This window comes from Rhinichthys klamathensis, unplaced genomic scaffold (assembly GCF_029890125.1).
Source record: "Rhinichthys klamathensis goyatoka isolate OS25496 unplaced genomic scaffold, OSU_Roscu_1.1 h1tg000407l_1, whole genome shotgun sequence".
Classification (NCBI taxonomy): domain Eukaryota; kingdom Metazoa; phylum Chordata; class Actinopteri; order Cypriniformes; family Leuciscidae; genus Rhinichthys; species Rhinichthys klamathensis.
The window spans coordinates 1,213,269-1,478,212 of NW_026606908.1; the positions used below are offsets into that span (position 1 = coordinate 1,213,269).

The 264,944-nt window shown below is 39.5% G+C and overlaps 4 protein-coding genes and 1 long non-coding RNA gene across 5 annotated transcripts; 3 read left to right on the forward strand and 2 right to left on the reverse strand.

Moving 5' to 3' along the window:
• Positions 1–76,528: 76,528 nt before the first annotated feature.
• On the reverse strand, positions 76,529–85,472 carry LOC130070506 (GTPase IMAP family member 8). The gene is made up of 6 exons (XM_056234922.1): positions 84,859–85,472; positions 84,006–84,701; positions 82,777–82,894; positions 81,343–81,935; positions 78,741–79,478; positions 76,529–78,099 (listed from the first exon to the last, which is right to left on the reverse strand). The coding sequence occupies exons 1-5, from the start codon at positions 84,884–84,886 to the stop codon at positions 78,742–78,744; spliced, it is 2,172 nt and encodes a 723-aa protein (XP_056090897.1). The 5' UTR covers positions 84,887–85,472; the 3' UTR covers positions 76,529–78,099; position 78,741.
• A 10,625-nt stretch (positions 85,473–96,097) lies between these two features.
• Positions 96,098–187,941, reverse strand: si:dkey-12j5.1 (uncharacterized). Its single transcript, XM_056234862.1, has 11 exons — positions 187,783–187,941; positions 187,300–187,400; positions 187,067–187,213; positions 186,738–186,887; positions 183,794–183,900; positions 176,556–176,679; positions 174,075–174,191; positions 172,600–172,668; positions 114,619–114,672; positions 112,625–112,738; positions 96,098–96,372 (listed from the first exon to the last, which is right to left on the reverse strand). The coding sequence occupies exons 1-11, from the start codon at positions 187,847–187,849 to the stop codon at positions 96,190–96,192; spliced, it is 1,233 nt and encodes a 410-aa protein (XP_056090837.1). The 5' UTR covers positions 187,850–187,941; the 3' UTR covers positions 96,098–96,189.
• Positions 179,355–180,716, forward strand: LOC130070461 (uncharacterized). The gene is made up of 3 exons (XR_008803885.1): positions 179,355–179,437; positions 179,964–180,065; positions 180,574–180,716. It is a non-coding gene; the product is annotated as an uncharacterized LOC130070461 (long non-coding RNA).
• Positions 187,942–189,055: 1,114 nt separating the features above from the next.
• On the forward strand, positions 189,056–241,433 carry mindy3 (MINDY lysine 48 deubiquitinase 3). The gene is made up of 15 exons (XM_056234837.1): positions 189,056–189,582; positions 190,023–190,102; positions 191,494–191,554; positions 195,045–195,203; positions 195,439–195,490; positions 195,728–195,842; positions 197,872–197,945; positions 198,199–198,278; positions 198,564–198,634; positions 202,272–202,352; positions 222,297–222,369; positions 225,445–225,517; positions 227,092–227,179; positions 230,834–230,905; positions 240,905–241,433. The coding sequence occupies exons 1-15, from the start codon at positions 189,489–189,491 to the stop codon at positions 241,052–241,054; spliced, it is 1,323 nt and encodes a 440-aa protein (XP_056090812.1). The 5' UTR covers positions 189,056–189,488; the 3' UTR covers positions 241,055–241,433.
• A 5,992-nt stretch (positions 241,434–247,425) lies between these two features.
• LOC130070507 (integrin alpha-8-like) lies at positions 247,426–264,020 on the forward strand (the record flags this gene model as incomplete). The annotated part of the gene is made up of 6 exons (XM_056234923.1): positions 247,426–247,965; positions 248,324–248,457; positions 260,040–260,140; positions 260,710–260,833; positions 263,572–263,633; positions 263,974–264,020. Coding segments are annotated over exons 1-6 (644 nt in total), but the record flags the coding sequence as incomplete, so codon positions are not given.
• Positions 264,021–264,944: the final 924 nt, after the last annotated feature.

Genomic DNA, 264,944 nt, shown 5'->3' on the forward strand with positions numbered 1-264,944 from the left:
AGACTTGATCCACGACAGTTTTTTTTTTTTTGAAGAAGAAGAAGAAACACTACTGCGATTAAAAAAAAAAAGATTCTTGTCATCAGAGAGTTTTCTATTCGGTCAAATAAATAGTCACAATTGCAACGTGAAATCCAAATACGTAACTACGTCATTTACGCACGTCTGCGACAGTGGATGTATTTTCCCGGGAAATGCAGACACGTGACAATGGGACGCGAAACAGTCAGACGACAGCCCTCCACCCTCCACCACGCAGGAAAGGTGAGATGAAGTCTTGTCCTGAAAATGCATGATAACTAAATACATTGTGAAATATGAAAGTTAGTAAGATGTATGTTTATTTTAGTGGTTTAATTATTTTTTGCTTAGGGTTTTATTTACTTCTCGATTGTATTTTATTTGTTTCTCATTTGATAATTTGTTGCAATAAGGAAAAAAGTATATTGCCTACTTGTAGGCATTGACCAGTAAATATAATTTTGTTATTTCTTATATAATAGTACTTTAGATTCTACAAATTAAAAAAAAAACGAGTCAGTGATAGCCTACTATATCATTGTTTTTCTCAAGTGTTGTCAAATTGCAACTGTGATTTAAAATATTAATTATATATTTTTATATCATTATTATTTGATATATTTTTAATTTTATGTAATACAATATTTGCCCAAAAATCTTTTTTTCAGTGGAATGTTTTTTTCTAGATTTATTATTTATCTTTTTTATCTTTTTTTGCCCAATGATGGTACATAGACACTTTATAGTATTTTTATTGTGTGTTTCAATGTCCAAAGCAGACAAAAAGCACATTAGAAATAGTCCATATAAATCTAGCTGGTTATTGACTGAAAATATCCTGTATGCTGTAGCTAATCAATATAGTAGATTCATGTCAATTGTGGTCACAAGACACACAAGAACCAATGTTTTTTGGCATCATTGACATTGCCTTTTTTTAATCTAAATTCCTGTTGTAGACTGGTCACACGTGCTGTCATTGAATAGAGCTCTGTGATATAATATAAATATATACTTAAGTGTTGAACAGAAAAAACACACGTGTTTGGAACAACATGAGGTTCAATTGGAACACTTAACATAATTGTATGTTAATTACGTATGTTTTTGGGTGAACAATTCCAGTAAGATCAACAAGATTTTTTAAATATGCTTGTTTATTTCATTCACATTATATATATATATTATATATATATATATTTTTTTTTTTCCCAGTCATTTCAAGAAAGTAAGTCGCCATGCTGGGAAATAAAAGACGTAAGAAACCTCTGCAGGACGCTGAGCATCACATTACCTGTGAAACCGACAAGCCTGAGCTTCAAGAGCAGTTCATCAGCAAATATAAAGGCAAGTATTTATGAATAAGCAGTAATAACGTTACTCTACAAAACTGATAATTTAATATATAATTTATTTTTATTGTGCAGTCAAGATTTCTGAATAGAGTTCTGCAGGCATTAGCCCGAAAACAAAAACAGTTGCATTTTTGCATTTCTGGTTCCATCAACCCAAAGTCAGTGTTTATTTGCGCATTCTTAGCCCAATTATGCACAATAAGCCCATAGTGCGTGTGGTCATGTAAACGCAGACTAAGGTCATCATAAACGGCATAAGCATAAACCAATCGACACCGCTAGATTTTTGCCCCTTATTCCAGATTTGCCCAGCATGTAAACACATTAACCTGCGTTCTGTGGCTTATTGAAGTGAGCATGTGTGACTGGAAAGTGTCCTTATTGTGGATTTAAGCACATCCAGACAGAGCGAGCGTTTTCTTGACCCAAGAACATCTTAAAAAGTGTTCTCAAAAAGTGTTCTCATCTCATGCAGAAGTGGTACAGTCAAAATCCTACTAAAACTTCTTTGTCATTGTGGAGAGTGCAGTGCATGGTTGCATAGCAACAACAGACGCCACGGGAAAATCAGACTGTTATTTTACTATTAATAATAAAATATAAGCTAATATGCATTAACACTAGGACTCCCAGAATTCTATAACTACTATAATGGCCATAGCAGTCATTCTGACTGCTCATACATTATTTGCATATCATTTCAAAAAGCTATATCAAATCTAAGAATAAATGGATCTGTTATGTTAGGATAGGTAATAATAAACATCAGAACACTACATTTTAATTATGATGTATGTAAAATTGTATTAGTTAACCAACAACCACTCAGCCTCATCAAGGCTCTGAAGCATGGCTAAAGCCTCTGTGGCAGTCATTCTTCTTGCTGACATTGTTCTGATATTCTCTTTTCAATATTTCAATTTGGTTTTAGCTCGAAGCTAAAGCTAGATTTCAGCTTTGCAATAGACTAAACAAACAACAAGAGAAATTGTTGCTAGTCAACGGTGATGCATCTTCAAGAGCAGGAAAAAGGAGCAACCGACACACGGTCTGTAATGCATACGGTCAGTATGACTGTTATGACCATTCAAGGTAGAAATACTCAAAACTCAGTCTTTTGTGTCTTGTAATTTTAATAAAATAACAATGATAGAATAAAATATAGACACATTTAGGAAAAGTCAGGGTCCTATAGTTACATGGGTTTTATTTCAACAAAGTTATTACATTGCAAAATTTTAAAACAGTCAAAATGACTGCCTTGGGAGTTCTAGTGTTAATGTACATGTCAAGTAATTTGTCTTTTTTTACTCGTATATTTCAGCCTTTAAATCATTTTTATAAAAAGAATGAGGTTTATCTTTTTATAAAACCTTTTTTGTCAACTTTATTCGAATTTAATTTTACTATATGTGCCTATAGGGGTGGGCCGGGGATGGCAGGGGTTGGTGGCAATGTAAGTTTCTGGATATTTTCTATAAGAAAATTTGCGGGGCGAGGGCTTCGATTACCTCTCTCTTTTTGGACCATACATGTGTTTGCATCCCTGCATATGCGCGAGGGAGGGAGAGAGAGAGCAAGACAGTTTGAAGGCGCGCGCGCGGCCGGGGCTCTGCTCGTTCTTTCAGTAACATGCGCCCTGTCACACTCATCTACATCACTCACCGATCAAATAAGGCTTTGGCGGCAGGGGCGTGTCTAGAAGGGGGGCACGGGGTGGCACTGGCCCCCCTGGAATATGATTGACCCCCCCCTGGTGCCCCCCCAACATCATTGGGCTAGATTTACTGTCAACCTGACAATGCCCAACGCCATTGGATCAGAGCGCTGTCAATCACTGCTTGATTTGCGATTCGCAAAGCGAAATCACAGGTCCGCGTTTTTAAAACAGTAGGAGAGAGAGAGAGAGATACCTCGACACGTCATTGTAAATATTGCACCGTATGTTAGTCTGATTACTTTCATGTGTGACTGATCAAGCCAGTACCGTTAGATCAGCTAACGTAATTTCGGCAGACTGAATAGAGATTCCGTGGCAGCGCACGACCACATAAATATAAAATAGATAATTTTTATAGATTTTTAATAGATTACTCTATCTGTTGTTTTAAATACTAAAGGCACAATAATCTTTTTCCAAAAAAGTCGTGCCGTGGTGAACATTAAAATGTGAGAATGTTAACTAACACCATAGCTACATGCAACTGTGTAATTTAGATACTTAATGGGTTTTTGTTTATTTATACACCGCAACAGGACATCCAAGATTTCTTTAAGAAATCATTTTAGAGACCGATTTCATGCAGAGAACGTTCACCGACACTCACACACACATTCAATGTTTGTGTTGAGAATAATGCATGTTAGATGACTAATTAATGCCTAGGTGATGTTTTTTTTATTTATAAGAACAAAACTGTGTGGTCCAATCCATGTTAAATACAAAATGATTTTCAGGCTCTTGTTCAGTGCCACATTTAATACCATCTATATTAGGGCACTGGGCATTGCAAAGATTTTTTAATTCGTGTTTAATATTTTCTAAACAAGTATTTATTTCTAGTTGAATTTTCTAGCTGATTTCCCATGGGCCCCCCTGACTGGTCCTTGGTCCACCCTGTGGCCCCCCCATTTATAAAATCCTAGAATCACCCCTGTTTGGCGGGGCAAATAAACTGCATCCAACTGCTTTCCCTGACGCCTGGATCGTTCGGTGGCGTATTCAAACATGTTGTTTGTCCGCAGCCAGGAACAGCACGTCTGCGTGGCATCGCAATCTTCTTGTAAACAGACCCACTCGCTGCATGACAACGCATGCGATGATGCGAAATGAGGCATAGTTGTCTTGTGCTGGAGGCGGTCATATGCAAACGACTGGTACGTCACTTCGTACCGTGACGTCACCTCGTACCATGGATCCACAACGAGCTGTATTTAGAGCTTGATTAAATAAATGCTTCGTTTATAATGGGGGGGGGGGGGGCATCTTAAGCTATTAAACTTGCAGGAAGTTTTAATAATACATAGATCTCTTATATACCAAAAGATCAAGGCAAATTTGGTCTCATGTCATGACCCCTTTAAAAGTATAATGTAAAGTATAAAAAGCAAAGCATACTTTGAGATTAGCCTGGCTATTGACTATTTTCCTACAGTAATTTCCCTTTTACATCATATAATGTACATCATATGGTTAAGAACTTTTAGTAATAATCAAAATAATAGTTGACATTAAAGAAACTGCTGCTAATGAATTTCTCCTCTTCAGGGCGTGGAGTTTTCACCACTGGAGCTTTCTTCAGAGGGGATTTTGTTCTTGAATACAGAGGTGAACTTCTGAGTTCAGAGGAGAGTCTTGCTCGAACTGAACACTACACTGAAGCTGAGAACACGTTCCTGTTTGATTTTCAGTGGCATGGCAGAAATTGGTGGTGAGTAAAGAACTGTTGGATTGATGTAGTAGTGATGATAAAATATCTGGAACTGTAAAATACTCAGGGTGTGTTCATGCCTGTAGTTCTGTTCGCTTGGTTCGTTTGGTCCGGGTCTGCTTAGTGTTCAGATTGGCATTTCTATCGTCAAACCTGTTATGCTTGACCAGTTTGTCCTTTTTAGGGTCACATCTTCCTGTTTTTGGTTCGTTTATATGTCTCTGGTCCATGTTATGCTCATATTTCATTCAAACCGCACCAGAGTTTTTCTCTGTATTCCCTAAAGAGAACAAAATGGTTAAAGGGATAGTTCAGGATTTAGCATTAAGCTTTGTATTAGTAGAAAACCTGTAGTATTTTCGAATTACCATGCTTTCCACCCTCATATCCCCCTGAGACGAGAGATTTATGTATTTTTTGTCTGGAAAAAATCCTCCGATGAAGCAAAATTCGTCATTTTGCGTCATCGGAGGATTTTTTGGCCAGAGGCTAAAGACTACAGCCAGTAGTAGGGGCTGTCCCGCATGTTCTCAACCCGCCCATAGAGGGTGGGATCTCACTCACACAATGTACACATAGTGTCAGACATCTTTTTCTGGAAGCTAAGCTAGCAGGTTCTTGTTCTGTGGCGAAAGCTGAGTAGTAGGGGTTACCATCCTCTTTTTCCCGGACATGTCCGGCCGTCGATGTCCGGGATTCAGCTTTTGCTTTCTGCAGTCGCCATTCATTGTTTACATGCACACCTTTTGTTTCAATCTAACTGAATTCATTCCGATTGGTGAATCTGAATGTAGTGTTTACATGAAAGCTAAACAAGTGATCGGTTGATGTGCATTTTAACATTGCTAAGAAAATTTCGTCTCACAGGTGTCGCTCATCAGTAATCACGCCACCGGCCTCGCGCCGTTCTCCCGCGGCCCTCACTCGTCCTGCTCGCCACAGTAAACATGACTCGTGTCGTTCTCCCGCGGCCCTCACTCGTCCTGCTCGCCACAGTAAACATGACTCGTGTCGTTCTCCCGCGGCCCTCACTCGTCCTGCTCGCCACAGTAAACATGACTCGTGTCGTTCTCCCGCGGCCCTCACTCGTCCTGCTCGCCACAGTAAACATGACTCGTGTCGTTCTCCCGCGGCCCTCACTCGTCCTGCTCGCCACAGTAAACATGACTCGTGTCGTTCTCCCGCGGCCCTCACTCGTCCTGCTCGCCACAGTAAACATGACTCACACCGTTCTCCCGCTGCCCTCACTCGTCCTGCTCGCCACAGTAAACATGACTCGTGTCGTTCTCCCGCGGCCCTCACTCGTCCTGCTCGCCACAGTAAACATGACTCGTGTCGTTCTCCCGCGGCCCTCACTCGTCCTGCTCGCCACAGTAAACATGACTCGAGCCGTTCTCCCTCTGCCCTCACTCGTCCTGCTCGCCACAGTAAACATGACTCGTGCCGTTCTCCCGCGGCCCTCACTTGTCCTGCTCGCCACAGTAAACATGACTCGCGCCGTTCTCCCGCGGCCCTCACTCGTCCTGCTCGCCACATTAAACATGACTCGCGTCGTTCTCCCGCGGCCCTCACTCGTCCTGCTCGCCACAGTAAACATGACTCGCGCCGTTCTCCCGCGGCCCTCACTCGTCCTGATCGCCACAGTAAACATGACTCGTGCCGTTCTCCCGCGGCCCTCACTCGTCCTGCTCGCCACAGTAAACATGACTCGCGCGTTCTCCCGCGGCCCTCACTCGTCCTGCTCGCCACAGTAAACATGACTCGTGCCGTTCTCCCGCGGCCCTCACTCGTCCTGATCGCCACAGTAAACATGACTCGTGCCGTTCTCCCGCGGCCCTCACTCGTCCTGCTCGCCACAGTAAACATGACTCGTGCCGTTCTCCCGCGGCCCTCACTCGTCCTGCTCGCCACAGTAAACATGACTCGCGCCGTTCTCCCGCGGCCCTCACTCGTCCTGCTCGCCACAGTAAACATGACTCGTGCCGTTCTCCCGCGGCCCTCACTCGTCCTGCTCGCCACAGTAAACATGACTCGTGCCGTTCCCGCGGCCCTCACTCGTCCTGCTCGCCACAGTAAACATGACTCGTGCGTTCTCCCGCGGCCCTCACTCGTCCTGCTCGCCACAGTAAACATGACTCGTGCCGTTCTCCCGCGGCCCTCACTCGTCCTGCTCGCCACAGTAAACATGACTCGCGCGTTCTCCCGCGGCCCTCACTCGTCCTGCTCGCCACAGTAAACATGACTCGTGCTCGTTCTCCCGCGGCCCTCACTCGTCCTGCTCGCCACAGTAAACATGACTCGCGTCGTTCTCCCGCGGCCCTCACTCGTCCTGCTCGCCACAGTAAACATGACTCGTGCCGTTCTCCCGCGGCCCTCACTCGTCCTGCTCGCCACAGTAAACATGACTCGCGCGTTCTCCCGCGGCCCTCACTCGTCCTGCTCGCCACAGTAAACATGACTCGTGTCGTTCTCCCGCGGCCCTCACTCGTCCTGCTCGCCACAGTAAACATGACTCGCGTCGTTCTCCCGCGGCCCTCACTCGTCCTGCTCGCCACAGTAAACATGACTCGCGCCGTTCTCCCGCGGCCCTCACTCGTCCTGCTCGCCACAGTAAACATGACTCGCGTCGTTCTCCCGCGGCTCTCACTCGTCCTGCTCGCCACAGTAAACATGACTCGCGCCGTTCTCCCGCGGCCCTCACTCGTCCTGCTTGCCACAGTAAACATGACTCGCGCCGTTCTCCCGCGGCCCTCACTCGTCCTGATCGCCACAGTAAACATGACTCGTGCCGTTCTCCCGCGGCCCTCACTCGTCCTGCTCGCCACAGTAAACATGACTCGTGCCGTTCTCCCGCGGCCCTCACTCGTCCTGATCGCCACAGTAAACATGACTCGTGCCGTTCTCCCGCGGCCCTCACTCGTCCTGCTCGCCACAGTAAACATGACTCGTGCCGTTCTCCCGCGGCCCTCACTCGTCCTGCTCGCCACAGTAAACATGACTCGTGCCGTTCTCCCGCGGCCCTCACTCGTCCTGCTCGCCACAGTAAACATGACTCGCGCGTTCTCCCGCGGCCCTCACTCGTCCTGCTCGCCACAGTAAACATGACTCGTGTCGTTCTCCCGCGGCCCTCACTCGTCCTGCTCGCCACAGTAAACATGACTCGCGTCGTTCTCCCGCGGCTCTCACTCGTCCTGCTCGCCACAGTAAACATAATGAATGGTGACTGTAGAACGCAAAAGCCGAATCCCGAACATTTTGGGCGATCTCAAAACACATTTTCGAACTCACTAGTAGCCTATACTTGTTGTTTAACTACTGCGCTCTGTTACCGGTAGGCGTGGCCTCCTAGGGCAGCGAAGCAAGTGCATTCTGGGAGTTGTTGTCTTTCATCCACATAAGCCAAAAATACATTTTCTGGCTTTTCTCAGTCTACAGTAGAAAGCTCCAAATTCAAAAATAATTTCACATTTCTTCTACATAAATGACCCATTTTAAATACATATTCATCTTCGCAGAGGTGAAGTATCCCTTTAATTTGAGATGGCTTTATCTGAGAGCTGAGAGGATGTTGCAGTACACTATCATATATATCAGTGGTTTTCAGACCCTCTCTGCAGATTCTGTATGTCTCCTTCACCAGACACACTCAGTTGAGTTCATAGAGCCGTGTTCTGATGATAAACTCCTCATCTGAATCAGCTGGATTAAAACACGAGACATACAGCATATGCAGAGCGGTGGGTTCCCAGGACTGGGGTTCAGAACCACTTATAGAAAATAACTGTACATTTCTATCATGTATACTAAGATTACAAGTATTGAGTGATAATTGGATGTCTTTATAGCATGGATGCATCTAAAGAAGACGGGTTGTCCTTGGGAAGACTTGTAAACGATCAGACCAGAAATCCTACTTGCAAAATGAGAACCGTTGAAGTGAGCAGAAAACCTCACCTGTGTCTCTTTGCTGTACGAGACATTCTACCAGGAGAAGAAATCACTTACAATTATGGAGACTCAGATTGGCCATGGCGAGTCAAGGTACTATCAAGAAAATGCTAAAGAGATTGATCAGTAATTCATGATAATCTTTTACTGTCATTCTGATTAGTTACCATGTGATTGTGGTCTCATATTTCTGAAGCCTTTAAATCAAGCATCAGCAGAATCCACTGATAAAAAGCCAGCCAGCAGTTTGGGCCCGCAGAAATCGGTAGGTCCACTTTAAAACATCTGTATCATTATATTATTGACTATTTCAGCTTAGAGATGTGTGTGAAAGAAATGATAGTTAAAGTGTAGGACAGCTAGAGAAATGAACATAAACAAGTTTTTCTGTCCTTCACAAATATTTCCTGCTTTCTTAGCCCCATTGTGCAGCTTCTCTTCCCTTTCCTGAATTGGACAAGGTGAACAGCAAGGGTCCACATAAGCTGTCAGGCAAAGCAAGAACATCAAGGAATAAAACGGTAACCATCTCATACATGCAGCAGCGATCTACTGATGTTTACTGCCAGCTAGTTAAAAGTGCAGTCAGTGATTTCTGATAAACACTGTTGATATTTAAAATCGACAGCCAAACAAACACACACCTCCCTTCATTGCTCCGCCCCCAAAATAATGAACAACACAGGCAACCAGTTGACTACAGGTGCATATCCACTTCATCCAGCACACGTGTGTAATAGTTGTGGCACGTTCGGATCATTTTACTGACTTGGATCTTTGAATCTCGTTCATCAAAATTAACAAATCTTTTTTCGAAAACCTTTTGTTCATTTCAGTAGAATGTATTTAAAATGGTAGCCAAATTCCCCAAACACATCAAATGTTGATCGCATTTAGAATAAGAAAAAAAGTGCGATGCAAGGAAAAGGCCAAATTATGAGAGACGGAAATGATTCATTAATTTATTTGGGTCTTCAGGCTATGCAGTCTGTTAGTTACCTCACCTCCCGATCTAAGCCGTTCGTTCATCCTGTGACATCCTCATAAACTTAACTTTGCAGTCTGTAGTACCGGATACGTACACGTTTCGAGTCTATCGACTTCGGGTTCAAGTCATTCGTTCATCACGTGGCAGCCCCATTGAGCTATGCAGTCTGTAGTACCGGATACGTACACGTTTCGAGTCTATCGACTTCGGGTTCAAGTCATTCGTTCATCACGTGGCAGCCCCATTGAGCTATGCAGTCAATACTGGATGCAGAATTGATTAGTTCATATTTTGAGTCTTCGAGGACTTGAGAGGTGAACTAATCATTTATCTTTCCAGTACTGACAGCATAGCCTCAATGGGACTGATGGGAAGAACGAAGGACCCAAAGACTCGAGTGATTTAACTAATCATTTCTGTTTCCAGTACAGAACCTATAGGATGTTGTGTGTGCGCAGTCAACACAAAATTAAAGAATCACTCTCTGAGACAACTCAGTAGTCACGAGTCATTAAAGATTGTTCAAAATGTCTATCACACAAACAAGCCCCCCCGTTGGACCCCATTGAAGTCACTATATGGAGAAACACCTGGAGTGTGTTCCTCAAAAACCTTCATTTCTTTTACACTGAAGAAAGAAAGACATGAACATCTTAGATGGTGTGATGATGGCGAGTAAATTATCAGGAAATTTTAATTCTGAAGTGAACTAATCATTTAAGTAGTTATTGGTTCAGAGTTTTAATGTCTGAACCAGTGTAACTATTAATTTGACTATTGTCACAATTTTGTTGTTTTTTATTTTATTAATGATCTTTGCTTTGAAGTGTGCAAAACACGTTTCTTTATTTTTTGTTTACCCCTACAGTGTGTTTGTTTTGTTTTATATGGGTGCCACAGTTTTCAATATTTTTAATGTCATTTTATTCTTGTTTAAGCTAAATATCTCTTTATATATCTGCAGAAGCGGTTTCAATCAAGACTGTTACAGTCATCCTCAGTCGCATCCATATCTGGTGCACCCTCTTCATCAGCACCCTGTGCTGTGTCCACCTCTATAATGGCCTCATCAACCTCATGCCCTCCTGCCCTGTCCTCATCAACATCAACACCTCCCACGTCACCTTCATCATCCTCGCCTGTGCAGCCTTCATCATCCTCGCCTGTGCAGCCTTCATCATCCTCGCCTGTGCAGCCTTCATCATCCTCGCCTGTGCAGCCTTCATCATCCTCGCCTGTGCAGCCTTCATCATCCTCGCCTGGGCAGCCTTCATCAGCCTCGCCTGGGCAGCCTTCATCATCCTCGCCTGTGCAGCCTTCATCAGCCTCGCCTGGGCAGCCTTCATCAGCCTTGCCTGGGCAGCCTTCATCATCCTCGCCTGGGCAGCCTTCATCAGCCTCGCCTGGGCAGCCTTCATCAGCCTCGCCTGGGCAGCCTTCATCATCCTCGCCTGGGCAGCCTTCATCAGCCTCGCCTGGGCAGCCTTCATCAGCCTCGCCTGGGCAGCCTTCATCAGCCTCGCCTGGGCAGCCTTCATCATCCTCGCCTGTGCAGCCTTCATCAGCCTCGCCTGGGCAGCCTTCATCAGCCTGGCCTGGGCAGCCTTCATCATCCTCGCCTGGGCAGCCTTCATCAGCCTCGCCTGTGCAGCCTTCATCATCCTCGCCTGTGCAGCCTTCATCAGCCTCGCCTGGGCAGCCTTCATCATCCTCGCCTGTGAAGCCTTCATCAGCCTCGTCTGTGCAGCCTTCATCAGCCTCGCCTGGGCAGCCTTCATCATCCTCGCCTAGGCAGCCTTCATCAGCCTCGCCTGTGCAGCCTTCATCAGCCTCACCTGGGCAGCCTTCATCAGCCTCGCCTGGGCAGCCTTCATCAGCCTCGCCTGGGCAGCCTTCATCAGCCTCGCCTGGGCAGCCTTCATCATCCTCGCCTGTGCAGCCTTCATCAGCCTCGCCTGGGCAGCCTTCATCAGCCTCGCCTGGGCAGCCTTCATCAGCCTCGCCTGGGCAGCCTTCATCATCCTCGCCTGTGCAGCCTTCATCAGCCTCGCCTGGGCAGCCTTCATCATCCTCGCCTGGGCAGCCTTCATCAGCCTCGTCTGTGCAGCCTTCATCAGCCTCGCCTGGGCAGCCTTCATCAGCCTCGCCTGTGCAGCCTTCATCAGCCTCGCCTGTGCAGCCTTCATCAGCCTCGCCTGGGCAGCCTTCATCATCCTCGCCTGTGCAGCCTTCATCAGCCTCGTCTGTGCAGCCTTCATCAGCCTCGCCTGGGCAGCCTTCATCAGCCTCGCCTGGGCAGCCTTCATCAGCCTCGCCTGGGCAGCCTTCATCAGCCTCGCCTGGGCAGCCTTCATCAGCCTGGCCTGGGCAGCCTTCATCAGCCTCGCCTGTGCAGCCTTCATCAGCCTCGCCTGTGCAGCCTTCATCAGCCTCGCCTGGGCAGCCTTCATCATCCTCGCCTGGGCAGCCTTCATCAGCCTCGCCTGGGCAGCCTTCATCAGCCTCGTCTGTGCAGCCTTCATCATCCTCGCCTGGGCAGCCTTCATCATCCTCGCCTGGGCAGCCTTCATCATCCTCGCCTGGGCAGCCTTCATCATCCTCGCCTGGGCAGCCTTCATCATCCTCGCCTGTGCAGCCTTCATCAGCCTCGCCTGGGCAGCCTTCATCATCCTCGCCTGGGCAGCCTTCATCAGCCTGGCCTGGGCAGCCTTCATCAGCCTGGCCTGGGCAGCCTTCATCATCCTCGCCTGTGCAGCCTTCATCATCCTCACCTGGGCAGCCTTCATCAGCCTCGCCTGGGCAGCCTTCATCAGCCTCGCCTGGGCAGCCTTCATCAGCCTGGCCTGTGCAGCCTTCATCAGCCTCGCCTGTGCAGCCTTCATCAGCCTCGCCTGTGCAGCCTTCATCAGCCTCGCCTGTGCAGCCTTCATCATCCTCGCCTGTGAAGCCCTCATCGCCTTATGCGCAGCATTCATCATCCTCATCCTCGCCTGCTCCACCCTTATCTTCACCTTGTGCTGTGTCAACACCAGTGGTTCACTCATCACAGGTGTCTGAGACACTCTCATGGGAGGTGGGTAGATTCATTTGCTGAATTATTGGGATGGTCGGGGTGTATTGCACTGGTAGAACTAACAATAGATTATATGAAATTATATATCATTTATATTGGTTTGTATTCATCCTCTTCCAGATATCCTCTTTAAGGCCATCAAGAAAAAGACAGGTATGTGACTTGCCATGTGATACTTTATATGCAATTTTTTTTTGCATAATTATGAATTGGCTTGCATAATAGTATCCGCAATATGATGAAACGTAATGTTACAGCAACCACTGCCTTGAGTAAGTGTTAAATTCTCTCATTCAGTATTCCGGAAGTTCCGTCTGTGACACAGACTACAGCGATGTCACAGACTACAGCGATGTTGACTACATACCAAAAATCAGCTCCGATGAATCGGATGGTAGTTCTTCTGGACATGACATGGTCAAAAGTGCTTTGATACATCCAACATCTCCCAACGAGGCAGGTAGTTCATCTGATCAATTTATGACCGCACCATCACCAAAAAAGATGAAATGCCAATCTAAAGAGACAAACACTTTGTCTGGTGAAAAGACTTTTATTCAGTCAATGCCATCACCAAAGCAGGAACGCAAGGCGTACAACAAGAAGCAGTATTGCCTTTATTGCTCTAAGCCATATTCAAAAATGGCAAGACACCTTGAATTTGTCCATCGCAACGAAGTGGGGGTTGTAAAGGCAATAGCATTTCCAAAACATTCCAAAGAAAGACAAGTCCAGTTAAACCTCCTTAGAAAAAGGGGCAACTTTGCCCACAACACAGATGTGGTGAGACAAGGACATGGGGAGATGATTGCCTGCTACCGTCCAAAAAATAGACAAAGAGCCAAAGAATTTATTCACTGCATTTACTGCCAAGGGCTTTACAACAAGCATAGCCTTTGGAAGCATATCAAAAACTGTCCCCTTAAACCTAAAGAGGATGATGCCCAGGGCAGGAAAAGAGTTCGATCTCTGTGTGCTTTAAACACACCAGTTGGCTTAGAAGTGAGCAAAGGTTTCAAGAAAATACTGTCCTTTATGAACTATGATGAAGTTTCGCGTGTAGTTCATACTGACAGATGCATCATGCAGCTGGGGGAGCACATGTTCAACAGGATGGGGTCTGATGTGACCAAACATGACTACATCAGACAGAAGATGAGAGAAGTAGGCAGACTTCTTCTTGAAGCAAGGAAGATTACCCCACTGAGAACAATGGTAGACTTCTTCATACCAGCAAACTTCAAACATGTCATAGCAGCTGTTAAAGTTTTATGTGGCTACAATGAAGAGAAAAACTCCTACCGCATTCCTTCTTTAGCTCTCAAACTTGGGCATTCTTTAAACAAGGTCTGTAGCATTGTTGAGAGCAATGCCATGATGTATGGAGATCATGATCGTGCTGAATGCGCCCGAGACTTCAGGAAAATACACCAGGCAAGGTGGAATGAGTACATTTCTGCTGGTGCTATAACTACATTGAAAGAAGCCAAGTGGAACACACCACAGATCATTCCTTTCACTCAGGATGTCAAAGTCCTGCACACACATCTTGAAAAGAAACACGATGGGCTCCTAAGTAAGCTCAGAACTTGCCCTTCTGCTGACAGCTACTCTGCTCTAGCCAAGGTCACACTGTCCCAGGTCATCCTGTTCAACCGAAGGAGAGAAGGTGAGGTATCCCGGATGCTTTTGTCAGCTTTTAAAAGTAGGGATTCTTCTGAGCTACACAAAGACATTGCCATCTGTCTGTCTGAGTTTGAGAGGAAGCTGTGTCTGCACTTCACAAGAGTTGAGATCCGGGGTAAACGAGGCAGAAAGGTTCCTGTGCTCCTCAAGCCTTCCATGGTTTCTGCCATGGAGCTGCTCGTTGAAACGCGGGAGCTTTGTGGTGTTCCAGCAGAGAATCCCTTTATGTTTGCCAGATGTGGAGCAATGTCAGCCTACAGAGGTGGAGAGTGCATCAACAAAGCTGCTTGCGAATGTGGCATAAAGAACCCTGAAGCACTGTCATCAACTAGGCTCAGGAAACACATAGCAACCATGTCTAAAATTCTTAACCTTGATGAGAATGAAGCAGACCAACTGGCTGATTTCCTTGGTCACGATATCAGAATCCACAGACAGTATTACCGGTTACCAGAGGGAACACTGCAGCTGGCAAAAATGAGTAAAGTCCTAATGGCCATGGAGAAAGGAACACTGTCTGACTACAAAGGAAAGAAACTTGATGACATTGAAATTGACCCAAATGGTATGAGTATATTTAGTCTGTGTGTATCTGTGCTGTACTTATTTGCAAAACACATCATGTCACAGATACTAAGTATAAGCAATATAGTGTTAATTTTATTGTCATTTAATTATTTAGAGCAACTTGAGGCCCAAGGTGATTCCATGTCAAGTGATGAGGAGGACTACAGTGACCTATCTCAGACAACAGCACCAGCAGAGACTGATCGACCTGTTCAACCTGTTCAATCTGATCAACCTGTTCAACCTGTTCAATCTGATCAATCTGTTTCACAGGTGGATCAATGTAAGAAAAATCTCTAAACTGCACAAACAACAATAATCAAATAAACATGAATTAGCTCCAAGCAGCAATATCCAGCCAAATTCAAATAATCAACACATGAGGACACAATCTTGATTTGGTCTTTACTCACCGATTTAGTTGTAATGAGAATTTACTTTTTAACTATTTCATAGGTTCTTCACACGCTCCAAAAAAGAAATGGGAGGACAGTGAGGTAAAAGCAGTAGAGAGACACATGATGAAGTTCATCAAGACATGCAAAGTTCCTGGTAAGCAAGACTGTGAAAGATGCATTCACGCAGAGCCAGAAGCTTTGAAGCAGCGAACATGGACTGGTGTGAAAAATTATGTGCGGAACAGGATCACGACTCTTAAAAGAAAGGGTGGTTTGTAGGGAGCCATCAACACTTCAACACTTTGCATATTATGCTCTTTTTGTAAGAAATTGAGCTTAATTAAAAGAAATGAGGATAAAGGTGTAGAAATATTCTGAGGATGGAATGAAACAGAATATAAAGTGAAAAGTTAGAGTATAAGAAAGCTAATGAAGAAGTAGAGGATAGTAATATAGTCTAATTTCATTTATTCAGTTTTCTTTGTTCAGTTGCAATGAAGTTGGATGGAATGTCATGTTAAACTTTTTGATATTTCTGTTATAGAGGGAGGAGAGAATGTAAAGATGATAAAGTGAAGAGTGATTAGCTGTGTTGGACATGGGCTGTGGCTGGATGTAACCGATCGGTGAGAGTTGCCGTGTGGAGGCGGGAGGAGCTGAAAACTGAGACGTGAGTTTGACACTTTCTGCTTCCCGTAGTGACGCTTGCGCTGTGTTTGCATACTTTACCACAGCTGAAGTGGAATAAATGCATTATTTGCCAAATACACCGATATTTCAGAGACATTTTGATTCAATACATGTACTGCTTAATACAGCGTCTGTTTGTACAAGAATATAGTTCAACATAAGCCTAAATCCCAATGAAGTGGGGTCTACATTGTATCAGTTTTATTTTGATAACCATGACAATATAACATCGCGACTACATGAAAAGAGCTTTCACTGTTATAAAAAACAGATTTGTGCGGTGGATTCGGCAAATCGTGGATCAGTTGTGTCGTCATCAGAGCTCGTGAGTCGCTCTGGAGAAAGTGCTCTGGCTGAGTCCTGCTCTCGAATCGCTCTCGCCGTACTCTGAGACCATACGTCACAGTCACGGGGCGTCGCTGTCTGAAGCCGTACACAAGCTCTAACCGTCATGCACTGCTCAAGTCAGCCGTCTGTGCAGCGCTGTCCAACAAGTTCAACAAGCATAAAGCTCTCCTCCCTCTTTACATCATCTTTATATTCTCCTCCCTCTTTACATCCCCTTTACATTCTCCTCCCTCTTTACATCTGTAAAGTAAAGGGGATGTAAAGAGAAGGAGTGAATGTAAAGAGGAGAGAATGTAAAGAGGATGTAAAGAGGGAGGAGAGAATGTAAAGAGGATGTAAAGAGGGAGGAGAGAATGTAAAGAGGATGTAAAGAGGGAGGAGAGAATGTAAAGGGGATGTAAAGAGGGAGGAGAGAATGTAAAGGGGGTGTAAAGAGGGAGGAGAGAATGTAAAGAGGAGAGAATGTAAAGAGGATGTAAAGAGGGAGGAGAGAATGTAAAGAGGGAGGAGAGAATGTAAAGGGGATGTAAAGAGGAGGAGTGAATGTAAAGAGAGAATGTAAAGAGGATGTAAAGAGGGAGGAGAGAATGTAAAGAGGATGTAAAGAGGGAGGAGAGAATGTAAAGAGGATGTAAAGAGGGAGGAGAGAATGTAAAGGGGGTGTAAAGAGGAGGAGTGAATGTAAAGAGGAGAGAATGTAAAGAGGATGTAAAGAGGGAGGAGAGAATGTAAAGAGGATGTAAAGAGGGAGGAGAGAATGTAAAGAGGATGTAAAGAGGGAGGAGAGAATGTAAAGGGGATGTAAAGAGGGAGGAGAGAATGTAAAGGGGGTGTAAAGAGGGAGGAGAGAATGTAAAGAGGGAGGAGAGAATGTAAAGGGAATGTAAAGAGGGAGGAGATAATGTAAAGGATGTAAAGAGGGAGGAGAGAATGTAAAGGGAATGTAAAGAGGGAGGAGATAATGTAAAGGATGTAAAGAGGGAGGAGAGAATGTAAAGGGAATGTAAAGAGGGAGGAGATAATGTAAAGGATGTAAAGAGGGAGGAGAGAATGTAAAGGGAATGTAAAGAGGGAGGAGAGAATGTAATGGATGTAAAGAGGGAGGAGAGAATGTAAAGAGGAAGGAGAGAATGTAAAGAGGGAGGAGATAATGTAAAGGATGTAAAGAGGGAGGAGAGAATGTAAAGAGGGAGGAGAGAATGTAAAGAGGGAGGAGATAATGTAAAGGATGTAAAGAGGGAGGAGAGACTGTAAAGAGGGAGGAGAGAATGTAAAGAGCATGTAAAGAGGGAGGAGAGAATGTAAAGGGGATGTAAAGAGGGAGGAGAGAATGTAAAGAGGGAGGAGAGAAGAGAATGTAAAGAGGGAGGAGAGAATGTAAAGGGGATGTAAAGAGGGAGGAGAGAATGTAAAGAGGGAGGAGAGAATGTAAAGGGGATGTAAAGAGGGAGGAGAGAATGTAAAGAGGGAGGAGAGAATGTAAAGGATGTAAAGAGGGAGGAGAGAATGTAAAGGATGTAAAGAGGGAGGAGAGAATGTAAAGGATGTAAAGAGGGAGGAGAGAATGTAAAGGGGATGTAAAGAGGGAGGAGAGAATGTAAAGAGGGAGAAGAGAATGTAAAGAGGGAGGAGAGAATGTAAAGAGGGAGGAGATAATGTAAAGGGGATGTAAAGAGGGAGGAGAGAATGTAAAGGGGATGTAAAGAGGGAGGAGAGAATGTAAAGAGGGAGGAGAGATTGTAAAGAGGGAGGAGAGAATGTAAAGGATGTAAAGAGGGAGGAGAGAATGTAAAGAGGGAGGAGAGAATGTAAAGAGGATGTAAAGAGGGAGGAGAGAATGTAAAGAGGATGTAAAGAGGGAGGAGAGGATGTGAAGAGGGAGGAGAGAATGTAAAGAGGGAGAAGAGAATGTAAAGAGGGAGGAGAGAATGTAAAGGGGATGTAAAGAGGGAGGAGAGAATGTAAAGAGGGAGAAGAGGATGTAAAGAGGGATGAGAATGTAAAGGGGATGTAAAGAGGGAGGAGAGAATGTAAAGAGGGAGGAGAGAATGTAAAGAGGGAGGAGAGAATGTAAAGAGGGAGAAGAGAATGTAAAGCGGGAGGAGAGAATGTAAAGAGGGAGGAGATAATATAAAGAGGATGTAAAGAGGGAGGAGAGAATGTAAAGAGGGAGGAGGGAACGTAAAGAGGGAGGAGAGAATGTAAAGAGGATGTAAAGAGGGAGGAGAGAATGTAAAGAGGATGTAAAGAGGGAGGAGAGAATGTAAAGAGGGAGGAGAGAATGTAAAGAGGGAGAAGAGAATGTAAAGAGGGAGGAGAGAATGTAAAGGGGATGTAAAGAGGGAGGAGAGAATGTAAAGAGGGAGGAGAGAATGTAAAGAGGGAGGAGAGAATGTAAAGGGGATGTAAAGAGGGAGGAGAGAATGTAAAGAGGGAGGAGAGAATGTAAAGAGGGAGAAGAGAATGTAAAGAGGGAGGAGAGAATGTAAAGGGGATGTAAAGAGGGAGGAGAGAATGTAAAGAGGGAGGAGAGAATGTAAAGAGGGAGGAGAGAATGTAAAGAGGGAGGAGAGAATGTAAAGAGGGGGGAGAGAATGTAAAGAGGGAGAAGAGAATGTAAAGAGGGAGGAGAGAATGTAAAGAGGGAGGAGATAATGTAAAGAGGATGTAAAGAGGGAGGAGAGAATGAATGTAAAGAGGGAGGAGAGAATGTAAAGAGGGAGGAGAGAATGTAAAGGGGGATGAGAATGTAAAGGGGATGTAAAGAGGGAGGAGAGAATGTAAAGAGGGAGGAGAGAATGTAAAGAGGGAGGAGAGAATGTAAAGAGGGAGGAGAGAATGTAAAGAGGGAGGAGAGAATGTAAAGAGGGAGAAGAGAATGTAAAGAGGGAGGAGAGAATGTAAAGAGGGAGGAGATAATATAAAGAGAATGTAAAGAGGGAGGAGAGAATGTAAAGAGGGAGGAGAGAATATAAAGAGAATGTAAAGAGGGAGGAGAGGATGTAAAGAGGGAGGAGAGAATGTAAAGGGGATGTAAAGAGGGAGGAGAGAATGTAAAGAGGGAGAAGAGGATGTAAAGAGGGATGAGAATGTAAAGGGGATGTAAAGAGGGAGGAGAGAATGTAAAGAGGGAGGAGAGAATGTAAAGAGGGAGGAGAGAATGTAAAGAGGGAGGAGAGAATGTAAAGAGGGAGAAGAGAATGTAAAGAGGGAGGAGAGAATATAAAGAGGATGTAAAGAGGGAGGAGAGAATGTAAAGAGGGAGGAGAGAATGTAAAGAGGATGTAAAGAGGGAGGAGAGAATGAATGTAAAGAGGGAGGAGAGAATGTAAAGAGGGAGGAGAGAATGTAAAGAGGGAGGAGAGAATGTAAAGAGGGAGGAGAGAATGTAAAGAGGGAGGAGAGAATGTAAAGAGGGAGAAGAGAATGTAAAGAGGGAGGAGAGAATGTAAAGAGGGAGGAGATAATATAAAGAGGATGTAAAGAGGGAGGAGAGAATTTAAAGAGGGAGGAGAGAATGTAAAGAGGATGTAAAGAGGGAGGAGAGAATGTAAAGAGGGGGGAAAGAATGTAAAGAGGGAGGAGAGAATGTAAAGGGGATGTGAAGAGGGAGGAGAGAATGTAAAGGGGATGTAAAGAGGGAGGAGAGAATGTAAAGGGGATGTGAAGAGGGAGGAGAGAATGTAAAGGGGATGTAAAGAGGGAGGAGAGAATGTAAAAGATGTAAAGAGGGAGGAGAATGTAAAGGGGATGTAAAGAGGGAGGAGAATATAAAGATGATGTAAAGAGGGAGGAGAGCTTTATGCTTGTTGAACTTGTTGGACAGCGCTGCACAGACGGCTGACTTGAGCAGTGCATGACGGTTAGAGCTTGTGTACGGCTTCAGACAGCGACGCCCCGTGACTGTGACGTATGGTCTCAGAGTACGGCGAGAGCGATTCGAGAGCAGGACTCAGCCAGAGCAGTTTCTCCAGAGCGACTCACGAGCTCTGATGACGACACAACTGATCCACGATTTGCCGAATCCACCGCACAAATCTGTTTTTTATAACAGTGAAAGCTCTTTTCATGTAGTCGCGATGTTATATTGTCATGGTTATCAAAATAAAACTGATACAATGTAGACCCCACTTCATTGGGATTTAGGCTTATGTTGAACTATATTCTTGTACAAACAGACGCTGTATTAAGCAGTACATGTATTGAATCAAAATGTCTCTGAAATATCGGTGTATTTGGCAAATAATGCATTTATTCCACTTCAGCTGTGGTAAAGTATGCAAACACAGCGCAAGCGTCACTACGGGAAGCAGAAAGAGTCAAACTCACGTCTCAGTTTTCAGCTCCTCCCGCCTCCACACGGCAACTCTCACCGATCGGTTACATCCAGCCACAGCCCATGTCCAACACAGCTAATGTAAAGGATGAAAGAGGGAGGAGTGAAGGTAAAGAGGGAGAAAATGGGGAGGAGTGAAGGTAAAGAGGATGGAAAAGAGGGAGGAGTGAAGGTAAACAGGTTGAAAAGAGGGAGGAGTGAAGGTAAACAGGTTGAAAAGAGGGAGGAGTAAAGGTAAAGAGGATGGAAAAGAGGGAGGATTGAAGGTAAAGAGGGAGAAAATGGGGGAGGAGTGAAGGTAAAGAGGATGGAAAAGAGGGAGGAGTGAAGGTAAAGAGGGAGAAAAGAGGGAGGAGTGAAGGTAAAGAGGATGGAAAAGAGGGAGGAGTGAAGGTAAAGAGGGAGAAAATGGGGGAGGAGTGAAGGTAAAGAGGATGGAAAAGAGGGAGGAGTGAAGGTAAAGAGGGAGAAAAGAGGGAGGAGTGAAGGTAAAGAGGATGGAAAAGAGGGAGGAGTGAAGGTAAAGAGGGAGAAAATGGGGGAGGAGTGAAGGTAAAGAGGATGGAAAAGAGGGAGGAGTGAAGGTAAAGAGGGAGAAAATGGGGAGGAGTGAAGGTAAAGAGGATGGAAAAGAGGGAGGAGTGAAGGTAAAGAGGTTGAAAAGAGGGAGGAGTGAAGGTAAAGAGGGAGGAGTGAAGGTAAAGGAGGAGGTAGAGATTTTGATGGGTGGATGGAGGAAATATCGAGGATGGTTGTGCACTGAGAATCATTCCCACCTCCAAGTTAATTGATTTTTCATTGTTCTTTTTTTTTTTTTTTATGTTTTTGAATTTCTGTCATTAACTGCAATGTGTACTTTCAACACAATGTGTTCAAGACTGTTAATATTAAAGAGTCATTTAATTGGAGTGTGTGTCACTCGAGTCCCCAAAGAGTCATTTAATCGGAGTGTGTGTGTCTCTCAAGTCCCCAAAGAGTCATTTACTTGGAGTGTGTGTCTCTCAAGTCCCGAAAGAGTCATTTAATCGGAGTGTGTGTGTCTCTCAAGTCCCCAAAGAGTCATTTAATCGGAGTGTGTGTGTCTCTCAAGTCCCCAAAGAGTCATTTAATCGGAGTGTGTGTGTGTGTGTGTGTGTCTCTCAAGTCCCCAAAGAGTCATTTAATCGGAGTGTGTGTGTCTCTCAAGTCCCCAAAGAATCATTTAATCAGAGTGTGTGTGTGTGTCTCTCAAGTCCCCAAAGAGTCATTTAATCGGAGTGTGTGTGTGTGTCTCTCAAGTCCCCAAAGAGTCATTTAATCGGAGTGTGTGTGTCTCTCAAGTCCCCAAAGAGTCATTTAATCGGAGTGTGTGTGTGTCTCTCAAGTCCCCAAAGAGTCATTTAATCGGAGTGTGTGTGTCTCTCAAGTCCCCAAAGAGTCATTTAATCGGAGTGTGTGTGTGTCTCTCAAGTCCCCAAAGAATCATTTAATCGGAGTGTGTGTGTCTCTCAAGTCCCCAAAGAGTCATTTAATCGGAGTGTGTGTGTCTCTCAAGTCCCCAAAGAGTCATTTAATCGGAGTGTGTGTGTCTCTCAAGTCCCCAAAGAGTCATTTAATCGGAGTGTGTGTGTGTCTATCAAGTCCCCAAAGAGTCATTTAATTGAAGTGTGTGTTTTTTTTGTTTGTTTTTTGGACAATTACTACACTTTACAGAAGAACATGACTAATGTGTTAAAGCCCCAGTGAGTTAGCCTGGCTCCGCCCTCCTACGCACTTCCGCTCAATTTTATTTTCCTTCAGTACTACGTCTGGGATTGTGCTGTAGACTTTGGTTTCCAGAAATAATTTTTTTACCGGTCCAATCAGCGAACAGAGGGAGTGGCTGAGAACGATGACGTTGATGTAGCGCGTCAGTTTGAGTTGGAGTTCAGTAATGGCAGCGGAGAAAGACGTGAGAAAATCTATTCGGTCCGTTGTTGCAAAACTGCCGAATATCCAGAAGTTAAAGCCGGAGCAAGATCAATGTTTGCTAAGTGTTGTTGGTGGCCATGATGTTGTGGCCCTCCTCCCCAAGGGGTTCGGGAAAAGTTTAATTTTCCAGCTCACTCCGCTAGTGGTGAATGAGTTAGCTAAGGCGAACGATAGGATGCAAAGCCGATAGTTGTTGTCGTCTCCTCTTGTTGCACTAATGGAGGACCAAGTGAGGGAGGCAGAAAGGTTAGGAGTTGGTGCTGGGCAGCTCGGCGTGCACGATGATCACTGTACAGCATTTGCGGCAGATCCGAAACGACCGCAGCGGCGTATTGTTAATGATTACACCCAGCTTCGACAGTTGACTGAATACATCACTGTCCTTAGTGTCAAATAAACATTTAGAATTTAGAATTGTTCCTTGAACTCTTAAATTCGATGAACAAAACATGCAGCTCTCGTTGACAGACATCTTATTCTAAACATAATCCTCTGATCATTCGGACTTGTTTTTTTATTGCTTAAAACAATACACAAGTAATAACAGAAAACATAATACAAAAACAAACAAAAAATAATAATAAAAACAAAACAAAAATAAAACAGTAGGAGGATAATATAAAATAAACATGAACAAGTTAAGAGAATTACATGACACTGAAAAAGGAAAATAATTACAAACAGTTAATGTTTTTAAGGCTTTTTTTGTTCTCAGACAACTTAATTGAAAAGAGGTATTTTTAAAATTCTTTCACAAATATAAGAAAGAGAGGTTTAGCATTTAGATATTTAGATTTATGAATATGGAATTCGGACTTGTTGTTTCCAGCCGGTTACGGCGCATGACATACGTCACGACCACACGTTAGCGATTGGCTATGGCAGATCCTGAGTGACGCTGGGCAGATCCAATAGTTTTGAACTTTAACAGAGAACCCGCCTACAAGGAAGTAAACGTTTCTCAATGGAGCGAGGCCAGACTCTCTGTACAAATGAAATGTACGAGAGTCTGGTAGAACCAGGCTACCAGTGAGTAGCCAAAGACTCAAGATGTTTTTGTGATAATGATTATTTTGCAGTCGATGCTAAATTAACTAGAGGGATGCAGGCCGTGGTCTTAGAAAAACTATTTAGGCTATATATATATATATTAGTTTGCGTGCCGTGTGCTCGGCTGCTTGCTGTGTTGTGATCGTAATTATACGATCACGCGAGAGAGAAAGTAGATGTGTGCAGTTTCAGCCGTCCTCCTCTGATTGTGATGTGATCGAAATAACAAACAAAACAATTTTGTAAAATGATATATGAATCATTTTTATTTTATCATATATCATTTTACAAAACTTTTTTGTGCATGTGCTCCCGCACACACAATTTCAGTCACAACACGCAGTCAGAGGATGCGCTGAAACATCAGCTCGCGATGCTGTTCCCTTCATTCATAACTCGGACTGAGAAGGATAGGCTATATTTGTGTAAATAGTTGTGCAACTGCGCAAACTTTATGAAGTTTAATGTTTGGGTTCCAGGGGAATTTATGACTGTTTCACCTTTTCAACCTCATCAAAGTTTCGTAATTAGTAAGTTCTGTGCTTTTTCTCTTTTTTTTCTTGTGTGCTGACTGATGAGGGGCCGATGTGCCTTGGTGAAACGGTGTTTGTACATGTAGCTTATTTTTTTAATTATCGTGGCAAGCAATCATAAAATACAGCATATTGCACAAAAAAAAAGCAATTTACTGAGAAACGGACCTCGGGTTTGGGTCGGGCTCAGGCTTAAAATATAACCGTAATGTTCGGGTCAGGTTAAATGATTTCGGGTACGGGCCGGGTTTGGGCTTAAGTTTAAAGCCTGTGCTGACCTCTACTTCAGGCACATAACTTGTAAAATTTCAGCAATTATTAAATGACTTCTGTAGAGCTGTTTTACAGTTGAAATAGAATTGAGCTGAATAATGACACTATTGTCTTCAGTTCCATCTTTGGTTCTCTCTGATAGTCAATCAATCAAATACAGTCAAATGAATAATATTTCTGAATGTTAATTGTCATTCCCCAACTGAGCAGTGAAGGACACTTCATCTCAAGCTACAAATCAGACAAAAATGTTGGCTACCCATTTTCTGTGATCTTGACGAAATAAAAATAAAAATAAAAAACTGTTTACTCACTAAATATATACCATCTCAACAAAGTCCTGATATTATACCTTTACCAGAATCTGTGTATCACCATGGTCCTCAAAGTATGACTTAACCAGAGTCTGTGTATCACCATGGTCCTCAAAGTATGACTTGATCAGAGTTTGTGTTTAATGTCCCCAAAATGGACATAAAAAATACTGTCCCTAAAGTGAAGGCAAAATGTCAGGTCTTTAAGGAAGACTTTTATTAATAAAATCAAGTGATAAGTGTGATGACAGCTTCTCCAGAAGTGCAGTCATGTCTTTCTTTTGTCTCTAGACCCTTCAGAAAGGGGTGTCCCTAAAGGTAGGGTTCCCAGTCATACGTCCTCACATTGTGGTTAAGTAGGTATGTGTGTGTGTGTGTGTGTGTGTGTGTGTGTGTGTGTGTGTGTGTGTGTGTGTGTGCATGCATCCGCCTCTGATTAGAGTCTGATGGAGACCCCGGGGAGCTAATCAAAATGAAAGAGAAACTGAATGAGGGAGTGTGTGTGAGAGAGAGAATGTTGTAATCAGAGTTTTTATTTGGGTTGATGGTGTGTGTAAATCATGCCCTGGCCTGGCTCTCGGAGCATCAGTGAAGTCCTGGTGATCAGAGCTGTGAATGAATGCCTTAAGTGGGTATTTTTGCTGAGGGGAGTGTGTGTGTGGGGGGTGTCCTGCTTCGTGGTTATGGAACATTAGGCACAGCGCCTGAACAAACAACGCCCGTGGTCTGCTGAGGTTTGTGTTCTCCTGCTTTCATGGACACCTGCTTCAGAACAAACACAGCCCAAAGTCCTGGCTCTTAAAGACTCACACACAACAAAACAAAAGGCTTGCTTTCTACTTTTCTGGTAATTCAACTGTGTATTTTTTAAAACCCTTTTATTCATTTAGTAGCATTTTGCATAAATAGGAAGAATGTTTTTTCTGTACTTCAGACATCAACAACCCTCAAATCAGGTGGTTCAAGGCAAGCATAATTTGTTGGTGTATACCTTAAAAAAAAAGTTCATTCAGATGAATATAATCGAAGGGTCAATTTATGTTATGTCCTTCAATGTACACATATTTTCCCCACTAAAAGCTTATATTTTTTCCCATAAGAGCCTGCAGGTAGATCAGTGGGTAAAACTCTGTAATGCTTTGCAAATCTACATTTCCACTGACAAATGAAAACAGGGAATCAATTCTGAGAATAACATGTTTGACAGTATTTAGTTAAAAGCGAAAGAAAAGTGATCAAAGTTTTCCACCTCAAGCGTTTTTGAGAAATGAAAGCCTAATCAATATCCATAACGCTCTGATGTGTGTCGACGGCTAGTGCTGGCTTTGTACCTCTAAGACCTGCAGGACTGCGTTTGTGAGGTCCTTTGTGTGCTGCTGTTGCAAAGGTAATTGCTTAGCTTTACGTTATTACTTGACAGGAATGTGCTGCTGTATCCACAGAATTCAATTAGGAAGCCAGAGCAATTCCACAATCACTATATTGGCCTTTTCACCCCTTCTCTCCCTCTCATTAGTTCCCATGCATGTTTCAGGTTGGTTCTGTTGCTCTCATTCGCTTCTTAATTTAATTCGCTAACACACACACACACACACTAATGTTGAGGCAGGTTACGCAGCCGTCCCCCTGCTGATCCCTCCCATGTCAAATTAGCTCCTTTTGTTTATGTGTCATTTCCCCTGTAATGTCGTTGGGTTCAGATCCATTTGTGGCATCACGAATTGTTTTCTTAATGCAATTTTGATCTGACAAACAAAATCATGCAAATTTTACAATTTTTCAGAGCGAGCGAGAGCGATAAAAAAAACAGGCAAAGGGAAAAAGAGAGGAATGCCTTCAGTCTAAAGCTTTCCTCCATTTTCAGCTCTTTCTGACAAAGTGCCACGTACCCAACTTTCAGTTCTGCATCATTAAACCTCAGAACCAATTTACTGCTGAAAGTGCCTAATCACAAGGATAGGCCTTTCACTGCTACATAAATCACATGTCAGGAGGTGCTTTTCATTTTTCATCAGTCCTACTTTCTTTTTCTCCTTCATTCAAACCCTCCCTCAACATTCCTGCCCTTGTGCTTTTCCTCTCCACACTGAAAATATAGTGTGTTGTTATTTTTTTTACTTCAATCAATTCAATTACACAGACTGAAATGAGAAAAACACAACCGCATTTAATCATGTTCGGCCATTTTTTCACATTTACCACAACAAAATGGTTACATGAATATTGTATATTTATATATATATATATATATACATTTCATGTACAATGGTTTTTCCGAGATAGACGCGTTCCTGGGTCAACATACACTGAACAAAATTATAAACGCAACACTTTTGTTTTTGCCCCCATTTTTCATGAGCTGACCGCCATGAGCTGAGGTTTAAAATGAGCTGAGTTCGGCCGCCGGCAGGAAACATGGCGGTTATGGATCCATCAGAGATCACTTATTGTGCATCTGTTTTACAAAATGTGCCTTGTCTTAATTTAATTCATGAACATATCCTACATAAACTTGTAATGTAATGCATTTATGTGTTTGTTAGTCTGCAGTCGAAAGATTATTAGAGATTATTATAAATATAATATATCATGTTATATAATTCATTTTCAATCTGTACAAAACCACTTTAATGTTTGTGTTGGCTGTTTTAAGACAGTTGTGATTGTGATTATTTTGTATTCATTGTCACCAAAATGGGGCCCCTCAAAGCCTTTATAAAGTCCATCTTCCTCTGGAAATGGTCTCCTAATGGCTGACATACACAACTCATGCAGGTAAGGGTCTAAATACTAGCATTGCTATTGCCTGATACATGAAAATAATCTGTACAATATTGTGATCTGAGCATAGTGTTATACATATGCTATCATCGGCATATGTGGATATATCTATAAGCTAACACTGGTCTCTCACCAAGACACCTGCCCTGTTCTCCTCACACCACAACTCAATGTGTCCTCTGACCGTTGTTTTGTCTAATCCTGGCCAGTCCCTGCTCTCTTGGCCGCTTAGCAGGCTCATAATTATATGGCTGAGGTCTGTCATACGAGTAAACATTTAGGCTACAATTTCCTCAGCGTCCGAACTGTCATTGTGATCCATTGCTTTCCTATTGTTTACTTTGACCGCACTCCCTCCCGTTACGTAACTTCCGGTTTGGCGGTTTTTCTAGTAAAATTCGAAGTGAAATTTTCTCACAAAAACGACTCCAGAAGCCTAAATAGCGTTTTTTTAAGTATATGTTTATATTTAAATCTAGTTCCTACATTATTTTTCTATACATTGGCTCACTGGGTACTCTAACCTGCAAAATGCCCTTTAATCCTAACCATCCCTACCCCTAAACCTAAGTTATCCCTAATATCAGAGGGAAATGATAAGCGAATAACACTGATGTAGAAGTACCTAACCCTGATTTTAAGCCTAATCTTGACATACTTGTCCCTCAAATCTGATTGGTTGATTGGAATGTTGTTTCAGTATCAACAAAGATGCTGGTGAAATCAGGTTCTGCGTACAATATACTTGCATATTACACTTTTATTATACAATGTGAGCTGATAATGTTGCTTTTATATCACACATGCAGAGTACAAGGAAAAAACAATGTGCACTGTAAAGTTAACTTGTTTCATTTAAGGAAACGGATTGCCTTAAAACAAATAAGCAACATTTAACAACCTAACTGAATTAAGTAAAAACAATAAAATAATAACTACATTAGCTCAGCTTTTTTTGCAGTAAGCAAATAGCTAGCTAGCAAATACATACACAGTATAGCTCTACTCTTCAGCACAATGGTATCCCTCAAATCTCCAACATAACAGAAACTCCATTTAAATCTAAAAATAATCTAATATTAAACATTAACAGATATATTATAATGCTTAATTCCAACATTTTGTTCTCCTTAAACAGGCTAAGCAAGTTGGAAACGTGCTGTTACTCTTTCAGTTGTGTTTTTCATCAAGGTTTGAAAGTGAGATGGAACACTATTCACAGTGATGGTGACTCTACATAAAACATTACAATTCAAGACTAAACATAGGTAACACTAACCAGAACGTTTGACACAACTATAAACCCTATTACTGTAACTAATCCTAACAGTTAAGCTTTCATATAATGCCAAGATACAGTAATATTCAAGTGCATGAGCCGTTGGCCACTCCCCAAACAAACAGTGTGAACAAAGGCACAGACAGACAGAACAAAAATATGTATTTAAAATATTAATCCACAATGTGTATAAAGAACGTTTATTATAAATTAAATTAAACATATTTATGAAAATATATATTAAAAATGAGTTATAACTAACCTCAAATTTACTTTTCTTTTCTAAGTATCTTTCTCCTGTCTTCTTTTTCCACACTTGTCTCTTTCACCCACGTGTTGTCTGCCTAATATTCTTCATCCTCTCTTCTCCTGCCTTCTTTCTTCTTTTTAGTGTCTTTCTTCATGCATTCTCTCTGCTTTGCTTCACATCTATCTGTATCCTCTCATTACAAGGAATTTGTCCCTAAACCCTAAGTCGGCAGAGATTTTGTTTGTGGAAGATATATTAAGTGTTCTCATCTGCAACTCTCAAACAGTTTATGCTTTTTATGGAATGGAAGCAAGTTTGTTACACAACAATGACACACATGATCTACTTGACTGTGACTGTGGCTAAATGAAACGAAACACTTTTAAGCAGATTTTATCTCGAAAAACATCTCAACATAATTGTCCTTCCTGTTTGAGGGTAAACAAAGAGAGAGATGTCTCCATCCATTTTCATGCTGTTTTTCCATCTTTCACTCCAGTGCACATTTTTATCATCAGCATTATTAATATAACTATTATTATTTTAAACCTTTATTTCCCCCAAGTTAATTCCTTTAAAATAATTTTTAATTAATATCTTATGTTGTTGACATCAAAGGTTTTACATCCAATCAAACCAATCAATAATATTTGGGTGCAAATTCAACTGTCACCTAGTAGAAACTAGGCAGATGTCAATAGGTTGCATGACATGCCCTTATCCTCAACCAAACTATAAAAATAAATAAAAGAAAAATGTAACAAGAAAAATACTTCCCTATATATTACTACATAAAACAAAAGTGAAATTGCTAATTAAAGCAATCAATAAGTCACTCAATAATCACTCACTGATATCTGGAATTTTTCAGAATTCTAACTGTTTTAGTAGAAGATTACTTATCATGAAACATTTTTAAATGATTATTTTAGCTTCCTCTAGATGAAAGAAATTTTAAATGAGTTAATTTTGTATTAAAAAAGCTATTAGTTCTTTTCTAAGGCAATTTTCAGTTTTCTCTATGCTCATTTGCTCTTGTTATCTTCTCACATCTCCTTCTCTTCATTCTCTCTTGTGCTTTTATTCCCACTAAAGAAATGAGCTGATAGGTAGAGGTGAGGAGAGGAGACGCAGAACAAGGGGTGTGCAATTGAGGGAGAGAGGGGGCAAAGTGATGGAGGAGAAAGGGGGACAGGCGAAGGAGTGAAGAAAGAAAGGAAGGAGATATAAATCACATTGTCACAGAGTTTCCTGCTGTCTGCAGATGACTGATTAAGTCATTCTCAGAACCACAGCATTGGGGCCCTCAGCATGAGCACCATCTTTCCCCTGCATTCTTATTATCCTCTCCATAATTTACTGCTTATTCGCGCTCGTGTGTGTGTGTGTGTGTGTGTGTGTGTGTGTGTGTGTGTGTGTGTGTGTGTGTGTGTGTGTGTGTGTGTGTGTGTGTGTGTGTGTGTGTGTGTGTGTGTGTGTGTGTGTGTGTGTGTGTGTGTGTGTGTGTTTGTTTTCTGTTTTCTGTGCCACACCAATTGATTGCTTCGCCCCTTGCCTAGCAGAGGGAAATAAAAGATTATTTCTGAAATCATATTTGCACAGTTTACCTGGTTGCTGACGCTGATCAGCTTCCACGCTGGAGGAGACTTTTGAAGCCTGTAGTCCAGGTTTCAAAACCTAAAAAAAATCATTTTCACAAGCAAAGGTGAAGCTTTGAGGTTGAGCCTTGGCATATTGCCCTTTCTGCTCTGGCCTGGTTTTAAACTGAATTGGCAATATAATTCAAACAGCACTAAAAGCTCTACTCTCCTTAACACCTTTCAATGGAGTCGTTGGTCATCATCTGAGCTTCACTGGAGAGCAGACAACATTGGTCCTGTGGTCAGCGAAGACATGTCTATAATAGCCTGTCTGGACTGGATGCATCATCACAAAGAGACAAAGCATTTCCGAGTGAGAGATGATGCTTCAAATGCAACGATGGAGAATTAGATTACTGAGGCATCAATGTAAATTCAAACTTTCAATTTAATACATTTACTCAAGAGATTTAAGTTGGTTATGTCAGTTAGACATTTACAGTCTTTAACAAGTTTGTTTGCCCATAAAATCTTTAAGATATTAAGTTAAACTTATTTGGCTTCCTGTCCACTGGAGAGGGGCTCGATGAAGCAGCTTCAACTCAAGCTCTGATATACCACCAAGTCAAATTAAACGCAGCATAAAAGCAAATAAACGAACCACGTCAAATTGACTTAAATTTAAATTAAATTCTTTTCTTTTTTTTTGTATAGCAGTTTTCACATTGAAAATCATTCCAAAGCAACTTTAAAAACAATAGTGCATTAATCCCCAGTAGCAGGCCAGAGGCGACAGTGGGGGAAGACTCCTTAAGATGGTTATAGGCAGGATGAGGAAGAAATCTTGAAGGATCCAAAACTCAACTGGGACTTTTAAACTACTCATTCTGACACTTTTAAACAAATGTAGATACATATACAGCAGGTCATAGAAAACATGTAGGGGCTGTAATAAACCCTTGTATGTTGCAAAAGAATACAATGTCCAGTCTTGAATATGTTCTTTGAACTTTTACTCAGACTATTAGTGAACTCCTTTACAACTATTCGGCAGCCATGCTATACACACACTTACTCCCCTTTTTCCGCCTTCCTCATATGTCATCAGTCACTTCACACACTCAGACATAACTAATCATTCTATTACATCTCCCCCTTTCAATCTGTTGTTTGCCTTATAACAAAACAAATGCTTCATTGTTACTTCAAGCATACATGTAACATTTAGGCAAAACATTTCCTTCCATATGTAGAACATACAGTCTCAAATGAACCCGTATTAACTTGGGTTTACTGTAAACTTTTTCCTCTTAACATTTCTCAAAGTACCTATATGCTATGTGTTTCTGTCTCTTATCTTTCTTTCCTCATCTATAGGTCCAGGACTTGTGGTGGTCTGCTAATCCTGCCAGACCTGGTTCTTATCAGTCCATCAGGAGATGGATTTGTTCCATATTGTTCTGGAACATTTGGTGTTTTGACAGCACTCAGTGATGTTTGTAGTGCGGTCTCATGCTGTGGGCTATTTACAGATGTTGTTATTGGTGCTTTCCCCACTGGCACTTCCTGTAGGTGGCGTCTGTTTCGGCGCAACATACCCCCTTGCTCTGTCTCCAACAGATAAGATCGTGGTGTGACACTCCCCTTCATCACAGTTGCCTTTGTCAGCCAGGATTTTTGAGTGTCCACTTTGGTGAGGATCTGATTCCCTGGATATAGGAGAGGTAGGGTTTTCACACCGTGACGCTGGTTGTAGTAGTACGCTTGTTCCTTTTTCTTAGCTGCATCATTTCTCTCGATGACTTTTGTGTTTGGCCATTTAGGTAACAGATTACTGTCAAGGGTGGGTAAGGTCGTCCGAATTTTCCGACCCATCAACAGTTCTGCTGGACTGGCACCTGTACTACTGCATGGAGTGGATCTGTAACACATAAGCGCCAGAAGGGGGTCTTTTTGCTTTAGAATTCTTTTGGCTATTTGTACGGCTCTTTCAGCATGCCCATTTCCTTGTGGGTGATGTGGGCTGGAGGTTATGTGTTTGAAATCTAGCTCACAAGCCAGTTCTCTGAACTCCGCACTGGTGAATTGTGGCCCATTGTCACTGACCACCTCTTCAGCTATACCATAGCGGGCAAAAGGTGGCTTTCAGTTTTCTCACTACCTGTGTACTGGTAGTTGTTGTCATGTGTAGTACCTCTAGAAAACGTGAGTAGTAATCTGAAATGACAAGGTAGCTCTGTTTGTTGTGTTCACACAGATCAATTCCGATCCTCTTCCATGGTCTTTCGGGAAGTGCCGTGGAAATTAGTGGTTCTCTGGGCTGAGCTCTTCTCATTTCTTGGCAGGACTGGCACGACGAGACTTTAAGCTTAATTTGGGACGATATACCGGGCCACCACACTGATGTGTTTGCTCTTTCACGGCATTTGCTCAGACCCTGGTGCCCATCGTGTATGAGATCTATGATCTCTGCCCTCAGTTTTCCAGGTATGATCATTCTGTTGCCCTGGTGACGATTCCCTCTAGAGTTGAAAGTTCATTTCTCACAGGGAAAAAGTCCCTGGCCATTGGATGCACCCTGGCTATGTGTTCAGGCCAACCTGACCGAATATATGCGATTACCTTTTGCCGGCTTTCATCTTCGGCAGTGCTAGACCTGATGATGTCCATCTTTTGCTTTGAAGTTGGCATGCTGTCAATAATGGACGCCACATAGCACTCCACATCTGAGTGGGTGTCACTACAGTCCTGCAAATCATCTGAGGGGCTCCTGGACAGAGCATCGGCCACTATGAGAGTTTTCCCGGGTGCATATTCTGCAGTAGGGTTGAATCTCATCAATCGCATCAGCAGCCTCTGGCAACGAAGTGGAACCACGTCCAGGTCTTTGGCATTTATTAGTGGCACCAATGGCTTGTGGTCACTGATCAGCTTGAACTCATTTAGACCATATAAGTATTTTTCAAATCTTTCGCACGACCAGACAGCTGCCAGACACTCTTTTTCTATTTGAGCGTATCTGGTTTCAGCCTCGCTCAGTCGTCTGGAGCAATAAGCCACTGGTTTCCAGTCCTTGTCATGTTGCTGCATCAGTACACCACCGATTCCATAGCTTCTTGCATCTGCTGACACCTTGGTTGGTTTTCTCGCATCATAAAATGCTAAGGTAGGTGAGGACATGAGGAGTCCTTTAATCTCCTGCAAAGCTGCTTGTTGGGCTGGACCCCATGTCCATGTTGATTTGACTTTCAGCAAATCGTAGAGCGGCCGTCCCACATCTGCTAGGTTGGGGATGTACTTTCCCAGGTAATTGATCATCCCGAGAACTCTTTTTAACCCCTGGGCGTTATCAGGTGGAGGCAGTTTGTTAATAGCCGATACCTTGGCAGGGTCCGGCCGTACCCCGTCCGCACTGATTTCATGGCCCAGGAAGTGTAGCTTCTCTTGCCTCATCCTACATTTCCCCGTGTTTAACCTCAGGCCAGCTGATTGTAGTCGTTCCATCACCGACTGTAGTCGTTGGTCATGCTCCGCCACGTCCCTTCCGTGGATGATAATGTCATCCATGTAAACGTCCACTCCCTCCAGGCCTTCTAGAGTTTCCATCATTTTCCTTTGTAAAATTTCAGGAGCGCTGGAAATTTCAAAGGGAAGACGTTTGAAACAGTACCTGGCGAATGGAGTTATGAAGGTTGTCAGTCTCTGACTATCTGTATCCAGTGGTATTTGCCAGAACCCTGCAGCTGCATCCAGTGTGGAGAACACCCTTGCGCCATTCAGTTTAGCCGTGATCTCCTCTGCTGTAGGTAAAACAAACCTTTCCCTTTTGACAGCTTTATTTAGCTTCCTGAGGTCGACACATATACGCACCTGTCCAGACTTTTTAGGACCTGGCACTATCGGTGCACACCACTCTGTGGGCTCCGTTACTTTCTCTATGATGCCCTCGGCTTCCATCCTGTTCAGTTCCTCCTGCACAGGTGTCATGAGGGGGATTGGGATCCTGCGCGCAGCATATACTGCATAAGGCTGTGCATTTTCTTGTAACGCAATCTTCACTGGCTGTGTTTTAGTAAGCCAACCTCCATTACAGCACTGTGCACCTCCAGGATTCTCTTCACCAGCCCCATCTGCTCAGCTACTGTTCGACTAAGTAGGTTGCTAGGGGTCTCTCCTCTGATAACATACACTTTGAATGAGTACTGGTTATTTTTTTACTCTGTATGTGCAGTAAACTGACCGATACAGTCTAGACGGCCACCTGGGCTATTCATTACAGTCTTAGCAGTGAGCAGTGTTTTCTCAGGCTTGAGCATTCTAAATGCTTTTTCAGTCATAATGCACACATCAGCACCGGTATCTATTTTAAAGCTAACCAGTGTACTGCCAATCTCTAATTGTACAGTCCATTCATTGCATGAAGTTGTGCTATTAACTGAACCCAGAAAGTGGTAATTATACTCTTCACAGTCTCTTACTTCACTCACCACTTTGCTCTTACACATCTTTTCCCAGTGTCCCATTTTCCTGCATCTGTTGCATGAGGATTTCAACGCTGGACAGTCAGATTTTTTGTGCATTCCTTTTCCACATCTGCCGCATATTTTCTCTCTTCCATTTTCTCTGGCATGTTGTTTAAACTTTGGCCCTGGAGCGTGTTGCTTCCAATGTGTGTATCGTGTATGTGCTACCTCTTGAACAGCGCACGCAGCAGCTTCTCCTTGCGCGCTAACTTGTGCTTTCACCTCCTCCGATTGGCGGGTTTCTTGCACCGTCATCTCTAGTGTGAATCAAACTTGCCGAGCACTAGTTCGTAATCCTCGTCATCTCCCTCCTCTTCGAAGGTGAATGAGCTGAAAATATTCTCTGCTTCGCCTCCCAGGGCATAGATAAGGGTGCTTACTTGTACACTGCCGTCCTCTTTATCCAGTTTCGTCGCCGTTCTGTAACGCGTAAACCGCTTTTTCCAGTCAGTCCATTCCGCTGGTCTCTCGAAGCAAAAGCTTTCAGGTGGGTTAAACTTCGCCATTCCGACGATCGGCACTCTGACACCATGTAATAAACCCTTGTATGTTGCAAAAGAATACAATGTCCAGTCTTGAATATGTTCTTTGAACTTTTACTCAGACTATTAGTGAACTCCTTTACAACTATTCGGCAGCCATGCTATGCACACACTTACTCCCCTTTTTCCGCCTTCCTCATACGTCATCAGTCACATCACACACTCAGACATACAGTGCCTTGCGAAACTATTCGGCCCCCTTGAACTTTTCGACCTTTTGCCACATTTCAGGCTTCAAACATAAATATATAAAACTGTAATTTTTTGTGAAGACTCAACAACAGGTGGGACACAATCATGAAGTGGAAAGAAATTTATTGGATATTTCAAACTTTTTTAACAAATAAAAAACTGAAAAATTGGGCGAGCAAAATTATTCAGCCCCTTTACTATCAGTGCAGCAAACTCTCTCCAGAAGTTCAGTGAGGATCTCTGAATGATCCAATGTTGACCTTAATGACTAATGATGATAAATAGAATCCACCTGTGTGTAATCAAGTCTCCGTATAAATGCACCTGCTCTGTGATAGTCTCAGAGGTCCGTTTAAAGCACAGAGAGCATCATGAAGAACAAGGAACACACCAGGCAGGTCCGAGATACTGTTGTGGAGAAGTTTAAAGCCGGATTTGGATACAGAAAAATTTCCCAAGCTATAAACATCCCAAGGAGCACTGTGCAAGCGATAATATTGAAATGGAAGGAGTATCAGACCACTGCAAATCTACCAAGACCCGGCCGTCCCTCTAAACTTTCAGCTCATACAAGGAGAAGACTGATCAGAGATGCAGCCAAGAGGCCCATGATCACTCTGGATGAACTGCAGAGATCTACAGCTGAGGTGGGAGACTCTGTCCATAGGACAACAATCAGTCGTATACTGCACAAATCTGGCCTTTATGGAAGAGTGGCAAGAAGAAAGCCATTTCTTAAAGATATCCATAAAAAGTGTTGTTTAAAGTTTGCCACAAGCCACCTGGGAGACACACCAAACATGTGGAAGAAGGTGCTCTGGTCAGATGAAACCAAAATCGAACTTTTTGGCAACAATGCAAAACGTTATGTTTGGCGTAAAAGCAACACAGCTCATCACCCTGAACACACCATCCCCACTGTCAAACATGGTGGTGGCAGCATCATGGTTTGGGCCTGCTTTTCTTCAGCAGGGACAGGGAAGATGGTTAAAATTGATGGGAAGATGGATGGAGCCAAATACAGGACCATTCTGGAAGAAAACCTGATGGAGTCTGCAAAAGACCTGAGACTGGGACGGAGATTTGTCTTCCAACAAGACAATGATCCAAAACATAAAGCAAAATCTACAATGGAATGGTTCACAAATAAACATATCCAGGTGTTAGAATGGCCAAGTCAAAGTCCAGACCTGAATCCAATCGAGAATCTGTGGAAAGAACTGAAAACTGCTGTTCACAAACGCTCGCCATCCAACTTCACTGAGCTCGAACTGTTTTGCAAGGAGGAATGGGCAAAAATTTCAGTCTCTCGATGTGCAAAACTGATAGAGACATACCCCAAGCGACTTACAGCTGTAATCGCAGCAAAAGGTGGCGCTACAAAGTATTAACTTAAGTGGGCTGAATAATTTTGCACGCCCAATTTTTCAGTTTTTTATTTGTTAAAAAAGTTTGAAATATCCAATAAATTTCGTTCCACTTCATGATTATGTCCCACTTGTTGGTGATTCTTCACAAAAAAATTACAGTTTTATATCTTTATGTTTGAAGCCTGAAATGTGGCAAACGGTCGAAAAGTTCAAGGGGGCCGAATACTTTCGCAAGGCACTGTAACTAATCATTCTATTACAGGGGCTAGTTCTCACTCCAGTGCATATTTCTCAGTGTAAAAAAGAACATTCCTACTGTTGCCAGGGAAAAATTGAATGAAGCTGTCACAGTTTATTACTGGCATTAAACATTACTTTGTCACTGGCATTAAACTTCATATTATACATAGGCTATTTAATGGATTTTAAGCGTAATTTAAACAGTAATCATTTTAGTAATCATTTTAATAATTGTGATTTTAGTTTGGAGGATAGCATTTATATAAATTTAGACAGTTTTGAACTTGATGTTTAAAATACAAAGTTCTGTTATGAAACTCTAGATGGAGGCTAATAGCTCCATAAGTCAACCTGCTTGCAATCACATCATTCCCAATAGGGCACAGCTGATCGGTTCCTGCTGTATCAGTAGCCAATGAGCTCACTGCTCAACCTTCAAATACTTGGTTAGCATTTAACAGTGCAGCATGCTTTCAGAAACCCTCCACCTTCCCCAGCTCCACCTCTATTCTGTAGATCTGCTACGGGTAATTCATGTACACTATATTGTATGGAGCAGCATGTCTCACTTGCTCACAGTAGCGTGTCATGTATGTATTGCCAGTAGCAAGTCCTGTACTTGCTCTGCAGCAGCAATAACCAACAGCAGCAGCATATAGCAGATCTATTCCACCAAGACAAATTGTCATACCCATTACCATGTCAAACACTCAAAGAGTTTCCATGACAGAAATTAATATACCAATTTTTAAGTACAAAAGCTGTCACTAGGGTGGTACCTTTAAAAAAGCTACACCTTTGTACCTAAAGAGTGGATATTAGTACTTCAAAGGATCATATCGGGACAAAATTTATTAGTACCTAATCAGTACATATTAGAACCTTTTTAAAGGGGACAGCTTTTGTACCATTTTTTATGAGGGTGAATGAACAAGAAATTTGGTGATGGACAATGTATCTGTCATCAGGGTATTGACACACACACACACACACACACATAGACAGACACAGACACCTTTGAAACTTCAGTTGCTGTGTGTGGCCTGATTGTCTGCCATTTGACACACTATATGCTGCTTTTCAGTGCCAAAACCTTTTCATCTCTTCCATTCACTCATTCTTCATCTCTCTCTTTCATTCTGCATTTCTTTTTCCTTATATTCAAAAGACTAAAAAATGTTATAATTTCACAGAGATTTGGCTGACACTGTCAGCCTTTAGGGAGGCAAGAGCCAATGTTCTATGGCGGATATTGAATTTAGACATGTGGAGCTCCACAGACTGTGAGGGGGGAAATAGCTCCCTACATCTCATTAGGCACCGCGATCCGGATCCAAACACTGAGCAGATAGAGCCAGTGAACGCATCAGCACCCTATCACCATGCAACAAAGGGTTTCCTTGATGCCACCGTTTTTTTCACTAAGGTATCAGGATCATCTCACGGCAAAATTTGAGGGCACAAAAAACGGTACCATTTATAAAAAATACCAGAAGCAAATTACATTCTTCTTCATACTGAAATACTCTGACAGAATGTACTCTACGAACGGTTGCTTCTGCATCTATACTCGGTGACCACCGAAACTTCTAATGTAGTGTAGTGCATGAAATTTTATTTAAATTTAAGAGAATTAAAACTTGATGAATTTTCACACAACATGGAAAAAGCAATATTGATGCAATCCACCTAAAATACCAGTTTCATGTCTATTCTTGTATTGTTCAACTGGTCGAGGTTGATATGGGATTTAAAACGTAATTAGTAATGCAATACTTTTTAGAGAGAGTAATTAGTACAGTAATCTAATTACACTGTTGAAGATGTAATTAAAGTGAATAATGAATGACTTTTTTAGAGTAACTTACCCAACACTGCTCACAGCCTTGTTTTCCGCTACCTTGACTATTAAAATGTAAAACAATTTAATGTTTTTTTTATTGTTTATTTATTTGAAAATATATTTTTACAGTGTATGAAAGGAGAACTCCGGCGCAAAATGAACCTTTGGTTTAATAAAACATTGGTACCTAGTCAACCGTTCTCTGAGATTTGTTTTCATGATAATCGAATGTAAAGAGTTTTATCTCTAAAAAGTGTTTAGCGTATAACGCTAGTAATGGGGGCATTTAATAAGTAAAAAGAAATCGCTAGTTAATACCACTAACAAGGCTAAAAATAGCCCCAGACTAATACAGTAACATAATGAGGGTCCCTACATGCAAAACGAAGCATTGAGAACTTTGTAAGTGTACAGACCGTTTAATAAGAAGATATTTTATAAAGACAGTCCACTTCGTGTATACAGACAGGAGCCATCTTTGGAAAACAGTCTCAACTAGTCAAACCAATGTACCAATGTTTTATTAAACCAAAGGTTCATTTTGCGCCGGAGTTCTCCTTTAATGAATTAAATATTATTTTAAGTTTGCTTAGTATTGAAGAATTGGTTTAAATTTATTTATTATAGAAATTAGCACATCATTTGGCAACGGAATTGCACTTTGCTCTTTTTGCCTATTTATTCATTAAAAGCCCAAATATGTTAATGGAACTGAAATTAAAATTTAATTCTTTACAATTTCCATCCAAAGTTATGACATCCTCTCTTTATCCTCACAAGACTAAGACACTGCATGCACAGTTAGATGTATTAAACTTGTTCTGAAATCTAATTTACATGTAGAGGGGGGTGAACCCCAAAAAACAAGTGTAGCTTTAAATCTTTTTAATCATTTTGATTCAGTTGGACTTACTAAGAGTGCTTGTGCAGATTGAACTTGCATCAAGTTAGACATCTGTTTTCAAACAATACGCATTTCACTCTATTATGGCACTTCATAAGTGCCTATATTGCAAAATATTGTGTCAATAAATAGGTTTATTGTCCATTTTCAACATGTTTGCTGCTAAGTTTACAGTAGTGTGCTATATATCCATGGTAGAAATAGGCTTAGGCGGACAGTATGAATATTGTAACCTGTAATATGAATTGCCTTTGAGTGCGATGTGAAACAGTGTAGGACAGTTCAGTTCACTTACACACACAGCTGTGACTTCAAATGACATGGTTTATTACATTAGCCTCTTTGAAGCTGCTAATGTGTCATTTTGACTTGATAATAGCTGGCAGATATGACATTGCTTGAGCAGCTATTAGTTTCATTGTGCCGCAGGTATTTGTGTCTAATAACTGTAGTTTATTTGTGGTACACTGTCTGAATGTATTTTTTTGTCCTAACTTATCCATGCAATCATCTCCCTGTCAGCCATTTCTATGCGCACTTGTGATTTAAATACCATTTCGCTGCAAGTTGAATTGAATTGAACGGAAAATCACATTAAGCTTGGTGTCTAGCTTCACACATAAACACGCTTTTGAATGTCAGTTTCTTTTCTGGTCAATACTTACTCTGCCACCATCACATCTCACTTACTCCATACTACAATACATCATGGCAGTTGTCAGGTTAAAAAAAATACTTCTCTTTTTCCACTCTGCTACCCAGCGACATTTGCAAAGACCAGGCCGAATGGCCCGTTCAATAGCGTTATTTATTGAGATCAATCAAGTTCATTTAAGCTTCACTCAGAGCCACAAAACTCATTTAACTTTCCATTGGTTCTCTGAATGTCAGAGTGAACAACAACCATGCCCCTCTCTCTGCTGCTTTGCTCATGGTCTAAAAGACTTCGAAAGCGTTTAAGGCATTAGACGTCGGCATTCAGACAGTGCATGCTGATGAAGAACTTCAAACACGCTTTGAAAAGTATAAATATGATCTGTGATTTTTTTCAATCTCCTGATGAAACCCTCATAAATGTCCATTGACAGACCCATATTTGTTTTCACTGGTGATTCATTTTGTCTATAATTTATGAGACAGAGGAATCGTAAATTTTTGTTTATTGTTCTAATTAAGTAATGATTCAGGCTTTTTTTTATCCATTTGATTTTTCTGTCATGACTATCCAGCAAACTTTTTTTGTATTTTCTTTCAAAGTAACAGTGCGCTAAAGTGTTCTCTTCCAAGACTGCAAAACATAGGCAGCTGAAATATTCCACTTCATCATTTTAGTCTGGCAGAATTAATTAATTTGCAAATGTATTTTCCTCTAATTAAATGCTTTATCTCCTCTTTCTGCCCCTGACACACATGATATTTCCTTCTTCCAAGATTCAGATGCAGAAAGGCAAGATGTTGACAGCCTTGAGGAGGCAATAGCATTCATTTTTTAAGGACACACGCTCAGATCACTCTGTTATTTTGAACATAAAGCAGTTACGAAGAGATACAAAAACGCCCATGACAGCTTAGTAACCATGAACTCAAAATGGGCCATTCTTTTTTTTAAAATGGAATATTGCAGTGTTTATTATAAAAGACTTTTCCATGCACATCATTATTATTATTTTTAATTCATGTGCCTTTATAATATTTAATCAAGCACATGTTTGCAGGCGTGAGGGCAGGACAACATGTCACTGACATGAAATCACAGCAATAGCAAACCACAAACATCCAATCAATTTGTGATGTTTGTGAATTTATTTCACTCGAATACAACTGTAATCAAAATTATTCAACCACCATTGCAAATCAGGTTTATTGGCAAAATGTACAGACTTTCAGCTGTTTGCAATGAACAAATCAAACAAAAGTAATTGAAATAGCTCAACAAAATGCCTCGGTTACGACTGTAACCTCGGTTCCCTGAAGAGGGAACGAGACGCTGCGTCGATTGACGCTGAGGGAACGCTTTGCGTGATGATATCTTGAAGCACATGTAAAATCAGTCCAATGGTGTGACGGAACGTCAGAGGCGGGTGACGTCATGAACCAGGAAACTATAAAAAGCCTGCCCAAACAAAGCAGCATTAGCTTCGTAAGGTCTGAACAAGTCGCTTACAGGCACGTAGGAGATATGGCAGGTGACGCAGTGTCTCGTTCCCTCTTCAGGGAACCAAGGTTACAGTCGTAACTTAGGCGTTCCCTTTCAAGTGAACTCGCGCTGCGTCGATTGACGCTAAGGGAACGTCTATACCAACGCCACCATAGCGAGAAGTGTCTGTCCAGTGTGAAATCAAGCGAGCAGCACTAGGACGAGCACCCGGGACCCTGGTGTAGAGTCCAAGTCCAGAGAATAAAACCTGATGAACATGTGCGGTGAGGACCACCCTTCCGCATCACAGACGTCCTGTAGAGGAACTCCTGACAATAAGGCCTTAGAGGCCGCCATACTCCTAGTTGAGTGGGAACGAACAGCCATAGGAGAAGGCTGTCCGGTCGACTTATAAGCAGCCTCGACCACCCACTTGCTCATTCTTTGCTTAGACGCTGGGGACCCTTTGTTGGGGGTCCAAAACAGATAAACAGCTGTTCGGTTTTACGCCACAGGGCAGCTCTGTGGACGTAAGCATCCAGTGCCCTAACTCGCCATAGCAAATTGTTGTTCTCCTGATCCGAATCCTCAAAAGGGGGAGGACAGAAGGCCTGCTGCACAATAGATCGGGCCACATTAGTGGGGACCTTGGGAACATAACCTGGGGTCTCATTTATAAAACTGTGCGTAGAATCCTTACTAAAAGTGTACGTGCGTCCGAAAGCCAAAAATGGCGTACGCAAACAAATATTCTGACTTATAAAACCGTGCGTACGCCAGAACCTGCGCAGAATTCACTTTATAAATCCCAGTCAGCGGAAGATTGTGCGCACATGCGTCTCCTGCCCGAAATAACCATATATGGAGCTTATAACACCTAGTTTTACTATGCATATCCTCATCTGCATATCATTTGCATATGATTATTCATCCACGTGATAACATGTTTAACGGTACAAGACATTTGGAAAATATGAAATACGTATGTGCCGTCACATTAGTTACATTAATAAAAAATAATTTAGTAGCCTATATCCTTGCCTTGTTTTTGAATAAATAAATTAAATAGTGTAAAATACACTTCAGAGAAAGTTTCTCAATCTCACTGGCCAAATAGTATTTTTAATTTATTATATTTCTAATGGAAACAGATAGATCTTGTGCATTATTTGCACGAAACTATTTTCTCAGACAATCTGCTATTATCATGAAGCAATTATGTATGTAAAACATTAAAACACAGAATGCCAGAGGAAAAGTGTTCAAAAGCATTGCATCCACAACAAATATTTATATTTATTGAATATAAAAAATGTTGTAACTTCTCAGTAATGATTTCATGTAGTGTAAGTGTTTAAATCCATTAATGGGAATGGCATTTTTAATCTAAATGTTTATATCAAAAGTAAAACATAGTTTAAATCATTATTTTATTTATTTAAAGTGTCATCGTGAACATGCACTCTATTTATGATTATGACTCATAATAAAGATTTACGGTTTTACTTCATCTGCCGTTAGATAGGCTACATGCGTCAGTTTCACTAAACGGCCAAATTCGCTCGCTGGCGCGGACATTTAAGAAGGGATGGATATTTGCTTCAAGTGATAGGCTTGGTGAGTGGAATTATATTTGTATTATCTTTCTGTATATGTATCATTTTCTTTAGATTTTCTGTCTAAAAGTGACCAAAAAGACATTTAACTCCAACTCACCATCTGTGTCGCCAATTCCCTTTGTCTCCAGAATGTGCGTACGCACGGCTCAAAGTTTGCTTAAAGGTGCGCACATTCTCCCGTCAAGTTTGTTTTTTATAGATCACAACCTTTGCGTGGAAACTGGCGTACGTACGTTTTCAGCCCCGTTTTGTGCGTACGCATGCTTTATAAATGAGACCCCTGGTCTAGGATGAAGGAACGCTTTAACCATGACAGGTGCAAATTCCAAGCACGAGGGTGCAACCGACAAAGCCTGAATACCTTCTATTCTTTTTAGAGAAGAAATAGCGAGGACGAACAGATTTTTCAAAGTGAGAAACCTAGCTGGTACCTCCTCCAAAGGCTCAAAGGGAGCCTGGGAAAGGCCTTGGAGGACAATTGCCAGGTCCCAAGTCGGAACCCTCATGCGCGCAGCAGGCCTCAGCCTCAAAGTACCACGGAGGAAACGAGACACCAAGGGGTCTTTACCCAAAGACATTCCACCCAAAGGAATGTGGTAAGCACCTAAGGCCGCCACATAAACCTTTAAAGTGGACGGGGATAGACCTGCAGTGAACCGATCCTGCAGAAACTCCAGCACTGTACCAACCGGGCAGTTAACTGGGTCCAGCTGACGGTCACTACACCATGAAGTGAAAACCTTCCACTTCAGGGCATAAAATTTCCTTGTGGAGGGAGCTCTGGATTGTAGAATGGTCTCCACAACCTCGGTTGAGAGACCTGACCCTATGAGCTGGGCCCCCTCAGAGGCCAAGCCCACAGGTTCCACAGTTCGGGACGAGGGTGAAATATAGAGCCCTCTGCTTGGGACAGAAGGTCCCTCATGACGGGGAGCTCCATAGGAGGCCCGTTGAGGAGAGACACTAGATCTGAGAACCATACTCTGCCCGGCCACCGCGGGGCTATAAGAAGTAGGCGCAGATGGTCCCTGCGAACTCTTTCCAAAACTCCTGGGAGCAGAGCGATCGGGGGAAAAGCATACAAACGTAGCCTCGGCCACGTCTGTACCTTTGCATCCAGTCTGAGAGGAGCTGGATGCGTGAGGGAGAACCAGAGTGGACAGTGAGACGTCTCTCGAGATGCAAACAGATCCACTTGAGCCTGGCCAAACTCCCTCCATATCTGCTCCACCACCTCGGGGTAAAGCCTCCATTCCCCGGGCCTCGGCCCCTGCCTCGACAAGATGTCTGCTCCTATGTTCTGGGCCCCAGGGATGTAAGCTGCTCTGAGCGAGAGCAACTTCCTCTGAGACCACAGTAGGATTTGGTGTGCCAGCTTGCATAGCAGGCGCGACCGCAAACCCCCCTGATGATTTATATAAGCGACCACCGACTTATTGTCCGTGTGGACCAACACATGGTGGCCCCTGAGGTCTGGGATGAAATTCGTGAGAGCAAGAAATACAGCCAACATCTCTAGGTGATTGATATGCCAGGAAAGATGATGGTCCCCCCATAGACCCTGAGCCGAGCGTCCTTCCAGGATCGCTCCCCAGCCCGTGAGGGAAGCATCTGTAGTTTGCATTCTGCGACGACAAGAATCTCCCAACACGGGGCCCTGGGACAGGAACCAAGGTTTCTTCCACATAACCAGGGCACGAAGGCATCGCCGCGTAACCCTGATCATGCGAAAGGGGTTGCCCCTCGGGGAAAATCCTTTGGTCCTGAGCCACCACTGCAAGGGTCTCATGTACAGCAGGCCAAAAGGTATCACGTTGGACGCTGCTGCCATCAAACCCAACAGTCTCTGAAACTGTTTGACAGTGAGTGACTGGCCTAGCTTTATTATTTTCACAGCTGACAGGATGGACTCTATGCGTGCCAGTGAAAGGCATGCCCGCATCAACATAGAATCCCAAACCAAGGATCCACTTGGAATCCCAAACCAGGGATCCGCCAGAGCTGCATCTACGCATTTTGTGAACTACGCAAGTGCGGGGTGATAGTGCTAGGCCGAACGGAAGAACTCGATATTGGTATGCTCTGCCCCCGAAAGCAAACCTCAGGAACTTCCTGTGATATGGAAGGATGAAAATGTGGAAGTATGTGTCCTTGAGATCTATCGTGACAAACCCGTCCTCGGATCTGATCTGTGGAACGATTTGTCTCAAGGTTAACATTTTGAATTTTAGTTGCATGACTGACTCGTTCAGAACTCTTAAATCCAAAATGGGACGCAACCCCCCATCCTTCTTTGGAACGATGAAATGGCCTGCACATGCGGGTGAACCCTCAATGGCCTGCACCCTCAATGGCCTGCACCCTCGGGTGTCAGGACCTTTCCTTCGCAGCCTTCTTGGAGATAATGATGGTCCTCAGATCCGTCTTACCCCTTGAAGGCTGCGATTGACCGTGTCCCCAGTCTTTTTGTGGGGGAGCACGGGAAGCCACGCTCACTTTCTGTGTGGCACGGTGTGAGGAGCTGGCTTTAGGTGTTTGGGGCTGCTCCCGCTCAGCAGCCCCGGAGACATGAGTTCAGCGGGGGAGGAGTTTTTGGAAGACAGCCGCTTGTTTGGCTGACTCCTGGAACCTCTCGATGACCGAATTTACTGCGTCGCCGAAGAGGCCCGTGGAAGAGACCGGTGCATCCATGAAAAACTTCTTCTCTTTCTCCTTTATGTTGCTTAGATTAAGCCAGAGATGTCTCTCAGTGGCCACCAGGGCTGCCATAGAACGGCCGGAGAGACAAATCTGTGGCCCAGCGCAGTTCGCAAACAGCGTTCGCGGCAAACACCAAAGCTGATGTTGTTCTAACTGGCTTGGTGGGTAATGCCGGGGCCTTAAGGGAAGATGCAGACTCAGGGGAGAGATAGCTTGCAAGCGCCTCTTCCACCTTTGGCATCTCCCCATAACCGTGCTCTTTATACTGTGAGATGTAGTGTAGTGTGATGTGTTTGCACTGTAAACTCTATAAAACACAGGTTTCTCCCACGATCTCGACACCTCGGTGTGGAAGACCCCGGCATTGAGGCTGTGAACAAGAGGGCAGGAAGCGTTCGTCGAGCTTGCTTTTTGAGCGAACGTCCTGCTTATCTACCGGCCAATCGATGTTTAATCTCTCGACCGCTCTCGTCACAACCTCAACGAGCCCCTCAAACGCATGAGACTGAGGTGGCGAATCCTCAGTATCACTCTCATCAACACTAACAACATCTAGTTCCTCGGAACTAGATAGCTGTAGTGTTGGTGCCTCGATCAGGGCGGAAGAAACCGCAGCTCGTGCTTCCAAACCCTGATGCAAGGCACTAGATCTGTCAGGTGAGGGCAGAGATAAGGCAGAGCCCGTCTCTAACCCCGCTGACAGATCCATTTGCGAACCCCAAGTCTGAAGCCTTCGCTGTGCCTCAGCAGCGGGACGTGAGCCTTGGGCAACGCGAGCCGCGTCCTCGCTAAAGAACACCAGGCGGGATCAGAGTGTCCGCAAGGGAAGCACTTCACAGTGCTCACAGCCAGCGCCCTCGAGCGCTGACCGTGCATGCTCCTCTTCCAAAGAAACAACACAGAAAGCGTGTGTGTCCCCACCCGTTAAATAACGTGGGCAGGGGTGCACACACACTCTAAACTGCTGCTTGCTCGCCATAGCTGAATATATATATATATATATATATATATATATATATATATATATATATATTAGTGCTGTCAAACGATTAAAATATTTAATCGCGATTAATAGCATTAATGTCATAGTTAACTCGCAATTAATCGCACATTTTTATCTATTCTAAATGTCTCTTGATTTCTTTTTGTCGGAATATTTTTTCTAATTTTAATGCTCTTATCAACATAAAAAAGTGGATCGGCTTACTTTGTGCAAATGTTTTTTATTGAAAACAACATTGACAATACTGTGTTCAATTTCACACAAAAACATTCTCACTTGGAGCAAATAATCTCTCACACAATGTAACAGGTCAATTTTTTCATCAATAAAAGGGTGAAAGAAATACTGATGAGGTCCTGATATTGACGAGGGGGCGGAGAATTCGCATCAGCCGTGTGTGTGCTTGGCCATCAATGATAGCTCAGTTCACAATGACAAAAAAAATCATTTGGCAACTTTTTAAAAGTAAACTTTCGCATAAGTACATACATAGTGCATGACATAGTGCATAAGTACTGTATAAGTTTCGGCGTCTCGCGCTCGTCATCCACTCAAAACGTAATGTTAAATTATGTTTTATTAAGGTTCGGGAGGAGGAGGTGCAGATAATTAACCCATTAACCCAACAATTCACTATTGTTTTTTCTGATTCAGAACGAACAAATCTGCAGGGAATGTGTGACCAATAGCCATAGAAATAATTAAAATAAACCGTCATGTTGAGGGTTCCTACACAACTTAGAAATTAAATTACATTTTTTTTAATTACTTAACGACTAAATGAATATGCGTGTGCCACTAAAACCAGCAACGGATTGAACAAACAATCTAATTCAGACTGTACTTTGCTGTTTGATGATCATCCAACATCAAACAATGATTACTGAATCAAACCGATGTGTCAGAGGTGAATATACGCAGGTTCTAAAACGTCTTCTCATGTAAGCGCATGTTATCACTTTGAGAAACCAATGAAAAAAAAAAATTTAACAACTTTTTCAAACGTTTAATAATCGATAGGATATTTCTGATCTCATCCACCTTCCCAGACAGTCTAAACTGTTCTAAACGCGAATTGCTATCTTTGCTCGGCCACTTTAAAGTGTTTATGTCAGGTTAATTTTTTTTTTAGATATATTAAATAAGGTTTAGATGTCTGAGTGAAAATGTAATTATCATTAAAATTATTACTGTAATTGCCCTACACAGTAAGCTTTATAGCCATTTCTGTCAAGATCATATTTTTTAAATACAGCTGAGCTGTGACGTCAGAAGAGGGAGATGTGCCAAAAAAGTTAAATTCAAGTATGGAGAGTTCGTCCTGGGAACTCCAACGTGTCGTCGGGGAGTTCCCTGACGAATTGGGATCACGCTAGGGAGACCAATTGCCTTCGAGTGAATTAAAACGAGCCAATGAAAATTGGCATGCAAGATTTGCATTCCGCGACCCGCCTACAAACGTGGGTATAAAAGGCGGAAGTAAACATTGCGCAATGCTTTTAGCTTCGGAGCAGTCCGATTGTGTCCTCTCTGAGTGAGTGAGCTTTAAGATTGTATTTTTCTTACGACTACGAGTCTGCTGTTTCGGGAGGGGATCTATCTGTGTTGGTGAGATGGCGTTTCAGCGACCGCGCGGTTTCCTGTCTGCCGGCTGCGTCTATATGCTGTTAATTCAAAAGCTGTTTTCACAGCTGGTAAACGGTTGAGTGCGCACAGCGGGCTTGCAGTTTCCCCGCTGTGTTGCCGCGTTGGGTCCCTATGTGCTTCAGCACGATAGAGAGAGTACTTTCTTTCTGAAAGAGCAACACGAGTGAAGATCGCGTCCTTTTCAGGATGACGTTTCACTTGTGTGTTTCTGGATGCGATCGTTTCCTGTCCTTATTTGACGGCCACGTTCATAGTTTCACATGCCTAATCAGTGTGTGAGACTACGTTCGTGGGTGGTTCATGTTCTCTCAGGAGTGCATGACCACATCGGCACGTTGTTCGTCTCCCCTTTCTCGTAAAGGCTTGAGCCGCTCAGCGTGCCGTGTGCCGTCGAGCGCCGGCTGACAGCGCGGGTTTTCACGGCAACCCAGCGCGCGTCATTCGGCGCTCAAGATGCGCGGTCAAGATCAAGACTCGTGTGAGGTGAGTCCCTTTGCTTATTTCCCGATCTAGTTTCTCTTCTGGTGCACCAGAAGAGGGCTGCATTGGCGAATAACATTGGTGATCTGAGGGTTTCAGTGAGCACGAACCACTCGCGCATCGCAAACATGCTGAGATTGTGTTCGTGGGTGGTTTATGCTTTCTTATGAGAGCATGACCACGTCGGCACGTTGTTCGCCTGCCTGAAGGCTTTAGCGTCCAGTGTGCCGTGTGTCATCGAAGCGATGGCCACGTTCACTATCTTGCATGCCTGGTTGACGGCCACGATCACGGTTTCACATGCCTAATCAGTGTGTTGAGACTGCGTTCGTGGGTGGTTCATGTTCTCTCAGGAGTGCATGACCACGTCGGCACGTTGTTCGTCTCCCCTTTCTCGTAAAGGCTGGAGCCGCTCAGCGTGCCGTGTGCCGTCGAGGCTTTCGGATGGGTTTCTGGTCCAGGCATTTTATTCGGGGATGTCGATCGCTACATCGGAGAGAGGGCGGTTATACTCTGAAAATGATGCTGAGTTCCTACTATAATGGTGTGTTCTCATGCCTTAAGATTCAGACTTAACAGCCACACTTTCCTGGGCTGTTCTAAAGTGCCTGGATGTGTGTGAAGAATTTTGGCAGTATGGAAGCATTTTGGTGCCAATATGACAAGCCGAACATGCCTAAATCTGCAGAAGTTTTTCCTCTCTCACTACCACTGCACGTCCGTAGTTCTAACTCGGGGTTGAGCTGTGCTTAGTGACTGACCGTGATTAGTCACAGCGCTGGCCCTCGGTTAGACGATGTCCACACTGGTGGTCCAGAAGCACCTCAAAACCAGCCCGCTCGGAGTTTGTTTTCCCCCAGCAGAGGGAAGGGAAACAACCCTGAGAGGAGCGACCCAGAGTATGTGACGATCTGCTCTTTAGGAGTGCGTGTCATCACCACTCCTTCCCCCGGGGGAGGGCCGGGTGGAGAATTTCGTTTCTGTTCCGCCGCTGGTTATCCTGTAATCAGCGGTACCCATGAGCAGTCCACTTCCTCTGAGTCGTTCACGGGCCCCAGCGCTCAGATGGCAGTGAGGGCTGCGGCCTTGTCACTCTCTTCTCTCGCTGGGTGAGGGGAAACCAGGGCTCGATGCCCCCGGGCCTCGTTCCTCGTTTCCCCTCACGGTCGAGACTGGCAGTATAATAAGACCAGTTTCCTCCGTCCGAGAGGGTCAGAATGGCAGTGCGTGCCGCCCCCGAGCTGCACCACTCCCGTTCCCCTCTCCCCAGCTTGCAGATAGCAGTGACGCAGCCTTGGCTGCGTCGCTCCGGTCTGCAGCTGGGCCCGGAGGTGCAGAGACCAGGACACGAGGAGTCAGGGCCTCGTTCTTCGTCTCTCCCCCTCCCTTCGCCACCGGGTAGCCCGCAGCAGAAAGCCTACGAGCTCTCTCTGCCGTCCAGACCCCGCTTCCAGTGGCTACATTGCCACTGGAGCCGGGTCCCGGCCTTCCACCTCGCTGCCCCTCCGCGGGTACGCCGGTGGTTCGGGTGGGCTTATTGGGTCGGTACCTGGAAGCCTGGCTAGCGCTTCCGGGTCCGTCCCGATGGCTCATCCGCACCATTCGGCTCGGCTATGCAATTCAGTTTGCACGCCGGCCTCCCAGGTTCAGAGGCGTCCACTTCACCCGTGTGCGGTCAGTGGACGCTCCTCTCTTGTGGAGAGAGATCGATGTCCTGCTGGCGAAGGACGCGATCGAGCCGGTCCCTCCTGCCGAGATGAGGTCCGGGTTTTACAGCCCCTACTTCATTGTACCCAAGAAAGGTTACGACCAATCCTGGACCTGCAAGTTTTGAATCGGGCCCTGCACAAACTCCCGTTCAAAATGCTCACGCAGAAGCGCATTTTCGAATGCATCCGTCCCCAGGATTGGTTTGCAGCGATCGACCTGAAGGACGCGTACTTTCACGTCTCGATTCTTCCTCGACACAGACCATTTCTACGGTTTGCTTTCGAGGGTCGAGCGTATCAGTACAAAGTCCTACCCTTCGGGCTGGCCCTGTCGCCCCGCGTCTTCACGAAAGTCGCGGAGGCAGCCATTGTTCCCATGAGAGAACAAGGCGTTCGCCTTCTCAACTATCTCGACGACTGGCTCGTTCTGGCTCACTCGCGAGATGTGTTGTGCGATCACAGGGACATGGTGCTTCGGCACCTCAGCCGGTTGGGGCTTCAGGTCAACTGGGACAAGAGCAAACTCTGCCCCGTGCAGAGGATCTCTTATCTCGGTATGGAGTTGGACTCGGTCGCCCAGACCGCGCGCCTCATGGAGGAGCGCGTCCAGTCAGTGCTCACCTGCCTCAGGTCTTTTCGAGGCAGGACAGCGCTCGGCCTGTTACATATGAGACCGCTCCAGCACTGGCTTCACGGTCGAGTCCCGAGGTGGGCGTGGCAGAGCGGCACGTTCCGGGTCAAAGTAACCCCGCACTTTCGCCAAACCTTCTCCCCGTGGTCGGATCCTGCGTTTCTACGGGCCGGAGTGCCCCTAGTCCAGGTTTCCAGGCGTGCTGTGGTTTTCACAGATGCCTCTGCCATGGGGTGGGGGGCCACGTACAAAGGGCATGCAGTCTCGAGTCTGTGGACGGGGCCCCAGCTGCATTGGCATATCAACTGCCTAGAGTTGCAAGCAGTACGCTTGGCTTTGTGCCGCCTCAAGGGGCTTCTCAAAGACAAGCACGTACTGGTCCGTACGGACAGCACTGCGACCGTTCCGTACATCAACCGACAAGGTGGTCTACGCTCCCGCCGCATGTCGCAACTAGCCTCCCACCTCCTCCTATGGAGTCAGAAGCATCTGAGGTCGCTTCGCGCCACTCATGTTCCAGGGGAGCTCAACCGTGTGGCAGACGAGCTTTCACGGTTGCCTCCCCTGCCAGGAGAATGGCGACTCCATCCCCAGGCGGTTCAGCTGATCTGGAGTGTTTTCGGAGTCGCACAGGTAGACCTGTTTGCCTCTCCGGACACGACCCATTGCCAGTGGTTTTACTCCCTGTCCGAGGGGACCCTTGGCACGGACGCCCTGGCTCACAGCTGGCCCTGGGGCCTGCGCAAGTATGCGTTTCCCCCAGTGAGCCTTCTTGCACAGACACTGTGCAAGGTCAGGGAGGACGAGGAGCAGGTCCTGTTAGTGGCGCCGTATTGGCCCACCAGGACTTGGTTAACGGAACTCATGCTCCTCACGACAGCCCCTCCTTGGCCGATTCCTCTGAGGAAGGACCTCCTTTCTCAGAGATGGGGCACTCTATGGCACCCGCGTCCAGACCTCTGGAAACTCCATGTCTGGTCTCTGGACGGGACGCGGAGGTTCTAGGTGATCTACCACAGGCAGTGGTAAACACCATCACTTCTGCTAGAGCCCCCTCTACGAGGCGCCTCTATGCGTTGAAGTGGAACCTATTCGTCGAGTGGTGTTCCTCCCACCAGAAGGACCCCCGAACTTGCCCGATCAGAGTCGTGCTTTCCTTCCTACAAGATGGGTTGGAGCGAAGGCTGTCTCCCTCCACCCTCAAAGTGTATGTTGCCGCAATAGCCGCACATCACAATGTAGTAGAAGGTAAGTCCGTAGGTAAGCACGACCTGATCATCAGATTCCTCAAGAGTTCTAGGAGGTTAAATCCACCTCGTGTTTTGCACTCTGTACCCTCTTGGGACCTAGCTCTGATACTGAGAGCTCTTCAAAGTCCTCCCTTTGAGCCCTTGCTGACAGTGGAGCTGAATATCCTGTCCATTAAGACAGCGCTCCTGTTGGCATTGGCCTCTTTTAAGAGGGTCGGGGATCTGCAGGCTTTTTCGGTCGACGAATCGTGCCTAGAGTTCGGGCCAGGCCTTTCTCGCGTGATATTGAGACCCCGGCCCGGATATGTGCCCAAGGTTCCTACCACTCCCTTCGTGGATCAGGTAGTGAACCTGCAAGCGCTGCCCCAGGAGGAGGCAGACCCAGCCCTAGCTTTTCTCTGTCCAGTCCGCGCCCTGCGGGTTTACACTGACAGAACGCAAAGCTTCAGGACCTCAGATCAGCTCTTTGTCTGTTACGGAGGCCAGCTGAAGGGGAAGGCCGTCTCCAAGCAGAGGTTAGCTCACTGGTTAGTGGATGCTATCACCCAAGCTTATGAAGCTATGGGTGAGCCTTGTCCTCCCAGGTTGCGTGCTCACTCTACGAGAGGTGTTGCCGCCTCCTGGGCGTTGGCCCAAGGCGCCTCGCTGACAGACATTTGTAGAGCTGCGGGCTGGGCGACACCGAACACGTTCGCTAGATTCTATAGCCTACGTGTGGAACCTGTTTCCTCCCGAGTACTCGCTACGGCCAGTGGTGCGAGGGAATAGGTTGTGTCGGCTTGCTACGCCACTCCGTGCCTCAGCCGGATACGTGCGTCTTTCACTCCGTTGGCGCCCTACGTTGGTTAGCCTCGTGAGTTCCTCCATCACCCCTTCGGTGCCAGGCGTGGCGGACCGCCGGCGCCAGGTCTACTACCTCTAAGGGAGTTGTTGTGTAGACTGGGTTTTATGTCCAGTGGTCTCTGCGGTGACCCATTATGCCACGTGCAGTCCAGCCGTGTCTTCCCCTTGACAGATTCGTTCTGTCGTCCCTGTTGAGTATGCTCCCACTCCCCTTGGATGGGACTACCTCAGGGACTGGCATATGTTTCACTATCCCCCTGGGCTAGTACATATGTGTATTCCAGGCCTTCTTCAGGCATCTGGCTTCCGCAGCGTTCCCTTCCCCTTTTTAACGGGTTGGGCACGCTTTCCCAGTGTTATCCAATCCACTGTATGGGTCTTGCGGAACAGCAGTGTGACTCCCTTGCTAGCTCCCGTAATTTGTGAAACTGCTTAGGGTAGCTTAGCTGGGCACTGGAAGGGGCCAGCACCATGGCGTTTTTTAGGGATCCCAATTCGTCAGGGAACTCCCCGACGACATGTTGGAGTTCCCAGGACGAAAGGGAACGTCTCGGTTACATATGTAACCCTCGTTCCCTGAGTACAGGGAACGGAGACGCGTCGTCCCTTCGCCATGCTGCTGTACCTTCGCGAAGGACTGGACACCGTTCAGCTCCTCAGCGAAAAGCATTGCGCAATGTTTACTTCCGCCTTTTATACCCGCGTTGGTAGGCGGGTCGCGGAATGCAAATCTTGCATGCCAATTTTCATTGGCTCGTTTTAATTCACTCGAAGGCAATTGGTCTCCCTAGCGTGGTCCCAATTCGTCAGGGAACTCCCCGACGACATGTCTCCGTTCCCTGTACTCAGGGAACGAGGGTTACATACGTAACCGAGACGTTCCCTTTCGTCCTGGGAACTCCAAAGTGTCGTCGGGGAGTTCCCTGACGAATTGGGATCCCTAACAAAACGCCATGGTGCTGGCCCCTTCCAGCGCCCAGCTAAGCTACCCTAAGCAGTTTCACAAATTACGGGAGCTAGCAAGGGAGTCACACTGCTGTTCCGCAAGACCCATGCAGTGGATTGGTTACATACGTAACCGAGACGTTTTGAGTCTAAGGAGATCCAAAATCCCCTCAAACCTACGATGGCCCACAGCCATACAATTTTGAGCATTCCCAGGCGTGAGACAGATGAGGAGCCAAATAGAAATTTAAATAATTCCTATCGAAGAAACATAAATATCTGGTGTGAAGAGAACAAGTGGAGAGTTGGTGTCTCAAGTCAGGTGTCTTGGTAAGTAGGCTATAGGCATAACTTAGAGGTGGAACGGTACATGTATTCGTATTGAACCGAAACGGTACGGGCATCACAGTTCGGTGCATGAATATACACGGAGAATACACGGTATAAAAATAAATAAAACTCGCGTGCAAATTAATTAATGCGGAACTACTGTTAGAGCCGCGGGTTATTTAGGGACACCTAACCTGTAGCTCCGCCTTAGCTCTGAAGCTCTGTGGCTAAAAACAGGCTGCGATGTCAAGATTGCAATGCTGGAATATGTTGGTGTGTGTGTGTGAGAGAGAGAGAGAGAGAGAGAGAGAGAGAGAGAGAGAGAGAGAGAGAGAGAGAGAGAGAGAGGCGCGGGCGCGATCGAACAGTGGAAACATAAAAACTGGAAGGAATGGGTTCTGCAAATGACCGAAGTCTTGGATACCAAAGCAGCACTGAAGTTAGCGCGTTTGGTCCGAACAAAGTTGACCCAGGCACGGAACACAGACCTGCTTTTTGGGAAAAAGTGGACTCTGTGACCGGTTTTAACGGTGTTTTTGCACCCAGCACAAACGCAGTAAATGATGTTTTATTAACAAAGTTCGGGAGGAGCACGTTCAGTTAATTAACACGAGTGGAGTGCTCTCAGCAATCAATGATAAGAGCTGTATATATAGATTCAGCAATCTCACCTCACTCCATTGATAGTTTAGCAGCATCCCTCCACCGCCCCTTCTCCACACTTCCAGTCCTAAACACTTACATAGGGGGGAGTACTCAGGGTTCGGGCCAAACTCCGAGCTCGGAGCCCTCCCCCCCGGACAGCACGCCAAATACGCATTAAATCTTATCCACTCTAATTATATGTAAGTGTGAACTCGTGAATTCACCATCGTGAAAATACACCTGCGTATACCTAACTAACTACCAAACTTAAATAACTAAATAAATGTCCTAATCACTAATTCTCTCGCTCTATCACTCGTACAGTTATCAACACAGCTCACAAACACACTTTCTCAGCGACCTGGGGAGACGTCTCCCTCTTATGACGTCAAGCGATTCGTTTGGGGGGAGGAGCAGTTTTAAGTGAGTACTGAAAATAACTTTTTAATCTTATATTCTGCCTTTAGGTATCAAAAAACATACAAAACAATACATCAACTTCTCAAACGTGTATTTCCCCTAACTATTTTGTGTTAATCATAATTACAAATTTAACCTGACATACACACTTTAAACTTCAGATGCGCATAATCCTGCAAGGATTTTATCTCTCACCTCCTCTTCCTCGCGTCTTTGATTAACGTGCAAGAAGACGAGCATCGGTCTGCCAGGCCCCAATCTCCTCCTCCCTTCGCTCAGCCTCACACCACAGGAGCTCAATTTCTCCAGGTAAGTTATGTTGCATGCATCTATGTTTCTTCTTTCTCTGTCCAGCGGGCATTGGCCTCCCAGCGGACGTTGCATGCATCTATGTCTACTCTTTTCCATCCAGCGAGCATTTGTGTCCCAGTGGATGTACTATGTACTTATGCTGCGTTCTATTATTTATGCGTGTCGGAGTTCCGACCAGGAAGACAGACGTTGCCTAGCAACATGCCCCCTTTCCTTGGATTTCCCAGCTCGGAAGTCAGACAACCGCGAGGACACCGAGCAAGAATTCCGATACGGAATCCAAGATGGCTGCACCCTGTGTGACTTGTATGAATTGTTTTCATTGTTTTTATCATTTTTGGACCGCTTTGGTTGTTTAAATGACGATTTTAATCACTTGTTTTACTACAATACCTTACTGCTTCTGTATCACTGTCTGTGGGTATGGGAATCGGCCTTGTTCTGAGTGCAATATTGAATGAAGCCTTGTTTCAAACGGGTGTTACTAACGTGGCTAGCGTTGCTAACAGAAGATAACTAAAACATGAAATAAAGTGACAATTTTAGAAGTTCAAATGGCTGCGTTTTGATAAGCGCCTGGTACTCGGCCAGTGCTACCATAACAACAGCTTTCTGGGTGACGTCCATGTTTTTTCTCCGACTCGGACGCGCAAAACATACCAGAATGCTTGAAGTGTAGAAGTGACGTCATATACAAGGGCCGAATCGGTTCGTTGACAATAATCGGTTTGTTGACATAATAGAACACAGTGTTATCTCTACTCTCTCCCGTCCAGCGAGCATGGGTCTCCCAGCGGACGTACTATGTTCTTATCTCTACTCTCTCCTGTCCAGCGAGCATTGGTTTCTCAGTGGACTCGACACGTATCTATCTTTCTTGCCAAGCCAGCATTTTCAAATTCATTCCACCTCACAGGCGGCCGGTAGAGCCCAATATCCTGACGCCATTGAGCCACTCACGTCAGAAGCTACATGGGACCTCCCGGTCAGCCGTTTTTTCGATTCCCGCTTAACTCACCCGTTAACGCCATGGAGATATACTTGATCAAGCGATCAAGCTTATTGAAAAGCCACCCCGCCAAATTCGCTGCGTCTTAGGGGGGTCTATAGTCTGGCGGCTGTCCTTTTGCTCTTTTGCTTTTTGGGGGGAGTACTCTGGGTTCGGGCAGAAATTCTGAGCTCGGGGGCCCTCCACCCGGACAGCACGCCAAGTACGCATAACCTTTACCATAATAATTATATGTAGATGTGAACTCGTGAAATGATGTTTTATTAACAAGGTTCGGGAGGAGCAGGTGCAGATAATTAAACCCAATCAGCACAAGTGGAGATCAATCAGTAATCAACTCAGGACAAGATAAATAACAGCAGCACCCACTTTTGTTCCTTGACAATTTATCAGCATCCCACCTCATCTCCTCACTTTTAGTTCCATCTCTAGTACCATCTACTCTTACCAACGGGGGGAGTACTCTGGGTTCGGGCAGAAATTCCGAGCTCGGAGCCCTCCACTCGGACAGCACGCCAAGTATGCATAACCTTTACCATAATAATTATATGTAGATGTGAACTCGTGAACCTACTATTTGGCCGGCTCGCAACAAATGTGTTTCCGGTCTAGCTAGATCCGGTGCTTTCAGACAGGACGCGGAATGCGCGGCGCTACGCCAGTTTTCAAAACTTTTTGGATGCCAAAAAGTTTCAATTGGCCGCGCTGGTAATCGTCACAGCGGCAAAAGTTTAACTATTTTGAATTTTGACGGTGTGCACGCCGCTGCGCTTGCGCTTTGGTTGATGAAGCAACAAAACATCCTACATGCCGCATCATGTTGCAAAAGCATGTGAAAAAAACTACAAAGTTTGCTAGGCCAAAAAGACCGTTAATCTCGCGATAAAAAAATTAATCGCGTTAAAATGGGTTTGCGTTAACGCCGTTAATAACGCGTTTAACTGGCAGCCCTATATATATATATATATATATATATATATATATATATATATATATATATAGAACAGACAACACTAAATAAACAGGGACAATTTCACATAGAGCGCTTGTGAAGACACAGAAGCTAACGCTGCTTTGTTTGGCCAGGCTTTTTATAGTTTCCTGGTTCATGACGTCACCCGCCTCTGACGTTCCGTCACACCATTGGACTGATTTTACATGTGCTTCAAGATATCATCACGCAAAGCGTTCCCTTAGCGTCAATCGACGCAGAGCGAGTTCCCTTGAAAGGAAACAAATGTTTCAAGTGGTTTCCCCAAATTCAACTGAAAACTTTTAATGACTTCTGCTCATGATAATGACAACATGACAGATGTAGCATATGTCCAGATGACATTCATACTACACTCATTCAAACTACTGTACATAGAATGTACTTTTTTTAATGGCGTCAAGTACTTATTCAAAATGCAAGTCTTATTCAGAGAGAACGTGAGAGTATGCAGCCTAAGATTCTGACCAAGTGTCGAGGTGTCCATGGGCAAGACACCTAACCCCAACTGCTTGCTGACACCGCCGTCGGTGTATGAATGAGTGAGTGAATGAGTGAATGGGTGAATGTGAGGCAAAATGTAAAGCACTTTGGTGGCCATTGGTCTGTGAAAGCGCTATATAAATGCAGTCCATTTACCATTTGATCAAGCTGTATGGAAGTCAATTTACACATCAGTGATAAGGGCTTCCATAAGCTGATGTTCACCAGCAACACAATCCTTTGCTGGATACGCTAGCTAAGATGCCTGGTGGGGACACCAAGCACACCAGCATCCAAAACACAACATATGCTTGCAGCTTGTGTCCAGCAGGCTTTTTTTCACCAGTTAATGTACATCATTTTGTACGGGGCGGCAGTGGCTCAGTGGTTCATGTAGGTTGTCTACAAACTGGAAGGTTGGTGGTTCAATCCCCGGTTAATTTACACTCATTTTGCACATTTTTCAGTTCAAAATACCTCTGAGGCCCCTCTTTATAGAACAAATTCAACTGCAATCTTTGTGACAGCAATCCTTTCAGCAACAAAGATGAGAAACACAGCCCCTGAACATTGCTGCACACAGGTGCAAAAGAAAATGACAAATATGTCCTTGTTCATGCCCTTGTAGAGTCCAGAATGCCAAATCCCCACACTAATTACGTGTCAAACTATAAGACTGACAACTCTATTAGCCTGTTTTTGTATAGCCAGAGAGTGTATGGAGTTGTCTTGTACAGATGAATGGGCTGATTATAAATGCTTGTCACATATATATGCATGATTCAAGCCTTATGCTTTCTTTGAAATTTCTTAGGAGCCACATATAGTAAAAATATGCTTATTAAAAAAGCACCTGTCAATGTGTTTTCACAGTGACCATTCTTTATAACCTACTCAAAGCATGTTTGGGTTTAATGTTCTTATGGTCACTTTTTGTGGTGTATTGGGATGAATAATTTTCAGGGTGTAGTAAGTATCGCATTACTGTATGTAACGTTTTACTTTTTATGTTTTTAGAGGCATTGCCAATACCTTAGAGCAAAGAACCAGACGGTTACTGCAGAGAGCTACACAAACACCAATTTAAACAGGGTTTTAATTAGGCTTCTCTTTATTCAACCTCTTCATTCCAATAATAGTCCTTGAGGGATACCATTAAATTGACTTTTAATGTGTGTGTTTAAAAGAGCAAAGCTAAGTAAATCTTTTATGAACAGCACTGCACTGGAGAAGGAGATAGTGACAGATATTGAGTAAAACGGATATTTTAAAAGTTCAACTGTGAAACAGATTCATTACCCTATCCCATATTATAATCACAGTTATTAGTATTACTTAGAGGCTTTTATAACTACTAATTTCATCTGATGTGTAAAAATAATGGCAAACTGAAATAAAAACGAATCCTAAGAGCTTTCATTTGGCCTGAGGACACTGAGGACATTGAAATCTATCAACCCTCAAGAAACCAATCAGCGTCCATGAAGACAGTTCAAACAATGGCGATAACCAAGAACATTAAAATATTAACACAATAATTGAAAGAGGAAAAGCAACAACACGACCGTAGAATCTGATGTTTGATGCTACACTACAATATAATAGCCAGACTCAAAGGCACTGACATAAAAACAAGAACATACAAGAACATTCCCCCCGTTTGTTATGGAAAAATTCACCATAAAATGACAATGGAAAAATATTTTCCAAACTCCCACTGGCAATGATAAGAAGCAAATCGTCTCGGTTACGTATGTGACCCTCGTTCCCTGAGACGTGTCGTCCGGGAGTTCCCTGACGAATTGGGATCACGCTAGGGAGACCAATTGCCTTCGAGTGAATTAAAACGAGCCAATGAAAATTGGCATGCAAGATTTGCATTCCGCGACCCGCCTACCAACGCGGGTATAAAAGGCGGAAGTAAACATTGCGCAATGCTTTTCGCTGAGGAGCCGAACGGTGTCCAGTCCTCCGCGAAGGTACAGCAACATGGCGAAGGGACGACACGTCTCCGTTCCCTGTACTCAGGGAACGAGGGTTACATACGTAACCGAGACGTTCCCTTTCGTCCTGGGAACTCCAACGTGTCGTCGGGAGTTCCCTGACGAATTGGGATCCCTAACAAAACGCCATGGTGCTGGCCCCTTCCAGCGCCCAGCTAAGCTACCCTAAGCAGTTTCACAAATTACAGGAGCTAGCAAGGGAGTCACACTGCTGTTCCGCAAGACCCACACAGTGGATTGGATAACACTGGGAAAGCGTGCCCAACCCGTAAAAGGGGGTAGGGAACGCTGCGGAAGCCAGATGCCTAAAGAAGGCCTGGAATACACGTATGTACTAGCCCAGGGGGATAGTGAAACATATGGCAGTCCCTGAGGTAGTCCCATCCAAGGGTAGTGGGAGCGTACTCAACAGGGACGACAGAACGAGTCTGTCAAGGGGAAGACACGGCTGGACTGCACGTGGCATAATGGGTCACCGAAGAGACCACTGGACATAACAGCCAGTCTACACAACAACTCCCTTAGAGGTAGTAGACCTGGCGCCGGCGGTCCGCCACGCCCGGCACCGAAGGGGTGATGGAGGAACTCACGAGGCAAACCAACGTAGGGCGCCAACGGAGCGAAAGACGCACGTAGCCGGCTGAGGCACGGAGTGGCGTAGCAAGCCGACACAACCTATTCCCTCGCACCACTGGCCGTAGCGAGTGCTCGGGAGGAAATAGGTTCCACACGTAGGCTATAGAATCTAGCGAACGTGTTCGGTGTCGCCCACTAACCAGTGAGCTAACCTCTGCTTGGAGACGGCCTTCCCCTTCTGCTGGCCTCCGTAACAGACAAAGAGCTGATCTGAGGTCCTGAAGCTTTGCGTTCTGTCAGTGTAAACCCGCAGGGCGCGGACTGGACAGAGAAAAGCTAGGGCTGGGTCTGCCTCCTCCTGGGGCAGCGCTTGCAGGTTCACTACCTGATCCACGAAGGGAGTGGTAGGAACCTTGTGCACATATCCGAACTCTAGGCACGATTCGTCGACCGAAAAAGCCTGCAGATCCCCGACCCTCTTAAAAGAGGCCAATGCCAACAGGAGCGCTGTCTTAATGGACAGGATATTCAGCTCCACTGTCAGCAAAGGCTCAAAGGGAGGACTTTGAAGAGCTCTCAGTACCAGAGCTAGGTCCCAAGAGGGTACAGAGTGCAAAACACGAGGTGGATTTAACCTCCTAGCACCCTTGAGGAATCTGATGATCAGGTTGTGCTTCCCCACGGACTTACCTTCTACTACATCGTGATGTGCGGCTATTGCGGCAACATACACTTTGAGGGTGGAGGGAGACAGCCTTCGCTCCAACCCATCTTGTAGGAAAGAAAGCACGACTCTGATCGGGCAAGTTCGGGGGTCCTCCTGGTGGGAGGAACACCACTCGACGAATAGGTTCCACTTCAACGCATAGAGGCGCCTCGTAGAGGGGGCTCTAGCAGAAGTGATGGTGTTTACCACTGCCTGTGGTAGATCACCTAGAACCTCCGCGTCCCGTCCAGGGACCAGACATGGAGTTTCCAGAGGTCTGGACGCGGGTGCCATAGAGTGCTCCGTCTCTGAAAAAGGAGGTCCTTCCTCAGAGGAATCGGCCAAGGAGGGGCTGTCATGAGGAGCATGAGTTCCGTGAACCAAGTCCTGGTGGGCCAATACGGCGCCACTAACAGGACCTGCTCCTCGTCCTCCCTGACCTTGCACAGTGTCTGTGCAAGAAGGCTCACTGGGGGAAACGCATACTTGCGCAGGCCCCGGGGCCAGCTGTGAGTCAGGGCGTCCGTGCCGAGGGTCCCCTCGGACAGGGAGTAAAACCACTGGCAATGGGTCGTGTCCGGAGAGGCAAACAGGTCTACCTGTGCGACTCCGAAAACACTCCAGATCAGCTGAACCGCCTGGGGATGGAGTCGCCATTCTCCTGGCAGGGGAGGCAACCGTGAAAGCTCGTCTGCCACACGGTTGAGCTCCCCTGGAACCTGAGAGGCGCGAAGCGACCTCAGATGCTTCTGACTCCATAGGAGGAGGTGGGAGGCGAGTCGCGACATGCGGCGGGAGCGTAGACCACCTTGTCGGTTGATGTACGCAACTGTCGCAGTGCTGTCCGTACGGACCAGTACGTGCTTGTCTTTGAGAAGCCCCTTGAGGCGGCACAAAGCCAAGCGTACTGCTTGCAACTCTAGACAGTTGATATGCCAATGCAGCTGGGGCCCCGTCCACAGACCCCAGACTGCATGCCCTTTGTACGTGGCCCCCCACCCCATGGCAGAGGCATCTGTGAAAACCACAACATGCCTGGAAACCTGGAATAGGGGCACTCCGGCCCGTAGAAACGCAGGATCCGACCACGGGGAGAAGGTTTGGCGACAGTGCGGTGTTACTTTGACCCGGAACGTGCCGCTCTGCCACGCCCACCTCGGAACTCGATCGTGAAGCCAGTGCTGGAGCGGTCTCATATGTAACAGGCCGAGCGGCGTTACTGCGGCTGCAGCTGCCATATGCCCCAGGAGCCTCTGAAATTGTTTCAGTGGAACCGCTGTCCTGCCTCGAAAAGACCTGAGGCAGGTGAGTACTGACTGGACGCGCTCCTCCGTGAGGCGCGCAGTCTGGGCGACCGAGTCCAACTCCATACCGAGATAAGAGATCCTCTGCACGGGGCAGAGTTTGCTCTTGTCCCAGTTGACCTGAAGCCCCAACCGGCTGAGGTGCTGAAGCACCATGTCCCTGTGATCGCACAACACATCTCGCGAGTGAGCCAGAATGAGCCAGTCGTCGAGATAGTTGAGAATCCGAACACCTTGTTCTCTCATGGGAACAATGGCTGCCTCCGCGACTTTCGTGAAGACGCGGGGCGACAGGGCCAGCCCGAAGGGTAGGACTTTGTACTGATACGCTCGACCCTCGAAAGCAAACCGTAGAAATGGTCTGTGTCGAGGAAGAATCGAGACGTGAAAGTACACGTCCTTCAGGTCAATCGCTGCAAACCAATCCTGGGGACGGATGCATTCAAAAATGCGCTTCTGCGTGAGCATTTTGAACGGGAGTTTGTGCAGGGCCAGGATTGGTCGTAACCCACCGCCTTTCTTGGGTACAATGAAGTAGGGGCTGTAAAACCCGGACCTCATCTCGGCAGGAGGGACCGGCTCGATCGCCAGCAGGACATCGATCTCTTTCCGCAGGACAGGGGCATCCACTGACCGCACACGGGTGAAGTGGATGCCCCTGAACCTGGGAGGCCGGCGTGCAAACTGAATTGCATAGCCGAACCGAATGGTGCGGACGAGCCATCGAGACGGACCCGGAAGCGCTAGCCAGGCTTCCAGGTACCGAGCCAATAAGCCCACCCGAACCACCGGCGTACCCGCGGAGGGGCAGCGAGGTGGAACGCCGGGACCCGGCTCCAGTGGCAATGTAGCCACTGGAAGCGGGGTCTTGGCGGTCCACCGTGGGGCAGACGGCAGAGAGAGCTCGTAGGCTTTCTGCTGCGGGCTGCCCGGTGGCGAAGGGAGGGGGAGAGACGAAGAACGAGGCCCTGACTCCTCGTGTCCTGGCCTCTGCGCCTCCGGGCCCAGCTGCAGACCGGAGCGACGCAGCCGAAGCTGGGGAGAGGGGAACGGGAGTGGTGCAGCTCGGGGGCGGCACGCACTGCCATTCTGACCCTCTCGGACGGAGGAATCTGGTCTTATTATACTGCCAGTCTCGACCGTGAGGGGAAACGAGGAACGAGGCCCGGGGGCATCGAGTCCTGGTTTCCCCTCACCCAGCGAGAGACGAGAGTGACAAGGCCGCAGCCCTCACTGCCATCTGAGCGCTGGGGCCCGTGAACGACTCAGAGGAAGTGGACTGCTCAAACTTTGGGTACCGCTGATTACAGGATAACCAGCGGCGGAACAGAAACAAAATTCTCCACCCGGCCCTCCCCCGGGGGAAGGAGTGGTAATGACACGCACTCCCAAAGAGCAGAACGTCACATACTCTGGGTCGCTCCTCTCAGGGTTGTTTCCCTTCCCTTTGCTGGGGGAAAACAAACTCCGAGCGGGCTGGTTTTGAGGTGCTTCTGGACCACCAGTGTGGACATCGTCTAACCGAGGGCCAGCGCTGTGACTAATCACGGTCAGTCACTAAGCACAGCTCAACCCCGAGTTAGAACTACGCACGTGCGATGGTAGTGAGAGAGGAAAAACTTCTGCAGATTTAGGCATGTTTGGCTTGCCATATTGGCACCAAAATGCTTCCATACTGCCAAAATTCTTCACACACATCCAGGCACTTTAGAACAGCCCGGGAAAGTGTGGCCGTTAAGTCTGAATCTTCAGCATGAGAACACACCATTATAGTAGGAACTCAGCATCATTTTCAGAGTATAACCGCCCTCTCTCCGATGTAGCGATCGACATCTGTCCTCCCTGGGGCCCCGAATGAAATGCCTGGTCCTTCATGAGAAGGACCAGAAACCCATTCGAAAGCCTCAACGGCACACGGCACGCTGAGCGGCTCCAGCCTTTACGAAAAAAGGGGAGACGAACAACGTGCCGACGTGGTCATGCACTCCTGAGAGAACATGAACCACCCACGAACGCAGTCTCAACACACTGATTAGGCATGTGAAACCGTGATCGTGGCCGTCAACCAGGCATGCAAGATAGTGAACGTGGCCATCGCTTCGATGACACACGGCACGCTGGACGCTCAAGCCTTCAGGCAGGCGAATAACGTGCCGATGTGGTCATGCTCTCATAAGAAAGCATAAACCACCCACGAACACAGTCTCAGCATGTTTGCGATGCGCTAGAGGAGTGAGTGGTTCGTGCTCACTGAAACCCTCAGATCACCAATGTTATTCGCCAAAGCAGCCCTCCTCTGGTGCACCAGAAGAGAAACTGGATCGGGAAATAAGCAAAGGGACTCACCTCATAGAGGCACGCGAGTCTTGATCTTGACCACGCATCTTGAGCGCCAAATGACGCGCGCTGGGTTGCCGTGACAACCCGCGCTGTCAGCCGGCGCTCGACGGCACACGGCACGCTGAGCGGCTCAAGCCTTTACGAGAAAGAGGAGACTGACAACGTGCCGACGTGGTCATGCACTCCTGAGAGAACATGAACCACCCACGAACGTAGTCTCACACACTGATTAGGCATGTGAAACAATGAACGTGGCCGTCAAATAAGGACAGGAAACGATCGCATCCAGAAACACACAAGTGAAACGTCATCCTGAAAAGGACGCGATCTTTACTCGTGTTGCTCTTTCAGGAAGAAAGTACTCTCTCTATTGTGCTGAAGCACACAGGGACCCAACGCGGCAACACAGCGGGGAAACTGCAAGCCCGCTGTGCGCACTCAACCGTTTACCAGGTGTGAAAACCGCTTTTGAATTAACAGCATATAGACGCAGCCGGCAGACAGGAAACCGCGCGGTCGCTGAAACGCCATCTCACCAACACAGAGAGATCCCCTCCCGAAACAGCAGACTCGTAGTTGCAAGAAAAATACATTTCTTAAAGCTCACTTACTCAGAGAGGACACAATCGGACGGCTCCGAAGCTAAAAGCATTGCGCAATGTTTACTTCCGCCCTTTATACCCGCGTTGGTAGGCGGGTCGCGGAATGCAAATCTTGCATGCCAATTTTCATTGGCTCGTTTTAATTCACTCGAAGGCAATTGGTCTCCCTAGCGTGATCCCAATTCGTCAGGGAACTCCCCGACGACACGTTGGAGTTACCAGGACGAAAGGGGACTGAAATTAAAGGTATGAAGTGAAGGGGGCGGATTCTGGAATCTACTGCTGCTTCAATGTATATCTAATGACTGATTATTGTCAAGGTATCAATCAATATTTTTCCTTCTAAATATCAAACGAGTTGAATGACTTCTCTAAGCTTATGGGATTTGAAGTTACCAGTGTGATTACTGAAATGTTCCTTTCATGTATTCTCTAATGTCTGTATTTAATATCTGAGAGGTGACTGAGGGTCTGGCCCATGCCACGAATGCAGTAATAGTGCTTGCTCATTTAGCCTGGCTTCCAGAGAAGAAATATGGACTCGTTTTGTTTGAGAAAGGTCTTCAGCATGTTTTAAAACATATATCTGTTCTTCTAGCTCACCGTGATGACTATCAATGACAAGGGTCATTGAAATCCATAGTTTAAGTGACCATTTCTTAATTAAACTCTTTACTTTATGTTAGATTAAAGTCAGTCCCTCCAGTTTTTCGCGATTCTGCGATCGCTGAATACAACGCAAAATCAACAAAATGCCGCATTTTTTTGCGATCCTGCATAATTCCTAATTTAACCGCAAAATAATCAAAAAAAAAAAAAAAAAAAAAAGACCTCACAAAACATTAAATTATAATCACCCAATTGAAATATCTCTAGTTAATTAAAGTTTCAATGCATTTTTACGTGGGTACAGATGTTGCGCACGCGTGATGTCTGTGAGTGGTCTGTCAGAAACATGGCGAAAGAAAAAGCGTCTCTCCTGCCCTCTCAGCGCCCAGGTTTTCATTAGGCAGTACGGCAAGCTTATTAACGCGTTTAACATGATTGAATGACATAACAAAAAGTATGATATGCTCGATGGTACTAAAAAGAATTATTAAAAGCGCAGTATACCGTGAAAGAGAACTAATTTCCGCCAGTCGAGTGACAGTCTGTCTCTGACTGCAAGTGTGTGTGTTTGTGTGTGTGTGTGTGTGTGTGTAACTGACTGACTGACTGCGTGTCACCGCCTGTCGGCCTAGTTAGAATATTGAATTCTCTTTATAGCGCTTGAACAAATACACATTGCTACAATTACTTCAAAGTATTCATCTTGGCAAGTATTTACGTAAAACAATCAGTAATAACTGATTGGGACGTTTGTCATTACTGTAGTAGGTCTTAAAGTGACAGTAACCTAATTTACCTGCTGTTGTTAATGTTAATCAAGCAACAACAATAGGCGACAGCACAATTAAAAAAAAAGAATTTGATTAGACCAAATAAACAAGCTTTATGCATTTTGTTTGTGATTTGTGTCATGTATGACTATTGTGCATCTGACATAATACTATTATGGTAAATGTGATGTCCTAATTATAAAATATAAAAATGGCAAATTTTTTCACAAATTTCTGGAAATTACCACCACAAAATCAGTCATTTTGATCGCAAAAATCACATAAAAAAAAACGTGAAATCCTGGAGGGACTGTAAAGCGTCCTCTCATTGAGAGAAAGAATATGTTATCTGCATGTTTTGGGAAGAGTCTCCTGTTTATCGTTAGAGCCCGACCAAATCCAACCTTGAAGAAGCTGTGTGTCTGTGTGTGTTAGTATTCTTGGTTACAGGTTAAGGAACAAGTGGCATTATTGGAGATGGACTGACTTGTTTTCTTCGACATGTTGGCGACTAGAAACGCAGATCTGCGACCTGGAAGGTCACGATGTGCCTAAATCCAGGGTCTGAGTGTCAGCCGCATAATCAATGGAGATATGCTTCAGTCTATCCGTCCATGTGTGGAAAATGTGTGTTTATCTATTTCTTAGCCAATCAGAATCATTCAACCTGAAGCAATGACGTAGCTTAGACCTTGGTGTAGGGTATAATCGCTGTGATCTTTGTAACTGTAAGAGGGGCGGCCTAAGAACCCCGTGTGAGTCTTGAAGACTTCTGCCTGATGAAACTGCAAACTATCTTCAGTAAAACTTTTCTTTTATTTATTATAATTCAGACTCTTGTCTTAAATTGACTGCACTTCTAACTCTTGGTCTTAATTTATCATATCTAGTCCTTGGGTCGTTAACTGTAAATTCTTTATAACTGTAAATTATAAAACATATTTCATTTGTTATTGGAGGACAATTTCGCTTCAGAAAATGGTCATTGAAATACATCAATGACAAATGTAATTTACTGTATATGTCTTTAAAATGTATATATATATATATATATATATATATATATATATATATATATATATATATATATATTTATATTTATTTCATTTTGGATCCTTTCTAAAAAGTGAATAAAAAAAATCCCCCCTCTAGTAACTACCAACCATGTTGCCAACTGAAAACACACTAACAAATTTGTTACTGACTCTCATACAGGGCCAACCAACTAATTTCCTTGTTTCTTCAGCCCTGCTGGCGTTAATAGATATTTACTGTGAGCTGATGAGTGACCAATCAGTGTTTCATCGATTAGAGGTGTAGAGAAGACATGTGAAGATCTGATAATGAGTTTGTTTGAGACAGAATAACACTGGAAATACGTAAGCATTCCGACACACAGTCTATTAGTATACTCCTGTATATTAACATTTCAAGTTATTAAATTAAACAAAAAAAGAAAGAGTTTTCACTCTATTTTTCATTTAGCAGGTATTGGATTTTAATTTTAAGGAAGATTTACGATTAGGGTTTCTAATCCTTTTGGGAGCTGCCATGATTAGCTTGGTAATTAACTCTTTGATGCAGTTTCCGCCTTGAGATAGCACTACTGCCTGCTTAATACACTTTGTCGATTTAGTTATCCGGTTGTTGTGATGACACCCGCGTCGTAATCCTTTAATCCTTAAAATATTCATTCTTCCCCCAGTTCTAATTAAACACTAATATTTGGATTAATTGGAGGTTGTCTGGGTCTCTGCGGAGATAAAAAGAGAGCTGTGTGGGGCCTGAAGCTGAATATGTGCGGTCGCACTATATATTTTATTATATTTCAGCGGCTGCAAAAATTATTCAATTGCGGGTTCTACGGACTGTGGTGTGTTTGCTGGTGACTTTATTCCCATAGGGATTGGTCATCTCATTGTCCTGTAATGCACTTATTGGTTGAATGGTAAAAAACACATTACATAAAGAATATCGAGTTTACTAGAGAAAATTATATTTTAAAGTCTTATTTTCATATTCTGTCTTGGAGAGATACAGACATACAATTTCATGCTGTCACAAAATGTGAAAGGTGAGAGATGTTTATTGTATCTGTCAATTTCAACTTACCATTGAATTCCGATTTCCGTCAAATATGCATTGGCTTGGAATGAGAGCATAAAACAAATATGACACATTCTACATTCATGTGAAGGGCCACTGTCATCAACTGTCAAAAGCAGAATATAAAATTTACTGCAAAAACATCCTTCAGTGCATATTCCTTTATATTTTTATTGAAGCGTGTGTGTGTGTGTGTGTGTGTGTGTGTGTGTGTTTGGACACTTTGTCTAGGCTGAATATTCAGCTCGTTCCTGATGTAATTTAAAGGCTGTTACATCCAAACAAATGGAAAATACATTGAGTATTGTGGTGCATGGCTTTATAAATAGAGAGACAGATGGCTACACCATTCCCTGTCTGTAAAAACAAATCTCCAATAACCAGAAAACATTACAGTTATAACACCGCCACACTGTCTTTGGATTAAAATGGTCTTGGTTGTGTATGTGCCTTTATTTTAAATTGTTTATGGTACATTGCATTGTAATTTGACATCTAACATTTTGCGAGAAATTGGTCCATTTTGCTTGGCTTGTGATGGATGACTGGTTGATAATAATTGGTTTCAAAACTGCACTGACCACACACATGAAAGAATCAGTGGGTTTTTTATTTTTATTTAATTTTTAGGTGTATCTGTGACAGAGATTCTCCAGAGGGCTGGAGTCAAACCAAAGACTTGTCAGTAAAGTTCTCCGAGCATCAGCTCTCCTGCACTCCTCACCTGCTGCTGCTGGTTACTTAGAAGAGCTTTCCTGTGGAGAGGAGAGACGGAGCAAATCCCCATGTCAGAGCTGCGATGTTTGACACAGTTTCATTTCAGAATGCAACACGGAACACAAACAGTCTTACTCATTTACACAGAAATGTTGCTGAAAGCTTTCAAATTTGGCCTCAAACATTTTTACATGTTAGCAGACATTACTCGTGTCAGTTAAATATAGCTTATAATTCAAGTCGGATTCAACTAGAAGTAAGACTGCTGTTACATTTATAATACCTATGCTGTGTTCCATAATTGTAATGTGATAAATAAAACAGGATATGATAAAACTCTAATGTACATATTCTATATATGTACACAAGTCAATTCTCTAGACATGGTAAGATTATGAAGGATGTGCATTATGGAACTATATATGTAAACACACACCAAGCGAAACAAACAAGCTGATTTGGAAAAGTTATTTAAACTTCAAAACACTGATATTTGATTGGTTAGCAGGTGGTGACAAGTCACTGCCCAGATAGCAATAAATATTCAGCCCAAATTTGGCCCATATTTGCATCTTTCTTATGGCCCACATTTGGCCTTGACTGATGGCGTTGACTCAGGGTGAGTGTGGCTGCCTTAACTCAGCCACAAATCCACCTTATATGGGCCACATCTCAAATTCTGTTATGGCCCACATTTGGCCTTGACTTACGGCGTTGACTCAGGGTGAGTGTGGCTGCCTAACCTCAGCCACAGGTTCACCCTGTATGGGCCAGATGTCAGGTGTGATGTGGACCAAATCTGGGCCAAATAAATGTACCATAATGTTCACCTTACATATGGGCCAATGGAATTAATCACTTCACCTTCAATGTGCCAGATGTGTGCCAGATCAGAGCCATACCATCTTCTCACCTATGTTGCCGGCCAGATGCGGGCCAGGTATGGGCCAAAAGACTTAATCACAGCTTCCCCTTAAATGTGCCAGATGTCAGACATATAATGGGCCAGATGTGTGCCAGATCAGAGCCATACCATACTCTCACTTATGTTGCCGGCCAGATGCGGGCCAGGTATGGGCCAAAGGAATTAATCACATTCGGCCCAAGTCTGGCCCACACAACACTTGCCGTAACCTATTTCATGCCCGGCTCATGACATTTTGGCCACATTTGGCTCACACAATATTTGCCGTAACACAAGTTAGGTCCTGCTCATGACATTCGGCCCAAGTCTGGAACACAACACTTGCCGTAACCTATTTCAAGGCTGGCTCATGACATTTGGCCCAAGTCTGGCACACACAACACTTGCCGTAACCTATTTCAAGCCCGGCTCATGACATTTGGCCCAAGTCTGGCCCACACAACACTTGCCGTAACCTATTTCAAGCCCGGCTCATGACATTTGGCCCAAGTCTGGCACACACAACACTTGCCGTAACCTATTTCAAGCCCGGCTCATGACATTTGGCCCAAGTCTGGCACACACAACACTTGCCGTAACCTATTTCAAGCCTGGCTCATGACATTTGGCCCAAGTCTGGCCCACACAACACTTGCCGTAACCTATTTCATGCCCGGCTCATGACATTTGGGACACTTTTGGCCCACACAATATTTGCCATAACACAAGTTAGGTCCGGGTCATGTAATTTGGCCCACATTTGGCCCACACAACACTTGCCAGTCCCGTAACTGAGCCGTAAGTGCCAAAAGTGGCCCAGATTAGGTCCAAATCTGTCTGCTATCTGGGCGTCTGCATATGCATACTTCCCTACTATATAGTGGGCAAAAAACAGGCAAAAAGAAGAAGCAATTTAATACTTCAGGCGAGATTCTGAAGTATAGGCACTTTTGAGGCCGGGGGAGATGATTTGTAAATAGCAGTGAAACAACACAACTGACGCTGGTAGGTCACATGGCAATGACAACATCACGAATGTAGAATGTCTATATTATATTAATACCACACATATTCATACTATATAGAACGCACATTTGAACAGTTTCTTGAACAATTTCACTTCCTGACAGTTCTCTTTGCTATCTAAATAAAGGCACAAAAAAAACATGACGAAAAAAAAGTCATGAAGTAATTATTTATTAAAAAAAAGTTCCTACTTAGTGTACAATTTCGGGTAACACTTTAGAATAATGGTCCGTCATTGATAGGTAACTATGCATGAAATACTGCAGCACAAACGAGTACTAGCCTACTACATTAACACTTTAGCTACTACTAATAAATATGGAAACAAGTGTAACTATTTAGTAAATAATATCAAAGACTGAGATAGTTCCTTGTTAAGTAATCAATTACTGAATGAGATTGGACTCAACTCATAACTAACTATTACAAATTATAAAGCATTACAAATTAATTACTAATCACAACACTCAAATAATTAGTGATGCATTTTATGACTATATTCAGAGTAAAGACGATGATTGATAACGTCGTTAATGTTGTGGTTAATTAAAGCTGCAATATGTCCCCAAATCACTTGCACAGTGTGATATATTTCCCGCAGTTGTGTACTTACAATATCCCAAAAGTTCCCAAAGATTTTTAATTTCAGAGAAATTACAATTTTAAATAATGGCTCGTCCATGTTCACTTGTCGCCTGCCAATGACGTAATATCCGCGTTATCCCTGGTTTCTGCTCGTACTGCCATAGTAACCATGGCGACAGACGTGGACAACTGCTTTACTTCTAGCGGCACGCTCACGCTGTTGTTGTTTCGTTCAAACATTATGGACCATGGCAAGCAGATTTTGAGACAAAGGGAGAAGCAAAATGAGGATCAATATCAGCGGGGCGTTTTCGAGATGCCAAGAGATCCACGTCCATGACAAACTTCGACTTGACAGAGACACCACTCTTGCATGTACTTTATTAGACAGGTGAGCAAATGTACATAAAACTAATCAATGTTAAATAGCTCAACATGATGAAATATTAGAATATGATCAGTGTGTTATTCTAATGTTGATCTAGCTTACTGCTAGTTTCATACACAGACAAACTAACTCATAACTTTCAACACACTCAAATGCAGTTTAGTGTGATAGTGTAGGCCAAGTGAAACAGCGCTGCGTTACCTCACAAGTTTAATTTGTCTAATAAACTGACCTGTGTGAGTAATCCAGCACTTGCGGGTTGTTCGGTAGAATGAAATGTCCTTATTCCTTTATATCCGCGGGACTCGCGTGTGATATCTGTCTCTCATTAGCGATCGCAACCTGCTTCATACCACAGTCATGTTAAAAACATCAATGTATTCACTCATCCATAAACATTATTAGATCCATCAGCATGATATTAAGTTCCATAATTCCGCTTATGCGTCATCAACCTACGCCTTTGTTATTGTAAGAGGTTAGCGACCCCTAGCAGCGAAAAAAATTACATATTGTAGCTTTAATTGTTAATTCTTTATAATTTGTCATAGTTATTTGATAGTTATTAATGAGGCTAATCTCTTTCTGCAATTATTGATTACCTAATAAGGAACTATCTTAGTCCTAATTTTTATATTACTTACTGATTAGTTAAGCTTGTTTCCATATTAGTTAAAAGCTGAAGTGTTAATGTAGTACTACTCCTTTGTACTGCATTACTTCCTGCATAGTTACCAATTATTGATGGACCATTATTCTAAAGCGTTACCCCATTTTTTACGTAGCTACTGTGTTTATGAGTGTCATTGAATAATTCACTCAGCCGATTTATTCTACGAGACACGTGGAGCATTTATTAAATTTAAATTTTGCTTTGATTTTCATTTAGAAATATATTCATTGGCAGATGAAAAATCGAAAAATAAAGTGGCAAAATAGTTTAAAATGTAGGTTGTTTAATATTACCTTCTTGTTTGTTGAACTGTTTTGTTCTATACTATCAAACTCAGCAACACTTAGTGTTGATTGTTATTGAAAATGTCTGAAATTGATAAATGATGAGTTACATTACAATTATCCCTCCCCTTTCTCCTAGTTTCCATGTAGAACAGATGTACATTTATGTACGTCACATTTTTACCCCTTTTATTTCACTAGTTTCTTTTATCTATTCAGCCCTTTGTGCTGCCATTTTTAAGGAGACAAGAAAACTCTTGGTTCAAACCCCACTAAAGTCCTTAATACCAGCGTCACGACTAATGCTAAAAGTCTCTCAGCTCCTCTCTTCCCAATTCCTCCCACCAGGTGCTTCCTTTTAAGAGCAGCTTTGAGAGGAAGTCTTTACAGGATTAGTGTTCTCTGTTCAAACAGCCTGACACTTGCTGAGTAGTTTTCTGAATCTCTGTTTTGAGAATGTTCTAGAAAATTCACAGTGCTGACTACAGGATTACACAGAGACCCGTTCCAGCCAGGAGGAAGCGCACAGGTAAGCCATTCATGAGCACCACTGCACTGACAGTGTAAATGTCACTGGAAAACAGGTGCATTGTTTTTAACAGCATGAATATTTAAAAAAAGGTTTCAAAAGATGTAAAACAAAAGGTTAAAACAAAAGGTTTGTCAAGCACTACAGCATTGCTTTATATCTTTATAAATTATTTAATTCTTAAGCCGTCCCTTCAATGACAATGGCAAACTTGGATCTCTGCAATGACAGTAAAAGTTACATGCCTAATGCACATATTTACTGCAGGGATTACCTTTATGAAGAGATTTAATGCAAATGAAGCTATAGAAAGGGAATGGTACTCGCTCTTCTGAGTGAAATGACCCATATAGCAATTATTTTTATTTTAACTGCAAGGTCAAACCGTTCTGAACATTTAAAACTGTCATTATATAACATAAGTTACATCACTCAGTTCTTCCCTCATTTCTCAGAAACATATGGCTCTTTTTTCAAAAGATGAATGACAGAACAACCTCCTTTTATAATAAAATCGCATGCCTTCTAAAACTGTCATAACATATCCCCCTAACAATCAATCCAATATCTATCCGAAAGGGATGAATACCGTATCTGAGTTTTTAAAAAGAAGGCCACGGCAACTCATTTTAACAGGCCATTAAGAAAGAGGTCATACGAGCAATAAATTAGCCACATTTATAATGCTGACAAGTTTCATTCACACAATTGTGTCTCCAATACAAAGACACCATGTTCTGTAAAAAAAAATATAATGCACATGAGGCCACCCAGACATGTTTTTTCTTTCTGTCGAACACTTTATTTCAGAGAATGATTGCAGATTGTAATTTTTTTTTATTTGAAATAACATTCATGTGGATTTATATATGATTTATGGCATCATTAACTGCTAGAAATATTTAAGTTTCTTTACTGAAGGCAGCAGTCAGAATCCGTTATACTCGTATCTGTCTTGAATTCCATAGCAAATAAAACAGATTTCAACAGATATAGACAAAATGTGTTTCATTCACATTCAGAGCAGATGCCAGATTATTTTAAGCATACATTTTTTTGCAATACACTGACATGAAACAAAGTGAATACTGAGTAAATAAGTTGGCAGAATAATATGCAATTTTATTAAAAGAGAGTACATGAAAGCTGACAATTTTGAAAATGCATAAACAACCACAGAAGTGTGATCTACCAGCCACACATCGATCAAGCAAGGAGCCAAATATTATCAAGTGATGGAAGAACTATACACTAAAGTACTATATGTTTGATTAGAAGAACATCCTTTGACTTAATAATAATTTTAAAAGATACAGGAAGCATTTTCTCCACCTAGGACATTGATTTCATGACCACTTAGTGCCGCCATACATGATTATGGTATTAAACATGCCCTACCCTCTCATGGCTTTCCCATTTTAAACAATCCCTCCTAAATTCCAGTCCCCTGTAAAAGAAGCCTCAATTAATTATACAGTCTTAGTTGGCCTGAGTAAAGATGAAAACATGAATTATTCATGTGTAATTTCTTGAAACACTGTGTGTGAGTGTGAGGGAGAGAATATTTTGAAGGGCCAACTCAGCGTAAGACCAACTCCGTCGTCTATCGAGGCTTCATTCAGTCTCATTCTGTAACCTCGCTTTGTTCCCCTTTCATCTCCATCCTCTTCCTTGACATTTCTCAGCTTTGCCCTTTTCAGTTTCTCCATTTTTCAAATTTTCCTTGTCATCATTTCTGTTACCTCTCTGTTCATCCTTTAGCATGAGACTATCTCTGTAACCAGTCCTTTTGTTTTATTAGATACATTGTGATTAAAAGAAAATTAGGTCATTCCAAGGCCAGTCTGAATACAGTTACAGTACAGAAAATGCTCCAACTTATGGTCTTTGCTGTGATTAATAGAATTGTTTACCTAAATGAAAATTCTGGCATTATTTGTTATATGTCATTTCAAACATCTATGCTGTTATTTTCTCTTTGGAATACAAAAGGTGAAATAAAATAATTTTAAAAAACGCCATAAAATTAGTCCAATTCAATAGCAATACAACAAAACACAAACCTTATTTTAAGGTCCAGAAATACCAATGAAGATGGACTGAGTTGTCCGTGGATGAATAGTCCAGAGAGTTCACAGTCCTTGGGCAAAAAATATACCTTAGAGCGGCAATAGCTACTTCAGGGAGTTTAGATGACAAAAGATGAAAACAACTCACACTGACTGTATCTGTACGGGTGAATATGAGTCAAAAACAAACATCCTTCCAGTGGTGAATGATGAACTGCAGTATCAAAGCCTTTGGCTGTAAGAGGTGTTGTTGTCTAAAATCTGCCTCATCTGATGACATTCACTTCATCTGCAGAAACAAGAGCCTTACAGTGATTAAAGCGTCATTGTTAGAAACAGTAACTTGCATTAGCATTGCTTTCTCTTGCCGGGCTTCCCCTTGGATGTTGTTTGTCATTTATTTATTTTGTTTGTTTGTTTTAAAAAAAAAATGTGTTGAGGCATCTCGTTTGCATATTCCTCCTGAATGTGTGCCACTTTGCTCAAAGCAATGTGTTGTGCAAATGTATCAAATTTTAATATTATTGACACCAAGGGGTCCGTGCATTATGAGAGTAAAGATATGGCAACGGATTTCCTGATGAATACATTTCCACATTTCTACATTTTTTAAAAAACAGAACCTAGTGCCCTCTACATATTTCAGATATATATTGCACGCTTGAAAATTTTAAAATAGAAATGTCACCATATGTTTCATTGTAAAAAGAATATATTGCAAAATATTACTTTTGCACAAGTCTTTGTGAAATATAAATGCAAGAAAACTGAAAATATTAGAAAATTGAAAAAAATCAAGTATACTCTGAAAATAATAACAATAATAATAACTTGTTTTAAGGATGTTTTGATATTTCTACTGAAAAACAAAACCATTGATTATGAAAATGATTTCCACAATTTTGTAACTTTCCCCTCTCAAATTCACACCTCATATTGCTGTTGTCCATCTCCAAGCTGTCGACTCTAAGAAGACTTCATTTTCTTCACTGTCATCAAATTCATCTTCCTCTCCTCGTCCCTGCATCTTCAGTCTGGTGTTTGCTCTGTCTTCCTCCTCCACCTGCACCTGCATGTCCATGTCATCACACCCTCTGTTTGCTGCAATCATCTCCTGTATCTTTTCCAGCAGCTCTCTGACCTGGTGGCTCTCACCCCTGGCCTTATTATTAAAAACATGATACCTGTTTCCACATCTGTCAACAAGCCACTGCAGGGCTGTCCCTTCACATTCAATGTGCTGCTCAATGGCTCTGTCTCCAAGCAGGTCTCCAAAAGTGAACAGAACTATACTGTGATCCCAAAACGTGGAGCCCAAAAGCCTCAAATGGTCCACCATCGCCTTCCGCTCCTGCTCTTTAAATGAACAGTCGACGCGAACGACCAAAATGAAAGCTACCGGACCAGAAGTGGATAGAGATACACTCTGTGAGATTTCATCTTTATTCAGTTCAGGAGTTTGTTCTATGGGCAGATGCTTCCACCAGCCAGGGGTGTCTATGATGTTGACCTGCTGTCCTCCAACCTCTCCATGTCTCTGAACACACCGGGCTGTTCTTCTTGATCCAAACACCTGCTGGCCGAGGATAGAGTTCCCTGTTGAACTCTTCCCAGATTCTCCATAACCCAGAAGCACAAGACACAATTCTGAGAAATTCTTTCCAATATCTAGAAAAAGACATGGAAATCAACTGATTACGAATTGATCTTCAATAAAAGCAATAAAATGGTTGGTTGATGTTTTGATGTTTGACCATTCATGGCTATTGACATTGAGCTGTGGTGCTCATGCGAGTGATATGGGTTTGAACTCGCCCTACAACATTTACCAATCCAATTCCTCCTCTTGTTTCCTTTTAATTTCCTGTCACTTCATGTCTGTCCAATACAAGATTCAAACACAATAAAGTAAAAAATATTCATTCAAGGACTTTTCAGAATTTTGTTTTGATAACAAATATTTCCTTGAGGAATATGATTGTAATGTCAAGTGTTTTGTAAAATGAGTTTTTCCCCAACAAGATTTGGCTTTGTGCTAATATAAACAAAACTATATACATTACTTATAACTTATAACAAAACTATATACAGACTGAACTTTAAAAGCTCTGCAGAATAAATAATGCATCTGGAATGACACAGCGCTTCTATGATGCACACTGAACACCGAGCAGACACGGTGACGCCAAAAACATTCTCATCACAATTAAACATGGTTTTTCAAAGATAAACTGAGACCATAAAAAAGCCACAAAAGAATAAACTCAATTTGCAATTTGAACTCTGTAAACCTCCTCCTCCACCACCACCACAATATGTTATGTACTGAAATACTTTCAACCTGAGTAGCTCTTATCTTCCTCTGAATCCTCCCTTTGTCTTTTTCCTTTTTCAGATGTATTTTGCTGTCAGTTGTGCAGAAAGATTCATGTGCTAGATGTACCTAAAGGTGTGTGTAGAGTTTCGCAAATGCAGTGGAAACATCAACATCAACAATTACTTGTGTTTATGCAATAAAAATGTTTATAGTCGTTTCATTTTTTTCCCTTTCATTTTACTTTTCTCCCTTATCTTTTTTTGTTTGCAGCACTTTAGGTCCATTTCTGTTGCTTTTAAATGTACTGCTCTATGAAGTAAACTTCGACTTACCTTGACTAGAAGCATTCAGTAAAATCAAATGGTCAAAAGTATTCCCTAATCAAAAGTATTCCCTTTATAAAATTTGTTAAGAAGTATGACTGCGAACAAATTCCTGATGCAAGATTTAATTTTTTATTTGTAAACAATCACAATGTAATGATAACTGTAACTGCAATTTTCCCTCGCAAAGACGTTTTGCGTTCCCACCGAAAATAAGTTTTTTTTGCGAGGGAATGCAAAGTTTCTCGGGGGAACGCAAATGATTTAAAAAAAAAATTCTCCCATCCCAAATATTTTCCACCATCACGTCCCTTTAGGGGCTCCGTACATCTGTGCATGTTATTTAAAAAATGTTTTATTTTTTTATTTTATTTTAATAGAAAATATGACTTTTTTTTTCCATTGCAATGACTTAAGGCCCGTTCACACCAAGCACGATAACTATAAAGATAACGATAAAGATATAATTCTAAAAATCGTTCTCCATATTAAAGAATAACAGAGTTCACACCACAACTATAACGATAAAGATATGAGGAACGATATCGTTGGGATCACTTTCAGAACGATTTTTTTCCAGCTGCCGAACGATAAAACACTGACAGCCAATCAGAATCCATTCTAATTTAAAGGTCTACTTTGAAACCGCAGCGCGGGCGCGCGCGTGCTTGGAATAAAAAGACGGTTATCAGTCGTTGGTGTTGACGCATATATAGTTATCTTTATCGTTATCTTTATAGTTATCGTGCTTGGTGTGAACGGGCCTTAAGTCTTCATGCGCTATTTGTTGATGATGTATGAGCTATTTTGTCTCATTGGATATTGTGTTTTACTCTGAACTTCATGTTGACTTTAACAACATGCATTCAAAAGTGCAAAACCAGTATCTTACCTTTCATTGCAGTCTTCATCTTCCTCATCTGTCTTTGTTTCTTTGCTCGTGCTTTTGCTTTCTTTTCAGCTGCTTTCCATTTCTGCTTCACTTCCTTTAGAGTCTTAGGGTCAATTTCATAATAATGGCCCCTATTTTGTGCCACCATCTTTTCTATCTTCTCCAGCAGGTTTGTGACCTGACTGCCGTCATCCCAGTTCTCATTGTTGAGGACATGATATCTGTTTCCACATTTCTCAATTAGCCACTGTAGAGCCTCCCCTTCACTCTCAATGAACTCCTCTACAGTCACGTCCCCCAGACAATCTCCATGGGTGAACAGCACTATGGTATGAGCCCACACTCTCTCTCCAAGAAGCTCCATGTGCTCCGCCACTGATTCCTTCTCTTCTGGTGTGAATGACATGTCTACACGTAGGGTCAGCAGAAGCACGTGTGGTCCTGGTGGACATAGAGACACACTGAATAAAAGTTCCTCTTTATCCAGTTCAGGAGTATCAATCACAGGGAGAGACTTCCACCATCCCGGGGTGTCCACTACAGTCACATTTCTCCCGTTCACATCGCCTTGTCTTCTCACACAAGTGGTGGTTCTCTTAAGCCGCGTTTCCACCGCAATTGCCCGGAACAATTTGTCCCAGGAACTTTTTTCCCAGGAACTTTTTTTGCCCCAGACCGGTAGCTTTCTGCGTTTACATCGCGGTCTAAAGTACCGGGTAAACTGCGCGCGACTGCTCATTGCTTGCTTGTGACGGACAGTAGACTGTAAAAGACAGTAATCAGTTTTGAGCGCCACATTTATAATAAATATGGAAGAGATTCACACTGTGCTGCAGTTGTTTGAGATGTATTGGTTTACTAACCAGGTAATTAACAAAACGGCAGAAAAGAGACGAGCACTGATACTAAAGCGTGTTCAGAAAGCTCGTAATGCTAACGTTAGATCTAAAATTAGACAGCGTATGTTATCAGCTATTGCGGACATTGACCGTGAGAAGGCTGGGACGAACGCGCAGAAAATTTCTCTTCCGCAAATACGCTTAATAAAGCCTGAATCTCGTCGTCGGTCCAGCTGCCTTTTTTATTTTTATTAAATTCCATATTTGCAGACAGACAACTCTTACTGCATGGAACTTCATTACTGCATGAAGCCACGAACTGCAATAGATTCTAAAAATTCCGGTTAAAATAAAATGCTGCGCGGAGTTATCCAATCATAATGCGGCGTGAACACAACCAATCAGCATGTTCAGCGCACAAGCCCCACCCGCGAAAGTTCCTGAACTTTGAAAAAGTACTACCTCGCGAGCAGGGACTTTCGGAGGGGGAAATATCTACCCGGAACTTCATTTAGACCCTGGTTCCTGCGGTGTAAACACACCGAGTACCAGGCCAAAGTTCCTAGTTCCTGGGCAAAGTTCCTGCGGTGGAAACGCGGCTCTAGAGATGAACGATGCCATACTCAAAATGGTGTTTCCAGCTGAACTCTTCCCAGCTCTTCGGAAACCTAACACTATCATCCTCATCTTAGAAATGTGGACGTGCTTGTGACCTGGTTAAAAAGCAAGATCAATTAACCACAAATATCAACATTTTCTGTATAAACTGAGATTAAAGGGATAGTTCACCCAAAAATTACAATTCTGTTATCATTTACTCACCCTCAAGTCATTCCAAACACAAAAGAACGACAAAAGGAGAATTTTACCATTCACTGTAGCTCTCAAATCAAACATGGTGTCATTAGACAAGTTGCGTCAATAGAAGTGAGAACAAAAAGATATTGTTCTTATTTCTTTTTTTGTATCGCATAATATATGCAGAATTTGAAAACTACACACAAAGTTTGAGTACTGTAATTTGATTTATTTGACTTCAGACACAAATCACACTGAACATTTTCAAGATGATGTGTTTTTGTCATTTTTGAGCTTGACAGGCCCAGGTCTCATTCACCCCCCATTAAATGGGGGAAAAACAACCAGGATACTAAGATTTAAGGATTAAGGATTTAAAATTGATCCTTTTGTATTGCATGGTGGGAAAAAAATATCACACAGATTTGGCTCGACATGAGGATGAGTGAATAATGACAGAATTGTAATTTTTGAGAGAATTGTCCCTTTAAAAATGGTTCGGATTCATGAAACATTTTTAAGAATACATTTCTGTTTAACTGCTTATTTTCTAACTTTAAAAAAAAAGAAGTAAAGAATATTTTCTATTGCCAAAAAAAATTCTTAAGAATGTTCTTAAGACAAAGCTTTATGTTCTTAAGAAAATTTTTCAAGAATTGCACCTCTGTCATTTATCCAGAAAAAAATCTGTCATAATTTACTCACAAAAAGTATTCTCGTCACTTCATAACATTACATTTGAACCACTGTAGTCACATGGACTATTTTAACAATGTCTTTACTACCTTTCTGTGCCTTGAAAGTTGCAATGACGTTGCTGTCTATGGAGGGATCAGAAAGCTCTCGGAATTCATAAAAAATATCTCAATTTGTGTTCCGAAGATGAACTTACGGGTCTTACGGGTTTGGATCGACATGAGGGTGAGTAATTAATGACAGAAATTTCATTTTTGGGTGAACTAACCCTGAATGTTAACCTTGAACCCTAAATGTTTTAACTTTGGGAATCTGGCCCCTGGTTCTTACCCTGCCGTACAAGCGGAGTCCCCCATTGTTCTTGTACCATCTTCCTCCTCTGGTTTGCTCTCATGTATCTCTTCGTCATCATTCCTTCTACCTCATGCAACCTGTCCATTTCAAAAAGACAGCTGCCGTTCCCCACGACCATCGCGTCTATTTTCTCCAGAAGCCCTGTAAGCTGCGTGCCAGTAGCTCTCTCAGTGTTAAGAACATGATATCTGTGTCCACATTTCTCCACTAGCCAGAGCAGAAGAGACTCCCCTTCACTTCCAATGTGCTTTCCTAGAACTTGTTCCTGTAGCTGGTCTCTATACGTGAACACAACTATAGTGTGATTCCAGACTCTCTCGCTCAGAAGCTCCAGGTGTTCCTGCGCCGACCTCCTGTGTTTTTCTTTGAATAAAGCGTCGACACGTATGACCAGCAGAATCGCATGGGGCCCAGGAGGACAATGAGCCACGCTAAGCACAATCTCTTGTTTCTGAAATTCAGGGGTTTCTTTTACAAGGTAGTTCTTCCACCAGCCTGGCGTATCAACTACAATGACCTGCCTTCCGGCAAAATCTCCATGCATCTTCACACACTGGGCCGTTCTCCTTAGATGAGGTTCTGCATGACCTGTTATTAGGTTTGCCAAAGAGGTTTTCCCTGCTGCTCTGTTTCCCAATAGCACAATCCTCAAATCAAAGAGAAACTGGACTCCTGCCAATAAGAGACAATACCTTCCTAATATCAAAAACATGATTTCTTGTTCCCTGCTGTCTATGGATAGAGATCGATTGAACTTAGATTTGAATCTTTCTTAAATATGAAATCAGAAAAGCACCAAGAATTTAAATATGTGAATCAGGGAACTTACCAAAGTCACTTGCTTCAGATGTAGCCATTGCTGCACTTTCTTATTCATTACCCTCCCTAAAATATTTAGAAATAATGTCACTTTTGGTTTGAATTAGTTACCGCACCATTTAAATGATACAAGAAGGTTAATAAAATGACTTCTGTCTTCAACTTTGTATTAATGTGTTTTTGTGGCACCAAGATCAAGCTAATGGATTATGCTTTTAAAATGACAAGATTACCACCCCATACATTTACAGCACTTTTCAACAAGCTTTTAGAAGCCATTAGCTATCTGTGAAAAAACGAATAAGTGAGGTGAAAGGAAAAAGGGTTTTACCTTTGTTCTCATCACAGCAGAAGAGCTGACAGTGAAATGAGGAATATTATCCTTGTGTCCACAACAAATATGAACAAAACTGGTTAGTCTGGCTGAACAAGTGACTCAAGACTTTTATAGATTCTTATCAGAAGGGGCTGTCTCCATTACATTGAACAATTTAGGTCTTTCTATTAAAAGCCCATTGTACATATCCATCCTGCCTATTGTACTGCATTTGTGATCATAATGGCCAGAGCATGTATGAGTGAAATATTTGGATTATTTGATTAGTGACAAGGAAATAGAGTAGAATCTTAAATTAATATTATTAATTTCAACGTGTCTTTTTGTTTTACATTTTGAGTCCTAGATTTTCAATTAAATATCTAGTGTTACCACATTGAAAAGCTGGAATTAAAAATGTTTTTTGAAAGGATTTTGAAAATATTTTAAATTATTTTAAAGAAACATTAATACAATGAATATATATTCACATATTTGCACATGTATTATGCTCATTTAGATGGATTCATCTAAGCCTAATTGTTACGTCCTATGTTATTATTTGTTTGGTGTTGTTGTTTGTTTCCTTCTCCTTTTCTTTCTCCTCTTTACTTTCACTCTTAGCAGGACGATGCGGTTACCTGATTGGTCCATCCATCTGCCAGTCATAGAAACGCTCGGTGATGATGCAACGCGGCTCCACCAATGAGGGCGCACTGGGCCTATAAAGAGTGCACCTGTGTGGGAAGCGGGAGATTCCACTTTGATTTGTTTGAGACGCATATTTGCCCTGTACCAATTTAGTGTTTGAGAAATTGTGTTCTTTGAGAACTTAGAAGCCCATTTGGGTCGTCTTTTCTCTTGAGTAGTGTGCCGTTGGTCGGGTTGTGAAACTTGTTATTTAACGGGGCAGAGAAAAGAACAGGTGAGATATCACGTGATATACATATGCTACACTGAGGGATCAATCGTGTATAGAACACTAGTTTAGCGACACGTGCCATCTTTTGTATTTTTCGTTTTGCAGTAAGAGCAGGTTATGTAGATCTCTGACGCTGAAGATCTTTCGTTTTTCTTTGATAAATTTCAATTTAGTTAGATTATAAATTGTTTTGTTTATAATTAGCCAGACGTGGTTTTGGTTTTGTTTCTTTCTTTGATTTGGCACTGTCTAGTTCTTTTCTCTGTACCTCTTTCTTTTGTGAACTTTTGCTTTGTATGATTTGTATCTAAATGGTACACTTATTTAATTAATTATCTAGAGGTATTCTTTACACCTTGCTTCTCATAATAAATCCTCAATATACTTCAATGAGACCGGTTTGTGTGAGATCTTTTTCCAGTACACGTTCAGTATTTTAATGTTGCACGCTTTATTCTCCCTAGACTTAAAAGGGTTTGTAACACTAATGTCATATCCATCCTGGCCATTTTAATGAATTTGTGATGGCCAATACAATATGTACAATGTGTACAGTGTGAACAGTGGGGTGCAAAAGTCTGAGTGAATTATTTTGATTATTTGATAGAGAAAATAGAGTAGAATCTTAAATGTATCTTATTTATTTTCTTAAAAGTATCTTATACAAGTGTCTTTTATTACCACTTTTATTAGGTACACCTTGTTAGTACCAGGTTAGAACCACTTTTGCCTTCAGAACTACCTTAATGCTTCGTGGCAGAGATTTAACAAGGTGCTGGAAACATTCATAATAGATTTTAGTCCAGATTTCAGTTAAATCGCTACTTTTTCAAAAATGAATCGCTACTTTTCGAAAGTAGTGAATCGCTACTTTTTCAAAAATGAATCGCTACTTTTTCAAAAATGAATCGCTACTTTTTCAAAAGTGAATCACTACTTTTTCAAAAATGAATCGCTACTTTTTTAAAAGTGAATCCATACTTTTTCGAAAGTGAATCCATACTTTTTCGAAAAGAATCGATTTTTTTTTCAAAAAAAGAATCGCTACTTTTTCAAAAAAGAATCGCTACTTTTTCAAAAAGAATCGCTACTTTTTCAAAAATGAATCGCTACTTTTTCAAAAATGAATTGATACTTTTTCAAAAATGACACTACTTTTTGAAGTGAATCGCTACTTTTTCAAAAGTGAATCGCTACTTTTCGAAAGTAGTGAATCGCTGCTTTTTCAAAAATGAATCGCTACTTTTTCGAAAAGAATCGATTTTTTTTTCAAAAAAAGAATTGCTACTTTTTCATAAAAGAATAGCTACTTTTTCAAAAAGAATCACTACTTTTTCAAAAATGAATCGCTACTTTTTCAAAAATGAATCGCTACTTTTTCAAAAGTGAATCACTACTTCTTCAAAAATGAATCGATACTTTTTCAAAAATGAATCGCTACTTTTTCAAAAGTAGTGAATCTATACTTTTTCGAAAGTGAATCCATACTTTTTCGAAAAGAATCGATTTTTTTCAAAAAAAAGAATCGCTACTTTTTCAAAAAAGAATCGCTACTTTTTCAAAAAGAATCGCTACTTTTTCAAAAATGAATCTCTACTTTTTCAAAAAGAATCGCTACTTTTTCAAAAATGAATCTCTACTTTTTCAAAAATGAATCGCTACTTTTTCAAAAATGACTCGCTACTTTTTCAAGTGAATCGCTACTTTTTCAAAAGTGAATTGCTACTTTTCGAAAGTAGTGAATCGCTGCTTTTTCAAAAATGAATCGCTACTTTTTCGAAAAGAATCGATTTTTTTTTCAAAAAAAGAATAGCTACTTTTTCAAAAAAGAATAGCTACTTTTTCAAAAAGAATCACTACTTTTTCAAAAAAGAATAGCTACTTTTTCAAAAATGAATCGCTACTTTTTCAAAAGTGAATCACTACTTTTTCAAAAATGAATCGCTACTTTTTCAAAAGTGAATCACTACTTTTTCAAAAATGAATCGCTACTTTTTCAAAAATGAATCGCTACTTTTTCAAAAGTGAATCGCTACTTTTTCAAAAAAGAATCGCTACTTTTTCAAAAGTGAATCGATACTTCAATCGATACATTTATTACAGTGTTATTATACAACAAATGTATAATAACACTGTAATAAATGTATAACTACATTGTAATAAACGTATAATTACATTGTAAGAAACGTCTAATTACATTGTAATAAATGTATAATAACACTGTAATAAATGTATAATTACATTGTAATAAACGTATAATTACATTGTAATAAACAAATAATTACATTATTAAAAAAAAAATTTCAAAAGTGAATTGCTACTTTTTCAAAAAGAATAGCTACTTTTTCAAAAAGAATCACTACTTTTTCAAAAAGAATCGCTACTTTTTTCAAAAAGAAACGCTATTTTTTTAAAGAATCGCTATTTTTTCAAAAAGAATCGCTACTTTTTTTAAAAATGAATCGCTAATTTTTCAAATGTGAATCGCTACTTTTTCAAAAAGAATAGCTACTTTTCCAAAAATGAATCGCTTCAAAAGTGAATCGATTCTTTTTCAAAAAAGAATCGCTACTTTTTTGAAAGTGAATCGATACTTTTTCAAAAAAGAATCGCTATTTCATAAAGAATAGCTACTTTTCAAAAAGAATCGCTACTTTTTAAAAAGAATCGCTATTTTTTTTTAAAAGAATCGCTACTTTTTCAAAAAGAACAATGTAACAAAATAATAATGTAACAAATGTATAATAATAATAATAATGTAACAAATGTATAATAATGTAATAAATGTATAACTACATTGTAATAAATGTATAATTACATTGTAATAAACGTATAATTACATTGTAATAAATGTATAATTACAACCTTGAGATGAATCGCTACATTTCTCGAAAAGAATCGCTACTTTTTTACTTCAGAAGTAAACAGTGTAGCTGACTTAAGGGGGTCGCACACCGGACGAGAAGCGCAGCGCAGCGCCACGCCGCGCCACGTCTAGGACAACTCCAGGTATCGCACACCGGACGCGCACATTCTATTCGAGCGAGCTCAATTTTGAATCAACTCCTGGTAGAAGAGCTGCACGATGTGAGCTTTAACTTGATTTTTTTTTTTTTTTTTTTTAATTGAATAATAGCTGATGTTTGAACGTTAATCAAGTAAAAGTGTCTATCACGTTAAGTCTGTTATTTTGTTGTAACGTTATCCGTTGTCTAGGCAAATATGTCACATGATACAATAGTATTTATTTAGCTAGCGTTTAGCTAACCCGAGTGAAAACAGCACAGGGTGAAGCCATGTACATTACCGACGATTTGAGACAAATAAATGTACATTTACTATAAAACTATGCAAATGGCGCTCTGTGGCGCGGCAGGGTTTTGAACAAGGTCCTGAGCCGTAGCTGGGCGCCGCGGACAGACGCAGAATGGCGCCGCCGGTGTGTGTACACTCATAGAGAATAATGTGTTAGAATTTAAAAGATGTGGCGCTGCGCGACGCGGCGCTGAGCTTCTCGTCCGGTGTGCGACCCCCTTTAATGTTTAGCTGACAGAATGTTTAATTTTAAACCACAACTTCAATGTGCGCTTCTTTTACAGAAATATTTAACGATATCTTTTTCATTTCTAATCCAAACAATGTCAAACTCGGCACTGCACTTACTCATGCCCGTAGCAAGTTTGAAATCCATCGGACTAATGGTTCAAGAGATATTCGATTAACAGACAGACAGACACACAGACAGACGTTCCTGTATAGATTCTCAATTGGTACAAAGGGGCCTTATCAGACCAGGCAATGTTTTTCCAATCTTCTATTGTCCAATTTTGGTGGGCCTGTATGAATAGCCTCAGTCAGCCTCAGGAGTGGCACTGGTGTGTCTTCTGTTGCTGTAGCCCATCTGCTTCAAGGCTCGATGTGTTATGCGTTCAGACTTAGAGATGCTCTTCTGCAGACCTCAGTTGTAATGCGTGGTTATTTGAGTTTATGTTGCCTTTCTATCAGCTCAAACCAGCCTGGCCATTCTCCTCTGACCTCTGGCATCAACAAAGCATTTTTGCCCACAGAACTGCCGCTCACTGGATATTTTTTCTTTTTTGGACCATTCTCTGTAAACCCTAGATATGGTTGTGCGTTAAAATCCCAGTAGATCAGCAGTTTCTGAAATACTCAGGCCAGCCTGTCTGGCACCAATACCATGGCATGTTCAAAGTTACTTGAATCACCTTTCTTCCCCATTCTGATGCTCAGTTTGAACTTCAGCAGATTGTCTTGACCATGTCACATGCCTATATGCATAGAGTTGCTGCCATGTGATTGATTGATTATTAGGTATTTGTGTAAACACTTATGGCAACATGAATGGCAACATATTTAGTGGTCATTTAATGGTCTTAACCATTTTCACGAGTAGTGTCTCCCAGTTTGTTTGAGTTTAATGTGAGACCAAATATTCACTTATAGGGTTCAAATCTGGACTCTGACCAGTGACCAGGCCAAAACATGAGCCTGATGGACTTGTTCTCAAGCCACTTGGTTGTCTTTCCAATTTCCCATATTCTGCCAAAAACTTCATTGTTTTTCTGAGATGACAATGTGCATTTGCTTAAAATTGTGCTAATTTCCTGACCAATAATATGTGGTTAAGACAAAGCCTATAGTGTTTCGCCATTTCGTGTTTGGCGCTTTTTGCCTAGGAGTGTATATGTTAAATAAAATGCTGTTTACACCACGAAACTGTGCAAATAAATGAAATATTGCAAGGAATGTCTGCACACTTACATGTGCCAGTGCTCAAACAAGTGCCTTCAAATGAAAAAGGAGTTTTACACTCTTCCTTGACATAGATCACAAAAGATGAATAGATATGTTAGACAGAAAAGAGAATAGGAGAAATGAGCAGAGGTTGTGCGAGGGATGACTCATGGACAGTGTCAGAGAGTGCTTGTCTTGTTTTGATGTACAATACAGACGCCTGAGATCAGTCAGGGACAGATATGGCCGTATCAGATTTCACAGAACTAGAGGGCCAATGCAGAAATTGCTTATAACCTTGAAAAGACAGACCTTGAGAGAGAGAAAGAGAGAATTATAGTGCAAATAAACCGTATAGTGCATCCTTTGACAGCACTCTGGATAAAAAAGGTTTTAAAATGTCGCAAAAATGAGAAAGCTTCGTGCAGATTCACAACACTATTCTTTTGCAGACTTGGCCCGACAACTTTTTATGTAAATATGAGATTTGCATGAGTTTTATCAAATTTTCCTATCAAATTACAGATGATAAATATGGTCTCAGAGGTCCCCTTCAGTCTATAAATCTAATTAGCACTTCTGCACTCTCAGCCACACAGGACAGACGTTTAGTTTGAAACAGAAGATCTGAGCCTTTGTTTTTCAGTCAGTACAAGCCATTAAAGTTGCATTTAGCTCATACATCATTATCACTGTTATCTGCATCTCTCAGTGGAGGATTACTCCTAGTAAAACATGAAAAGTGAAGGTTAAGAACACAATAACAGAGATTAGAATCGTTCCTTATCTCTGAGGAACTTGCCGGCTTAAACAGAGCTAACCTGCTACTTATATGCCTGTGTATCAGGTAATTGGAAAGTTCTGCTCGGCTGGAACCTGCGCCGCCTCCAGTGATGTTGGTCACACTCTTTCCTCTCTTGTTCTGTAAGGGAATAAAGCCTCTGTGGGTGCGCAGCCTGAGCCCCGATAAGGAGAATGTTAGGAGGGCCAGTGATGGTACTCGGATTATACTTCCACAATCCCTCCATCTAGATTTATCTGAGGACAAACTGCCTAGAAAACTTCTCCAAAGCCATAGCATCTTTTTTGTTCAAGTTCTTAGGATTGGAATATGCCAAAGGCTAATCTGTGCCAGGATCTCTTTGCGGCGAGATTATTTTCCCACACGGATGAATGTGAATTATTCAAAGAGATGAGGCAGATTATTTGGGAGGGAGACTGGTTGACATGCACTTTAAATTCAGCTGTGTGCCGTAAGTTTATTTAAATTCAGTGATTTTGCAGCCACCGTTGCCATCGGCTTGCTGAATTGAACTAAAGAAGAGCTGATCTAAATTTACCATCAACTCCCAGCTAGAAACAAAAGCCCGTTCTCTTGAAAACAAAAGCAGTTTTTTGTAAAATGAAAAACTTGAGGCAATGAATAAGCAACAGCAACATAATCATTTGATTGTGGATACTGAAGAGTGAAAATCTGTTTGCAACAAAACAAAGAATCTCTCTCAACGGTTTTTGCTTAACAAGAGTACCTTCATTAATTCGATTTTTGCTCCCTCCCTTCATCCTCATGCCTTCCAGGAGTAAAGACGAAGCCATTGCTGTCTTTGATAGAGCCCTTCTGTAATTAAAAAATAATGCTTACATCCGCTACTTCAACTTAAAATAGAAGATATCACTGAGAATAAAATATTTAAGGTCCATACAGTAACATCTTATCTACACAGGCCCCATTCCTCTTAGCAAAAACATTAATTACCTATACAGTGTATAATTGAGTTCTATAAAGCGTTATGAAGAACTTTTGCGCTTTAATGCAGTTCTGCTGTTAACAAATGAGCTGCACGTTCATTTAGTTCCAGAAAAAAACTGTAATTAGCATATTAGGCTGTGCAGTCAGTACACCCTATAGTACGCCATAACAGAGTTTCTGACACATACCCAAAAATATCTCCTATTCCAGCTGAGCTCTCATTAGTCACTGGAGTTGTTATTAATGTGCTTCAGCCTTTCTACTCAATCCTCCATATAACCCGCGGCTGTAGAGTGATGGTGACGAGTAACAGGGAAAACTACACATGCACTTTCCATGAATATGATACAAACTAAATAAATAAATTATTTTTCTTAACAAATGGTGCTTAAAGGGATAGTTCACCTAAAAAATCAAACTCTGTCATCATGAAACGAAGCCAGTTGTTCCAAAATTGTATGACTTTCTTCTGTGGAACATGAAAGAAGATATTTTGAGAAATGAAGAGTGTTTTGTCCATGGGCAACAAAATGGTATAGTTAACATATCCTCTTCCTTCCTAAAAGAGGATCCTTTTTATCCTCTTTTAAATTTTATTTCAGATGATCTGTTTTATTTTGTATTCATTTATATTTCAGATTTATAATTCAGATTTTACCAAATTTTTGAACCCAGATTTTTGTGAAAACTATACTAGAATGGGTAACAGCTGCAAATCTAAACTAAACGAAGATGTGATAAATTTCCCATACGATATAATATATATTTCCCTTAAACTGACTTTTCTGTATCAACTAAACTAGCTACTTTTCATGCTAGGTAAAATTTGATGTGAAATAACACATTATCAAACATATCTAACAGGTCAGGTGTTGTGCCTCTACTGCTTTTATAAGTCACCTGAGCTTAGATGAACGATTTTAATAGTAGTCCTGCCATTGACACTTTCACTTTACAGCCCTATTTCATAATGCAATTTAACATGTTCTCAATGTTCTTCCTCACACTGCTCTCCCCGGTGGAAAGCGCTTTCCCATCTTAAGTGCCTTTCCATTATTCTAAAAGCCCAAGTGTAAAATCGACCCGTGGATGAATGAGGGGACGAGTCAACAAAACAAGAGAACTCAGGGAAACATATCACCCATAAGGCATAGCACGCCACTAAAAAACATACAATTGACAGGAAAGCTGCTGCAAAGTGAGAATTAATTTGTTCAGTGATGACAACCGAATGTACAGACATACACGACAGCTGGTTTTGTCTGATTCAAGTGTGCACCACTTTCATTGCACATAGTGTCACGGTCCAAAAGTGATGATTCAAATGGCAATTTAAGCTTTGTATTGCCAAATCCAAAGGGTAAATGGAGCCTTTATAATTGAAATCATGACCAGCACAAGGCTTGATCTTGACCCTCAGGAAGACTCTTCACTCTAAATGTATCATGGAGACTGACCTGAAACTGTAAGTGCAGACACAGTAACTTCAGCTGTGAGTTAGCTCTACTATTCAGGTGACCAATTTATTATCGATCTTTCCATTTAGCTGTTGTTGTCTGGTGAAGCTTCCCATCATGGCCTTCACTGTGTAAGAATAATATAAAAAGGAGGTTTCATCCCTTTTGCAGCCCCCACACAATTATTTGTCTTTCAGGAATTATTAAACATGCCACTGATTTATCAGTAAACATATATCTCAACCTTGACAGGCTTAATGTTTTTCATTCATACAGTCATTCTGCTTTCTGTCATTTCCCTTCCCTTCATGAATTATTAATACACCCGTGCTCTGTCTGTGTAAAATGTCCTTCAAAGGCCATGTGTTAATAACTAATTGAGGTATTCAAAAACCCAGTGGGCTTAAAAGACCATAAAGTAACTGTACAAAGTACAGTATAAACATTCTATCACGTCTCCAGACATATCGCAATCACACAAATAATAAATTACACTTTTCAAAAGAATACTGTTTTTTATAAAAATACTTTTATTTAACAAGGATGCATTAAATTGATCAAAGGTAACAGTAAAGACTTTCAAATATGTTTGTTTGAATATTCCATTTATAAAAATAATTTATCACTGTTTTCAAAAAAATATTAAGCAGCACAACTGCTTTCATCATTGATAATTATTAGAAATGTTTCTTGAGCAGCAAATCAGCATGATTTCTGAAGGATCATGTGACATTGAAGACTGGAGTAATGCCTGCTGAAATTTGATTTTATTACATTTTAAAATACATAAATTGGAATAATATTTCACAACATTACTTTCACTGTATTTTTGATCAAATAAATGCATCCTTGATAGACAAATGAGACACTCTTTTAAACACAAACAAACCAACGCACGCAGGCACGCACACACACACACAAACTCATAACGACCCAAAAGTTTTCAAAGGTGCTGTATGTATAAGAGGGATTATACTCATTTTTATGGGCATATGCCAGTTACATTAAACCCTTTTGAAAAATATTTTGCAAAATATAACTATATTTCATTCAAGCTTGCCATTTTCGAGAAGCTAAAAGTCCACAAGCTTAATTAAAATTTGAGAATCTCCATTAAGGCTATGAACTGGCAGGCCTCGTGTGATCGGATTATGAGATTTGCTTAGAATTCACTACATGAAACCAGATGTCTCATTTGAACTCAGGAGGCTTGTTGTAGCATCTCTGAAATATTTAATGTGGAAAAAGTGCGGTAGTTCATAAGAACGGTTCTCTGTACAGGCTGGACGACAGACAGAGAGCATCGGAAAAGACAAAAACAAACAAACATCAAGGCTCATTATAATAATGTATTGTTATTGTGGCATTATTACACCACATTTCTGGGGTCTGCATCAAGATAAACAAACTATTTTCCCACATCCATTACCAGAATGATCCTTAGGTTTATCATTAGTTGAAGGACATTAACAAACACTCAAGTATGTTGAGAGATGAAATGTCTTCTAGACGGGTTCATTGCGCAGATTCTGGACTGCATGGCTGATTACATTCTCACATGTAATGTGAGACTTCAAGACTTCAAAAAAGAATGAAATCAGAATGAGACAACAATGATTTCACACTATTATCATCAGCATCATCATTTCAAGGAAACATAAGCATATGTATATGGGCATTTAGCTGTTTGTTTTTAAAACACTTTAGTCCCTTAAGACATTTCTCATTCCATAAACTACAAAACAAATCAAGATAAAATGAAATGAAATAAATGTTGTATGGAATTAGAAATGCCTTTATTTCTATTTTGACATTTTTTAACAATTTGTAAGTCTTCTAAAACAGTAGAAATAAATGAATAAACTTGATCAATGACCAGATCAATGTGACAGATGTCCTGATCGTTCGCAGTCTCAGCATGCAAAAAAAACAAGGCAAACAGAAAATACACCCCGCTTCAGTCAGAACAAACTTCAGATCAAACTCGAAAAGAAAGGAAGAAAAGGTGGAAAGAAATTAGGAGGGATAGAGAGGGTAGAGGAAACTGGGTGAAGATGCAGCCATCTGCTTTTAGTTTTAATATTCTGACTGGACGAGGCCATAGAAGACAATTAGAATAAACAAGAGTGAAAAGAGCCCAGTCAGTGATCCATGGCATCTTCTTCTTCTTCATCGCTGCTTTGAATAAAATCATCCTCAATGTCCTCTAGAGAAGGTCCAGCTTCATCATCATCATCATCATCATCACCTCCACCCAGCTCTGCTAACAGCTGCTCCGTATGCTCAAACATGGGTGTGTCCTCACAGCGCAGCTTCACATAGAGCTACAGATCCGAGAGAGAGAGAGAAAACATCTTATGATTATTATCAGAGGAATAGTGGGAGTGTTTGTTCAGAGAGAAAAGAGAAATCTCAGCTTTGACTCCAGGCTTGGCATGTTTTTGCAGTGTGAACTAAATCAAAACTCTACTCTGTGCCTCTCCTATATATTCCTCTTTTCTCCATCTTTCAAGGAGTCTCTCTCTCTCTCTCTCTCTCTCTCTCTCTCTCTCTCTCTCTCTCTCTCTCTCTCTCTCTCTCTCTCTCTCTCTCTCTCTCTCTCTCTCTCTCTCTCTCTCTCTCTCTCTCTCTCTCTCTCTCTCTCTCTCTCTCTCTCTCTCTCTCTCTCTCTCTCTCTCTAAGAAGGTCCAGTGCCAGCGAAGTCAGCTGACAAATCCCAAATTAGTGACTCCTTTCCAAGCTCACACGAAGCAAGCTCTGCATCAGTGGGAAATTGTTCAGCAAGTGACTGAGTGCTTGCCAGGAGAGGAAGAGAATTCAATCCCCCCACTGTCTCAACTCTTATCACTGTAAAATATCCCCCGAAAGAACATGATAAAAAAAAAAATTCTCAAAGTGACGGCTAAACAATATATCGCCCCACACTTTCTCCCTTTGGTTTATATAAAAAGCTTGCAGGAGAAGCGGTACAATTTATACCAGAACATTTTACAGCTTCAGTTCAACTGCCAAATGTGAGTTCAAGGGAAGGGATACTCATCATGATGAATCAATGATCAATTAATTGTCCTTTTAATCAACTGCAGATTATTGGCACAGATACATTCAGACGCAATCTAATGTAAAATGGAAACAACATAATGTGTTGCATATTTTTTCTAAAAAAACTGCATTCACTGCAAATTAAGTGATAATGTATAAAAGAACAACGTCAGCAAGAAATATCTGAAATTACACCATTAATAGTGTAGCAGAATGTTATGCAATGTATTTACATTACACGTTCAACTCAGTCAAAAGAATTGCCTGAAATATTTTACCATTCACAAAGTGATGTTATAAAGTAGAAAGATTCTAAATGCCTATTAACACCAAGGACGCTAACCATAACGATAACAATAAAGTCGTTCTAATATAAAATAATAGTCCACACCACAACTATAACAATACTGGCACAGAGAAACGATATCGTTAAAATCACTTTCAGAACGATTTTCAGCTGATGAACAATAAAAACAATGACAGCCAATCAGAATCTGGTAAATTAAACTAGAAAAAAACATAACTATAATAATAATACATATGATATAAATATATATATATATATATACAATATTAATAAAAATATTTTAAAATGAAAACAAAAAGCATTATAAGATTTTAAAAAGTTGGCAAAATCCACATTTGAAGTTATCAACTGTACATCTGTTTTACCGTATTAATAGTAACAATTCATCAACTTATTATTCATTTTAATGACAAACAATTATGAATCGATTATGAGAATTCCTACAATATTATTCGAGTGAGTTCTTAAAGATTGGTAAAACCGCACTCGAATAACAAGCAGTCATGATGTGATATGAATGTGACATTTAATATTTTAATGGTGGCAAAGCTAAAACGGGCATCGACGCCATGCAGACAGAAAGAGCCATGCAGAGAGCTTACAAACTTCCTCCACTTTCAGAAAGCATAATGCGAGACTGACTAATGCACACTATTTTTTTTTTTAAAGGTCATTCCTTATGAGGTATTAGCAGTGCGTTTGGAGTAGTGACCTGTAATCATGCAGACGCAGTAGTTCTGTCTACTCTAACAACCTGACTTTAATTAAGAAAGCACATTTCTTATTAATACGTGAAAGAGCAGTCATTTAAACGGCTGGAAAAACTGACCCCACAACTTATCAACCTCTCCTCCGCTGTTCTTTCCTCTCTTTACTTCTTTTTATTTAATGAGTTTTAGCAGCATAGAACCTTATTTAACTCCCCCAGGAGCGAAACCACAGAGTCCTTCACACTCACAGACTAACCAGGTCATCTCACACACACATACTGTCAGTGGGCAGCCGGTTGCTCCCTTATATCACCCTCAGAGCCGTGGGAACGGTCGCTAAGCAACAGAGAGTGGCGACGGGGCTCTCTAGGCCTCGTGGGATCTCATTTACGGACCGTTCATAAGCCCTCAGGAGAGTCTGAATCTCCTACCTGCTCTACAGATCTGACCTTCACACACACCCGCACAAACATTACAACCACTGGCCAAACCAGGTTTAGTTAAACCCATGAGGGCATTTTAACACAATGTTGATGTGTGTGCATGTACTTTCCGGCCTTTCCACTGCCGGGTATCAAGGTTAATTGTGACGATAAAGCAACACTTACACATTAAAATCACATTGGCTCACAGGACTGGAACATTTAAATGTCTTATGAATGATTTGTTATATACTGGTTAATGCATAACTGGAGTGGACGGTCATTGTGACTGTTACATTAAACTCCAGATTCAGTCAGCACTCAGATTAATAGACTAATTTGTACCAGGGCAAACATTTCTATAGGTAAATGTACCATGCCTGATTCCGAGAATACCAATAAGGATCCAGTGGCAATCTCACTGAGACTATATGCCATATCGTATTATTAATTTCTTTCCAAAACTCTTTTATTTTATCACATTCCCACATACAATGAATTAATCTGCCTTTTGCACTGTTACATTTAAAACAGGTATCTGGTTTGTTGCTATAAATTTTGTTTAGTTTTACCGGAGTTATATAAGTACGCATAAGCCAATTTGCCTTTGGCTAAGCCCCGCCCTCCTTAGTTACTGTTGCTACATCCGACAAACAAACTTCATCTGGGCTCTGGTATCAACATGGCTTATGCTGTGACAGCTCTTCCTGCTGAAATTTTATCAAACTTTTATAAAGCAGCAAATCAAGTGTCCGATAGAAGTAGGCAAAAGGGGCTGCAATATACGTTCGAAGGCTATATTCACGACATACAGGCGAAACGCAAGGAACAACAAGGCATCCAAATAGAGGCAAAAGCATACCGGTCACAGTCAAAAAATGAACCACCGCATATCCTACTAATCGAGACGGAGGCTGGGACTAACAATATCAAGGAGCAACACCAGTGGCGTAACGAGCCAACACCGGGCCCTTATGCAGGATTATCAAGGCGGGCCCCCTACTACAACACGTGATGACGCAATGTCCACGAGTAGGCTTTTGCATGCAATACGCAAGGAACTGTTTACACCTGGCCACTTCATGCTTTTTCTGTGATCGTATAGCTATCCGATCGTGAAAAGACCAGGTGTAAATTCCCTTCGAAACGCATTCGAGACGGATTTGAATCCGGTCGCTCAAACCACTTCAGGAGGTGGTCTGGGCCGCATTCCAGACGACACGGGACAAGTGTAAATACATCTGGTTGTTGAAACCACATATGTCAATTTTACTCCTCTAAAAATGCTAAAAAAAATAAACGTGTGAGAGCGTGTTATAGGCTATATGTCATAGTCAGATATGACGACGCTTCTGCAACAACACGCATCACCGCAGATGAGCATCTATTCATCAAGCCAACGCACAAACTATCGCAAATCAAAGTGAAAGTAAGTCGCAGACGCTCGCTTAACACACAATCATCTTCATTAAAAGTAAAGAAACGAAATGATCTTACCAGTACTGTTGCCGCTCTCTCTAATTGCGGTCTTCGATTTAGAAATTTTAGCTGATGATCAATAAAATACAGCTTATCTGTTGCTTTCGGTGACGTGAACTCTATTAAATCTGCATATAGCGCGGAAATTGAAGATCGGATTTATATCTGTTTTGCAAAAACACATTTATGTGACCAGCTGTAAATGGAATCGTTTTGATAAATCAGTAGCTATCCGATCTGAGAAAACGCATGAAGTGGCGTGCGCGTGTAACGTTAAACAGCCGACCCGGGGATTCCCCAGTCCCAGCTCAAAACAAATTACACCAAAATCCATGATTGTTCGTTTCACACATGTATTTAATGATCTGTAAAATATGTTGTTGTCATTATTTATTTAAAACAAAATCGTGATAAAGTAAAATGCGATCAAACTAAAAGTAGTAATATGCGATAGGGGGCCCCGGCTGTCAATCAATATCTTCCAGTCAAGCGGGCCCCTGATTGGTCCGGGCCCGTAAGCAACCGCGTACCCTGCTTACCGATAGTTACGCCACTGAGCAACACTGTTCATACAAAGCTGGGTAGGTCTCTATTCACTTCTATAATCGTTATTACAAAGCAAACGGACTACGCGAGTATAACGTTGTATTTATTAGCAGCGTGTGCTAGACGACACTTGTCAGGATTTGACTTCGGTTTTGGGAAGGGAAAAAAACGGACACCCCCCCTCCAACCTCTCTGGGAAACGCGTATCTGTGTTACAAATGCCCCAGGCACAACGTTTAACCATATTTTTGATAAAACTACGACGGTAATAGCCTGCCGAGACCAAAAATATGAGACGCCTGTGTTAAAGTCAATGGAGCGCTGTGAAAAAGTGTCGGACTACTGTGGGAGCTCGTTCATGGCTGTGCTGTGATTGGTCAATCTACATTCTAGGGTGTGGCTTAGCCAAAGGCGAATTGTACTGTAACAGTTTTAGTCTGCTGTTAACTGTCTGTGTTTGGGCTTTTGCACATGTTTGCTCCCATTTTTCTTTATCTATCTTCAATCCAAGGTCGTGTTCCCACATGGCTAGTCTGGATGTAGATGACTCCTGAGAACCTAACAATAACATGTTGTATCAACAAGATATGTGTCCTCCACCAAGGCTTGGTTTAGATACACATTTCTCCAGATTAGTTAGCTCTGGCTCAGCAAGTCCTTGTCCCCGGGCAGTACGTATAAAATTCCTAATTTGCAAATATTTATAATAATGTTTTTTAGGGATTTTGAACTTGTCAGTAATATCAGTAAATGACATTAGAACGCCATCTTTGTATAGATCCTTAACTTTCCACACACCATTCTGAGCCCAGAGTCGAAAGCCTAAATCCTTTCGACCGGGTATAAAATTATCATTCCCCCATATTGGGCTAAATATAGATAGAGACTCACTCTTTTTCCTTTAGATGAATTCGTACTTTCCCCCAAACATTAATCATGTTCAGTACTATTGGATTAAATGATATTCCACTCAAATTTCTCTGTAATATTTTTATATTGGCTGAATAAAGATACAAGTTAAAAGGAATCTTCGATTTCACAAATACATTTTCTATTTCTAGCCATTTAGGAGGAGCACTTGCCGAAAAATGAAACATTATCGCTCTTAACTGGGATGCCCAATAGAATGATTGAATATTTGGGAGTTTCAATCCTCCACTATCGTATGGTAGGTAAAGCAAAGATGTCCGGACTCTTGGATGTTTAATAATTCCAAATAAACTGGATAAACATTCTTTGTAGAATGGTGAAAAATGAGGTAGTGGGGGGCAAAGGGATATTTTGGAAACAATAAATTATTTTGGGTAGTATATTCATCTTTAATATATTAATGCGACCTAGGTATGTAAATGAATCTGTAACGTTAAAGCTGCAGTCCGCAGTTTTTCTTCTTTGTCGCCATCTCTGTTCGAAATCTGCAATTGCAGTTATTCGCAGAATTATCAACTTTACGCGAGTTGTACTTCGACACGGCACAGCGCGGATGAACACAATGTTTGAGGAGAGTGTGAGGCTGTCAGTCACCGCACCGGTCTGGATACTGTCATTCAGAATCACAGATTATTATTTTTGGAAGTATGACCAACATAAGAATTTTCAACGGAAAATGTCATCTCAACAAGTAAGAAACATCCACTTTTGTTCTGGTTCTGACATTGCAGTAAATCGCACTGATTAAATCTAAAAATCGCTTATCATATCACACAAAACTGTGCAAATTATACTTTGTTCTCAAATTAACAACGTCAGCATTGCGTGACTACATGTAATGTCCTTCCGATATGTATCCTTGTTTTCACATGGGTCCGGTTGCAGTCTCTTTTTTTCTGTAGCCACTCCGAAGTCCGAACGAAGTCTTTTGCATTTTACAGTGGGTGAGTCTCCAGTTGTCACCGGTGATTGTCATTTGAACCTTTCTGGATCCGCCATCAAATTGATAAGTTTAATTATATCAAGTGCTGTGAGAAAAGGCTATAAATCTCCACCTCCAGCATCCTCACACGCAATATAGCCTATACTAGCCGAGACTCCTTCTTTATGTGTACAGATGTGACGTAATGACGCAAAGACATGCTCGAATCTCCCATGGAAATCCACCAGTACCACTGGAATTAAAAACATTATTACAAGCTTACCGCTTTGAATCGAGCCTAAGGCAAGCAGAGAGTTTTGAACACTGGCTGGTTATGTATTTTCTCAAATATGTATTTTGGGTAATTTTTAACCCCCAAAAAGCTAAGGACTGCAGCTTTAAGACTGGAAGTTAAGTATGATAATTTTGACTTTTCCTCTTGATTTCAGAAATAAAATAGAGGATTTAGACTGATTTATCTTATAGCCAGAAAATTTCCCGAACCTTTTTATGAGATTGAGTAAAGCTGGAATAGATTGGCTGAGCTCTGTAAGAAATAATAACACATCATCTGCATATATAGGGATATGCAGTGTGTTATTGAGCCGATCCACTAATGTTGCTTTCATCTCGTACTGCAATAGCAAGTGGTTCGATTACCAGGAGAAACAAAAGTGGTGACAGAGCAGAGGACATCCCTGCCGGGTGCCTCTATTTACTTTGAAAGGCCTTGAAATTATTCCATTGGACAGAACCTCTGCTGTAGAGTGTGTATACAATAACTTAATCCATGAGCAAAATACTTCCCCAAAACCAAACCTTTGTAGAACCTCCCAGAGGAAAGGCCACTCCACCCTATCAAAGGCCTTCTCTGCGTCTATAGATAAAATGGCTGTATCTGGAGAACCCTTTTTATAATGTAAAATATGAAACAACATCAGTACATTGTGAAATCCCTGACGGACTTTCACAAATCCATTCTGATCACAGTCCACTATATTTGGTAAGACATTTTCTAGTCTTTTAGCCATGTTTTTCTATTTTAATATGCTTTCAAATATAATTTATTTCTATGATGCAAAGCTGTATTTTCATCACCCATTACTCCAGTCTTCAGTGTCACATGATCCTTCAGAAATTATTCAAATATGCTGACTTATCAATGATGGAAACAGCTGTGCTGCTTAATTTTTTATATAACTTGTGATACTTTTCTAGGATTCAGGATTTTTTTAAAAATATAAATCTTCTGTGACAATATACACTACCGTTTAAAAGGTTTTTGAAAGAGATTAATACTTTTATTCAGCAAGATGTGTAAAATTGATAAAAAGTTATAGTAAAGATCTATATTATTAGAAAAGATTTCTATTTTGAATAAATGCTCAATGAATCCTGAAAAAAGTATCACAGGTTCCAAAAAAAAATATTAAGCAGCACAACTGTTTTCAACATTGATAATAACGGAGTATCAAATCAGCATTTTAAAATTATTTCTGAAGGATCATATGACACAGAAGACTGGAGTAATGATGCTGAAAATTCAGCTTTGCATCATAGGCAATAAATTATTTTTAAAGTATATTCAAATAGAAAAACATTATTTTAAATTGTAATAATATTTCACAATATTACTGTTTTTTGTATTTTTTGTTGTTGTTGTTGTCATTTCTATTTTTGATCAAATAAATGCAGGCTTGGTGAGCAGAAGAGACTTCTTTCAAAAACATTAAAAACAGTAATGTTTCCAAACTTTTGACTGGTGCTGTATATATACAAAAACGAGCAATAGAATGACCGATGGAAAGGCAAATAAAGCAACGGGGCAGATAGGTAGGTAGGTAGATAGATAGATAGATAGATATAAACAGATAATAAACAGACCTCAAAGATAATCTTTTTTTAGATATTTTATTTGCTATTTTTATGACAGAATTTCATTAAGTACGATGACATACAGCATCTGCAAACATAGGAAAATAATTAAATCACCTTAAAATATATATTACATTTTTTGCAATATTTTGTGTAAATATATCTTGAAACTTAACCCATAATCCTCCTGGAATCAATTTCACTGAGATTATCTTCCGCAGAGACAAAAAAAAAGCACTGCATAAAGAGAATGACCCTGTACCACTGCGCCCAACCCCTCTGCGAGTAAATAAATGAATTGAGAAACACTTGTGCCACAGCTCCAGCGTTTTGGATTCACAGATCTGAGTGGTGGTTATTTAATCAATCTAGAGGAGGACGGCGCTCCCTCGAATGTGTTACCTCAGCGACAGACACCATCTGGAGTTCCACCCTGTAATTACTGAGATATGATCTCCAGTCCTGATAAGAGTTACACCCCCCCACGCACGCACGCACGCGCACACACACACACACACACACACACACACACACACACACACACACACACACACACACACACAGTGTCCAAAACACCTTCCACAAATCTCATCTTTACATCCTTTAATAAGCTCTCAAAAGTGTACACAGCAGAAATGTTCCTCCTAGAGATAGCTACTGCTGAAAAGTGTCTTCCACTTAATCCAAGACTACTTCTACGTGTAACTTCTCCACTGCTGTATTTCTATGTGTGTGTGTGTGTGTGGAAGTGAGTCTGTCATCTCCTGCTATGGCCATCTTACTCAATTGGGAACCAGCACAAAAAAAATATTGATGCCAAACCACCCACACACACAGACACAAACACACACTGGTTCGCTATCTTTGTGGGGACTCTCCATAGACGTAACGATTTTTATACTGTACAAACGGTAGCCTATATTCTATCCCCTTACACTAAACCTTCCCCTAAACTTACCCATTACACAAAACTTTATGCATTTTTACATTTTCAAAAAAAAAATCATTCTGTAAGATTTATAAGCTTGTTTCCTCATGGGGACCTCAATTTAATTTCTGTGTGCATTCAGGTTAAAGTCCCCACCAGGATAGAAAAACATGCACACACACACTTCTGTCATTTGTTTCTGTCATGGCAGGGATATTAAACTGAGCTAATGATTTTTTCTAGCCCCTAATTCTAAAGTTCGAAAATATTTTATTATCAATATAACTATTTATGTTGTTTTATTTAGATCTATAATTCTTCATTTAGTAGATAAATAAATTCAGATATACATATATTTATACAGTATTAGCCATGGCTGACCCTCAGAATTCTGACAAAACCTGACACATATACACTGTGTGTGTGTGTGTGTGTGTGTCCGGTGTAGTGTGCATTTGTGTGTTGAAAGTAATGAATTTGATTGTGTTTGTGTCTGTCCTTCCCTCTTTCTCTGCCTTCTTTCATCATTCAGATTACCATCAAGGACTTCTCCCCCTGTCCCTAAATCACTCTCCTCAGGCCGTATCTCTCCCTCTCGTTTTGTACATCTCTCCTCTGATGAACTGCTGGGCTGAACTGACTCATGATCCACAACTGACCTTACTGTCCAGCTGACAGATAGTCATTTATATCTGCACAGACACACACACACGTACCTACACATTCTTTTCCTCCCTCTGAGGCATACACCAGTGTTTCCTGCGACACTAACCTATGGCAAAAGAAAGTTTACCCAAGTTGTGATTTCGCAGTCTGAATTTAAGAATATAAGACCTAAAATGTAGTACTTCTGCGCAGGGATTTGAATTTTTAATGTTTCTGAAAAAATCATCTGAACAAACCAATTCACTAGAACGAATCAGACATTTCAAAAAGCATTCGAGTTTGGCCTCGAAGGACCATTTCATTTCTTGATTCTAACGTGACATCATGTTGGTGAACAAACCGAATAAACCGAGTCATGAGTAAATGATTCATTCATAAAACACAAAAAGACACCTACTGGTGTAGCAAAATATCCTGCACTGAAATCCAAATCATACTGACTGGTGCTCAAATGACAACATATAGTTAAAGACCCTACAAAGACAGATTTACAAAAGAGTTTTGTTGTAACAAATGGTATAAAGCAAGTAAAGCATATTACATAAATAATAATATTATTTCATTTTCAATGTATTTACATTAAACGGGAGGAAAAACAGATTTCAGTATTTAACATACAACTCGCATATCCATAACTCCCACTGCCCTGGTTCTTCACTTTCTTAATCACACACCCACACCTAACATCAAAGAAAAAGGTCAACTTTCAAACACTTCTGTGCATCAAAACAGGAAAATATGAGTGCGAAAAGAGTGATAATAAAAGATAGGATAGCGTTTTCAGTGTGAATCTAAGGATAAATAAGTGCCTCCAATCCCGCGTGTGCTCGTGTCCACAATAAATGATTTCTCTAAAAGCACAGTGATAACACCTTCCTATGTCTCAAGAGATGAGAACGGCTCTTAATACATCAAACTACAGACCTGAGCTAAAAGAACAAACACACATAGGCACTGAACAAAAGATGCTCTGCGGCTCTCACTCGACTGGGAGCACAAACACACAAGCAAACAGACCGGAAGGGTTTCTAGAGTACATGTATAAAGCATCAATCTACAACTGAGAATTCAAATATTGCACAACCTATAAGAAAAGTGTAGGCCTATAATAACTTTTTTCAAAACTTTCATAAACGTCTACACAATAATGCAGCACAAAAATCCTACAGAGCATTTTATGATGATTTTACATACTAAAGAATTGATTATTTTTTGGGTACGTCTCCTTTATAGCTACACTTGAAAGAGGAAATGATAGGGGAAAGAGGGAAGAGAGAGAGAGAGAGAGAGAGAGAGAGAGAGAGAGAGAGAGAGAGAGAGAGAGAGAGAGAGAGAGAGAGAGAGAGAGAGAGAGAGAGAGAGAGAGAGAGAGAGAGAGAGAGAGAGAGAGAGAGAGAGAGAAAATGGGATCAGGTAGTGTCAGAACACATGGGCTTTGATGATTACAAAAAGTTTAGACCTGAGGAAAAGAAAACGGGTAAGAACAAACACCTACAAAGCAATGCTACAAATAGAGCAATCAATACAAGATAAAAATAAGTAAGATTAGCGGACCTTTCCTTAGTTGTTGTTTGCTGACACTTCAGTTAATCACATTTGCTTGCTGGTGGTTTACAATTCCACCTGCTTTCTGAACCTTGATTATAAAAGATAATTGACAAGACCAAATTGGATTGGAGAGTTCTTGAAAACGATCTTGAACCTAGTGGATGAAAGAGGTCCAGACCAGGCTTTTTAAGGAAGACACATTGACACATTAATACACTACACTTACTGTATTTAAGCTATATTCACACAAACAGTGATTTGCAGCTGAATGTCATAAAGTTACTTTGTATATACATACGGCCGAAACGTCTGCTTGTGCTGTGTTGCATAATGAAAAATGATGTGGCACTTACTAGAATATTTTTATACTGACATTTGACCCCTGCATTGTAAAACCTGTAAACAATGTGAGAGCACCTAATAGCTGGCTTTGATCTAAAACATGCAATCAAACACACGATTCACATCGCCTGCTCTCAAATGCTCTGGTGTACTGTATGTGAAAGACAGCTGTGGGATCAGATGTCTTCATCTCTACTGCACTCAATGAAATGACACAAAGCATTATCAACACAGCTGCTGCACATATAAACAGAGTTGAGAAAATACATGTGTGGAAAAACATACAAATACACACAAAATCACAGACAAAATCTGCATAAAGACACCGGACAAGGCTCATTCATGTCTAAAAACATACTTGTGTCTCTTCCAGGAATGTTATATTCATTCAGATTTACTGGAAAAAAATAGCAGACCTGAGACATAGTTTGTTTGATTGGAATGTGAAAAGCGCGTGAACACTCGCACTTATGCACATTAACACAAAAATATTTCAGCTGTGTATATTAGTTTATCAAGGCCACATTAAAGGTGTCACGGTGTGAAAGTGTTTTTCATGGGTCTTGCTAGAGGCGATTTCAAGAGCTGCAATGGTAAGTTACAGACAGAGCAATGAGATGCTCAAAACGGGTCATTTTGCACCCATGGCTGAACGAGATGCTTTACTAACGCTGAAGTAACATTGTGACACACAAGATCTATTACTTCCAAACAGAACAAAAGCTGATGAAATACCTTCCGAATTTTTCTTTCTGTAATTTCCCCTCGAGGATCGATAAAGTGTGACTGTCTATTCACAAAGCAAGAGGCTGGACCATTTATGCATCATAGCATAGTAAGCATGATAAATCATTATATGTATGATTATTAATGGCTGGAAATGTGGTCATGCACTCAAAGCTCAATCAATACTGCCCAGATCAATACAGGACAAGGGATGGTAATGAAGAATAAAAAGAGATGTACTGAGGGATGAAGAGAGGAAGAAAGAGCTGATGGAGAGAAATAAGAAGTACTGACATATGGGAAGAGGGAGAAAAATACTAAAGAATAAAGATGTGATTTGACTAAATCCCATTCGAGGGTAATCAGAAATGCATTTTGATGTTACATGTAACAAAATATCTCTCTGTGTTCAGGTTTGACTGTAGTAAAATTATTGGAAAAACTGATACTTCAAATCAATCAATTTCAAACAAATCTAAATCTTGACAAAAAGTCGTATTGAGAATCTAAATAAAAGTACGTTTTTATGTACAAGCATCTTTATATAGAGCTACTGTATATAGTAATCTAGTGGTTACACTATGGCATTAAAAATCTTTTTTTTTTTTTTACTCCCACCAGATGACACTAATCTGCCTTCAAAAGTTGGATTTTAAAGGCCTTGTCTCAATTTTAACATGAAATACAGCTTTAATTGAAAACTAATTTTAGAAAATTAAAAAAAAAAAAAAAAAAACTGTAGTATTCATATTGCATAAATATTAATTAGTAACATACAATTATCTCAAAATACAAAATAAAAAAAGGTCTGGAATATGAGAACAACATGAGGGAGACAGAATTTTCAATTTTGGGTGAGCTAATCCTTTAACACCAGGAATAAGCAGCAATAGATCTCGGCTGACCACTTGCGATTGAATCAGCGAGGCAGATGTTAATTGCAGGTATAGTACATAGAGACAGAAAAGAGAAAGAAATAGAGAAAGAAAAGAATAGAGGGATTAAAGAGAGGTAGTGAGGAATGGCACAAGAGAAAGAAAGAGAAAAGAGAGGTAGTGAGGTATGGATGGGGAGGGGAGGTGGGTGCTAAGGGATGGACGTGTAAAGAGCTGGACATTGAGCAGAAGGCAGAAAATCAATGGTGAATAGCGGCTAAAGTGGAATCTGAACCCTGCCTGAAGTCATAGAGTGTGACAGAAGAACGAGCGGATAGTGGAAGAGAGGAAGGGTGGAGTGAAGGTAGAAAACGGCAATATGAGCGCATACACAGAAAACAAATCCGCTACAGGCAGAGTAGCCACAAGCTAATTAAAATCAGAGGAGCAGGGGAAATCAATCGATTCAGGAGAAAAATCGAGACTGTAATCAAGAGATTAGCTCAAGAGCCATCAATTTCACAACTGGCTAATGATCACTAAAGCAGAAGCATAAAACTGAAGATTTAAAAATAGATGGAAATACTTTATAGAGCTGAAATCCACAACACTTGAGCAACAGCTAACAACGTAACTATATCTTTCAGAATAAAGCCCTAATTGGACGGGACTAGTTTTCCAGGGGGACATTAGAGAAATTCAGAAAATCCCGTCAGAATCTGCCATGTCTGTGTTTTTCTCACACTACCTCAGTAAAAATTACAGAGCAAATGACCTACTGTTTTCCTCAACAGTCCTCTGAGAATTCTAATCCTGTACAAATGCGAATGTCTGTGATTTCTGATGTTATGTTATCCTACAGCTTCTCCTCATGTTTCTTGATCTACCTGAGCTACAGTTTACGCACCAATCTTCCACATGCATCCATTTCAACATGGATAGAATCCGACGAAAAAATCCAAGTACAAAATTAATAAATAGAGCCAAATCGCGGAAACTGTGAAGACTTTTAAAAAAATATGTAATATTTAAAGATTTTAATAATAGTGTCATGCAGGTAATACTTGTCTAGATGTCTATGCTCACTTATGTGGGTTTATTACAAACAGCCACTTCTATAAACTTAAAAAATGCCCACGTCTAGAAAACACACACTCCCACCTCTGTAATGAACACAGAGGTGTTAGTCCTGTCCGAATTGGTACATGAAATCACAGACGTTGGGTGATTAGAATTGTAACTCAAACTACGTTTGGAAAACAAGTTCTGTCTGAATAGGGCTTAAGACAACATTTTATATACCTGTTTTTTTGACGTTCCTTAAATATATTTTTTAGATGTTTCAACTACTTTTGTAATAAAAGTTAATGTTCAAACTTCAATCTAACATTGGACCCCTCTGACACCCACTGCATGGACCAAATACTTTTTTTTCCCAAAATGTCTTCTTTTGAGTTCTACCGAAGATGGAAACGTATTTCTGTTTTAATAGGTTTAGTAAAGCAATGGTGCACAAAATAAGACTCTCTATGATGCTACTGAAATATGTTATTCCCAAAGGATGGAAAATTTATATGATCACCAGATTTAATCAACAGTTCAGGCAATTGTATTACTAAAAAGTTGAAAGGTTATTGCTGTCAATACTAAGCATTATACTAGCAACATTAGTCTAGCTCAGTCATAACTGGCAGTATATTTCATAGCGCAGAGAGATGACCTTCTAAAAGGCTAATTAATAAATAATTACTGTTTGCTTTATTACGGCCATATTAATGACACAGCTAACAAAAGCTTGGCGATATGGGGCACTGATTAAAGAGCAGATGAATAATTGAGACGTTAGCGAATGTAATTAAATATTCACAAGTCTGAACCAAAGCCAAGAGTGTGACTTTCAGGTCTTATTTACATATTTTGTGATCATGAGCCAATTTTTGCTCTCAAATTCCCTTTTAAAAAATTTATAGAGCAGCACAAACAGATTTTTCTTCACAGATTTAAACAGCAGACAAACTCCAAAGACCTTATAAACTAATTCAGGATTAAGTGGTCTGAGAGATAAACTATTAAACGACTCTGAAATAAAATAGCATGGGCTCATTATTAATTGGATTATTATATTTTTCTTTCAAATGTTGATATAAAACATAACCTACATTTTATTTTATTTTTAAAACAAACCCACAGTATTAAAGACCATGCATTAAAAACCATGCCATCTTATCCCATAGGACAAAGAAATACATAAATAAATATGGAAATACATAATACATATTTTTCAGATTTCCTTCTCCATTTGTATATCTACAAATGAAACATATACTTTAGGTTACTATTTTTACATGAAGTGTTAGGTGCTGAGACAGGGTCAGAGTTTGTATTACGTCTCATCTGGCTGTTTTAATTTGAAAGATTACATGACTGAGACTTTGAAAAGCCATTAGGATCGATAAGAGTACTGAAATACATTTCTCCTGCTTTCCTATTGGCTATCCATAACTACCCATCAATAGTGCATTCTGCAATAACTAAGTAATGAAAGTCAGTACTTCAGAGACTCAAGGAGAGACATATGGATCTACAGCTATATGTGAGACAGCAGGTGTGTGCCGGGCCTTCCCAATTCAGCTCACTAGATCATCAAGGACGTAGTAAGGCATGTCTTTTCCTCTCCAGAAGAAAATGAGAGGCTACAAGGTGAATCAGAGGGAATGAAGGACAGATGACGATGAATCTATTAGAAACGAGAGATGCAGAGACAGAAAAACAAAAAAGACTACATGCAGTGACCAAAGGTTTCCTCAGAGAGAACCAAAGTCAAGTTACAGTGAAAAGCCTGAGGAGGAGATGGAAATGCGGAGGAGAAAGAAAAGAAAAAGAAGAAAAAGACAGGGGTTGGTAGAACAAAAGAGCTATACATATTTTCATACCTCACCCTGCAAGCTATTCCCTCTCTTATTTTATTTCAAACTCTGGCTTTCATTTTCCATTTCTATAGCGCTCGGACACCAGCAGAGTTCGAGAAATTTCACAGTAGAAAAAGAGCTGACGGCATGCTGAGAGAGCTATGACAGATGGAAAAAATGAGAAGGGACCGAGGGAGGAGTGGAGAAATCAGCCAGGTAGAAAATGTGTGTGTGTGTGTGTGTGTGTGTACTGTATGTGGGGGAGAATGAAAACTATGCTATGATGAAATCAGATGGCCTCATCATTTCCAAAAGAGCAGCGTGTGTATATGTGCGAGGCGAGCTCTACCTTTTTGGCCTTGCTAAGGTACGTCCAGGCTGATTTTCTGAAGTTCACACTGTTGTTTGTCAGGTCTTGTTTATCCAGCTGCAAATAAAACAGCCATCCCAACAAATACCACACCTGAGAAAGGAAGAGAAGATATATATATATATAAATTGCAAATTTAGAATATTTTTTCCCAAAATTCGTAAAGTTTGCAGCATGTCAGATGTTTTGGGGTAAACTGTGCTTGTGGTTCAAATAATAGTATAAGCTTTGCCTTCAAATGCAGGGAATACTAGCAGAAATATTATTACTATTACAAAATGCTGTCTATTTTTGCACTACATAAACATATTCTGATTATTAAAACCTTTTTTGTGGCTGGTTTAAAAAATGGGAATAATGTGCAGCAAACTGGGATTGGGATTCTATATAAGTGTTACACATGGATTATAAATGGAATGGGATTATACATTAGTATGTTGTTTTTCTTTCTCATTTGTATTCATATTTTTATTTGAAATGTAAATAATTCCTATATTCCCCAATGATTCTAACTGAGCAGTGTTGGAGTCACTCCAGGATCAGGGTTTGGAAGTGCTGGCCTCTTGCATTAATTGTGTAAAATCTGGCACAAATTACCCCACTCTTGCCTACAGTAAATAGATCTAAAAGTAGACTGCAAAAACATGAGACAGTCAGTCAGCCACTTGTAATTAACAAAACAAACCTAAAGCACTTCCCGTGCACTCTGTCAGTGCTATAAATATTTGATTTCAGGCAGGATTAAAATAACCTTATTTTACGGCAAACAGAGAGGGAGAAACAAACAATCGGGCAGCTTTGTTTGTATCCTGAAAAATGAGAACATTGAACTAAGGGAAGTCAGACACAAATGGGCTGTGGGGAAGAGTGTGTGTGCATGTTTTTGTTGTGCTGTGTTGAAGTGCTCTTCACTTTATCACCTACTGTTACACTCTATACCCTTCTCTGATGTCTCAATAACACACCACAGAGAGTTCAAACATCTCTCACTCCCACTCTCTCTGTCTCCTCCTGTTTCACACTCTATGACTCTCCTGAGCCGAATGTTCAGAACACTCTGTAAGCGCTCTCAATCTGTCAGATATCTATTAGAGGGAAAGAGTGTGTGGGTGTGTGTGTATACGTGTGTGTGTGTGTGTGTGGGAGTGGACCGGTAAACCTCAGTCCCGACTCTTCAGAGAGTATAGGGATGGCAATCAAAGGAATTTAACGTTCCAGTCCCGATTCTGACATATCAAAGGACTTATCCTTTTTTATATAGCCAGTAGGACTAGGTGATAAAAAAAAAATCTAATCTCTGAAAGACACACTACAGTAAGTTTCATATTCATTTGTTTAATAATTTATTTTTGGCTTCAGTTTGGCTCATTAATTATGCATCAACATCAGGATGTTTGTACTGTATATGCTATTTTTAATCAAGTCTGAAGAAAATATCTGAATGCCTTCGAGTTTAATAATGCTTTTTAATGTATTGTGTGGCATCACCATAATTTGTGGCATTGGGTTGAGGTAGAAAAATGTGCTATGTGCGTGTGTGTGTGTGCTGGTCCATCAAATAGCAATGTATAAGTATCTCAGTTTTAGCCACCCTAGCATTGTGTTCGTAATTTCTCTAGCTAATAAAGTAAAGTGAAGACCAAAGCATTTTCACACAAACAAACTACTATTTCAGCAGGATATAACGCCATAAATTAAGAATCCAGCTGTCTGAGACAGTGAGCAATGCATCAAATGCTGGTGTCAAATACCCGACCAGCTGGAGCCTGTAGAATGGGCCTGATAATACACAACCACACCACAACAACTGGAAATAAATATCTTATAAGATATAAGTCATTTATTTAACATTTCATCATTTCAGTTTGATGTGTTTTAATTAGATTAATCAAACTCTTTATAATTGGTTAACTTGTGAAATGAGTAACAACACTAATACCATTTTAAAAAGATTTTTTTTTAAAAACACACACCTCCACAACCTCGTCATCCTCCTCTAGAAGATCCTCCAACACCTCTGTGGCCATCTGGAAAAAGAAAGCAGCTCTTCATTTACTAAAATATGACATGTAACTTCTAAAAAGTAAACAGATTTTTAATTCCAAATAATTCCACAACTGCTTAAAAGTCTAAAGACTGAATAATAAATTAGTTTAAGGGGAGAAAAAAAATGCATATGATAAGTTATATAAAAATATTTTGTATAAAAATAAATCACATAAGATACATAAAAAAGCACATCCCCTTCATGCATCTTAAATTTCCCATTATTAAAAAAGCGAAAGGGCAGAAGGTTTTTTAGATTTACCCATAAATCTCATCATTCTCTTATATATACATTTTTTGTTTTATTTTATAATTTTATATTGATATTGAGGTCAAACTGTATTGCCAACTTCTTTATTTTACACTGTGAACCTTTTATTAAAGGTGCTCTATGTAACTTTTACCGGCCTCTAGTGGTGATGTTTCAGATTGCAACCAAATTTTACAAGAGCGCTCGTGCTCGAACTCATAGACAATACCGTCTATTACGCAAATATCTCGGCGAATACTAGACGGATTCAGCGAGCACCGAGCTCGTTGGGACCATCTAGTCGAGCTGAAAAGAACCATATAAGTTCCATAGTTTTTGGTGGTGTTTTCGCGGAGATATTAGCAGAAAACAATCGGGCGCGCTGCAAAATTGCGGACGCCGGTGACGTCACGATCTCAGAAGAAAATCGCTCGTATCTCTGGAACGCAAAGACCCAGAGAGCTCAAATTCGGGGGAGGAGGTCCCAGGGGAACCCTTGCCCGAACGCTAGAGTGGCGGGCCTCGGGGATGCCCCCTACCGGATCGCCGTTCGCTGGGACCCCCGATTTCGAACGGCTATAACTCGGGGAGCCGGGCGAGTTGGACCTCGGGGGTGGGCTCGTTCGAAAGGCCCCGTCCAGCACTACGAACGATTAGAGTCTTGGGAATATTGATCAAAGATTGACTGAGATATAAGCCGAAAAACGTGCGCCTTTAACCGGACGTAACTCCCTGACAGTCTACAATAGACTGTATATAATGAGAGAGCCTCGGGAGCGCGCATGCACGTCACATCCGTTGGATTTCGCGGTAAATCCGACCCGGAGACTTCACATAGAAATAGGAATACTGGCCTTCAGAGGTAATAGCAAAACTCGACAAGTGGATCATTTTAATGTGTGATTACAACCCCTTCACACACAGGCAATAAAAAAGGATTCATTTTAGTAGAAAAGTTACATAGAGCACCTTTAAACAAATTATTATTGACATTGTGGGAAATTGTATATTTTGCTTGTGAAGCACTTGTTGCATTCCATGTATGAAAAGTGCTATACAAATAAATGTTTATTATTATTGTTTATTAGTTAAGTGCAATAATCAAGTGCCTTAACTGGATCAGGAAAGTCTGTTTATGTTTGTCTTATGGTGAGTAGCCCTCTTTTTACTGACTGCGCTCTGCTAGCCAGTTCTCAAAGGAGAGAAAAGTGCTTATAATTGAATGATTTTTTTACTGGTTTATCACCTCAGTTCTTATGTTAATTTGTTAAACACAGTCTTTATCTCTCCTTTGAGAGCCTGAGATCTTAATTTCTCTGATCGGTGTTATTGATCCATCCCTTGTCAGCTTAACCCATTCACCCAGAGTGTGTTTTAATTAAGTGTCATCATCAATACATCTAATCAAGAGATGAGGGACAAGGTCAGTTTAAGTCAAATATTAGGCTATAAAAGACACTTCATCTCAAAGTCCTTGAGCTTCAAAGAATCAAATACAGATGAGAGCTGTAATCAAATGCACAGCGCTTAAAGTGCCCTATAATGCTATTTTAAAGGTTCCTAATTATGCTTTGAAGGTGTCCTACAATAGGTTTACATGCATCCAAGCTCAAAATGCAGGTACATTTACTTATTATATACACTGCAGCATCACGTCTGCTCTCACAGTGTCTGAAACCGTTCGATCAAGGATTCAGTCTCTAAACCCCTCCTTTCCGAAAGGCTACTCTGCTCTGATTGGTCAGATGGCCCAGTCTGTTTTGACTGGTCTAACACAGTTACAACGCATGTGGGAAACTAAATGACCATTACCATATCTGAATTTCAGCTCCGGAGGCTTCTTCAGTACTTGTATATACAGTGATATGAACAGTAAGGATGCTGCCAGTTTTACCATATCAATTTAAGCCCAAGTACAAATCCTCATCCTTTGAAAGTGCAGGCAAAGTGGAATTGCTTTCACAGTGAAGAAAACACAGTCTTCTCAACATTTCAACAACACAAACCAAACTCTTTTAAGGCCTCAGCTACAACTACAGTGTTCGAGGGAGGGTCAAAGTAGACATTGTTGGTGGGCAGCCAATGAAGACCATAGGCTGGCATTATGCAAATTTGTTACAAAACTTTGTACGTTCATGCAGGAAGTAAGACTGGAATTACTGATGACTCATTTAAGGCAGTTCCGAATCAGTTCTTTCTTTTGGGAGAGAATAACTCCATTTGTCGTGCACTTTGATCTTTGTGTATATAAAAGGTCTGCAGTGTTTCAAACAGCTATATTACACACTACGTGAAAGGTAATGTCCAAAAAAGATGTAAAGCGTGCCATGCTATCACTTAATTCTGTATTGTACATTGATTTTCTGATGCACAACTGCAAGTGCAGATTTTTCCTCAACAAAAACATTCAAAGGCCATTGAGAAATGTCCCGATTTTTAGACTTCTCAACTTTTAAATGGTACTAGAGCTCCTGTTAAAGTTTCCCCTGATCGATATACTGAGACAGGCTCTCTTGTTATTCCCTTAGGAGGGTCATGGCTTTGGCCAGGGGCCACAGTGACCTCTAACGCCTCTGTGAACTCGGATGTCAGCTACTCTCAACATCCCGCACTCCTCTCGTCCCGTCACACTCATGCCATCCATTTCAACCAGGGCCAAAGAGTCAAGATCAAGCTCTTGTATTTGTACGTGGTAAAAGGGAGGGGAGAAAGAGAGAGAGCGAGGAAGAGAAAGTAAAGCAGGAGAAAAGTGAGGGCGGATAGAACACATCGCTCGATGGATACGTAATTTAAAGGACTGACCAACCAATTTACGATCCTGCAAGGCCATAAAATTCAGCCTGGACTTAATAATAGCACATTTAATGTGACACCTCTGACAATTCCAATCTAGCACAACCACACTCGCGCGCCTATCTGTATCTGCTTTTGTGTGTGCGTGCGAGCGACTGTTCATGGCAGAAAGACGGACTGTGCGCAGGAGAATTTATACTCCAAGCCAGGCTGTGTGAACGCAGAATACACTAAAACACACATACTGGCTTTCTCACCCACATTTTATAGTCGCACCGTTTATCAAAGGCAACATGACTGCCACTGGGAGCTAAAAACTTCACTTATATTTAGCCTTTTGGAATGAGGAGGAGCTGAGATAATTACTTTAGGGATTGATGCTCGCGTTCTCTCTCTCTCCTTAACCGCATATCACTCCCCAATGCCGATTCGGAGTTCTCAGCAACAGATAAAAGGTACGGATAAAGTCAAATGCCTCGGCCCAGAGGAAAACTGCTCTAGGGTACGTGGGATTCTCCATTTAAGAAGTTCAAATTGAATGCATAAATCTGCTTGAGCGTTTCTTAGATACATACGCGATTACGGAAGTCAGCAGACAGCAGCTGAAGGACCAGGAGTTAGTAACGTGCCCGAGCCCCGGTGGAGGTGTACAGCCCCTGGCAGTGTCTACTTTAACGCAGTCTATCTGATGAAGATGCTCAAGAGAGGTTTAAAACAAAATGAATGTTTGATGCAACAATAGAAAAATAATACCTTTTGATTACATCTGCATAATGTTCAAAGCTTTAAAAGGAACTCAAAATAAGAATGTTTTTAATTCTTCTGTGAAACCCAGGAGGATTGTTTACATGCAGTGAAAGTGAAGTGCTGTTGAGCTTCAAACTTAATAAAAAGCTAAATAAAAGTGGTTAATATTACTCTTGAGCTATATTCCAAATCATCTAAAGCCATATGATAGTTTTGTAAGGCAAGTTGTTTTATTTTTAAGAATTTTGGGGTGGTTATCAATTCATATTTCATGATGTCACATCTTGATTTGATTTTGATCTAATTCCAATTCATTTAGATTTTAGATCATTTAGAGTTTGTGCAATTTATGTCCATTTTGTATTATACTGGAAGTATAGACAACTTAAAGGACAAGTTCGGTATTTTACACTTAGGCCTTGTCCACACGGACACGGGTATTTTTATAACTGGAGTTTTCCTACAGCGTTTTTAAAAAAAATCCCGTCCACACATGCTCGTTCTCCGTCTACATGAAAACGCAAAAACACGCTATCAAGCGCGATCAAGAGCATGCCACGCCAGCAGGCGGCGATATAGCCCTTAACCGTAAAGCCACGTTGGCCAATCAGAAGCGCAAATCTGATGTCAAAAACAGCGGATACCGGCGCACACTCTGACGTCGCAAGGCAAAAACCCCGGTTTCACTGTCTACACGACAACACTGTAACCGACGTTTCTGAAAATCCTCACCCTGGCAGGGGTTTCTTAAAAAATGTTCGGTTTCAGTGCGTTTCCGTGTGGACGAACGGCCGAACCGCGTAAAAAAAGTCACGGTTATAAAAATACCCGTGTCCGTGTGGACAGGGCCTTAAAGGGGTCATATAATGGTACATGCACTTTTTCAAGGTGATTGTACTGAAATGTGTGTTGGCAGTGCCTGTACACAACCATCATATAATGATAAAAATCCATCCAGTGGTTTTGTTTTAATCTCCTTATATGTTTTCCCCTGCCTCAAATCGAGCCGTTCGACCGTGTGACGTCACACGGTCGGACGCCCCTCCCGCGATTGTTGATTGATAGGCGCGTTTCAACACAGACCCGTTCGACCGTGTGACGTCACACGGTCGGACGTCCCTCCCGCGATTGTTTCAACAACAGGCGCGTTTCAACACAGACCCGCCCTCGCTCGTGAGAGCTGTCAATCATAGTCTGCGCGGACCGGCGCGGTCATTGTTGATATGCTGGAGCACTGTCTATGAGCAGAATGGCGTCTAAGCGATTGTGGGGTTCTGTTCTTGGGTGTAATAACGAACACAGCAGTCATTTTAATGTTCCTAAATCCGAACCGCTGAAGACGCAGTGGCCGAGTTTGTTTTCGAAGGGAATATTCCCCACGAGCAACGTCAATGCTTTCATGTTTGCGCGAATCATTTCACACACCAGACTGCTTTATAAACGAGGATCAGTATAAAGCTGGTTTTGCTAAGCAGCTGCTCCTGAATAAAGAATCGGTACCAGATATTCGTGTTCCTGCTGAACCTCTAGAACAACTGAAGTGAGTGTAACGTTTTATTAAACTTTATATTAATATTTATATCTTTGCAAATCGCTTCACAATGAGTCAAAGGTTTACACTCAGGGTACATTACTGCATGTTTTCTATGTACGACGTTCTCCATATAATTCATAATCCCACGTTTATAATGAACAACACGTTATAGTATTGTGTTACAAACGTGTACGCACAGAACAGAGGGGCGGGGTGAGCAAAGCTCATGATCATTTAAAGTCATATGCACTGAAACGGCGTGCTGAAAACAGAGCTGTTTTTGACCAGGTAAAATAAGTGTTTTCTTACAATACTAATGAGAATTTTTAATTAAAGTATATTACAAACTTTTAATTTAGACCCTAAAGAATCATATTAGCTTGTACAAAAATGGCATTATATGACCCCTTTAAAGCCCTGTTTTAAGATCGTTTCTGATGAAATAGAACGGTTAAGATTGAAATGTGGACACATGCTGCTAGCCCGAGAATTTTCGGTTTCTGTGGTTGCACCCCCCCCACCTCCACAATGGTTGCATTGGTGCACTGGAACAATCCTTCCTAAAACGAATTAAACTTTAGTTAACAAAGACGTGAAACTCACCGAGTGGTCTGGGGTGTTCACTGATATGGTCACAAAAAAAATCGCTGCAAAAGATGCTTTCCAACAGGTTTTATCGTAGTTTTGCCCCAAGTCGGACAAAAACTACGATAAATGTTCATATCAGTGAACATCCCAGACCACTTGGTGAGTTTCAGGTCTTTGTAAACTAAAGTTTAATGCGTTTTAGGAAGGATTGTTCCAGTGCACCTATGCAACCATTGTGGAGGTGGGGGGGGGGGGGGGGGGGGTGCAACCACAGAAACCGAAAATTCTCGGGCCAGCAGCATGTGTCCAAATTTTAATCTTAGACGTTCTATTTCATCAGAAACGATCTTAAAACAGGGCTTTAAGTGTAAAATACCGAACTTGTCCTTTAATGTTGATTCAGTAATAATAGATTCATTTAAATGGCAACTTCTGATTTTGTTTAGTTTCTTAGTCTTTTTGACTGATTCACTCAAAAAACGGGTCTCAAAAGAATCCTACTACATTGGTTGCACTACATGTTTTTGATACACTAAAAAGAACGGCTTCATTAGAGTCACTGGTTTGTTACATGAATTACATTTGAGAGCTATGGCAGTGGGAAAGATTTTCAGTGTGTTACCCTGATCCATACACACAGCTGCTGTTTAGCTTCAAAAGACTTGAAAAACAGCACACGAGTTGTATGAACTAATTTTATGATACATCTGTAGTGCTTTTATTTAATTTTTGGAGTTTGATAGCCTGTGGTCACCATTCACTTGCATTTTATGAAAAACAGCAGTGCCAACCTTCTGTCAAACATCTCCGTTCGTTATCTACAGAAGAAAGTCAGTCATATGGGTTAGGAACGATATGAGGGCAAGTCTTTTTCACACTGTCACAAAGAATTCTCTTAAATTCGAATAAATACCTTTTTCTCTAATCTCTTTTGTCGGCCTCAAAATGAAAATCTGTAGAAGGGAAATGTTTGAATACCCCTATTGTATTTTGTGGGGCGGTAATTTTCAGGTCAAATAAAGGTGCTGTCTGAGTGAGGAATGCAGCAATTAATATTAATATGTTCATACTTGGGAGGAGGCCTATTCATTGGAAAGTGATTATTTCTCTTTAACCCCCTGCTTATGCCTCCTCGTAACTCCTATCATTTTATTCTTTTCCTATTTGTCCGTCTCTCATTGTGCCCTAAATTACACATTTGTGTCTAGCCTAACTAGCTGTGCTAGTATTTTGCAATATTTATTTATTAATTCATTATGCACACATACTTGCATATTGTATGGATGATCAAGTCATCTATAAGCTAACATTTACTTTAATTAAATGAATTGGCTTGCACACACACTTCTTTTATAAATTAAGACATACATGAAGAACTTCAGGTTTATAGAGTTACTTGTGATGTTAGTCAAATATCACCAAGAGCTTAGTTATAAACCACAAATCTGTTAAATTACATTTTGGAAAACATTCACTCTGAAGAATCCGTTCGAAGCATCCAAGGATGCACCAAGAAGTTTTGCAGTTGGAGATGTATTTAATAATCCATCAATCTCAAAGGAAAATGGTCTAACAAAATGAAAGAATCCCAACTGTGTAAAAGATTCAATTATGTGTAAGACAATGTCTGTGAAGATTCATTTGGAGGCAATTATATTTGAAATCTAATTATTTAAATCCATTCACCAGAAAAAAAAGTCCTTCAAATTCATTCAGTGACCTTTCCAGTTTGCCAAAAATATTAGATTTGAGTCTTGTTCAGTGCCCTTAGGTCAGCAAGTCCTCAATGAAATCCAGTGCTGACCTAATCTTGTTTTGAGTCTGACCAAACTCCTTACTAAGTTTAAGAGTTACGTTTGACATTTGACATTTTCTTCCAAATTTCAACTGCTGAAATTTTACCAAGCTACAGAAAAAAAAAATCACAACAAATGACCTCCAAAAATGTTTAGTTTAAGTTGAAGTATTAATTATAGTAATAATTTACTCCCATTGTGTTAAAACATGCACAAAACCATAGCAAGTCCAATAGACTACTTGCAAATAAAGGAATAAAAAACCCACATCGATTCTAAATGTATTCTAAACTGTTCTAAATTCCAGTGGCATGCAACACTTCAGGGTCGGTACTCAGAAAGAAAAACAGATCAGAGAAAGCTTTTATTTACGCAAAGAATTGGGATTAAACAGCGTGTAACCAAGAGTTGAATGATGTAACAGGCTGTTAAGTGTTTAAAGTTGGTGGTATTGATTCTGATTTTTGAGGCATTTACAGTAGCTGCGCTATTGATCTAACTGAGGTAAACAGCTGTAGTGAAGAAATTATTTTCTCATGGGAATAAAGCCTTAATTAGGCAGCAAAATATGAGCATTACAAATTCCAAGGCAAGACAACATGAGTGATACTGTTATAAAGGACATGCAAAAGTGACTAAAAGGTCAAATCACAAGAAAATACAATGGATTTGTGTTCAAATCAATCTGAGAACTAAGAGAAGAAATATAGGCAGAGAAACAGAGAACATCATAAAATATAGATCTGCCACAAAAGGAGACAATATTCAAATTGCTCACTTAAGTTTAATACGGTCGTCTCTTTAGTGGCACACCGAGCTAACCCTGGCAATGAAAAAGCCTATTGTCTGACTCTGTTAACCGCTGGCCCACACAGTCCTTCATTATGACATCATTAGCCAGAGAAGACCGCTGCTCTGCTAAATGACCTTTAGAACAATGCCGGCCCATCAGTATGTCTCGGAGCTGGCCTGTCACGAGAAACAGTGCCAGTGCTAGTCATCTCGGAGAGCATTTTAAACGAGCTGGATATGATGACATGCTTCATACGAAGGAGCACTCTGACAGATCATCTTGTGTTGAGAGCGCACAGAAGGAGGAGCAATGCTTTTTCTTGTCTTCTAACAGAGGTGAAATTGCTTTTTACTACACGTTTAAGAAAGTTGAAGGTGAGATTGGGCATTTTCTCTGCGTCTCGCACATACACGATTGTTCTTGGTGTGTGTCGGTGCAGCAGCAACAGAGCTATTGATTTTCAAGAAGTGATTGCAAGCTGTGAAGGTCAGGCTACAGACGTTAAATCAGACGGGGCAAGAAAAGAAGCCAAAGAATTGCTCTACACACATAGGTGTAATCACACATAATCCTTATGGAACCGGAATCCTATTTCTATATGCTATATTCAATCTGACTTTGCCTTTAGAGGATGATACTTCGTGAAAGACATAATGGAGATAAGAGAGTGGAGGTTGAGGTTCCTGCAGATGCCACACAACTGACATGGTACAACAGCTCTACTTTCAGAATAAACAGACCGACTATGCTCTATTTTTTAAACCTTCAGCAACCCAAACCCCTCAACAAGTTTATTCACTCGACGGTCCATCTCACTGAAGAAACACTGTACAAGGTCCAAAACAAATCAATACGAGTCAACTGTCTGTGTTGACTTATCAATATTACGGGAATGCCTCACCCATGATGGGGCGGCTCAGGTCTCATGCCTCCATTTTCAAGTGTCAGATCGATCCTGCTAATGCTGTGTTCCATTCAACTTCCTTGCTTTGACAAGTGCAACAGAACGTCACTTGGAAGCTTTTGTAGATCTGCAACCTTGATTTTGTAGAGCGGTGTATGACGGCACGTGGTGGAATTACAGAAAATACACAATGTAAATTTTTAAGACCCACTCATGTATTAATATCATATTAATTTCAATGCATGCGGCACATGTTTAAAGAGGTGTAAGGGAAAAATGTGAAAAAAAAATTTTTTTGCACATAATAAAATAAAGGTAAAAAAAAAAAAAAATTACCAGCACGGAAGCCCATTTCTGCTACATAAGAAAAACACAAGTCAGAATTAAGTCAAAATTGTGACATAATATGTCACAAATAATTAAGACAAAAAAAAATATGATGACATAAAACCATGGCAAAAAGCCCAAACTTGTGAGATAAAAAGTCAATTACGCCAATGTCAATAATGACAAAACCGTCATAATTTAATAAATAAAAATAAAAACGTATGTCATAATTATGATTTACTATTTTTTTTCTCTCTTGTGGCAGAAAAGGGATTCCATATTCCAGGGCATCTTAAGTATGCAGGGATTTTTCTTTTTTCACCCTTTTGCTGTTACAATAGAAAAAAACAAGGCTTCAGTAGTGTAAAACACGGAAAGCTTTCCTGCTGATAATTGTGTGCACCTGCCGAAGAAATGCTAACATTGTTCATCCTTCACAGTTTGGTTGCTAGGAAACTTCTTTAATGAGCCTCTATGCTTGAAAGTCTGATATAAGTAGGAATATCCCACATCCGAGTTTCATTGGAATGCAGCAAAACAGACAGAGGGGGTGATCGACATGGATCTGCTTGTAACAGAACAACCAGGCAAGTGCTGATGTAACCGCCCATACACTCATATAGAAGTCACTTGTTAACCACATACGCACGCACGTCAAAAGCCATGGACAGGTTGTTAGGTAGCAGGTTATCTAAGTGAGACATTATTAAACCCTCATTAGTGCTGAGAACACTCTCCTTCATTCCCTCGCTCACGCACACGCACACACTCTCTCTTCCCTTCTATGAGGTCAGCAGGTGTCTCGGGCTCTGTAGGGCCTGTCTGAACGTAATTAAGATCTGCTCGTTAAGATGTTGCTCAGACCAGTAACACTGTTGGCATGGGGACTGCCTGCTGAGAAGCCGTGCTGATCGAAAACCTCTTAGTGATATCATCTCAGCATGATGTTGGAGACTGAAGATAACAGAGTGATGTCATCACTGTGTCCCCCGACGATGAGTTAAATGTCTGTGTGTGTTGCTCCATTCCCGAGTGCTAAATGATATTTGACAGCCTGATGAACCTTCACTACAACTACATTCCTTCAATGTGAACTCAATGATTTATATTTATCATTTTGAGACTTTAGTGTGTAAGAGAAATATGATTTTCCTATGTGTATTTAATCAATACCATTTTGTTTTTGACATGTATACATATACGTGCATGCAAAATCGATATTTTTCATTGTATTTATTGAAAACAGACACTCCTAACTTTATTGTTACTCAATATATGGTGCTTTTGACAGAGGGATTAGAGGAGGAGGACCTAATAATTGCTTATAGAGAATGTTAACTGTTTATGGCAAACATGTAAGAGTTTGATTTTGATTAATAAGTATGGAGATGTTGTAAGGTCTCAGATAACGGAGCACATGCCCCCTCCTTCCATCACACTCTTGATAGAAGACTTGGATAATTGCCCCTTTTATCTCTTTTTTGTCTCTTTCTCATGTTTCAAGTTTCAATCTGCAAATGCTGTGAGAAACAACTTGTGAATAATGGCTCTTTCTGTAGTCAAGGTTTTTATATCTTAAAAATATTTACGTACGTCAGGTGGGCATATTATGGGATGTTGAGAAAGACCAATACGGATGAAGATGAACCGGAGAGTGTACATATATGACAAAAGGAAGTAGAAGATAATCTGTTCATTTGCTTATCCAATCAACTTTGAAAGTCTTTGTTCAATGATAAATGAATTTGTATGATTTTACTGAATAAAAATGTTTTGCTTAGAGCTCATTTTGTAGCTCTCGGGGAGATATGTTTTGGTTGTAAGAGAGACTACCCTGGATCGTGATTTCAGACAAATAAATTTGATTTCATTTTTAGCCATTTAGTGGCCTGATTGTAATTTGCTTCTATTTTGCATTTAATACATTTTTTATTACAAATTAATAAGACGATTTGAGTGAAAACATGTTGTACAATGTTAAAATTATATAAAGATCAGAAATATGAAATAATTATTCAATTAGACAGAAAATATGAAACACACACACAAAAAAAATGAAAACCTAAAAAAAAAAGTAGACCAATTTTTCACAAAATACAAATTTTGCAGACAAATGTAAATTTAATTAAACTTTAAGTTAGGATATTTTGTAAAATAAAAGCATTAAAAAAGAGAATGTACTTTAAAAAGATTCCCCCATGTGCATGATAAAAACATAAATATTATTATTTTGCTAAATGAACAGCATTTTTATTAGTCTCTCATGGTGTAACTTTAAAAATCAAACATATGAATGCATTTTAGCTTAGCTCAGCTTAACGGAAGTTACACCCATAATTCCCGCAAAGCTTCATGGGGCGTGGGAATAAGGTGGATATGATCTAAACTCTAAAAATGCTGCCGATATGAGTGGAGAGTGTGTTACACGTAATAATCCTTTTAAGAAGTGTGCTGAATGGCACTAATGTTGCTACTTTGATCCTCTATAAACACGCTGACAGACAATTAACCTCCACTCAACACTATCATCAGTCAACACTGAGCAATGGCATATTCTTCCCTGTTGGCAACGCTGAGCGCACATCTGCTCAGATGTCAGGTGGCGATGACTCCTTGATAATCTCATCTTTAGGAAAGATTACGGGTTCTTCCTGAGATTTTCTGCCTCTAATTACAGAATTTTCCAAACTGAATGAGCTGGCTCTGTTTCCCTGGTGATTAAGACTTCATTGGTGGAGTGTGATTTCACTTTGCATGAATTGAAGGGAGTGCTGAACTCCATCCCAATCGACAATGTAAACAACTATAAGATGCAATAATCACAAGGGATTGATACCAAATTTTTTTGTCAGTGCTGTGCTCAAGTCCCATCTGCTGCCCTACAAAAAATGACTTTCAACATGAAATAAAGGCCATTCTCCATTCATCCTACAACACCTGCTATGAAGCTGGTCATCAGAAGTATTCCAGACCACACCATGAACTTTATTGTAGCCTAACTGAGTTAGTTAGGGACAAATGATAGGGTAATGAAACGTATGTATATAAATACCGTTCAATTTAGGGTCAGTTCGATTTTATTTGGTAAGAAATTGACTATTATAATATTACAACAGGTTTAAATAAAGACATGATTTCCATTACACGAGAGTAGATGATAAATTCAACATTGATGATAATACTATGAAATGTTTCTTGAGTACCAAATCTGCATATTAGAATGATTTCTGAAGGATCACATGACACTGAAGACTGGAGTAATGATGCTGAAAATTCAGCTTTGCCATCACAGGAATAAATTACATTTTAAAATATAATAAAATAGAAAACAGTTATTTTAAAATGTAACAACATTTTACAATATTACTGTTTTACTGTATTTTTATCAAATAAATGCAACCTTCTAGAGCATTAGATTTTAAAAAGCCCCAAGCACAAACTTTTGAACAGCAGCTTATACAGTGCATCCGGAAAGTATTCACAGCGCTTCACTTTTTCCACATTTTGTTATGTTAAAGCATTATTCCAAAATGGATGTAATTCATTATTTTCCTCAAAATTCTACAAACAATACCCCATAAAGACAACGTGACAGAAGTTTGTTTGAAATCTTTGCAAAAAAACAAACATACATAAGTATTCACAGGCTTTCTGACACTCAAAATTGAGCTCAGGTGCATCCTGTTTCCACTGATTATCCTTGAGATGTTTCTACAACTTGATTGGAGTCCACCTGTGGTAAATTGATTGGACATGATTTGGAAAGGCACACCTGTCTATATAAGGTCCCATAAACCAAGCCATGAAGTCCAAGGAATTGTGTGTAGATCTCCGAGACAGGATTGTATCGAGGCACAGATCTGGTGAGGGGTACAGAAAAATGTCTGCAGCATTGAAGGCATCATTGTCGTCTTCATCCGTAAATGGAAGAAGTTTGGAACTACCAGGACTCTTCCTAGAGCTGGCCGCCCGGCCAAGCTGAGCGATCGCGGGAGAAGGGCCTTTGTGAGGGCGATGACCAAGAACGTGATGGGTCACTCTGACAGAGCTCCAGCGTTTCTCTGTGGAGAGAGGAGAACCTTCCAGACGAACAACCAGCACTCCTCCAATTAGGGCTGTATGGAGTGGCCAGACGGAAGCCACTCCTCATTAAAAGGCACATGACAGCCCGCCTGGAGTTTGCCAAAAGGCACCTGAAGGACTCTCAGACCATGAAAAACAAAATTCTCTAGTCTGATAAAACAAAGATTGAACTTTTTGGCCTTAATGGCAAGAGTCATGTCTGGAGGAAACCAGGCCCCGCTCATCACCTGGCCAATACTATCCACTATGACCACTATGAAGTATGGTGGTGGCAGCATCATGCTGTGGGGATGTTTTTCAGCGGCAGGAACTGGGAGACTAGTCAGGATCGAGGGAAAGATGAATGCAGCAATGTATAGAGACATCTTCGATGAAAACCTGCTCCAGAGCACTCTGGACCTCAGACTGAGGCGACGGTTCATCTTCCAACAGGACAACAACCCTAAGCACACAGCCAAGATAACAAAGGAGTGGCTACGGGAAAACTCTGTGAATGTCCTTGAGTGGCCCAGCCAGAGCTCAGACTTGAACCCGATTGAACATCTCTGGAGAGATCTGAAAATGGCTGTGCACCGATGCTCCCCATCCAACCTGATGGAGCTTGAGAGGTTCTGCAAAGAAGAATGGGAGAAACTGCCCAAAAATAGGTGTGCCAAGGTTGTAGCATCATACTCAAAAAAGACTTGAGGCTGTAATTGGTGCGAAAGGTGCTTTAACAAAGTATTGAGCAAAGGCTGTGAATACTTGTACATGTGATTTTTTATTTTTAATAAATTTGCAAAGATTTCAAACAAAACATCTTTCACGGAAAATAATTAATTTAATCCATTTTGGAATAAGGCTGTAACATAACAAAATGTGGAAAAAGTGAAGCGCTGTGAATACTTTCTGGATGCACTGTATATAGACACAGTTTTTATGTACAGGCTTTATAAATTATTTTTAAATATATAAATCCAGTCCATGTATCTCAATGTTGTCACTTGTTTATTTGCATTCTCTCTGCTTTTTTATGAGTCACAACCCTACCACATGTAATAAATTGTGGCAAAAACACCAATAATGTGTTATCATGCAGCACACATTCTCTGGTAGTTTTAATGCTCATAATAACTGTATGAACATGTTTCCAGGCTAAAAAAGCAGCTAAAAAGACAAAGCAGGCATGCTTTAGGGGGACTGATAAGCTGAAGAGGGAAATACTGTAACTTCATTTTTATGATTTAATACTTATCTATAAGCCATCCAGAAAACCCTCCGACAGCATATGAACTCTCTGGCTATAGCAGCACACATGATTGAAAACTCCATACAGTATATACAGTGCCACTTGACATATTAGACCAGTTAATTGCACACTTAACCTCATTGCAAAATTAATTAGATTGTTATTGAGAACTCTGCTGATTTAAATGTCACCATGGAAACATTAGGGACTAATTTTTTTAATGATTTGTGATCGTGCTGGAAGAAAATCATAAACAAATAATTATTATTGTTTTCCAAAATGAGTTTAGAGCTGTCATGGAAGTTACACTACAGCTATATCATTTTCAGACAAAGTTATTTCTTGCAACTTCTTAATATATATTAAGACACACACACACCTAAATCTAAGTGATACTGTAACTGGTCAAAAGGAAAAAGAAAAAATCACATCTAAAAAGCTTCAAATGTTGGTCATTAACCATGACAAACATGTCTCGTATCATAACAACACAAGTTCTCTTCAGAACCCCAAAAGACAATTGCAATGATCTCACCTCCACTTCAATAAAAAAGAAAGATTTGTTGTGTCTGAAATTAGGCCGCATAGATGATAGTGACTGCAAAGAATGTAATAGCCACTTTTGGCCATTTGTGAAGTCAGAATCAGACTTTGAGAAGAGATAAGGCAGAAAGAAATCAGAATGGGTCAAGACCAGCAATCTCCAGATTGGAGACTGAACATCCCAACCACTCAACCATGAAGCCGGTCTTTTTAAAATGTTAGCCATTTTAATGATTAGAATAATGCCTTGCCTTCAACTTACACAGACAGATAATTTCCGATGTCAGACAGCCAATCAAGTCTTAACCCTATTTCAAAGCTATATTTTAAAAAAAGGGAAAAAAGACTTAAATGTGAAAAAGAGCACAGATACAAAGGAGGATAAGACTGTCTTCTAGAAAGAGGGCATTAGAAAGCAATACTTCTGTCGCAACTGAAGCAGTAAAATCTGTCTCCACAGTGGCAGGCAAAGAAGATCTGTCATTTCCTTTAGACAGACATTTATATACACGACCGGCTGAGGCTCTCAAATATACATCTGTATTCTACAACCATGCAATTGTTCAAATCAGAACTTCCAAGTACCACCAAGTCATGATATGACAACTAATTTTTCAGTAAACAAACTGACACCTTTTTGAGTGCAAGCTTGATGACTGTAACTCATGATCTATTGCCATATTTTGATTGATATCAATAAGATAAATCAGAACCCACATCAATCCCTTGACAGGGAGATCTATGGAAAGGCCCTTTGAGGAAACACATACACAAGTAACATATAGAAAGGATTACACAAAGTTTGTCATGCAATTTAATATTTACTATACTTGATCTTAAAACTTCTCACAATTAGAAGAGAGGATGATCAAAATTGACTGCTGAATTGAGCTTGGGGTGGTTGATTATGATTTCACTTTTTTAACTTTAGTTAGTGTGTAATGTTGCTGTTTGAGCATAAACAACATCTGCAAAGTTACGACGCTAAAGTTCAAAGCAAAGAGAGATATTTTATTTTAAAGAAATAGCTTTTTAAGGACTACAACAAACGGCTGGTAGGGACTACACGACATTCCTCCCGGGTTAGTGACATCACTAACCCTAAAATTTACATAAACTCTGCCCCCAGAACACGATTAAGACAGAATAGGCTAATCAATGACTAGAAGATAACTACACATAAGCTACATAAATTCATCAACTAACCATTTAGAAATGTTTTCTACATGTTGTCACTTCTTCTTGAGTCTCTCCATCTTTGGCTGCGTTTACACTTGGCATTAACATGCGATCACCGTGATCCTATCAAGTAGATCGTATCATAAGCCAATCATGACACGGTGTGTGTTTACACCTGTCCACATCAATTAGGTTCTGTAACTGGATAACAGATCGGATCTCGCATTCCTGTGAAAATAAACAGACCAAAAAAAGGATGGCTCCAGTGCAAAGTCGACCTGAAGTGGTGGGATTTAAAAAAAAAACAGTTTTCAGGCGAGGGACATTTTACAAATCTCGCAAAACGAGGAGGATGGCTGCAAGTACTAATAATGTGGAATGTGGATAGATAGCGTGATGAAAACGGTACAGAGAAACGTATGGGTCTGAGAACGTTGCCAGCTGTGGTGGGAAAAATGCGCGTTCTTTACAGAAAATGAATGGTTCTATGGATAACATTCTGATCAGAAGCACGTTTACACTTGTCTTTTCAATGTGTATGTAATGCCAAGTGTAAACGCAGCCTTTGTCTGACTCCGGTTTGAACATAAAAGGCTAAAGGTTTTTGAAATTTTAAGTGCATGTCTGTGTGAGGTATTCGAAGCTGCTAACACATGAGCTCTTGAAGCTCCGCCCTCTGTGCCAGGAGCAGCGGCTCATTTGCATTTAAAGGGACAGACACAAAAACGATGCGTTTTTGCTCACCCTTTAAAAAGTAACAATTTTTTGTTACTTTTTTGGTATTTTGAGCTAAAACTTCACACACTCTGGGGACATCAGAGATTTATTTTACATCTTGTGAAAAGGGCATTATACCACCCCTTTAATGAAATTGATCATCCTTGTTTTGAAACCAAATACAATTTGTTTTTTGTATACAAAATACAACAACTTGTTTTTTGTTTATTGAATGTTTTTTTTAGCATGTGGAATAAAAATGTAGTGTGTCCAGTCTGAACAGCATATAAGGATGCAAAATGAGGTAAAATGACATTGTGCTGAAGTCTGAGCTGTGGCACAGAGGTCAGTGTTCCCAACAAAAACAAAACTGCTTGAAGGGACACGGTTTTAGTCCAGCCTGGGTCATGTTTTAGGGGCTGTTTACACGACACCATTTTCAACTAAAAACACATTTTGGTCATTAATTTGAACGACAACGGCGTTTTGGGTGCCTGAAAACGCAAAGTTTTGAACACGGATTTTAAAGTTCACGTTTTTGAAAAGGATCTCTGTGTACACAAAAAAAAATGCGAATCTCTGAAAACTATGATGTCATGGACATGCGTATTATGTGTTCAATGGCCTGGCAGCAGAATACAGCGTTTTTAGTCGTTTTCGTGGATCCGTGTGAATTGGGATCGTTTTGACAGTCTGTACGCAGAAAATACAAAGGAAATTAAAAAATAATAATAATTAAGCTTATCGTTGTTGTGTAAATGTACCATTAGACCCCCTCTATCTCCTGTTGGTCCACCACTAACCTATCTCAAATAGCTTGATTACATCTAGGCAGATTTACAAAAAAAAAATAGGCAGAGAAGAAACTGTACTAGAAAATAATGTCATCTCTAGATATGTGTCTATTTGTGCTTCAGTCAAATTGACAGATTAGGAATTCAGAACAAATTTAATCAGCTCTTGTCTTCCTCGCTAGAACAAACAAACCAAAAATAAAATGACATGATGGAAACGCATGAAGACAGATAATTATGTGTTAAGTTGATTAAGGTTTGTCCTCATTCTGTTTGATTAACTGAAACTCTGACATGAACAACGGGAACAAAAAGCAACAGATGTTTTATTTATTTATTTATTTTTTGTAAATTAATTGTGTATTATTAGCCAGTGAATCAAATGAGCACAAACAGCTTGTGGACACCGATTTCTAATTTAAAGAAACATTCTAGTCCAGGGATTCCCAAAGTGTGGTGCGCGCACCCCCAGGGGTACGCGAGCTGTCACCAGGGGGTGCGCGAGAGGAAAAATGCAATGGCGGTCTGTTTTTTTAAATGGGATTTTTTCCATACAAAAAAAAAAAAAAACATGAACTGTAAACATTTCCTTTGTAATCGCTTATATTTTAAATATAAAAACTATTATTTGTTAGTTTTTAATAGAAACGTATAAGACAGCAGCTGCTGTATTCTTCTAAACACTGCTCTGCACACGTTATCAACTTCTAAATTCAAATGTGCTTTCGCGCGTTGGCTGGCGCTTAGCCAGTCAGTGCTGTCATAGCCTATATCACAACTATTGAGTGTTTTCAACCACATAATGTTTATTTTAAGTTTCAGACATTTAAATATACATAAGTACTAGCAAAACAATGATTTTGATTTTGCTGATATCTATGGATAAGGCAATAATAATCATTTTTATTATAAGATGACACGTTTTATTCATATCAGATACACATTGTGTAGAACGTAGCTTCACATTTTACCCTATTCTTCTCCCAGTTCACCAGCCTCTTACGTTCATGTATTTCGTGAGAAGGGGAGAAACTGACGTGTTGTAAATCCAACAGATCCGATTCTTCTCTGAACTGTGGCACAAACTAACATGACGCCGCCCATCGCGCATACAGCTCAACTAACGCAATCGTTATGAAGGCGTTTAAACAACACAACGCGTCCACTTACACATATTTGACAATCGGAATATCAGTGTTTCATGCTATAGCTAATACATTTGTGAATATTTTTGATAAAAAAGGAAAAATGACATAAAAGCAGATCCTCATTCATTCAGCGCTGTGTTGTGGTTGCGCTGTGTCCCGTGACAAGCAATGACGCGTCACCATGGAAACATTAAAGTGACAAATTCTAAATAACGGTCGCAATGGTGTGAAAGGGTTAAAAGTGGAAGCTTGTGCGTAGCTTTGTTGCATTATATTGAAACTTTGTTTATGTTGTTATTGTCATGTGTGTTCTGGTTATTTGAGCATGATAAAACATGAGTCTTTATATGACAATAAAACAAAGCTTTGTTGCGTAAAAAAAAAATATATATATAATTTAAGTGGGGATTGGGGGTGCGCCAACCCGGTTGGGACATAGAAGGGGGTGCGCAAGGAAAAAAGTTTGGGAACCGCTGTTCTAGTCTATTTACACCAGTGAAAACAGATCTTAAAGATACAAAAAATGAAATAAAATTATGTATTCATTCACTAACCTCATGTTGTTCTAAACCTGTATGACATTATTTCTTCTGTAGAACACAAATGAATATATTTTTAAGAATGTTTCAACTCTTTTTTTTCCCCCATATAATAAAAAAGTCAGTGGGGTCTAAAACAAAACACTGACTTTCACTGTATGGACAAAAAAAACCCAGACATTTTACAAAAGATCTTTTATGAAGAAAGTAAGTTGTACACGTTTGGAATGACATTAATGATGAGGTAATGATGACATAATTTTCATTTTTAGTAGAATTATTTCTTTAATGTATTTAACCTATCAAACAGATCTTTTAGGATACGGAAGTGACCATTTATAAGCTCTGGCTAACGGTTTACATGCTAGGCAATATTCTTGAGTTGATTTTTACATAGTTTACAGTCAATCCACAGTGTGGAGGAAGGTAGTGTCTTGTTCCAGAATGCCTGCTAATTACTGGATCTATATCTGGAGGCTGACATTTAGATATGTAAATACCCCTGATGCCATTATTCGCTCTTGAAGTGATGTATGGACAAGTATCTGCCCATTCGTAGCTTTGGTTCCCCCAGGAGCAAACCAAAATAGCAAAGGCATGCATCTGTCCCGAAGGCACAGGTCAGCCTAGCACTTAGTTTTTAACTAGGGCAATTATTTAAGGTTAATTGATGTTGTGTGAAACAGGAGAAAAGGCCAGAGTGTGCAAGCAAATGTGTTTAGTTGATCTTTGTTATTTTGGTCAGCAAGATAAATTATGACCTATATAGTCTAAAAGATTATGGGGCAAATTTACAGAACACTTGCACCATAGCACGTGGTATTCCAGCATAATTCTTATTGTCCTAAGAAGTCAAATGATTAGATAATTTCAGATTTCACTTAAACAAAATTTTGCAGGCAAAAAAAGGTCATTGTCAATAGTGTTGCTAAGAATGAAGCACAGCTCACATAGAAGTCACTTTCAAACCAAACAGCTTTCTGTTGGTCAACACAGCGAATTCATGTAACCAACTAGAACTCGTTCTGAAATTTGCATGGGGAAATTTTTCACTCTATTGAAATTTTGTCAGCAAAAATTCGATGATCAACAGTAATAATGTCTACACATTCACAGCTTTTGATTTATTTTTATTTGGACACAATGAAAGTTATGACTATGAAGTGTTTCTGATTCACTAAACAGAACCAGTATATTTGTTTGTGAATCCACTATATGGGTCAGACTGTATGTTTTTGGTTTACACAAACACAAAAAAACTGGTTCATGAGTCAGACTATTGGCACTTTTTGGTACGGCTCGGTTTGCTTTTCCACTGCAGTTTAGTACCGCTTCGAAGTGGGTGGGATTATATGCCCCGTTTACATGAAGGGAAGACGCAGATATTTCCCTGCGGTTTGGCCTCTCATTTACATGAAAACCCCTTTTTTATCACAGAAAACGATTATTTCTAAAAACTCTGGCCAAAGTGGAGATTTCTGATAACGCCGGTTATGTATTGCCGTGTCAACTGGGAGAAACAGGGTTTTATGTTCTCAAACGTCACATTATGCGCCAGAAAATGCTTAACGTCATGTGAGCGCCCAGTTTGGCATAGTTATGATGGCACTCGACGGCGTATTTATGCGGGTTGATGTAAATGACAAACTTTTTTGAAAATTGTTGTGTGCACGATGTTATTATTAAAAACGGAGGGGGGGTGAACCAATGTATGGGAAACACTGTAATATAATTTGACAGCTATCAATTATAGTTTCACCTATCCATCTTCACAGTCACGCTAAGTAACACATGCATCACCACAGAGTGCAAAATTGAAAAGGGACCCTCTCAAACAGTGTCGCGCCGCGCCGTGTTTCGATCGTTATTAAAGCGTCATACACCGGTATTGCAGTTTATTAAAAATTCATATCATAACAAAAATAAACACCGGTATTCGGTATGAACCGGTATACTGCCCAGCACTAGTGGCAGGCCAATGTTGGAGAAAGGAACAAAGAAGTAGATCCCAGCTGGGAAAAACATCAATTATGAGTAGCTACTTCCACCTATTCACCCTTAAAACCGGGGGGGGGGGGGGGGGGGGGGGGTTAAGTTTGGGGGGGGGGGGGTGGGGGGTTTGTATTGTGCCCTTTTCTGATCATTGTAAATAATAATTATTATTGTTATAAATATTATAATAAATAACAATACACTTACACACCCTTGCCACTAACAATAATAATACAAACAAATATTATATTAAAAAGAAATTTGGCGGAGAAGTGGTAGGCGGAGTTTCCTTTGCAGCGCCTCGTACGCATTTAACGGTTCTGGTACGCACTGTTCGCGCAGTTCGCGCGAGTATTCAAACGAGCAGCAGGTAACGTTAAAGCTAATACGGAAAATTACATTTATCCTACGATCACCATGCTACTCTAAAAGTTGCGGCAGCAAGCGAGTTATTCTTAACTATAATAAAAGTATAACTCGATTTCAGACGCATTCTGAGTGTCATTAGTTTTTATCCAAGGAATAAAAGTGCAAGGGGAAATACATCTAGTTAAATGAAATCTTAAGTCCATGCCCAACTCTAAATTGTAAGGAACTTATATCTTTGATTTCATAGTAACGCTTTACAATAATGTTCATTTGTTCATTACTCATGTATGAACTAGAATGAACTAACCATGAGCAACAGATTTGTTACTGTATATCTTAGTTAATAATACAACTGTTAATTGTTTATTCATGTTATGTCACAGTCAGTGCATTAACTAATGATAACAAATACAACTTTTGATTTTAATGTTTTAGTAAATGCTGAAATTAATATTAACTAAGATTAATAAATGTTGTAAGTGCAGTTCATTATTAGCTAATGCTAACTAATTTAACTAATGAAACCTTACTGTAAAGTGTTACTGATTCATGATAGCTAACACTGTCTTTCATACATATAATACATACATTAAGTTTACAACATCAACAAAACTAAAAATTAGTTTTCCATAAAATTATTAATTTTACCTTCTTGATTCTCACTGTTTTGTTTGGTAAAGTAAATAATATTTAGTAATATTATCATAATTTCCCGATTTTCATTTGATGTGTGATGCATTCTAATAATTGTAAAAACATATTTTCTATGAATGCCAAGGAAAGAAAGAATAATAAAAAATAAAAAATAAAGGAACTCTATGATGCAGCCAAAGGAAGCATCCCTCTCACAAGTTGGCTGAATAGAGAGAATAAAAATGCAGGTACTGTTAAATTAAATATAAAAAAAAATTAGTGCTCTTTTTGGTCCCTCCGCCCCTGCCCCTGAGGAGGTCTGTGCACGCCACTGCTTCAAACATGGAACCACTCACAGCTATAGCCAATAATGGCCCAATGGAGGTCACTATAAATCTGGGACCTGTGCTTCAAAAGATGGTCCTGGGTGCAGACAAGGTGAAGAAGCACAGGGAAGCCTAGAGTGAGACTGGCTGAAGAGAAAGAAAAGACACAGTTAACCTTGTAACCTCTGCTTTACCAACTTTGCCTTTCGTTTGTTCTGTCTCCCCCCTTCAAGGTGCACCTAAAGTTCAAGTGGACGGTAGGAACACAGCAGTCACGAGTACCACAGACCGGGAAGAAGCTAAGTTCCAGTTTGTATCCCTTTTGGTCATCCTATATATTTTTTGTTAAATAAAAGACAGTTTCTGTTAACGCTGCCCCCGTCTCTCTTGTGGTTGTTTTGTGGCAGCTGAAACATCTCCTTGCTTTGGGGACATGTCACAACACACACACACTATCGCTCTCAAACATACTATGCATCAACAACACACATGACAGGCACATTTATGACCTTTTAAAGTGATAAAAAAGATTTAGCATCTCTAATGAAATGTGATAACAGAAGACCCAAGTGTGACAATTTCCACAAACTGCAGCCTGCGGAAGTCCATACTTAACACAAACAACACTTTTTGCTTTCTAAATTTAAGACACCCTGCCAGTGGCATGTTGTAAAGTTGATAACATAATGCGATTAACATCTAAAATAATCTTATCTTGGCAGAAACATGATTATCGCGAGCATGCAAACACTAGCCCATGAGCTGGTTAAACAGGGCTGTGCTTCAGTTTACACCACTTTCTGACATCCTTGTAAGAACATCTTTTTTTATCCTTCAGCAAAAAGGGAGAAAGACAAAAATACACCAATGCACACACACACGGCATAGAATAAAAACAAAGCAGCAGAGTGAATCGAATCATTTTTCACTGTAACCGGACATGCATATTGTGTGTATGTGCACTAAATCGGAAATGTGAACAGGGTGCTCAGCCATAGAAGCAAAAAAACAAGCCAGAAACAAAAACATTACATCTTATATCTCACCAGCACATTTTCTATGACAGGAGCTGATAAATATTTCCATGGTTCTGCACAGTTGAACTCAGCGAAATGGAAAACATGGAATATCTCTTTCGATCTAGCGCCCAGGCTGTTAAGAGATTCAAAACCGCACAAATTCACAGATTTTTAATGAGTTCAGTTTAAATGTTAAACACCTTTCATAACTTCAAAGACACAAGCTGTTAGCATTCAGGCATATCTATCAATGCCTTGTCAAAAAATATTACGTTTATTGATGAAGCGCTGATAAGCAATGATTAATTGTGCTGTAATTAGACAGTATTGATAGCATAAATCCCTTTGTCCATATGTCTAGACAACAAAACATGACTGGTGATCTATACATTCACTCACACCACCCACACAGAGCAACATAGACTTCTCTTTTCTTCTAACACACACACACGCACAGATTTAGAAAGTGGTTCTTATTCCCTCTACAAAACGCTCTGCATTGTGGCCCCATCCATTATGGATTTGGATTGTGGAAAGATGAATGAATCTTTAACCTTATGACGCAGCCCCCTCAGATCAGCTTTACCCTGTCATGCATTTTTCATGGGACCACAAGTTGGTTTATTCATCTTTGTTTTTTAAGACAGGGTCTTGGAGGCCAGCGACACTATGGAGGTTCAGGTCATCAAGAGTAAACATTCAAACATTCGCTCTCACACATATGTTGTTCAGTAAGGTTGGAAGTTGTGAGAGGAGAGTCAACAGTTTGCAGAAAATCTGGGGAATTGAAATTTATTAAACATCATGCTTTATAGAGCTTCAGCCCTCATAACGATACTTTGAGAAGGCAGGCGGGTCCTCTCATTGTTGTATTGTGATTTATAGTCTAGTTAAAACCAACAAAAAGCCTGCCAACACACCAGCTCTTTACCCAGGCAGCTATTTTCTATTAAAGGGACACTATGCAGTTTTTTTAGCTTAACTGAACAGCTTCGGAGTTATTGAAATGGTTATATGACTTCTTTCGGGTTGAATGGTGGCCGTCTCGCCCGCCCCCTCTGACACGCTTGGCAAAAGTTCTGCCACTGGACCATTAAAGTACATGGGGATAATAGTCGGATCTATGTATTTAATCACATGAAAATTCTCACCACTAAAAATATATATTAGATCCCCTTAAACGACAAATTAAACACAATGTACTATTGTATACTATGTAACACGTCACGCCATGTCACGCTCTGCGTGAGTGGTATTTACGACAGTAACGTTAAATACAAGTACTCCACAGCGACTCTAGGGGTCGCTGTTTGACAAAAACAGAATTCCTGCATAGTGTCCCTTTAAGTTAATATATAAAGCTTATATCTACTTGAATAGAGAAATCTCAGAATCCTTATTTTACTTTTTAAAAATCATGTTTTTTTCAATCATGTCACACAAAAAAGGATGGATGGATGACATGCACCATGGATGAGTGCAAATTGAAAAAAAAGTTACAAATTGTAATATAAATTGTAAATGTATCACCGTTCAAAAGTTTGGGGTGAATATGATTTTTTTTTATGTTTATTAAAGAAGTCTCTTAAGCTCACCAAGGCTGAATTTATTTGATCAAAAATATGAATATAAATATAAAAATAGCACAAAAAAAAAATATATATATATATTTTAATATATTTTAAAATGCAATATATTTCTGTGATGGCAAAGCTGAATTTTCAGCAGACATTACTCCAGTCTTTAGTGTCACATGATGAAAGTGGTGAGAGATGGGGCATGCCTAATATTGGGAGGAAGGTTTTTCCAAAGTTTCGTTCCAGCAGTAGCGAAAGCACAATCACCACGATTTTTAAGCTTAACTCTAGGAACTGTGAATAGGCCAAGGTCACGAGATCTCAAGTTTACGGGGTTTACGGAAGCAATAGATCAGTTAAAGGTGCAGTATGTAAAAATTACAACTAGTGGTCGAAATAGGTAGCCTACTGCAGTCAAATTCAAAATATCGGAGATCGTCGTTTTTCCCGCCACCTGCTCCTCAGACTGGACGGCGCTCACACAGGTTGCCAGTTTGAGCAAACGCAACAGGAACGGGCGCAATGGACAATGAAAATTGGCAAATTGGCAACGTGCAGTATCACAGACTAAAACAAAAACAAACATTCCAGCCTGGAAACACACATTTCAAAGTAAAATAACTGGCTGCAGAAGGGTTTTTCAGAGAAACGAGTATGTGAACTTGAGAATGTTTCCTCAATATATGCAAACTTATGGTATTTTTTTATGCTTTAGTAGAGTGAAAAAGCACCTTTAAGTATCGAGGTGCTAGGTCATTGATAGCTTTGTGGGCAAATAACAAGATTTTAAAACCAACCCTATACTTGACAGGGAGTCAGTGCAGAGACATTAAAATAGGTGTTATATGGTCATATTTTCACTTCCCATTGAGCAGTCTAGAGCTGCGTTTTGGACCAGCTGCAGACGAGAGATGGAAGCCTGAGAAATGCCATAATACAGCGAGTTACAGTAGTCAAGCTGAGATGTTACAAAGGCATGGATTGTGGTTTCAAAATTGCTCCTGGATAAAAAGGCTTAACTTTACTGTGAAGGCGAAGTTGGTAAAAGACATGACATGACTCGTGTCACTCCTAACCTCTGACTGTCATTTTTGGACATTTTTCATAATATTATGTTCCACAGAGGAAAGAAAGTCATACAGGTTTATAAAGACATGAGGGTGAGTATTATCTTTTTTGGGTGAACTATCATTTTAAAGCACTGCTGCCTGTATGTGCCTGTATTCACACTGGAAAGGAAGCTGATATGTCAAACAGCCTGACTAACAGAAGCATTTGTGTGCAAAACTGTTTTCAAATAAATTATAATAATAAAAGGTCACCGCTTCACCTCCCACTGAACTCACCTGCTGCTGGGCAGGGCTTACCGGGGAGACGACTCCAGGTAAAGAGATAGACATGAGGGGCTCCAATTTGCATCCCTAAAATGCCCAATCATAATATTTATTAATATGACATTACCTTCACTCCCTTTTTCGCCTCTCCCCATGCCTTCTTTCTTTGTCTATCACCTGCTGGGCAGGAGAACATGTGTCACTCAGCATGGCGGCACACCAAGGGTGCGAGAGAAGACTCGCAGGCACACACACACACAGGCGAAATGAAAGTTGCTTCGCGCCTTTAGCACAGCTATTTATTGTGCGAATGAAGGTGTGCGTGCACATTCACGTGAGTGTGCATACTTCTCCAAAGATTTTTCTGAGAGGCCACTCAAATGGCATTTATTGCTCTCCGCTCTAGAGGTGAAGTGCTTTCAATCTGCACTGAGAGAAAAGAGGCAATTATGAGAGCACAGAACACATTAGAATAACCATCATGTTATCATCAGCTCGACTCAAACAGAAGGCAAGAGCCGTGACCCTTTTCCTCTCGTTAGCTTTCATCTCGCTCTCTCATTTGCTCGTGTTCCTCAGCGTATGATAGGCGGCGTGTGATGTGCTTTCTGGTAATGCTGTTGAACATCCGCTATCTTTGTTTTCAATGGAATGCTCTAAAAAGTAATCTGAAATGGATGTGCGGCATCTTGCTTTATGGAGGGGTGAGACCCTGAGCAGGAGTCAGTCAATTGAGCCTCCACCAAATCTCCTATGACAAAAGCAGAGCGGCTGAACACACAAACACTCACACGCACGCACGCATCGGCCAAATTAAAAATTGATCCTCTAGGCTTGAGGTCTATTTCATTTTTTGCTTGCTTCCGTCCTCAGATACCCTTCCCATTTCTCTTTTAGGGTGAGAGACCGTTGGAAATGAGGATGGATTAGGTTAGTACACAGAAAGAAGAGAAATAAAGCCATACGTATATTAGTGTGGGAGATTTAGGAAGTGCCAGATGAGATGATGCACACAATGTGACATCAGGCTGATATCAAGAAGCGGAGTTGGGTCTTGGGTGATGCATCAAATTTTCACAATATATTCACCATGACTTTGCTTGCAATATTAAACTGAGAAACGATGTGAATATCGCAATGATTTGAATGTGCTTTTTTGGCTATTACGTTTTTTAAGACTGTCATTAGACTAGTTTAACACTCCTTTGTCTAGCAGCTCAAGAGCGCTAAGGCTAGAGAGTGTTAAGACAGATGTTTTAATACATTCTCCGATTTAAACTTTATTAAAAATTGAGTTATTTCAATGAATCAGTTCTGGATCAGTTCAAAACCTAAAATTGATTCGAAATGATTTTGAGTCATTACTCAAAAATGTCTTAAACATTTTTAACATGAAAATGTATTAATTGATTATTTTAAATAATTGTATTATTAAAATTAATTTTAATTTATTCCAAATACATTTTCAAAACTGATTTTTTTATTCATTTATTTTACATTTCAAAATCATGCATGGATATATTTTTTTATTTTAAATCCTTTGTTTATAATGAGGAGGACATTCTAAGCTACGAAATTTGCAGGATGTTTTAATGTCAAAAGATCAAGGCAAATTTGATTTCTCATGTCGTGACCCCTTTAAGATATTCATATGAATATCTTATAATTTGCCGATATATAAAATATCACCAAATGACTGAAAATTAAAGATATTTATTAGTTATCTTATCCAACCCAATTAAGTCACTTGCAAACCTGGATTTAAACAGATTAAACAGACTGCAGAGACAAAACATTTAAAAGTCAGAATACAGAGTAAATGAATCAATAATAGGACAAACATCTGCTCACATATTTAACCACTGCAGGAAGACTCAGTGAGATCGATGCTTTCAGATACACATACATACAGATGATTTCAGACTCAAACATGGCAAGAGAAGCAGAAAGGTGAAGGATACAGTGGATTAGTCACAGATGAGTCCCCAGCAGTGACAGTTTTACCATGGTGACAGGTTTTTGCCTAAGCAATAGGTTGTCGTGGTGACAGGTTCGCCACGGTGATGGTTACCTGGCGACAGGTGAGCTCTCTGCGGGGATTGGCCCAGAGGGGGTCGGACCAACCAAACCTCGTTTATCACTGATGCACACCACATGGAGTAACAGATGCCTGAATTTAGACTGCAGCGGGGAGCAAATGTGTGTATGTGTGAGAAAGAGAGAGCAATGAAAGAGTTTGATGTGAGAAAGCCTGAGTATACAAACTTGATAAATTGTATATGAAGTTTGCTATATCAAAAGAGGAAATTAAAACTGCGCTCAAATTATTTCTGGCATATTTGTTTATTTAGCTAAAGCTACTTTTTCACAATATATAGTATACCATAGCCTTGACTGCTTAGTTGGCCATGGGGGTGCAGCCAAAGCTGTCACATCTAGACCGATGAGTAAACTACATCAGAAAGGACCAACACCACAGGGCCCCCTCGTCATAGGGCCCGGGACTACACCATCACAGAAATAAATTACATTGTAAAAAAAAAAAAACTTCACAATATTACAGTTTCAGCTGAATTTTTGATCACATAAATGAGGCCTTGCGTGCAAGCAAAGTCTTTCAAAAAACAACAAAAAAAACTCTTACAGATCCCAAAGTTTTCATCAGAAGTTTATGTCGGCACAAATGTCTTTAGTTTATCTTTACTTGGTTTATGTTCATCTTTGGTTTATATTTCTGAATTACGTATTCAAACTAGAGGTGTGAATCTTCACTTGCCTCACGATTCGATTACTATTGAGAGGGTAACGATTCTACAGAATTGGCATTAACAGAAGCATTCAGGTAAGAAAGAATACAGTAATTAAAATCTAAATGCAGTCTTTAGTGTATTATTTATAAATAATTTGATTGTTATTAAAGCTATTTCGTCAAGAGCAGTGAGTGATTCTCTCTTTTCTTGTGTTGATTGATTAACATTAGTGACACAGACAGTAACAGGTTACTTAAGACATAACCAACAATGTTTACGTGAATACTTGCCAAGACGGATAATAAAAAAATACTATGTCTGACCATTCAAGTGCAATACGCCGCTAAAGAGAACTGAATTTGGGATTGCATGCTGTCTGAGACAGGTGGCTTTCTGTGTGAGTGCTTCGGGTACGCAACTATTTTATTTATATATAATAAGAGTAGACTTCTTTATTTACAATAAAACAGCACTTTAAAGGGTTAGTTCACCCAAAAATAAAAATTCTGTCAGTAATTACTCACCCTCATGTTGTTCTAACCCCGTAAGACTTTCGTTCATCTTTGGAACACAAATTAAGATATTTTTGATTGAATCTGAGGGCTGTCTCACTCCTCCATAGGCTTCTATGTAATTGAAACTTGCCAGCCCAGAAAGTTAGTAGAGACAATATTTAAAATAGTGACTACAGTGGCTCAACCTTAAGTTTATCAAGCGACAAGAATACTTTTTGTGCGCAAAAAACAAACAAAAATAATGACTTTATTCAACTATTCGTTTTCTTCTATGAGTTCACTTAGTGTAACAGCGCAGCGCTACGTCAGAACGTAGGCTCACTATAGGCCAGCATCACACTCATGACCAGCGTCGTCCAATAGTGAGCCTACGTTATGACGTAGCGTTGCGCTGTTACACTACGTGAACTCACTCTGAGGCTCACATAGAAGAAAACGAATAGTTGAATAAAGTCATTATTTTGGGGGGGGGGTTGTGCACAAAAAGTATTCTCGTCGCTTGATAAACTTAAAGGTATAATATGTAAGAATTTTGTAATAAAATATCCAAAAATCACTTGCACAGTGTGATATATTTCCTGCAGTTGTGTACTTACAATATCCCAAAAGTCTCCAAAGATTTTTTATTTCAGAGAAATTCCAATTTTAAATAAGTGGCCGTCCCGGAAGAAAATGTCGCCTGTCAATGACGCAATATCCGCGCTATTCTCGGTTTCCGTTCATACTGCCATAGCCATGACGTAACCATGGCGATAGACGTGGACAACTGTGTAGTGCGTAACGTTTAGCGGCACGCAGTTCTTGTTTCTTTCAAACATAGACCATTGTAAGCAGACTTTGGGACAAACAAGGAGAACTAAAATGAGGATCAATATCAGCGTGGCGTTTTTGAGATGCTGAGAGCTCCACGTCCGCGACTAACTTGGACTTGACAGAGCTTTACGAGTCACGACTTGACAGCTTTACTAGACAGGTGAGCAAATGTACATAAAACAAATCAATGTTATATAACGTTAGCTCAACATGATGAAATGCTAGAATATGGTCAGTATGTTATTCTAATGTTGAACTGCTGGTTTCGTATAGCAAACGAACTAACACGTAGTTTAACATTATAACTTTCAACACACATTTAAATGCTGTTTAGTGTGATAGTGTAACGCTAGACCAAGTGAAGCAGCGCTGCGTTACCTCACAAGTTTAATTCGTCTAATAAACTGACCTGTGTGAGTAATCCAGCACTTGCGGGTAGTTCGGTAGAATTAAATGTCCTTATTCCTTTATATCCGCGGGACTCGCGTGTGATATGTCTCTTTAGCAATCGCGACCTGCTTCATACCACTATAATGTTAAAAAACATGAATGTTTTCACTCATCCATAAACATGATTAGATCCATCAGCTTGACAGCAAGTCCCATCATTCAGCTCATCACTGCGTCATAAACCTACGCCTTTGTTATTGTTGGAAACTGCGCCCTCTTTTGGCGAAAAAAAACCTACATATTGTGCCTTTAAGGTTGAGCCACTGTAATCACTTGGGCTATTTTAACGATGTTTTTATTTTCTTTCTAGGCCGGAAAGTTTCAATTACAATAGAAGCCTATGGAGGAGTGAGACAGCTCTCAGATTCAATCAAAGATATCTTAATTTGTGTTCCGAAGATGAACGAAAGTCTTACGGGGTTGGAACAACATGAGGGTGAGTAATTACTGACAGAATTTTCATTTTTGGGTGAACTATCTCTTTATGCATTATAGGCCTATTTATTAACATTTTTGTTTTTAATGGATTTTTGTTTTTATACATCGATGAAGAATTGTTCACATCAGCATTCAGCATTCACATCAGCAGATCATATCCCACAGCTCTAATTCAAATTATATTACTTAATTAATTAATTTCTATTTACATAAAACATACATATTAATTCATTAATGTAGCAATTGCTGCATTCTTACTCTCCACTTTACTTTAAATGTATTTTATTCTGCACTTTTTTGTATATCATTTGTTAATATTACTTAATTGAACAATTTTTCATTTTACGCAATTGAAAACAATTGAAATTGACAGAGGGACAGAGATGAGAGGTACAATAAGTATCTGGTTTGAGTGCATTTGGAGATGTTTATGAAATATGAATGCGAGGATGTCAGAGAGAGACTTGAGCTGGAACTCTCTAAGTGTGTGTGTGTGTGTGTGTGTGTGTGTGTGTGTGTGTGTGTGTGTTTCAGTGTGTTCTTATAATTGCTCTTAGATCCCTCCACTCTTTTGTCTAAGAGCAAGATCCGTCTTTCATTTCATTTCCTCCACTTCACCACAAATGTGAATCTGCAGCAGGGCTAAGCACAAATCCTCCAAAGCCGACTGTGCATGTGTGTGCGCAGGCATCTGAAAGCCAGCGAGACAGGAAGAGAGAGAATTCAGCTGTATGAATTCAGCATTTCAGAAGCACTGATATGAATTAGAGCTCTGGGACGCAAACAAGGTTGTCCAAACAGCAAAAGTCACTCACACTAATGGACATTCCTGCACCAAAATACATCACTTCCTCCTGCAAGTCATCAGCACCTCAGCACACTCTATGCGAGTTTTGTGTGTGTAAATATGCTGGATTTCTACTAAATTGATCTGTTTACTGATTCTATGAAAATATGCACAGAAAAGACCCTCATCAGGTCCTTGACCGTCCCTTTGCACATTTGTGGAAGGACCCAAACAGAACAGTCTATAAAATGAACACACCAAATATAACATCTAGCAGTTAAAGGAACACTCCACCGTTTTTTGAAATTGGGGTTATTCACTGTCTCCCCTACATTTAGATTGGTGGGCAAAAGCATTTTTGTCTCAGTGCATGCATTGTCTTAGTCTGGCAGCGCCGCCGCTAGCTTAGCTTAGCATAATGAATGGAATCCTATGTTGCCAGGTAGCATGTCGTGAGTAAAAGTGATATAAAAATAATTACTTCTTGTGGCCTGCTTATTCACAATGAGTACAAATAGCAATGCAGATTAAAACTAGGTGATTTCCTGGGCAGAGATTGATTTGGGACTATATGGGGGGAAGCACAGGCGAAGCACTGCTACTTGGGCGCAGAGATATCACGCAACACCTGAAATGGGCGCATTCACTACTGCGAAGATGGCGAGTCTGCATCGTCAACTTGATCAATTTATCAACTTTATCAACAATTCAATTATGTTTCATGCATAATCATTACTTTCGCCGGTTCTTTGAGGCAAGCTTTTCAGGTGTTGCGTGACCAAAATCCAATTTTAACACCTAATTAGCAATAAATAAATAAATGTAAGAATTTGGAGCAATGAAAAAACTTGTCTGATTAGAATCAAAAGCAGAGTGTTCTTTAAGTTCTCCTTCAAGAAACCAAGCGTACAGTCTTTAAGAGCAAAAATATTAATAACATGTTTTTGTCAATTGCCTCAGTGTCTGGCTCCTCTCTATTATTAGCATGTGGACTGAAATTGTGATGCGTCATCTTGTAGACATGAAAAGTTCAAAGGTAAACGAAACTCACAGTGAAGTTGCCTCAAAGTGTGTGTTGTTTGTTGTCTATTCCTGACTGAGAAAGAGAGTGGAAGAGAGAGGATAATAAGGGTTGAGAAGAGTCAAGAAGCTAATAAGGCCAAAAGGACGATGAAACATGATGCTATAACATCAAATTAACCCACTTTAGCACGAGATGGCCAAACACTCTTAAATCCAGCCGGCAGGGTTAGATAGATAGAGGGAAATTTAATTAGAAAGAAGTGTGGAGCCATGCAACAAACCAAATTCAACCAAGTAGGTTAATTAGGATGACTTGTTTTCTATCTTCCTTTCCTTCTCTCTCGCACTTTTCTGTATACTCAAAAAAACACTTGCAAATACACTATCAAATGCATCATATACATATAAACACAACAGCAAAGTCTGGCATCTACAAAATGCTGTTGCGCATTAAGTATAAATTAACAATGAATCTCACTGAACAAACCATGTGGGTATAGAGCATATGAAAATAGGCAGAAAAGAAAACAATGGGTCCAATATAAGCTTAAAGACAATAGAATTTGAGTGACAGCTCCATTCAAACCAATCTCTGATTAGAATGCATGCCAATTACAATAAGGTTTATGAACATGCAGTAACAGTGGCAAACAGTCCTACAGGCTGATTAAACTCCCCGGTCCATTATCTCCAACACCACAGAGAGGCAAACACCACATTCACTCAACTCATAGCGAGCGTGTGTCAGCAAAGTATATTTAATTTATTTTTTATTTTTTTTGCATTGAAAATAATTAATAAAATTACACAAATTAATTCTTTTTTTTTTCTTTTTTTTTACATAAATGCTGTTTTTCTTTTTTTTTACTTTCTGAGGGCATGAGGGCATGGTTTTCACAAAAACATTAAGCATCACAACTGTTTTAAACAATAATAAGAAATGTTTCTTGAGCACCATCATGTGACACTGAAAACTGGAGTAGCCTAATGGCTACTGAAAATTCAGCTTTTAAAATAAATAAAATTGAAAACAGTTATTTTAAATTGTTAAAATATCCCACAAATTTACTGGGGTTTTTTTTCTCATTTTGTTTTTTTTAAATCAAATAAATGTATACATCACTAGCCAGGTTTCCATCCAAGGATTTTTTTGCGATAAAAGGTTTAGCGCATCAAAATGTTTACCGATATAGCTAATGGAAATGCCAAATATCGATCATTTTTTGCAAATGTCGACCCAATGTTTTCCCGTTTAACTTTAGCGTATCAATTCTATGTTGATACTTCAAACGTCACGAAAAACTAGTTTGGAAATACTTTTTGTCGAGAAAAATGGCTTTACCGCCAATAAATGTGGTGTCACATGAAAGAATTAGCCTATACGTGTACGTGTTTGTGGCTTTGCCAATGTAGTTCAAAGGTGAATTAAATCTATTATATTCATATTAAATTGTATATAAAATAATCTATTACTACTAGTAAGAATAAGATGTGTTACCTCTCAAACATTAGTCATCATTATCTTTATAGTCTAATATTTTTTGTCCTTTTTTTTACAATCTAATAAAAGTTAATCATAAGAATAATAGCTACAACTGCACCCGTTTCTGAATATTGCTTGATGAACATAACACTTGTTAATAAAATAATTGTATGCATACAATTTAATAATATATAATAATGTTTTGTTTCAAATGGATGAGGAAAATATGGCGCCTTGAAAATCTCTGCATCTTGTCAAAAATAAAAATGGGGCGTCTGTCAGATGAAGGAAGGCTATTGGAGTTTCCAAAGCTGACAAAAAGAAAGGTTAAATACACAACATGTTACTTCTGTACCTGAATAAATTAAATTAATGTCATAAAATCAAGATTTCATGGACAGCTGGCTACTTGACAAATGAAAATCACAAACATGACACTTGTTAATAAAATAATTGTGTAAATAATATTTAATAATATGTAGGCCAAATTAGAAAAGTGGGTTGAATCCAAAAAGCTTTAAACAAATTTTAGAATTGTTAAGACGGCAGCTCTATAGACCATTTAAAAAAGTTAAATATAGGCCTATACAAATAATAGCTGCATCTGTGGATGAAAAAGATTGGCCATGTCTCTTGCACACTCTCATAACACACAGTGTATCTCGAACACCTCATAGCTCTCACTCAAAACAGCAAATTATTCCTCTTAAGCTGTGATTTGTCACGTACTGTAGGCTCAATTTATCGCAGTAACTGATATGATGGATCTTTAAGTGCAAACAGCACTTTTGAAATTATAAATACTAAATTTTGGTTCACCTAAAAAAGAAAATTCTGTCATCATTTACTACCCTCATATCATCCCATAAATGTATGACCTTCTTTCATATACAGAACAAAAAAGAATATATTTTGAAGAATGTAAGTAACCGTTCAGTTTCAGTAAGCAACAGTTTTGAATTACCACTGTACAGACAAAAAAACATGATATTTTTGTCATGATTCATGATCACAACATGATTGTGAGCAAATGATAGCAGAATTTTAAGTTTGCGCGAACTGTCCAGTTATAGTTGATTTATATTGTTACTCACAATTGATGCAAATATTAAATCTGTCGTTTTTTTTTCAATAGGAAAAACATTAACACAGGAAAATAAATGTGCAAGAATGAAAGAAGAAAAGAAAAATATTTCAGCTATTCTCATCAACTTTTTTTTTTACTTGGTTTGAGTGATGTAACAATAAGAACTTTCATTGTTTTCCTTAAGATTCCAGAAGTGGGGGAAAAAACTGCAAGTAGTTTATTTGCTGCTTAACCTGATAGAGAGAAAAAATCCAGTAATAAATCTTTTAGAGAATTCGGCATTAAAACCAGTTAATAAACCAGTATAAAAGTATAAAATGAAGATCTAACTCTTATCCCGAATTACATGAGATTCATCAATGTTTTAGAGTTACAAAAGACTACATTTTCAGGAAATCTAAACACATGTAAAGCCAAAAAGCCTTGAGAAGTGAACACTGGATCACTGGATAGCAGGTGCTGGAATATTGAAAAGCAGAGAGATGAAATTTGCGCAAAAAGCCTGCCATTCACGGCCAACACAAAAGAACAGACAACACAAAGCTTGTTGTTGAACACGCTCTCACTCAGAATTTGAAAGCGGCGAAGCCTCTTGTGACGATCAAAGTAACACGATTCAATGTCCTCTCTATTTACTTTCCTAACAAACCGTCACAGGACGGTTCCACACAGACAACTGAATGTATGATAAGCAGCCTATTTGCAGTATCAAAGGTAGACAAAGGAGCTTTCCTGAAAATCAAGTCACGTTTTCATGAGGAAAAAAAACACCAGCAGAATAAAGACGCATCGATAGAGAGATTTGAAAGAATGGCAGTTCATGGCTCTTCAACCCTCTTAAAGATGAAGAATATTCAAATGTTTGTTAATATTTGTCTGTGATGGGTTCAGTGTGTGTTTTTGTAATTAAAAACAAACTACTAATAATGAAGAAATAAAATAGCTTTTAGCTGAAAGGTTCAAGGTCGAAGCCTTGAGGGACATTATAAAAAGGCAAGTAAGGACAGGCAGAGGGAGAGGCTGATGGGTGTGAAGAAAAGAACAGCAGCCAAATTAGAGAAATTAAGAAGAGGAAGCCAAATGTCAGGTCAAACATAATTAGACTGGGATGAGCGAGAGGGTGAGAAGGATGGAGAGGAGGAGTGAGAAAAAAGTAATGAAATGCTCTGGGAAACAACATGCCCAGAATGAGGAGTTTACAGCTCCACAGGGTTTTATCCGGCATTTATGATTAATTCTGGAGTGCATGAAAGTGTGACAGCAAACTGCAAATAGTGTGAAACAAGGAAAGAACCAGTAGATTTCCAGAAACAAATCTTTAAAATCAATAATGTAATTAAACATAAGTGTATAAATGTTGACAATAACAGAAAAAAAACAACTAATGTCATAGAATAAGGCCGAATAGGAGGCCTCAAGACAACTTAAAATGATTTAAATAAATATAAATATTCCTTATTTTAATTAACCCTCTATTTTTCTTGAAGTACCAGGATCTTGAAAAACCTGGATTTATGAGGATGCCTAATTTTTAAAGGGTGATTTCTAGACCTGGAAAAGTCTTTTAAATTAATAAACAAAATATACACCAAAAAATATATATATAAAAAAAAAAAACCATACATTTTTCTAGTTAGACCAAAAATATTTTTAAAGACCCTTTTTCATAATCCTTATCCAGCAAATTCAGGTTGAGAACCACTGATCTCTAGAACCTTTAAGAGTGCATTCATTTCTGACTTTTCCAGGCCTAGATTTCACAATTTTAAAATTACTCAATATTTTCAGGTTTTCCATCCTTGTGGGACAAAGAAGGGAAATGAGACGGAGTATTTTCATTAGAGGGAATAATTCATTAGTGTGCTGATGGGAGGCGTACTAGGGGAGGGCTGATGAAATCCTTATAGAGAGAGAGAGAGAGAGTGTGCAATACTGCAGGAGAGAGCACATGCTGGGAGGAGTGGATATCGGCTGCTGTGATTGCCGTCGTGAGTCTGTGCCCAATCCTTCACTGCTGATTGGGCAGAGTTCAAGAGGGTTTTCAGAGTGGAAACCATAACAAAACACAACGAATGACTGCGCACAGCCAGACGACTGATGTCGAGCACTTTCTGACAGAATGCACAAAATACACAGATAACCAGGAAAAGTTTTCCCAGCAAATGAAAATGAAATATGCACACTATACACTGGTAATTTGAATGAATAATGAAAAACACATTTTACAGCTCTTTTTTGTATTATTTCCATTTACTTTTTACTTTTCTTGTAACTTTTATTTGGATTTGTCAATCACACTATATATTAAATGTATGCATGTTGCTTTTTACTAAAGGCCCTTTCACAACAAATATGACAAAAAAGCTAAACAAATTGCAGATAAATTCTATTTACCTCTAACGTGAAATTACTAAGTAAAGAAAGAAAGACATGCAAACGTAAGTGTAGTGAAAGAATGTTCCGAAACATTCCGAAACACCAAAAATCTTAATAGTTTTACTTTTAAATGCTATAAGTGAATTTGAACATCACAATATAATATTGTAAAGTATACAAAAATGGATATTCATTTTAAGATTTAAAGATTAAATTTGTGTTATACGTATTAATAATAAATAATTATTATAATAATTGAATAATTAATTAGTATAATTAGTGTTTTTAAAGATTAACTTGAAGTGAGTGTTAGGTTGCAGCAAGGTATCAACATAAATGTAAAAACTGTAAAAAGAGCCTGAGCATGCACAATTAAATACCTAACATTGAACGAGATAGATAGAATGATATTTAGAACGACGGACGGACAGATGGACAGGCGGACAGATAGACAGATAAAAAGAATGATATAACAAAAGACAAAGACAGAACGATGGATGGATGGATGGATGGATGGATGGATGGATGGATGGATGGATGGATGGATGGATGGATGGATGGATGGATGGATGGATGGATGGATGGATGGATGGATGGATGGATGGATGGATGGATGGATGGATGGATGGATGGAAAGCCACAAAGCCACAAACACGGACGCTGCGTATAGGCTAATTCTTTCATGTGCACCACATTTATTGGCGGTAAAGTCATTGATTAATAACTCTTGAAAGTGGAGGATGCAGAAGTGTGCTGTACATGAAAGAGAGCCAGAGAGAGAAAGAGGTACAAGCACCAAAACCCTAATATAAAGCAATCCAGCCTGTTAACTGCTTTTAGAGAAGTGAATGTCTGATCTCTATTGCCCTCCACTGATGGAGGTAATGATTAAAAGACATCACCAGACTGAGAGTGACAAACACACAGGACAGATAACACAAAGCACCCCCTCTCTTTATCTGCTTTTAAGGATTGAGCATGTCTGATCTTTCATGGCCTCTGCTGATAGAAGTATTGATTGAGAGAGAAAGAGAATGATGTCCTGTTGTTCTTCCAGATGTGCTGTGTGTTTCACTGCAGTTCTGTGCTGATGCTGTAACAGGTTACACACGTGGTGTATATCAGCATGTATGTCTGTGTGTGTGTGTGTGTGTGTGTGTGTGTGTGTGTGTGTGTGTGTGTGTGTGTGTGTGTGTGTGTGTGTGTGTGTGTGTGTGTGTGTGTGTGTGTGTGTTTGTGTGTGTGAAACAGTACCGTCTCTGTTCTCTCCTCTAATTCAGGCTACGTTTCTTTATTCTACTACTCCTGCTGAGCTCTGACGCTTCTACATGCCCTCCCTGACCTCTGCCGGCAAGACAAATAGATTTCCCTCTACCTGCATCTAAACATACACTCATACTAACACACACAGACCTTATTAGGATTTTTATTGATGCTCTGTCAACACAGCGCCTAAAATACACTAAACCCCACAACCCTGCACACTGTTCTTAACTATTTTGTACAAATTTTGCACAAATGCATGTGCAAAAGTGTGTGTGTGTGTGTGTGTGCCACTTTGAAAATTGGATGCAAATTTGATTTCCATCTGATACAGTAACTTTACCATGGTATCACCACATTACCTTTGTGTGAAAGGATAGCACAACCACTGTACATGCTATTATACTGCATTTGGTATATATTTGACCTACATACAAATATGCTGATGTGGCAGGTCAGCTGGTCCTGTCTCATACAGTTCATTAGTCTGCCATGGACACATAATGTCAAAAAAGCTTATAGTTCGAAACCACTGCAGCAATTCCTCAATGTAGGAGAGAATATTTTGAAAGTCCGCTTTTAGCCCCACGCTGTGATAAAAATAAAAGTCTCTCTTCAGCCTTGCAGCTTGAACAACAAACAGCAATTGCCTCACCTTGATATTAGAGTTCAGCGCATGCTACATTATTTTAACTCAAGAGATCTCAACTACCAATGTACTTCCTGTTTCCTACAAGAGCACAGTTACACAGAATCTTCAACAAAGACTGTTGGCCTTTAAACAGCATCGTTTCAAAACAATGATCTTCTGAATCATTGAGTAATTAAAGTCCCCTGTAGTCAATAATTTTTTCCCTCAAAACTCATCTTTGATCACAAAAATGACATTTCATATTTTCATCTCAGAGTCAGACAACTGCCTTCTAACAATCAGCATCCTTAGAAACGCTTTGAACAACTTATAACATCAGTGGAGAAAGGCATATAGTTCATCATAACATCGTAATATAAATCATACACAATTCACCCGCTATATAGCTAAATGTACACCCGATTTCATATTAGCAGACACGTATACCAGGATAACCTGGCTTCTCTTGAGACTCCCCTGCTTCGCAGCAGCTAATGATAAGATGGGAAAAATATAAATATAATGATATTTACTTGGGAAAGAGGGAGAATAGGGTTGGAACATGTTGCTGGCTAAATTGAAACCGTGTCATCTGGGTGGGCACCAGGGCTCAACGTGTGATGCAAATGTGAACAGACTGCTTCAGCATGCCTTCGCCCAGCTCTACCTGTTACAAACACTCACAGACAAACAACAACACATTCCCTTTCCACTCTCTCAGACGCATTGCCTGTGAGAGTTTGATTTCAGCAGTCAGCCACGCGTGTGCCGGAGAAGAGCTGACTGACAGTCAGGAGAGAGCAGACGCTTGCTGACAGGATTTCGAACAAAGGGAAGTGTCAGTTTGCTTGCGTGACATGCCGGCAGCTTACACGTGGCAAAGAAAAGCTGAAGATGAAGCACTCGTGCCAATTTAGAAGCACTGCCAGTCCTAAGAGATTTTAATCTCATCCATGAGATATCAATGAGAGAGGCTGTCAAAGAGATGTGAGAATATTCATCTGTTCTCTCTCTCATACACACAAACAAACTCTGCATCACAGAGATAAGAGCATTAATCCCATTGGGAAGACACCTTTTACACCGGATTACACAAATTAACGGCAAATTTCATTTGACAGATTCAACGTGGCACACAGACTTCAGAAGTGTTAACAAACAACAAAGTGCCAACTCCTGTCCAAAGACAGAATGACGAAAAGTACAATGCAATGTGACCGCAAAGTAAGTACATTCAACTATGAAGTCTTTAAATCATGTCTAAACGATCATAATTTACACATAATTTCACATGAAACGGCACAACAATGTCAGTTACCATTAGAACAATGTTTCCCAACCCTGTTCCTGGAGGCACACCAAGGCCCTGTCCCAATACCCGCACTTGCGCCCCTCAATGCGCGTTCTCGCTAAGGGGTGCAAGACCGTAGGGTGTCCCGATCCTCTAATAGTGTTCTCCAGGGGTGATCATAAGGGCACTAAATGCACCCCTTTCGCAAGTGCGCATCAGACCTCACTTTGCAGTGGGATATTACCCAGAATCCTTGTAGTGTTGTGACGTTTCGAACAGCTAACCAATGGGGGAGAATGGTTGCTATGGTGCTGTTCGGGAGCGGAAACTCCGAAGATAAAGGAAGCCGGTATGGTGAAGTGTTTTTCAAGGCCGCGAAATTTAAAAATATTAGTTTTATCGTGTCACGAAATGTAGTTTTTCAGTCGAGAATATAGTTGTTTAAAGCTCAAATCTGTGGTTTGTTTATAAAGATAGCGCCTATTTAAAATTTTGATCTGACTTTTTCAGAGTTCCAGGGATCAGCGGGCGCACAGCGCTCATGTACCCCGCCTGGAACAGCCTTACCTCGGCTAGTCATTCTGACGTTTCCCGCGGGCTCTGTGTCTAGTGGTTAAACATGAGCTATAAATCGGCTTGTGTATATCTAACAGGCGATCTTTGGTCTCATTAATCTATGATTTGTTCCCTGGCAAATCGTTTTGGCTGAGGGCAAAGTGAAGTTTCATAACTTTATATATTTATGCTATTTAACTGTAACGTTGTAACGTTATAGCCTGTTGACTTATGTTTGACTGAATCTTTTAACTTGCTTTATTTCTTGACTTATATAGCTTCTTATACTTTTTAGGCTACTTATAATTTAATAATGGCTATTTTTGATCAATAAAACTGAAATTTAACAAAAAGAGACAGGGTTGTGTCATTTTATTTCATATAGCCTATGTGAGACTTTTAATATATAGCCTTAGCCTATATATAATATATCACCAACACGTCATGTATTTTTTCATGTATGGGATGGGAAGAATTTCATATATCAATTTCCATAATAACATAATTAAAATTGCATTTCGAATTGCTGTGAATACGGTAAGGCAGTATAAGCTCAGGTAAACCCCAATCACAATTTATCTTAGCCAAAAACTGTTTTAATATTAATAACATTAACAGAAAGGTTGGTAGCTAAGAGTAAAAAAAGATATTATTTTTTTCATTCAAAGGATTGTGTCATGTTACAGCTATTATAAGCAGCACACACATTAGCCAAATGAATGGTGTTTGCTCTCCTGATCACAACAGAAGTGACGTGTGCAAAACTGTCCCAATTCTGCTCTTCACAGCTTTGGGCCCTTGCGCACTTACTCCGCTAAGTGCACTTTCAACAAGTGTCCACTTCCAGGAAGGCCTTAGGGCTCAAGTGAGAATTGGGACTGGGCCCAACACTACACATTTTCCAACTCTTCCTAATCGATCACACCTGAATCAACTCATCAGCTCATTAGTAGAGACTCCAAGACCAGAAATATATGGGTCAGAAAAGGGAGACATCCAAAATGTGCACTGTTGGTGTGCCTCAAGGAGCAAGGTTGGGAAACACTGCATTAGAACACTAGAACACTGGGTTTTCTTTTTGCCCCAATGTTAAATAAAAAAAAATTAAAAACCTTGGCCAATTAAAGGTGCAGTCATTTAGTGTTTATATTGTGCTGGTCAGCCTCTGATATGTTCTCATGGTGTGGATGCAGCATCATGCAAAAGAAGACAAAAAAAGTGTTCTGGTACAATTTAGAAACACACTATCCACAGTCAGACATGATTCACGATTCCAAGGATAACACGGCATCCAATAAAGAGATAAAGGTATTAGTATTCGGTTGGTCAAGTGACCCGCAGGCCGCAGCAAAAATAAGACAATTTTTGTTAGGCTTTTATCAGCAGTACTCAACCTTTTTGACTCCAGGGCCCCTCACTATCCACAACCATATTTGAAGAACTCATAACTTTTCCAGTTTTTCGTGATTTATGCTGCCTTCACATGCTATCGGAAATGTCCTACTTCCCACTTATGAAGTTGTGATTACAAGCTTTGGGGTTTGGGGGACTTAAAGGCCAAAATGTAGTGTCCCATTCGTTGAGCATATAAACATTCACTGCAGATAGTCAGCTTGCTGACGACTCCGAAATTTCGGTAAAAAAAAAATGCTATTTTTAATGTGTGTAAAACATACAATATGCTTCACATAGTTAATCATAAAGCCTAATTTCTTTACCGACAAGACAAGGCGATCTAGCTGTTGTGGAAAAAACTAATAAAGAATAATCGTTCTCCTCTCTGCCATGTTTAAATTTTATGGCATGCCCAACTCAGAAACTCAGGTATCAATATTATCCCTGAGCTTCCCAGTAGTAAATATGACTTGAGAGGGCATCTATGTCTAATTTCTGACTGGGAAACTCACACTTCCGATAATTCCGATAGCCTGTATTAAAATATTTTTTACTCACAATTTCCACCCAATAATTTTTAGAGCTTAGCATAAATAGAAAAATGTTATTCATCATAAAGCCTGTGGAATTATAAAATATTATTAATTCACATTAACTTTCCAGGTCTAGAAATCACACTTTAAAAATGAGGCTTTGGTTTTTCAAGACCAAGACTGTGGGAATCCTGGTTCATCAAAGAAAGAAAAATAGTTATTGAGGGGATGAATTACAATAAGAAATATTTAGACTAAGATGTTTTGGCTTATTTTTTAATTCATTTTAAGTCAAGATTGCTGAGGCCCCTAGTTGAGAACCAAAGCTTTTTTTCATATGATTGTATATGATTTGAAACATTTTTCAAAAATACTGCTGTTTTTGTGTGAACCCTTTTTAACAAGCAAAAAGTTTGCCTTTTAATGTGAATTTTGACAGTAAAATGTATAAGCTTGTAGGAATAAACGACTCATTAACCATTGTTTATGAAATGTCAGGCTTATGCGACAAAACTATATTTCCTGCACGAGTATGATAAAATACAGATACGATACATCAATTACACACCTAATGCACATTCTCCATTTTGTTAAATTAGTACTAAATGCTTCCTGCTGTCTTAGGGGAAAAACATGAAATGGCCCAAACATGCCTATGTTATTCCAACCAAAATCACTTTATATTTCATATATTACATCTTTCAAGCTCATAAGCAGGAAGTTCCCAGGAGGACTTGAAAGCAGCATTAGTGTTGGGATATTTACAACATCCGAAAATTGCATCTTAATAGCTCATCAAAAATGCTTTGCATACTAATCATCCTGCAAAGCACAAGCGGTAATGGCCAATATTAGCCTACATGTCACACAACTTTCGATACGTAAACAAACAAGAATAATGTGGTGCTAAATGATCTCAAGTTCAGCTAAAAGTGATTGTTGTTAAGTTCTGCAAGCCGAATGCAGAGTCAATAGGGAAACAAAGTTCTTCCTGATGCTGTAAGTTGGAGGAAACCCAACACTGCGCTGTATTTCTGGAGCTGATCTTCTCAGCATTCCCATCAAAGGCAAAACAACTCATTAAAACTCTTTGAATGATTGACAGGTCTATGTGAGAACAAATGGGTTTCCAAGACAACCAGTCAGTTATTGGATGACAAGGGCACCATTGACAGAAAGATAAGAGCAAACTAGAGCCAAAGGAATACACACAAAGCAAACAACAATCGATAGGGAGTTTCACACAAACCCACACAGACCCAATAGCACAGACAGACAGGTCATTATCCTAACTGATTAGACTAAACACATCCAAACACAAACTCTGAAAAATAATACGAATGCTCGCTTCTTTTGTAACAATCATTCACATTATGAGACAAAAAACAATAACAGTTGCATTCTTTCACTATCCCCCCTTGTTCAGAGCCTTTATCGGCATACAATGAGCAGCCACACACATTCACTCTTACAGGCACACATGCACACACAACACAGACCCTCATCAACGGTGGTTCATTAAGCTGGGTAAACAGAACATTAATGATTCATTAGAGCCAGCGCTGTTTATTAGTACACAAACCAAGACAGACAGAGCCTGTCTTATGCCCTCCTCTCAGACATATTTGTATACACACACACACACACACACACACTCAGCTCAAAGCACTTCCAGACAGATATCCCAGTAAAACAATGGAAAAGCCCATTCAGCAAAATAACACCTGAGACCAAGTCTCGCATAACTAGACTTTTGACTATCAGCATTAAGTCTGGTCCACATTACAACTTATGGCGCTTTTCCACTGCATGGAACGGTACGGTTCGGTTCGGTACGGCACACTTTGGCGCTTTTCCACTGCATGGTACAGTACTGCATGGTACAGTACGGCTCGGTTCGGTACGGCTCACTTATGGCGCATTTCCACTGCATGGTACGGTATGGCTCGCTTCGGCTCGCTTTAAATGGTACCTGGTCTGTTGAGGTTCCAAGCGTACCGTACCGATACTAAAATGTGACGTGAAAACACTACAGATCACTGATTGGTCAGACAGACAGAATCGTCACTATCAGCGTCATTGTATTTGCGACACGAGACACTAAACCCACTAGATTTAAATAGCCAGTAGACAACAGCCACCGCTGTAGCACCTGTTTTAAAACTACTTGCTTGACTTGCTTGAAGAAAAAAGAAAGAAAGAAAACTTCCATAAAAAAGAAATGGCTGAATCGTGGTCAGTGGACGAAGTGCAGACGTTCGTCTCGTTGGTTGCCGAGGAGGACCGTTAAACTATAACGGTCCGACTATAATCCCACCCACTTTGAAGCGGTACTAACTGCAGTGGAAAAGCAAACCGAGCTAAAGCGAGCCGAGCCGTGCCGTGCTGAGCCGAGTCGTACCAAGCAGTGGAAAAGCGAAGCGAGCCGAACCGTGTCGCGCCGAGCCGAACCGTACTGAGCCGTACCAGCAGTGGAAAAGCGCCATTATTTTGGCCCTTCGCCTTAAGACAGCAGAGGAACGTCTGAGTGACATGTATAGTGACTAACCAAACCGTTTTTTTGTTTTGTTTTTTTTATGTGACGTTTAGGGTTGGGTTTAGCCAGAGTTTGAAGGAAATTTCTAAATGTTTTAAATGTAGAAAAAAAATTCACTAAGCACTCCTTTCATCGTGTAGATTGTGTTTTGGTCAGGGGCCAGATGTATAAAACTTTGTGTAGATTTTATCATAAAAGTGTGAGTTTTGTATGCACAAAGTTGTCAGATTTGTAAAACAGTAAAAACGGCAAAACCTTGCTCAAAATCCCCTTTAGAAATCCTCGTCTCATCTCCAAAATAACCATATATGAAGCTTATATTGCATACAGTAGTTGCATTATGCATAACCTCAACTGCATGTCTCATCTCCATTTGCGTATTCTCATCCATGAGATACCACCGTGTTTTAGACATTAGGAAAATATGATACGGACTGTAATTGCCAATTGGGCACAATACATTGCTAAAAAAAATCATTTAGTGTCCTTGTCTTGTTTAAGAATAAAAAATATCTAAATATACATAAAACAAAATACATTTGCCAAAATTGCATACAATTCTTTTCAGAGAAAGTTTACAGAGCATAATTATTTTCATTCATTCACATTGGAAAAATAATTTTAATTGTTTTAAACAAACCAAATATATGCAGCGTTGCAAATAAAGTAAATATATATTTTAGTATGATATTTTTACTGAAAACTTAGACACTTATTTATGTAAAACATCAACACGTTACTGACACAATGCATGTCTATATGATAATTAGGTTAAACTAAAACAAACGTGACAAAAAAATACATGGAAATACAAAAGCAGTAAATGAAACTTTACAACTCAGTCCTTTAAAGAGATGTATAATACACTTATTTGTATGGAAGAGTCCATAGCTACAGCTTTATATGGGAAATAAACTATTTACTCCAGCGACAGCAATAATAGCCACGTATTCTGACATTCAATGTTTTGTGAATGAAATGAAAATTATAAAAATTATGTTCTGGCAACAGCGATCGGCTGAAGAATCTCTACACAAGAATGTGTAGAGTCCCAAGCCCTTCACTAGCACCCTTTTCTGGTGATTCATGAGTCGAGAAGCAAAAGACAGCAAATGGAAAAGGAAAAAGTCTGTTTCACACAGTTACAAACATAAAAAATTTAAAAGATACTGGTAAACCTTCTACAATATTATAATAATATATTTGCCATTTATATGCTGCTAGCAAAAAAGTATTCTGTCAAAATACACAGCTAGTTTTAAAAGACTGTTAATGGGAAAAGGTCCTGACCAATCTTGGACCTGTAAGCCTGACACCGCCATCTGTGGGTCACATTCTCACTTTGGTCAAGTGTAGAGGCCCTGGCCTGTCTAAACATACCTGAACCAATGCAGTGCAAATGCTGTAATATAAGGCTGGTCTGACAGCGCACAAAACGGCTCCAGGAAAAGATTTAAAGCAGGCTTGCGTTCCCAGCTCAGCCAGAACGTTTTGTGTATGAGAAACTGTCCGGGAAAAGAGCTAATGGCCCATCTCAAGTCTGCTGAGAGTGTGTGAAAAGGTTACCACACACACCGTTAACCTCGTTCATATGACCCTATGACAGGACACATTCTTCTGATCACTGAATATGACTTATGAGGGTGTTACACACAGTGCTCAGGAGCACATTCACACATTTGCACATCCATGCATGAACACAGAAGAACACATTAATCATGAACAGTGTTATTAGCCTAAAATGTCCCACAATGCACAGGCCTGCAAATGTGGAGGCTAATAACACTAAAATGTCCCACAATGCAGCAGGCCTGCAAATGTGGAGGCTAATAACACTAAAATGTCCCACAATGCACAGGCCTGCAAATGTGGAGGCTAATAACACTAAAATGTCCCACAATGCAGCAGGCCTGTGCATTTGAAATCTGACACACACACACACACACACACACACACACACACATTATGTCTGTTTCATCTCTTTTGATCGCTTTCTCCCTGCCTGGGCTCTGGTGCTGTGTTAAAAAGCAAACACGCTTTCTTCCCAAGCAATCACTAGAGACAGGGCAGACAACGAATAATTAATGATTAGGCCCGGGTCGTTTTAGTAACGAGACTTCACTGGGACCGAATATTCAAATGAGAATTTATGACTCATCAGCAGCTTCTAATTAAGCCTGATCATTGCATTATTTATTGGATGTTTGCCACAATCGCTGAGAGTGTGTGTGTCTGTGTATATGACTGTGGTTTACCTATTCAAATCATCAAGACAGTTGAAGTTGAAGCTTTCATATTTATATCAAATTAATTCAATTAACTTCCATATTTACATGATATGGGATGTTAAAGTGAAATGAAAGCTGATTTTTGAGTGTGGTCATACAATACTGAAAGAGCATGAAAAAAAAACTTGCCACAAACTGTAACACCTTGTTTTTTTAACGTATAATTCACCCAAAAAATTTAACTAATTGACTCACCCTCATGTCATTCCAATGGTTAATTAAAGCTCATTCTGCTCTCCAAAATCATCATGCTCATGCACTAAATTTCACTCTGTTCCCCATAATAATGTTGGACAAACTCAGAATGTTTATTCAGACGTTTATTTAAAATAGCAAACACATCATGTTGCTTTAATAGTGCTTTTTATCCTTTTTAGAGCTCAGCAGCATCTGTCCCCATTCACTTTCCCCACTCAAAAAAGAGCAGCTCTGACATAGCCTACTCAAATGCTATGAAATTAACTTTTTGCTGCTCAGTTCACCATTCATTATTTGAGTTCAGAATCATATAGAGAATGAGTGAGAGACAATACAAAGAGAGGTTTGTGTCTATAAAAAATAGGATTCTTTCATTATTTAGTCTGCAAGATCAAATTAAGTATAATTCAGCATTAAATCGAAATGTAAGAAATGTAAATCATACATATTAAGGACTATGAATGATGTTGTCTATAATCCAACAAGAACCTCATATTATATATTATTGAATACTGAACACTGATTAATGATTTGATTAAGTATAGATTATACTGACATGCCAGTGATTTATAACTCAAAGACTGCACAGGCCTTGCTCTCTTCAAACATTTGATGAGCTCCTTAAACTGAAATTCAAAGTTAAGGGCTCTATGAAGAAAGTTCTGATTAAAGATATGAGACATGATGAACAAACAGCCTCTGGCATCTTTAGGTCAATGTGCTTGAAAACTCTCTCTGTGTGTGTGTGTGTGTTTTCACATCAAATGGTGCATCACACAAGCCTCTCAGCTCTCTCCAAAGCTTTAAAGTCATATCAAATAACAGTTTGATTTGTGCTCAATAACTCAGAGTCAGGGCCTGATGAACATTTCATTCTTTTCATTAGCTAAAAGTTCCTCTTACCGCCATTAAAAGTGTCAGGCAATCACTCCAGCTTAGAGCTGCAGAAAAGTATTTTCTCAATTAGAGGAAAGCTCAGAGTGGCATTAGACTGGGAGTGAGCTTATGAGTCTTGCACGAAGGGATTGAAACACACTGGCACACGACTCCAGGGTCACTGCAAAGACACTTCAGAAATATCTCTCTTTATAGTTCACACTGTAGGCAGGGGTGAAAAAGTTTTATACTTGGTTTCATTTAGTATTCACAATAAACATTCACAAAGAATTTTTTCCTCAGGAAAGGAGTATAAGGCAGAAATTTTATTATACTCTGAAAAAGGTTGAAAACAATGAAATTTTAGGGTTTTTTTCCCCACATCCAAATAATTTTAGAAATTGTATTTAGCCTCCAAAAATATTTTCTGGTTTTATCATTATTATCTAAATATTTTATTATTTTCTTCTAACAGCTAATAACAAATTCTACACTATTTTGTATTTTTTTTTAAAACAACAACAACAACACACATTCACACGGTTTCGCTATCTTTGTGGGGATTCTCCATAGGTGTCATATTTTTATTTTTATTACTGATCAAACTGTATTTTCTATCCCCTAAACCTTACCCCTAAACATACCCACCACAGAAAACTTTCTGCATTTTTACAATAAAAAAAACCATCATTTAGCATGTTTATAAATCCTTTTCCTTCGTGGAGACCACTGACTGGTCCCCACAAGGAGATCTCAGGTTTTACTATCCTTGGTCTATAAACAGTATTAAGGTTAGGCTGAAGTCCCAAACTAGTTGGAATGAGCCATCACAGTCATCAAAATTGGTATTTTGGGTTAAGGTAAATACCATGGTAAATAAACAATACTAACATGAACTGTTAATAAAACATATGGACACTGATCCTGATAATTAGAAAGAACATTATACCTGGATATAAATCCTTCCCAGCTAACAACCAATTACGTAATTTATTGGTAGTTTTCTTTAAATGATTTTTATGACTTGCTAATTGACAACATTATTATGACGTTGCATGCTCATAATTTTAACTGCAAAAATGTGTGTGAACACCGGCCCTTAGAAATTGCAAAAATAACATTAGGATAATGGCACACAGCCTGACAGGTCAGCGAAACGAGAGAGAAAAAAGCGCAAGGTCTAGACTCTAGAGTCACGTTTTCTTGAAGTTTTTAGAATGCAGTGTGTCACAAGCCAGATCATGCTGCAAAAGACGAGAGACGTGATCGCAATGCTCAAACACGTCCATAATGTGTGTTTAGAAAAACAATCGAAAAAGTTGCGCAATGGAATGGAAAAACACTTTGTCAGACAGAACAGCAAATTCTTTGCAGAAGACTCAACAGCTTTCACACACATCTTTCAAAATGAATGTCTCACGTCAGAAAAACATTTTACATTTTTTGTTGTTGTTTCTTTGACTGCACACCCACGTACAGTAAAAAAAGCTATATTAATTTTGAGATATGCTAAAAATTTGTTAACAGTGTTATTCAATTATAATTGCTTTTAAAGATTAACTTTGAGTGAGGGTTAGATGATGGTCATTAAGGTAATGTAAATGTAAAAATCAGATTTTAATTTGTATCATTTATGCACCGCTGTACTAAACAAAATTGCAAAAATATTGACAGTTTTCAAACAGGTTTCTCAAACACTCCCATCATCTGCCATTGGTCAGCCAATACAACATTCCCATCCTAAAACCACGCCATGTTTGAGCCAATGTTGCTGTATCGGGCCTGGGCAAACAAGCAGAGCAATGTTTTGATATTTACTCAGAGATCTAAATCAAAAGAATCTTCTGTAATCAACCTTATTAGATCACGACAGCAATCACATCAGATGAATACAAGGAGCTACAAACACACACACTGGAGGGATAGGAATTAAACAAGCTAACATAAATCTACAAAAACATATTCACAATGCATGAAGACTTGACAAGACAATTTAACAATCTAAGAAATAACAAAACGTGAACACCAAAGATCACCTTCGCCTTAACACACACACGGCTTCCTTGCTTCTAAAAACACTCCTCAGTCCACTTTTTCAACCTCCTGAGACTGACCTGGGAGAAAAGAGTATCTTCCCAAATTATCATTCTTATCAGAGCTGTTGCGGATTACTGATGACTCTCTCTATGAGCTCTGACACACACGAAACAAAAGAGCGGAATGAGAAAGAGATGGAAAGATTTGGCAAAGATGTGGAATGTGTTAAAAAGCCTGAGCTTAAATAAGATTCTGTCATGTGCTCCTTTACTATAGAAGCCACATCTATATCTGCCACAATGTTAATCCTGTTTAAATGTGTCCTGACATCAACAAAACCCTTAAAATAAGAAATTCTGACAAGTACAAAATCATAAAGTAGCATAGTGTAGCAAACCAATCCAAAAGGTTGTAGGCTCAAACCCCACGAGACGATCCATGAACTCCATTGTGTCCTGTATTAGTACTTTAAATCACTTCCAAAGAGCCAGCTAACTGACAAACAACAGCTTAGACTTATATACAGTTACATGTCATTGTGTCAGTTCAAAGGGATTGATCCAGCAATGAAAATTCATTTATGCCTGGCTCACACTACAGGAGGTTTAGGCCGATTTAACACCAATTTTCCCCTCCCGAGAATCGGAGAAAAAAATCTTGTCGAGGACCTCGATCACAGATTGAATCTTGCACCTCCCGATCTGCTTTCACACAAATCGGGCCCGCACCGATCATATCAAACATGTTTGATATTTAGGATTTTGAATTGGGATGAGCAAGACTGTGATTACGTCAGAACTGTCAAAATAGGTTGTAGGCTCAAACCCCACGAGACGATCCATTGTGTCCTGTATTAAGTACTTTAAATCACTTCCAAAGAGCCAGCTAACTGACAAACTACAGCTTAGATACAGTTACATGTCATTGTGTCAGTTTAAAGAGATTGATCCAGCAATGGAAATTCATTTACTCGCCCTCATGTCGTTCCAAACCAGTATGAATGACTTTCTTTCGTGGACAATAAAAGGATAAATTTGGGATAAATGTACTGGACTGTACTTTTCCAGGGAATTACAATAAATGACGATTGGAGCTTTCAAGATTCAAAAAGGACACAAAAGTGCTAATAATAATAATAAACAAATACAATTCAAAAGTTGGGGGTCAGTAAGATTTTTGAGAGAAAGTTTGTATGTTCAACAAAGGCTGCATTTATTTGATCAATTATACAGTAAAGCCATTAAAATAACTATTTCTATTTGAATTTAAATTAATTTCTTGTCATGGCAAAGCTGTATTTTCAGCCACATTTCTCCAGTCTTCAGTCACATGCTGCTTAAGAAACATTTTCTTTTCATTATCACAGTTGAAAATGATAAATATCTTTGTCACTTTTGATCAATTTCCATTACAGATTTTTTTTTTTTTTAAACAATTGAAATCTCCAAACAAATTATGTGAGAACCCTTCATAGCCATTTAAGTGAATTAGTTTTAATCAATTTAGGTTAAACTAAGAATAAAGAAATCAGGTTTTATATTTTGTTATGTAATGCAATAACATTAAGAGTGACTTAAGCATCCAGAAACTTTTTGAGGTCACTGTACACTTGGCTGAGCTGAGACAAAAAAAAAAAAAAAGTCTAGTTTTATTTGAGGAAGTGTACTGGTGTGTGGCCATTAGCTCCAAAAGCCTAATTAGCACAGGTGTCTGGGAGTGTGTATAACCTTGTGTGTGGGTCCCTAGGGTTTGAGTTTCTTTTAAATATCTCCCTCTTTAGAGATAATTAAGTCCACCGCTACAGACATTAAACAGTACCTTTGTCACTTTGTTCAAATGGCAAGACTTCCTTCTCCTCCCAACCAAGGCATTTTATACAACTATGTCTCTTCGGCTCTCTCCATCCTTCCCTCCCCCTCATTCTACTGCCCGTGACACTCTTCCTCTCCTCCCTCTGTTCAGACCACTGGCAAAGAAAGACATCAATCTTGTGCTGTCACACAGTGTGTCAGGCTTTGACCCAGCTGGAGTGGAGCAGGAAAAGGCCTTGCTAATATTGAGTTAGCTCATGCAGCATGCGCTGCCACTACACACACACTCTCCAGAGTCCTCAAAACTCATTTTGAATTGCCACAGTCTGACAGTTACATACATAGCCAACAAAACTAATATTGAATGTGCTCATGCAGGACATTACGGCAAGAGGGCGCATACACATTAATCTATAAAGCAAGGAAAACAGATAATAGACCCTTCCTTCTTTCAAAGGATAACATGAAATAAAACTCACTATTTTGTTAAGTATAAGTATTAAGTATAAGTATTTGTACTGTATTGCAAGATTTTACCTTAAAATACTGTAAGAATGTTTAAAATATATATATATATATATATATATATATATATTATTAAATTTTACATTTTTTAGGAAATACGTAAAAAATATATATTTATATTTATATATATATATATATATGAATAATATATGTAGATATAGATACTAAACAATCACAATATTATTGTACATTACACTGTCAATAAAATCATGCAATAATATGCAAAATGTAAAAATGCTAATGTAAAAAAATTATTTGGTAAACTGAAAGTTACATTTACCTTTACATTTATGCATTTGGCAGACGCTTTTATCCAAAGCGACTTGCATTGCATTTCAAGGTACACATTTACATTCTTATCAGTTCTTGCTTTCCCTGGGAATCGAACCCATGTTATCAAGTTACCAACCCATACACTGTAAAAACTGTAAATATTTTAACAACACATTATATGCTTTTTTTGTGTAAAATAGTGACAAAATTGTGGATTTTTTAAAAGTAAAAACTATTAATTACCATATAATTTAGGGCGAGAAACACTTAATCAGTTCAGATGAAATATACCACAGTATACCACAGTTGAAACATTGCAACCACAGTTATTTATTTTTTTACCATAAATTTAGCAGGATATATTTGTGTGTCATGAGCCAGATATCAATAGATATGATAATATCGTAGCAACAAGTCCCAGCTCATCCACTGGGTCTGACTAAACAGTGAAAAGTAGCTTACATTATTAGTTCATTATTATGTTTTAGTTCATATTTTTTATATTATATACTTTTCATTTATTTAGCTGATTATTTATTATTATTACGTGTAGTAAGGCATCATGTAAAATATGAATAGGGATGTTTACTACAAAAAAAAAATTATTTGAGCAATTTGGGCTTCGTTTTGCTGAATGTTTAAAACTGAGTTTTTACACCAGCATCTTGAGCTTGGACTGCCTCTAGATATCTAAAATAGCCCATCCTGTTTCTCTCTCTCCCTGTTTAGAAGTGCTCACCTTTCCCAGCTGTCCAATCAAAGGGCCTTGCTGCTGGGGGGCCCGGCTTCTGTCTAAACACCCGCTGTCACAGAGATGACCCTGCAACCTTTGGCATCATTTTGACAGACAGCCAGGTGACTGGTTTTTAATATTAATACGTCCCCCGTGCTGAGAGGAGATTCTATTTGTGTTCGGCTAAGGGAGAGTAGACGCTTTTAAAGTCAGGCTGCAGCACTCAGTCCTTCACTGTCTCCTCAGGATGAACCGAACAAATATAAGCAAGTGTGAAAAAGAACTAAAGAAAAGTGAGCTCCACACAGCTGCCAATTTATCATTCTCTCTCTCTCTCAAACTGACTTTCACTTTTATAGCATCTCATCCTGGTCCTGCCTTATTTCATTCTGTCTCTCGACCCTGTCATTCTTTCTCTTTCCTTTTTCGCTATTATTTAAATTCTCTGTTCTCTCACTTTTTCCAATACCTCTCTCCGAGTGCTGGACAGGTGTCAGGACGTTCACACTCTCTGTACAAAAAGAGTCTTACTGCACACTCACACTCAACTGGAAAGGTCAAGGATAAGTGCAAATAAAATACCATTCCTGCATTATTCAGAGGTCGCCTTAGCGCTGATAGAAAATGAGAAAAGAGTTTAAAGGGAAACAAATCTATAGTCTTAGCATTAATAACCGTGGACACGGTCTCGCTCAGAAAACAGCTGTGGGACTCCATTACACTAACACGATAGACATAACTACTAACCAACACTGGAGGACTATACAGTTCACCTCAACTTTGAATGGCTGTGTCTCATAAACAAATGAGCTGCCTACCTAGACAGTAGACAGCATGTTAGGGCATCATTGGAAATGGAATGCTTGAATCCATCTGATGACACTCAGAAATTCTGTCTATGTAGGTTGCTCACTAAGTGTTGGAATAAAACAATGAGCTGATAATTATTTTCATGTTATGACTGATAAGCGATAAACAGCCAATTTTAAAATGCTATACCACAGAAAAGAAACAACTTTAAGACTGTTTATTTTAAATATTAATAATATATTTTTACTAAATGAAGGCCAGTAGATACTTATACTGCTACTGATACTCATTTGTGACATAAACCCATATGATAATTGTCACATTTAGCTGTACCTTATATATATATATATATATATATATATATATATATATATATATATATATATTGTTGTCTATAGTAATGTTTCTGTCTCTGTCAATATCAGCACTCTCTATTTGAATAAGAGCTGTCAGTTAATTTATTTTGCGGATTAATTTTCACAATAAGTAAGAAAATTACTAGTCATCAATATTTGTATGTGAAGATCAGTCCTCTCAATACAACGTCAATATTTACTAACAATATTTACTTATTTTCGCACTTACACCTCTTTCGCTTTGCAGAGCTGGTGAGTGGAATCTTATGAGGTATAGCTGATTTGTTCAACTCATCAGCCACAGAAATACACATTAGACAGTAAATAATTGTTCCGTTGACAATTATACAATATTACAACACACTGGGTGATGGTTTACTCTACAGCTGCAATAGAGCACACATTAAACCTTCTCATTACTCACAACACTGACAGCTTTAAGCCTGTTTGTAGCTAATATTAGTGTACTTGTACAAGCTGTATTCTATAGGTCTTTAAACTTGCTTGCACAGCAAGAACGGATTGGTTTGGATTAAAGTGTGCTAACACAAGATAATAAAATAATTGACTGGCTATAGAATGGATCCAATGCCCTATTATGAAACAGTTTCTAACCCAATAGCTTAAAAAAAGCTCATCAGTTGAATCCGTGTATAAGACATCACCACCACCGCTAAGACCTCAAAGAATTACTGACAGGTACTATACGCTCCACTTCAACATTCAGTGGACACTTCAGTTCGGCCTGGCAGAGAAGCGTTCAAGTTGAACATTCTGAAATGTGAATTCTATACTGGAAGGAAACTGACTGAAACATTTGAAATGATCTTCTTAAAAGTGTTGAGCTAGACCATTGTCCTACCTCATACTCCTCGGCCTCGATCAGCAGTTTGGCTGTAGTTATTCTGGATTCATATGGTGGGATGTTGCTCTAAAACAAAAATGTAAATAAATATTAACTGAGAGGTAAATTAAGGGTAATGAAAGACTTGATGATGTGAATTGATGAGAAAATTATATGAAAATTGATTTAAAAGACTCAATAACGATTAATAAACATTAATAAAAATGAGAAAATAAGTACACTACCAAAAATGGATAAGATTATTATATGGATAAGGATGTTTATTAAATAAGTCTATAATGATCACCAAGGCTGCATTTTTTTAATTAATAAAATTGAAATATAGAAATACAGAAATATTGTGATATATTAGTATAATTCAAAATAAATCTTTTCTATTTGAATATAATTTCAACTGTAATTCCTGTATTGGAAAAGTTGCATTTTCAGCAGTCATTACTCCAGTATCACATGATCCTTCAGAAATCATTCTAATATGCTGATGTGATGCTAAAATAACATTTTACAAAAATTGGGCCTCACGTGGACGGGGTGTGCGGAAGTCCGCAGACCCTCCTGATGACAAAAGTTACGTCCCGTGGGTGGTGGGTGGCCGAAGTATACTTTGGGCTTAATGGTCCATTAAGTTCTGCATGTGACTGATTTTCTCAAGGTCTAAATAGACATTTTAATAATCCTCTTCATAAACACTATTCTCTATTTCAACATATCATCTCGCTTCATCTCTTGTGTTCATTGTAGCTTGTCTGTGATGTTATCAGGCTCATTATTGTATTTCACATATTAACACAATCTCTTTCGTCTCTATACTGGATAAATGTTTTCTAAATCAGCTATGTAAAAAGAGTTGATAAGAGCGCTGAACCTGATTACAACATGCTTCAAAGATGCACATACTCTCCAACCTGCCAGGATTTTCCAAACTTTGCAAAGCTGCATCTACATATCACAAATTTATGTCTAGTGCAAAGCAAGTTCCCTGAAATTTTAACCAGTAGGAAAGTAAACAAACTTTTATAAATTCCCTCAACGAGTCAGTTCAGGTGAGGCTTGTTTTTCTGTGGTTTCTTCAGCAGCGTAAAGCCCTACTTAACAGATGAACTGCAAAAATTCATTTAGACACAGTAACATAAATATGTTTTTGAAAAAGCATGAAATGTGTAGCCTTAAGCAAAAAACAGGTTCAGTGGAAAGCGTGGTCACTTGATGGGGGAGCTGTGCGTGTGCACGTGTGGCCGCAGGGCTAGCCATGCAGCAGACTGCCACAGCCTTGACCTGGCTTTGAGAGAAAAATAAAAACATAAATAAGCTAGTTCGTTTCCTTTCTTCCCTTATCTTTCCCAGACTAAAACCTTCTTTAAGTGCAGTGCTATTTCCTGCCTTGCAATCAGAAAGAGGTCAAAGGAAAGGTCATTATGCATCCTATCTTTATCTCTCTGTTGCCTTTGGAACACAAACACCTGTATACGCACCTTAGTCTGATTTTCTTCCTCCTCCATGTCGTGTGCTGCGCTCACCAATGACTCTTCCTTTTTCTGTAGGCTAGGTAACCATGACGACACGCTCTTCTTCAGGTAGTCACGCCCCTCCTGCATAAAGGAGGATCAAATAAATTTGAAAGAGCCTCTCCAAGTATTCTGATTGTAAAACTAAAAATACAGGTACATGGTACATGCCTCAGGAAGAGGTATAGGAGTAAGTATATAGAGTAAGTAAGATGGGATGGGAGGTGATGGGATGTGATGAGAGAAATGGGATAGGATACAAGGAACTAGGAAATAGAATAGAAAGACAAGAAGTAGGATAGGCCAAGAGGAAGGTCTAAAAGATATGAGGAAGTGGTATAGGGTCAGAGGAAGTTATAGAATGTATGATATTAACAGGTATTGGTATGAGAATATGTTGAGAGGATGCAGGATAGGATGAAAGGCAGAAGGTAAGGGAGAGAGAAAGTAAGACAGAATGACAGGAAGTAATAAAGGATGACAGGAAGTGTATATGATGCAAATAAGTAGGAAATAGCTTAGGCGATATAGCATGAGAGGAAGTAAGATGATATGAGAGGTAGTGGGATGTGATAAAAATGACTCAGAACCAGGAAATATAATACTATGGCAACTAGGAAGTACAATAGGACAACAGGAAGCTCTATAAGATGAGAAGAAGTGGTATAGAATGAGAGGAAGTGACAATATACAACAACAGGTTGTGGTATGAGATGAAAGGAAGTAGGATGGGATGAGAGGAAGCAGTAAAGCATAAGAGGAAGTAGAAAACATTGAGAGGAAGTAGGGTAGGATAAAGTGAAATAGTAGGTTGGATTGAGAGAAAGTGAGAAAGAAATTAGCGGACATCTTACAGCATGAGAGGAAATGAATCAAATGATACAGGACGAGAAGAAGAAGTAGTACTGTATATGATGCAAAGAAAGTACTAAGCATAGGTAATAAAAAGTGGTATAGAATGAGTGGAAGTAGTAAAGCATGAGAGGAAGTGGCAGAAGGTAGGTTAACAGGTAGTAGTACAAGATGAAAGGAAGTAGGATAGGATGAGAGGAAGTATAATACATTGAGAGGAAGCAGGATAGGATAAAAGGAAGTAGGTCAGAGCGAGAGAAAGTAAGATAAGATGAGGGGAAGTCTTACAGCATGAGAAGAAGTGATGAAGGATGAGAGGAAGTGGCACTGTATATGATCCAAATAAGTAGGAAATAGAAGGGGAATAATATATGGTATATGATGAGAGAAAGTAGTAAAGCATGGGAGGACGAAGGAAATAGCATGAATAAGATGAAGTGGTACGGGATAAGAGAAAGTGTTAAAAGACAAGCTGGAACAATATAGGATGAGAAGAGAGAAACCAGTCATGGAACAGAGTAAATAGGATAGGATATGAGGGGGTAGGAAGCAGAATAGGATGACAAGAATTAGGATAGTACAACATGACACTATAAGATGAGGGGACGTGGTATATGATGAAAAGAAGTGACAGAAAGTAGGATAACTTGTCGTGGTATGAGAGAAAAATGAAGTAGGATAGGATGAGAGGAAGTAGTAAAGGATAAGAGGAAGTATAAAACGTTGAGAGGAAAATGAGAACGAGGGGATGAGAGGAAGTGGTACCATATATGATGAGAACTGAGAAGTACGAAATAGAATGGACAATAAGGAGCAATAAGATGAGAGAAAGTAAGATAAGACAAAAGGATGTCGCATACACTGAGAGGAGGTAGGAAATAGCACGAATAAGAGCAAGTTGTACAGGATTATAGAATGTGGTAAAGAACTACAGGGAGCAATACAGGATGAGAGGGAGTGACATAGGATGAGATGAAAAAGTACAAGCATGAAAAAGGTTGAGGTTAGAGCAGACAAAGAGACTCAAGCTTATGATTGTTAAGTCAAGTTCTACTGTCAGCTCTCTGAAGGGAAATGGAACTGTCCTCTGAAGTGAAAATACTCACAAATGTTGCAAGCATTTTAAGCTGCACACTGACGCTCAACTCAGAGGGTAGATCAGGATTAGTAGATGTGCTGGTCTTATGTCTGTTTGCCCCCTAATGGTTCAATGAGGAACTGCATCCAAGCGAATGTGTTTGCACTTGTAGAAAATCAGTCCCACAGTGGGTCCTTTTCTACAAGCTTGTTCTATTAATGGTTTACAATTCATTACCTGTGACCTAACTCTCATCTTTGACTATTTCTCATACAAAAACAAGCATACATTCCCAAAAACCTGTCTCTCTTACTCGCCCATTCTCTTGCACACAATTTTGATCTGTGTCTCCTTCTCAGAAACACATGACTCAGCTCTCTCAGCTGCTCTCCACCTACAGTAATTATGACTGCATAATGACCCGCAGCTCAGAACGCTTTTCTTTCTAAAAGTGCAGTGATCCAGTGAGATGGTGAGGGGAACTCTGGGTAATTCACTCCACAGATGTCCTGTTGTACCTCAGTTTTCTCAATGCTGAACAGATAGCTGGCCATCAGCTGCAGAGCCTCAGGGTTATGTTCGTCGTACTGTAGAGCTTTATCGATGGCCTCTTTACAGCGGTCAGCAGCGCCCTCCTCCATGCTGTCAAACAAGAAAATAGTTATTTAAAGCACATAAAAATCATTCAGTGTTATTAAAGTTATCATCACTAACCATGTGTATGCATTTTTTTGGTGTAAAAACCTGTGTCCAAATGTTTTCAAAGAAATTATGATCAATCAATAACTTTGATTTAACACTTTAATTAAATTTACATTTTTCCAAACCAAAACAATGAGAGGTAGAAGGATAGGACAAGAAGATGTGATAAAAGGATAAGGATAGAATAGGATAACAGTTAATAAATTATATAAGGTGAAAGAAAGTAGAGTACATTGAAGTAGTATAAGATAAGGCTAAGAGGACATAGGATAAGATAAAAAAGCAGTACAGGAAAAGTGGAAGTATGGGGGATATGGGGGAAAAAACTGCATAAAAACCTGTGTGTGAACACTTTCACACAGAAATGATATAAGAACTCCGGTTATTTTTTAAACATACAAACATTGTGTCTTGTAGCTTGATCTGTGTACAAGGTCTGCACAAAATTACAAGTTTGACCAATAATTGAACTAAACCAGAGTTTCCACAGCACCCAAGGGCATCCATCCACACTACTGAAGAAAATATTATTTGTTAGCACATACACTTTTTTTTGCTCTTGATTTCCCAGTTATCGCCTGCAGCAAACATCTACCAAAACAACACACCCAGATACACACATTCAACCATACAGTACATCAATAAGAAAAGGCACAGACAAACTGTACTTTGCTAGATGCTGCTGCTGTACCTTCATAATGTACATCGATGTGTGAAATGGTACCCACCCAGCACCAGACGTCATTAAGACGTTGTTTTTTGGGCTAAATCAAGTCGGCCCGTCATAGCCTTCATTTAGCCCAAAAAAAGACGTTGAAAATTGGGCTTTGTTTGGTCCGTCTGATTTGGTCCAAATTTAGCCCAAACAAAGACGTTGAAAATTGGTCTTTGTTTGGTCCGTCTGATTTGGTCCAAAAAAAAAAAAAAACGCTCTTAGGGCGGTGCCAGAGAATTTTTAACGCAGGTGCTGAGGGGGTGCTAGATCATTGACAGGGGACCTGCGCAATTATGTATAGGCTACTTTTAATAAATGAGCAAAACTTGGCCACTCAATATATCATATTCAATTATTTTAATTATCACAATTCAGGTTTTAAATTTAAATTAAACCAAGCACAACATTCAGCATTCAATCACATATTATTATGTATTATTAATAATGTTCAACATAATATCTTGTAATTTTGACATAATGTGTGCGTGCAACAAGCAAGATGTGCATTTGTAAATCCGGTGACACGCGTGCATTGATTTTTATTGCATTTTATTTTTATTAATAAACTAGTGTTTTCGGTGTCCGCTGCAAAATATGAATTTGAAGATCTCCATCTCCGTAGTGAACGCGCCTAAATGCACAAAATGGATAACATAATCAGAGGGTAGCTAGCCTATTTCTTTTCGTTTTGAATTGTTTTGTTTAAAGACATTTCAAGCCCTCTATATTTCTCATGTCTTTGAGACATACGCTGAGTTGTGGTTAATTTATGATGATATGCGCTCCAGAGCAATGCAATGAGTGCAGTGACCGCGCCGGCGCTCATGATTATATTGTTTGCTATATTTGCTATTTTTTTTAAATCCTGGCAATTGGTTGATGAAAAATTTATTAAAATTAAAATACAATTTATACAAAACGAAATTCATTTTTAAGAAAGGCTTTCTACAAAACAAAATTTAATGTAGTCAAAATCCTGTCTGACCAAAACTGCATGTCTCCCGATATATTAGGCCTACACATATAGGCTATATCTTACTCATGCTGTTCACTTTCATAATCAACATAGATGAAAAAAAAAACACATTATAATATTTTAACAAATATGAAACTAACTGGGCTTATTTAATGGCTATAACGTATACAGACTCTCTATTTGTACAAATTGCTGCACACATTTAATTCAGAATTTTGCACACACAAGTTGAAAGGCACTTTTTTGTGCATGCATAGTAAAACATATCTGCAACATTTATCAAGTTCACGGATAATTGTGCGTGCATTTATTAATCGTTATGATACTAAAATCATAATAAAGTAGGCCAATCAGATGAGCCCAGAATATGAACGCAACGCGTTTAATTAGTCTCCACATTAAGCATTTTCCTCCAAACCATTATAAGAACGCTTGGCTTGCATATTGGAATGTATTTAAAAAATACATAGAACATAGTTTATAAATTGTTCCTCATGCTTCATCTGTAATCTGTGTACATGAGAAAATGCCTTATCATGTAGGTTTTAATCAATGTTTTTGCAAAAAAAAAAGAAATCTACACCACGTTTACCATTTCTAAAGCTATATTATATTATATTATATTATATTATATTATATTATATTATATTATATTATATTATATTATTAGACTATTAGACTTCAAACATTGTTTTACATTTTCAATAGCCTGCCTAGGCTACTGCTTTATATGATCATTCCATTTACAGTTTGACGATGGCCACAGGCCTACTATCCACTTAATAATGTATCAAGTTTCAGGATATTTTTATCTGATTATCAAATAATTCACTCCATCTATTCTATATGTAAATGCTGCGTAACTCTACGTGTTTTAATGGGCGCGCGCGCTGAATATTCGAGCCGCATTTGAACTGGAGCGGACAGCGTTACCATGGATACCGGGCGGCAGCTCAACTGACAAGCAGCACAACTCCGTCTCTAGCTGTTGTTTTCACTACTTTCAGGTAAGTTTAGTCCCTAAAATTACACAAATAGTACATACAAATGTGTCCGACACTTTCTTTCATGTAAATGACTCGCTTCCGTTGAATATTTACGTGGTTAGTGTCTTCGAAAAAGTCCGTTAGCATCTCAACCGTTAGGCTAACTAGAGGTAAGTTAGGTTAACGTTAACTATAGACTTGAGCTGTAAGTTTGGGATTTTAATCGCATCTTATGTGTAGATGAGATATTTTGATAGTTTTGTAAAGATTTTGTTGGCAATTGGTCAATGGATGAATGGAATTAAGCTAATTTATCGTCACACCATTATAGGAACGCCCACCTGGAGGGCAAAATAAGGCTTTCCTCCATTGCCCGCCAGTCATTTTTTAATCAGGTTTGTAGTTAGTATTAATGTAGTAAAACAGTGTTATTACAATATCAAATTCAATACAGTTTATTGATGATGCATACTTTGTACAGGTAAGCAGATGAACACAGAACAAATTATTTATAACGTAATAATATTGGTTGTCTTTCTCTTTTCAGTATTGTTAGCTCCAACCCCAATTAATCAGATCTGAGCAGCTGACCAAACATCACCAGAAACTCTGCAGAACATTGGTCTGGTCTGGTCTGGATGCCACTGTTGTAAGTCATCAATCTAGCAGCCATCCTGCATCTCTGATGTGTCATGTTCATAACAAAGTTTTGCTCTAACCTCCAGCACACCTGAACAAGCTAATCAAGGTGCTAAACTCTGGGTGCTTATCACTCAGGTCCCTAGCTCAGTAGTCAGTGGTTAAGGGCTGTCTTAAATCACAAAATCCTTACAGTGCACTGAAACATTCGCTCCCTAAAAACTCACTATTTTCCCTTATCAGAAGTTCTGAACCTCAAAACTTTAAATCACACGAGACAGTTCGCTACAAAATGACACATGATAGATGATTTTAAAACACAAAACAATATTATATTTCAGCATAAACATATCGCTAGACAGGTAATGTCTGATCAAGCAAACATTTACAATTTATCTATGACTGAAATCTTGCACGTATATGTATAGGAAAAATTCAAGTGTTTACTTTACGTTTTGGACAGCCATTGTTTTGTTTTTTAAAATGTACATTTTGGTTATTGTTTTCTTTCTCACCAGGCTAAAGCATTCAAAGTAAAAACGTCAGTCGTGGCTCAATAGTCTGGGGTTGGGATGGTGGAAGGAGCAGAAGAACCAGAAGATCGGAGATCAGGAAGAGATCTATTGGTGCCCCTGAGGGAACTGATTTAATGTGTAAAATTTGACCAAAAATTTTCGTCACTCACCTTCATGTCGTTGCAAACCTGTAAGACTTTCATTCATCTTTGAAACACAAATGTAGATATTTTTAATGAAATCTGAGAGCTTTCTGTCCCTCAATTTCACAGTTTATGCAACTACCACTTTCAAGCTTCAGAAAGGTAAGACATTATAAAAATAACCAATAGAGGGTTTGCACCTACGTCACGATTTGGCCAGTTACCCGGATGCACGGCTATATTGGCTCGGATGTAAACAACAGCATGGATTGCACTGTTTATGTACTACTGAACACATTGTTACACTAATTTATTATGTCTAAACTACGAAAAAAACACATGGAAGCTGCAAAATCATATAGAGAAGGACTTGGTAAGCAGGAAAGAGCGCGGAATTTTGACGAACTAAAGTTAATATCTGGTAAAGATCTGAACGAGCTAGCTTCTCTAGCCCTTACTGCTATTCATCCTTCTATTTCTTATCCCACATAGGCTACGTTCAGATTGTCAGTCTAAAAAAACCCCACATGAAATCCGTTTCAAGCTACATCCATATGTGGTTTGAAATCCTATTAAAATCACATATCAGGAAATCTGCTTCAGTCTGAACGCTCGGATTGGATTTCGCGTGGTATGTGACTTTCTCACGCCACGTAAATGTAAACGTCAGACGTTGTTATAGGGAACATGCTAAAAGTCGCTGCTGAAACAAGGCTGTGTTGTTGCAAATAGCCGGACAAGCAGAAAATTATTATTTTTGAAACCGGCGCAGATAAGCGCGGAAAAAAGCTGTGCATACCAGCCTCGTCCAGTTCTGCAGCTCGAGTCCAGCGCGGCGGATACACATTTACATGTTGTTAAATTTAAATAAGACAACATCTCTATTGCAAATGCAAACCCCTCCATCAACACAATGTCATTGCCAAAGAGCTGCATGAACACACGACTCGGATCTGAACAGTTGCGATACACAGTGTGGACATCATTTTAGATCAGATTCCAATCGGATACAAAGATAAATCGGATTTGGACTGACAGTGTGAATGTAGCCATAGTTAACTACTTTACGTCAACATTTTAGCCATAGTCAACGCTTCATTTATACATGTGGCTGATGCTGTGCCTCTCAACCACAAACACCTTCTTTCATCCGTTTTTTGCACTCTTCTCTTTAACTTTTGGCAGTCTATATAACTCGAATTCTTTTTTCCCGGTGCGACCGATTAGTACAGACCAAAACACGACCATTTTTCAGCAGCAATAATCAGCCAAATATGCAAGTCCGTTCAGTTCAGTGGCATTGTTTACGTTCAGTGCCTCCAAAATGACCAACTTCCGGATTGATGACGTGTAGTGAAAACACTCTATTAAGATCGTACGGATTAATTAATGAACCACTCGGTTTAAAATCATCCCGGTCTACTGACATTTGTTATGACATCCGTTTCAAACATTACAATGCTCATGATAACTCTCCAATGGTTAAACCTCAACTTTATGAAGCGATGTGAATGCTGAACACGTGTTCATGGAGCACCACGATTCATCAGTGTTGTGTTGGCGTGAGAGTCAGTTATCTCATGGTGCAACGTGTGTCGGCGATACATAATTTTGTTTTATTTTCTTGCACACACAAGGCATCTGTTAAAAATATCTCCTGTTGTGTTCTGCACAAAAGTCTTATGGGTTTGGAGCGACATGAGAGTAAGTAATTAATGACAATTAAATTTTTTGTGTGAACTATACATTTAATGTTTTCTAATGTGGTTATTATTGGTCTGTTTTATAAACATTTTCAATATTTTAAAGATTTTCTTGTTTTGAAAAATTATGTTTATACAGAAAAGATGGATTCATTTGATCAAAAATCACAGTAAAGTCTTTTAAATTGTTTTAAAAAAAATTGTTTCAAATAAATGCTGCTCTTTTGAAAGTTATTTTCAAAGAATACTGAAAGCTGAATCATATTTTCCACAAAAACATGAAGCAGTACAACTGATAATAATCATAAATGTTTCTTGAGAATCAAATCACCATATTAGAATGATTTCTGAATGATCATGTGGCACTGAAGACTGGAGTAATGATGCTGAAAATTCAGCTTGGCCATCACAGGAATAAATTACACTTTACTATATATTTACATGTATATTTATTTATAAATTTATAGAGAAGTTATTTTTATTGTAGTAATATTTCACAATATTACAGTTTTTTAGGCTATGTTTGATCAAATGCAGGCTTACTTGAAAGATGTATTTTATGTGTCAATAAATGTTTTGATAAACTTTTGTGAATTGTCTTATTTTGACAGTAATTATGAATATTAAATATAATCATGAATTCATGAAAATTATGCCTAAAAAAAGACGTCTTTTCAACTTTCACTTTACAACCTAATTTAAACGTGAGTGGGACGTCCATTTATAGACGTCTTTTCAAAGACCTGAAAAAGACGTCTTTTCAACGACCTGAAAAAGACGTCTTTTCACCTTTCACTTTTCAACCAAATTTTAACGTTGTTTAGACGTCTGGCAATGTCATCTTTTCAACGTCTTTTCAACGAGTTTTTGCTGGGTGGGTATGATTCTTACACATAGTCAATAAACCTGACCTTTCCCTGATGCTTTGAATTTCAATCTCAAGGTTTGAATGAAGTCACGCTATGCCAAGATCCTCGGCAATCAACACTAAGCGCATCCCCAATCCAGATCTACATTTCATCTCTCTCCTACCATTCAACCATCCTGAATTCCCAACCCACTTCCTCTCTCTATCCCTCTATCAACCAGTCTGTGATTAGATCTTTTCTGCAGGCCTCAGAACAGATGGGCTCATGTCTGTTGCGCTCTCCCAGGTGTGTGTGTGTGTGTGTGTGTGTGTGTGTGTGTGTGTGTGTGTGTGTGTGTGTTTGTGTGTGTGTGGCATATCATTTCATCAGGTACGTATCATGTCATCAGGTTTTAGAAAGCCAAAGAGGTTGAGAAATGAAAAGAGTGAGAAAGGCCAGAGCAAACAAAGATTGGCAGAAGTTGAATAAATGCCAGCATAAATCTGTGTCAAAAGGAAAAGAAATTTACCAGAGATCTGTGAAGAAGATCTCAGCGATGGAACAGAAAGCCACAGAGACCTCCTTCCTTGTGACAGCAACCTCAGAGGGGAATGCGGCCGCTCCAAATGCACTAGCCTATCAGGACACAGATCCACACATGACCATGAGTTAAAATAATAATTCACTCATTAATTCATCATTTCATTCCAAACCTGTACACGTTTTTTTTTTTTTTATACGTGGAATACAATAACAAGCTTTGTTCAAACAGTTCCTAAAAGAAAAGAAAAAACATAAGAATCATGTGCTAGATGAAAGCTTTGTGTGACAAACAGACCAAATTTAAGTCTCCGTTGAGGATCTCAAAATAAATATGGCACATGTTCATCACACAAAGCCATCTTATGGCTTCAGAAGACTTGGAACTAGAGCACAATAGTTTTAGAATATTTTCATGGCAAATTATAATTTTAATTTCATTTTATTAATATATGAATTATATTCAAATGCATTTTCATTTTTAAATTATTAATTGTTTTCGTTTTTATTAAAATTTGTGTGTGTATTTCTTTTTATTATTATTACCTATCCCTTTAACACAATCAAGAGATATTCACAATCAGTTATTATAATATATGAAAATTGTCAAATGTCTGATAATAAGAAATAAAAATACAGAATATCACCCGCCAGCAGTGATTCTCAACCTGGACACCCAGGCGGGGCCACAGGACGACTTAGAATAATTGAAATTAATATATTATAGCTTACATAACATGCTGCAACATGTTGGAATCATAATTAACACACTCTGTCACAAAAAATAAGGAGCTTTGTCATAATTACAGAAGAAATACTGGAAGAAAATGTCACAGTCAAACCGATTGAGAACCACTGCTCTACAGGTCTTCACTGTCAGCATGCACCAAATGCTACATTTTCTAAATGTCATAATCATTTGTTAACAAAAAATTATTCATTACTTCAATAAGCTCATTGTTTCTGCATTCAATTAATACATTGTTTAAATTAATACATTTTTAGCTAACTGTGATTTTGTATATGTACATTTCTGAAATACATGACTTAGACAGTTACCTCTGATAACAGATCACTCTAAATTGTAATATGGACTGGAAATGATGTGTATTGTGAAAAGCGCTATACAAATAAACGTGAATTCACTGTTTTTCTGCTTACGTTTGACTGCCCTCTAGTGCTGAAAGATTGAACTGCACATTTAACACTAAAGAAATCCAATAGCTGCTTTCTTTTGACAAATCATTTAGACCACTGAGGAGGGATGTCTCACCCATGGGGCCACAAAGCTCAGAGCATTGTTCACAGCATTTCAATCCAATACACAGTAATGTATGCACAACAAGAACAGCATGTGTGGTCATTTCAATTGATTGCAGTTTGCTTTGATGTAAAACAATGTCTGTGACCAAGTGGTTTTCAATAGCTTTCCACCTACAGGAACACCACACATCTGTTCTTCTGTATATTCCATTTACGTGCCCTGCATAGACAGACACAATCGTCACACAAAGGCCTATGGTGAGACTGGCTCAGCATGACTAAATGCTTCCTGCTACTATATCAGAAAGCACTACTCTGATTCAGCAACTAACTTAATCAATGCAAAGAAAGTGCTGTCCACTGGGAAAACGCACCATAATGATGGAATGCATCCATTATACATTAGCTAAAGCTCTGGGAGCTCAAAACAACATTACAATTCCTTTGTATCTTAGAGAGTAAAATTCTGGTCTCAGCTAGTCATTCTCCATTTCAGGCTTCTGTGAAATGTTAAAACACATACAATCACATCTTCTGTTAACCTGCTACAACTCTACGCATACTGTGTTTTCTTAAAAATATACGTGGTTTATTCTTGCTATGACTCACTGGCTCATCTTAGTACTTGTCCATTATATTTACTAAACTAGAACTGTGTGCGCAACTTTAGACCAGCACTTTCGGTTTAGCCTTAGTATTTCACGTGTAGTATTAGGTACCTGCTTTACTGTGGGTCATCGCCCATTTCACAATATAGGGTAGCTAGTTGACACACTGTTTGCTCTTTCAGTAAATGTTTTTCAGCACCAATTTCTGTATAGGCGCATACCATAAAGTATTCCAATTTAAGATGTCTATGAACTATTTGTTTGAAATGAACGTACAAAACTGCTATCGAAAACAAGTATTTGTATAATTGGATACACCGAGTTGAAATACTCAGAATACTCATTTCCAAACATACAGTATAGCCCTGGAGACAACTTCTCTATGCGAAAATGATCCCTAGTCTCATTTACATTTTACTTGGATTTACCTACAATTTCCTTTGGAAAGAAAGCATCGGCTAATAGCATGTACACTACTGTTCAAAAGTTTGGGGTTGGTAGGAATTTTTAATGTTTTTGAAAGAAGTCTCTTATGCTCACCAACGTTACATTTCCTTTATCAAAAATATAGGTAAAACAGTAATATTGTGAAATGTTATTACAATTTAAAATAACAGTTTTCTACTGTAATATTATTTTAAAATGTAATTTATTCCTGTAATGGCGAATCTGAATTTTCATCAACATAGTCTTCAGCGTCGCATGATCCTTCAAAAACATTCTAATATGCTCAAGAAACATTTATTATAAGTAGTTTTTTTATTACTTATTATTTTTTGGAAAATGTGATAATTTTTTGTGATTCTTTGATGAATAGAAATATCAAAACAATAGCATTTTTTTAAACTTATTTTTTTCATAACAATGTCTTTACTGTCACTTTTTATCAATTGAATGCCTCCTTGCAGAATAAAAGTATTAACTTCTTCCAAATTACTAATCTCAAACTTTTGAAAGACGTATATAAATATTTGTATCATGTATATAAATGTGTAAAGGCAACAATCAAGTGAACCAAAAATTCATTTAAAATGCATGAACTGTGTATCAGCATTGTCTTGCCTCATTGGTGTGTTTGTCCATGGTGTTGAGCATGACCTCAGTTCCTTTACTGAAGTACTGTACAGCCTCCATGCCTGCATGAATCTGCCCCAGGTACATGTACTTACTGTGGCCCTCATCTGGACTGAGCTCCACAGCCTTCAGATACACGCACACCGCTGTCAAGGACAATAACACACAAATACGCTCAAACCCTCTTTAACAAATGGAAAAACAAGACTAGAAGCTTCATGTGGACAGTACAGGTTACATATATGCACGACAGTATTCAAGTGATTTCATAATCAAAGACCATTGAATTGTGGTAGCACAGTATGTGTAAAGGATATCTGTTTAGCTTTCTCTACATCTCCCAGCTCGGCGCAGATGTTCCCCAGCATGTCCAGGATGGTCAGGCTAGTTGGTTCAATATCCAGCGCTCGCTGACAGTACAGACTGGCCATGTCAAAGTCAAAGTTGTCTATACACTCTTCAGTCTGAGAGGGACGGAGAAAGTACACTATCTGAAAACAAGATCTAATATTTAATTTCCATTCAAATCCATTATATGGCAACATGTTACCTTTTCCAATAATTGATCAACAGTGTATTTTTCAGCTGTTTTCTTTTTGGCCCTTTCCTGCATCTTTGCTTTCATTCTTTCCTGTGGTGACATCAAGGCACCTGAGCATAAAAAATATATTAAAAATCTGTTAGTAACAACCAAATCAAACCTTTTGAGGACAGGATGTGGCTACAAAATTAGTTTAATGTAAATAATTCTAGATTAAATACAGTTATGACAAGTTTGTCAACACTTCTTTTTCTTCCCCCCAAAAAAAAAATCACAATAAACGCCACATGGTACATGAGAGACATTGCAGTGTCATGTTTACATTAAACCGTTATTGTCAAAACAAGCAGAGGTGACTATCATGTCCAGTCTATATAGCAAGAAATGGGTTTAATTGATGTGGGATTTTAAATAATATGTATTAAAGTCATAATTTTCGTTTAACAGCAATGCCAGATAGTTTAACATTACTGATTGCTAAAACTGACATACCTCCATTTGGTTTGGTGTCTTTTCTTTTAGCTTTGCTTTTCTTTTTAGTTTTTGCTTGTCCGCCCATTGTTGTTAGATAAAAACTGTGTATTTATGTTACTTTGTATGTAGAGGAAAAGACTTCTCCACTTGGAGGAGCGTTCACTTGCCTGCCTGAAAATACGCATGGGCTAAACGTGAAAAAGTCAAAGAGAAGGATTGACTTCCTGTTACATCTTTAACAAAATAAAAGTCTCCAATGATTTCTGAAGCGTATGTCGCTGAAGCGCAGATGTTTCGTTTGATTTTGTTTCCCATTAAAGTGATTCTCTTCTCAATGCTCATTTCAGAAAAATAATGGGCCACATTACTAAAAGTTTAGAAAATAATAGGCAAGGTATGTTTAAGCCAGGTATGTAAATAACAGCAAAGAGAAATGTTGTTAAATCATTTTAAACTAAGTATTGGTGAAATATGTATATGGTATACACACTAACAGTTTTTGAATGGGTGAAAAATTGCACCACGTTAAAAAAAGATATTTAAATGACCGCCAGTCTTTTTTCTTTTCTTTTTTACTTATTAACAATTTTATTGTTAATTTATACACATAAATGAATCGCATAGTAGTTACCCCAAAGCAACATTTTGCCAAAGGGCTATATATAAATATGCAGTGTTCATGTATATTTACAATGTATAGGTGTGTTATAGTATCTAGACTAGAGGAAGAAACATTTTTTGGACCATCTATTGTTCACTGCACACTTTATAGGCTTAGAAGGTAACACTGTCGGCAATAAATCACTATAGCCTCTGTAGGTGCGCCTACTTCACTGTTGGTATTTTAAGAATTTATGGCTGCCTAATCTCTTTCTTATGTAACATTACTTAGCCAAGATTACTGTGTATATTCAAGCTCAGGCTCCGTGTTGTAGGCGGGCAAAACAAGACGTCACATCGTTGCCGTGTGATTGATGGACAGAAGAGCCAATCAAATCTTTTTCTCGCTCAACGTCACCAGAACCTTCTCGATTTGAACCAATCTCTCACAAAGTCGAACTTGAGGTGGAGGAACATAGTAAATAAACTGAATGGATCATAGAGCACTCTGCAGTTACCATAGCGAGCAGTTTACATTGAAATCCTCAGTATTTTCTCGCGGTGTTCTCGAGTGGAGTTGACAACTCTTAAAATAGGCAGTCGGAGGAACGAACTAAGCGTTTTTTTTTTTTTGACGTTAGGTGATATAGCAAGCCACAGACCGTATGGTGAGTGAGTTACTGCTACTTCAGTGAGGACATACCAGGCCTGTATAGTTAAACAGGCAGAATAGAAACCTTGTATTAAGGAAGCGAATAACTTACTGGATAAGACGTAAGATAACATTAATTTCATACACAAATTAAACCCGTATGAGGTTAACAGAGCGGCTGTGGTGTGTTGTCGCTAGAGGCTGCGTAAATTATTCAAAATATAACGTTCTTTCACGATTTTTGGCGCGAGCGTTCGATCATTCGTCGCTCGCGGGACAGTTTACGCACCAGTAGCGCATCTGTGGCCAATGCCACCAAAGAAAAATCTTTAAGATTCAGCGGAATACAAAAGCAGGCCAGGACGAGTACGCTAGCCACGTCGCGTGCACTAGAGTGGTTAGCTGTCACAAGGATCTCCATTGGTCTTGATGCTTGGTTTTGACTTAAAATCAACGAAGATCAAGAGACGAAATGTCAGATACGAGTAAAGAAGTGGTGGATCTGGTGTGGGGCAGACCCAGTGGCGGAGGAGTGCCTGCATCCCTCTTCCGCAGGTGGTCTCAAGGTAACAGTTAACGTTAAGCGATCGGAACACATTTTAAAACACAAGACATCATACACATACATGCCGACTTTTTAAAAGGTTATTGAGTAAAACTAAACATCATACAGTAACGTTAAATTACTGAGGATCACACTTATCCAGGCTTTTCTAGTTTTTCCGGATGGAATCAAAGTCTAAAAAAAATAAACATCTGAGCAAAAGTCATGTTGTGTAATCCAGCCTGAATGCTGACTCAAATTATGGAGGTTGAATCTCATTTTCAAGGATATACATCCATTACTTGTGTTGTAAAAATTCTGTAACGTTAGTCGTCAGCAAAGACCTTTGCCAAGTCCATATTACTTCACCTTGACTGCTTGCCCAGTTGAATTGTGATGACTTGCTTAACTGAGACTTGTGACATTGACTAAGTTTTGTGTTCACTGCATTTCTTTCCACAGGCTTTGTGTTCACTGAGGCTGAGCGCTCTGCACTGGAGCAGTTTGAAGGCGGTCCGTGTGCTGTCATTGCACCTGTACAGGTATTCACCTTTCTCTCAAACCTTATTTTTATTCATAGGTTATGATGATGTTCAATAATGAATCGTCAACACCCATGGCTTTGTATAGTCCAAACATAAAAGCTGCATTGTAGTGATGCAGAATACAGGTTGGTGACAAATTACAAAAAAATCTGGGTGAACTGCAACCATGCTGAACCATGTACTGTTGTTTAACAACATGTCAATTGTTCAGATGATGGAACATCCTTCCAAAAATACTTTTATTAGACAAAAATGCCTATGGGAGATTTTGAACTGACATCTTACAGCACTCTCCACCGTTATCATTAAAACACCCAATGAAGGAATACCTTTGGAAGAATGGGTTTCCATCCTGATTTCTGGAAGCACATGTTTACCTTATTAAAGGGATAGTTCACCCAAAAATTTAAATTATGCCATTACTTACTCACCCTCAAGTTGTTCCCAACCTGTATGAGTTTCTTTCTTCTTCTTTTGAACACAAAAGAAGATATTTTGAAGAATGTTGGTAACCAGACAGCACCCATTGACTTCCATAGTAGGAAAAAATACTATAGAAGTCAATGGCTACCGTCAACTGTCCAACATTCTTCAAAATATCTTCTTTTGTGTTCAACAGAAGAAAGAAACTTAACTCATACAGGTTTGGAACAACATGAGGGTGAGTAAATGATGGCAAAATTTCAATTTTTGGGTGAACTATCCCTTTAAGACACTTCATTTAGGGGTTTCCTTTCATTTGTCAGCTGTCTTTTATTTATATCACAGTGGGGTAAAGCTGGAATACAGTACAGATTTTTGTTCCGATTTGCCCCAACACAACTTTGCCAAAAGCCAGTTTGCAGATTTGGGGTTGTCAGATTATTTTTTTTAATTATTATTTTTATAAAGCTTCAGACTATGATTCCATCTAGTCAAAAGATATCAAACATGTTTGATATTTTGAGCCAGTTTTTGGAATGCATATTGGTTTTGTTTTACAATTACATATTATTTTCATGCGTCTCCTTCTAACGAGATTCATGTTTCAGTGTGATTTTGTTGTGGTCGAAACAACTACCAAGTCTGGTACTAGTGTGTGATCCTCAGTTGTTTAGTGTATGAAGTCCAGTTTTTATCTGTGACCTTACAAAGTTGACAAGTGTATAATGCCTAGTGTTTTAAAATTTGTTCAGTTATTAGGCTAAGTCATTGCTGTATATTCCAGACTTTAGTCTTGCACTGACAGTCCATTTCTATCACAAATGCTGCTTGATTTGCGTATGATGTCCTACCCTATTCTCTAAATCTGTTTGTAATACTGTGGTGTTGACATGCTATTTTGTCAGATTGTTTCTTTTGGCTGATTAAGCCCTAATGATTTGTGTGTTTTGTTTGCTATTCCTCAGGCTTTCCTGTTGAAGAACGTTCTGTTTAACACTGAAGGCTCAAACTGGAAAGATATTTCAGGTTTGCTGTGCATTATTTTAAAGAGAATTCCACCTTGTTTCCACTTTTGGGTACTCTATAACACCCAAACCAGGCACTTCAGAGCATCTCAAACCATTTTTAGGATAGTTAATCTCTACCTACTCTAAGTCCTGTTTCAGTCATTGTAGTGTACCGTATTTTCCGCACTATACGGCGCACCGGATTATAAGGCGCACCTTCAATGAATGACCTATTTTAGAACATTTTTCATATATAGGGCGCACCGGATTATAAGGCGCATAAGATACTGCAGTCCAACGTTTGACAGGGTTTGCGTTATGCATCCACTAGATGTCAACAAATGTCAACAAAAAAGTCAGATAAAGTCTAACTTTATTAAGCTTTCTGACAACTCCGTTCACTCCCATGGTAACGTTGTTCAAACGTTAAAGGAAAACTCCGGTCAATTTTAACATTGAGCTCATTTTTTTGTAAATTTGGAGTGCTGTCAGTACAGATAACAACGACAAAGAACGGTGTTGCCTACACCGTGTTATCCTCTTTTTAAAATTTACACCCTGTTGACTTAAACGGGAAAAGTTTTAAACCTGTTTTTAGCCTCTTAACAACCTTAATGTGTCATTACAAGTGCACAGCCATGTGAGTGAACACGGTGAATCTGACTCCAGTATATGTGAAAGATATGAATAAAAATGATGTTTATTCAGCCAGCTCACATACCCGTATTTTCTTCCTGTTTTCGGTCGAAGTCCACAGTAGGCGATTGTCGAGTGCGCGCGCGCGATCATTGGTAACTCAGCAACAGTGGAGACTCAGACTGTCAGCTGTCAGCCGATGACGGTGCTGTGTGGTGTTCTGAGAATATCAGCTCAAATGGATAGTTCATCCGAATCAGATGTTGAACACACGGAGGAGGTTTGATCGCGCGCGCGCCAACTCGACAATCAACTACTGTGGACTTCGGCCGAAAACAGGAAGTAAATACGGGTATGTGAGCTGGCTGAATAAAGAGATTATTCCTGGATTTCCTGCCTTCGTGAAAGCTCGGATCACATTTGAGACTGATATATCAGCCCAGGCATCCACGATCCATTGGCAGATAGTGGCGTAAGTCGCCCGGCGCTGTCTCCCCGTTTTGGTGAACGTGTGTTCCCCATCCATATATAAGGCGCTCCGCATTATAAGGCGCACTGTCGTTTTTTGAGAAAATTAAAGGCTTTTAAGTGCGCCTTATAGTGCGGAAAATACGGTATTCTTTTCTGTTATTGAAAAAGACCATGTAATATTAAGTGGCTTAATACACATGAACAATACATATAATGTGAGTTTTGTTGCAATATGTCAATAGTTACTTATTTTTATTGGTTTCTGCTTGATATAAGTTATTAGGCAGACTACACAAAAGACAACTATAATCTGATATTTAGACTGTGTGCCAATGCATAAATTAATGCATTGTTATAAGTGCATTTTGGAAATATGATGGCATAAAAGTCAAGTCAAGTCAAGTCACATTTATTTATATAGCGCTTTTCACAATACAGATTGCATCAAAGCAGCTTCACAGTGATAACATGAAAGTAGTACAACACAGTTCAATAATATTGTTGAATATTAAATATCCCCAACTAAGCAAGCCAAAAGCAAGGCGACAGTGGCAAGGAACCAAAACTCCATCAGATTGGATGGAGAAAAAAACCTTGGGAGAACCCAGGCTAGTCAGGGGCCAGTTCTCCTCTGGCTAACAATCATAGGGTTTCAAAGAAGCTTTACAGTAAGTGCATATCAGAAAGTACCTGGAAAAAATACATTTAGTTAATCATGTAATATTAAGGGGATAACATATCGCCGGCGTTGAGTCGTCTCTTCGCAGGCGTTGAGTCGTCTCTTCACAGGCGTTGGTCTTCTCATCACAGGCGTTGGGGCATCCGAAATCCCCGTGAGAGGCAGGATACAAAACTGGAGCCTACGAACGCCATTTTTCTCGGGACAAGCGTCCCGAGATAACAGCAGAAAGGCAGATGGGAAATAATTAGCATAGTGCAAGACATCATCCTGAATCTTATTACAGGGACATATCTGTATTGTAGTCTTACTGTCTGCCTAAAAGTGTAGAAAGTGATGATTCACTACAACGTCTTTAGATAGAGTGGTTCAGGTATGACGTCATAATCCATAAGTCTAATTTGCTGCTGATTCCTTTGAGATTTTCCTATGGGGTGTTATAATAGGTTTTTTCAAATAAAATAAAGACTGTGGTAAACATAACATGACGAAATTCTGACGTTTTGTTCTACAACATACACCGCACACACTCTAACTAAGCTGTCTTATTTACTAACTTATTAAAAATGTACGTTTTCAAAAATGAACATAACTGCTTCAAAATTTTCGTTTTCACTCTGGGTGTGTGTAATTTATATTGTAGAACAAAACGTCAAAGCATAGTAACGCTATGTTTGCTACATGCTTTATTTTACACATAATTTGAAGAGCCCCATAGAAAATCTTAGAATTAGTCTTCCAGGTTCTGACGTCATACCTGCACCACTCTATAAAATTAGTGTTCTAGAAACCTTGTATTACCCATTATCCATAATATTAGTTTTATTTTGTCCTATTTTATAGATCAATTTTGAAGGAAGAACCGTTGTGTGAGACTTTGTCCTTTTTGTTTTATAGCTAAAGTAAAATTTTTTTCTCCTCCTGTCGTCGTCTCCTCACTCCTTTTGTGTTGATCATATTTCACATTCTTAGATTTTGCTCTCATTAGTATGTTGTGTACATTTGGTATCCTGCTTGGAATGCTGCTTGCATCGTCATAAATTAAGAAAAGAACAGTCTTATCCTAGTAAATTACACTTTCATTTTCATGTTTGTCCAGTATATTTGTCTGACACAGTTTATATAGAGAAGCAGGGCTCGAACATAAGGAGTGCCCAATGGCCAGGGGCCAGCATAAACAACACTTGGGACAGTTGACGGAACTGCCACTTGGCCGATCGGGCCAGTGCTGCATCGTCACTAAAGTTTATCATTTGCACATGTTTTTAAGCCTTGCCAGTTTGACGCTTTCCCCGCCATTGATGGAATTTTCCAGCTTTCTGAGTTTTCACTGTTATGCGGAAGGGACTATTACGCATCTTCTTGTGGTCAGTATATGCACTTTAGCCGAGCCTGCGCTGAAGCAAGCTCCGCTGCAGACTTCTTCACGACTGTCAAATCGGTGTTATGTCACAAGTGCAGACTGGTCGGAAGACCACAAGTGTTTAGGGTGCCATTTGGGACAGGGCCAAGTATGACGGAAATAGAACGGGCATCAGTTTACCTTCTGGAATTTGTCATGTTGCATTGTGCTGCATCCTGTGTAGACCGCATCACTGATGATAATAGGTGTCTATCTGCTTTTTTTTCACATTGTGTTGGGCTGCTCGTGTCTGGTGTTAGTCAGTGCAACATCTTTATTGCAGCTTAGAAATCAGATGCATGGCTTGATCTACCCCTACAGAGGAAGAGCAGCGGACGGTCCTGTGCTCCACCCTCAGTGAGATTCTGGAGTCAGCCTCCCTCAATAAGACACAGGCATTTCACCTGGCCACCTGGCCTCGTGATAAAACCACAGACGGCCACCCAGAGCCCGAGTCCAGCCAAACTACTGACACACCAAGTAAGAGAATTTGTAACAGTCTTTCTGGATGTTGTACAGATACTGAACAAGACTACATGCCAGTGTTTGAATAATACACTGATCCCTAATGTTTGGTTTATTATACACAGGATGCTGGTCTAAACTTGCTGAGTTGTCTATTCTCATTAACAGTGTACAGTGATCTTACAAATAATTTCTTTGGATTGTTGTGTCTTGTTAAATGCATTTGTGTTTTTGCATGGTGTGTGTTTAGCTGCTTTGGCTGCTGAGGAGCTTGGCTTTGAGAGGTTTCACAGCGTCATCCAGTAAGTGCTCAAACTCTCTTTTCACGCAGCGCCTCGTTTGTTTCTCCTTTCTCATGTCATTCTTTTCCTTGTACTACAAATATACAAATCACTGGCAGATTACTTAAAAGAAATCAGGCTCAGCTTAAAATAAAGCTTCAGTCTAAATTGGTCAGTATCAGTAACTCATGACATTGTACCTCCTACAGTAAGGATCTTCCCCAATTGACAGTCACATTGTGGTTACTCCTTCCTCAGGAAGAGGACTCTCAGGACTGTTGCGGAGCTGAGAGAGGCTGTGTTGTCACTGTACGACACCTGGAAAAACAAATTCGGAGTTCTGCTTTTCCTGTACTCTGTCATACTTACAAAGGTATAACTTTACATTTCCCCACTAATTTGTTTGTTCCATTGAAACACAGGAAAATGAGCTTGCATGGTAAACCTTTCTCATCTACACTAACATTGGGGCCTGTATTTTTAAAATGTTTTTGAATGTGTTTGAATGTTTTAAAATGTTTTGAAAATGAGTCTCTTATGCTCAAGGCTGCATTTATTTGATCGAACATGCAGTAAAAAAACACAATATTGTGAAGTATTTTTACAATTTGAAATAGCTGTTTTTATCTTAATATATTTTAAAATGTAAATTATTATTTTGGTGACAAAGCTGATTTTCAGCATCGCTACTCCAGTCTTCAGTCACATGATCCTTCAGAAATCATTCTAATATGCTTATTTGTTGCTCAAGAAACATTGCTCATTAATATCAATGTTGAAAACAGTTGTGCTGTTTTATATTTTTGTGAAACCTGTCATACATTTCAGGATACTTTGATGAATAGAAAGTTTTGTAATAGGGGTGGGCGATATAGCCTCAAAATTATATCACAATGTTTCAAGAATATTTGCGATAATGATATTTATGACGATATAGAAAATCTTCTCTTTTTTTCCTCGCCTAAATGTTTACTCACTCATTGTGTTTTTACAATGGGGTAATTTTGTTGTTTACACAACACAAGGAAGCTTGATTTCAATCTTTGAATTAAATTGAAAAAAGTAGCAAAAATCTATACAAAAAAAAAAGACACAAATAAAGAAAGTTTTTGGGTAGGTCTAACACTAGTATTCAGAAATACTACAGAAACTGAATAAAGTAATCACATGTAAAATAACACAGTCTTTTAGTTCTGATTCCTGAATAAAAGAAATACATAGGCTATTCATTCTCATTCCTTACAATTAAAGCTATCTTTTGTTGTTTTGATGACAACATTATTGACAGACACATGTGGCTGCTGTCACTTTTACTGCTAGTGCACTGATCCATTGCTGTTTTCATTATACTGTCTGTCACACTGTCACATGCGTTTTATACATAACCGACTGTGTTTACGAGTATACTTACCAAGACCGGAATTTTGACACAATTTTGCGTCTCTCCCCCCCCCTCATTAAAGCGATATAATCCGAGAAAAATTACTTTTGTTACTCGCAAGCTGTTTGTGAGGCGGCTTTACTGTATGTATGCACGCAGAGAAATGCCGGGAGTCTCTCAGAGAGCGCGCGAGTAGCCTACTGGATAGTTTAAAATCGCTTGAATGTTTAAACTGATAAGACTTAAGAAGACGTGAAATTTATAAACTTTAGTTGTGATGCACTGATGGCCCAATTGTGCAAGTGACAATTCAGTTTTGTCCCGACTCCTAAACGCGAGAGTGTGGTATCGCCGCCTGCAGCGCTTGACTCTTGCCTTATGCAACACATTTTGAGAGACGAGAAAGAGAAGACGCGGCAGCACCGCTGAACACTCAAGCTGTTTTTGAAATTGCGTCTCGGAGAAAGTTTGGTTGTACTCGACGGTGTGTTTTTGCTTGTTGTGTTTCCACCTAGCAGTAACAGGTTTTTTTTTGTTGCATATTTTGCAAAATATTGTGCTTTTTTTGGAGGTCTAACCAAACCACTTCCATTCTATTAAAGTAGCTCCCTTTTTATGTACTAAATTGTCATCGGAGGCTGACAGGCTGCTCTTACTCTCAGACAGGTGATGTTGTTGTGCGGGCTAGGGAACGTAAATGCGTCATACGCCATCGCGACGCTATATCATTGATATCGCGATATGACACTTTTTTTATCATGTTAAAATTTATACCGGTATTATCGTGAACGGTATGATATGGCACACCCCTATTTTGTAACATTACTAATGTCTTTACTGTCTCTTTAGACCAATTGAATGCATCCTTTCTGAATAAAAGGAATCTTGCACACTCCAAACTTTTGTAGATTACATGAGAAAATGTGCCCAGCTAACTGTATGTTATTCGCTAGCTAGCTATGTTCATCCATTATGTGTCTGCGTGTTTGTACTTATGCTGTAACTTCTAACTTTTTTGAAGGGGATTGAGAACATAAAGAATGAGATCGAAGACACCTCTGAACCTCTGATTGACCCTGTGTATGGCCATGGCAGGTAAAATGCATGCTGAGAGATCAAGTTTTTTATATTATCATTGCTTAGACTGTTAGGATGCTGTTTTTATTGCATTAGAACCTTGTACATTGATCTTGCATTGCCATAGGATAATGCTGGTCTATAGCCCTGTATATATATAAGCACATTTTAAACTCTAAAAGTCTTAATCTTAATGTATTTAAGTATAGTTATTGTATATTTATACTAGTGAATGCTGACTGTTTCATGGTCTTTCTTTCTATACTTTTAGCCAAAGTCTAATCAACCTGCTGGTCACAGGTCATGCCGTGTCTAACGTGTGGGACGGTGATAGAGAATGTTCTGGAATGAGTATGCTTCATATTTTTGCTGAATAATAATCTGTTGACATGCTGTTTGTTTTAAATAAATCGATTCACAGTAGGTAATCAGTTGTTCTGCTGTTGCAGCCCACTTGGTGGCAGCATTATCAAATGTTTTGCTCAAGGTTTAGCACACTTAACCAATGCCTGCTCATAGAATAACAGTTACAGAATTGCTAAGGTCATTAGGTTTTAGTGTTTTATGTTAGACTGTTTATTTTTGTACAGTTGATTGAGGAATTTGATTATTCTTTTATTTTTATTTGTTCTCTAGAGCTTCATGGCATCCATCAGCACGCCTCTGTTGGCTTCCTCACACTAATGGAGTCACTGCGCTATTGCAAGGTGGGTATTTACTCATACACACCCTCACAGAAGCTTACAGTATAATTCATGTGCTATAGATAGTGTTTCCACTATCTGCAGTGTTGATAAATCTGGAGACCAATTTTGGCACGTGTTGTGTGAAAGATGTGGAGTGTCCACATGCCAAAACTCACAGTTTGTTTGTGGGTTTGCTATTTTCCAGCTGTATATCTCACAGGGATTTTCTGAAGCGTAATTGCAACATAATAACCTACTAAAATACTGACTGTGACATTCTTCACTCTATATTTTACACCGTTTTGGTGCATGAAGAATTTTTATGTTGGGGAAGAAACTATTTCTGTGGGTTTGTTCTCACACACAAAACAATTATGGAAGTTCTGCATTGGAAAAGGGAAAATCTGTTGTCTTTTCTAGTTTTTAGGTTGTTTTTACCAAGATATACATTTAATTTTATTTATTTATTTTTAGGGCTGTCAGTTAAACGCATTATTAACGGCGTTAACGCAAACCCATTTTAACGGCGTAAATTTTTAAAAACAATAGTTATTGAGGGGGAAAAGGAAATCCTTTCTTTTTCCTACAATTATAAATCATTTTTGTAAATAACTTAATTCAATCATTTTACGTCATCCTCCAGCCCCCTTGGACTGAGACCTTCAATTATTTAGATAATATTCAGTTGTACTAGTTCTTTTTTCAAAAGTGAAATGGTTCCCGTCTCCCTAAAGCCAAAGTATGCTTCGGACGTCCGACCATACAAAGGTGAATGTTGAGACCGAAGAGTCCACTAGGTGGCAATATGCACAGTTGTGATATATTGTGCAGTAGTCGAAGAAGAGTGCATACAGATCGATGAGAACAACACGTTGTTCAAAGAACCGTAAACAAATCAGCATATCATTCTCCATCTTTTGTTTTGGTTCTAAACTTTACACGCAATGGCGGATCCGAGCGAATGTATTGTAAATGACACGACTCAGTGCTGCCCTCTGACGTCTGGTAGAGTATAAAAAAAAACAATTGTGCTGCGCATGTGTCGAATGTGTCCATCCACGGTTGAGTATACTTTCAAAACTGTGTAGACACGACTGTGCTTGAGACTGAGTGAAACGTGGAAAATTAATTATACCCGGGCCTTAACATATTTTTAAATGCTAATGTGGTGCCCTCTAAATCCCAAACATCTGAAATTTCAGCCAATAACACCTGGCACACACACATCCTGTAGGAATGGCCCTATTGTTTTAACCTGTGGATAAAGTAATTAAGAAGCTGCTTTATTTTGAATGGCACTGTGCTAAGCAGAGCTTCAGGATATGTGCAGTGAGTTGTGTTTGGATTAGAAGAACGCAGGAATGTATCGCCTCATATTTAGAACCATCTGAGCCCCCATCACAATATTCATGATCTTTTTAATCCGCACACCCCTGGATCGCCTCCCCTACCCAAATCTGCTGCTGATACTCACCTGTTGAGTGATGGGAGATGAGTGTTAGCGCTTTCAGTGTTTGAATGCACGGCTGGAGATGGAGCTATAGGCAGAGTTACAGTCTGAACTGAAGTTTTTTTTTTTTTTTTTTTTTTTTTTACTGCTCATTTGGTTTTCATTGGTGGATGTGTTTTTGTATGTATATCAGGGGTGGGGAACCTTTTTCAAATCAAGAGCCTGTTCATGTACACTACTGTTCAAAAGTTTTAGTTCAGTGAGATGGGTTTTTTTGTAAGAAATTATTACTTTTTCAGCAAAGGTAGATGCATTAAATTGATCAAAAGTGGCAGTAAAGACATAATGTTACAAAAGGTTTCTATTTCAAATAAATGCAGTTCTTTTGAACTTCTGTTCTTTTCTATTATTTTCTTATCCTGAAAAACTGCACTATTGTTTTCACAAAAATATTAAACTGTTTTCAACATTCTTAAAGCTGCAGTCCGTAACTTTTTTGGGTTAAAAATTATCCAAAATAATTTTGAGCAAGTGCATAACCAGCCAGTGTTCAAAACTCTCTGCTTGCCTTAGCTCGATTCAAAACGGTAAGCTTGTAATAATGTTTTTAATTCCAGTGGCAATGGTGGATTTCCGTGGGAAATTCGAGCATGTCTTTGCGTCATTACGTCACATCTGTACACATAGAGAAGGTGTCTCGGCTAGTATAGGCTATATTGCGTGTGAAGATGTTGGAGGAGGAGATTTATAGCCTTTTCTCACAGCACTTGATATAATTAAACTTATCAATTTGATGGCGGATCCAGAAAGGTTCAAACGACAATCACCAGTGACAACTAGAGACTCACACGTTGTAAAATGCAAAAGACTTTGGACTGAGAGTTTGGAAAAAGAGACTGCAACCGGGCCCATGCGAAAACAAGGATAAATATCTGAAGGGCTTTAAATGTAGTCACGCAATGCTGATGTTGTTAATATTAACAATTTAAGAACAAAGAATCATTTGCACGGTTTGACGTGATATGATAAACAATCGTTGGATTTAATCAGCGCGATTTACTGCAATGCTTTTTTCCCCCTTAGTTGGTCAGAAGAACAAAAATGGATGTTACTTGTTCAGATGACATTTTAGGGTGAAAATTCTTATGTTGGTCATACTTCCAAAAAGTAGTGATATGTGGAATCTATGATTCTGAATGCCAGTATCCACACCGGCGCGGAGACTGACAGCTGCACATTCTCCTCAAAACATTGAATTCACGGCGCGCTGTGCCATGCCGAGGTACAACTCACGTAAAGTTGATAATTCTGCGAATGACTGCAATTGCAGGTTTCGAACAGAGATGGCGACAGAGGAAAAACTGCGGACTGTATCTTTAATTATAAGAAATGTTTCCTAAACCTAAATCAGCATATTAGAATAATTTCTGAAGGATCATGTGACACTGGAGTAATGGCTGAAAATTCAGCTTTGCCATCACCAAAATAAATTAAATTAAGTTTTGTTAAAATAGAGGACTGTATTTACTGTACTATTTGTCAAATAAATGCAGCCTTGCAATACATTGCATGCATCATAACATTGATAAAGCATAACTTGCATTTAATGCAATGGATGAAACTGCATTGACCTTTACATTGTGGAATAAAATTGATTCTGTGCATGCTTGTGATGAAACATCAGAGAAAAAAACATTCAATAATTTTGAAAGGTAACAATATTATATTTATTTATTTATTAAGTATATATATTATTTTATGTTACTAATATGTTTTGTTGTTGTTATAGAACAGTTTCTAATCTTTTTAAATATATAAACAGTTTTTTGAAATCGAGTTGTCAAATGGCCGTGCAAGCCTGTTCAAATGGTCTCGGGGGTCAGATATAAGAGGCCGGATGTTCCCTACCCCTGATGTAGATCATTAACTACATGTTTCAGTGTTCATATAATACACTCAACATTGATACAGTTATAATGAACATTCTAGCATAGTGTAAAATGGTTTCAAAACCTTTTTATCCAATCCATAACTAAGGTCCAAAATAAGCCAAATGATTTAGTAGTTGGCCATTCTTATGCGTTACCAATCATCTTATCGCAGTGAATCAACCTGTTCGTGATGGTTCTGGAATGTGGCTGGCCAGGCCGTCATGGCATCGGTATGGAGACTGGCGCTCAACCGCTTTTCTTTTTTCTGCTTTTAAAGGTTGGCTCTTTCCTCAAATCTCCAAAATTCCCTATTTGGATCCTTGGCAGCGAGACTCATCTCTCAGTATTTTTCACTAAGGTGAGTTAAGAAAATAATCTCCTTTCTTCCTTCCAGCACTCTTCTACTTTTTCTTTATCTTATCTGAAAAAGTCTGGCAGTTTGCTTTCTTTTATTTCGTCATTGAGTGAAGTCTCAAAAACACAAGAATGTGCTTGCTAATAGATTTAGTGCTCTAGACGTCTTCTGGAAGAGAAAAGGAGAGTATGGGATGGATGATGAGAGGCAGAAAAGGGTGTGTCCTGGCCTCAGCCCATATGACATGGTCAGCAAAGGTGTTTCTAATTTGAGGTGTGTCTCGGGTCTGAGTGGGAATGTCAGTTCATGTAATTTTAGTTCTCCGTGTTAAACCTTGTCCTTATGATGGATGTGGCAACTGTATAACTGCTGATCCCACAGCCCTCCAGAGTGTTGCTATGTGGTTGCTAGGCTGTTGTGGGTAGTCTCTAATATTGTTTGCCCCTAGATATGGCCTGGGTCCCTCTTTCAGTGTATTTTTGAGCTGTTTTATTGTCCCCCAGTTGAGAACTCATCCCATTGCTTGAAAAGTAAAGGCCCGATATGGTGTGACATCGTTTCGAACAAAATCAGGCCAGAAGTTTGTTTGGTGTTCGTTTTGGGTTTTGGAAACAGCTTGCCAAAATGAACTTTCCACACATTTTTTTTTTCTCCAGCTGGTAAACGCAATGAAACTACCATTGGTCTGTGGCAATTTCATGGATGTGCCCTGACTGAGGCTCCCCTGCCTTTGACGTAGAGCTGCACAGTCATTAAAGATTGCTATCTCGATTCAAACACCCAAAATGACAATGATACGACTGTCTATTAAACCTTTTACAAAATCTCACCTGTACATATAAAATCTGCTTTTGCTTTGATGCTGACCCAGAGAAAGCAGTTAGGCTATCTAATGGATACACAAATGGATAGGTCACCCAAATGGATACGCAAAGAAAGAAGGCGTAACTTTTATTCTCGCTGTATTATTCCTTGAAATCCTTGAAAGTTTGTGAATCTGAAAAAGAAAAAAAATCAAGGCCCTGAAAACTTTTTGAAAATAAACATGCATAGATACAGGTCCTTGAAAGTGCTTGAATTTATTTTGTTAAAAAAAAATCCATATTCCCTCTGAACGCTAATTTGTTATTTCGCCAACACTTCGTGGCCTATGCATACTAGCTTGCTTGAATATCTTTTTTTTTCTTTTTCTTTTTCTTCAAAAACAGTTACTCACACTTGTGTGTTGTTTTGCGACATTGCTGTCAGATCCGATATAGGCTAGTTGTCACAGCAGCATCATCTTTTATTTTCAGTTTAATTCTTGGAGATAGGGGTTCATTTAACCCTTGGACTGCAAGTATAAGCAATAGAAATAGTGCTACTTGGTGTTTTTTATCATATTGCTGCTGTCACCTTTTTAATTCTTCATGCCTAATGTCTTCCTTAACAATTGTAAATTGGTGGTACTCACATGGCTTACAGCTTTATTCTATTACAGGAGAGCAAGACTTTTTAAAAAACCCTGGATTACAGTGTTTGCTATGTTTTATCCCTTTACTCAACTGAGGAAATGCTTGTTTCTCATAAGAGTTTCCACCTGGAGGCAAATGAGATTGGCAGCGAGCATTAATCATGGTCTTACACTTAAGGCCATTTACTGTCAGTACATTATCCTCATCCGGCGTTTGTGTGTGTGCCGAGAGAGGGTGCGCACTGGAGACTCTTTTTGTCCATGATTTGTTTCCTTCCTGTTCAGGGAATTTTCTGGCAGTGATGGAGTACTCTTATCATTATTTTTAATTATATATATTTTTTTAACTTTAAAGTTTGGTTTTTATATATAGATCCAGCACAATTTTTTTTTTTTTTTTTTTTTTTTGATTCCTTGAAATGCTGTGCATAAAACATACTTACTTTGATCAAAGTTGTACAGTTACAAGATTACCAATGTCACGGTACCAATGTTACCCTGTCGATTTAGTGTAGGGAAAAGATACACGTCTCTGAACAGGGCCAGTTGATTTACTGTAAAAGCATAGTGGGGCTGGACCAGCAATTGCTTAATGTATTTGACTTGAGTCTTTCAGGATTGATGTCTCTCATTCTGATTAGAGCTGCAGGATCAAAATCCTCAGGACTAACAAAGGCTCATCTCATACTTCTGGCCATGATTCACTCTTCATTTCCCTGTGTGTAGGCTGGTAGTATAGTAACTATATAGCTGTGTAGAGATTTTCTACTTAAAGCTCTAAAAGTAAAATTTATGTTAAGTCTCCATCTCATCTCTCTTGAGTTACACACTGATAGTTTTCCCATCCTTTGCTCCTGCGTCTCTGGACTCCTTGCTTACTTTTTGAGTTTCTTAGACCAAATCTAAACTGGACTCTATCTGTTAGCCCCATTGGAGTCAGATGCTATTTTGGGAAGTAACTAAAACAGCAGGGTTACAAACATACCTAAAAAAAAGATTGTAGCATATTCTTTAGTTTAGTAGTTGCATACATAATATAAACTATATTGTTCTATCACGTAGCATCTGCTATCTGATTTAGCAAATAGCAGATTGGTTGGTTAAAAAATTTGGTTCATCTATTATGTTGCCCATTAAAGCAGCTTAGTATAGCATAGATTATAGAGCTACATGGTTTGTTCCAGTCCTCTCTTCATTCAACCTCCGGCAGATTTCACACATTCTCACACTCATAGCTGCTCCATTCCCATGAGCTTTAGAAGATCTTACTGATTTAAGGGCCTGTTACTCTCTGCTCTCTTGTACAAACAGCAGCCCTGTTCAGATACGCACACATACACAATAAGTTTAACCCTTATGCTCTCACAGGGCACCCACTTCTCTCATTCCACCTTATCTCTGGGGATGGTTAGCATAGCCTCAGGTGAGTAATGCCACGATTTCCGTTAGGAAAGCCGATCTCTTTCCCCCTAGAGCTCAGGGTCTCTGTGTGTCCATCTGGTTTAGTTTTCCCGCTGGAGTCACCAGAAGAGTCATCCACTCTGCCTGGCCCTCAGAGAGGGGAAAAGCTCTCAAACGACAACCCAAAGAGCAGCTGTTAAACAGGAAGCCTTTGGACTAATTGTATTTAGCTTGCATTGCCTAGTTAGCTAGCTTGATCTCTGATAAAATTCAGTTTTTGACTTCTTTATTGTCCTGCAACATTTTTTTTTTGCTCTTGTTAAATGGATTAACCATATCTGTGCTGTCCAATATTATCTTTTTTTTTTTTCAGCATCTGTCTAAATTGCTCATTTTTATATAAATATGTTTTTATATTTCCTTTTATTATGTTTAAATAAAAATATTTCCTCCTATAGCAGATTATCTATGAATTGAAATAAATATGATCAGTATAAATAACTATAAATTGGCCAATATTATAAAACTGTAATAGTTTAACAGGGAATTTAAACTCACTATAAATTAAAATAATTGAAATAAAGTGGATACAATTAAATATCTAATTTGTTTTAATAAAGACCGTAAATGACATGGTGCCAATATATCATGTATCCATGTATTTTATCTGTAGTGATGGCTGGTCATTACATGTAAATAATTTGAGATGGTTTTTTGGTTGTGCTGGTCTAATATTTGGTGGCAGTTTGTCGGTGGTTTTCTGAAAGATTTTTTTTTTTTTTTGACATAAAGACTGATTTCTTATGGGATTTTGTGTTTACAGTTTTTTTTTTTGTAATGTCATGGAAGGTGGCTTTTTTTCCTCTCTGTGCACATGAGTTAGGTGTCTCTAATGACAAGTTTTAAGCCTGTCTCCCATCGGATCCATACTCCCGTTACGTCTTTGTTTGTCACTATGTCTCTGCTTTTAGCTTCTAATAGGGTTTGTGTTCCACTCTTATCTGATTTACGTGCACACAAAGCAGCAGACACTACACAAATGACCTTTTACAGAGGTCCTGAGAGGGCCACGGACGCACACAGACACAGCAGTCGACACTAAAGGAATGATCCCAAGTCCCAGTAGACGGACAGCCACACACACCCTAAAGACAGAGAGTAATGGAATAGCAGCTTTTAACGCAGCACACTGGTATCTATGACCGTGTAATGCAGAGAAACACGATCCGTGACTGCTGAAACACAGTACCCGTTTATACCAAATCTGATGCTTCTCTTGCTCACACACTCACTCACAAGGTGATTAATGGGTGTGTTGATGCTGTGGCCTGTGTTGGACACCAAGATGTTGGTGTCCCTCTTTGAACGCTTTCACTTTTACCTCTCCTCTTAAAGCTGCTTTCAAGCTCTCTTCTTTGATTTGAAGTGATGAGATTCACATCCCTTATTTCCCTACATCCTGCTCGGGTCTCTCTGGAGGCCCCTTTGTATCTTAAATATGGGATGTTAACCTTCTTCTTGTCCCTTCCTTCCTTATTCTACTCATCAGACCACATTCTGTCACAGCTTTGATGAGGTTAACATCCTCATCTCTTTACTGATCCCTTTGTCGTCCTCTCCTTCCTGTCCACCCTTCAGGGGCCTGATCGCTTCTTATACCCACAAACCACCACAACTGGACCTTAGCTCACAAAGCTGTTTTCGTCCAGTTTCCAATTCGGCCCCCTGCTTGGAGCAAAAGACTTTGTAAATGATGGTGCTACAAAACTGGGGAAGTTCATGGGTCTTTTCCAAAACATGAGCTGCTTATGGAGAAAGTATTTTGAGGCATCATGTGTATGCTTACGAAGATTTAGATCCTTCACAGAAACTCAGATGTGCTCGGTAAAAAAAAAGAAAAAAAAGCAAGGTGGTGGGCAAAGTAAGAAAAATGTTGATTGATAATATTTGTAATTCCTTAAATTTATAAAAAATTTTATTCAAAAATTATTTATTTTTAATTGGTGCTGGGCAACGATTAATCGCATCCAAAATAAAAGTTTGTGTTTACATAATATATGTGTGTGTACTGTGTATAATTATTTTGTGTATATAAATACACACACATGCATGTATATATTTAAGAAAAATGTGTTATTTATATATAAAATATTGATATTTAAATATAATATAAATGATTTATAGTTAATATGTAAATATTAAATATACATAACTATACACTCAGTTAATATGACCGTTATTATGCCCCCCCAATAGTTGATGTGATAAGTTGATGGAGGGGACCTGCAATGCTGGTAAAGTCGTCTGGTGCACCCCAGTGCTCTGTCATCCTCTGCTAATTTACTGACTCCATGCCCCCAAACACAAACACTCGCCTTATTTTTGTGAGTCCCACAGGAGCTCACCTCACTGTGGCGGTCATGCTTCTGTAGAGCCCTGCTCTGCTACTGCAACAAGCTCTCGATCTTTTGTACCGCCACGCAGGACCACCGTGTTCTCACAGCATGAGCACGTCAGTGAATGTGAGCCGAAACCAACACAGGCTCTGATTTCTACCAGCCTGAAAGACTTCGATCATCACATTCTTACATGTCTTCCATGAAAGGATGGCTCTGTGGGATATACACTAACATATGTAAAAGAAAAGAATAGGAAGGAAGGAAAATAATATAGCTTAATAGAATCTGGTCTCATCAGACACTACGTGTGTTTCCAGTTTCATCAGACAGTTGTCTCTCTTAGGCATTGTGCTGCCTGACATATCATTAATCATTCCTTAGTGGGATCTGATCTATTACACATGCTTCAGCTTTGTAGTACCGCACTTACACACACGCAATTCTGTGGGAATTAGTAAACAACCTCTTAAAGCTTGTTCAGGACAAAAATAAATATTACAATAACTAAATGAGCGACCACACCAGCGGATGGTAATTTTCTGTATATTATGAGGGTGCGCAGCATTTATGTCATCTGCCACTGTAAACACTAAAGCATTTTTAAAGTCAAGTGTATTCCGATTGGCTGTCAATGTTTTTTTATCGTTTTTATCATTTGTCATTCTGGAAGCTATTCCAACAATGTCATTTCTCTGTCTTTATCATTTCAATTATGGTGTTGACTGTGCTGTTCTCATAGGTTTAAAATGATTATTTAAACTTTATAGTTATCATTATGCTTATCGTCTTTGGTGTGAACGGGTCTTTACAATCATGCATATACCATCATCTGTCTTGCCTTGGTTTTAATCTCTATCAAGGCTCTACATGGCTGTATAGCAAAACATACACACTATTTTGTGCCCAAGGGGCTCGTAATACATGCAGGGCCTCACATCCCTCTTAACCCACAACAATGACCTCTTTAGTGGCCTCTCACTAACACTGATGCCTGTATAGGGAATACTTCACCAACAAAAGACATGTATACAATGAGAGAAAGACAAGGAGATGGGCTGATAGTGTTAAATGTAGAAACGTACAGACCTTGGCTTAAAGAGGGAGACGCCAGAGGGAGTAAAAGAGTGGATGTGATAGTCTAGTCTCTGACCCAGCCAGCTCTGACATATCGGGTGTCTAAACCGCTGCTGTCTGATGCTGGTGACATTTCTATGTAGTGGAGAACTTCAGAGGAGCAGATCTACCTGTAGTTTGAGTTACAATGGTCTGGTAGCAGTAAGTGGTAATGTGACTAATGTAACAGTGTAATTGTTGGTGCTGCTTTGATGTTGGTTAAACACAGTGCTTGTTGTTCGTAGTTTGACTGCTGAGAAGACCATGAATGGATTTTCACCTTAAAACACATGCACCTTTGCATCTGACCCAGACTCTCTCCGAGATGCCAATCTTTCCTTCAAGGCTAATCTTATTTGGTTGAAAGTTTCAGTGACAACTAGGGGTGGAACGGTACATGTATTCGTATTGAACCGAAACGGTACGGGCGTCACGGTTCGGTGCACGAATTTGCACGCAGAATACACGGTACAAATAAAAAAAACCTCTTAAATAGCGATGAATTTCGCTCTATTCGCTTTTGGTGTGACTGTGAACGCAGCAATGAACAGGCTGCGATCAAGATTGCAATGCAGGAGTGTGTGTGTGTGTCTGTGTGCGCGAGAGAGAGAGAGAGAGAGAGGCGCGATGAACAGTGTGTGTGTGTGCGAGAGAGAGAGAGGCGCGATCGAACAGTGTGTGTGTGTGTGTGTGCGCGCGCGTGCGAGAGAGAGAGGCGCGGTGTGTGTGTGTGTGTGTTCGCGCGCGCGAGAGAGAGAGGCGCGGGCGCGAATCGCGCGATAAACAGTGTGTGTGTGTGTGTGTGTGCGCGCGCGTGCGAGAGAGAGAGAGAGGCGCGGGCGCGAATCGCGCGATGAACAGTGTTTGTGTGTGTGTGTGTGTGTGTGTGTGTGTGTGTGTGTGTGTGTGAGAGTGTGAGTGTGTGTGAGAGAGGCACGGGCGATCGAACAGTGGAAACGTAAAAACATACTCCGTCATTTTTTTCATACAGGACATCATTAAAACTGCAAATTGTTTACTTATATTTGTGTACACTCGCAATAAAACACAACATTGTGCTTTTGTCACACTCTAAACTCTTGTCAAACTGTAACCTACACCTGTTAACAAAAGTTTTTATGGTAGTATTATTTTATACGGAAATCAATTATTTATAATTCAGATGAGAATAAAGTTAGTTAATTAAAATGAAGGAAAACAAATATCTTGATCTGAAATAGCAAATTAATTTTAAATTCATTCAGGTACAATTACCAAACATATCTCAAGGTCTTTTCGTCTTTTTAATAATTTAATTAATAAACTAATTATATAAAACTACTGTCAGTGCACTACAAATAAACTGGTTCTATGCCTTTATTAATAAAACTTATTTAAAAAAATACAAGGCTTAAGACATTTATAAAAATGCCTTCTGCATTTTTGCTTTGCTTTTCACTCCCTTGTACCGAAATCGTACCGAACCGTGATGTCTGAACCGAGGTATGAACCGAACCGTGACTTCTGTGTACCGTTCCACCCCTAGTGACAACTTTGGGGTCTTTTACAAAATATGGTCAGTTCAGAGTTCGGATTGAGTTGTCTGAAGGGGCATTCACACCGATTTAAATTGCAGTTGCTAAGTCACTAAGTTGCTCTACTGTTGGTTGTTGTCATGATCCTTTAGAAATCATTCTAATGTGCCTTTTTTTTTTTTGTAACAATTTAAAAGTCTTTACTGTCGCTTTTGATCAATTTAACCTTTAAAGACCTATACAGCCACCGGCGGCTAAAAATAACTGTTGTTCTTAAATGTTAAAGAACTTTTGAACCGCTACTCCAATCCGTATGCTTTAAAAAGTCGTGCGTGCGTGCGTGTGTGTGAATGCATATAAAGTTTATTTTGCTTCAGTGTTCTATTACAATGTTTCTATTTATTTTACTTCCTAAACTTTTTTGGACACATCTAAATTGTCAGTAAATAAAAAACACCAGCTTTTCACTGAAAATCGCCTATATAATGTTGTAATAAATGGCTATAACTTGCTTAGGGATTGTTACATGTAGTCAAAATTACATCTGGAAATGTAGAATATCCAAGTACAGCTTTCTAAAGGAAAAAATCCAAACTTCAGGAGGATTTGTTTGAGTTGAGTAAAAAAAATCACAAAAAATATGCTGCCGTTTTTCTTAAATCTGGTAAATTCATCCATTCTAAGACAAAATAAATGTAAAATTGGATTATTTAAATGAGATGGATTGAAACTTCAAGTTCTCCTGTTAAAAATGATATATGACACTTGATGCTGACTGCTATAATGGGTTAGAAAAACAAAGAAAAGAACAGGCGGTGCAGGTACTCCAAAAATGGTCTAGGTCTTTAAGGGTTAATGCGTCCTTGCTGAAAAGAAAAAACTTTGTGTTAAGAATAAGAACTTTTTTTTATTATTTTTTTATACTTATTTTGAAGGGTAGTATATAATGTCCTTTTTACTTGCATGTGAAATCAATTTTCTCTTAGCTATTTATTTATTAAAATTAGGGATGCACCAATACCGATACCATTATCAATATCGGGCCCAATACTGCGCTCTCGTACTCATAAAAATGCTCCGATACCATGCAGCGTGTGTACAGTGTTTGTGTCTAATGGGGATAAAAGAGAAGACTGTCTGTGAAGTAAATATTTCGAATTAGTGGAATATTAAATGAAATGTAGCAACGCCTATATATCTGTGCTGCAAGCTGATACGTGAAAATGCGCGTATGGAATGTTGATTGAGCGCTCAGCGGCATAGACTAGTGAGCTTGAGCACATCCCTTTTTCACAGACATCAGTGGAAAGTTTGTAGTTCAGTCGGATATGTCCGTGGCAACTTCATTGCTGATCATTCAGTCAGCACACGTGTCATTTGGATTAAAACTAAATCGTATATGCAAGTTAAACATGAACGGTTTTGTGATTTATGTATAACGAGTGGTTCCCTACATTATTAAAGGACGTTTGCAGGTCAAAAAGTTTCATGAACGCAAATATCTGAAGTGCGCGCCGTGAAAATCACATCTCAGTGTTGCTGTCTCAGACAGCGCACAAATACTGAATTGAATTCTCTTTCACGTCTTGCGCATGAATGGACGAATTCACACAAAATTATGTAAAAACGCCCTTCTTGGCGAGTATCCTAGTAAACATAGTCGGTTATATCTCAAGTGAACGTAGACTGTATATTCGAATGGGATCCGTGCATTCGGTCTTAAAGGGACCGCAGCCTAATAAACCTGCTGTTGTGTTTTAATGTTAATTATAATCATACAAAGAAATCACTCACTGCTCTTGACTGAATAACTTTTTTTGTAATTTGTAACTTTATAAAGATCCATCTATATTTAATTTATGCAGTGTTGTATGCTATATGTTTTTGATTCTTTGATTTTAGAAGTCATTATACCAACAACTAGCAATTGGACACTGAGATGAGCGACACTTTTTAAAAATCCCATTGGTATTTGCTTTGTGTTGCTGCTCATTTGGATAAAGTTGAACTATGCTCAACTCAGGGCACCTAAAATTGCACACTCATATGTAAAAATGAATGATCAGTGTCAACATGTGTCCCTTTAATTCCTACTACAGTTAAATCGAGAAATAGATTTGAGGGCCAGATGGAATCAGCTTGAATCTGATCTGGATTTAACCTTGGGATTTTTATCTTGCTGGAGCTGGAATCTATCAGACTGGCCTGGGGTTTGTGTGGATGACAGGAGTGTAAAAAAAACCATGTTCGGTCTAATGAACAATCTCACATCACCTTTTAAGGTTAAACACAGAGCGTTTTTATTCCAAACTTTCTAAAAACAGAGTTGAGCACACTATTGAGCACACATTTTCTTTTATCACTTATCCACATATGACTTTTTATCACAGATTTGATACTTTTATTTAATCAAATTACTTTCTTAGAGTTGAGGATAAGGTCTTTTTTTACTTTATTTCTCTTCAGCTTGTATAAGCGAAGTACTTTTTATTCTTCACATTTGCAAAAGAAAACACTGCCCATAAACACTGTTAAAGTGATTCTGTGTGTGCGTTCATGAGAGATTCATGTACAGTCTCATGGATATTTCTGAAACTCAGTCATCTTCTCTCTCTTGTGTGAGAGAATTTCTGATCTCCATCTATGGCCTCTGACTGTTGCCGTCTCCAGAGTGTGTGTGCATGTATTTGAGTCTCAGGAAAGTAATGAAAGCCAGACTCAGGATTCTTTATACGAGACTCTGCCTTACAGATATGTTGAATAATTATGCTTGCTGAGCCTTTTTTTTTTATAAACAGGCGTATATAATATAACCGTATCTAAGTGCACAGAGCGCGATTAGGAATATTTACAGATGCCCTGACAGAAACGCTCAAGGCATTTGGCCTGAAAACACCTACGTGACTTGACAGTGCTCCTTTACTATGTGTAATTTAGGACTATGTTAACTTCGTTTTAGCATTCTGCATTTCACAGTCTTTTTTTTGTTACTTTTTTAGTCAATACATGAGGCTTTATTTTCTTTGTGTCCCTGAAACCCAAAACCATCCAGAATAGCAGGTCCGTGTCGAGCATCCCACTTCTGTGTGGCTCCATATATCCGTCTGGGTCAGATCACTCATCGTGCAGAACCATCCTTCCGCGAGCTGAAGTCTTTGCCCAACTTGCTGCTCTGTAATTCCCCACTATTAGTGTGTGTGTGCAAGAGATGGAGGAACGCTGACTCAGCAGGGTTGATTACAGGCCTGGTTGCGTTGTTGTGAAGCCACAGTGTAAACATCAGCGGAACAGCATGTTGTTTTTGTCACCAGGGGTCAGACTTTATGGCAAGACATGCACTCATTTGCTATTAGCATGGAGCCTCCGAGCGTGTTTGTGTGCGAGAAAGGTGAGGTGGAGGGTTTATGTGCACAAATAAGTGTCATGACGGATGTACTTGATGTCAGTGCACACACACAATAAGTACGGTATTTGCAAGCGTGTTGAGATTTCTGACCAACAAAACATTTTGCTTCATTGACAATCTCCACAATGACTGACTTATGTCTATGTCTTTATGCAGTTACTGAATCAGCATCAAGTTATCATTACTTTCAATGATATAAAAATGCATTTAAAAATGATTTATAAGAACAGTTTTACCCGAGAAATACTGTTTACTTCAGTTGGTATTCACTGAGCAGTTTTGACCAGTTAAACAAATAGCACTTGAACTCCATAGTTTTTAAAATTACTATAATAATGTACTGTACACAGTTACAAGTTTCCCTGTATATTTTACAGCATTCGCTAAGAGAATTGGTTTTACATCCAAGTTAAAAAAAGACATTATACTAAAGATGGAAACTGTCTGAGATTTGGACTTGAGGCACACTTAAGTTGCAACTTGACTTGGACTCGAAGACAAAGACTCGTGAAAAACACAAGTAATTTTGGTAGGCATTCGCAATTATGTTCTCTCTTCACTACCCTACATGACAGCATTAAACACCACATTTTACTATTCTATACTATGCTAATATACACTCACCGGCCACTTTATTAGGTACACCTGTCCAACTGCTCGTTAACACTTAATTTCTAAGCAGCCAATCACATGGCGGCAACTCAGTGCATTTAGGCATGTAGACATGGTCAAGACAATCTCCTGCAGTTCAAACCGAGCATCAGTATGGGGAAGAAAGGTGATTTGAGTGACTTTGAACGTGGCATGATTGTTGGTGCCAGAAGGGCTGGTCTGAGTATTTCAGAAACTGCTAATCTACTGGGATTTTCACGCACAACCATCTCTAAGGTTTACAGAGAATGGTCCGAAAAAGAAAAAACATCCAGTGAGCGGCAGTTCTGTGGGCGGAAATGCCTTGTTGATGCCAGAGGTCAGAGGAGAATGGCCAGACTGGTTCGAGCTGATAGAAGGGCAACAGTGACTGAAATAACCACTCGTTACAACCGAGGTATGCAGCAAAGCATTTGTGAAGCCACAACACGCACAACCGTGAGGCGGATGGGCTACAACAGCAGAAGACTCCACCGGGTACCACTCATCTCCACTACAAATAGGAAAAAGAGGCTACAATTTGCAAGAGCTCACCAAAATTGAACAGTTGAAGACTGGAAAAATGTTGCCTGGTCTGATGAGTCTCGATTTCTGTTGAGACATTCAGATGTTAGAGTCAGAATTTGGCGTAAACAGAATAAGAACATGGAACCATCATGCCTTGTTACCACTGTGCAGGCTGGTGGTGGTGGTGTAATGGTGTGGGGGATGTTTTCCTGGCACACTTTAGGCCCCTTAGTGCCAATTGGGCATCGTTTAAATGCCACGGCCTACCTGAGCATTGTTTCTGACCATGTCCATCCCTTTATGGCCACCATGTACCCATCCTCTGATGGCTACTTCCACCATGTCACAAAGCTCTAATCATTTCAAATTGGTTTCTTGAACATGACAATGAGTTCACTGTACTAAAATGGCCTCCACAGTCACCAGATCTCAACCCAATAGAGCATCTTTGGGATGTGGTGGAACGGGAGATTCGCATCATGGATGTGCAGCCGACAAATCTGCGGCAACTGTGTGATGCCATCATGTCAATATGGACCAAACTCCCTGAGGAATGCTTCCAGCACCTTGTTGAATCTATGCCACGAAGAATTGAGGCAGTTCTGAAGGCAAAAGGGGGTCCAACCCGTTACTAGCATGGGGTACCTAATAAAGTGGCCGGTGAGTGTATATATACAGTTCTGGTCAGAATTATTTGCCCCCTTGGTAAATATGATCAAAGATGGCTGTAAAAAATAAATCTGCATTGTTAATCCTTTTGATATTTTATTTAATTTTTAAATGCAAAAATCTAACCTTTCATTGAAGTAAAAGAATTAAAAGTGGGGGGGAAATCACATTATGAAATAAATGTTTTTCTCCAAAACACGTTGGGAACAATTTTTTGTCCCCTTTTATTAAATACCTTTTGCAACCTCCTTTTTCCAAGAAAACAGCTCTGAGTCTTCTCCTATAATGCCTGATGAGTTTGGAGAACACCTTTCTTTTTCTTTCTCTTTCTTTCTTTCACAACAAATTGCCGAAAAACCCTCAAGAGGCTTAATTAGTGGCAATCTCCATAGAAACAATTATATTTAACAAATTAAAAACATGTATAAAACAATTTAAAATTGAATTTAGAGCACAAACCCATATGGAAAATTCAGACAACTTAGTAACAACAATTTTACTCTCTGTTTAACCCTCTGCGGACCAAAAACGCACCCGTGCGTTTTGGCAGATTTTTTTCACATAGCAGACAAATAGACTTAAACTACTCCATCATTTCTGGTCATACAGAGTTAAGACATATTAAAAAATAAACTGTTAAATGTCTACTTTTTTATGTGCCCACCTACAATCGAAATAAAATATGGTGCTTTTGTAAAATAAAGAAAATAAACAGGGTGTGCGTTCTGCTTCTCCGTGTCCGTGAACTTTTTTTCTGGAGCACGTCTCTAAACTTAAAAAAAAAACTCAGCGAATACTATTCACCCAGACATGAGCAATACACTCACCTAAAGGATTATTAGGAACACCTGTTCAATTTCTCATTAATGCCATTATCTAATCAACCAATCACATGGCAGTTGCTTCAATGCATTTAGGGGTGTGGTCCTGGTCAAGACAATCTCCTGAACTCCAAACTGAATGTCAGAATGGGAAAGAAAGGTGATTTAAGCAATTTTGAGTGTGGCATGGTTCTTGGTGCCAGACGGGCCGGTCTGAGTGTTTCACAATCTGCTCAGTTACTGGGATTTTCACGCACAACCATTTCTAGGGTTTACAAAGAATGGTGTGAAAAGGGAAAAACATCCAGTATGCGGCAGTCCTGTGGGCGAAAATGCCTTGTTGATGCTAGAGGTCAGAGGAGAATGGGCCGACTGATTCAAGCTGATAGAAGAGCAACTTTGACTGAAATAACCACTCGTTACAACCAAGGTATGCAGCAAAGCATTTGTGAAGCCACAACACGCACAACCTTGAGGCGGATGGGCTACAACAGCAGAAGACCCCACCGGGTACCACTCATCTCCACTACAAATAGGAAAAAGAAGCTACAATTTGCAAGAGCTCACCAAAATTGGACAGTTGAAGACTGGAAAAATGTTGCCTGGTCTGATGAGTCTCGACTTCTGTTGAGACATTCAGATGGTAGAGTCAGAATTTGGCGTAAACAGAATGAGAACATGGATCCATCATGCCTTGTTACCACTGTGCAGGCTGGTGGTGGTGGTGTAATGGTGTGGGGGATGTTTTCTTGGCACGCTTTAGGCCCCTTAGTGCCAATTGGGCATCGTTTAAATGCCACGGCCTACCTGAGCATTGTTTCTGACCATGTCCATCCCTTTATGGCCACCATGTACCCATCCTCTGATGGCTACTTCCAGCAGGATAATGCACCATATCACAAAGCTCGAATCCTTTCAAATTGGTTTCTTGAACATGACAATGAGTTCACTGTACTAAAATGGCCCCCACAGTCACCAGATCTCAACCCAATAGAGCATCTTTGGGATGTGGTGGAACGGGAGCTTCGTGCCCTGGATGTGCATCCCACAAATCTCCATCAACTGCAAGATGCTATCCTATCAATATGGGCCAACATTTCTAAAGAATGCTTTCAGCACCTTGTTGAATCAATGCCACGTAGAATTAAGGCAGTTCTGAAGGCGAAAGGGGGTCAAACACAGTATTAGTGTGGTGTTCCTAATAATCCTTTAGGTGAGTGTATATGTTTATGATCATTTAAGTTTGTACTTTTAAATTATCTAATTTAAAACTAAAATAAATATTCTCCGTTTATGTAATCTATATAAAAAGAGAGAGGTGTCAGCCATTCTCATTATCGTTCTCGCATCTCATTATTCCGCTAACGTGACACGCCCACGGAGAGCGCGCGCTATTTAAACGCTAATGATCTGAAGCAACACATTGAGACGTGTAAACGCCCACATATCAACTCGGTAAACACACTATATTTAGTCGGATTAATGTACTGTCGTCTTGCGCGGCTGTGAGGAATAATCCTGGGACATTTACCTACCTCAGTAAAAGTGCTGGTTTATTTTCACTTCGAGGAGCGAGCTGAACTGTAAGTGTTTTATTCTTGTGCTTTGTTCTAATCGCGATATATAATAACGTTAGTGTCTGTAAACGCAAAAATAGCCTACTGTTTAAATTTAAATCATGTTTCTGTGTGTGTGTGTGTGACTAGTTTTGAATAGATTATAAAATTTTTACTCTAAAATAGACATCAAATAAGCTTTTGTTAGCAGTTTCTGCTCATATGTTAAATATATAGTATGTTTTGTCAATAAACTAATCAACTAAGATGTTATAGGCTAGTGTTTGTTCCAATGCAATCTATATCAAAATAATGAATCCTTAACTTTGAAATATGTTTCCAACTCTAACTTTGAACCAATTCTATAGAATGGCCCATATAACCTATTTGAACTGGATTTGTTTCCAGGTATGACTAAAAATGTGCTTTTGACTTTCATTCATATTTTGATTTTATATATATAGATATATATATATAGATATATATATAGATATATATGTATATGTATGTATGTATGTATGTGTGTGTGTGTGTGTGTGTATATTGTCCTTGCATTCTTTCTTGTGTGACACACCTGAATGAAAGGCTCATTAATATGCGGGTCGTCTTTGTCTTCTCAACCACCTAATTATTCACAATGGGGTTGGGCCGTTCACGCCCATTCGCATATTGCCTTGGATAACAAAAAAATGTTTTTCACAATTTAAAAGAATCTATTGTGTTATGTGAATAATTAGACAGGATGATTTTCAGATCATTTTGAAGCCAGAACTCGAAGCGACAACATCCATTAGTCAAAAGTCTTGTGGACACATATTTAGTATGTGTTTTGTGGTCTTATTTCAGCAACTTTCATTTTTATTTTTTTCAATAACCACGCATAAACATTATTCTCTTAAAAATACAAACATGTACATACATGTTGCTCACATATTATGGTAGCCCCGTTTGTGCTATATAGAGTGAATTTACACCTTTGCCATTAATATGTTTATAAATAACTGAAAAAAGCACAAATGTCAGTGCATGTCAAAACATCCCAAGGGCCCCAAAAACACCTTGGTCCCCAAAGGGTTAAACTGTTCTTTAGAAACCTCAATAAGTGATGTGGGGAGACTGTTCCATACCTTAGGCTTTGACCCTCTGTATAATACACTAAACTGTGTTTGAGTCGTACGAGAGTAAGGAGGCCTAATAAGACAACTACTACGAGTTGGATACTGGTGAAATTCGTTATTAAAATTTATTAAAAAATCAAAACCTGACAGCCTGTGCTAGAAATCTTATAACGGGCCATGTTTGGATCTTCCAACAGGACAGTGATCCAAAAACAAACATCAAAATCAAAACAAAAATGGGTCACTGAGGACAAAACTAAGTATCTGCAATGGCCATCCCAGTCCCTGACCTGAACCCTATAGAAAATGAGTGGGCTGAACTGAAGAGAAGAAGCGTCAACATGGGTCTGGAAATCTGAAGAGATTCTATATGGAGGAATGGTCTCTGATTTCTTGTCAGTTGTTCTCCAAACTCATCAGGCATTATAGGAGAAGAAGCTGTTTTCTTGGAAAAAGGAGGTTGCAAAAAGTATTTAATAAAAGGGGGCAAATAATTGTTCCCAACGTGTTTTGGAGAAAAACATTTATTTCATAATGTGATTTATTTTTATTTTTATTTTTTCACTTTCAATTCTTTTACTTCAATGAAAGGTTAGATTTTTGCTAAAAAATTTTTTTATAAAATAACAAAAGGATTAACAATGCAGATTTATTTTTTACAGCCATCTTTGATCACATTTACCAAGGGGGCAAATAATTCTGACCAGCACTGTATATGTGTGTGTATATATATATATATATATGTATATATATATATATATATATATATATATATATATATATATATATATATATATATATATACATACACACACACACACACACACACACACACACACACACACACACACACACACACACACACACACATTGGAAGAGCCAGGATAGTTTTTGATATAACTCCGATTGTGTTTGGCTGAAAGAAGAAAGTCATATACACCTAGGATGGATTGAGGGTGAGTAAATTATTGGATAATTTTTATTTTGGGGTGAACTATCCCTTTAAGAGTTTATTGCAGATGTCTCCACATCGACTACCTATTGAAACTTCTCACTTTTATTAAGCACTGATGTAAGTTAAAACTAACAAATCATTACTTGAGGAATGAGGGTTTATAACTCCACATGGCCTCAGGCAAGAGCTCTGAAAGTTTAATTTTATTCTGACTATCTGCCATTCGACTGTGGAAAGGTGTCTAGTTTGTCTGTGTGGAGTACTAGCTCAAATTGTAGTATTAAAGCAAACAGAATCCAGCTGCAACTTCTCTTTGTCATCTACTTTTTCAGTCCTTTGTACCTTCTTTTTCTTTAGTGTTGTATCTCTTCGGTTGCTTTGTCCCCGTCTTAGTGTGAATGCGAGCTGTATATTTTCTCTGTGAAATAAGAGGAGATATTTGTGAGTTTTGCACTGAAAGCATACTGTGAAAGTTCACAGCCTGTGTTTATGTTCACTCTTCCATGACCGTGTTTGTATGTTCATTGCTAATGTTTGTTCTCTTTGATTGCAGTAAATTTTAAACACTTAATATTTTACTAGACTGTTAGATTTTCTTAATAAAATGTGAGTGGGTCTTGCCTGTGCAAAACTTGATGGCTGAATTCTGGGTCCAGTGTGCAAAAATTGTATTTCTGATCATTTCAGTATTAGCTTATCTCACAACAAGGAGGCATCATTCATGTACTTTGCCAAAACTGTATAGGAAGTGTTCCATACTGTTTAATAAATAAATAAAATTTATTTTTCATTTTATTTATTTTTCCATTTAAATTTTTTCTTGATTTAGTGGTTTAATAAAAAAATTATAATTAAAAACATGTCTAATTGATAAAATTTTTAAAACGTATTATTTATTTATTAAAATTTAAGCAATAATCGGGTAGTTTCCCAAACTCCATATTAAGTTTATTTTCTAAGTTTTGTTTGGATTTTTCTGGATTCTGTGTTTTGTGATTTAGTACAAATGTGTTATCAAAACTGTTAAACAAATTAATTAGTTCAACTTTAACAGTTTAATCAAAACTCTAATGTAATCGAATGAAAATACAACAATTAGTTTATTAAAAAACATTGAATTGTATTTGTAGACGAAACTGTGCCTCTCATTCACTCAGAACATGCAGACTTGTATACACACAATTAAACAGCAGTCTTTTGCGGTTTATTTATTACAGACACTACTTCATATTACCATTGGAATTTGTTCGCCACATTCGAAGAGTATTGATGAATTCCAATGCAGTGTTTTGATAACTTGACCTGTTTCTGACCATCAGTCAGCATGAGAACTAGTTAACCCCATAATCCCCTGCCTCCCCTTCTAATAATGGGAATCAGAAAGTGTGTGAGCGAAAGACAGGTGACGAGAGTGAATGGGTTCAAAACAGGGGTCAGATTAAGTTTGCATCACTCTAGCTCTGTTCCACATTTTTAACGGCCTAGATAGGCAACTACCTTATTAGTCAACATCCTAACTGAAATGGCACTGATTTTAAACTTTCTGGTCACTTAGTGGTTAAAGAAACAAAGATTAAATGGGACATTTTTAAGTAAGTGGATATATTTTATCGATACTTTAGTTTGTAGTGCATTATATTGCATATTTCTTTCATCTTGTACATATGAATGAATGTTGACATGACACGGCTAAATGACACTGTGAACGTTATTGAAATGTACTGATGGAAAACTCTGTGAACTGTTTTAGCTGTACGTGATTCAGCTGTGCATGCTGACTCTGCATATTCCAGCTTGAGTCATTTTTTACACACACACACACACACACACAGACAGATGTGTTTTATTGTCCCAAGAACAAACACACATGGATCTGGGTTTGTTTTCTATTAATCAGCAAAATCCGTAGTCTGTTTGTGAGTTGTGTGCATGTGGGAGAGAGAGATAGAGATTGTTTTCATTAAAGATCTATAAGATTGCTTGGTCGAAGTACAATTTAGCCATTTATGAGTTTTTCTCCTGATCATTTACACACTCCCAAAACACAATCACACACTCAGTCACTTCGCAAATGCACACACAAACAAAATGATGCAAGTACAGTTCATGTAAACATTTTCAGATTTTTACTGTCATATTTCAGCAAGGGCCCTTAACGCACATTGCATCATCGGTTCATGCCTCCCGGTTCCTCAAAGAGAATGGTCACACTCAGGCCAAATGAACTCAGCGCTCCCTCATCCCCTCATGAACAGAAAATCAACTTATGAACAGCTTATCTTTGTCTGTACACATTAAACTTTGAATAAGAGTATTTTAACATCGCAAAACTGCCTCCCATACCACAACACTCATTTCTATTTCATATTTCCTTCTCTCTCTAGGAGATGGCTTTGGTTGCCCCCGAGTCCCCATCGGAGCAGGCCAGACGAGTATTCCAGACCTTTGATCCAGAAGGTAAGATAATTCAAACCTAAGCATTTCATTTGTCTGCGACTGTGTTTGTGAGCGCAAATATGGCCGTGTGTCCACTAAAGCGTTTTTAGCGTGCCTAGCTGTGAGCGCTTGATGTGAGTGGGTCAATATCATTGGTCTTAAAAAGTGGATGTGTCTTGTCCCACCCACATACAATGGTTCCTGAAAATGAGAATGTTAAGTTTTTAATGATATAATTGTTTTCAATGTTTTGGCAGATGGCAATCTAGCGAACTGATATACATATCGCCCCATATACCCCCCCCCACACACCTCCCAACCTGGCGTTTTAAAAACGCAGCACTCCCATTGAAAACAATTGGGAAAATACGCTAGCTTCGGGAAAAAAAAACACGTTGTGAACACACGGCCTAAGAGACTACAGAAACTCAAAATGTCAACTCAACCCCAGCAGCTGAGTCAACTTGTCATTCTCTGAGAGGAAGATGAGCTGTAGCTTCACAAAACAGAGCAAGTTTATTATCTCTGCAGCTTATCAGACAGTGCAAAGATCCAATACTTACCGTGTTTGTTTATGTTTTACTGTTACTGAGGTTGTGGGAGGAGAGAATGGGAAATGGAAAAGAAAAGGCCAAATTTGATCTGATGCGAAAGCGTTATTTCAGTGGCGTAAAAGAGCAGTGATATAGAATTCTACACATGTAAGGGAGTGAGAGCATATATGGGGATCAGATATGCAAGTCAGTGGCTACATTTTTAGGTTTATAAGGTTAAGCCCTCCATTCTTTTGATGACTCTCCCACAGTATCTCTTTACACAAGGCCAGATATCTGTCATAATGACAAGAATGCACATTCGCAGACTCCCTCACATCCACCTACATATGGTTTCACTGCCACTGTTAAAACATGCTTCAGTTGACAAGCCAAACCTTAACATAGAAAGTACAAACAAAACCAGACATTTCACACAATTGATCTTTGACAGAGATCCTGGCATATTAACTGAATTACAAATATGCATTTTCTGATACAGTGATGATATAGCTCCCAAATAAAAATGTTTTAACCTCTCAGGTTCTCACCAAGCAGAAACTTTTTTTATGTATTCAATCACTGCCCTTAAAGTTTGGGGTCAGTAAGATTTTAAATGTTTCTGAAAGAAGTCTCCTGTGCTCACCAAGGCTACATTTTTTTTTTATCAAAAATATTGTGAAAATTTATATTTTAAAATGTTTTCTATGTTAATATACTTTAAAGTGTAATTTTGTTTCCTGACATGGCAAAGCTGGATTTTCAGTAGTCATTACTCCAGTCTTCAGTGTCATTCAGAAATGTTTGTAATTTTTTTTTTTTACAGGCAAGTCATTAAGAACAAGTTCTATGCTGATTTGCTGATATGTAATATGCTGATTTGCTGCTTAAGAAACATTTCCTATCCTTATCAATGTTGAAAACAGTTGTGCTGCTTAATATTTTTGTCATGACCTAGCTAAAAGCCATGACCTTACTCAAATTTTTTGATCTTTATATTATCCCGAAATTTCTAGTTTTCACCAGATTAACAAATATTAACATAACAAACCCACTGATTACTTTCTCTCTAGTAATGATTGCAGACTAAATGTCTGCAAATATGTCCTACATATGATAAATGACCAGAAGTGATTTATTTGTTTGAAGTTCTGCTGAGGATTTGTGGGGAGGAAGATCTCACATGATGATTTATCATTTAAGATAGTAATTGTGCTCAGATGACAAAGTCAGCAGTCTAGCTTTATGAACAAACCCCTGATGCTCCCTTAGTCATATGTAGTGCAGTATATCTTTGCCTGTATATCCTGTTAAGTGGTTGTTTTTTTTTTCTAGATTTTGTTGCCTGAAGTTTTTTTGTCTCTGATATTTATTGCTCTTGTAAGACTCCTGATGATAATATAGAGAATAGCTAGAGAGGGCGTTTGATGGAATAAAGGAGATCCTGGAGCCGAGATCGCCCACTGCACTGTCTCATGTCAGGTAGAAGAGTTTTGTGTGTGTTTATATATCACTGAATGTGTCAGAGTGAGAACGCAAGTCGTCTTCCAAAGTTTTGATTTAAAGTATCTAATTTACAACACACACTCAAAGTGTCATCAAGAACAAGATTAGATGTTCTTGCTTGGCATCTTTTTGCCTTTTGGCGTCGTAAACAACATTCCTGTTCCTCGCATTAATAAGAACAATACTATCTGTGTGTGCGTGTGATGAGAAAGAGCCCGCGTATTTCAGCTCAGTTTCCGTAACTACACTTTGGATGTGTTTATACCAGCTCCAAACACAGAAATTAGATCTTTTACACGCATTTCATTTGTCTAAAGGAGAAGAAACACTTGCATAATTTCTCAAGCATCTGACAGTGTAACAGTGTAGTGACATTCTGTAGCATAGTGTTATGCTTGCTAAAATGCTGAAACAACATGAAATTAAAATAAACCTTGTTTACTTTCCTAATGTCCCTTGTCTTATTATACATTATTATTCAGTGCATTCCGTCTCTAAAGAATAATTTCCAAAACGTGTGCATCAAAATGAATCCACTGTATTACATTATTTCCCACTGAATATTCTATTTCTCTCAGAAATACATCACATTTTAAGTAACGTTTTGTGAATACCTTTATGGCAATAATAGACATTATTTTAGCCAAAGTGCTATTTAACGCACTGTTCAAAACGCCTGACTGTATCTAATTTCATGTCATGGGACAGATATTTATTGTTCTTAATCTAGTCACTGCAGGAAAGTTGAAGGAGAGAGTTCATTTTATAGTGAACGGAAAAGAGTTTAGCATACCAGCTGCTCTGCAAACATCCTGTCTGACACTTGGAGACCAGAGAGGAGGAAAAACAACATACAGCACACATCCATCTATTTATCAGCCATTGTCTGGGCATGTTTGTGCACATATGTGTGCGTGGTCGGCAGAATGGCTTCGATTAGAGAGATGAAACTCATGTTTAATGTTGGGCATAAGACACAGGCAGACTGTGTGGGTGGTGATCAAGACTCTCAGAAGCTCTAACCATCTGCCTCTTTCCTCTTTCTCCTCATCTTCAGATAATGGGTTCATTCCAGACACGCTGCTTGAAGATGTTATGAAAGCCTTGGATCTCGTCTCCGAGCCAGACTAGTAAGTTGATAAGTGTGTTTGAGTGAGTGAATATGTATACGTTTTTGATTATAAAATAGATCATTACAGTCCTGGCCGGGGTGCTGATTGGTCAGTACATTGTTCCAGCAGTGCTAAAATACGCAATATAGTAACTGTCATTATCTTAAAATATATTTGTTTTATGTTAATATTATTAGATATATTCAGCAGTTCAACTTGTTTAAAACATTGTTGATAATAAGAAATGTTTCCTGAGCACCAAATCAGCAAATTAGAATAAATTCTGAAGGATTATGTTATACTGAAGACTGGAGTAATGATGCTGAATATTCAACTTTGTCATCACAGGAACAAATTCAATTTTAAAATATACTAAAATAGAAATAGCCTTGATAAACATAAGAAGCTTCTTTAAAAACTCTTAAAAAATCCTACCAACTACAAACCTTTGAACAGTAGTGTATACCGGTATGTATATATATATATATTATTTACAGTAAGCATTTTTAAAGCAATAAACCGCTGTAATTTACAAATATAGCACATCATCTTGTATTGTATTGCTTAATTCACACATGTGACATTTGTGTCATAATGTGATGTAACCAGATTTGTTCTATGCCCCTTTCTTCACATGCCACTCAAACAGACTCATGTAGAGCAGAGAAGAGAATTAGAGAGTAATGTTCATTTAAATGGGGCTTAAGATGAAGAAAGGGTCCTTCATCTAAAGCCCCATTTAAATCCACTCACCAGAGCTCTTTGAAACCTTCACCTCAAACCACCTGCTTTTTTTAAATCACATCAACCTTTGACAGCTTGAAAGACAACTTCAGCCTTTCAAAGGGGTTGTTACATGAACGTTAAATTGACAGAATAAATTTTAAGTCATATGTTTTTTACACAGCACACTGTTCTGTCTAAAGCAGTTTATTCAAGTGTCAATGAAGTCAGAACCCTGCTTTAGCCTCCTCTGAATCCACATACAACATAATCAGCATTTTGGCAAATGATTATTATTGTTTCAATTTTTATGTGTAAGTTAAAGTGACCTGTGATCACATGAGAAAGCATTTATCATCCTCTTATTATTTTACACTCTTACACGCATTTAATGCAGTTTGTGTGGGAAAGCATTAGTAATGTTATCAGTCTCGCTGTATGACTTTAAAAGGAAAAGTCTACCCTGTTTTAACATCACTGAGTTTTTTTTTTGTTAGATTCCAAGCATTACTCACTGTTATATGTTTAGAATCTGAACATAATTCATGATTATAGCTAATTTTGACTACAGCCTCAGACAACACATTTTACTGGCCAAAGATGCCAATGAGCAATACATGCAGAAAACATGCAACATTCGCGCGCACACACAATAACTTATACCTCTCATGATCCCCCATTTTTCTCTCTCTCTCTCTCTCTCTCTCTCTCTCTCTCTCTCTCTCTCTCTCTCTCTCTCTCTCTCTCTCTCTCTCTCTCTCTCTCTCTCTCTCTCTCTCTCTCTCTCTCTCTCTCTCTCTCTCTCTCTCTCTCTCTCTCTCTCTCTCTCTCTCTCTCTCTCTCTCTCTCTCTCTTTCTCTCTCTTTCAGTGTGAATCTCATGAAGAGTAAGCTGGATCCAGAGGGATTGGGTATTATTCTGTTGGGTCAGTTTCTGCTGGAGTTCTTTCCTGGTCAGGTATTACATGTACTGTCTCTCTTTCATGCTGAATGTTCAAATATATTTACAACATTTGACCAAAATGGCACATTGTGGTGCCATCCCAGAGAGGCATAAAATCACTTTCATGGACCTTTACCTTGACTGTTCCCTGCTGGTGGAATGACCTGCCTAAGTCAACTTGAACAGCGGAGTCTTTAGACAATATCAAAGTCTCCAAAGAAAGGCTTACACATGCCACGTAAAGAGAATTGACAAACTATACTACTGAATTATCCCTAGCATTAAACAACAATTAAAATATTTTTACCACTGTAATATATGTAACCACTGTTGTGGTAATTTTCACGCATTTAAAATGGGTCATACCATTGATACCCGAGAAGTCAAAGTAAATAATACGCTAGAAAACTGCGCTCTTTCAAGGACATGCATTTAGTGCATGGATGGAGTAAGGTATGTGTTTTAAACAAAGCCTACATACATGGTTCAGTTGAATGATAAAGTTTAACCTCTTTAACTTATTGTCGATAAATTGAATGTATGAAGCAAATTGTTAGCTGAAATATCCACAAAGTAACACTGAAAGAGAGATGTTGTCGATTGCACTATGGACAGAGAAAAGTTAAAGTTGTGTCTCTGTTAAACTGCCTACTTGTCGTCATTACCTTTTAAATTATTATGCTACAGAATTGATTAATTATAGTAAATTTAGACTTAACCTTAATGTCAATCCTTGAATAAAATGTTTTGCTGTTACATGCTTGTTTAGGTATTCTATCATAAAGTACAGAACGTTGTTCTTGGTTTACATAATAAAAATGATGTTATGGTGGGTTGGCTACCATTATCTATTTATAAAGGCTTTAGATGGAATGCAATTGCGGTCAAAAGTGCAAAAATGCCCTTTTATGTCCCCATCAATGTCAAAATCAAACCTACGCCCTTGTTTGAAGCACACGCCCAGAACATCTTACACCATCAGTGATGGGAATAACGGCATTATAAATAAACGGCGTTATCTTTTTCAGTAACGAGTAATCAAACAAATTACTGTTTCCCCCCTGTTACAACGCCGTTACCGTTACTAACAATAAAATGTGGCATTACTATAGCCTAATTGAGCTCACTGAAGCGGTTTTCATCCGAGTAGGCTCTCTCTCCGCCATAGGACCTGCAAAGTTTTTTTCTCTAGTGTGTGTGTGTGTTTATGAGGTGCCGGACTGGACAAAAGCGAAGCGAACACCGCAGGCGCGCTCGACAATGCGCGAGAGAGACCGGGTGTGTCCGAGAGCGCGCTCGACAGTGCGCGAGAGAGACCGAGGGTGTCCGTGCATTATATAGTTTGTTTATAAATAAATGACAAATTTCAGCATTAGAATAATCTCTGTAGCCTATTGATATCATCTGCAACGTTTTAATTAATTTACATGGTTATACAAATAAAATCTAAAAAATAACCTTCAGAGAACGTTCTGGGAAGGTTCTGGGAGCACTTCTTTAAACTGTTTACTTTTGTGAGGAAGAAAATACTTAGGCTACAGTATGTCTACCAGTTGTGAAGTTGTGTGACAGTTTTATCATTTAATTTGCACTACAAAGAGTGTATGTATATTTTTTATTATTATTTATTCATTTTTGGTACATTTCTTAAGAAGCATAATTTATTTTTAGACTTATTTGTTGGCCAGTTGTGGTCTGTGCAATATTAAATATTAAAATCTATTATGAGTTGATCTATTATGTTTTATTGTTCTACTATAGTAATGATAATATTTAAAATAATATATTGAATTTAATTGGTGTCTCTCACATTGTCCCACAGCAACATTACAATAGTGTAGATTAGTGTACAATGTTTTATAATAATAATTTATTTTATTTAGTGTCCATTTCATTAATTTAACATATTTAATATTGGGGGCATCCAAGTTATTTGACATAGGCCTATTTGAACATTTAAAAAAAAAAAGTAACACAATAGTTACTTTCCCTGGTAATTAGTTACTTTTATAATGATTTAACTCCGTTACTAGCTCAGTTACTATTTGTGAGAAGTAACTAGTAACTATAACTAATTACTTTTTTTAAATAACATGCCCAACACTGTACACCATACAAATACCAGACGTTCTCTTTCACGTCGTCGTCTCACACAAAATTGTCAATGGGCCTGTCTTGGCAAGGCCTTCCTAGTAAACCTAGTCGGTTATGTCTTAAGTGAACGTAGACAGTCAAGAAAGTCAATGGATGTATAACAGTATCAGTATTTTGGATCCAGGCATTGTCTTAAAATGACAACAGCTTAATATTCCTGCTGCTGTCCGTTCATAGATTAAGTAGTCTATTTCAAATGGATCGCATATACAGACTCCAGGGGGTGGGGGGAGGTTTAGACTAGTCAACTAGTCGGTTGCAAAATTTCTGTTTAAACATTTATGAAATTAGTTGTTGCGCACATCCCTACTTCTATTGTTTATTTGTGCTATTGCTTGTAGTTTGATTATTAGTTCTGATTTTATTACACTGTTTACTTGTCTTAATTTGAAATGTATATTTTATTTATTTGTATAGATTTTTTTTTTTTTTTTTTTAGATTCACAGCCCTAGTATATACACCTATATTTAACCATTTTTTATTTATTAGAGCTTATTAGAGTAATATGCCGTTATCTTAGTAACATGTTAACATCAAACTCTATTGGAATCAACTGTGAGTTGAGTATTTGTGTGGTGCTCAGAGTTGCAGCCAATGTAGGGAGTTTAAAATCAGTCCCTTATAAAGTTTATTGGTTAGGATGCTGCCTATGCAGGCAGTAGACATGAAGGCAGCTCACTTGGTTTTGGAACAGGGCTAACTCTCCTATCCTTGCTATCCTGCTGTCTTTTTTTCTTCCCCTTGATTCTTGCTCTTGCTCAACATTGTTTGCTTTTTCTTACTGTTTTTTCATTACTTTCAAATAAACCTACAATCAGCCCCAGATAAAATCTATGTACATGTAACCCCTCAGAGAGAGAGAGGGAGAAGCTGACGGTTATAGTTGGCATGGACTTGCAGCTCAACTGCTCTATGTTAAATAGATTAGGGCTTTAGGGATACATACAAAAAAGGTCTCAATTTACCATCAAATCAAATACTCTAACCCTATTTCAGGCCCACTCAAACACATACACGCACTCGACTCGCTGTTGTAGTTTTGGCATCGAGGCAGGCATGTGGTACGGGGGCTAGACAGAGGTATTTGGCTCCTGTCAAGACTGTGTGCTTGGATTTTGCTGCTAGTTTGAGTTGGTCTGCAGAGCTCTGGTTTGTAATTGAGTCTATTCAGCAGCTCCACGGATGGGGGGTGTGATTGTTTTGGACTTAAAGCAATGTATTTCAGTGTGCTGTCAGCATTGAGCATGTCTTTAAATCTAAAACCATCCACTAGACCGTTGTTTTAGGCTCTCTGGTTTGAGTTTATGTAGTGTGTTGTGATGTGTTTGAGCTGGAAATGGATGTTTTGGTTAAGTTGTCTTAAGTCACTGAAATGTTTTTCTTGCATCCTATAGATTGAGTCAGATCTAGGCAGTATATGTCAGTGTTTAAGGACACATTGAGCTGTTTGCTGATGTTCCACAGAGCTGATGATGTACATGTCCGCACTGACACGTGTCGTCTCTCTTTTCCAGGATTCCGTGATCCCAGACTCATTTCCTGTGTATCACTATAATGGCCTGAAGCAGTCTAACCACAATGAGAAGGTAAGACACATTACACTCCGCTTGCTTTCTAATGGCCACCATGCAAGCACACTTTAATAACATATTACCCCTGCTGGCATGAAAGCGCTGGTGGGTCAGTCTTATCCTGTCTGATTCCTGGGATGTGGAGTTTGTGAGCCACCCCGGCATACGGCCCACACCACTAAGACCTCTTAGCCTCCTGAAACCCATAACGTTCCAAGTGTTTCCTGCGAGTGTCGACAGCTTTCGAGACTGGGCAGAGTATATTGAAGCCACGAAGAGCTGAAACTGTTTCAATAGACGAATGTGTCATGCTCTCTCTTCTCTTGATTTGTGTTTATACAGGGTTAAACCGGGCAAGATTATTTGTATAATTTAAAAGACACATGGTCAAATGCATTTTAGTGTAAAATTATTTAGTTCAGTTTTGTTCCTTCAGTGGTTTTGTTAGTCACAGTTCAGTTGTATTTCATGGTCTCATTTCTACTTAGTTTAAATATATTTCTGTTTTTAGCAATTATAGCTACAGGAATAATTAACCCTCTGGGGTCGGTAAACGCGCCGGCGTGTTTTGCTCGATTTTTTTTTTTTGCATAGCAGCAAAATAGACTTAAAATACTCTGTCATGTATCGTCATACAGACTTAAGAAATATGAAAAAATAAATTGTTAAATGTCTACTTTTTTATGTGTCCACTTACAAGCGAAACAAAACATTGTGCTTTTGTAAAATAAAGAAAATAAACTGGGTGTGTTTTCTGGCTCTCCGTCACCTCACTCCCAGGCATGAGTAATATATCTATAATAATTTAAGTGTGTACTTACAAATTATCTAATTCAAAACTAATATTCTCTGTTTATGTAATCTGTATGAAAAGAGAGAGATGTCAGTCGTTCCCATTACAGCTCGTTATCTGTTAATGTGAACACGCCCACAGAGAGCCCGTGGGCGTGTTCACATTAACGCAAACGCAAATTATCTGAGGCAATACATGCAAACCTGTGAACGCCCACATCAGCTGGAACAACACACCGAGTTTAATCAGATTCATGTACTTTATGTTGAGACGCTGTGAGGAATAGTACTATCGTAATAATAATCCTGGTTGTTAATAAGAAAATTTACCTCAGAAGTGCTGGTTTATTTTCATTTCGAGGATCAATGGATCCAGTTGAGGATTGAATAATAAGTCCTTTATTCTTAAGTGCTTTGTTCTAATCGCAATATGAAATAGTGTCTGTAAACCGCAAAAAGACTGTTTAAATATGAATCGCGTTTCTGTGTGTGAATGAATGAACAGCTTTTACCAAACTATATTGCTATACTGAGATGAGTAAAAATCGACTGAAATATGTTGAAATTTACATTTACATTTATTCATTTAGCTGACGCTTTTATCCAAAGCGACTTACAATTGCTATATATGTCAGAGGTCGCACGCCTCTGGAGCAACTAGGGGTTAAGTGTCTTGCTCAGGGACACATTGGTGTCTCACAGTGGATTCGAACCCGGGTCTCTCACACCAAAGGCATGTGTCTTATCCACTGCGCCATCACCACCGAAACAAAGAAATAAAATGTCTTTGTATAAGCAACGTATTAAACTGCAAATTAACATTTATATGCCCTAATATATCATAAAAACGATATGTTACAGACGAAATATGAAAGACATTTCGTTGACTAGTTTTGGATAGATTATAAAGTTTTTACTGTAAAAGACTACTGTTTACTGTGGCAGTAGTCTGACTACAGACTACAGTTTTTACATACAGACTACTGCCACATCAAAAAAGCTTTTGTTTGCCAATTTCTGCTCATATGTTAAATATATATATATATAGTATGTTTTGTCAAAAATAAAGTCATCAGCTAAGATGCTATTATAGTGTTTGTTCCAATGTAGGCTATATTCAAACTAATGAATCCTTAAAGGGATGCTTCAGGATTTAGCATTAAGCTTTGTATTAGTAGAAAACCTGTAGTATTTTCAAATTACCGTGCTTTCCACCCTCATATCCCCCTGAGACGAGAGATTTATGTATTTTTTGTCTGGAAAAAATCCTCCGATGACGCAAAAATTGTCATTTTGCGTTATTGGAGGATTTTTTTGGCCAGAGGCTAAAGACTACAGCCAGTAGAAGGAGCTGTTCCGCATGTTTTCAACCCGCCAATAGAGGGTGGGATTAGGGGTGGGCGATATGGCAAAAATATCATATCACGATTTTTTTCAGGAAAATCACGATTAACGATTTTATCACGATTCTTTTTCATGTTGGTTTTACTATTTTGCAAGTGACTGAGCATTACAGCCAAACTAATGTCCCTATTTTAAAAAAAAAAATCCTTATAGGTAACAAAAGAAAAAAGAATGGCAGACATTTAGGCCAAAGTGGCGAAGATAAAAATCTTTATCATTATTTTCTTTGTTATTAAGAATTAGGAACAAAGATACACATTAAGCATACACAACTTAATATACAAATGAAATAAACAGTGCTTTATTTTTTCAGCTACAGTAGGGGTATTTAACAGTAGCATTGAAGAAAGTAATTAGGCTAAATGAACAAATACGAAAATAAAACACAACATAGACTTCACTGTATAAATTATACATTGATTATTATTAAAGCTACTACTAAAGTTCTCAGTCAAGAGCAGTGAGTGATTTCCTCTGTGTTTTGTTGTTTTATTAACATTAAAGGGATAGTTCTCCCAAACATTTTAATTGTCATCATTTACTCTCTCAAGTTGTTTTAAACCCGAATAAGTTTCTTTCTTCTGTTGAAAATAAAAGTAATTTGGAAGAATGTGGCTTACCAAACAGTTGCTGTACTCCAGTGACTTCCATATGTTTCCTACTATGGAAGTCAATGGGGACCAGCAACTGTTTGGTTAGCCACATTCTTCCAAATAACTTTTATTTTCAACAGAAGAAAGAAATTAATACAGGTTTGGAACAACATTAGAGTGAGTAAATAATGACAGAATTTTTATTTTTGGGTGAACTATCTCTTTAAGGACAAGAGGCAGCTTGTTTACTAACTGGCTACTGTCGCTTTAAGAGCTGCACGCGACGCGTCTAACACGCATTTGACAAGCAGATTTTCTCTCATTTTTTTTCTGTTTGCTTTCACTTTAGACATAACCAACTTTGTTTATGTAAACCTTGTGTGTATTTGACAATATTAGCGCAATAAGACTCGAAAGATAACTTATAACGTAGTCCAGTAAACAGACGCTGTTAGACAGGCTTTTAGTGCCCGTGTGCTTCGGGTGTATGTGCTCAGAAAGCACACGTCAGAAAAGCGCATCAGCACGTGAATTACATGTTTAACCAGCAAGGCTTTAAAGCACATGCAAATAATGAACTTCTGTGAACCGCAGTGTCCCGTTCCTCTGCATTAACATTTGTTGTATGTTGAGACGGAGCTCGGCGCCAGAACTGCATAAAATGCACGATACTACGATATTTCTTCAAAAGCAGATCGTGGAGACATTTTAATCGTCCACGATCAAAAACCGTGATATCGCACACCCCTAGGTGGGATCTCACTCACAGAATGTACACATAGTGTCAGACATCTTTTTTGGAAGCTAAGCTAGCAGGCTCTTGTTCTGTGGAGAAAGCTGAGTAACTTAGTAAGAGAAAGCTGAGTGCTAGGGGTTACCATTCATCCTCTTTTTCCTGGACATGTCCGGCCGTCGAGATCGTACAAAATGTCCGGGATTCAGCTTTTGCTTTCTGCAGTTGCCATTCATTGTTTACATGTACACCTTTTGTTTCAATCTAACTGAATTCATTCCGATTGGTGAATCTGAATGTAGTTTTTACATGAGCGCTAAACAAGTGATCGGTTGCGTTTTAATATTGCTTAGAAAATTCCCGCTCCTCCATGAGAGATACGAGACCGGTGCGTCTCACAGGTGTCTCTCATCAGTAATCACGCCCTCGGCCTCGTCCTGCTCGCCACAGTAAACATAATGAATTGCGACTGTAGAACGCAAAAGCCGAATCCCGGACATTTTGGGCGATCTCGAAATCCCGGGGAGACTCATCACGGAGACTCACTAGTAGCCTACACTTGTTGTTTAACTACTGCGCTCCGTTACCGGTAGGCGTGGCCTTCTAGGGCAGCGAAGCAAGTGCATTCTGGGAGTTGTTGTCTTTCATCCACATAAGCCAAAAATAAATTTTCTGGCTTTTCCCAGTCTAGAAAGCTCCAAATTCAAAAATAATTTCACATTTCTTCTACATAAATGACCCATTTTAAATACACATTCATCTTTCCAGAGGTGAAGTATCCCTTTAACTTTGAAATACGTATGGTAAAAAGTATACTTTATTTTTTACAAAGTAAGATTTCACTTGAAATATTGTTAAAATTGTAATTGTTGTAATTGTAACCTTTTTAATAAAATAACAAAACAAATATTTACAAGGTAGACAAAATCTTAAAAGGTCAATATAAGCCTTCTGTTTAAATTATTTTTATTGTGTTTTATTAGGGAACAATTTTGGGAGAGGATACATATTCCAAAACTTTCTGAAAATACAGTATGAGAATTAACTGCACAATTACTAGAAATGTTTACCATGGATATTATACAATTTGGAAAAAGAATTTTTTTCAAGATGTTTCCAACTCCGAACCAATTCTGTAGTGTGTGTGTGTATATAGAAATATATATATATATATATATATATATATATATATATATATATATATATATATATATATATTTTGTCCTTGCATTCTTTCGTGTGGCTCAGTGACACACCTGAATGAAAGGCTCATTATGCAGCTCATTATGCGGGTCATTGTCTTCTCAGGTGTGAATCAGAGCATTATTCATGATCATTCACGCCCCCCTCGCATATTGCCTTTCCAAACAAAAAGTGTCTTGCAAAATTTAAATCAATCTATTGTTTTATGTGAATGATTAGGCAGGATGATTTTCAGATCATTTTGAAGCCAAAACTCTTGGCGACAACATCCATTAGTCAAAAGTCTTGTGGACACATATTTAGTATGTGTTTTGTGGCCTTATTTCAGAAACTTTAATTTTTTGTTTTTTCAATAACCATGCATAAACAATATTCTCTCAAAAATACAAACATGTACATATATGTTGCTCACATATTATGGTAGCCCTGTTTGTGCTAAATAGAGTGTAATGACACTTTTGCCATTTAATATGTTTATAAGCAACTGAAAAAAGCACAAATGTCAGGGCATGTCAAAACATCTCAAGGACCCCAAAACACCTTAGACCCCAGAGGGTTAAGTTGTTGTCATTTACTCACCCATCGTTCCAAGCACATATGAAATTTTCTTTCTTCTGTGCAACACAAAAGGAAATATTTTGAATAATGTTCTCCATTGGTTCTCAAGCTCTCCAATATTAAATTGAAAAACCTGGCTAGAACTTTTAAATATGCTTTAAAAAGGAACAAGTTGAATATTATTTTTTTGAATATTGAAACTTTTATTATTTTTGTTGCTGTTCACATTTTTAGCAGTTGCTATAACTTCTTTTGTACTAACTTTTGATTTTATTTAATCTAATCCAATCCTTTTTTTTTTTTTTTTACAAAAAAGCATTTAAATAAAAAAAGATTCAAACAAAGACTCTATTATGCTTTCTGATGTTGTTTCAAGTACTTATTCTCATCTCATGTCTTTTCTGTGCGTTTCTTACCATTGTGAATTATTTTCATGTATCATGCCAGTCTTATGTCCCATAAAGAGTGCTAATGATATTTACACATGCCATCCTTAATCACTAAAGGACCCCGCCGACCTCATACATTAATTTATCAAGGAGTGTGTGTGACCTATGCTTCTTAGCGGAAGTGCATGTGTGTGAGAAAGAGATTGACAGAAGTTAAGGGGTAATGGGTAGGAATTGCCACATCAGGTCCCTGAGGACACACAGGTTACTCTTCCTTACTCTGGAAAACGCATTAGCCAGAAGCAGTAAAGTGTGCAGCCTTTGTTGTTGAGGTTTCCTCTGTGCCACTCGTATATTCACAGGGGCCCTTTCTCAGGAACCAAACACCTTGCAAATGTAAGGAGCTCCTGGCCATAACACGGACCATACTGGCATTTGAAGCCAAAGCCCAGATTTCCCTTCTGCTTAAGTCATATAATCATCCAAAGGGATCTGATCTCATTCTGTCTTCCTCCAGCACTCCTGCTTCATGTCCCAATTAATTCTTTGATTTAGCAAGAATGCATTAAATTGATCAAAAGTGACAGTAAAGACATTTATAATGTTACATAGGGGTGTCCCCGACTAAGGATTTTCATAGTCGAATCAGATTCGTCAAGTCCTGCCTATAGTCGACTAATAGTTGAATCATGTGTGTGGTGTTGGGGAGGGGGCGAGGCTTTAACATTTTAAAGCCGCGATCTACAGAACATCACACAAAGATATAGAAGAAAATGTAGAAAAACATTTTGGATCAATAAAACTAAGAAATAACATAAATAACTGCAGAAAGGCCACACTGCAGATAGGATTTGCATTTCACATGCAAATCAAATTAAATCGGCTGAATTGCCTGTACGAGCATGCTCTAAGTAAGCCTACAGCGCAACATCGATGCACTGAAAAATAATCAACAATTAAGAACACAATATACATTTATAATAAATAAAAAACCAAAATGAAATAAGTCAGAATCAAGTCACAAGAAGCAGAACAAATGTGTGCAAAATGCCTAAAGTGCAGGGGAACAAATATTCAAAACACAAGTCACAAATAGTTAAATTAGATCACCCCGAGTGATCAATTAATAAAATAAAAATAGAAATTATTAAGAAATTATTAAAATAACGAAAGTATGACCAGGATTGTCAACTTTGTCTTTTTAACTGCAGAAACAACAATAAACGCTAAACTGGAGCGGCAGTCTTTTTAGCTAAACGTGTTCACAGTATCCAAAAATCAAATTAGAACCGGCTGAAATGTTTTGAAATCACTTGTACCCATACCTGATCGAAAAAACACAATCCAGTCTTTCACTCGGCCTGTGTCCGTTTGAGTCTTTTCACATTGTGTGCACGGATAAAATACATTCTAAAACGCTTAACATGAAAAACGTTTAACGGCTTTGTCCTAAAACTGTTATATTAAAAGATCAAATTCTGTACACACCTTATTAATAAAGCATACTATATAGCCTACAGAAAAGCAGATGAGCCCAGAATATGAACGCAACGCGTTTTATTATAGGCTACGTTAAGCATTTTCCTCCCATAGAAAACCGTTAAAGAAAAAGCTTTACGTGACTTTCTATAGGAGAAACGGGTTGCGTTCATATTCTGGGTTCATCTGCTTATCTGCACATGGAATGGTTTCTTAAGGTGTGTAGCCTACTGTGTACATACATTAAGCACGTAAAAGTGCCATTTAAGCGTTTTAAAAGCTTTTTTCACGTTAAGCGTTTTAGAATCAATGTCCCGAGGAAAACCAACCTGTTAACGTTGGCCGGCAGAAGTGCGATCATAGTTTTCCTGATGCTAAATCCAGCCTGGGAGAATATCCTTTCTGATGGTGTGCATCTTTAGATTTTCTTATCCCAGACATTTTTAAAGATTTAAATCCCTGCCGACAAGACGCTCCTCTGTCGGTCACGGATCAAAAGTGAAACTTAAATCTGTCACGGGGTGTTTGGATTTATTCACGCTGCACGCACGTTAAAAAATATTTATTAAAAGCTTCTTTCTTTGCACATTTTTATTGACAGCATTATCATAATAGGCTGTATATTAACGTATTGACAGAAAAACGGTAGTTCTATGTGAAATCAGACATTGAGCACACTCATATAGCCAAAATGACATAATCCTCGTTTAATAACACATCTGCGAAGATTCGACCGTGAGATTGGTAGTCGAATCAGGCTCCTCCTATCGAAGCATCGAATCTTCGACTATTCGGGGTCACCCCTAATGTTACAAAAGATTTCTATATTTCAAACATTGTAAATGCAGTTCTTTTGACATGTTATCAAAGAATCCTGAAAAATATATCAGTTTCCACAAAAATATTGAGTACCAAATGAGCATATTAGAATGATTTCTGAAGGATCATGTGACACTGAAGACTGCTTTGCCATCGCAGGAATAAATTACATTTTAAAATATATTAAAACAGAAAACTGTTCTTTTGAATTATAATAATGTTTCACAATATAGTTTTTTCTGTATTTGCATAAGATGTTTGCAAGGACTGAATCTTTGCCCATAGAGAAAACTGCAGATTTCCACCGGATTTAAATGCTTTCCAGAATATTCCTAGTTTATTAGATATTTAAGATTTTCTAGTTGTACTCAACTAGAAACTGTGAACTAGAAATGCACAGCAAAACATGTGAGTGCAATCTCCAGAAAATCATTGTTAATTGGAAATTCATTGGTAAAAAGTGTGGAAACCAATCAGTCCTTGATGTGGTACTGGTTCAGTCACTTCTTTTATTCAATCCTTGTGTATACAGCAAGACTGATTATGCACATGTGCATTTGTTTTGGTCTGAAAATAAAGAAATATTAAAAAAAAATATATATATATATATAGACATAACTGAACACAAAGCCAAGCTGACCAACAGTAGACTATTATCTTCAGGTGAATATGCCAACAACAAAAAACTCAAAACATGAAATCTGTCAGGCTAGTGGAAATATTTGGATTATTTCAAGTAAACATACAAAGAGTGTTGACAAGTTTTATGAAAGGCATATTCTAACTAACATGGATAACCTCACTGTTCCACACAATCACAGTTGACTGGCAGCCATGATGAATGTGTGCCTTCAAACAAGATGTACTGTAGCGCTTTATTGGGCCTGGAAATGGCTGGTTATAGTTTACAGTCTAGTCAGCTAGAAGATGTCACCCTTCCTTCCGCTGCATTCTACTGCCAAAAGCTAGAGTACAACTGTAAAATGAAGAATGGTCGGGTTGGGAAAAATGGGCTGCTTGAAAAGTATGGAAGTAATAGTAGAAGTATAGTAAGCTTCAAATAAGTATAGATCTTCAAAGTTCAGATCTGAAAGGTTAAAGTTCAAAAGATCATCCCTCAACATCCTTTTCTACACCTGCCTATTTGCTGCTTTTGCACTCTTTAATCAATCTGTCTCTCTGTAGTTACAGAGAGCAATGTGTTTGTTTTGATGGATAGTTCTCTTAACTCTGGGAAAACCGATGAATGCAACGCTCATGGTTGATGACAAAAGCAACTTTTTTGCTGAAACAGGGTTGATCAGAGGTTAGTTGGCCATTTAGAAGAAAAATGACAAGTGGAGTCTTGCAAGTGTGTGATCTGCTTCCCAATGACTTGAACAGAGAGATTTGTGCTGTCAGCATGTCTGAGCCTCACTGCATAATAGACTGGTAATGTTGGTGTAGAGATGTTTGTGGCTGCCACCAGAGGGAGTGCCGTAGAGCTTTATGGCTTTTACTCAAGACTGGGTTGAATTACGCAATGCTAATGAACTTGGAGGGGAAAAAAAGTTGATTGGTGAGTGATGTTTTTCTCTGTGTGAAGGGATGTCTCTGAGTCTTGATGATTGTGGACAGCGAAGCTTAATTCCTGGATTTAAAGGTCAACAGGAGTCAGTGGATCTCCCATCATACTCAATACTGCACTATTAGACCTTGTGAAACACACATGCGGCCTTTATATAAGTGAATGGATTTACAGGTTTCACTTGGGTAACACAATGTATAACAGCAACACAGAATGTTCAGAAAAATGAGGGCGCATGTTTATCGTGACACTTTGTCAAGGGCAGATTCCGCAATATGACGCCCTCCATATGGAAGTCATCGACTGTCTTATGTCTGATGATGTCATAGCAGGAGGCCAGGTCTCTAATGAGACACATACAGAGAGAGAAACCCTGGCATTTCCAGAAACGCGCCAGGTTTTATTTAGAGGGTCAGGAAGTTGACTGGATGTATGCCAATGTGTTGCATGTTCACCCCTTGTGTTTCTCTCCACCAGGTGAGTTATGTCGAGGGCACTGCTTTGGTCATGGGTTTTGAGGACCCCATGGTACGTACAGACGACACTCCAGTCAAGCGCTGTCTACAGACCAAATGGCCCTACATCGAGCTTCTGTGGACCACAGAAAGGTCACCCTCCCTAAATTAACCGTTATCTCTCACCTTTCACCTGCCAACCTCTGGCTGCACAGCCCGCTGACTTCAGGAACGCTCGTAGGACTCCTCACTCTCTCGGCACTACATTTAGAAAGGCCAACACGGGGCCTGAAGTTCAAATGAGAGACGATGCTGTTCGCCTGGCGCTCACACAACGCCTATTGTTTGCTTTTTACACATCTCAACCGGCTTGATTATAAGACTGTTTTTGTGTTTAAAGCCCTGGATTTGAACAGATTATTTGGGGTGTGAGGGGGGTCATCTGTTGTGTATACCAAATGTATTTGCTTTTGCAGGTGTTCATATTATTTTTGTCAACTTTGTACATGATTTTGTTTACTTGTCTGAAATGATAAATCTTTGAATTAGCACATCAACTGTGATGATTTTATTAGTAATTTATGGAATTATTAATTAATATATATAATTGTTTGGGTTTTGGGTTTTTTTTTTTTTGTTTTTTTTTTTTTCAGTATTGGCAATATTTAAGGGATCATTTGACCAAAGCCTCTTTTTGGACAAAGTATCTGTGTTTTGTTAATGGTCAGCTAAGGAGCGGCCATGTTCTGCAGCACTCGGTCCTGAGAGGAAGTCTGTTTAGACAGGTTTACAAAAGAATGCACTACAACCCCATGCTGGGCACCAAACGATAGTGGAGGAATAAGGCAATTTTATTATTTAAAGTTTGAAGTAGCAACCCTCCAGGAGGTACTGTGGAATGACACTATGATTCTCTGCATGAGAGAGAAGAATAACACAGACAAACGCTCACCCTTTATTTATTCTGATCTTTAAGGTTCACTAAAATAAACACTTTTGTTCTTCACATCTGGACTGTGGTGTGTTTTTGTGTAAGATTAAATGTTCCTGACCAAAAGATAACAAAGAATTTCTTGCACATTACTTTTTATTAATTTTATATATATTTTTCTTTTTGGTAATCTCTGGAAAAACTAACCTTCAATCAGAATGTCTTTCATGTTTTCTTATGCTGTCAGTAGGGGCAGCAGTAGTGGATCCTGGCTTCGAGCGACAGCATTAAGAACTTGTCTTTTGCTTGACTTGAACTTCATGGCATGGTAACTCTACTATAGGAAAATTGCTTTACTTCTGTTGTCAAAAACTGCAGGTAAGTGACCGATTAGGTAAGTGATATGTTGTATGGAGGGTAAAGTATGTGGAAGTGTATTTGAATCTGTAGTAGATGATACCACTATTCTTTTAATGGAATTTGTGTAAATGGGTCATTAGTAAAAGGTATTGGTAGGTGTGTGTGTGTGTTTATTTATTTATATAATTTACCTATGCATTCAATAAACTCTTTTCTTATGCTCTTAAATTATTTTATTTGTTTTACTTAAATTTGAGTTATTTAAATGTTTCATAATATTCTATATCAGTGGTTCTCAACTATATATATTCATTTGATATATTGACACACACACAAAAAGGAAACATTAGCGTATTTAAGGGGACTTTGAATAAGTTTTGGACAGTGGGGGCCTTCAAGTCAAAAGTTGAGAACCACTACTCTATATTGTTGCTTAGTGAATTTTGCTTTTCTTCACTAAAGCTGTTGATTGGTTTACTTTGCCTTTTGAGGCGTTCTATCATAAACTGTTGAGAGGGATATATTAATTCTCCTGGCCAATTACTGGCCTTTTTTTCTTTCTTTTTTCGCAGTTAAACTGTGTTTGGACTGGTTTCAGAGGTTTACATCAGATTTAGGCTTAAGATTGTGCCATCAAATAAATTGGATGTCACAGGATGTGATCGTTGTGGCCCATAATATCCTCAAGGTCACAGATCAAGCTGCTCTGGTTTCCTCTGTAAAGGTCAGACCAACAGATAATTAAAAACGTTACCACTAAGGGTGCATGTGACATATGGAACACATCTTTCATGGGCCAAGTGACTTGCCCAAATTCCATGTTATTACAGAAAGAATTAAAAGCGACATTTAGTGGAACCAAATTTTTCATTAAGCTCTCAGCGAAACAACTTGGCGCCACATCAAACAAGCAATATTCAATGGCAGAGAAAATAAATTCAAAACAAGATGCAAAATGCAGGATACAAGGCTTTTATTTGCCAGAATGTGCCTATTGAAGTCTTCATGTCTGTGTAGTTCCTGCTAAATTTTGGCTTTAAAGAATATCAGTGGGCCTGGGTCGGCTGGGAGCTATCAGACATTTGTTGCGTCATCATAAACAATCTTAGCTAAAATGATGTAAACGTTGAGGACACTAGTAATCGCTGCATAAACATTATGAAGTGCACAATGTAAGGGATTCTGTTACGGCTCACCGTGGTTCTATATCACTCCAGCCAATCCAAGACAAGTGTATGTATTATAATGACTTATTATCAACACAAACGGGTGTTTGACAGGTGCTTCTATTCTTGGTTAGGTGACGCTAATATTGATGTCTGTCTGGAATATGAAAACATGGAGGATTTTATACGTTTCAGCCAGAGTTTATCAGTTCTTGGCAGAACAAAAGTTCGAGAAATCTTAAATGATCTCATAAATGAAGAGAAAATGTGGAGGAGAGTGTATTTTGGGATGGTTTATTTCAAACGTCACTAAAATAGAAATAGAAAGTGACATCTGTAAAATAGAAAGTATTTAGACCCTTAACCGTTTTTTTTTATTGAAACTTGATTGTCCTCTTACTAATGGTTATTCTGTTTGAATAATAAGTCTGGCAGTAGTGAATGTGACTGAAGAAGATTAAAAGCTAGAATAAAACAAATGCAAAAGATCTGAAAATGATATCCAAATATGAATGTGGCTCAATTGTCAGGAAGAGGATGCATATCAAACCATTTAGGTTTGATATAGCAGGTTATAAAGGTTATCCACTAAAAACTCCATCATATAAAGAGCTTTACAGAACACTGGCCTGTACGAGAGGATGGAGCCATGTTACTCAAGAACCATATAAAACACATCTGGAGTTTGCCAATAATGTGTAATAGTAACCCATGCAGAAAGAAAGGAGTTTGTAATCAGATGAGACTAAGATAAAGCTTTTAATCAAGTTTCAAAACAAAACACGTGATGCAAATCAAACACCTCAGTTTGTTAACAAGTTGAGAAAAAAAGTTACTCTAGGTGTCAGTGCCGAAAGTTGGGTTGATGTCAGAACCCAACGTCAGACTGACGTCAACATCCGACGTCGTACAAATGTTGGATTTTGGTTGGGAATGAAAGTTGGGTTGACGTCAGACAGTACATGCAATTTCTGTCAAATCATGCTTGTGTTTAATGAACATACATGCTTTTCAACCAAGAGTAAAATCAATGATGCAGGTCAACTGGTAGTTGGACGACATGCACATTTTTGAGCTTGTGAGCCTTGTTTTGAAATGTTTCTGGACAGTGAGATAAAGAGTCTGTCTGGCTCTTTGCCTCTCAGAGCCTTAGAGGGGAATTCAGAGAATGTTCTCCAGCTCTCTCATTCCTCCTGAAATGAAAGAACAATACATGGACCATGCCTAATCTATTATTTTTCTTAAAATCTGTCTGTTAGAGATGAGCCCTTCTCGTTGTTTACAAAAAGACTCCAGAGGCAGCTGAGCTAAAAATGTCAGTTCTGTGAAGAGAAGCGGGTATCGACTCACTACTGTGAGTGTGTTTTATTAGACCAGACAGAGCGATGACAACAATTACCAAAGATCCAATACTGAACCCATTATTGTGTGTGCAGAATCAAATCATCATGCTTTTAGTCCTGGGTTGCACAGACAACACTATATCTAAGATTGTCACCAATAATCTTCACCAGAACCCAAAAATGGCCAGCAGAGCAGCACTTCAGTCCTGGCTGATGCATGTGCGCTGCTGTGGCGGGTTTTATGTATTTCACCTGGTTTTCTTTGAGAGAGGGCCAAAATCATACGTTATCTCAACAGCAGCTGTGTAAGGAAATGTTTTGCTAGTTCTACTGTGGAGTGCTTTTGGTCTATATTTTTGAGCGTTTTTTATCTTTGGAAGATCAGGTAAAATCACCCCTTTTTTAACAGGTTAGATGTTTCACAATGATGTTTGATTACAAAGTATATTCTGAATAAACTATAAATTATTTATCCATGTGTTATTGTTCGTATTAGTTTGTGAAATGTATAGTTTCTTTCATTATGAGATTCACATAATGCATCTTATAACCTTATTACAGTTATATCAGATGCACATGATTATCTTTTGCTTGAAATGTTATGAACAGCAGCTACGCTAATTATTCTCCATTTGCTTTTCTGGTAACTTAAGATTGCGTCATCTCCAGTTTGGATCCAGCGTCTTACAAAGTTTTGAAGATGACCCAACTCTTGTGAAGAGACAAGGCCAACCCCTGCAAGGACTTCAGATGATGCAAACACTGAATCAACATATAGACTACCAAATTTTCCATGTACTGTAATAATCATGATCACAACATGTAACGTCTAACATCATGTAAATGAATACATGACGTTAACTGTCGGGACTCAGATGCTGTAAAGAACGTGAGAAAAGTTTATTAGAGACTATTTTTGTTTTGTTCTCAAAGTTTTCTGTGACACGGTGCAAAAATGTAGACTCTCCGTAGGGTGGTTCCCGTGCACACTCCCCGCACTCAATGGACAGGCAGAGAACAACAGGGCTACCCACTGAATGACGAATGCCGGGTCCAGAAAGTGAGATGGCCTTGCTTACAAACCCCTCGTCTTAGGTTCCTGAACACAAACGCCAGCAGGTAAGCAACAGAAGAACACAGAACATGGGACATGCACGCGACAAAGCATATGATCAACTGACAACAAGTGAGAGACACAGCTGGGAATATAAAGGGTAAGGGAAACAAGCGACAGGTGTAGGGGATCAGCTCATGATTGTGCTCACAGCACTACCGGACCATGCCTGCAGAATATGACAGGACCAAAACAAACAACAGAGAAGAACCGGTGACACACCCTGACCCATGACACTAACTGTATGATTTGTATTATCTTTTCTGCAAAATGAATTGTAATGAAATGTGAATTCTTTTCAGGCTCATAGCCTCTGATGTGATTGATTCAAGGCCTGGCTTCTGAAAGTGTTCAGTACATGATTGGTCATTTATCACATGCTGATGCTGATTGGCTGATGGCACCACAAGAAAGCACACAGCCCAAGACCTGTGGCCCTGCTCCAAATGGCACTGATTCTCCCTATAAATGGTACGTTCTTTTGGTTTGTATACTATACAAAAGCTTATTTGTATAAAAAAGTCACTATTTTATTATCATAATTAACATGTAAAGCAATAATAATATCCACATGGTATGCACCCCATGACAATTTCATAAGTGTTTTTGAGCGGTTTTCTAGAAAGTGTGAGATTGTTTACAGTTGGAACTTGGAACGGACTGTTTGGTGATCACAGGATAGGTGGTGAAGGGAATGACTTCATTTAGACGGGATTAAAACTCTGACACCCAGATGGAGAGCAGAAGCAGCCCGTGTCTTGTGCTCAGATGTGAACAGAGCACCTAAATTTAGATTTGCTCCAAGGAAACAGGTCAAGAACGATGCACGTTTGTAGATTCTCTTAAAAACACCCGCACCGTTTATTTTCCAAAGGTTATACTTATCGCGCGCTTCGTACAAAAGTTTAACTTTGGACGTCTGACGAGGATAATTACCGTTCATTATTCGCAGCCGGTATTAAAGTTGCGTAATTAAAAACATCCGCAGTAAGTTTGACACAAATTGAAACAACTTTATCCGAATAATATGGCAATATTAATGTTGAAAAATGTTATCTTAATTAAAAAGTCATTTTTTTATAAATACTATTTGTCATTGCTATTATTTTTTAATAGGGCTTATAAAATTAAAAAATTATTTAACAAAAAAATTAGGCTACCTATAAAACTATAGTTATTTTTATGTTATTTTAAAGCCAAAGATGATCAAATAAATATAAAGACTGTGTGTGTGTGTACAGTGCATATACTGTGTATATATATATATAAATAGTGCATATATATGTATATGTATATATGTATATATATATATATATATATACAGAGAGAGAGAGAGATGAGAATTTGATACATTTGATGCTACATCAAAATAAGTCAATTCTATTGACAAATATATGAAGTAGCTTAATTATCTAAATAATAAGGTAACACTTTATTTTGATAGTCCACTTTAGACATTCTACTAACTATAAGTAACTTTGCAACTACATGTCAACTGTCATTAGAGCATTAGTAGACTGTCTGCTTAATATCTGGGAACACTTTATTTTGATGCTCCCAACAGATATTCTACTGACTAAGTAGCTGACATGTAGTTGCAAAGTTACTTATGTAGAATGTCTAAACCAATAATAATGTGTATAAAACTAATAGTATCACTATTAATAATATTCGTAATAGAGGTATTTTCCTTTTTTTATTTGTCTAAATTGTGTGCAAATGCATATTATGTTTGTGTATCCATAAAAGGAGTTGGCCGGATGCTGTGTGATGTGGTGCAGGAGTCCGGTCTCGTGCGCAGCTCATTATAATGTTTAGTACGCAGAGAGCTCGCGCAGACTGAGAAAGGCGCGCGGCTTGCATGAAGGCAGCAGCAGACAGATGGAGAGCAGCACACACTCGTCTTATGACAGCTGAGCACGGACATAACATTCTCTCTGCACATCTTTATTCAAAACTTTTGGATTACATTTGAAGAAATTGGGCTGAAGCCATGCACCCGTGTTTATTCCTCGTGTTTTCTCGTGGGTTTTTGCTCACATTTTTATTTTTTTGCGAAGCTGCTGCTTTTAATCTAGATTTAGAAAAGCCAACGGTTTACAATGGACCAGAAGGAAGTTATTTTGGCTACTCACTGGACTTTTACCAGCCAACCCAGGACAGAAACGCGTAAGTGGGATAAAAAAATGTTTTGTTTTTGTTTATATAAAATTGACAAGCTCCCAAAGAGACGCAGCTTCCAGTAGGCTATATGTCGTATAACGTAGTTTGGTTATTCCTACAATGTTCGTGTCACATTTGCCACAGCTTGTATGAAAACTTTCAGCACCACCAATATGGACCAATGAACTCAGGCGCCAGAAGTTGATAATGAAGTAAGCTACATTTAAATGGAAATGCTGAACTAAAATAGGCTACCTCACATTTGAATGACTTTTCTGGGGTTCATATTGTCACTTGTAAGTGTATTCCTGTGATTCAGTATTAGGATGCGCTTGTGCGTAGATTTATGCCTTTCTCTCTCCAGCATGTCGGTGCTGGTTGGGGCACCTAAAGCGAACACCTCTCAGCCAGGGATTGTGGAGGGAGGAGCGGTGTACTACTGTCCCTGGCCGGCATCAGACCCAGACTCCTGCCGCCAGATCCCCTTTGATAAAGCAAGTAGGTACCCTCATGATTTATAACCCTTCAACTAATGCAAAATGACCATGAGCAGATTAAATTGAAATTGCCCCTTTGAGTTATAACAATGTCTTCTTATGTGTCCTTTTATACATTAATTTTAAACTCGTATATTTAAAATATGTGCAAATAACCTAAAAACACATAGGCTACTATGCTATTGTTTCTTTATCGTATTTATCAACACATATTTTCTGTATTAAGCACCACCAGCTTTAGAGTAGGCTTCATAAAATCCCGTTCCTCTAATAAAAAGATCAAAAACCACATCCAAGAAAGAGTTAATTTCACGGCATATGGTTTGGTTTAAAATTTCAGGAGCGAAGTAATTACCAGAGAAAGGCGCGTAACTTTACCTCAGTGCGTAATATCTGCCTTAATTTCGACGTTCATTGCGCGCGTCTATTCTTTAGGTCACCAACATTTTATCTTAACGTTTGAATTTCTTCGTTCATTATTTCCCGGTACTTTTGTGCTGTTTATTTCGTCTAATTCATAGTGAGGGAAAGGGTGTAGGTGATTGTCTGTCAGCAATTGTGCAACAGAGTCTTGAAGTGACAGAAAGGGAAAGATTGCTGTCAACATTTAGATCGATTCTGTAATCTGTGGAGATTGCAGGGCAGTTCATTGTCATTATTGGACTATTTTAAGTAACCATGGCTAGCTTGCCGGTAAATGCAGTCGTCGGTTTTGGACTCAGAAACACGGCATGGACTTGAGACAGACTTGGATGCAGCGGAATGTGAGCGCTGATGTGTTGTTACTTTAGGCTATTCAAAGCATTCTCTTGAGGGGGGTTTGATGGCAGTATTTGTGTGCTGGTTCTATCATGGGCTCTTATCAGAATAGGCTATGACCTCCTAAATAAAGTTAAAGAACGCGTGGTGACTATGCGGTCCGATTCTCAAACGAATGACTCATATGCGAGTCGGTTCAATATAATAGTGATAGTGACTAAAGAACATTGTAGTCTAGTCCTATTCCCAAACAAATGAATCAAATGAGCCGGTTCTTTTTAGTGAATCAAAAACATGAAATGCAGAGTGTGAATTAATTACTTTTATTAGTGTATCAAAAACAGAGCACAAAAGTGTTGCGCGATACATTAATGAATCACTCTTTATAAACTAGTTATTTTTATTGGATTAAAATAGGTTAAAAAAAATAGGGAGGGGGGGGGGGGGGTTCATGACAGTGTGAACAGCACAAACCACATGGAATTTGATCTTTTCCATTCTGATTTGTGCCACTTCCATATGTGGAAGTAAATCCGATACTGGTCAGATGTTTTGCAATGCGACCTCAGTCTAAACAGTCATATCGAAATTCATGCGACATTTACGTCACTCTAGATCCATGTTCGTCACAATTCTGCACTCATAAGAGTTACTTCAAAGATTTTACATACCCGACGTTATCAAGACAGTTGGGAAAGCTAGTCAGTGGAAGGACAGTGATGTCAAAAGTCAGAACTCATAAGTATTACAGTGACAGCTCTATATACAAGCAAAACATGAGGGTTCGTATCATAGATGTTTAAAAACTCTGCTCTCTTTTTTAGTATCATCGTCTTTGTTTTTTATATTGCCTGCACAAATCCGTTTTTTGTGCATATCCGATTAAAATCCGATCAGGATCAGAGCAAGTAGGAACTGCGAAAAATCACATGAAATGCGATTTTTACAAATCCGTTTCGAGCTACATTCACATTGGTTTAAAATCCTATTCAAATCGCATTTCTGGAAATCAGTTTCAGTCTGATCGGATTTCGCGTGGTTTATGTAACTTTCTCAAGCCAGATGATGTTATAGGAAACATGCTGAAAGTCACTGCAGAAACAAGGTTGTGTTACAAAGTGCGGACGAGCAGAAAATAACAATATAAAGGAGACATATTTTGAAACCAACAGTGTAACGCTGTGGCAAGGCCGAAGCGGAGAGAGAATCCAAATGCAGCACTACTTTAATAAAACAAACAGGTAATCGACAGGACATGGATCTCAGGATAGGAACCAGGAACAAGGAACAGCTACAAGCAACATCAACCAACAACAACAACTGAAACACAGAGGTATAAATACACAAGCAGACAAGCTAAACAAGATAACAAGGGGGCGTGGTTAATCCGAGACACCTGGGGAGACTAATCAACAAGACAAGGAACACCTGTGGACAATAAGCAAACAAATAACAAAATGACAAGACACATGGCAGGATCACATGACAAACAGGGAATCACGTGACAGACAAGAACAAGGAACAAGACACAAAACCCACACCGTGACATAGCCCCCCCTCTATGGGCGGCTCCTGACGCCCATCACAACGAAAAAACACAATAATTCAGGAGGGTGGAGGAACGGAGGTGGTCTTGGGGGAGGGATGGAGGGCCAGGCCCATGCAGGGGAATAGGACAAGGACATGGCAATGGCGGGCCAGGGTTGTGGAGTGTGGGTGGACCCGACAGTTCAGGGGGCCAGGGCGGATCCGACAGTTCAGGCGACCAGGGTGAAGCAGGCTGTGAAAGCGACCAGGGCGGAGAAGACCCCTCGGGCGGCCACGGTGGAGACGACCCTTCGGGCGGCCACGGTGGAGCCGGCAGTTCAGGAGACCATGACGCCGCGGCCTCCTTGGTCCTCTCACGGGACCTACTGATTCCCCCCCCCACGTGACGCGAACAGTCTCTGGATCGGCAGACGTGACGCGAACAGTCTCTGGATCGGCAGACGTGACGCGAACATTTTCTTGTGTGGCGGGCACGACGTGAACATTCTCTTGTGCGGCTGGCACGACGTGAACAGTTTCTTGTGCGGCGGGCACGACGTGAACATTCTCTTGTGCGGATGGCACGACGTGAACAGTTTCTTGTGCGGCAGGCGTGACGTGAACAGTCTCTTGTGCGACAGGCACGACGTGTTCAGTCTCAGGTTCGGTGGTCCCTGACGTGATGCGTAGGCTCAGCTGGACTGACGTGAAGTGCAGGCTCGGCAGGGCCGACGTGAAGCTCAGGCTCGACAGGGCAGATGAGAAGCTCAGGCTCGACAGGGCCGACGTGAAACGAAGGCTCGGCAGGAATAAGCTCCTGCAGGTCGGTCTCGGCGGCGGCCATCTTGTCCGGACACACTGGCTCGGCGGCGGCCATCTTGTCCGGAGACACTGGCTCGGCGGCGGCCATGTTGTCCGGAGACACTGGTTCGGCGGCGGCCATGTTGTCCATAGACACTGGCTCGGCGGCGGCCATCTTCGGAATAAGGCGTCGCCTACTTGGCTGGAGATTCCCCTTTAGTGCTGCTGGATTCATATTTGGTCGGTCGTTCTGTAACGCTGCGGCAAGGACGAAGCGGAGAGAGAATCCAAATGCAGCACTACTTTAATAAAACAAACAGGTAATCCAGGGTAATCAACAGGACATGGAGCTCAGGACAGGAACCAGGAACAAGGAACAGCTACAAGCAACAGCTACAAGCAACATCAACCAACAACAACGACCGACAAACAACAACTGAAACACAGAGGTATAAATACACAAGCAGACAAGCTAAACAAGATAACAAGGGGGCGTGGTTAATCCGAGACACCTGGGGAGACTAATCAACAAGACAAGGAACACCTTTGAACAATAAGCAAACCAATAACAAAATGACAAGACACATGGCAGGATCACATGACAAACAGGGAATCACGTGACAGACAAGAACAAGGCACAAGACACAAAACCAGGGGTGGTAAAAGTACTCAAAAGTAATACTCGAGTAAAAGTATATATACCTAAATAAAAAATTACTCCAGTAAAAGTAGAAAGTCCTCCATTCAAACATCACTTGAGTAAAAGTACAAAAGTATCCGATTTAAAACGTACTTAAGTACCGAAAGTAAAAAGTAAATATTCAAATTAACTGTAAATATCAATAATTAAGCAGATCAATTGTTTTGGGAGTGATATGCAATGTTTTATTTGAACAAGATTAGATACTGCAATTAAGAATTTGTTAGCTAGCTGTTTACAAGGCACGTTTCAATATGAAATCACTTGGATAACAATAGTAACATTAAAGCAACACTAAAGAACTTTTCCTCTGCGGTCCCCCTACAGGTTAGAAGCGGCATTGTCCGTTACCGCTGTCGTAAATAATTTAGCCTACCGCAGCCTACTGTCGCACGCACGCTCGCTGTTTATCCACTGTTTATCCAGCACCGGCTTTAGAGTAAATGATGTCCAATTGTAACACTTGCCGTAAAGCAAGTCAGATTTGTAGTGTTCTTATGTCTCATTCGAACTGCAGAAACGCGACCCGATCTGGCAAACTTATATAGTGTGGTTCTAGCAGATATAGGACCACAAAGCAAATGCAGAAGTGCCTTTCAGCCTGTTATGACTTGATGAACCGCTGAAACGATTTTGAAAACATTATTTTAAGGTAAAACATTATTTTAAGGACTTTAACGTCAATTAACCTCAATATGTTTTATCAGATTTGAGGGTAAAGTTTTGAATGCTGAAATTTCATTCACCCGTGGCAGGCAAAGAAGACATTTCAGCCGATATTAATCTCCATTCACTTCAGTGAATTCGAACATATCATTGATATATGGCCATGGGTGATCCCTGTCGGAAATCTTGGGATCATTGCTGGCAGCGAGAGCTGCAGCTTCACCGGTTTCTGCGGTCAATGGCGAACTGACTGACTGCTATGTGAGCGTATGCTGGCAAAGAGCTTGTGCGTTCTTTTTTCAAAAGAAAAACAAGTTTTTCATTGGTTTGGAAAGCCAGTGTAATAAATACTTGGAGCGGGCATGGGGAAATGTATCAGAGTAAAAAGTAAACTTTGTCTTTAAAATTGTAGTGGAGTAAAAGTGAAAGTAGATGCAAATAAAACATACTCAAGTAAAGTACAGATCCCCGAAAAAAATACTTAAGTAAAGTAACAAAGTATTTTTACTTCATTACTTACCACCACTGCACAAAACCCACACCATGACAGGCAGAGACAACAGCGTGGAATTAAGCCGCTCATAACAGCCTCATACGTTTCTGTGTCTGGCTCAGAAGACACAGTAATCCAGCGTGGCTACACATTGTCATGTTGTAAATAAGACAACAACATCTGTATTGCAAAACCCTCCATATTGCGGTTGTTGTTGTTGTTTTTGGCATAGTCTTACCAAACGCAATGCCATTGGCATAGAAACCAATGCAGATATTCCAGAAAACGAAAGAGCGCCATGGACACACAAACAGTTGTGGACAAACATTGTGGACAGTTAATTATTTTAGATCAGATTCCAATTGGATAGACAAATAATCGGATTTGGACTGGGAGTGTGAACATAGCCAATCCGTAGCCGGATCTTAGCAATAAATCTGAATTGAGCACTAAGGCTTGCAGTGTGACCGTAGCAAAAGTATCCCCATAAAGATGGCAATATCTGAAAAAACTTGTCCTTGTAGGGACATTTTTTTGGTTCCCATGAGGAAAACTGCTTAAAAATCATGTTATTTAAAAATGTAAAAACGCAGAAAGTTTTCTGTGATGGGTAGGTTTAGATGTGGGGTTAGTTTAAGGGGATAGAATATACAGTTTGTCCCCATTAAACATGAAAACCCAACGTGTGTGTGTGTGTGTGTGTGTGTGTGTGTGTGTGTGTGTGTGTGTGTGTGTGTGTGTGTGTGTGTGTGTGTGTGTGTGTGTGTGTGTGTGTGTGTGTGTGTGTGTGTGTGTGTGTGTGTGTGTGTGTGTGTGTGTGTGTGTGTGTGTGTGTGCGCGCGTTATAAGCTTCAGTGAGGAATTGACATTCAAATGGATTGTCTGTTGGAGATGAAAGTAGTGGCACTCTGGTTCAAGATGGTTGATTTTAGGAGCCTGATGTTGATGAGGTGAGAGAGGCAGAGAGAGATAGAGCTGTGAACACAAGGGAAATAAGGGAAGAAATCAGACCCTGTCAAGGGAGGGCAAAGGCGCTGTGTGTTCTCTGTTAGTGTCTGAGAAAAAAGTGTCATGCATTTCCAGCATCTACTCCTTCAAGAACATCTTTTCAGAACACACACTGAGATGAGTAAATTCATCAGATACACCAGATAGGGTCATCTACCACTGGACCTTGTATTGAAAGTTTTCACACAATTCTCTCACACACACACAACTTCATAGTTACATGTCCAGGTGTTCTAGAGGTCTTACAGCAAGAACATTTTACATATTTGAGGTAAATAGTAGTATTACATTTGTAATATCGGAGACAAGTGAATATGTAAGTTAAGACTGTCTTATTAGCAGCACAGGTCACTTACGTTTACAAAGATCACAGTTTTTATTATTATAGGAGCTTTCATTCATAACAGCAGGAATCATTTACAACAAATATATATCAATGCATAAAATGAAAAGAAAAATTACAAGCATGCGTTTTGGACCCAAAAATGAAACAGATGTTTTAAAGCACAAAATGATGCCCTGCTGTGTTTTTATATTGTCAGTCTGACCTTGCATTTTAGCACAGTGTGTGTGACACCAGAACATGTGTTCATTTAAAAAAGGATGTCCTGATTTTTCTGGCCTGTTTTATACTTTTGATTTTTGAAAAGTATCATTATGTTTATGAATTGGAAATAGTACTGCATGAGCATCTCTGTATTAAGAATTTGTGCATGTTTGTCTATTTACTGTTATTTTGTTAATCCAGTCTGCTGATCTCAATCAGCAACAACAACTTCCTACTACAATACAGCATGATCACATTGCACTTATAGGTGTGTAAAACATAATATCAACACACACAAATTGTAGCTAAACTTTCACACAATAACAAGAAATAAAAAATTGGCATGAGGACATTTTGCATAGAACATTGTAGTGGTGCTTTTCCTGTGCAAAAGTCCCAGCTGTCATGCTAAAGTGTTGATTTGTGGTTGCTAGGGTATTGCCATGTGGTTTCTAAGGTGTTCTTGGTGGTACTAGGGTGTTTAAGGAGGTTCCCAGGGTATGTTTGCTATGTGGTTACAATAGTGTTGTTGATTGTTGCAATGGCATGCTGTGCAGGTAATAATTGTTGCTAGACCTTTGCTATGCTGTTTCTTGGGTATTTTGCTGGTTGCTAAGGTGTTTCTGTGCAGTTTGGCTATCCCAAGTCATAAAAAAGTGTACACCCAAGTCTTAGATATGGCTCAAGTCTACAGAATTGTATCGGCAGGTGAATATTGTAAATCAAATTCTTTAGAAAAGAATGGTTTAAAGGCCCACTGAAGTGCCTTGGAACGCACAGCTTTGTATGATCCGTTGACGTAATTTCCACTGAAACAGGAAGCTAAGGCAGGACATATTTAATGGCTCCTCCCCCTTTACAACTAGCCAATACGCTGATTTCACGCAGCCGCCATTTTGAAATCGCTCCGGTGGGAAGAAAACCGGAAGTGTCGCTTTTAATCATAGGAGAGTCGCGAATGCGATGGCGTATTGTTGTGTTAATGTAGAAATTAGTTATTCTAAAAATGTACATACATTTCTTTCATACTTTAGACTATATACAGTGAAATTAATTTATAAATAAAAAAAAAATTTTATATATAATTCAGAACGTAAAAAAAGAAGCAGGAACGAACTATATACATACCCTATATTGGATATTAACATCCAATAGTGTAAATCGCGGCAGCAGCTTCAGGTTGGTAGTCCAAGGCATTGTTGTCTATCTGTACTTCCGGGGTTCTTCCCACCGGAGCCTCGCTTTCGATTTCAAAATGGCGGCAGCGTGAAATCAGCGTATAGCGTTTAGTTTACATCACAGTATGCATTTCGTACTTGACAGCACCATGGAAGCGAATCTGAGCGCTGATGATGCATTGGATTCAAAAGTAGAGGTGTGAATAAATTCTAGCCATTTCATTCTTAACCAACGTACAGTTTAATTAAAACGGAATAAAACTCAAGCGTTTGAGCAACCGAACACACATCTCCAACCCATATTGCTCCGTGACGTGTCAACGGTAGTGATGTCCGGTTCGTGAACCGGTTCTTTTTAGTGAACCGGTCAAACCAGTTCACCAAATCGAACTGAATCGTTCAAAACAGTTTGCATCACGAGTCAGCGCTGATCCACAGTTTTCTAAAGTTACTCACTTTCGGACGTGCCCTGACAGTCACTCCGACTCGAAATAAACCAATATGTTACTCCGGTAACTCCGACGGTTCATTGAACTGAGACAAGTTGTGCTGAGAGAACTGATGAGCACGAACAGCTGATACTGAGCATGCGTGTACTACCGAATTTCAGTGAGCCTTTAACCCTCTGGGGACCAAGGGTTTTTTGAGGCCCTTGGGATGTTTTGACATGCACTGACATTTGTGCTTTTTTCAGTTATTTATAAACATGTTAATGGCAACGGTGTAAATTCACTCTATATAGCACAAACGGGGCTACCATAATATTTGAGCAACATGTATGTACATGTTTGTATTTTTGAGAGAATATTATTTATGCATGGTTATTGAAAAACTTAAAAATAAAAGTTTCTGAAATAAGGCCACAAAACACATATTGATTATTTCTTCACAAGACTTTTGAAAATTGTATCACATAGCCTAGAATATTTGCTCCAAAACTATGTGAGAATCATCCTGACTACTCATTCAGATAAGTCAATAAAGTCTTTTATAATGTGTATGACGTGTTTAGTGTGAGAAAGCTTTATGCGAGGAGGCGTGATCTCTCATTAATATGTATGGCATTTCACAGCTGAGAAAGACAAAGACCCTCCCATAATGGCCCTATTAGGTGGTATCAGGCCCTTATGAGGAGCCTTGCACAAAGAATGAGGAGATTTAAAAAAGAATGGCTTTTAGATTGTTTGGATTTATTTACAACACAACATAATCCAAAGATACACAACAAAGGACTGGTTTCTGGTTAAAATTGCTTTTTAATTATATATACACTACCGTTCAAAAGATTGGGGTCGGTACGATTTTAAATACTTTTAAAAGAATTCTCTTCTGCTAACCATGGCTGCGCTTATTTGATTAAAAATACAACAAAAATCGGTTATAGTATTAAATATTATTCCAGTGTAAATCAGCTGTTTTCTGTGTGAATATATAGTAAAGTGTAATTTATTCCTGTGATCAAAGCTGAATTTTCAGCATCACCAGTGTCAGTGTCTTCAGTGTCAAATGATCCTTCACAAATCAGTATAATATGAGGATTTGATGCTCAAGAAACATTTATTATCATTATCAATGTTGAAACAGTTGTTGGTCTGTCAGTTGTACAGTTTTTTTTTTTTTTTTGGATTCTTTGATGAATAGGAAGTTCAAAAGACTTTTGTAACATTATAAATGTCTTTACTGTCACTTTCGATCAAATTGATTATTCCTTGATAAATAAAATTATTGATTTCTTTCCTCCAAAAAATAAAAATAAAATTCTCACTGACCCCAAACTTTTGAACGGTAGTGTATATACACACACACTGCTTAGAATAAGTGAAAACACCCATGCTAAAGTTGACTAAAAAGAGGAATAAAAAATCTTAATGCCTTAATTAAAAAAATTAGGAAAACTCTAACCTTTAGGGAAATGAATAATGTCCCTGAATTCTTTGTGAATGAATAATGTATCGCAAATAATTAAATGTTCTTCTTTAAAATACAGGGTGCATACTCTGGACACTTCTATCACACACCCTTCACCATATAGACATGGTTTTATTTCAGTTCAAAGTTAGAGTTGGAAACATCTTGAAAAGAAAATAGTCTTTTTCCATAAATGTCTTAGTTTGATCATACATATTTCAAAGTTGAGGATTCATTATTTTGATATAGCTTGCATTGGAACAAACATCTTAGTTGATTAGTTTATTGACAAAACATAAGCTTATTTGATGTCTTTATTTTGAAGCTTATTTGATTTGAAAAACTTTATCCAAAACTAGTCAAAGAAATGTTCTTTTATTTCGTCTGTAACAGTGCGTATCTGTGCGTTCATTCATTCATTCACACACACACACAGAGAAACATGATTCACAAAAACAGTAGGCTATGCTATTTTTCCGTTTACAGACACTAACGTTATTCTATATCGCGATTAGAACAAAGCACAAAACACTTACACTTCTCAGCTGAATCTGTTGCTCCTCCTCGAAGTGAAAATAAACCAGCCCTTCTGTGGTAAATGTCCCAGGATTATTCCTCATAGCCGCGCAAGACGAATCTTAATCTGACTAAAAAATATTGTGTGTTTACAGCATTTGCCTGGGGGCGTTTATCTATTTTGCAAATGGCCTCAACACATTATCTTATGAATAGCGCGCTCTGCGAGTGGGTGTGAACAAATTAACGATAATGAGCTGAGACAGGAGAAACTGTACTTCTCTTTAGTTTCAGACAGATTACATTGCAGGAGAATATTTGTTTTAAATGTGAATTGTTTTATTTAAAAGTAGAAATTTAAAGCGTTCTTTAGACGTATGTTTCATGTTTGTGTGATAAGTATTAGCGGAGTTTCCGTTCATTTTCCAGACATGTTTCAGAAAGATTTTTGCGGAGACAGAGTGAGCTGAAAGCGCACCCTGTTTATTTTATTTATTAAAAAAAAAAACACTAGGTTTTGATGTTAATGTGAGTGTACATAAAAAAAGAAGACCCTCTATAGTTTATAATCATGTATTGATTTTATTTATATGACCATAAATGACGGAGTATTTTAAGTCTATGTTGCTGCTATGTGAAAAAAAACAGCAAAACGCGCGGGCGTGTTCTTGGTCCCCAGAGGGTTAAGGTATCATACACATTTTATTGAACAAACAGTGAGAAATAAGCTATACGTCCCAAACTTTAATACTTTAAGAGTGGTTAGATCAGCGAAATTTCACAAAGGCAAAAATGGTTCACTGCAGCACAGCTCATACAGGAGTCACTTTCAAACCAAGCCAGTTAATTCACTTGACCAAATTCCTAACTGCGTTGATTGCTATTGAATGACTCAATTTAAGTCACTGAATAACTCTAAATGCGACTGCACCTTTATAAATGTGTCAATTATAGTATCCACAATATTAATGGTGATGCTCACTAAGCATAAAGAAAGAGATATATATAGAGAGAATTATTTACAAATATTGCAAAATCTTATTACTCAAGTATAAGATTTACATTTAGTGTGAAGAAAAAGGCCCATAGTAAAGGCCTGAGAGATGGCGAGAAGAAAGCAGAGAAGTATTAAAGTTGATGTGTTTTTATGAGGTGTAGACTGTACCTTATGGAGCTCTAAACAGGCCCAGCTGTAGCGGGATCTTTTCTGGATCGCACAGAACCCCTGTAGAAACAGATCCACAGAATCATGTGCATGTGTGTACACCCCCTGTTCATTTGCCTTCACATAAACAAACACTGACTCATTTGAAGCCAGGCTAATTTGCTGTTTCATGGCTCATATTTTTCGAAAGTGAGTATATTGGCACAAGTGCTCGCAATGTCTTACTCAGCTACCTGATGTTTTCTGTTTATCATACAAGTAAGTCCCTCTATCTGTTTTTTGTTGACTTTCATTCTTCCTCTCTCTTTTGTCCAGATAACAGGATGATTAAAGTGAACGGGACACGGGAGCCTCTTGAATTTAAATCCTATCAGTGGTTTGGAGCCACAGTCAGGACCCACAAAGGCAAAGTGGTGGTAAGTGATGCTCAGGAACCTAACCCATTTAAAGACCATTTGCAGTCATCCTCATGCTGGACGCATGCTTCCGTGCGTTCATAGATGTGGTTGGAATATAGCTGCCCATCAATGGGGTTAATGTTATTTAATAGCACTGCATTAGTGTTTCATTCATGAATGCATGGGTGCCAGAATCAGAGTTTCATTCATGAATGCATGGGAGTGTTGTTATGTGGAAATGTTTTGATAGGCAATGTGGCTCTGTCCCGTTACTGAGGGGGTTTTGGGAAATGTTGATTTGAGGTTGACCATGCGAAGTGGAGAACTGCTGATGTTTGAAAGAAATAGGCCAGAGTTTTTACATGAGGGGAGGCACTGTGCCCAAATGTGACTATTGTTCTCCAAACGATCAAATACTGAAACATTTAACTCTTTAAAATGTTTTTATTCAGAAAATTACACAAGACAGACTTTTTTTTCTATCTCCAGCTCAGTCCCAAGGACTGTCCCCAGTCCCATTTTTACGTTTGACCTACATCTATCAGGGCTGTTATTTACAGTAACGTGGTGCTTGTGTGTTTCTGTAGGCCTGTGCTCCCCTCTATCACTGGAGGACAGTGAAGGTCAGCAGTGAGATGGATCCAGTGGGAACCTGTTATGTGGCTGTGCAGAACTTCAGTGCCTATGCTGAGTATTCACCTTGTAGAACCAGTGAGTATTTTTCTCACACACACAAAGAGAAGCAAACAATGACACAGAACCAGTGAGCATGCAGTTAACTTTAACTAGAAGCATGTTTTTTAAGCTTTACTAAAGTTTAGATCAGTTTGTTTAGAGCAGAAACACATTCCCATCATGCTTTGCGATAGGGATGCACCACCAAGTCCAATAGTTCTGTTATTACAGTAGTCGACTTGTTGGGTCAGGGTCTACTAAATATGCTTCTGTGCTTGTTCAATAACAATAAGGTGAAATTTCCTGTTCTCATTTGTGTTCCAGTGTAGTGTGCATGTTTAAAAGTTTGGGGTCAGTCTTTTTTCTTTTTTGGGTCGTAAGAAATTAATACATTGATTAATTTGAACAAAAGTGACAGTAAAGACTTTTTACTAAGTCTATTTCAAATAAATGCTGTTCTTTTGAATTTTCTATTCATCAAAGAATTCTGAAAAAAAAATTATCACAAAAATATTAGGCAGCACAACTGTTTTAAACATTGATAATAAGAAATGTTTCTTAAGCAGCAAATCAGAATTAATTCTGCAGGATCATGTGACATTGAAGACTGGAGTAATGCTGAAAATTCAGCTTTGCCATCACAGGAATGAATTTCATTTTAAAATATATTAAAATAAAAAAACTGTTATTTTAAATTGTAGTAATATTTCACATTATTACTGTTTTACTGTATTTTTGGTCAAATAAATGAAGCTTTGATGCATCTGACTGACCCTAAACTTTTGAAAGGTGGAGTAGTTGCATAACAGTTTTGTATAGTAAACTGTAATGGTCAATTATATTTGGAATTATTTAGGACTTAAAATAGCATGAACCCAGAATACTTTTTCACAAAGTACATTATAAGTGTACCGTGCTGGTGCTGCGGACATCTGAGATGGTCTGGGTTCATTTAGCGTATTCATATACAGTACAAGCCAAAATTCTTGCATACCACCCTGAAATGAATCAAGTGCTGCCCAAAGGCTGCCAGAAACTATAGGCCAGTGGAACATGACTGCTTTTGGCAGTGTTCGTTGCAACGCAAATAGCATGAACCTGTGTAATGAAGATATTACTGTACATCTTCCTCAGCTGCACAGATTATGCAGTGCTGGACTTACCAGAAACCGCACCAAGAGTACTGAGTGTTTTGACTGATTTAAGGCCCGGGTATCCTTCATTTTCCACGTTCAGCTCTGTCTCGCGCATAGTTGAGCGCGCAAGCCTTTCAAAGTATTCTCCTTTGGCCGCAAAAATTGGACGTTCGCGGACCCTCCTGATAATGGAAATTATATCACACAGGACAGTGTGCGAAACGTAGACAGCCGATGTATACCCTGGGCTTTACTGTACATATAGTTACATATAACTAGCCGATTAGTTTTCTGGATGACTAGCCGACTAGTAAAAATGAGTAGTTGTGCCAGCCCTGATTTTCACACAGAATAACAGATGCATCTGCTGCTTCTCGGCCTGTGCCCGTTCCTGCCCATTTGTGCCAGTTGGCATGGCAATCATACCCCCTGCTGTAAACAGAATCAAAGGGGAAACTCACATGTTTGTTTTGATGCAATTTCCTGCTTATTTCCTGTACTTTGAGGTCTCATTCACCGTTAAGGGTAGTTGATAAATTTACTCTGATTTTTTTGCCGTCACATCAGATACACACATTTTTTTAAATTTACACACTCACACTGAAACAGTCTGTATTAACAGTTAGTGTAGAGTGAAGTGGTATATTAATAATGATAACTGTGCCTCATCTGTTCAGAGGGAAAGTTATTTTATGGCATATGAGGCCATAATGACTGTGAATTACTTTCCTGACTCTTTGTCAAACATTTTCAAGTGCCAGCCATCTCCCTGGCAGGTCAGCTAGGAGTCCTTGCCAAGGCACAGGGCAGGGACACTCTGCGTTGATATTATCCAGCTTGTGCACGCTATGGACTCGACACACTCATGCATGTGTACACACACACATTTGAAAAGGCCGTGGTGTTGAGTAAGTGAAATACTAGGCAAAGTCTGGTGGAGGAGTGAAAGAAGAGAAACAGAGATGGAATGAGAGAAAGAGTTTATTGTATTCCAGAGAACATGCTGTGGTTGGGATTTGGAAGTGATGTTATGCCTCATTAACTCACCCCACCTACTGTACAACATATTATATCAACACTCACAGGACATAACTTACTGTACATAATATTTCAGCATGTTCCTGGATTAATACCCTTTATTTATTTTTTGGCCTGGAACAACATTCCTATCCTCCAATCAGATTTTAGGGTTAGATTTTGCCTGGAGTTCTTATCAATCAATCATCTTCCTCTGATTTAGATAGAGGTTGGTTATGGTTGGGATTGAGATTAATCGTAGGCTTAGGACCATAGTTGCCACTTCATTTATGAAGAAATTGGGACAATTTGGAAGATTTGCCCAGATGTGTTAAATGAATTGTGATGTTATGAAATGGCAGTGGCTTAGCTCATGAATATGAATAATATTATGCTTAATTACTGAATATTTAGAAAAAAAAGATTAACACATTCAAATTTAGACCTCATATTTACATCTCATTCAAGAATAATAAGAAGTGTAAACTTCTGAACGTTTCATTGCATCCCTTCATCCATTTACATAAATATTTTACATATTTGTCTTTGAAGTGCTGGAACTTTATGTACTCAGGCATATCTTAATGACTTGTTTTACTGAGGTTGCTCTGATCTTTGTAGATAACCCGGACCCCGAGGGCCAGGGCTTCTGCCAGGCGGGCTTCAGTGTTGATTTCACTAAGGTAACAAATCTCCCTCCTTGAACATATCTGTGTATTTCATCTTTATGGTTACTTCCTATGTGACATGATGTCCTTATTTTTTGGTTAAAAAAATAAAAAAATAAAAATGAAATTCATATCACTTTGACCCTTCATCAATCAGGAAGAGAGGGCTGATTCCTTTAGTTCTGCATGCCTTATTTCTTTAATCTCTATTACTCGCTCTTGTGTGTTACATTTATAGCACACATCACTGTTGTAAGTCTCTCAAAAGACTGCTGCACAAGCAAACACACATTTCTACCTCCTCATTTCTACCTTCTCTCCTAGTTCCTCACTCATTTATTTCTCCTCCTTTCAGGACAGGGGACTCTGGTTGTGGGAGGACAGGGAGTTTCTACTGGCAAGGTAACAGACTTCTCCTTATTATTTTCTCATCATTCCATCCTTTTACAGTCTCTCAGAGTGAGATTTGCAGACACAAGTCTCTCATATCCCAAACTCACAGTCTCACAGGAGCCCAAGAATCTTAGCTCCGTCCAACAAACTGACCAGGCTGACCCTTCCTCCACCTTCAGAGCAAAATAACAGACACTCAGACAGATGACACGTCACCTCCCATGAGCCCCGTTAGCAAAATAATCAGGATTATCTCAGTGTTAGCGCTACCATTGTGGAGTCTGTTCAGCCAATCAGAGCTCCGCGTTCCTCAGTGAAGTGTTCTGTCACAGTTCACTCATCACAGATGGGTCAGTGATGGCGGTAATATAGCGGTTGTGATAATAGAAGACTGGTCGAGGTCAATGAGCTGCTCTTTTTGGTCAGTGGCTTTAGTGTTGGCTCACAGTTAGAGCTGTAATCATCGCTTTTAAGCTCCAGTGACTGCAGGGTAATGAACGCCTGCACTTTCTCACTTTTATGCATTCTGCTCAATTAACAATGAAGTGCATTTGATGAGAATGCAGAGATCTGTACACCTGCATTTGTTTAGCAATGTTTATGTTTGGGCTAGAACAGTTTGAGACTCAGCATCAACTCATCTGGCTGATTAACAAGTTGAGTGTATTCAATATCTACATACAGCTTTATTAATGCATTGAATGTGAATTTAGAAAATTATAATTATTTAATTTCTGTATTTTTAAACACTTTAAATCAATAAAATCCTATAGTCTGGACATTTCTATAATGGAAATATTTTTTGTTCCACTCTAATACTAATAATTAACAGCTCTCTCAAGGCAATGTCTATAAAATAATATTTTTTATTTGATCAATTATGTTACAGTCAGTTACTTTTTATCTCTTAATCCTGAATGACCGAATAAGTTA

Coding starts and splice junctions, on each gene's coding strand:
- LOC130070506 (XM_056234922.1), bottom strand. CDS start 84,886: ATGGCTACATCTGAAGCAAGTGACTTTG. Junction 82,895..84,005: donor GACTCCGCTTGTACGGCAGG/GTAAGAACCAGG, acceptor CTTTTTAACCAG/GTCACAAGCACGTCCACATT. Junction 81,936..82,776: donor TCGTTCATCTCTAGAGCCGC/GTTTCCACCGCA, acceptor GCGGCTTAAGAG/AACCACCACTTGTGTGAGAA.
- si:dkey-12j5.1 (XM_056234862.1), bottom strand. CDS start 187,849: ATGGGCGGACAAGCAAAAACTAAAAAGAAAAGCAAAGCTAAAAGAAAA. Junction 186,888..187,066: donor ATGTAGAGAAAGCTAAACAG/ATATCCTTTACA, acceptor ACAGCGGTGTGC/GTGTATCTGAAGGCTGTGGA. Junction 96,373..112,624: donor ACCTTAGCAAGGCCAAAAAG/GTAGAGCTCGCC, acceptor TCGGATCTGTAG/CTCTATGTGAAGCTGCGCTG.
- mindy3 (XM_056234837.1), top strand. CDS start 189,489: ATGTCAGATACGAGTAAAGAAGTGGTGGATCTGGTGTGGGGCAGACCC. Junction 190,103..191,493: donor CTGTCATTGCACCTGTACAG/GTATTCACCTTT, acceptor GCTATTCCTCAG/GCTTTCCTGTTGAAGAACGT. Junction 225,518..227,091: donor CTCGTCTCCGAGCCAGACTA/GTAAGTTGATAA, acceptor TCTCTCTTTCAG/TGTGAATCTCATGAAGAGTA.